At 43.4% G+C, this 288358-nt stretch overlaps 3 protein-coding genes across 5 annotated transcripts; 2 read left to right on the top strand and 1 right to left on the bottom strand.

Moving 5' to 3' along the window:
- Positions 1–22609: 22609 nt before the first annotated feature.
- cmpk2 (cytidine monophosphate (UMP-CMP) kinase 2, mitochondrial) lies at positions 22610–45250 on the bottom strand. The gene is made up of 5 exons (XM_084144074.1): positions 44516–45250; positions 33412–33526; positions 32973–33174; positions 26189–26422; positions 22610–23373 (listed from the first exon to the last, which is right to left on the bottom strand). Exons 1-5 carry the CDS (start codon positions 45101–45103, stop codon positions 23253–23255), a joined length of 1260 nt encoding a protein of 419 aa, XP_084000200.1. The 5' UTR covers positions 45104–45250; the 3' UTR covers positions 22610–23252.
- A 587-nt stretch (positions 45251–45837) lies between these two features.
- On the top strand, positions 45838–48800 carry rsad2 (radical S-adenosyl methionine domain containing 2). Its single transcript, XM_084144099.1, has 6 exons — positions 45838–46206; positions 46355–46516; positions 46982–47211; positions 47341–47490; positions 47816–47848; positions 48153–48800. Exons 1-6 carry the CDS (start codon positions 45921–45923, stop codon positions 48315–48317), a joined length of 1026 nt encoding a protein of 341 aa, XP_084000225.1. The 5' UTR covers positions 45838–45920; the 3' UTR covers positions 48318–48800.
- A 5949-nt stretch (positions 48801–54749) lies between these two features.
- rnf144aa (ring finger protein 144aa) lies at positions 54750–128626 on the top strand. 3 transcript variants are annotated; one of them, XM_084144040.1, is made up of 9 exons: positions 54750–55179; positions 55293–55516; positions 100096–100246; positions 104106–104210; positions 113448–113508; positions 115598–115817; positions 118749–118896; positions 119529–119618; positions 123119–128626. In XM_084144040.1, the coding sequence occupies exons 3-9, from the start codon at positions 100112–100114 to the stop codon at positions 123248–123250; spliced, it is 891 nt and encodes a 296-aa protein (XP_084000166.1). In that variant the 5' UTR covers positions 54750–55179; positions 55293–55516; positions 100096–100111; the 3' UTR covers positions 123251–128626. The 3 variants fall into 3 exon arrangements, with proteins under 3 accessions (XP_084000166.1, XP_084000165.1, XP_084000167.1); XM_084144039.1 differs by lacking the exon at positions 54750–55179 and having other exon boundaries at positions 55190–55516; XM_084144041.1 differs by lacking the exons at positions 54750–55179; positions 55293–55516 and adding an exon at positions 74410–74474.
- The last annotated feature ends 159732 nt before the right edge of the window (positions 128627–288358 follow it).

The following is a 288358-nucleotide window of genomic DNA, read 5'->3' on the forward strand; positions in this document are numbered from 1 at the left end:
ATCGCCTCAGCTGTTTGTGTGTCACGGTGCGGCTGCACTAGGTAGACCACTTTCAAAACAATGTCTGTCTCATTGGCTTTGTGAAGGCATTGAGACAGCTTATGAGGCAGCGGGGCGACAATTGCCTCAGGGTATAAGAGCCCACTCCACTCGTGGAGTAGCGGCTTCTACTGCCCTTTTCAGAGGAACAGGGGTAGAGGATATCTGTGCAGCGGCGTCGTGGTCGTCACGTCTCCATTTATCCGGTTCTATCTCTTGGATATGTCTTCTAACTCTTTGGCTCAGTCTGTACTCAGCGTAGCTGAAGGGAGGACTTGAGGTAAGAGAGAGGAATGCAGGACTGAAGAGACAGGTCTCTTTCAGGTCCGCTTCTGATAGAAGGACATATTTTAACATGACTCCTGACTGACATGTTCAGTACAGTAGAAGGCATATATTGATCTTTCCACCAGTGAATAACTGGGTTGAGGCGGAATGATGAGGGATAATAGTAGTAACCTTGGTTACGGTACTATTAGACCGGTCATGACAATTTTGACGGAATGTGACGTCATCTATCTGCTTGTTCAGATTAGTATGAATCATGTTCTGGGATCTGCCCACTAATCTTTGGTGTTCCATTGATTGAGTGGGGCAGGCTACCGTGTACACAATGTAGAGTGACACTTTGTGTCATTCCATTAGTGGCCGGTATTGTTGTAACAGGATATTGAGGTATCATCTATCTGCTAGTACAGATTAGTATGGCCCGTATTCTGGTGATCTGCCCACTAGACATTGGTGTTGCCATTGGACTAGGTGGGGCGGGTTTGGACCGATGACGCAGTATATTGTGACACTTTGTATTGTGATACAGTGGTTACAGTATTGCGGGACTTGGTTGCAGCCATTGCTAGGCCTGACCTTTTCATTTTGATGGGAAGTGTTGGGCTCGGCAGGGAGTACATTTTGGAGCGTTGCGCTCCGCCTTAAATCAATAGGAGCAGAGCTCCCGTATGGAGCGGAGCTCCACGATATAGAACGATAGTTACCGGAGCGTAACTCCAGTTCAATGAGTGGAGCGGAGCCCCATAGGACTTAAGGTCCTGCCGACCCTCTCTAGTCTCGCTGAAGATAAATATCTCGGGAGGCTGATTGAGGGGAAGCGTCCCCTCTTATAGGGACACCTGTACTCCTATTGGCTGCAGGTGTGTGCATAATTTTGTCTCAGGCTGATGCTGCCTTAGGGCAGTGGGTAAACCGATAGGAGCAGAGCTCCCCTATGGGGCTCCGCTCCACTCATAGAACTGGAGTTACACTCCGGTAACTATCGTATTGTAGCTAGCTAGCTAGCTAAGTTAACGAGGGTTTAGTATGGAGGGAAGACTTGGAAAACCAGCAAGACTGGGAGGGAGTAGCGGAGGAGGGAGAGGCAGGTTGAGAACAGGGAAGGCACTCACTGGGAAAGAGGCCCTTGTTTGAGATGGGGTGAGGTCCGCCGAAGGGGAGCCAAGAGAGATCAATCTCCGAACTAAATAGCCAATATTGTAAACCGCTCACTGCATACTTTGAGATAGTCTATTTGATATACAGATTTGATTTATTTTACTCTGGCAGTTTTTTTGTTGCAGTTACAATAAAAGAGAATGACCTCTAACCATCTTCTCTCTCTCCATCCCTCTCTCCATGCAGGCCCACTTTCACTATGTGGTGGGGAGGTTTTTCTTGCTTAGCTGACAGAGATAGGAGATACAGGAGTCCACTCTGTTGCAAGTACCTTGGCTCTCCTCTATGCACAGTACTCTGGGGACTTCCTGCAGGTAACCATGACTTCTATCAACCACCCTCTGTATAGAACCAACATAGAAAGATGGTTCTATACAGAGGATGGTTCTATACTGAATGTGTACAAGTAGGTTAGGTAAGGGATTAAGTGAAAACCTATAGGAGGACAGCATAGGAGGAGTGCATTCGGAAAGTATTCAGATCCCTTGACTTTTTCGACATTTTGTTACGTTACAGCCTTATTCTAAAATGGATTAAATTGGGTTTTTTCCTCATCTATCTACAAACAATACCCCATAATGACAAAGCAAAAACTTGTTTTTAGAATTGATTGTGAATGTATAAACACTATACAACTGAATTACACATTTACAGAAGTATTCAGACCATTTACTCAGTACTTTGCTGAAGCACCTTTGGCAGTGATTACAGCCTCGATTCTTCTTGGGTATGACGCTACAAGCTTGGCACACCTGTATTTGGGGAGTTTCTCCCATTCCTCTCTGCAGATCCTCTCAAGCTCTGTCATGTTGGATGGGGAGCGTCGCTGCACAGCTATTTTCAGGTGTCTCCAGAGATGTTAGATTGGGTTCAAGTCCAGGCTCTGGCTGGGCCACTCAAGGACATTTAGAGACTTGTCCCGAGGCCACTCCTGCAATGCCTTGGCTGTGTGCTTAGGGTCATTGTCCTGTTGAAAGGTAAACCTTCGCCCCAGTCTGAGGTCCTGAGCGCTCTGGATCAGGTTTTCATCAAGGATCTCTCTGTACTTTGCTCTGTTCATCTTTCCCTCGATCCTGACTAGTCTCCCAGTCCCTGCCACTGAAAAACATCCCAACAGCATGATGCTGCCACCACCATGCTTCACCGTCGGGATGGTGCCAGGTTTCCTCCAGACATGACGTTTCTCATTCAGGTCAAAGAGTTAAATCTTGGTTTCATCAGACCAGAGAATCTTGTTTCTCATTGTCTGAGAATCCTTTAGGTGCCTTTTGGCAAACCCCAAGCGGGCTGTCATGTGCCTTTTACTGAGGAGTTGCTTCCGTCTGGCAACTCTACCATAAAGGCCTGATTGGTAGAGTGCTGCAGAGATGGTTGTCCTTCTGGAAGGTTTTCCCATCTCCACAGAGGAACTCTGGAGCTCCTTCAGAGTGACCATCAGGTTCTTGGTCACCTCCCTGACCAAGGCCCTTCTCCCCCGATTGCTCAGTTTGGCCGGGCGGCCAGCTCTAGGAAGAGTCTTGGTGGTTCCAAAATTCTTCCATTTAAGAATGATGAAGGTCACTGTGTTCTTGGGGACCTTCAATGCTGCAGACATGTTTTGGGCCCCTTTCCCAGATCTGTGCCTCGACACAATCCTGTCTCGGAGCTCTACGGACAATTCCTTCGACCTCATGGCTTGGTTTTTGCTCTGACATGCATTGTCAACTGTGGGACCTTATATAGACAGGTGCGTACCTTTCCAAATCATGTCCAATCAATTTAATTTACAACAGGTGGACTCCAATTAAGTTGTAGAAACATCTCAAGGATGATCAATGGAAACAGGATACACCTGAGCTCAATTTCGAGTCTCATAGCAAAGGGTTTGAATACTTATGTAAATAAGTTCTTTCTATTTTTTATGTTTAATGCATTTGCAAAAATTTCTAAAAACCTGTTTTCGCTTCGTCATTATGGGGCATTATGTGTAGATTGATGAGGAAATTGTTTTATTTAATCCTTTTTAGAATAAGGCTGTAATGTAACAAGAAAAAGTCAAGGGGTCTGAATACTTTCCGAAAGCACTGTATGTATCCCTCCACCTTCCTCAGTGGAGTCCTGACCAGGGGAATCAAACTCCAATGTGTACAGTATGTACCTGTTGTTTTGGCGTAATTACCGGACCAGTGAGAGGAGGTGTTGATGACAGTGATGCATCCTGGTGTGATATCAACAAAAAGCCGCTGTGCCAACACAATGCCTGATGATGACAACCAGATAATATTCCTTCACTCTGGATCACTGTAAATACACACCTAGTCTCTCTCTCTGTGTATGTTTGTTGCACGTGAGAGAGTGAGTAATGGGTCAGTATATGCAAGTGTGTGTGTACAGTGTAGGATATACGTTTTGTGTATATGAGTCTACTCTGAGTCCGCATACACCCTCTATTACGTGTCTGTGTTTTGTTTTCATACACTTTTCTTGTGTGTGATTTACTGCAGTGTTTTGTGACATCCCTCACTCGTCTCCTCAGATATTTGGTGCTCCCCAGACCAGTTTTTTGAGGCAGGATGGACTACACTGTTCATCTGAGCTTGCCCCTCTACTCTGCACTCAGTGATGTCCAGTCCCCATACACACTCATGAAGTCGGTTAGTTCCCACACAGACACCTAGACACAACTGGGACGTTTGCGTAAATCATGCATTGATGTCACCTTCATAAAAATTTGAGCTACAAGGATTTTAAGTTGGGATTCAGCATTTCGACTTCATACTAAATCTAATTCCATCTTCTGTATCTTTCTGTCCTCTCTATAGATTTTGTCGATGCCCCATTGTAAGAACCTGGAGACCTTCACTGGTTCTGAGGGAGGTGACGTGGCCACCAACAGTGCCTGGGACATGTTCCAGCTGTCTGGAGAACAGCCGGACTGCCTCCACAGACAACTGCTGTAACTTCATCTTTAGCGTGTTAGCTCTGCCTCACCAGAGAGCCAAAGGTATGGCACCGCATTCCCAGAAGTCATGTATGACTGCTTAACATCCTTAAACTTGCTTATACTGTATGCTCATTTATGTGTTTCTTAACTAAAGGTCTAAGGAAGGTTTCTTATGGCTCAATAATACGAATGGTGTGGATTGTATACCTCTGCTCAGACCCACATAGTGACGTCTGCCATTCCATATTGAGGCAAACATGCAACAGCTCCGTGCCATTTTATCTTTCCTCGATTCCTTGCATCCTTTATCTGTGTCTACTTCTAAAACCCCATCAGAGGAGAGGACCCAAGGTTCCTCCCCTCAGACCTCCAATGGGCTTTGAGAAGGATGCGAGTAGAGGGGAAGTGAGGAGTTGAGCTGAGATGAATTGGGACAGAGCTCATGTCATTGTTTTAGGTGGAATCTTATGTTGAATGATACATTTTATCTGTTTGCACATATATCTTTGTTCTACTTGTGCTCTTTCCACAGATGGCTCTGGCTTGCTCATAACATCTGATCTGATGAGACTCCCGATACGATTTGACTCCTATATTACTGCCTGTACTCAATAAAACATCCAATCCCAAATTGAAATAATTTGACACTGTAATATGATAAACAATGGTAGCTCCCAATCAGACAGTTACTATAAAACAATTATGTTTTTCTCAGTTAAATGTTTGGTGAATGCATGCCGTTGCTTTGTCCTTAGTCCTTCTTTGAATGCTGTGTGTACCATGATGACACGTTAACCTGAGTTTAGCTGGTTAATCATATTCATTTCAGTTTACATTCTATTATTTGGCACTGGTTGCGTACTGTTAATGTAGCAGGTTCTCCCCTTCGGTGTCTCCATATAATTCAAATTCCCCATAATGCTGTGTGTGTGTGCCCTTGGGCTTAATAAATATCCTAAATATTGGATCCTGCCTTCATCTCAATTATTGCACGTTCTCTTAACTATCCCATTAGTCATTCCTTTCTTTCAATGTTATCATCATTATGCCATTGTTATGTGTGTACCCACATGTTATTCCCAACAATGGAGTCATTATATTTAGCTATGTTAAATTATGTCCAGTACCTAGTGTATGATGAATGAACTTTTTAGATCACAGCCACATTATGCCCATAATCCACCTACTCTTTGATACATTGGGGTTAACTCCCTCATATCAAGCAAACACATACCAGACACTTTGTGGAAAGGTGAAGAAAAACAATTAGCTAGTGGTGGACTGTGGTGTTACTTACAGTGAGGGAAAAAATTATTTGATCCCCTGCTGATTTTGTACGTTTGCCCACTGACAAAGAAATGATCCGTCTATAATTTTAATGGTAGGTTTATTTGAACAGTGAGAGACAGAATAACAACAACAAAATCCAGAAAAACGCATGTCAACATTTTTATAAATTGATTTGCATTTTAATGAGGGAAATAAGTATTTGACGCCTCTGCAAAACATGACTTAGTACTTGGTGGCAAAACCCTTGTTGGCCGTCACAGAGGTCAGACGTTTCTTGTAGTTGGCCACCAGGTTTGCACACACCTTCAGCTCCCTCCACAGATGTTCTATGGGATTAAGGTCTGGAGACTGGCTAGGCCACTCCAGGACCTTAATGTGCTCCTTCTTGAGCCACTCCTTTGTTGCCTTGGCCGTGTTTTGGGTCATTGTCATGCTGGAATACCCATCCACTACCCATTTGCAATGCCCTGGCTGAGGGAAGGAGGTTCTCACCCAAGATTTGACGGTACATGGCCCCGTCCATCGTCCCTTTGATGCGGTGAAGTTGTCCTGTCCCCTTAGCAGAAAAACACCCCCAAAGCATAATGTTTCCACCTCCATGTTTGACGGTGGGGATGGTGTTCTTGGGGTCATAGGCAACATTCCTCCTCCTCCAAACACGGCGAGTTGAGTTGATGCCAAAGAGCTTCATTTTGGTCTCATCTGACCACAACACTTTCACCCAGTTCTCCTCTGAATCATTCAGATGTTCATTGGCAAACTTCAGACGGGCATGTATATGTGCTTTCTTGAGCAGGGGGACCTTGCGGGCGCTGCAGGATTTCAGTCCTTCACGGCGTAGTGTGTTACCAATTGTTTTCTTGGTGCCTATCCCAGCTACCTTGAGATCATTGACAAGATCCTCCCATGTAGTTCTGGGCTGATTCCTCACCGTTCTCATGATCATTGCAACTCCACGAGGTGAGATCTTGCATGGAGCCCCAGGCAGAGGGAGATTGACAGTTATTTTGTGTTTCTTCCATTTGCGAATAATTGCACCAACTGTTGTCACCTTCTCACCAAGCTGTAGCCCATTCCAGCCTTGTGTAGGTCTACAATCTTGTCCCTGACATCCTTGGAGAGCTATTTGGTCTTGGCCATGGTGGAGAGTTTGGAGTCTGATTGATTGATTGCTTCTGTGGACAGGTGTCTTTTATACAGGTAACAAACTGAGATTAGGAGCACTCCCTCACTTAAGAGTGTGCTCCTAATCTCAGCTCGTTACCTGTATAAAAGACACCTGGGAGCCAGAAATCTTTCTGATTGAGAGGGGGTCAAATACTTATTTCCCTCATTAAAATGCAAATCAATTTATAACATTTTTGACATGCGTTTCTCTGGATTTTTTTGTTGTTATTCTGTCTCTCACTGTTCAAATAAACCTACCATTAAAATTATAGACTGATCATTTCTTTGTCTGTGGGCAAACGTACAAAATCAGCAGGGGATCAAATACTTTTTTCCCTCACTGTAGCTATAGCCAACTGCCTGCTTTTCGTCTTACAGACGAACTAACGTTGCTGGCTAACAAGTAATTAGCTAGCTAGCTAACTTTAGCAAGTAGATTCCACTCAACTCAAGGTATAGTATAGCTATTTAATTTATTTCCCAATTATTTGGCTTATGTATCAAGTTGAAGCTGGGTTTTCCAAGTCATGTGGCGCTTACTGTTCAAGCCGGCTAGCAAGCTAAACAGACGGTTCTGAAGCTCTGAAGAAGTTCGGCCTGGCCCCTAAGACCCTAACAAACTTTTATAGATGCACAATTGAGAGCATCCTGTTGGGCTGTATCACCACCTGGTACGGCAACTGCACCACCCGCAATCGCAGGGCTCTCCAGAGGGTGGTGCAGTCTGCCCAACGCATCACCGGGGGCACACTGCCTGCCCTCCAGGACACCTACAGCACCCAATGTCACAGGATGGCCAAAAAGATCATCAAGGACATCAACCACCCAAGCCACGGCCTGTTTCTCCTGCTATCATCCAGAAGGTGAGGTCAATACAGGTGCATCAAAGCTGGGACCGAGAGACTGAAAAACAGCTTCTATCTCAAGGCCATCAGACTGTTAAATAGCCATCACTAGCCGGCTACCACCCGGTTACTCAACCCTGCACCTTAGAGGCTGCTGCCCTATATACATAGACATGGAATCACTGGTCACTTCAATAATGGAACACTACTCACTTTAATAATGTTTACATACTGCTTTACTCATCTCATATGTATATACTGTATTCTATTTTACTGTATTTTAGTCAATGCCACTCCGACATTGCTCGTCCTAATATTTATATATTTCTTAATTCCATTCTTTTACTTTTAGATTTGTGTGTATTGTTGTGAATTGTTAGATACTACTGCACTGTCGGAGCTAGGAACACAAGCATTTCGCTACACCCGCAATTACATCTGACAAAAATGTTTATGTGACCAATAAAATTTGATTTGATTTGATGTCATGCACCCAAGAAGACTCAACCAATCACACAACACTGGACTGGCCAAGGGCGAGCATTTGTTAGTTCGTCCATCACTCAAGTGTAAGTGACCAATCTAAGGTTTTTAGACATGCATCCGCCTCTAAGCCCGCCCCCACCAACCTGAGAAAAAAGATACATTGAAACTTGCGGATGAAAGAGTCACTGACAAAATGAGTTGGCATCTGCTGCAGCCTTCGCTATAAAATGTAACAAGTCGCTGCGGTGCTTCGACCCTACAGTATCATAACATCTGGTGGTCTACTTTTCCCATAACAACTTGAATATCACCTGATGCATCCAAGTGAACTGAGATGACCTGTAAGACAATTAAAAATGAATCTACAATGTGCCTATGTAATGCATTATAATGCATTATGCACAGCTCATAGGGTGTTTTAATGCGCTTATATCCCATTATGAAGATGGTATTTGTAGGAAGTGCTGCCATGAATCCTTGGTGGGTGACAGGGCAGGCCACAATCTCCCATCCCATCCATCCACTTTGGATTTCCTTCCACTCTTTCTCATTTCCTAGGTGATTTCCTGAGCTGTCACTCTAGTTAGAAGAACTCAGTGAGAGGAAGAGTGGCTGAAGTGGTCAGAGCATGCCATGGCGTAGGGACAAGACATAGGGAGAGAGAGAGAGAGAAAATAAAGAAAAAGAGAGACAGAGGGGTGGTCTCAGCCAACATGTCCTCCCTGTCCGTGTGGCCGCACTCGTCTCTCGTTTCCCTCAGCGCTTTGGCCTTGCCAGGGCAGGCAGTAAATCCACTCTCTTTTGGCTGGGTGTTCCTGCTGACACTTTCATGAGCTCGCACAGCGGAGAGAGAGAAGAGAGAGAAAAGAGGAGAGAGAGGGGAATAGGAGAAAATTAAAGACAGAGAGAAAAAAAAGAGAGAGAATTGAGAGAAAGTGAAAAAGAGAGAAGAGACAGAGTATAGAAAAAAGGGAAAAGCGAGAAGAGAGAGAGTCACAGTGTGTCTTGGCCAGGAACGCGGTGTCAGATTCTCTGAGAGCAGTGTTGTCCCAGTGCAGTCAGTCAGTGTAACAGAGATGGGCCAATAGAACAGTGTGGTAGAGCGGAGTTGACTTTTCACATTACAATGTTGCACTGCACATATTCATCACACAAGTCAGCCAACTATTCCACTCTAGTGGTGCTTGTGATTGGGGAGCTCAGCCCTCGTATTGTCTTTGTACTTCTGTACCTCCTCACTCAGTCTCAATAATGTTATTGATATCATGGTTTGTGTGGGGTTCCCACTGACTCATAAGTAATGTGTAGGATAACCTTGTAATTATATCTCCAGCTTTTGTCTCTTACTCTTCTTAAGGGGGGACCTATGGGTCACAGTCTGTCAGGTGTTTTTGAGATTTGCCAGTTGGGGTGTCTTTTTTGGTGGAAGAGTTACTACAGTGGCTTTGAATGCATAATTTGAGAAATACTGTGAATGAATGGTTATTGGCAGTTGATTACAGTTATCTCAACAGGATGTAATGTATATGGAATGTTCAACATTGTGTCCACATCATTCAGACACTATATTCTCATGTCAGGCTTCCAAACATAAAGGTAAATCAAAGTCAAAACCAATTGCGAGACAAACCTTATGTCCCTTGGTCATTGAGGTTTGAATAAAATCATAAAAACAAATTCCCACTTTTTCAAGCTTATCTAATCGCCATCATACTGTTCACCAATAGGTAGGTGCTGTGAGAGTACTTTATGCATGCAAATGCATATAATTCTTAGTTTGGAGGCAAACATTATCTCAGTATTTGAATTACCCCTCCACAAATACCCTTAAAACATTTCAAAACAACAAGTCATTAAAATAGGAGATGATCTTCTATTACTATGCTCACAGGTTCCTTTAAATGACATGAGGAAGTATACACCCACAGGGGTGAGTAGAGTGTGTGGGAAGCCCATTTAACATCATTACCACTAGATTCAATTGGCCTAAAACTTTCTGAACCAAAGTCAGAGTCCATGTAGTCCATGCACACTCTTAAAAATAGTTGGAACCAAATAAGGTTCTTGAGAGCGATACATTTACATTTACATTTTAGTCATTTAGCAGACGCTCTTATCCAGAGCGACTTACAGTAAGTGAGTGCATACATTATTTATTTTTTCATACTGGCCCCCCATGGGAATCGAACCCACAACCCTGGCATTGCAAACGCCATCCCTGCCGGCCAAACCCTCCCCTACCTTGGACGACACTGGGCCAATTGTGCGCCGATACCATTGGGGAATCATTTTAGGGTCTCTGAAGAACCATAAATCTCAAACCTATAAATGTTTCGGCCCTCCAGGACCGGTATTGAATAGTCCTACTGTAGGGTTTTACACCTTATTTGCATATTTCCCAGAGTGCCTTTCGATTGAATTTTAAAGTTACCAGTACCACCCATGACTGTGTTTTCATGGTTGTTGCATACAATCATTTTCAGTCTGTGGCCTTCACCAAGTGAGATCCTAATTTAATATGTTCTACAATACAATACAATACAATACAATACAATACAATACAATACAATACACTGAGTGTACAAAACATTAAGAACCCCCCCACCCCCCCATTCGTCAGGGCATGGACTCTACAAGGTGTCGAAAGCATTCCACAGGGATACTGGCCCATGTTGACTCCAATGCATCCCACAGTTGTGTCAAGTTGACTGGATGTCCTTTGGGTGGTGGACCATTCTTGATACACATGTGAAAAACCCAGCTGCGTTTCAGTCCTTGACACAAACCGGTGCGCCTGGTATTTACAACCATACCCCGTTCAAAGGCACTTAAAACTTTTGTCTTGCCCATTCACCCTCTGAATGGCACACACACAATCCATGTCTCAATTGTCTCAAAGCTTAAAAATCCATCTTTAACCTGTCTCATCTACATTTTACATTTTAGTCATTTTAGCAGACGATCTTATCCAGAGCGACTTACTGTTAGTGAGTGCATACATTTTTTCATACTGGTCTACACTGATTTACATTAATAAGGGATCATAGCTTTCATCTGGATTCACCTGGTCAGTCTATGTCATGGAAAGAGCAGGTGTCCTTAATGTTTTGTACATTCAGTGTACATATTTCATAAGGCCTTCTTTTGGGGGCCTAGGTTTACCCTAATACAGTGGCCTCAGGCCTGCAAGTCACATTATGCTGCCTTACAAAGCGATGTGTAATTCCTATTGGAATCCAGCCAGAGTGAGTATATCTAACATTTTGAATTCTTATTTACTGCAACCTGCGTTCAGAATGACTGCCAGCGGGGGTTGGGAAGATTAAGATATGAGACTACCTTAAACATCTAAACTGGAACAACCATTTCAGTAACGGGTGCAATAAGTCCAAGTAACAAATTGGAATAGTTTAGAAAAAGTTATGTTATTTATATTTGAGTAGCATTAGATTAATTAATCAACCAATGTACATGCAGAAACATAGATATTGAAACAAACAATTCTAAAAATCAACCTGCAATAGAGCATGCTGGGAAATATGATGATGAGGGGCATGGTTTTGGTTCAACTCTGGTTATTAAAGAGATAATTCAGGATTTTGGCAATCTACTTCCCCAGAGTCAGATGAACTCGTAGATACCATTTGTATGTCTTTGTGTCGAGTATGAAGGAAGTTAGAGGTAGTTTCGCAAGCCAATGCTAACTAGGATTAGTGCAATGACTGGAAGTCTGAGTATCTGCATGCTAGCACCACTGAGAGTTACTTTAACTCTTGAATCAATACTAGAAATGTTACACTGAAAAATCTACACTAGTTAACAATGGCGAATTTGTTGTGTGCTATGAAAGGGACACATCTGCAGGTTTCCATACATTTCAATAAACTTTAATAATTCTGAAGAACCGTAGATGCCACGTCAAGAACCCCACACTTAACTCAAAGGATCTTTATTGGGGAAGAGTTCTCCAAGGAACCTTCAGAGCTGAGGAAGAATCATTTAAGAATCACAATTTTTTTCAGTGTAAACACACAAAGTGGCTAGTAACTTCACCATCTTCTAAAAACCTTGGGCCCTGATTTTTCTTCTCAGGTAATTGTACACACACACACACCAATCTGATTCACCTTTCTCTTTCCCTAACACAACAATGAACCATCCCAGCCTGATATAGTAGTACAGCGCCTATAATATAAACATGATGCTGCATTATGCATTATTTCACAGTAGGATTAATCAGTGGGCTTGGCATGGGATAGCTCTGCCAGGAGACATCAGACAAACCCTGCCTGGCTGGCATTATACCCTGGAGAGCCAGCCGGTGAGAGAGGAAACGACTTGCCTCTGGTACACAATCTCCCACCGGAATCCATATTGATTACACCTGCCACGGGTGCGTGCAGTATCTCTGTAACTCTGACAGTGCACTGGCGAGGCGAGGTGGATAAACGCTCTATCACTGATGTTAGAGGATGTTTGGAAGGCAAGTTGGAGTTTTTTTTTTTTTTATGGGTGAACACTCTTTGTAGAGAGGTGTTATTGAAGTCTATGTGTTGGCTGTTGCATGAAAAGCTACTGTACTTATAAGATTTACAGTGTAAAACAGGTTTATAGCTCTTGTTTGTTATTCTAGGTTGTTTTTGGCTACAGGCTTATCTGAGAAAGAAATGGATTGACAGGACTCGCAGCAATGCACAGAGGGAGTTAGAGTCGGGGAGGTATATTTTTCTAGAACACCTAGAAGACCTCCAAGAGCTGTTCACTTCTTGACTGTTGCTTCTGAAAACCTGATGACTTATGTGTAGGGAAGAGAAGTGGGGGGAAACTGATGGAAAGCCTTTATTATTTTAACTAAGCTCCCAGATGTTAAAGCTAACGGGTATATAGAGCTGTTGATTATTGAGATGAACAACTATCAACTCAATATTTTTATAGGAGTGGTGAGAGGACTGTAAAGTGGGCAAACAGCTGTATTCTTGCGCAGGAGAGCCACAGAGCAGTGGTGTAAAGTACTTAGGTGAAAATAGTTCAGTAGTTTTTTGGGGTATCTGTACTTTACTTTACTATTTATATTTTTTACAACTTTTACTTTTTCTCCACTACTTTCCTAAAGAAAATAATGTACTTTTTAATCCATATATTTTCCCTGACACCCAAAAGTACTCGTTACATTTCGAATGCTCAGGCATAACAGCAAATGTTCCAATACACGCACCTATCAATATAACGCGTTGTCATCCCTACTGCCTCTGATCTGGCAGACTCACTAAACAAAAATACAGCGTTTGTAAATTATGTTTGAGTATGGGAGTGTGTCCCTGTCTGTCCGTAAAAAAAATTACAAAATAGAAAATTGTGGTGTCTGGTTTGCTTAAAGCTGTAATATATAACTTTTGTGGTGACCCGACCAAATTCACATAGAAATGTGTGTTATAGATCTGTCATTCTCATTGAAAGAAAGTCTAAGATGCAGTAGATCTGTTCTATGTGCGCTATTTATATGCTTCCCGTTCCTAAGTTTAATTTTTGCGTCTTTTACTTTCAGTTTTGTACACCAGCTTCAAACAGCTGAAAATACAATATTTCTGTTTATGGAAAATATATTTCACAGCGGTTTAGATGGTACAATCATTCTCTACACTATACTTTCTTGTTTTGTCACATAAACTGAAATTAGGTGAACTATTATAAGTTTAGCAACCAGGAAATGGCAGAGGGATTTCTGCATAGTGCATCTATTACTAGGTGACATTTACTTTTACTTGTCATTTTCTATTAAGGTATCTTTACTTTTACAATTGAGACAATTGAATACTTGTTCCACCACTGCCACAGAGTGAGCCAGCTAAATGGGTGAAGGGGAATCATACGGCTTAGTCAGGATAAGGAACTAGGATCTAGCAGTGGATTTCTTTTTTACTACACAACCCTGGGGCTTCTCTCTCTCTCGCTCTCGCTCTCTCTCTCTCTCTCTCTCTCTCTCTCTCTCTCTCTCTCTCTCTCTCTCTCTCTCTCTCTCTCTCTCTCTCTCTCTCTCTCTCTTGCAGTTTCCACATTCTGCGACAAAGGCGGTGAGAGAGCGAGATGGAAATGTGATCTATACGCACAATCCCAGGTAATTTGGAATGAGAAATTGTACTCATGAAACATTTACATGTAGCTCAGCACCTCGGCAGCCAGTAAGCATGCTGCCCCACAGTATGTGAGTAATAGTGTAACAGTTAAGTATGAGTTTGATTATGTAGTGGAGTTTTGCTGTGTGGTCTTCGTAAAGTTGAGCAAACATTAGCTCTAGTCAATGATCCATATTAGGCAGTATTCTCTGGAGCTTTGTCACACTGTGCATTCTAATTTCTTCTCCTCTCTTCCTGAAATCAGAGTCTGGCCCCCCAACCACTGTGGTAGTATCTCTTTGGTAGCAATCATCAAAGACGAGTCTCTCCCCTGACACTTTTACAAGAATCTGAGATCAAGTTGCTCAACTTTTATTTATGTGTAGCAATGGATGTTTAAATATTTTCGCTATCTGAGAGCTTAGTTTGTTTTGACCTCGCCATCAGTTCTGTGACAGGGAGCACGAAACTCAAAACAGCGTGGCTTGTCTCACAGACACACGAGAGAGAGAGAGAGAGAGAGAGAGAGAGAGAGAGAGAGAGAGAGAGAGAGAGAGAGAGAGAGAGAGAGAGAGAGAGAGAGGAGTGAAAAAGAAACAGCGAAAATGAAAAGGAGAAACACTATCCAAACAAGTAGCGAGCTCCTCTGATTCCTGGAGACGGGTGACACTGATGAAGTTGCCTAACCATTAATGGCACTGAAACAAAAATAAACCATCTCCAAGTATAAATCGACACACACACACAGCTGCGGAGGAGAGAAGTCGGCAGCGTTGTCTTTTATTTATCCCTCAGGGACAGGCAGGATGGTATGCATGTGTGGAAAGGAGAAAAAAAGTCCACAGCACACAAGGAACATTCTAAGCTCACCACAGGAAATCAATTTATTTGAGAGGGCAGCCCGTACTAAAAATAGGGAGTCCCTAACAATACGCAGAATTAATTGCCCAGATTTTGTAAAGAGAGTGAGAGAAGATGGAGAAGACTCCAGAGAGACAAAGTTTGTTCTACCATCTTGTTTTTGTGTCAGTGTTATGGAAATATTAGTCTAGTCGGCCTATCATGTTTTGGGTTTGTGTTTTTCTTATTGTCTGCCACTGTCAGAGCTCCGCTGAAGCTCAATCATCTTGCAGATATGATGACGAATAGTTGAAAACTGCCTTATTTGACAGGAAATGAGGATTTATCACGAGCCAGAGATGGCAATAGGCAATAAGTGTTTTGTCACACTCCTCTGAGCTATAACTGGGTTTCAGTGTGTGTGAGTGTGTGTGTGTGTGTGTGTGTTTGTGTGTGTGTGTGTATGTGGGTGGGTGTGTGTGTGTGTGTGTGTGTGGGTGTGGGTGTGTGTGTGTGTCTGTGTGTTTGTGTGTTTATGTCTTCCTGTCTATCTGTGTGCAAGCATTTGTGTGTGTGTGAGCAGTGTGTGCATGTCTCTATGCATGTGTGTGTGTGAGGGAACGCTGTGTGTGTAGGGCTTAAAGTGGGCCGTTGTGCAGCTTTTAATGAGATCTCACAGCGTGTTTAAATATTTAACAATGCCTGATGTAGCCTCTCCAACAGCCGCCAGGGAAGCCAACCGGAGAGGTTTAATTCCATCACCCCACACCATCCATCCCCTCAAAATATGAAAACTAGACTAGACTATGTCTGGAAATGAGATTGGTATTTATCATATGCACCAACCCTCTACCTGAGAAATGATATGTACACAGAGCTTTAAGTAAAGTGATGAATTATGTATTCAGAAATGTCAAATTTGCTTTTTAAATTGAAAGACATTCAAATGTTGAGAAATGAAAAGAAGTTCACAGAAATTGTCCCTGAAAACGATCTACAGTGTTAGTACAATGTCATAAAGAGTCTGTATTGTAAAGTTCACTGAATATTCCCCTAAAAAAGACAGTTCACTGAATATTACCCTAAAATAACTATCTACCGTGTTAGTACAATGTCATAAAGAGTCTGTATTGTAAAGTTAACAGAATATTCCCTTAAAAAGCACAGTTCACTGAATATTACCCTAAAAGGACTATCTACAGTGTTTGTACAATGTCATAAAGAGTCTGTATTGTAAAGTTAACAGAATATTCCCCTAAAAAGCACAGTTCACTGAATATTACCCTAAAGGGACTATCTACAGTGTTTGTACAATGTCATAAAGAATCTGTAAAGTTAACAGAATATTCCCCTAAAAAGGACAGTTCACTGAATATTACCCTAAAAGGACTATCTACAGTGTTCGTACAATGTCATAAAGAGTCTGTATTGTAAAGTTAACTGACTATTCCCCTAAAAAGGACAGTTCACTGAATATTACCCTAAAAGTACTATCTACAGTGTTCGTACAATGTCATAAAGAGTCTGTATTGTAAAGTTCACTGAATATTACCCTAAAAGGACTATCTACAGTGTTTGTACAATGTCATAAAGAGTCTGTATTGTAAAGTTAACAGAATATTCCCCTAAAAAGCACAGTTCACTGAATATTACCCTAAAAGGACTATCTACAGTGTTAGTACAATGTCATAAAGAGTCTGTATTGTAAAGTTCACTGAATATTCCCCTAAAAAGCACAGTTCACTGAATATTACCCTAAAAGGACTATCTACAGTGTTTGTACAATGTCATAAAGAGTCTGTAAAGTTAACAGAATATTCCCCTAAAAAGGACAGTTCACTGAATATTACCATAAAAGGACTATCTACAGTGTTCGTACAATGTCATAAAGAGTCTGTATTGTAAAGTTAACTGAATATTCCCCTCAAAAGCACAGTTCACTGAATATTACCCTAAAAGGACTATCTACAGTGTTCGTACAATGTCATAAAGAGTCTGTATTGTAAAGTTAACTGACTATTCCCCTAAAAAGGACAGTTCACTGAATATTACCCTAAAAGTACTATCTACAGTGTTCGTACAATGTCATAAAGAGTCTGTATTGTAAAGTTCACTGAATATTCCCCTAAAAAGCACAGTTCACTGAATATTACCCTAAAAGAACTATCTACAGTGTTAGTACAATGTCATAAAGTCTGTTTTGTAAAGTTAACTGAATATTCCCCTAAAAAGCACAGTTCACTGAATATTACCCTAAAATGACTATCTACAGTGTTCGTACAATGTCATAGTCTGTATTGTAAAGTTAACTGACTATTCCCCTAAAAAGAACAGTTCACTGAATATTACCCTAAAAGGACTATCTACAGTGTTCGTACAATGTCATAAAGAGTCTGTATTGTAAAGTTCACTGAATATTCCCCTAAAAAGCACAGTTCACTGAATATTACCCTAAAAGGACTATCTACAGTGTTAGTACAATGTCATAAAGTCTGTATTGTAAAGTTAACTGAATATTCCCCTAAAAAAGACAGTTCACTGAATATTACCCTAAAAGGACTATCTACAGTGTTCGTACAATGTCATAAAGAGTCTATAAATGTAAAGTACGACCAAAATCTAGAAAATCGAAGATAATTCTGTAATTTACAGTACAATACACACTTATTTTAATCCTTCTATCTCCTGTATACATCAATGTTAAAACACTGTCCCTTGATCAAATTAAACACATTCTTCACTGTTTTCCTCTCCAGATCGAAGTTTGGAGGAGCTCTCCCCCACTAATCCTCCACTGAGACGATGATGGTGCTGGGCCAGTGGCGGCTGCTGCCACCCTCCCACTGTATCTAGAGGGCAGAGCGGAGTAGGAGGGGGGAGAAAGGGGGAGGCAGGGCCTACCTGCCAGCTGGAGGATTCTGAGGAGGGCTGAAGGATTGTGCAGCCACTGAAGGCCCAAGGAATCTCCCCCTCCTTGTCCCAACCTCCCCTTACCCAGACAGACAGAACCCATCCCTGCCTGTCTGCACGGGCCAACTCGGCCCTACCACCACCACACGACTCAGTCTACATACCGCTTCATCTGGCATCCAAGTCAAACCCAGTGGAAGGGTCCATGCCAGGGCACCAGACTCCCCCCTCTCCCTCCCCTACTAACACCTCCATGCCCTCCCACTCCCCTCCCATCACTGCCCCATCCCTCCTCTCCACACCACGCTCATTATTCATGTTCTGAGGGACAGCTTTCATTTGATCTATTACTTAGAATGGGACCAGGGTTGCTGTGCTGCTGCGTCCCGCATGGATCTTTCATTATTTGACAGAGGTTTTTCTCCGGCTGGGTCTCTGTTGTGCTGATGAAATATTGAAGGGGGTAGTGTAGTGGAAAGCGTCCCCATACTGAACTATACCTGTTCTTCTCAGACAGACCTCTGCTTCCTTTATCCAGAAGATGGGCACTGGGCTTTACTTTTATCTTGAACCTTCAGTGTGCTACACTCTTAGAAGTAAGGGTACGGGATTGCTCCCTGGGGTACAAAATGATCACAATACACACAATGTACCTTCAGAGGTACACGTAAAAACTCACATTGTACTGTTCAGTACCTTTTAAGGTACATGTGTGGATAAAGAGTATAATGGTACATTTTTGTACTCCATATTTTGAATATACAGTGGGGGAAAAAAGTATTTAGTCAGCCACCAATTGTGCAAGTTCTCCCACTTAAAAAGATGAGAGAGGCCTGTAATTTTCATCATAGGTACACGTCAACTATGACAGACAAAATGAGAAAAAATAATCCAGAAAATCACATTGTAGGATTTTTAATGAATTTATTTGCAGATTATGGTGGAAAATAAGTATTTGGTCAATAACAAAAGTTTCTCAATACTTTGTTATATACCCTTTGTTGGCAATGACACAGGTCAAAAGTTTTCTGTAAGTCTTCACAAGGTTTTCACACACTGTTGCTGGTATTTTGGCCCATTCGTCCATGCAGATCTCCTCTAGAGCAGTGATGTTTTGGGGCTGTCGCTGGGCAACACGGACTTTCAACTCCCTCCAAAGATTTTCTATGGGGTTGAGATCTGGAGACTGGCTAGGCCACTCCAGGACCTTGAAATGCTTCTTACGAAGCCACTCCTTCGTTGCCCGGGCGGTGTGTTTAGGATCATTGTCATGCTGAAAGACCCAGCCACGTTTAATCTTCAATGCCCTTGCTGATGGAAGGAGGTTTTCACTAAAAATCTCACGATACATGGCCCCATTCATTCTTTCCTTTACACGGATCAGTCGTCCTGGTCCCTTTGCAGAAAAACAGCCCCAAAGCATGATGTTTCCACCCCCATGCTTCACAGTAGGTATGGTGTTCTTTGGATGCAACTCAGCATTCTTTGTCCTCCAAACACGACGAGTTGAGTTTTTACCAAAAAGTTCTATTTTGGTTTCATCTGACCATATGACATTCTCCCAATCCTCTTCTGGATCATCCAAATGCACTCTAGCAAACTTCAGACGGGCCTGGACATGTACTGGCTTAAGCAGGGGGACACATCTTGCACTGCAGGATTTGAGTCCCTGGCGGCGTAGTGTGTTACTGATGGTAGGCTTTGTTACTTTGGTCCCAGCTCTCTGCAGGTCATTCACTAGGTCCCCCCGTGTGGTTCTGGGATTTTTGCTCACCTTTCTTGTGATCATTTTGACCCCACGAGGGAGATTATCAGTGGTCTTGTATGTCTTCCATTTCCGAATAATTGCTCCCACAGTTGATTTCTTCAAACCAAGCTGCTTACCTATTGCAGATTCAGTCTTCCCAGCCTGGTGCAGGTCTACAATTTTGTTTCTGGTGTCCTTTGACAGCTCTTTGGTCTTGGCCATAGTGGAGTTTGGAGTGTGACTGTTTGAGGTTGTGGACAGGTGTCTTTTATACTGATAACAAGTTCAAACAGGTGCCATTAATACAGGTAATGAGTGGAGGACAGTGGAGCCTCTTAAAGAAGAAGTTACAGGTCTGTGAGAGCCAGAAATCTTGCTTGTTTGTAGGTGACCAAATACTTATTTTCCACCATAATTTGCAAATAAATTCATTAAAAATCCTACAATGTGATTTTCTGGATTTCTTTTTCTCAATTTGTCTGTCATAGTGGACGTGTACCTATGATGAAAATTACAGGCCTCTCTCATCTTTTTAAGTGGGAGAACTTGCACAATAGGTGGCTGACTAAATACTTTTTTTCCCCACTGTATACTGTAGATACAATCATCACACTCACTCTAAAAAAAAAGGGGTACAATGTGAAGGTACATTTCTGTTTCCCAGGGTACAAATGTATTTTGTGTACCCTCAATACCCTTAATACCCACCATAAGGTACAATTATTCATTTTTGTTACCTAAAACTAATGGCTTTATCACTGGGGTGGTACCCTAAAAAGGCACATTTGTACCATAATTATTATCATCATCATATTTTCCAACATGCTCTAGCAGGTAGATTTTTAGTGTTTTTGCATGTAGGCCTACATTGATTGATTGATTAATTAATCTTATGCTACACAAAGATAAATAACATCCATTTTTCTAAACAAATCCAATCAGTTAGTTAAATTTTTTGCACCCGTTATGGAAATGGTTGTTTCCGTTTAAATGGCTTAGGTAGTCTCCACTCAATGTTTCTAACCCTGACAGTCATTATGAATACAAGTTGTGGGTGAATATAAATTCCAACTGTTGGATATCCTAACTCTGGCTGTATTCCAATAGGAATTACAAATCACTTTGCAGGCCAGCATAATGTGACTTGCAGTTAGGGTTGCAAAATCCCAGTTGGAAAAGGGATAAGCAGTGTTGTACCAGTTTAAGTGGTCTATGGTAGAGGTAAATCTTTGCCACTTACAAGGAACAAATGGCTTTGTCACTGTGGTGGTACTATATAAAGGCAAAAAGGATGCTTTTGTACCTGTGGAGAAAGGTACTATCTGCGGTATGAACTGGGGTACAATTATGTATCTATAATTAAAAGTACAAAGGGGGACCTTACAGGGTACCACCCTAATGGCAAGCGGTTGTACCCCTTTAGGAACAAATCTAAACCTATATTTCTGAAAGTGTACGTTTATGGACTGACAACGTCCCCTTGAATTTAGTTATTAACTTCTTTCTAAAACAAAAGGGACTTTTGTGTGATAATGTCATCTTGTTTGGATGTAACTTACATTGTATAGGACTTCTTTAAGCCTTGGTGTAGAACATTCAGTTACATCACTCTAGAATGTTCTGCAGCCAAGAATGACAAGAAATTACAACATCTAAGAAATATGTTAGACATCATGCTACTACCACATAACTATACAGTTCTGCCTTGAGCCTATGACACATGATGCCAAGAGATTGGCCTGTGGCATTACCGGCATCAGTCACTCTGCTTTCCTACCACAGAACTTTAGTGTACTCTTGAGACAGAAGCTACTGTGTTACTCAGTTTTACATTTTAGCTTTTTGTCTGAGTAACTGCTTAAATTTAAGAAACTTTTAGTCAGACTTACAGTAAACAATTGGAAACTGTTCCGTAGTAACGCCCTTGTGACATATAAAATGTCTGGAGGCTGATACATTTTCAGTACCTCAGGTTTTTACCCAAAGCAATGCAATTTTCACTCCTTGTAAAACCAATTGTTTTGGACTATACTGCACAGACTTGCCTTACTTGAATAATTTCAACAAACATTATATAATTCCCAGGAATATATGTTGCAAAATAATTCCTGATGTTAATATTAAAAATGATAGTATCTCTCCGGCCACTGAAAACACTGAATGCAGTAATTGGAAGAAGAGGTACGCTGCCGTTGCCTCTCTGCTGATGCATCACTGTAAAAGAGATGGGTCACTCTGTCTTCTCCGGCCCACAGCCTTGCCAAGCTCATAATTACTAAAACCTCAAATTAATCTTCCCATCACCGGCCAAATAAAGCTTCCTACAATATAAATGTGTTACTGTATAAGTGTGGGTGTGTGTGTGTGCATGGGTGATAGAGGGAGAGGGAGAGAGAGAGAGAGAGAGAGAGAGAGAGAGAGAGAGAGAGAGAGAGAGAGAGAGAGAGAGAGAGAGAGAGAGAGAGAAAAGGGAGAAGAAAGAGGGAGTGTTTGTGTTTTTGTGTACGTGTGTATATGTGTGTATGTGCATGAGTGCACAGTGTGCATTTTCATAAGCACATAATGTGCACTGCTTTCACTGCCTCATATGCAGTTATTTTCAGTGATACAATACATGGCATCTGTCACAGAGGTGAGGTGTGCTTTTCCAATAAACAGCTCACTCACTTACACTGTAGTTGCCAACTACTTGCATCAAAGCATCCGAGTACCTGTGCATAAAGAAAACACCCTTGACATTGCACTATATAATATTCCTTATATAAGACACTCGGTCAAGAACAGTCCAGAGACAGACTTCTGGTATATTCAACATGTTTCCTTTAATTTTAAATGGTACTCAAACAAATGAGTAGTGTTATTGTAATGTGAAATGGATCATATTGCTCTGTGTGTGTGTTTTAATCCCTGGGTCCATATAGCTACTTCAAAAGGAAAATGTAGAGTTAGCTGCTGGCCCATATGTTTGAATGAAATAGAAGTGACTGATGAATATACAAACCCTCCCTTTCATTTCCTGAATCTCAGGCCTAATAAAAATGGTTGTCACCGCGGGCTGTCTGGCTGTATATCCCTAAGTATCACTACTGACAGATCACAATAGCATTCATAATAACGTTCCTCCTCATCTCACTGATGGCAGTCATACATAATAGGACATGTTGTGACATGCCCTGGTCGGGGTCTTGGCTCTATCTGTGTGTGTTTGTGTGTGTGTGGGAGAGAGAGAGAGACTGTGTGCTACTGCGTGCATGCATACTTGTGTGTGTGAGTGTGTAGTACTGGCCCTTTGCCATATGAGGCTTATCCACAGTCCAGATACTCTACACCCTGCACTCTTCTCACTAGCCCTGCATCGGTGAAATCAATGGCACTCTACTACCACCTAGTGGAACACAACGGAACATCAGCCATCTGGGGCAAGACTGGGAGAGGAGAGGAGCTGTTTACAAGTGGCATTTTTCCCTAATTAAAAGTAGCACTTGTTGGAGCACTTGGTCTGGAGAAGGACTGGCATCCACAGTGACGCAGGCCGGGCCCTCAATCCGCTGGTAAGCCTCCTCGACTCTGCAGACAAAGAGAATAAGTAATTATGTCCCACAAATTAACACAGCACTTAAAAACTGGGTCAGTATTACTTTTGAGATGGTACACCAAATTAATTGTTTTTCCTGATCACATAACCTAACCAAACCAGGAAAAAGCTCAAACTCAGGGCCATAAGGATGAGTAATGCTATAATGCTATAAAATGATGATCACAATGGTTTTCGATTGTTGTATGAAAAATGTATACACTCACTAAAACTGTAAGTCGCTCTGGATAAGAGCGTCTGCTAAATGACAAAAAAATGTACAAATGTAATGTCAATTTTAGACCGCAAATTGCTATGCCTTTGCCTGGTCCATCCATATACTGTAATATATTTCACACAGTAAGTACCAAAACATATGGCAGCCATAGTGGACATTGAGAAATAGTATGAACGATGGTCTAGAAGATTAAAAAACAACAACTGACAGCACACAATCATTATTCCAGAGGTTTGGACAGGTGATGGACTGAGTCCCAGAGTCCAGACTGTCAACAGTGATCAACAGTTGTCTTCCTTGAGGATAATGACTGCTGGTTGAACATCTGGTGAGCCCATGTGGAAAGCATTCCTCCCAATTGACACCCTATTCCCTATATAGTGCACTACTTTTGACCAGAGCCGAATGGGCCCAGGTCAAAAGTAGTGCACTATGTAGGGAATAGGGTGCCATTTGGGACAAAGCCCATGATGTCAGTGGGGAGAATGAACGAAAGTTGCCATCGACCAGTCTGACTACTAGCAGTGCGTAATGGAGCAGACCAGCTCAGCAACTAATCACTTGTTCTTTCCTCATCAGATGGTTCCCCTCGGGATGGTAATTGATTGTTAAGTGTTTGATGGGTCAGACTAAGACGGAGGAGGACCTGATGACCTCACTCAATTAGGTACAGTAGTGTGTGTGTGTGTGTGTGTGTGTGTGGACATGTTTAACTATACTTGTGGGGACCAGAATAGTAAACAAACAAAAATGTGACCAACTGGGGACATTTTGTCGGTCCCCACAAGGAAAAGGGCTATTTCTAGGGGGTTTATGGTTAGAATTAGAAGTTAGGTTTAGGGTTAAGGAAAGTAGGATTTTGAATGGGAATCAATTGTGTGTCCCCACAAGATTGGTTAAACAAGACTGTGTGTGTGTGTGCAGATCACAGTTAGTGATGCTCATCTGACCACTTCAATTCAGCAGTGTGTAAGGTATGTTAATAAACCGCTGTAAAGTGTGTGTTCCCCACCTGTTTTACATACACCGAAAAAGTAGGTGCTATCAATACATTGGAGTAGAACGTGTAATATGTACTAATGTACACTACCGTTCAAATGTTTGGGGTCACTTAGAAATGTCCTTGTTTTCGAAAGAAAAGCAATTTTTTTGTCCATCAAATTGATCAGAAATACAGTGTAGACATTGTTAATGTTGTAAATGGCTATTGTAGTTGTAAATGGCTGATTTTTTATGGAATATCTACATAGGCGTAGAGGCCCATTATCAGCAACCATCAGTCCTGTGTTCCAATGGCACGTTGCGTTTGCTAATCCAAGTTCATCATTTTAAAAGGCTAATTGATCATAAGAAAACCCTTTTGCAATTATGTTAGCACAGATGAAAACTGTTGTGCTGATTAAAGAAGCAATAAAACTGGCCTTCTTGAGACTAGTTGAGTATCTGGAGCATCAGCAATTGTGGGTTCGATTACAGGCTCAAAATGGCCAGAAACAAATAACTTTCTTCTGAAACTGGCTCTAACCAGAATAGAAAGAGGAGTGGGAGGCCCCGGTGCACAACTGAGCAAGAGGACAAATACATTAGTGTCTAGTTTGAGAAACCGAGTCGCCTCTTCACTGTTGACGTTGAGACTGGTGTTTTGCGGGTACTATTTAATGAAGCTGCCAGTTGAGGACCTGTGAAGCTAGACACTCTAATGTATTTGTCCTCTTGCTCAGTTGTGCACCGGGGCCTCCCACTCCTCTTTCTATTCTGGTTAGAGCTAGTTTGCGCTGTTCTGTGAAGGGAGTAGTACACAGCGTTGTACGAGATCTTCAGTTTCTTGGTAATTTCTCGCATGGAATAGCCTTCATTTCTCAGAACAAGAATAGACTGACGAGTTTGAGAAGAAAGTTCTTTGTTTCTGGCCATTTTGAGCCTGTAATCGAACACACAATTGCTGATGCTCCAGATACTCAACTAGTCTCAAGAAGGCCAGTTTTATTGCTTCTTTAATCAGCACAACAGTTTTCAGCTGTGCTAACATAATTGCAAAAGGGTTTTCTAATGATCAATTAGCATTTTAAAATGATAAACTTGGATTAGCAAACACAACGTGCCATTGGAACACAGGACTGATGGTTGCTGATAATGGGCCTCTGTACGCCTATGTAGATATTCCATAAAAAATCAGCCGTTTCCAGCTACAATAGCCATTTACAACATTAACAATGTCTACACTGTATTTCTGATCAATTTGATGTTATTTTGATGGACAAAAAAAATGTTTTTCTTTCGAAAACAAGGAAATTTGTAAGTGACCCCAAACTTTTGAACGGTAGTGTATATCTACTCACTTCAGTAGTGTAAGCTGTATCACATGCTCATACAGTGGTAAACTTGAAGAATAGTTTCGTCTGAATTTCAGTCATCGTACTTTTTTGGTCAAAGTAGAGGGGGGCTTGATGAAGGGGAGACACTGTAGGAAGGTTGGACACAGGGATCAAACCCCGGCCTCTGCGGTCGACATGTGTGCTTGAGACAGGTGTGTTCCCACTAGACCACAGGCTCTGCACAAGAAATCTTACTTCTGTCTGAACAGGTGATTGGCCTCCAGCTCCTCCTCCTCCCTGGTCTTGTCCTGACCTCTGACCTGTAGTCTCCTCATCCTCTCCTGTGGGCTAAGGCTGAGCAGCAGCACCAGGCTGGGCCTCAGCAGGTCCCCTGGCCAGCCATACACCTCACTGCCAGCCTGGGGCAGGTTACCCAGCTTACCACCCACCGCCGTGGCTATGGCATAGGCTGCTGTGCTGTGCCAGTACCTGGGAGGAATGGAGAGTTTAGGGAGATAGTGGGTTGTTGTGAGCCTCAAAGACCAGAGACTATGTCTGGTATACTGTTGTTGTTTGGTGGTTTGTTCACAGCTATGTTTACCAACTTAAATTGAACATTTGAATCTTTCCTGTGCTTTTCCACTGGCATAGCCTACTAAGGCTATGTATTTGAGTTACACACACGATTCGCACTCTACAAATGGCCGTGTCCGAATATCCATTCTAAATAGTAGGCTGATTGGGTATGTGAAAATAGAACATTTTATAGTATGGGACATTTATAAAATTGAGTATGCCTTAAATGCCAGGATGTTATACTCTTTCTGGCTTTTCATCTAGTAGATTTCACTGCACACTATTGATGAAGAGAAACACCTTTTCAGACCCACATGTTTTATAACAGCTGATAATCACATACGAGGACGACTGTACCAAAATGAACGAATGGCGGGAAATAATGCAATTGCGCATTAGATGACCATTCTCAGTATGGGTGTCCCTAGTATGTTGATATTTGTTGCTTACTGCATACATCTATAGTAAACAGTATGTTCTAAATAGTATGTAGTATGGTTAGCAGTAGAGGCTCCTCAGAGGAGGAAGGGGAGGACCATCCTCCTCAGTGAATTTCAGAAAAATAAAATAGTGCAACATTTTAAAAAGGTTATCCTTTTTAGATAAAACTATACTACATATATTCACATGTCACCAAAAAACTAATTAAAATACACTGTTTTGCAATGAAAGGTCTACAGTAGTCTCAACAGCACTCTGTAGGGTAGCACCATGGTGTAGCCGGAGGACAGCTTTTTTCCATCCTCCTCTGGGTACATTGACTTCAATACAAAAGGCTCATGGTTCTCACCCCCTTCCATAGACTTACACAGTAATTATGACAACTTCCGGAGGACGTCTTCCAACTTATCTGAGATCTTGCAGCATGAACTGGCATATCCACCCAATTAAAGGATGAGAGAATTAATCTAGTACTGAAAGCATAAGCTACAGCTAGCTAGCACTGCAGTGCATAAAATGTGGTGAATAGTTGACTCAAAGAGAGAGAAAGACAACAAATTAATTTCTTCAAAAATGAAAGAGAAGCTGCAGAGAGAGACCTATACACAGTATATTTCGACTGGTCAATCTCCAAGGCATTCCTAGTCGATCACCAAACATTTATGTAAAAAACCCAACGATAAAGCCTGGTGTTTCTATATTTTTTATTTTTTTTTGCGCTGTTGGCAGTAGGTGCACTTGATTCAGCAGCCCTATCGCAGGGAAGGCAAAGTGTTTCCATGTTGAACCATTCCATGTGTCTGAAGGTAGAACTTCGCCTATCCCTGGCAGGCCCAGATAGCAATTCAAGTGCACCTATAGGCCTAACGCTGGCCAATCATGGCTCAGATCACCGTGTCTGCACAGTTTATTTGAGCCATAGAGTAAAAAGAAGCCTCGAACGCACAGCAAAGTTGATACTGTGAGATTTCAAAACTTTTAAAATCATGACTAAAGACTAAACGAATACAGCAAAGAGCTACTGTTTTTATGTGTCAATTCATGTTTAAGTTATTTTTCAGCAATTTCAACACCTTTATAAGACATTTAAGCTTTATAAGCCACCAGCACTGCAGTTGCAATGACTGAGTATAGCAAAGTGTTCCGATAAGCTTGCGTTGTTATTATTAGTGGCTTGTGTCTTTTTTAATATCAAGGAATATTTCACTTTCTTTGGTCATAGGATTGACTGACCTTCATGTCTTAAAGTAATGATGGACTGTCGTTTCTCTTTGCTTATTTGAGCTGTTCTTGCCATAATATGGACTTGCTCTTTTACCAAATAGGGTTATCTTCTGTATACCAACCTTACCTTGTCACAACACAACTGATTGGCTCAAACGCATTAAGAAGGAAAGAAATTCCACAAATTAACTTTTAACAAGGCACAACGGTTAATTGAAATGCATTCCAGGTGACTACCTCATGAAGCTGGTTGAGAGAATGCCAAGAGTGTGCAAAGCTGTCATCAAGGGAAAGGGTGAAGAAGAATCTCAAATATAAAATATATTCTGATTTGTTTAACACTTTTTTGGTTACTACATGATTCCATATATGTTATTTCATAGTTTTGATGTCTTTACTATTATTCTACATTGTAGAAAATAGGAAAAATTAAGAAAAACCCTTGAATGAGTAGGTGTGTCCAAACTTTTGACTGGTACTGTATATTATGCTCACTTAGCTGTGCCTCACAAGTAATACAACAAATTATCTATTACCAGTGTGATCATATACCTACATTTTGATCTGAGAAGAACAACATTGGCAGGGCAATTCAAGCATAGCCAATATGCAGTGATAATGTATTGGGCCTATAGCCTACTGCACAAACCTCATTGCTACAGAACTGTTTTAATTGGGTAATGTTGCATAGGCTTACGTTTTTTAAGTAATGTTTTTAAAAAATCAGAGCGATAGATCTCGGCTTGCATTCTGACTCAGAAAGTGATCTTGACTCAGAAAAGGTTGGTGACCACTGCTGTACACTGTACTGCGTAATTATAGCAGGTTTATTAACACGTTATTTCTAGTAGCTATGTTGACTATGACGTTAGCCAATTTGGTGACAATGATGTAGGCTGTGTGTAGCGGTTAGCGGTTATGGTATGAATGTTTGGTTTGGAGAGGTTTTTTCGCCTGGTCACAGACAGCTGTTGTGTCGTGCACTGAAGTCCACAAGCAAAGGGAAAAGGTGAGAGGAGGAGAGCGCGTAGATGCGAGAAGGAATTATACAATGAGCAAAGTGATGATGCTGTTTGTATGTGGTTGCTATGAAAAAACTGTGTGTGCGGGTGATCAGGGGTGTGTGTATTCATTCCGCCGATTCTGTTGAAATACTTTTCTTAAACGGAAGCAAACAAGAATAAAACGGGGATAGACCTACCTGAATTTGTCCAATAGAACTCTAGTTTTGGTTGCTTTTTGCAACGTTTTGCAACTGTTTGGGCTAATGATTACACCCTAGATGTCACGACTTCCGCCGAGGCTGCCTCCCCTCCTTGTTCGGGCAGGTTTCGGCGTTCGTCGTCACCGGCTTACGAGCTACTGCCGATCCCATTCTCATCACTCCACTTGTCATGTCTTGTCTTGTCAATCACACACACCTGGTGCTCATTCCCCTAATTAGTATGTGTATAAGTGTTCCCTCTGTTCCCCTTGTCTTTGTGAGTGATTGTTTCATTGTGAGAGCGAGTAGCTCGGTAGTTATTGCCAAGGTGGAATATTTCCCTTGTGATAGTTTCGTTTTGACGCTGGGTGCGTTTTATTTATGTAAACGGAATAAACTCTGGACTTCGGTGTTTGACCTCCTGCGCCTGACTCCTTCATTCACACCTCATCACACTAGATCAGCTAGATGCAGGCAAGAGTGTGCAAGGTGGTATTGAATGTGTCACTGCCTGTCACCTAGGGCTGGGCGATATATGGCCTAAAAATCATATCTAGATTTGTTTTAATTTATGGGCGATTCACGATATATATCTACAATGTTTTTAAGTTTTCTTTAAATAAGTGTTGTACAATTAAAGGTAAAATACACTGCATTTCAAACAGTCAGCAATAATCTAATGAATTCAGGGCTTGTGAAGTTATACCTAGGCTAAATATACTATATACAGTTGAAGTCGGAAGTTTACATACACTTAGGTTGGAGTCATTAAAACTCGTTTTTCAACTACTCCACAAATGTCTTGTTAACAAACTATAGTTTTGGCAAGTCGGTTAGGACATTTACTTTGTGTATCACAATTCCAGTGGGTCAGAAGTTTACACACACTAAGTTGACTGTGCCTTTAAACAGCTTGGAAAATTCCAGAAAATGATGTCATGGCTTTAGAAGCTTCTGATAGGCTAATTGACATAATTTGAGTCAATTGGAGGTGTACCTGTCGATGTATTTCAAGGCCTACCTTCAAACTCAGTGCCTCTTTGCTTGACATCATGGGAAAATCAAAAGAAATCAGCCAATACCTCCGAAAAAAAATTGTAGACCTCCACAAGTCTGGTTCATTCTTGGGAGCAATTTCCAAACGGCTGAAGGTACCACGTTCATCTGTACAAACAATAGTGCGCAAGTATAAACACCATGGGACAACGCAGCCGTCATACCGCTCAGGAAGGAGACGCGTTCTGTCTCCTAGAGATGAATGTACTTTGGTGCGAAAAAAGTGCAAATCAATCCCAGAACAACAGCAAAGGACCTTGTGAAGATGCTGGAGGAAACAGGTACAAAAGTATCTATATCCACAGTAAAACGAGTCCTATATCGACAAAACCTTAAAGGCCGCTCAGCAAGGAAGAAGCCACTGCTCCAAAACCGCCATAAAAAAGCCAGACTACGGTTTGCAACTGCACATGGGGACGAAGATCGTACTTTTTGGAGAAATGTCCTCTGGTCTGATGAAACAAAAATAGAACTGTTTGGCCATAATGACCATCGTTATGTTTGGAGGAAAAAGGGGGATGCTTGCAAGCCGAAGAACACCATCCCAACCGTGAAGCACGGGGGTGGCAGCATCATGCTGTGGGGGTGCTTTGCTGCAGGAGGGACTGGTGCACTTCACAAAATAGGAAAATTATGTGGATATATTGAAGCAACATCTCAAGACATCAGTCAGGAAGTTAAAGCTTGGTCGCAAATGGGTCTTCCAAATGGACAATGACCCCAAGCATACTTTAAAAGTTGTGGCAAAATGGCTTAAGGACAACAAAGACAAGGTATTGGAGTGGCCATCAAAAAGCCCTGACCTCAACCCTATAGAACATTTGTGGGCAGAACTGAAAAAGCGTGTGCGAGCAAGGAGGCCTACAAACCTGACTCAGTTACACCAGCTCTGTCAGGAGGAATGGGCCAAAATTCACCCAATTTACTGTGGGAAGCTTGTGGAAGGCTACGCGAAACGTTTGACCCAAGTTAAACAATTTAAAGGCAATGCTACCAAATAGTAATTGAGTGTATGTAAACTTCTGACCCACTGGGAACGTGATGAAAGAAATAAAAGCTGAAATAAATCATTCTCTCTACTATTATTCTGACATTTCACATTCTTAAAATAAAGTGGTGATCCTAACTGACCTAAGACAGGGAATTTTTACTAGGATTAAATGTCAGGAATTGTGAAAAACTGAGTTTAAATGTATTTGGCTAAGGTGTATGTAAACTTCCGACTTCAACTGTATACAAAAGCATGTGGACACCCCTTTAAATTAGTGGATTTGGCTATTTCAGCCACATCCGTTGCTGACAGGTGTATAAAATTGAGCACACAGCCATGCAATCTCCATAGACAAACAATGGCAGTAGAATGGACTTACTGAAGTGCTCAGTAACTTTCAACATGGCACCGTCATAGGATGCCACCTTTCCAACAAGTCAGTTCGTCAAATGTCTGCCTTGCTAGAGCTGCCCCGGTCAACTGTAAGTGCTGTTATTGTGAAGTGGAAACGTCTAGGAGCAACAGCGTCTCAGCCGCGAAGTGGTAGGCCACACAAGCTCACAGAATGGGACCGCCTAGTGCTAGGGCTTAAAATTTGTCTGTCCTCGGTTGCAACACTCACTACCGAGTTCCAAACTGCCTCTGGAAGCAACATCAGCACAATAAATGTTTGTCGGGAGCATCATGAAATGGGTTTCCATGGCCGAGCAGCCGCACACAAGCCTAAGATCACCATGTGCAATGCCAAGAACTTGACTGGCCTGCACAGAGCTCTGACCTCAACCCCATCGGACACCTTTTGGATGAATTGGAACGCCGACTGCGAGGCAGGCCTAATCACCCAACATCAGTGTCCGACCTCACTAATGCTCTTGTGGCTGAATGGAAGTAAGTCCCTGCAGCAATGTTCCAACATCTAGTGGAAAGCCTTCCCAGAAGAGTGGAGGCTGTTATAGCAGCAAAGAGGGGACCAACTCCATATTAATGCCCATGATTTTGGAATGAGATGTTCGACGAGCAGGTGTCCACATACTTTTGGTCATGTAGTGTATATGACCGATTCTGTTGGCCGAAACCTCAAATGCAAATAGCGAGTTGAAACCGCTTATCAGAGAGGAAGATGTGATCTCGATATATCGCCTTGATTACTTCAATTTGTCTCTCGGCATGTGCACCTACATTATTAACTTTCATTCGTAGGCTAGGTTGTAGCAACCTCATGATGGGTATAGGGAAAATTCAAGTATCATGTAATAGCCTAAACCTATCAATGTTACATTGAGCTAGTGAATGGTGAATTGAATATGAATGACAGTCATCCAATATGCTGTAATAAATTAGAAATAAGGCCATGCTCATAAAAAAAAAAGATTGTCCTCCCTCATCTTAAACAGCACCGACTGCCACTGATGGTTAGTACACAGTATGTAGTTTTAGTAAGTAGTAGGCAAGACAGATTTCAGACACAGCCATACATTCAGAAGGGGTCACATATCCCAACTCATCAAACTTGCTACAACACCAAAGCTATTTCATGCTGCCCTTACCTGTCTAAAATGACAGGTGCTTTCCTGGCCTCCTGGCCTATCTGTCCTGCTGTCAGGTAGTTCCCAAGGGCATAGAAGGCCCTGCGGATGAGGGGGGGCTCAGTGTCGAAGCGGGCCCTCCATGGGGACAGACACTGGGGAGGGGACCTCAGGAGAGTGGCCCCCAGTGCCTCCGTCAGGGACTCAGTCAGAGTGGTTTTACCTGAGCAGTAATGGGAATAGAGAGAAATGACAGAAGAGAAAATTGAAAGCATTGTAACTGACTGAAAGAGCATTCAGTATTGTATGACCTGATTACTGTGTCAGCATTCTGATGTGATTAATAGGAGCAGAAGTTTTTCCTGACCATGTGACGTGATCAGAAAGGAAAACTCCTGGCCGTATACAGTCGGCTACATCGAATTGGCAAGGACAATAGTGAAGTAGTGATGGTGTTAACCTGTAGCATCCAATCCCTCTATGACAATAACAGGAAAGGCTGTTTTCTCCTTAGACTCCAGTCGCTGGTCCACAAGCTCCAGCACAGCCTTGGACTCAGGGATGATGTCACCACACTACAGATGAAGAGCAAAGTAGATAGAGATGAGATAACGTTGTAGTTGCCCTGTTTGAATATCATGTTATTCCTTTGTCCACCACTGGAGTGTGACATTGCTAGGTTTTTGTTTTGTCTCTGACTGCACACAGTATATTAGGCCTATATAGTCTACTACAATATGAGTCATAATACCCATAAAACCTAGCGGTCAAACACGGAAATGGTTCCAATATTTTTTTTTGGTTCCAACATTTAATCCATTGTGGATTTTAGAAACACTTCAAATAAGGGCTGTGTTTCGTGTAGGCTTACCCTGGCGTGACATTTTGATAACCGTGTAAATCCCTCTCGGACAAGGTGACATTTATCAATATATTCGCCTGTATTTACCCCCCAATAATGAAATGCTAATTAGCTACTAATGTGGCTATCATACAGAAATACAAATGCCTGTCTCAAGCTTCACGTCACTCACCAGGGCCATGATGATCTGGGCGAGACTGCTGAATCGAGACAAAGGTAAGAATCTCTGGATTAACTATCTAATGTTAGCTAAATTTAGTAATGAATAAATTGGCTAAAGTTGTTTAAATTGACCATTCTGTGAACTGTCTTGGGCAAGTTTTAAATTGAAAAAGCCTGTTATCTAGCTATCTAGCTCATGGTTAGCTAGTTAGCAACATTAGCCTGGCCGACCAAACATCTCTGGAGAGACCTGAAAAAAGCTGTGCAGCGATGTTCCCCATCCAACCCAACAGAGCTTGAGAGGATCTGCAGAGAAGAATGGGAGAAACTCCCCAAATACAGATCTAGTGTAATACAGTGCATTTGGAAAGTATTCAGACCCCTTGACTTTTTCCACATTTTGTTACGTTACAGCCTTATTCTAAAATGGATTAAATAAATATTTTTCCTCCTCAATTTACACACAATACCCCATAAGGACAAAGCGAAAACAGATTTCTGACATTTTTGCAAATTTATAAAAAATACAAACAGAAATACCTTACTTACATAAGTATTCAGACCCTTTGCTATGAGATTCGAAATTGAGCTCAGGTACATCCTGTTTTCATTGATCATCCTTGAGATGTTTCTACGACTTGATTGGAGTCCACCTGTGGTAAATTCAATTGATTGAACATGATTTGGAAAGGCACACACCTGTCTATATAAAGGTCCCTCAGTTGACAGTGCATGTCAGAGCAAAAACCAAGCCATGAGGTCGAACGAATTGTCCGTAGAGCTCCGAGACAGAATTGTGTCGAGGCACAGAGCTGGGGAAGGACACCAAAACATGTCTGCAGCATTGAAGGTCCCCAAGAACACAGTGGCCTCCATCATTATTAAATGGAAGAAGTTTGGAACCACCAAGACTCTTCCTAGAGCTCGCCGCCCAGCCAAACTGAGCAATCGGGGGAGAAGGGCCTTGGTCAGGGAGGTGACCAAGAACCTGATAGTCACTCTGAAGGAGCTCCAGAGTTCCTCTGTGGAGATGGGAGAATCTTCCAGATGAACAACCATCTGTGCAGCACTCCACCGATCAGGCCTTAATGGTAGACTGGGCAGACGGAAGCCACTCCTCAGTAAAAGGCACATGACAGCCCACTTGGAGTTTGCCAAAAGGCACCTAAAGACTCTTAGACCATGAGAAACAAGATTCTCTGGTCTGATGAAACCAAGATTGAACTCTTTGGCCTGAATGCCAAGCATCACGTCTGGAGGAAACCTGGCACCATCCTTACGGTGAAGCATGGTGGTGGCAGCATCATGCTGTGGGGATGTTTTTCAGCATCAGGGACTGGGAGACTGGCCCAGCCAGAGCCCGGACTTGAACCCGATCGAAAAGGCGGCAGGTAGCTTAGTGGGTAAGAGCGTTGTGCCAGTAACCGAAAGGTCGCTGGTTCTAATCCCTGAGCCGACTAGGTGAAAAATCTGTCGATGTGCCCTTAAGCAAGGCACTTAACCCTAATTGCTCCTGTAAGTCGCTCTGGATAAGAGCGTCTGCTAAATGACTAAAATGTAAATGTAATCTCTGGAGAGACCTGAAAATAGCTGTGCAGAGAAGAATGGGAGAAACTCCACAAATACAGGTGTGCCAAGCTTGTAGTGTCATACCCAAGAAGACTCAAGGCTGTAATCGCTGCCTAAGGTGCTTAAAAAAGTACTGAGTAAAGGGTCTGAATACTTTTGTAAATGTAATATTTCACGGGTCTCCTTGTATCCCAATGCCTTTGTTGCCCTGAGAGTTCTTCTCACACTCCCCGTGACAGTGGCAAGTGGAGAGCGCACATTCTCCAAGCTCAAACTCATAAAAAACTACCTGCGCTCTACTATAAATCATGAGAGACTCACCACCATATCAATTGAGCACGAGTTGTCTTACAAAATCAACCTCCAAGAAGCAGTGCATGCTTTTGCTGCCAGGAAGGACAGGCGAGTCAACTTGTCTTTGAATAAAAGGTAAGCGTTGATCATACACTCGCATAAATTCTATCACCAAGTAATTTGTAAGATTACTCAATTATTTATCACCTGTTACTTTGTATTTTTCAGATTTAAATAGACTACATCCTAATCTCTCTCTCTCTCTCTCTCTCTCTCTCGCTCTCTCTCTCTCAAATGATTTGATTTCAGGACCATGGACAGCTACCGAGAGAAAACATCACTGACTGCAATGCAGTAATGCAGCACCACAGCAGAGGAAAGAGGCCACTCTAGGCGGGCCATGAAATAAAGAAATGCTGAAACTGATGTTGGACAATCAAATTCGATATGTAAATAAATTAAATTAGTTAAGGCTGGGTCATTGACATAAAGCTTATTTTACACTGCTCCAGCGAAACGAGGCCCGCCATGCATTTATGAAAGTACTTGTTTCCAAAGCTCAAATGATCTCACTCTTTTTACAGTTGTACAGGAATATTAAATTATATGTTAAATAAAAGTGTTATTTTTATTGTAATTGTAACAATTGTGGGGTCGTGCCATGTGTGATAACAGGTGACATATTATTAGTAAGAAACTCGGTTTGCTACTATAGGCAGTTGGCTGCATAGTGATTGCAACATTGTAACTCTCCAATGCAGGGGTTAAAGTACAATTCCCTTCTGCCTGGTAAGGGACCTCCTATATGTGACATTTATTTATGTGACAAAAAAATGTATGGGCCTAATCATAGAATTACATATATAATTGGAGCCTATTTCTTCCTATTCAAAAAAATAAGTGGTAGGCCTACCTGTTTGACAGACACAGTTATGATATCCATAGATGTCGGTATAGCCAAATCCTCCAATACTGTCACAATATTTTCGCCGTTTATCAATTACAAACTGGCTAGCACATAATGACAACTCCACAAATACACGGCAACTATGGAACGCCGTTTGGGTCTTTGCATGTCAAAAAAGATACACGTCAAATAACACTATTTGACGTGTCAAACAAGCTTGATGACCAATCAGGACCTGAATATGACTGCACGTCACATAACAATTTAACACGTTCATACATTTTTTACGTAGTTATTACACATTGATTACACTATCACTCATATTTCATATTTCACAATGACTCGTCGATACGTATGCTATGATGCTGGTAAAGTTTTGTCTCGCGTACCTGCCCTTCCCCAAGCTCTGGACAGTGCTGGTCATAAAAAAAGCTAGCTAACGTTAGCTGATGGATGCAAACAATGTTCTTCCCCAAAAACATAGCAAAACGACAATCTGTTTCAATAGCTATAGTTAGCTAGCTAACTATTTAGCTAGGTGTCATCATCTAAAATACCCCTAATTTATTAAACTGTTCTTATTTGATTAATGGTGGTCAAACCCACCTATGTGAAGCTAGACACAATAAGGATTAGCCACAATAGTGGAATTTGCGGTTAGCCCTCAAAATAAAGTATGTCATTGACAGTGATGCAAATGAATACAAATAGTGGAATTATGCCATGGATCATGCTAAACAAGGTTGGATCGTTGTTATATAAATTCAACAAAATAAAATAATTTGTTAATTTGACAAAAATCTGTTGAAATCACACTGGATGTATTAGACTTTAGAATTGCATTGGGGGCATATTTATTTCACTGTATAGACTTATCTATGTATTATGGATCAATGACATGTGGTATCAGTCTACTCAGTGACACCCAGAGAACATTAGCGTCGTAGCTCTTATTGCGGGACTTTGAAACCACTGTGAATTGAGCCACATGTATTGTACCAGTCACCCTACTACAGTGGGGAGAACAAGTATTTGATACACTGCCGATTTTGCAGGTTTTCCTACTTACAAAGCATGTAGAGGTCTGTCATTTTTATCATAGGTACACTTCAACTGTGAGAGACGGAATCTAAAACAAAAATCCAGAAAATCACATTGTATGATTTTTAAGTAAACCATTTGCATTTTATTGCATGACATAAGTATTTGATACATCAGAAAAGCACAACTTAATATTTGGTACAGAAACCTTTGTTTGCAATTACAGAGATCATACGTTTCCTGTAGGTCTTGACCAGGTTTGCACACACTGCAGCAGGGATTTTGGCCCACTCCTCCATACAGACCTTATCCAGATCCTTCAGGTTTCGGGGCTGTCGCTGGGCAATACAGACTTTCCGCTCCCTCCAAAGATTTTCTATTGGGTTCAGGTCTGGAGACTGGCTAGGCCACTCCAGGACCTTGAGATGCTTCTTACGGAGCCACTCCTTAGTTGCCCTGGCTGTGTGTTTCGGGTCGTTGTCATGCTGGAAGACCCAGCCACGACCCATCTTCAATGCTCTTACTGAGGGAAGGAGGTTGTTGGCCAAGATCTCACGAAACATAGCCCCATCCATCCTCCCCTCAATACGGTGCAGTCGTCCTGTCCCCTTTGCAGAAAAGCATCCCCAAAGAATGATGTTTCCACCTCCATGCTTCACGGTTGGGATGGTGTTCTTGGGGTTGTACTCATCCTTCTTCTTCCTCCAAACACGGCAAGTGGAGTTTAGACCAAAAAGCTCTATTTTTGTCTCATCAGACCACATGACCTTCTCCCATTCCTCCTCTGGATCATCCAGATGGTCATTGGCAAACTTCAGACGGGCCTGGACATGCGCTGGCTTGAGCAGGGGGACCTTGCGTGCGCTGCATGATTTTAATCCATGACGGCATAGTGTGTTACTAATGGTTTTCTTTGAAACTGTGGTCCCAGCTCTCTTCAGGTCATTGACCAGGTCCTGCCGTGTAGTTCTGGGCTGATCCCTCACCTTCCTCATGATCATTGATGCCCCACGAGGTGAGATCTTGCATGGAGCCCCAGACCGAGGGTGATTGACCGTCATCTTGAACTTCTTCCATTTTCTAATAATTGCTCCAACAGTTGTTGCCTTCTCACCAAGCTGCTTGCCTATTGTCCTGTAGCCCATCCCAGCCTTGTGCAGGTCTACAATTTTATCCCTGATGTCCTTACACAGCTCTCTGGTCTTGGCCATTGTGGAGAGGTTGGAGTCTGTTTGATTGAGTTTGTGGACAGGTGTCTTTTATACAGGTAACAAGTTCAAACAGGTGCAGTTAATACAGGTAATGAGTGGAGAACAGGAGGGCTTCTTAAAGAAAAACTAACAGGTCTGTGAGAGCCGGAATTCTTACTGGTTGGTAGGTGATCAAATACTTATGTCATGCAATAAAATGCAAATTAATTACTTAAAAATCATACAATGTGATTTTCTGGATTTCTGTTTTAGATTCGCACAGTTGAAGTGTACCTATGATAAAAATTACAGACCTCTACATGCTTTGTAAGTAGGAAAACCTGCAAAATCGGCAGTGTATCAAATACTTGTTCTCCCCACTGTATGTATATTGAACACTATTCCAGAGGAAAAACAATATAACCTGGATGTTTTGCAAAAGCAGCAGCTACTCTTCCTGGGGTCCACACAAAACATGACATAATACAGAACATTAATAGACAAGAACAGCTCAAGGACAGAACTACATACATTTTTTTTAAAGGCACACGTAGCCTACATATCAATACATACACACAAACTATCTAGGTCAAATAGGGGAGAGGCGCTGTGCCGTGAGGTGTTGCTTTATCTCTGTTTTTTTAAACCAGGTTTGCTGTTTATTTGAGCAATATGAGATGGAACGGGGTTCCATGCAATAATGGCTCTATATAATACTGCACGCTTTCTTTAATTTGTTCTGGATTTGGGGACTGTGAAAAGACCCCTGGTGGCATGTCTGGTGGGGTAAGTGTGTGTGTCAGAGATGTGTGTAAGTTGACTATGCAAACAATTTGGGATTTTCAACACATTCATGTTTCTTATAAAAAGAAGAAGTGGTGCAGTCAGTCTCTCCTCAACTCTTAGCCAAGAGAGACTGGCATGGATAGTATTCATATCAGCCCTCTGATTACAATGAAGAGCAAGACGTGCCGCTCTGTTTTGGGCCAGCTACAGCTTAACTAGGTCTTTCCTTGCAGCACTGGACCACACGACTGGACAATAATCAAGATTAGACAAAACTAGAGCCTGCAGAACTTGCTTTTTGGAGTGTGGTGTCAAAAAAGCAGAGCGTCTCTTTATTACGGACAGACCTTTCCCCATCTTTACAACCATTGAATCTATATGTTTTGACCATGATAGTTTACAATCTAATTAACGCCAAGTAATTGAGTCTCCTCAACTTGTTCAACAGCCACACCATTCATTACCAGATTCAGCTGAGGTCTAGAACTTAGGGAATGATTTGTACCAAATACAATGCTCTTAGTTTTAGAGATGTTCAGGACCAGTTTATTAGTGGCCACCCATTCCAAAACAGACTGCAGCTCTTTGTTAAGGGTTTCAGTGACTTCATTAGCTGCGGTTGCTGATGCGTATATGGTTGAATCATCAACATACATGGACACACATGCTTTGTTTAATGCCAGTGGCAGGTCATTGGTAAAAATAGAAAAGAGTAGAGGGCCTAGCAAGCTGCCCTGTGGTACACCACACTTTACATGTTTGACATTAGAGAAGCTTCCATTAAAGAAAACCCTTTGAGTTCTATTAGATAGATAGCTCTGAATCCACGATATGGCAGAGGTTGAAAAGCCATAACACATATGTTTTTTCAACAACAGGCTAATGTCAATAATATCAAAGGCAGCTCCCACAATCTTCTTATTATCAATTTCTTTCAACCAATCATCAGTCATTTGTGTCAGTGCAGTACATGTTGAGTGCCCTTCCCTATAAGCATGCTGAAAGTCTGTTGTTAATTTGTTTACAGAGAAATAGCATTGTATTTGGTCAAACACCATTTTTTCCAACAGTTTGCTAAGAGCTGGCAGCAAGATTATAGGTCTGCTGTTAGAACCAGTAAAGGCCGCTTTACCATTCTTGGGTAGTGGAATTACTTTGTCTTCCCTGACAAAGACATTCCTCTAGGCTCAGATTAAAGATATGACAGATAGGAGTGGCTATAGAATCAGCTACCATCCTCAGTAGCTTTCCATCTAAGTTGTCAATGCCAGGTTTGTCATTATTGATCGATAACAATAATTTTTCCACCTCTCCCACACTAACTTTACAAAATTCAAACTTGCAATGCTTTTCTTTCATTATTTGTTTTTTTATGCATGAACACGATGGCTCACTGCTCATTGTTGGCATTTCCTGCCTAAGTTTGCCCACATTGCCAATTAAGTAATCATTAAAATAACTGGCAACATCAAATGGTTTTGTGATGAATAAGCCATCTGATTCGATGAAAGATGGAGTTGAGTTTGGCTTTCTGCCCATAATGTCATTTAAAATACTCCAAAGTTTTTTTCCATCATTCTTTATATCATTGATCTTGGCTTCATAATACAGTTTCTTCTTCTTTTTGTTGAGTTTAGTCACATAATTTCTCAATTTGCAGTAAGTCAACCAGTCAGATGTGCAGCCAGACTTATTAGCCACTCATTTTGCCCCATCTCTTTCAACCATACAGTTTTTCAATTCCTCATCAATCCATGGAGCCTTAACAGTTCTAACAGTCAGTTTCCTAACAGGTGCATGTTTATCAATAATTGAAAGAAGCAATTTCATAAATGAATGTGCAGCGTCTGGATGCTCCTTATTAATCACATCAGACCAACAAATCTTTTTTACATCATCCACATATGAGTCACAGCAAAATCTTTTGTATGATCTCTTATACACTATTTTAGGCCCAGCTATTGGAACTTTGGCTTTCCTGGATATAGCCACTACATTGTGATCACTGCATCCAATGGGTACGGATACAGCATTAGAACAAAGTTCTACAGTATTAGTAAAAATGTGATCAATACATGTGGATGATCTTGTTCCTGTAGTATTTGTAAACACCCGGGTAGGTTGATTAATAACCTGAACCAGATTACAGGCACTGGTTACAGTAAGAAGCTTCCTCTTGAGTGGACAGCTTGATGAAAACCAGTCAATATTCAGGTCCCCAAGAAAGTAGACCTCTCTGTTTACATCACATACAATATCAAGCATTTCACACATATTATTTAGATACTGAATGTTCGCACTTGGTGGCCTATAGCAACACCCCAAAATAAAAGGCTTTAGATCTTCTCTAAGCATTACAGGTATATGGCCCTGAATATATTGTCAGCAACACCTCCCCCATAAGCATGTATGTCTCTTCTATAGATGTTATATTTTTGTATTGCTACTGCTGTATCATCAAATTAATTATCTAAGTGAGTCTCAGAAATGGCTAATATATAATATATAATATTAGCAAGTTATTGATTTCATTAACCTTATTTCTAAGGCTACATATATTAATATGGGCTATTTTCAGCTCTTTCCTGAGTAGCTTCTCAGCGATAGACATAATACTGAAAAGAGCAAACAAAGCAAGAGAAAAAAGTATATATTCAGCAGTCCATTAATCAATTGGTGTGTGTGTGTTTGTGCTGCGGGGTTGAAGCTACAAACCCATAGGCTTGGCTCTCTCATCCCTTCCAGGCTTCTGGGATGGAGGGTGGACAATGAGCCTGTCATAGCGGATGTAAGCAATGTCCCCACGCACTCTGGCAGCTTTCATGGCTGGGATAAGTTCTTTCCTCTTCTGGCGCACAGCTTCAGGATAGTCCTCGCTGAGAAAGATATACATTCCTCTCAAGTTCTTGGCTCTTTCCAGAACAGGTACCTTGTCCATGAACCTCAGGAACTTGACCACTATCGGCCTGGGCCTGTCACCTGGGCCGGTGGTGGGTTTTCCAGTCTAGTGGGCGCGCTCCACCTCAATCTTCCTGTAGTCCATCTTCAATTTCTCTGAGATAATTTCCCTCATTTTGTCCTCAGACTCCGTCCAGGTCTCATGTGGAGATTCTGCAATTCCGTCCACAACCATGTTGTTACGCCTTGATTGTCCCTCGAGATAGTCTGATTTATCTGTCATTGTTATCATGGATTCACACACAGAACTGATGTCCTCTCGCAATGACTTACAGATTGCTGTAATCTTGCCGTTCTCCTGTTTCAACTCATCGAGCTGACCCTGGGAGAACTGCAAACTGTTCTTCAGGTCCTGGACCTCTCTGGTCAGGTCGTCCATTCTTTTATTAGTTGAATCCACCAGTATTTGGACAAAGTACTTGAAGCTATTTTCTTATTGTTGTAACAACTGCTTGTAGAACTATTTTTGATCGTTTAAAAGATCCTTCATGTGTGATAGAAAAACACCACTGTCCTCGACAACGGTACTCCCGCCGGCTTTGGTCTTTGTCATGGTAGCTAGCAATGTATGTTACGCTGTTACTCCTCGCAGTTCCAGATAGGGCAGGTCACAGGGAAGATTGAAAACAACAAACAGCAGGGATCTAGACAGCCACAAACCCGGGTCAATCCGTAGTCCCAGCCACAATGGCTAACCGGGTTGTGTTCAAGCCCTCAAGAAAACCCTGTTAGCTTGATATGCTGCTAGCTAGCAGCTAGGCTAGCTGCAACGCCAAATAGCTCCTCAGACCCGTCCTTGGTCGGCAGGATCACTGGACAGAGACTAGCAATCCCAGCAACTGAAGCCAACTGTGTCGCACTGTAAGGCTGTGCAGTGCAATATGAATGTCAATACGCACAATAGGCTGACTGGGGAGGTGATTTCACACAGTCAGTCTGGCGATAAGAGCTACAATGCTAATATTTGCGTAAACTTTTCACAGTTGTGTTCTGTGGGTGTCAATGAGTAGACTGATAGCCTATTTCATTGATCCACATTCCAACCTTGTTTAACATTATCTAGTCTAAATGTTGCATGATTTCCCCAATTGTGTAACCTTCTGCGTCACTTTCAAAGAGGGACTTTTATTTTGAAGGCAAACCGCAAATTCCACTATTGTGTCTAATCCTTATTGTGGTTATTTTCACAACACATAACCCGGTCAGGTCAAGCCTCACCAGCCAAATTACTGGCTGCTTATAACGTTAGCTTTGGGCAACAGGGTTATTAAGTAGCTGGCTAGCTAATTATTTTCATGAACTGAAGTTCAGGTTCAAGTGGCTACCTAGCTAATACTTACTCACATGGATTCCTAAATCATTGCTAAGAATATTGAAAATTACTGCAGTTTCTATTGGTCATTGTTTTCTGGCTAACGTTAGTTGCATTGGTCCTAGCTAGGTAACGTTACCAAGCTAAAGCTTGCTCGTTTGATCCTGATCTTATTTCAAATTCGGTCGAACAAATAATGCATTATTACCAACGCGCTATTGTAAACACATTGTTGGTGGCCGGTGTGTGCTTGTTTGCAGACTTATTTGTACAGCTTTGACAGTGCTACTGATCTTAGTGGTGGTGCTTGGCTTGCACATGCAAATTCAGCACACAACATTCTATAATAGAATTGCATTATTTGACGTGTAAAATTAAAAGCTTATTTGATGTGTATCTTTTTTGACACGCAAAGAGCCAAACTGCGTTCCATAGGCAACATGTGTCAACTGATTTCAAACATTAAGGTGTCACTATTCAAACCTGTTGTAGAACTTTGTAGGCATCCTCAAAACTGTAGAACACGTCATCGTTGATGATGTTGAGAGTTGAAGGATGATGCTTTGGCTTTTCAGCAGGTACCACGCAGTATTTCTCCGATCCCACCACCCAACCGTCTTCTGTATTGGACCACAGGTGTTGCGACCACTGTCTGTCCTCTCCCCCGCACAAGTAGGAGCATACATAGACTGGGTCATTGCGAAGCAACTCGCCCAATACTCGTTCAGTCGCTGAGGACTTAGATGAGTCTTTTAGAAAATATCCTTTGATGACAGAATCTTTGACATTAGGCTGAAATGTGGACATTTCCAAAAGCGTACATTCTGAAGGTAACTCTTTGGATAGTTTGTTTTTCAGTCCTCCATAAAACTTTGCTCTTTCAATTATGTCATCGCTGTAGACATGGAGCGAGTAGCATCTTTCATCAGCGAGGACATTTCTGAACACTTGTGGCCCCTCGCAATGCTTGCCTTCTAGGGCGAAGTAGATGGGGTCAGATTTCGTATCGAACTCCACTGCAAACACATAAGAAGACCAATGGCCAAACCGCGACAATATGCGTCTTGCCATCTTGAGTCAAACCCCTAACTAAATGCATTTAGCTGAATCACAACTCATGTGCACGCCTGATTTTTGAAACTGAGGGAGAAACGAAACTTACCGCGCGCTTGACAAGCAAACCGAAACTTGAGCCATTATACCAGAAACGAAAGTGATGCAATGTGCACCTGCCAGTCTGAGATACAATGTGCCTATCATTATATGGCTGTTACATCCTGTCCCATGGCCTCACCTAATGAGTCAGCTAATTTGCTTGGCGCTATTATGGTATGACAGCCTATTCAAAGCGCAGGCTTTTTATAATAAGCACGTACGCATGTAGGCATGTAATAGGACTGAATTTGAATAAAGGCTTGTTTATATTTTATTTTCAAGATTTTAGAGCGCTGCAGTAATGTCCATTTGAGCCTAATTGCACCACCACTCATAGTCAACGTCTAGTTTTTATTTAGCCTACATTTGGTTGAGTTGTCAACAAACATGAATTCAATGTGAAATCGACAACCAAAAATACATTTCCTGGATTACTTTTTGCAATTCCAATCAGTTATCCACGTTGATTCAACATCATCACATTTAATTATTTGGTTGAAATGACGTGGAAACAACGTTGATTCAACCCGTTTTTGGCCTGTGGGAGGTCTATTCAACTTTGGAATGTTCGGTTTCCTTGTGTTCAAATGATGACGTTTTGATGATACATTTATAACGCCTGGAGCCGCTTTATTTATTGCGGAGTCAAGTTAGCCTGGCATCAGAAGTTTCAACAGGACAGGACAGGTGAAGACTAGTAATATTGCTCTCTACTCAAGTCGTGGTTGTGAAGATGTTCCTACAGCTCGGCATAAATTACCTCGAGTGCATATTTGCAACTGTACTGGCATGGATCCGTGGCACGTCACAGTTATCATCTACAGGAAAAGTAAATCCAGCTACAATCAAGGTGGTGCAAAAGACAGTATCTCAAGCTGCGGCAACTCCAAGAAGTGTCAATTATCATTTTACCCGACAGTGCAATTATAAGTGCGGTTTTTGTTTCCACACTGCAAAAACGTCTTTTGTCCTACCCATTGAGGAAGCAAAGAGAGGTTTACAGCTTCTGAAGGAATCAGGTAAATTTGGCCAAAGATTATATTTATGCTATTTCAAATCCCTATTTAAATCCACATTATATGCTATTACATTAGTATTAAAGCCTATTTGTTTCTAATGTAATATTTTATTCAGAGTTTAGAATTCAGAATTTCATTATTTTTGCAGGACTGGAAAAAATTAACTTTTCTGGCGGAGAGCCTTTCATACACGACAGAGGTGATTTCTTGGGGAAATTAGTCCAATACTGCAAACACGACCTCCAGCTTCCAAGTGTCAGTATTGTCAGCAATGGCAGCATGATTAGAGAGAAGTGGTTCCACACATATGGTAAGATGGTTTTCATTTTAGGTTCTGTGTTAAAAGAAAATATTTTAAGGCCGACCAACGTTACCCCGGTGATCGTCATTATATCAGAGATCACCCATAATTAATAAACAATCCTCATTATTCTCATGCGGTCAGGAAACAAAGTTCATTTTATTGACACTAGATGTCAGCACCGGGTTAGTTTTGATGTGAGGTCACAAAATGAAAACTCAGAGAAGCATTTCACATGTTTTATTTGAAATGCCTCGCAGTTGACTCCTTAAAAAATGTAGGACTCATCATAAAAGGCATACGTTGATCATCAAATTGTTTTTAAAAACGACTAGTTTATATTTTTACCTAAAAAAATCGGAACTATCACATGTATGTCTGGATATGAATACATTTAGAATTCATTGGTGTTTCAAAATACAATTCTTTGAGATTATGTCAGTGTTATTATCAAAATGCTCCTTGTCCTCACAGGCAAATACCTGGACATTCTGGCCATTTCCTGTGACAGCTTTGATGAGGACACCAACCACACTATTGGCAGAGCCCAGGGCAGGAAGAGCCACCTGGACAACCTCTTCAAGGTCCGGGAGTGGTGCCAGAAGTACAAAGTGGCGTTCAAAGTCAACTCTGTGATCAACACCTTCAATGTGGATGAAGACATGAGAGAAAAAATCACCGGACTCAACCCTGTACGCTGGAAGGTTAGGGTGTTCCAGTGCATTAACATTACTCACCAGTAATACTGTATCTGTAAATAGAGGTGTTTTCTCATACCATAGATAGTAGTAAGTGAGTTGTATGGCCTTGACTTCACTGTGTGTGCTGTATAGGTGTTCCAGTGTCTGCTGATCGATGGCGAGAACGCTGGGGAGAACAGTCTGAGGGAGGCAGAGAGGTTTGTCATCAGCGACCAGCAGTTTCAGGACTTCCTGGATAGGCACAGCAGCATCAGCTGCCTGGTACCAGAGTCCAATCAAAAGGTATGGGACTGGACTAAAGACGAAGACAACACAATATTATACTTTTTTGTTGTCAGTTATTGATATTATGATGGTTCAACAACTACTAGTCCATTTAAGTTGTTTCTGAATGCTATTAAGGTTCAAAGTACACTATTAGAAAAAAGGGTTCCAAAAGGGTTCTTCTGCTGTCCCCATAGGATAACCTTTTTTGGTTCCAGGTAGAACAGTTTTTGGTTCCAGGTAGAACCTTCTTTTGGGTTGCATGTAGAACTCTCTGTTGACAATATTGTAATACAAAATAGTTGTGACATTAACATGTTTCCTTGTTGTCTTATCTTGTCAGATGAGAGATTCCTACCTCATCCTGGATGAATATGTAAGTCCTTTTTATCAATATGTTATTTTACATGATACTCACTCTACATTCACAGGCTTTGAGAAGGGTGAAATGAGATGATGATTTGCAGATATTTTATATTTATTAGTATTAGATATGAAGTTTCATAGCAGTGATATTTTGATAATGGACTAGATTGTCAAGAGGCTCTTATATTACCCGTTGGTAACACTTTATAATAACTTTCATGATTAAGCCTTTATAAATGCTTATAAAATACTTTATAAATTATTCTACATGTTCTAAATGCTTATGAATTTGACGTTTTTATATGCTTTTTTAGATGCGTTTCCTGGATTGCAGAGAGGGGAGGAAAGATCCATCCAAGTCCATCCTTGATGTTGGCGTGGAAGAGGCCATTCAATTCAGTGGCTTTGACGAGAAGATGTTCCTAAAGAGAGGAGGGAAATATGTGTGGAGCAAAGCTGACATGCGGCTAGAGTGGTGATCCACACATTATAATCAGTTATTGCTACACTCCTAAATGTATTTTTGTGTTTTTCTATTTAAAAAAAAAAGTTTCCGCCTTCATAACTGCACTTTACACTTAAATATTTATATGATATTCAAAAAGTGATGTTGGAATCTTTTACTGCTATACCTTGAGGCGTTTGTGTACCTTTAATTACTTGTAAAATCACACCGCACATCTACTCTACAGGGACAACTATTTAACCTCTCACTATCTCACAGCATAATAATAACTTGCTTTTTGTGTGCCCAGTTTTGTTTGTTTCCTTATATGCCCTGTTATCCAAATTAGTTTACATTTTCTATTCACCAACCAAGAGGCTGATTTGCACTTTCATGTAGCATTTGGAGTTTAGCACTTTGAGTGAAATGTAAGGAATTTATGAATACAGTTATTACGATTTACAGTGTGTTACATCTCTCTCTGTTTGTAATCTATCTCAAATAAATACAAATTATGACATTGCATGATAAAGAATGATGTTTGTTAATCACAATCAATTTACAGTAAGCACATTTATTCAGTATCTGGATCACGTTTGTTGCCATACAACCATTCCAATTTTAAGTGGTGACTACTGTAGCTTAAAGTTAAGATGCTGGTGTTCTCCATCCATTTCAGTTTGCTGTTAATGTGGTAGTCCTACTGTAGCCTAAACATCCAGTAAATGTGTATTAGGATAACTCAAATCCCCACCCCTGAAAGGATTGCTCACTGGAGCACTATGAGGAGAGGTTCCCTTGGGACTGACATCATGTCTCTGTTTCCTACACTATGTTGTAATCATGTCTTGATCTTTGTCAAATCAGATCAGGAGATTCTCAATGGGACAATAGTCAGTCCCCTGATAAAACCTCATATCAAGCAGACCTAAAGGCCTACATCTGTTGGTACTGAAGCTGAATAAATGCATCAAGTAAAGATTCATTTTCTTTCCTTGTTTTCCTTTCTTCATGCTGTTCTTTCTGTTCTAAAACATTAGATATTTCCTTCCTTGCTAGTGTTATGCTGATCAATGTATTTGCCTGTGGGGCAAACTGCATAGAAGGTCAGCAACCCGGAGTCGCCTCTTCACTGTTGACGTTGAGACTGGTGTTTTGCGGGTACTATTTAATGAAGCTGCCAGTTGAGGACCTGTGAGGCGTCTGTTTCTCAAACTAGACACTCTAATGTATTTGTCCTCTTGCTCAGCTGTGCACCGGGGCCTCCCACTCCTCTTTCTATTCTGGTTAGAGACAGTTTGCGCTGTTCTGTGAAGGGAGTAGTATACAGTCGTGGTCAAAAGTTTTGAGAATGACACAAATCCTAATTTTCACAAAGTCTGCTGCCTCAGTTTTGATGATGGCAATTTGCATATACTCCAGAATGTCATGAAGAGTGATCAGATGAATTGCAATTAATTGCAAAGTCCCTCTTTGCCATGAAAATGAACTTAATCCCCAAAAAACATTTCCACTGCATTTCAGCCCTGCCACAAAAGGACCAGCTGCCATCATGTCAGTGATTCTCTCGTTAACACAGGTGAGAGTGTTGATGAGGACAAGGCTGGAGATCACTCTGTCATGCTGACTGAGTTAGAATAATAGACTGGAAGCTTTAAAAGGAGGGTGGTGCTTGAAATCATTGTTCTTCCTCTGTTAACCATGGTTACCTGCAAGGAAACACGTGCCGTCATCATTGCTTTGCACAAAAAGGGCTTAACAGGCAAGGATATTGCTGCTAGTAAGATTGCACCTAAAATCAACCATTTATCGGATCATCAACAACTTCAAGGAGAGAGGTTCAATTGTTGTGAAGAAGGCGTCAGGGCGCCCAAGAAAGTCCAGCAAGCTCCAGGACCGTCTCCTAAAGTTGATTCAGCTGCGGGGTCGGGGCACCACCAGTGCAGAGCTTGCTCAGGAATGGCAGCAGGCAGGTGTGAGTGCATCTGCACGCACAGTGAGGTGAAGACTTTTGGAGGATGGCCTGGTGTCAAGAAGGGCAGCAAAGAAGCCACTACTCTCCAGGAAAAACATCAGGGACAGGCTGATATTCTGCAAAAGGTACAGGGATTGAACTGCTGAGGACTGGGGTAAAGTCATTTTCTCTGATGAATCCCCTTTCCGATTGTTTGGGGCATCCGGAAAACACCTTGTCCGGAGAAGACAAGGTGAGCGCTACCATCAGTCCTGTGTCATGCCAACAGTAAAGCATCCTGAGACCATTCATGTGTGGGGTTGCTTCTCAGCCAAGGGAGTGGGCTCACTCACATTTTTGCCTAAGAACACAGCCATCAATAAAGAATGATACCAACACATCCTCAGAGAGCAACTTCTCCCAACCACCCAAGAACAGTTTGGTGACGACCAATGCCTTTTCCAGCATGATGGAGCTCCTTGCCATAAGGCAAAAGTGATAACTCTGGGAACAAAACATTGAAATCTTGGGTCCATGGCCAGGAAACTCCCCAGACCTTAATCCCATTGAGAACTTGTGGTCGATCCTCAAGAGGCGGGTGGAAAAACAAACACCAACAAATTCTGACAAACTCCAAGCATTGATTATGCAAGAATGGGCTGCCATCAGTCAGGATGTGGCCCAGAAGTTAATGGACAGCATGCCAGGGTGGATTGCAGAGGTCTTGAAAAAGAAGGGTCAATACTGCAAATATTGACTCTTTGCATAAACGTAATGTAATTGTCAATAAAAGCCTTTGACACTTATGGAATGCTTGTAATTATACTTCAGTAGACCATAGTAACATCTGACAAAAATATCTCATAACACTGGGCAGCAGGTAGCATAGTGGTTAAGAGCATTGTGCCGGTAACTGAAAGGTCGCTGGTTCTAATCACAGAGCCATAGCCGACTAGGCGAAAAATCTGTCGATGTGCCCTTGAGCAAGGCACTTAACCCTAATTGCTCATGTACGTCACTTTGGATAAGAGTGTCTGCTAAATGACTAAAATGTAAGCAGCAAACTTTGTGAAGACCAATACTTGTGTCATTCTCAAAACATTTGACCACGACTGTACAGCGTTGTACGACATCTTCAGTTTCTTGGCAATTTCTCGCATGGATAGCCTTCATTTCTCAGAACAATAATAGACTGACGAGTTTCAGAAGAAAGTTATTTGTTTCTGGCCATTTTGAGCCTGTAATCGAACCCACAATTGCTGATGCTCCAGATAATGAACTAGTCTCAAGAACGCCAGTTTTATTGCTTCTTTAATCAGAACAACAGTTTTCAGCTGTGCTAACATAATTGCAAAAGGGTTTTCAAATGATCAATTAGCCTTTTAAAATGATAAACTTGGATTAGCAAATACAACGTGCCATTGGAACACAGGACTGATGGTTGCTGATAATGGGCCTCTGTACGCCTATGTAGATATTCCATAAAAAATCAGCCGTTTCCAGCTACAATAGCCATTTACAACATTAACAATGTCTACACTGTATTTTTGATCAATTGGTGTTATTTTAATGGACAAAAAATTTGCTTTTCTTTCGAAAACAAGGACATTTCTAAGTGACCCCAAACTTTTGAACGGTAGTGTATATATATACAATACCAGTGAAAAGTTTGGACACTCCTACTCATTCCAGGGTTTTTCTTTATTTTTTCTATTTTCTACATCGTAGAATAATAGTGAAGACATCGAAACTATGAAATAACACATATGGGATCAAGTAGTAACCAAAAACGTGTTAAACAAATCAAAATATACTTTATATTTGAGATTCTTCAAAGTAGCCACCCTTTGCCTTGATGACAGCTTTGCACACTCTTGGCATTCTCTCAACCAGCTTCATGAGGTATTCAACTGGAATACATTTCAATTAAGAGGTGTGCCTTGTTAAAAGTTAATTTGTGGAATTTCTTTCCTTCTTAATGCGTTTGAGCCAATCAGTTGTGTTGTGACAAGGTAGGGGTGGTATACAGAAGAGAGCCCTATTTGGTAAAAGACCAAGTCCATATTATGGCAAGCTCAAATAAGCAAAGAGAAACTACAGTTCATCATTACTTTAAGACATGAAGGTCAGTCAATCCGGAAAATGTCAAGAAATGTGAATGTTCATGGTCAAATAGCTGCAAAGAAACCACTACTAAAGGACACCAATAATAAGAAGAGACTTGCTTGGGCCATCCCATCTGGTTTGCGCTTAGTGGGACTATCATTTGTTTTCAACAGGACAATGACCCAAAACACACCTCCATGGTGTGTAAGGCCTATTTGATCAAGAAGGAGAGTGATGGAGTGCTGCATCAGATGACCTGGCCTCCACAATCACCTGACCTCAACCCAATTGAGATGGTTTGGGATGAGTTGGACCGCAGACTTTAGGAAAAGCAGCCAACAAGTGCTCAGCATATGTGGGAACTCCTTCAAGACTGTTGGAAAAGTGTTCCTCATGAAGCTGGTTGAGACAATGCCAAGAGTGTGCAAAGCTGTCATCAAGGCAAAGGGTAGCTACTTGGAAGAATTTGTTTAACACTTTTTTGGTTACTACATGATTCAATGTCTTATTTCATAGTTGTGATGTCTTCACTATTATTCTACAATGTAGAAAATAGTAAAAATAAAGAAAAGCTCTTGAATGAGTAGGTGTGTCCAAACTTTTGACTGGTACAGTATATATACAGTGAGGGAAAAAAGTATTTGATCCCCTGCTGATTTTGTGCGTTTACCCACTGACAAAGACATGATCAGTCTATAATTTTAATGGTAGGTTCATTTGAACAGTGAGAGACAGAATAACAACAAAATAATCCAGAAAAACACATGTCAAAATGTTATGAATTGATTTGCATTTTAATGAGGGCAATAAGTATTTGACCCCTCTGCAAAACATGACTTAGTACTTGGTGGCAAAACCCTTGTTGGCCGTCACAGAGGTCAGACGTTTCTTGTAGTTGGCCACCAGGTTTGCACACATCTCAGGAGGGATTTTGTTCCACTCCTCTTTGCAGATCTTCTCCAAGTCATTTAGATTTTGAGGCTGACGTTTTGCAACTCAAACCTTCAGCTCCCTCCACAGATTTTCTATGGGATTAAGGTCTGGAGACTGGCTAGGCCACTCCAGGACCTTAATGTGCTTCTTTTTGAGCCACTCCTTTGTTACCTTGGCTGTGTTTTTTGGGTCATTGTCATGCTGGAATACCCATCCACGACCCATTTTCAATGCCCTGGCTGAGGGAAGGAGGTTCTCACCCAAGATTTGACGGTACGTGGCCCAGTCCATCATCCCTTTGATGCAGTGAAGTTGTCATGTCCCCTTAGCAGAAAAACACCCCCAAAGCATAATGTTTCCACCTCTAAGTTAGACGGTGGGGATGGTGTTCTTGGGGTCATAGGCAGCATTCCTCCTCCTCCAAACACGGCGAGTTGAGTTGATGCCAAAAGCTCGATTTTGGTCTCATCTGACCACAACACTTTCACCCAGTTCTCCTCTGAATCATTCAGATGTTCATTGGCAAACTTCAGACGGCCCTGTAAATGTGCTTTCTTGAGCAGGGGGACCTTGCGGGCGCTGCAGGATTTCAGTCCTTCACGGCGTAGTGTGTTACCAATTGTTTTCTTGGTTACTATGGTCCCAGCTGCCTTGAGATCATTGACAAGATCCTCCCGTGTAGTTCTGGGATGATTCCTCACCGTTCTCATGATCATTGCAACTCCACGAGGTGAGATCTTGCATGGAGCCCCAGGCCGAGGGAGATTGACAGTTATTTTGTGTTTCTTCCATTTGCGAATAATCGCACCAACTGTTGTCACCTTCTCACCAAGCTGCTTGGCGATGGTCTTGTAGCCCATTCCAGCCTTGTGTAGGTCTACAATCTTGTCCCTGACATCCTTGGAGAGCTCTTTGGTCTTGGCCATGGTGGAGAGTTTGGAATCTGATTGATTGATTGCTTCTGTGGACAGGAGCACTCCCTTTAAGAGTGTGTTCCTAATCTCAGCTCGTTACCTGTATAAAAGACACCTGGGAGGCAGAAATCTTTCTGATTGAGAGTGGGTCAAATACTTATTTCCCTCATTAAAATGCAAATCAATTTATAACATTTTTTGCATGCGTTTTTCTGGATTTTTTTGTTGTTATTCTGTCTCTCACTGTTCAAATAAACCTACGATTAAAATTATTGACTGATCATTTATTTGTCAGTGGGCAAACGTACAAAATCAGCAGGGGATCAAATACTTTTTTCCCTCACTGTACCATTAGGGGAGCCTACACCCTACAAGTAGTAGGATGGGGTGGTGGGTTTTGGGAGACAGTGTATAGGTGCAGGGTTAGATGGTGGTGCAATTAAGTTTTTCCCATTCCCCTTTTCCCTTTTTGGGGGGAGGGATCGAAATGTGCAATGCGCTCGATCTGCGAAAGACAGCAATACGCAACACAGCGTCTAGTCTGCCGGAAAGACACACGAATAAGAAGAAGGAGAAGAAGAAGGAGAAGAAGAAGAAGAAGAAGAAGAAGAAGAAGAAGACAACAGGAACGTTCACAGACAATTGGCGTCATTCCAGTGCGTCGGCTCACGAAAATCATGAAAACAACAATTAGCTTTTTGATCATAATTTAATTCAGCTTAGGGATAGGCATAAGGTTAGCAGTGGGGTTAAGGTTAGGTTTAAAATCACATTTTAAGAAGATAAATTGTAGAAATGGGCGGAGTTTATGGCTTTGTGGCTGTGGTAACTAGTGACGATTTGTGTAGTGATGCAGGGCATTTTCAAGGTAGGCACATCACCTTGTGATATTTACAATATTATGTGCAGAGATAAGCTCGGTTTGTGTTATGTGAACAAACGGTTTCGAGGCTGGTAAAAGGGGCGTTCTGGACGTTGCTCAGTTGCAAGTGAGTCCTCAGTATTTTCCTCATGCAGCTACTGTAGCTGTTAGTCGATAGTGCTTGTCAGCTGTGATTCTGCTTTCGTTACCCACGTAGTCGTCCTCTTAATTTCTTTCCAGGTGATACATGGTCGAATCCTTCTGATACATTCAAGGATTCATTTAGAAGGATGTCAGCCACCACCAAAAACGATACTCTGTAACCTGCCTTTCACTATGCCTCTCGAGTAGCAGCTGGCTATCAACCATCTACATCTTTCTAGGAGATAACCTTTCTAGTTCTGCTTTCATCGCTCCTGAAGTCATTTTCTAACCAAGAAGACTGCGCTGTCACAAAAGGCCAGGTAATATTTGTGTTTATTTCCAACATGTGCACCGAGTCATTCTGTTCACATGACAGTTCAGCCTGAGAACCCAATTCTGCGTTTCTCGTACAGGCGAGGCTACACTGTTTCTGTAACATTATCTTGTAACAAGCTGAGGGACTATTTTGAACGAATTTGCTTTGCAATATAGGCTTATATTGTTTTCACAATTCCAGCTGAAATAGCCCTCACCTTTTACATTGTACAGGTAGGTTACAGTACCATCCCGCTGGGCAAAAACTGGTTGAATCAACGTTGTTTCCACGTCATTTCATTGATTACGTTGAATCAATATGGAAAACTGATTGGATTTGTAAAAGGTCATCAACATAAGGGCATTTCATATTTATTTTCACCCAACTTTTAACCTAAATGACATGGTCATTTTTTTGTTGTTGACTTCACTTTGAATTCACGTTCGTTGACAACACAACTAGACGTTGAATTGACGTCTGTGCCCAGTGGGATACTCTTGGTGCAGGAAAATAGTGTTTAATAGTGTTGCAGCCTACTGTGGGGGTTTTGTTATAGAATTAGGCCTATTGAAAATTAACTGAGAGGATGCCAACATTAGGATTGGCTGTTGTTCTGGAATGACCTGTTGTCTAGCAAGCTGTTTTGCATTTGTCATTTGCTTGTCTTGTTGATACTCAGAGCTCTCCAATTTGTTTAGCCAATACTCTATTTGTTGATCCACTCAGGAGGTGACAGCTGTTATGATTTTATGAGCTGCTGCTCTCTGTTGTTGACACTGCAACCACATTATCATTATCCAAGTACAGGGCTCCTCAGCAACCATGCGACTGATACAGTGCTGATATCCGATAGGCTACTAGTGTTTTTGTTGAATATGATGCACAGCTAGGTGAACTCACACCCCACCCCACACCCCACCCTAAAACATTATTGAGAGTCTAATATCCCCCTAGGTTATTGTTCTAGTGAGTGTCATCACCCAGAATAAGGTAACATTAAATGCTATGTAGTGATAATATAAAAATGAATATAAAAGATTCTAGATAAAGTTATTCCATGATATTCTTCAAGGTAAACATACTGCAACACAACAAAAGATAATTGATGACACACAGTAAAACAGCAGAGTTCATCTCAATATTAATCTCAACCTGTGTTGTTTATACTGGATGACTGCTCTCTGTGGGCACCAAAAGGTCATATTGTGCCTTGCCATGGCATTTCCATTTAAAGCTACAATATCTAACTCTTTGGACGACCGACCAAATTCACATAGAAATGTGAGTTATAGATCTTTCATTCCTGTTGAAAGCAAGTCTAAGAAGAGGTAGATATGGTCTGTGTGTCATTTCTATGCTTCCCGTTCAGAAGTTTCATTTTTGCGTCTTTTACTTTCGGTTTTGTACACCAGCTTAAAACAGCAGAATATACATTATTTTTGGTTATGGAAAATATATTTCACAGTGGATTAGATGATAAAATGGTTCTCTACACAATGACTGCTTGTTTTTTCACATAAACTGAAATTAGGCAAACTATTAGAATTTTAGCAACCCGGAAATGGCGGAGCGATTTCTGCATAGTGAATCTTTAAATCAGCTAGGTAACCCCAGGGGTAAAGATTAGGCCTAGACATGAAACCCTGCTACTGAACAAAGAGCATGTCTGCACAGTCACTGTCAAGGCTGAGGACACATACAGTTATACAGTGGGGAGAACAAGTATTTGATACACTGCCGATTTTGCAGGTTTTCCTACTTACAAAGCATGTAGAGGTCTGTAATTTTTTATTATAGGTACACTTCAACTGTGAGAGACAGAATCTAAAACAAAAATCCAGAAAATCACATTTGTATGATTTTTAAGTAATTAATTAGCATTTTATTGCATGACATAAGTATTTGATCACCTACCAACCAGTAAGAATTCCGGCTCTCACAGACCTGTTAGTTTTTCTTTAAGAATCCCTCCTGTTCTCCACTCATTACCTGTATAAACTGCACCTGTTTGAACTCGTTACCTGTATAAAAGACAACTGTCCACACACTCAATCAAACAGACTCCAACCTCTCCACAACGGCCAAGACCAGAGAGCTGTGAAAGGACATCAGGGATAAAATTGTAGACCTGCACAAGGCTGGGATGGGCTACAGGACAATAGGCAAGCAGCTTGGTTAGAAGGCAACAACTGTTGGCGCAATTATTAGAAAATGGAAGAAATTCAAGATGACGGTCAATCACCCTCGGTCTGGGGCTCCATGCAAGATCTCACCTCGTGGGGCATCAATGATCATGAGGAAGGTGAGGGATCAGCCCAGAACTACACGGCAGGACCTGGTCAATGACCTGAAGAGAGCTGGGACCACAGTCTCAAAGAAAACCATTAGTAACACACTACGCCGTCATGGATTAAAATCCTGCAGCGCATGCAAGGTCCCCCTGCTCAAGCCAGCGCATGTCCAGGCCCGTCTGAAGTTAGCCAATGACCATCTGGACGATACAGAGGAGGAATGGGAGAAGGTCATGTGGTCTGATGAGACAAAAATAGAGCTTTTTGGTCTAAACTCCACTCGCCGTGTTTCGAGGAAGAAGAAGGATGAGTACAACCCCAAGAACACCATCCCAACCATGATGCATGGAGGTGGTAACATCATTCTTTGGGGATGCTTTTCTGCAAAGGGGACAGGACAACTGAACCGTATTGAGGGGAGGATGGATGGGGCCATGTATCGCGAGATCTTGGCCAACAACCTCCTTCCCTCATTAAGAGCATTGAAGATGAGCCTTCCAGCATGACAACGACCCAAAACACACAGCCAGGGCAACTAAGGAGTGGCTGCGTAAGAAGCATCTCAAGGTCCTGGAGTGGCCTATTGCCCAGCGACAGCCCTGAAACCTGAAGGATCTGGAGAAGGTCTGTATGGAGGAGTGGGCCAAAATCCCTGCTGCAGTGTGTGCAAACCTGGTCAAGACCTACAGGAAACATATGATCTCTGTAATTGCAAACAAAGGTTTCTGAACCAAATATTAAGTTCTGCTTTTGTGATGTATCAAATACTTATGTCATGCAATAAAAAGCAAATTAATTACTTAAAAATCATACAATGTGATTTTCTGGATTTTTTTTTTAGATTCCATCTCTCACAGTTGAAGTGTACCTATGATAAAAATTACAGACCTCTACATGTTTTGTAAGTAGGAAAACCTGCAAAATCGACAGTGTATCAAATACTTGTTTTCCCCACTGTACATGCCCATTTGTGACTGGTTTCAGGAAACTAGGCGTATGTCATGCGTCACTACGTCACACAAGAGCCATTTGAACATAGACTTCTTTTAAAAATCAAAATGTGTTTCATAAATGCCTTCTGGAACATGATAACTTTCATGTGCCTTAATAACAAACGTGTATGCCATCTGTAAATACGAATAAAATTGTTAAATTACGAGCCTAGTTGGTTTAGCCACAGAAAAAGACAGCAACCTTCCCGCTAGCCATGGTTGGCTGAGATAATGAGTGGGCTGGACATGCCGAGAGTTGAGTTCAGATTGGTCTGCCATGTAGCACGCTTTTGTCTATTTGAGCTAGTGAGTATGTGTAGGTAATACTGTCTAACACAGCTTTAAAAAATATATAATGCTTAGTAGAACTGCATAAGTGTTGCTCTCCACTTTCTGGAGGACCGAGTTTTGAAATCAGTGGAATTAGAGTATGATAGCTAAGTAGATGGAGAAAACACCTGTCTCCGGATTACATCTTCAAACTAAGGGCAACCATGACATCCGTGACAGGGAGAAGCGTCCATCCATGTATACGGGTAAGATAGTCTAGCTAAAAGTGTACTGCTAGCTAGCTAACGTTAGCTGGCTGGCTCGCTAGCTAATGTTACGTGTATGATCTGTGTAATAATATTATTCGTATCTCAGAGCCATTTGCTTTGCTAGTTATAGCCTAATGTTAGCTAGCTAACATTGAACCTGGTTGGTTAGCTACCTGCAGATTCATGCAGGGTAGTAACGTCATGAGTTGGGATTATGTTTCATTGTTTACCTAGCTAGCTAGCTACATTTCTTAACAAAAGACTCCACTATGCAAGTAACCATTTCAATAGAATGTCACTGCGACAACTGTTGATAGACATAGCTGGTAAATTTGCTCTGGCTATCTCTTCCGATTTCAGAGCACTCTCTTCTGAGTGTGCCAGAGCGCAGATTAACTGACCGGTTGAATATGGCCAGTGTCAGTAAACGTTGGCAAAAAAGCGTAAATTGTTGCCAGCTGCACAGTTGCAGTCACCAACGCTCTGGATAACATAAAAACAGCCTAACCAGCTCTGCTAGGGCGAGTAAAGTGATCAGTGAGCTGTTCTCTCATTTGTGTCTGGAAGTCGCTAGCAAGCTAGCCAATGTTAGCCAGTTAGCTTGGGTGCTTGACTGCTGTTTTAAGGACAGAATGCGCGGATCAGTCCTTAGAGATGGGTGGGGCTAAAGCTTAAGAGGGTGTGAACGATGCTGAATGGGTGTAGACAAAGAAGAGCTCTCCAGTGGGTACCAAAACATTGAAAGGCCATTTTCTCAAAAGTGAGGTTACAAGTTTATCAACTTTCACAGCAGATTTACTTTCCCATTGTTCCTCAACTGTAGTGTATGATAACCATTTTCTAGTTCTGTGTCTCTACTTTTATCCAATGTAAAAAAACACAATTTCAAATTTTGCTACATAAGATCGAGCCAGTCAGTCACATTTCTCTATCTCACCATCACTGCTCTTATCTGGCCCATACTCTACAATTGATTCTGTATCCTATCAAACACTTGAATGGTTAAGTGAATACAGCCTCGGAATGGTTAAGTGAATACAGCCTCGCAGGCAGGCAGACAGGCATGCAAGGCGATGGAGTTTCCATTTTTCTCATTCCTAATGGAATGAGGCAGGCATTCCCATCAGGGAACAAAACACATCCAGCTCCATGGCCAAAAGATTTCTCGTCAAGAAAAAGGATTGTTCAGAGAAGAATGGTTGTATTGAAATGCATTCACTTAGTGACAAGCCACTCCCGGGGGAAATGGACCTGGATTTGCATGAGAGGAAGATGGATGTGTTTTTCAATGGATGTGATATGCTGGTTATGAGAGGCAAGCTGAGAACACAGTGTACCTGCCAGCCTCTTGGGAACACAGTCAACATTACACTCCTCAATCCATCAGAACTGGGAGTCCTGCCTCAAGCATCCACCTTTACCAGCAGAAAGCCCAGGTGAATGATACATTTAAACAGGCACGGCATGTACCTGGGTGTGGGGGTGTGTGTTATGTTGGTTCAAACAGCACAAGCCTCCTTTTACAAGTACATGGGCATTTCGCAATGTGTGTCTAAGCATTTTATGGTCGTTGACCTTGGCTTGGCATGTAACGTGAAAGGCTGTGGTTTTTAAAAGACTGCTGCTGAATGATTAGGTAATTTTCATGTAAAAGGACCCATGAGCACCAATGTGAAGTTTATAGGAACATATCACATTTGGTGTCAAATGAAAGCTAAGAGTCTATATTTTGGGGAAATTAAGGCATGGATACGTTTTTCAACCATTTTCCATCCTAAACATTTTTGAATAAGCAAATGCTTTGATTTCTGTCACACAGATGGAAAAGGGGTCTTTAAAAAACATCTACTAGGAAATGTCTAAAAAGTGTTAGAAATCAAAACACATTAATGTTTAAGTAAAGCCCCCTGCCAACTAATATCAACATTAATATTTAGTTTTGCTGAAATTATTTGCCTTCTGTAAATTTAACAAATATTTCACTAACTATTTAGCAGTCTTATGGCTTGGGGGTAGAAGCTCTTCAGGGTCCTGTTAGTTACAGACTTGGTGCATCGTTACCGCTTGCCGTACGGTAGCAGAGAGAACAGTCTATGACTTGGGTGGCTGGATTGTTTGACCATTTTTAGGGCCTTCCTCTGACACCGCCTGGTATAGAGGTCCTGCATTGCAGGGAACTTGGCCCCAGTGATGTACTGGGCCGTGCGCACTACCCTCTGTAGCGCCTTGTGTTCGGATGCCAAGCAGTTGCCATACCAAGCGATGATGCAGCAAGTCAAGATGCTCTCAATGGTGCAGCTGTAGATATTTTTTAGGATCTGAGGGCCTATGACAAATCTTTTCAAATCTTCCTCCTGAGGGGTTGAGGAGTTGTCGTGCCTTCTTCACGACTCTGGGTGTGTGTGAGTACAATGATAATTCCTTAGTGATGTGGACACCGAAGAACTTGAAGCTCTCGTCCCGATCCACTACAGGCCCATCGATGTGGATGGAGGCATGCTCGGCCCTCTGTTTCCTCTAGTCCACTATCAGCTCCTTTGTCTTACTGACGTTGAGGGAGAGGTTGTTTACCTGGCACCACACTGCCAGGTCACGGACTTCCTGTCTATAGGCTGTCTCATCGTCATCGGTGATCATGCCAACCACCGTTGTGCCGTCAACAAACGTAATGATGGTGTTGGTGTCGTGCGCGGCCACACAGTCGTGGGTGAACAGGGAGTACAGCAGGGGTCTAAGCACCCACCCCTGAGTAGCTCCGTGTTGACGGTTAGCGTGGCGGATGGGTTGTTTCCTACCCTCACCACCTGGGGGGCGGCCCGTTAGGAAGTCCAGGATCAGGTTGCAGAGGTAGGTGTTCAGTCCCAGGGTCCTGAGCTAGTTAGTTGAACACTGAGCTATAGTCAATTAACTGCATTGTAGGTGTTCCTCTTGTCCAGGTGGGAGAGGGCAGTGTGGAGTTGAATAGAGATTGCGTCATCTGTAGATCTGTTGGGGCGAATTGGAGTGGGTCCAGGGTGTCTGGGATGATGGTGTTGATGTGAGCCATGACCAGCCTTTCAAAGCATTTCTTGGCTACAGATGTGAGTGCTATGGGGCGATAGTCATTTAGACAGGTTACCTTGGCGTTCTTGGGCAAAGGGACTATGGTGGTCTGCTTGAAACATGTAGATATTACAGACTGGGTCAGGAATACACTTTCCAGCTGGTTAGTGCATGCTCTGAGTCAGGTAATCTGTCTGGGCCCGTGGCCTTGTGAATGTTAACCTGTTTTAAAGGTCTTACTCACATCGGCTATGGAGAGCAAGATCACACAGTCGTCTGGAACAGCTCTCTCATGCATGGTTGTGTTGCTTTCCTCAAAGCGAGCATAGCGTCACTGGGCAGCTCGCGGCTGGGTTTCCCTTTGTAATCCGTGATAGTTTGCAAGCCCTGCCACATCCGAAGAGCGTCAGAGCCGGCGTAGTAGAATTCTATCTTAGTGCAGTATTGACGTTTTGACTGTTTGATGGCTCGCCGGAGGTCGTAGTGGGATTTCATATAAGTGTCCGGATTAGTGTCCCGCTCCTTGAAAGCAGCATCTCTAGCCTTTAGCTCAGTGCGGATGTTGCCTGTAACCCATGGCTTCTGGTTGGGATATGTATGTACAGTACGGCCACTGTGGGGATGACGTCGTCAATGCACTTATTAATGAAGCCGGTGACTGATGTAGGAAACTCCTAAATGTTATCAAATGAATCCCGGAACATATTCCAGTCTGTGCTAGCGAAACAGTCCTGTAGCTTAGCATCTGTACTGTACTGAACTCTACTCTACTTTTCTTTACTCTACTGTACTTTACTGTGCTCTATTGTACTCTACTGAACTCTACTGTGATGTTCAAACTTGTGAAACATACACTGAACAAAAATATACACACAACATGTAAAGTGTTGGTTCCATGTTTCATGAGCTAAAATAATTTATCCTTTGCCAAGATGATCCATCCACCTGACAGGTGTGGCATATCAAGAAGCTGATTTAATAGCATGATCATTACCCAGGTGCACCTTGGTTACGGGACAATAAAAGGCCATGCTAAAATGTGCCGTTTTGTCAGTACGTCCAACCGGCCTCACAAACCGAAGATCACATGTAACCACGCCAGCCCAGGACCTCCACATCCGGCTTCTTCACCCTCTGGATCATCTGAAACCAGCCACCCGGATAGCTGAAGAAACTGTGGGTTTGCACAACCGAAGTATTTCTGCACAAACTGTCAGAAACCGTCCTCACCAGGGTCTTGACCTGACTGAAGTTAGGCATCATAACTGACTTCAGTGGGCAAATGCTCACCTTCAGTGGGCAAGTGCCCCATGGTGGCGGTGGGTTTATGGTATGGGCAGACATAAGCTACGGACAACGAACACAATTGTATTTTATCGATGGCATTTTGAATGCACAGAGATACTGTGACGAGATCCTGCGGCCCATTGTTGTGCCATATATCTGCCGCCATCACCTCATGTTTCAGCATGATAATGCATGGCCCCATGTCGCAAGGGTCTGTACACAATTCCTGGAAGCTGAAAATGTCCCAGTTCTTATAATATAATAATATAATATGCCATTTAGCAGACGCTTTTATCCAAAGCGACTTACAGTCATGCGTGCATACATTTTTTTGTGTATGGGTGGTCCCGGGGATCGAACCCACTACCTTGGCGTTACAAGCGCCGTGCTCTACCAGCTGAGCTACAGATGGCCTGTATACTCACCAGACATGTCACCCATTGAGCATGTCTGGGATGCTCTGGATCGATGTTTACGACAGCGTGTTCCAGTTCCCGCCAATATCCAGCAATTTCGCACAGCCATTGAAAAGGAGTGGGCCAAAATTCCACAGGCCACAATCAACAGCCTGATCAACTCTATGCGAAGGAGATGTGTTGCTCTGCATGAGGCAAATTGTGTTCACACCAGATACTGACTAGTTTTCTGATCCACGCCCCTACCTATTTGTTAAGGTATCTGTGACTATCAGATGCATATCTGTATTCCCAGTCATATGAAATCCATAGATTGGGGCCTAATGAATTTATTTCAATTGACTGATTTCCATATATGAACTGTAACCCAGTAAAATTAAATGTGGTCTTGTTTGGGGGTGGAGCTCATTAGAATAATAGCCAGTGTGTAGAATAATACCCAAACATGCAAAATAAGGATATTTTTCTACCTTTGTGTACCTATTCAGCATACATCACCATGAAGAATATGACATTCATAATTATCACGTTTTAGGAGAAGACCCAGATGCAGGCAGTGTAGAAGTAACAAAAGTTTATTACAAAAAAAAGGGGCAGGCAAACGATAGGTCAAGGGCAGGCAGACGTCAGTAATCCAGATCAGAGTCCAGGTACAGAACGGCAGGCAGTCTCAGGGTCAGGGCAAGCAGAGGTCAATAATCCAGGGTGGTGTGACAAGGTACAGAATGGCAGGCAGGCTCAGGGTCAGGGCAGGCAGAATGGTCAAAACCGGGAAAACTAGAAAACAGGAACTTGAGAAAGACAGGAGCAAGGGGAAAAACGCTGGTAGGCTTGATGAAACAAAACAAACTGGCAACAGACAAACAGAGAACACAGGTATAATTACACTGGGAAAGATGGGCAACACCTGGAGGGGGGTGGAGACAATCACAAAGACAGGTGAAACAGATCAGGGTGTGAATGATTTGGCGCCGGAGAAGATGGCTGCCTTTTTACAGCCCTCTAAGTAATTGTACTATTATGTGTGTTTTTCCACGTTCTTTGTAATTTCTTTTGTACATTGTTTCTTATAACCAAAAAGAGCTTCTGGATACCAGGACAGCGATTACTCACCTCGTATTGGACGAAGATTTTTTTCTTCAACAAGTCGGAAGCGAAGGATGTCCTACAGACACCCGACAAGGCCCAAATCCCCGTCATTCGCATGAGAAAGAGACTGAGATATCATGGACGTAGATCGGGGTGCCTTGTAAGGATCCGACGGCAAGCGAGTAAACTGCCTCTTCCATCAGTCCTATTAGCCGATGTTCAATCATTTGAGAATAAATTAGATGACCTAAGATTACGGTTATCCTACCAACGGGACATTAAAAACTGTAATATATTATGTTTCACCGAGTCGTGGCTGAACGAGGACATGGACAACATACAGCTAGCGGGCTATACGCTACATCAGCACGCTAGAACGGCTGACTCAGGTAAGACAAAGGTTGGCGGTCTGTGTATATTTGTAAACAACAGCTGGTGCACAAAATCAAATACTAAGGAAGTCTCTAGGTTTTGCTCGCCTGAGGTAGAGTATCTTATGATAAGCTGTAGACCACACTATTTACCAAGCGAGTTTTCATCTTTCATAGCTGTCTTTTTACCACCACAAACCAATGCTGGCATTAAGATTGCACTGAATGAGCTGTATAAAGCCATAAGTGAACAGGAAAACGCTCATCCAGATGCAGCGCTCCTAGTGGCCGGGGACTTTAACGCAGGGAAACTTAAATCAGTTCTACCTAATTTCTACCAGCATGTTAAATGTGCAACCAGAGGAAAAAAAAACTCTAGACCACCTTTACTCCACACACAGAGACGCATACAAAGCTGTCCCTCGCCCTCCATTTGGCAAATCTGACCATAACTCTATCCTCCTGATTCCTGCTTATAAGCAAAAACTAAAGCAGGAAGCACCAGTGACTCAGTTAATAAAAAAGTAGTCAGATGACGCAGATGCTACAGCTACAGGACTTTTGCTAGCACAGACTGGAACATGTTCCGGGATTCTTCAGATAGCATTGAGGAGTAAACCACATCAGTTACTGGCTTCATCAATAAGTGCATCGATGACGTCGTCCCCACAGTGACCGTACGTACATACCCCAACCAGAAGCCATGCATTACAGGCTTTCAAGGAGCGGGACTCTAACCCGGACGCTTATAAGAAATCCCGCTATGCCCTCCGACGAACCATCAAACAGGCAAAGAGTCAATACAGGACTAAGATTGAATCATACTACACTGGCTCTGACGCTCGTCGGATGTGGCAGGGCTGGAAAACTATTACAGACTACAAAGGGAAGCACAACCACTTCTATGCTCGCTTCGAGGCAAGCAACACTGAAGCATGCATGAGAACATCAGCTGTTCCGGATGACTATGTGATCACGCTCTCCGTAGCTAATGTGAGTAAGACTTTTAAGCAGGTCAACATTCACAAGGCCGCAGGGCCAGATAGATTACCAGGATGTGTACTCCGAGCATGTGCTGACCAACTGGCAAGTGTCTTCACTGACATTTTCAACATGTCCCTGACTGAGTCTGTAAAACCAACATGTTTCAAGCAGACCACCATAGTCCCCGTGCCCAAGGACACTAAGATAACCTGCCTAAATGACTACCGACCCGTAGCACTGACGTCTGTAGCCATGAAGTGCTTTGAATGGCTGGTCACATCAACATCAACACCATTATCCCAGAAACCCTAGATCCACTCCAATTTGCATACCGCCCCCAACAGATCCACAGATGATGCAATCTCTATTGCACTCCACACTGCCCTTTCCCACCTGGACAAGAGGAACACCTATGTGAGAATGCTATTAATTGACTACAGCTCAGCATTCAACACCATAATGCCCTCAAAGCTCATCACTAAGCTAAGGATCCTGGGACTAAACACCTCCCTCTGCAACTGGATCCTGGACTTCCTGACGGGCCGCCCCCAGGTGGTAAGGGTAGGTAACAACATATCTGCCACACTGATTCTCAACACGGGGGCCCCTCAGGGGTGCGTGCTCAGTCCACTCCTGTACTCCCTGTTCACCCATGACTGCATGGCCAGGCACGACTCCAACACAATCATTAAGTTTGCCGACGACACAACAGTTGTAGGCCGACAACGATGAGACAGCCTATAGGGAGGAGGTCAGAGACCTGGCCGTGTGGTGCCAGGATAACAACCTCTCCCTCAATGTGACCAAGACAAAGGAGATGATTGTGGACTACAGGGAAAAAAAGAGGACTGTAGTGGAACAGGTTGAGAGCTTCAAGTTCCTTGGTGTCCACATAACCAACAAACTATCATGGTCCAAACACACCAAGACAGGCGTGAAGAGGGCACGACAAAGCCTATTCCCCCTCAGGAGACTGAAAATATTTGGCATGGGTCCTCAGATCCTCAAAAGGTTCTACAGCTGCACCATCGAGAGCATCCTGACTGGTTGCATCACCGCCTGGTATGGCAACTACTTGGCCTCCGACCGCAAGGCACTACAGAGGGTAGTGCGTACGGCCCAGTACATCACTGGGGCCAAGCTTCCTGCCATCCAGGACCTCTATACCAGGCAGTGTCAGAGGAAGGCCCTCAATGGTACCGGAGTGCCAAGTCTAGGTCCAAAAGACTTCTCAACAGCTTCTACCCCCAAGCCATAAGACTCCTGAACAGCTAATCATGGCTACCCGGACTATTTGCACTGCCCCCCCACCCCATCCTTTTTACGCTGCTCCTACTCTGTTAAGTATTTATGCATTGTCACTTTAACTCTACCCACATGTACATATTACTTCAACTACCTCAACTAGCCGGTGCCCCCGCACATTGACTCTGCAACGGTACCCCCCTGTGTATATATAGCCTCCCTACTGTCACTTTATTTTACTTCTGCTCTTTTTTTCTCAACACTTTTTTTGTTGTTGTTTTATTCTTACTTTTTTTGTTTAAAATAAATGCACTGTTGGTTAAGGGCTGTAAGTAAGCATTTCACTGTAATGTCTGCACCTGTTGTATTCGGCGCATGTGACCAATAAAATTTGATTTGATTTGAAAATTGTCAAAGACTCCAGCCACCCTAGTCATGGACTGTTCTCTCTGCTACCACATGGCAAGTGGTACTGGAGTGCCAAGTCTAGGTCCAAAATACTTCTCAACAGCTTCTACCCCCAAGCCATAAGAATCCTGAACAGCTAATCATGGCTACCCGGACTATTTGCACTGCCCCTCCCCACCCCCACCCCCACCCCATCTTTTTACGCTGCTGCTACTCTCTTAATTATTTCTGCATAGTCACTTTAACTCTACCCACATATTACCTCAACTACAGTGAGGGAAAAAAGTATTTGATCCCCTGCTGATTTTGTACGTTTGCCCACTGACAAAGAAATGATCAGTCTATCATTTTAATGGTAGTTTTATTTGAACAGTGAGAGACAGAATAACAACAACAAAATCCAGAAAAACACATGTCAAAAATTTTATAAATTGATTTGCATTTTAATGAGGGAAATAAGTATTTGACCCCCTCTCAATCAGAAAGATTTCTGGCTCCCAGGTGTCTTTTATACAGGTAACGAGCTGAGATTAGGAGCACACTCTTAAAGGGAGTGCTCCTAATCTCAGTTTTTTTACCTGTATAAAAGACTCCTGTCCACAGAAGCAATCAATCAATCAGATTTCAAACTCTCCACCATGGCCAAGACCAAAGAGCTCTCCAAGGATGTCAGGGACAAGATTGTAGACCTACACAAGGCTGGAATGGGCTACAAGACCATCGCCAATCAGCTTGGCGAGAAGGTGACAACAGTTGGTGCGATTATTCGCAAATGGAAGAAACACAATAACTGTCAATCTCCCTCGGCCTGGGGCTCCATGCAAAATCTCACCTGGTGGAGTTGCAATGATCATGAGAACGGTAAGGAATCAGCCCAGAACTACACGGGAGGATCTTGTCAATGATCTCAAGGCAGCTGGGACCATAGTCACCAAGAAAACAATTGGTAACACACTACGCCGTGAAGGACTGAAATCCTGCAGCGCCCGCAAGGTCCCCCTGCTCAAGAAAGCACATATACAGGCCCGTCTGAAGTTTGCCAATGAACATCTGAATGGTAGCAAACCTGGTAGCAAACCTGGTAGCAAACCTGGTAGCCAACTTCAAGAAACGTCTGACCTCTGTGATTGCCAACAAGGGTTTTGCCACCAAGTACTAAGTCATGTTTTGCACAGTGGTCAAATACTTATTTCCCTCATTAAAATGCAAATCAATTTATAACATTTTTGACATGGTTTTTCTGGATTTTGTTGTTGTTATTCTGTCTCTCACTGTTCAAATAAACCTACCATTAAAAGTATAGACTGATCATGTCTTTATCAGTGAGCAAACGTACAAAATCAGCAGGGAATCAAATACTTTTTACCCGCATTGTACCTCAACTAGCCGGTGCTCCCGCACATTGACTCTGCACCGGTACCCCCCTGTAAATATAGCCTACCTACTGTTATTTTATTTTACTTCTGCTCTTTTTTTCTCAACACTTTTTTGTTGTTGTTTTATTTTACTTTTTTATTAAAAAAGAAATGCATTGTTGGTTTTAGGGCTCTAAGTAAGCATTTCACTGTAATGTCTACACCTGTTGTATTCGACGCATGTGGCCAATAAAATTTGATTTGATTTGATAATTATGCCTTTCTGTATGGTACAGATCAAGGACCCATGATGTCATTCTGTTACCATCATTCTGTTAACGGGTGTTGATCTTTACTCACTGTAGTTCAATGACTAAAATATATATTTTTCTAACTCAAGCTGTCATATCATAGCTGACACCCCATTCTTTCTGCAGACATATTTGAATCGCGGTCACATAAAAAACTGACCAAGATTTTACTGTCATTCTGTTACCAAACTTCGCATCTGCACTGTTCCTCAATTAAGTGACAATTGTTACAAGTATTTGCTTGGCATACATTTTTAATTGAAAAAGTGAGTCTCATCATCACTCTGTGGAATTGCCCATTAGTTGCTCGGTTTCGAGAAGGGAACCTCTAATGGTGTTTTTGAATAAAGGGTGTCATGACTGCTGTACTTTAAAGCTGGAATCCATAGCGGAGAAACTGCCATGTCCGTTTGCAATATTACAACAAAGATGTTACAGCTTTAACTCAATCATAATTTATTGATCATCGTCACTAGATAAACATTAGGGCCTACTTTGCCATAGCCATAAGCAGAAAAACGATCTCTCCTCTGATAAGCTATTTCTATAAACAAATACCTTATCAATGTTATACATGACTGGGCTATTGTAGCATGCTGAAGTTGTGGGTATGCTTGTATCATGCGCTGGACTACCCAATGGGAGTTTTTAAGGTTGCCACATTTGATCACGCTGCAATCACATAAGTATAGAGGGAGTAACTGAAAACAATGCTCCTCACGCCTTGACACAGAATTGGAATGCCATGAATCTGTTTAGTGCCATTGAACTTGTTAAACATTACAAGTTACTTGTGTAAGTAGCTCAGGCTGCTTGTGACTGCATGCACGACCATGCCAGAAATGTGACACACATTCAGTTTAAACAGAAGCGCTTACCGGCTAATAAATGCCTAATTACCTTCAGTTCCTCATTACCAGGGCCTAAAACAAACTTTTTTGCCCCAGCCAGGCTGAGTTGCTGCACAAGGTGGGATATAACGTTAGGATTCATATTTCTTTGTGCATTACCAGACATGAAACAAAACAGCAGAAATACTTAGAAAACAGCTACTGCAGCAATTATTTTGCTATAAATCACAACTCGCACATGTGCCTGCCTGTACTTGATTTAAAAAAATCAAAAATGCTCGCACTGTAGAGTCCTGAGTGTGAACGCCAACATGGCTGGTGAATTAGACATTCTTACCCGCCAATGCCCAAATCTCCCCACATTTGTCAGGTGTTAATTTTAGGCCCTGGTCATTACCTTGTAAATCCTGTAAGGCAGGCTGGGAGAGAAAGTTGGAGGCATAAATATCATACCACCAAAAAAATGCTAACATCCCCTGTTATTGGTAATGGTGAGAGGTTAGCATGTGTTGGGGGGTATGATCTTTGTGCCTCTGTAACTTTCTCACTCATTACTTTTCACAATTCATTCATGATTATCCGTAATCATGGTAGCATCCACATTAATGTAGAAGTGTTCAGAAACAAAAGTGACTCCAAAATGACACTACATTATTTACCATAATCTGAAACACAACCAAAACAAACCGCAAATGCATCCAACAAGATTGTAGAGTCACAAGCTTGATGTTGTCATTCTGTGCTAGGAATATGGGACCAAATACTTTTGACTACTTTAATACACTATAAGTGAATTTGTCCAAATACTTATGACACCTTCAAAAAGTAAAGTGCTTTCATTTCAAACGGTAAAACAGATAAGTATGAAAATACCTTAAAATAAAAGGTGACATTCTGTACTGTCGCCTCATATGACACATTGGATCTCAAATCCAAAATACTGGAGTATAAACCCAAATTAAAAGATCTAGCTTTAGTGTCCAAATAAATACGTAGTAGAGTGTACACTTATACTGCTGCGGTCAAGTTTAAAGTAGTAGTACACCCTTACAATGGATACACGCTTCACACATTTTCAGTAGAACTACAAACCTGAACCTTTAGAACATGATGCCTGTATGCCTGGGCTTTGATTCTTGTGTGATTAAAGAAAAAGGCAATAGGCTTGCTTGGTAGGCTACGATAAAGAACCATTAGAGTGAGCAACATACCGTACACTTATGTAATTCCACTGGAGAAAAGAGAGAGTGCTTTGATTTAGATAAATGCATGCATTAGTCATAACCGCCCTTAAAGCCCACACTCCCTCCCTATTAAGTCAGTCACCATGGTGTTTTGTCTCTCCCTTTTTGATATGGTAAGTCAGAGACCTTGCTCTTTTGAGTGTACCCCTTACTTGAAGTGAGTGTTTTCTATCTATCTAGAGGCTCAATTGTGTCTTCCATTTGGTGCCTAGTGATTACGACCCGGGCCTTGTGTATATGTCAGAGTCTGTGGTCGACACCAGAGAGGGCCGCAGAACTAGTCTGGGCAAAGGGGGAGAGGAGAAGCACAATGTGCTGCTTCATCTTGTTTTCTTACTAGGATTCTGAAGTAGGGTGTGGGGAGATGTGGGCCAACATGCAGCATAAGGTCTTATGGCAGGCTGCCTGTCTAGCCCCATAGGGAAATCAAGTGGAAAGAGCGAGAGCGAGAGTAAAGTAAGGAGAAGTACATTTTATCAATGTCAGACAACAACAAATGTGTTTCCACAGACTAGGGGAGCATGTTTAGCAGCCTATTTACCATTATGTGTCATAAGGCCTTTCGGTATGTACAACATTATCAATAGAGCTGGCATCCCTTTTTATGGACAATGGAATACAATCTGTGTTTGCATACAATCTGAAATACCTTTTACTCTCCCGTTGTGTTTACTGTGTGGTGAACTGCTAGGTAGTTCTTGACTCGGATGGCCTGGTGTGGCCTTGCTGGATCTCATTCAAGCCACATGGAAGTGTTTAGCAGGAGAGAGAGCTCAGTGAGACTCAGTGCCCACTCAGTCAGTCTGCCCACTGATTATCTGTGAAGTGCTGTGTTGGGAAAATCAGAAAGTGCCTTAAAACGTGGCAGTCCCATGGTCCGGGTGTCGGGATGACACAAAGGACGTCTATATCTGGGACCTTGTCCTTTTGATAAAGAGAGCTTTCACTGTCACTGCATTTTGTTAGCAGTTAGAAGTTTTCAAATTCCTGTCAATTTACCAAACTGCATTACGCTCGAGAAAATAACCCTGTGCCATGCCCTTCGGATTAGACTCTGTCAGTGTCTCTCTCTCTCTGTCTCAGTACCCCCTCCCTCCCACAGAGTGGCCATGAAGACACCATTGTCCAGTGCAGTATAGTCCTCTAGCTTCATCGGTCCTATGATTGAATGAGTGGTGCTTCTGTCTCTCTGTCTCTCTCTCCCTCTGTCTATCTCTCTATCTCACTCTGTCACTCTCTCTCTCTCTCTCTCTCTCTCCCACAATCTCTCTCACACTCTTTCTATTTATCTGTGTCTCTCTCTATATAGCTGTGTCTCTCTGTGTTTCTCTTTGTCTCTCTCTCTCTGTTTCTCTTTCTCTCTCTCTCTCTCTCTCTCTCTCTCTCTCTCTCTCTCTCTCTCTGTGTCTCTCTCTCTCTCTCTCTCTCTCTCTGTGTCTCTCTCTATCTCTCTCTCTCTCTCTCTTATTCCCACTTTATCTGCACCCCCCCCCCTCTCTCCGCTTCCGCCCTATATAGCTCTCTCTGTTAGCTAGCTGGTGTCCCGCCTGCCCAGGCACTCGTGGAATGCAGGTGATGATGATGATGTAACCAGCTCTGTTCCTGTCTCTGTATCTAAGCCCAGGCAGAATGAGAGCCTCTCTCTCAGGAGCCCCTTAAAGGAAATATTCACCCATTTTGAATCTTATATTGTTTTTGTGCAGCTGAGCGCTGCTCTATCGCTCAGAGATTCATATTTACATGTGTATCTGAGGCCATTTCATGTTTTCAAGTGTATCTGAGCTATTAATTTCACATTTTCATGTGTATCTGAGCTATTCGCCGTTCAAGCAGGCAGAAATACAGCCGGTATGAGTTTTACAGAAAGCATAAACTGTCATTCTGTTACCAAACTTTGCAACTGCACTGTTCTTCAAGTAAGTGTATTTCTGTAAAATGTTCAGTGGAAATTGTTAAAAGTAGTCCTTGTGCATAGATTTGTATGGTTTGTTTAACTTTGCAATCATTTGGTTTTTGTTTGACATACATTCAAAAGTTACAAATAAAGAGTGTCATGTCAATCCCTTACCGTTTTGCCAGGCAGCAATCTGCTGCACCATTGTGCCCTAGGCTTTTTGGTGCAATGGGAGAGAATGCACAGAACCTTCTTTAGTGTTGACATTGGTGTTAGAAAAAAAGAGTTAGATTTGACCTACACTATGCATCTCAAATACAGAGGTTCTGATTAGCTGGACCTAGTATGGTTATGTTTTACAGTGTAGTTGCTGCATGCATATTTCTGTACATTTTGTCTTTACCCAATTGTATGTTAAGTTATCTTGAATGATGCTGATATGTATTTTTGCCCTTGTAGATCCAGTCTCATCCAGCTATTTTCCCTAGTGTCAACGTATGGCCTAGCGTAGCTGTGGTGTATTGGCTTTTCCAGCCTGTGTGTGTGTGTGTTTGTGTGTGGATGTGTGTCCCAGGCCTCTGGGAGAGTGTGAGTCTGCTGACGTCCGAGGGACGCTGAGGACACTGAGTCTAGAGGCAAAGGGGTAAGCAAGGCCAGTCACACGCTATATGCTCTGGTCCATGGAGTGTGTGTGTGTGTGTGTGCACAGCAGTGGAGGCTCCTCAGAGGTGGAAGGGGAGGACCATCCTCCTCAGTGAATTTCATAAAAATTTAAATTGTAAAACATAAAAAAAGTTATCCTTTTTAGATATTTCTATACTAAATACAATCACGTCGCCGAACAATTTATTAAAACACACTATTTTGCAAAGAAGGTCTACAGTAGCCTCAACAGCACTCTATAGGGTAGCACCATGGTGTAGCCAGAGGACAGCTAGCTTCCATGCTCCTCTGGGTACATTGACTTCAATACAAAACCTAGGAGGCTCATGGTTCTCCCCCCCTTCCATAGACTTACACAGTAATTATGACAACTTCCGGAGGACGTCCTCCAGCCTATCAGAGCTCTTGAAGCATGAACTGACATGTTTTCCACCCAATCAAAGGATCAGAGAATGAATCTAGTACTGAAAGCATAAGCTACAGCTAGCTAGCACTGCAGTGTATAAAATGTGATGAGTAGTTGACTCAAAGAGAAAGACAATAGTTGAACAGTTTTGAACACATTCATTTATTCCAAAATGAAGGAGAAGCAAGAGAGAAAGCTAGAGAGAGTGTCATTTTTTTTCAGTTTCACTTACTTAGCTAGCAAATGCAGATAGCTAGTTTAGCCTACTGAAACACCCTGCTCAAACAGAGGGATGCTATGTTAGCTAGCTGACTTTGACTATCCAACACAACACTGGAACTCTTCCAAGTCAAGGTACGTTTTTGGTATTACTCATTTATTGCCACCGGGGCCCGCCGGTGTAACTGCTTACTGACTGTACACTAACGTTACTGCATGATTGTAGCGGGTTTACTAACGCGTTAGTTCTATTAGCTATGCTGACTATGACGTTACTTTAGCTAATATGGTGACATCGATGTAGGCTGTGTGTAGCGGTTTGGCTTGGAAAGGTTTTTTCGCCTGGTCACATACATTGAAGTCCTGAAGCGAAGGGACAAGGTGAGAGGAGGAGAGCGCATAGAAGGAATACAACGTGGCTGCTATGAAAGTGAACTGTGTTTACGCGTGATCAGGGGTGTATTCATTCCACATTTTGTTGAAGAACGTTTCGCAAACGGAAGCAAACGGAACAAAACGGGGATAAACATACCGAATTTATCCAATAGATACTCTCGTTTGCAGCTGTTGGACTAATGATTACACCCTATATCAGCTAGATGCAGGCATGAGTGTGCAATGCGGTATTGAATGTCATTGTCTGTCGCCTCAAATTTGTCTCTCGACCTGTGTGCACCTACGTTGTGAACTTTCATAGGCTAGGTTGTAGCAACCTCATGATGGGTATAGGGATTATTACAGTATCATGTAGTAGCCTAAACCTATCACTGTTACATTGAACTGGGTGAATGGAATATGAACGAGAGTCATCCAATATGCTGTAATAGAAATAAGGCCATGCTCATGAGAATTTTTTTTTGTCCTCCCTCATCTTAAACAGCACTGACTGCCACTGGTGCACAGCTCTGTGTGTGAGAGCGTTCTGTGTTTGAGCATTGAGCACTGTGTGTGAACACACTATGTGCTAACCTGTGTGCGTGATGATTGACAAGGCACGTACAAGTCAACACAACATGGGTGAGCGGGCACTCAGGGCAGAAGCATTGTGACTGTGCCCACAGGGTTAAATGTGCATTAAGAATGAGTTAACAGTCATGGCAGGCCCTCTAATTGAGTCATGTAATGGAAAACAACATCTGGTTACAAAAGGCCCAAGAAAAGAACGGAAGTGAACCTATTTTATATACATTACCAGTGAAAAGTTTGGACACACTACTCATTCCAGTTTTTATTTTATTTTTTTATATTTTCTACATTGTAGAATAATAGTGAAGACATCAAAACTATGAAATAACACATATGGAATCATGTAGTAACCAAAAAAGTGTATTTTATATTTGAGATTCTTCAAATAGCCACCCTTTGCCTTGATGAGAGCTTTGCACACTCTTGGCATTCTCGCAACCAGCTTCATCTGGAATGCTTTTCCAACAGTCTTGAAGGAGTTCCCACATATGCTGCGCACTTGTTGGTTGCTTTTCCTTCACTCTGCGGTCTGACTCATCCCAAACCATCTCAATTGGGTTGAGTTCAGGGGATTCTGAAGGCCAGGTCATCTGATGCAGCACTCCATCACTCTACTTCTTGGTAAAATAGCCCTTACACAGCCTGGAGGTGTGTTGGGTCATTGTCCTGTTGAAAAACAAATGATAGTCCCACTAAGCCCAAACCAGATGTGATGGCGTATCACTGCAGATTTCTGTGGTAGCCATGCTGGTTAAGTGTGCCTTGAATTCTAAATAAATCACAGACAGTGTCAGCAGGAAACACCTCCTCCTCCATGCTTTACGGTGGGAAATACACATGCGTAGATCATCCGTTCACCCACACCGCGCCTCACAAAGACACGGCGGTTGGAACCAAAAATCTCCAATTTGGACTACAGACCAAAGGACACATTTCCACCGGTCTAATGTCCATTGCTCTTGTTTCTAGGCCCAAGCAAGTCTCTTCTTCTTATTGGTGTCCTTTAGTAGTGGTTTCTTTGCAGCAATTCAACCATGAAGGCCTGATTCACACAGTCTCCTCTGAATATCGGCACCAAAGTATCGTGATAACATCGTATCATGAGGTCCCTGGCAATTCCCAGCCCTAGTACCGCCCCAAAGAGGATTTAGAACCGCCCCCTCACAATCTCCAGTCAACTTTCACCATTGCTTTTACCCAAAGATGTGCTTCATTACTTATTAATGATTGTTGTCATCTAGAATATAAAAAAACAAGGTGGAAATGTTTTGTACCAAATTAGCACCAACCTGTTGTGAAAATCAACATATATCGCAGTTGATGTTGAGATGTGTCTGTTACTTGAACTCTGTGAAGCCTTTATTTGGGCTGCAATTTCTGAGGCTTGTAACTCTAGTGAACTTATCCTCTGCAGCAGAGGTAACTCTGGGTCTTCCAATCCTGTGGCGGTCCTCATGAGAGGCAGTTTCATCATAGCGCTTGATGGTTTTTGCGACTGCAGTTGAAGCATCTTTCAAAGTTCTTGAAATGTTCCGGATTGACTGACCTTCATGTCTGAAAGTAATGATGGACTGTCGTTTTTCTTTGCTTATTTGAGCTGTTCTTGCCATAATATGGACTTGGTCTTTTACCAAATAGGGCTTTCTTCTGTATTCTTCTGTATTAATTTTAGAGCGATATATGTTGATTTTCACAACAGGTTGGTGCTAATTTGGTACAAAACATTTCCACCTTGTTTTTTATATTCTAGATGACAACAATCATTAATAAGTAATGCAGCACATCTTTGGGTAAAAGCAATGGTGAAAGTTGACTGGAGATTGTGAGGGGGCGGTTCTAAATCCTCTTTGGGGCGGTACTAGGGCTGGGAATTGCCAGGGACCTCACGATACGATGTTATCACGATACTTTGGTGCCGACACAATATGTATTGCGATTCGATGTTCCAAACATATTGCTCACCAAATGTCTGCTGCAGAGGGACAAGAGAGAGCCATGATAACAAGTTTTGATCAATCATGGAAATAAAAGTGCAGTAAACAAATTGGCTCCCTATTTAAAAGAAGATGGAGAACAAGCTATGAAGGAACAATTCTGGAGTTTTGATACAGGTACAGCCAACTAGCGCAAAAATAATATTGCAATATTGTCTAAACGATATGAAAATAATATCCCGATATGTAACTGTATTTATCTTTTCCCCCATCACTAGGCGGTACCTTAGAAAGAGCTGGTTGGATAGAGTAATTTCATGCAAATGTATTAAATTATGCCCGTATGTAACTGCAAATGAGTTGTTCTTGTCAAACGTTATTTTTTCTTTAACATAATAACAAAACATATAAAAAGGCAATATGTGGTTTAAAATCCTTGGCATGTATCATTTCAAAGAAGAACAAACTTGATATTTGACATTCAATTGAATACCTGAAGTTCCACCAAAATGTCTGGATTCCATTGATTTTCTGTCTCTCATTATACAATCGTTTATGTGCTATAGTATAGTCTATTTGAGGGATAAAAAAAAACAATCAAAAGAGTTGAGTATCTTACTCAATTATGAAGCTGTTCAGAACTGTCGGAATCAGAACTGTATTTTTTACCTTTTTGTAATCAATTTTCATGACCATTGCTAATCAGTGTGGACCAATGTCAGTGTGTCACTGTGTTTGTGTCGACACAATGAAGATACTGTAGCAAGCCGATTCACTTTTTTTTCTTTCAAGGCAGTTGTTCTCCTTTCATTTCGTCGTGGTGGCTTTTCAAACGTTGCTTTTGAAATGAGTAATCTCGTCTACAGGTGCCCTCGTCCTACTCCAAATCAAAACAACCCAGGCCTTTGTTCAGTCTGTGGTTGTCATTCTCTCTCGGGCTGTGTGAAGTCATTTAGAATTCTCCAGCACTGAGTATGTTTACAGCATCCAAAATGCCTCTGTGGCAACAACACTGTTGTCAAGCTGACAGTTGTTGACATAGTAGTATGGATGAGTTCAAGAATAGCACTGACGGTACCAGTGCCTTCTAGATGAGGGGGTTTGTGTGTGTGTGTGTGTGCGCAAGACTGTTAGTGTGTGTGCTTAGTAAGCCACAGGGTATGGGGGGAAAATGCATTTTGAGCCACAGTTGCACAGTGCCAACCAAAACGAAGAGGGATTTCAATCAGACACAGCAGATGAATGATGGATCTTGTCCCTGCCTCCACCTTTTTGGGGATTGGAAAGGAATAAACGGAGCCCCACTTAAAGCTGCACAAAATCTCATGAATATTTACGGCGAGTCATTAAGCACTGCCTAAACCCCGGCTCGTTTTGCTAATGGAACATTAGGAGGCTTACCAAGGTGTAGAAACTGGACTGGGGCCTACTGCAGCATTCATTTACACCACCCCTTTCCTCCTCCCATCCCTCCCTCCTCTCTTCAGAATAGAGAAAACAGCACAAGGGCTGCACTGGGATGGTGACATACCCAATAGGCATGAGACTGGTTGTGTCCTAGTTACCCGGCCATGGCCACTGTCTGTCCATTGGCCTGTCTGAATGAATACCTCAATCTCAAACAGCACAATAGCCTAGAATACCCTTCCATAAAATCTACAACTCTACATTTGGACGGTGGTCTGTCTGATGCGTAACTCCTCCAGCCATGGAATAAATAGACCTCTACTGTCACACTCAACTAAGCGTCCATTTCAGACCCCCCGCAGCATCAAGGACAGAAGGCTAATTGTCAATGTCCAGGCCCGCCCCGCAATACACACGGCATACATGTCATGTCAACTCCGAGATCCTCATCAAGAGAAAAGAGAGCGAGACCAAAATAAAGGACCCCTGGATCCCTCTGGGTAATGAATTTGGGTCTGTTGGCTGTGGCTGGAGATCGGTGGAGCGAGGCGAAGTGTGTGGCCTCCCGAGATCACGGGCGCTATATTACAGAAGCGTTTTGCTCTGACATGCACTGTCAACTGAGGGACCTTTATATAGACAGGTGTGTGGCTTTTCAAATCATGTCCAATCAATTGAATTTACCACAGGTGGACTCCAATCAAGTTGTAGAAACATCTCAAGGATGATAAATGGAAACAGGATGCACCTGAGCTCAATTTCAGTCTCATAGCAAATGGTCTGAATACTTATGTAAATAAGGTATTTCTGTTTTTCTGGATTTTTATTTATTTAATCCATTTTAGAATAAGGCTGTAACGTAACAAAATGTGGAAAAAGTAAAGGGGTCTGAATACTTTCCGAAGGCACTGTATGTCACTATAGCAGAAACAGTGTTCCATTCTTTGAATTCTCTAATTGTTTTCATAATGTTCTGTGTTGAATAATATGTGCCATTGTTGTGTGCCTTGAGCTTATGTTTGGGGGAGGGTGAGATGGGTTGAGGGATTGATTTATCACCACAGTAGCTATATTCCTCAATTCACGTCAACGACCGCTTCGGAATGATGAGAAAGTCTATATAAAACCCAGCTGCATTTAGAACCAATACTGTCACAGTGGTGTTACTGTCGCACATTGCAATGTGCTGATCACCTGCTCCTATCCACAATTGTCCACTCATTCTGAAACAGTGAATGCATGACTTCCATGGCAACCAGAAGTTAATGAGTCGCCGTGTTCTTGGCACAGGGCCAGGGGTGACCTTTACAGAGATGGACAGATTAGTTGCAGGTTGACACCACACCGAGTCCACCATATCGGCGGCCCTCGGCCCTAAGACCAGCCTGACACACACACACACACACACACACACACGCACACACGGCTGCATGGGAATAAGCCTGTACGTTGTGATGCATTTGATTGAACGCTCTCCTGATTTAGTTAATCTTCATCTGCTTGTATTGATGAACGAGTTAATATAGCATGGAGAGCTTTTAGCATGGTAAGCGCAAGGGGGATGCACCAGATCAACCTATGGAAATATATTGTGTTCTTTCTTTTCATTCTGGTGCGACTTGTAGCCTACAGTAGATTGGTTCCTGTCAAAATGTATTGCGGTTGATGTAGTTGAGCGAACGTTTCATATTTAGTTTTGTAGTACACCCAGGCTTGAAATGAAGAGACATGTTTCATGTTGTAGCTGGGACATTTCCATTGGGATTATGATGTTTTAAATTCCTGATCTCTGCATATAATACATCCCTTGGCAAAGACAATGAAATAGCATTGACTTGTCCTCTGTCTAGCTTACAACATCAAGGATGTCATACTCTGACTGCCTCTCAGAGAAGGCGGCATTCCACTTCAATATGTCAACGCTGTTGACATCTTGTTCTCTTTTATGATTCCAAGATATTGCAGTGACTTGTGTATCCTTTCCCTATTCCAATACCTCTTTACAATACAATATGTAATTTATGGCAATTTCAGTTTTGTAAACAACAGGAAAACTCACAGGAAATGTTCACAGCCATACATTGAAGTACATGCAGGCTTCAAATCATCTATTGTTGGTTTAATTAATTTGCAGATAGATATAGAATACACTGTCTGACTTCATAAGACTAGATAACTAGATAGACCCCCTCCCCTTGCTTGAAGGCCTTGACTGCTCGTGTTGTACACTGTATGGCCAGTGGGAGCTACACAGCAAGGTGACCCGGAAAACAGGCAGCGCCGGCGAATACCAGGTGACCCAGGAGACTGAGGATATTGGCAGATGGCCAGGGCTAGACGGAAAAACTGGACGCTAAGGAGACATTTTTTAAATTGTGTTTAACCAGGCAAGTCAATTAAGAACACATTCGTATTTACAATGACGGCCTGGCAAGAGGCAAAAAGCCAAGAGCAGGGGGCTGAGTAATGAAAGGACATTTTCCATGCTCGGTTTGAATTTTCGGTACTCGTAGCATAAAACAAGATTGAGATCTGAGCATGTATATGTTTTCATTTCGAGCTAGAAGAGAGGATAGATAAAATGCCAGTTTTTCTAAAATGGCCTTATAAATAACAATGTACCAGTGTTTGAGCCTGCGTGTTGCTAGTGATATCTACCCAACAGCACTGTAGAGACCACAATGGTGAGTTCGTCTCTGATTGGTGACAAAATGAAGGGCTGCATGATATAGAGTGAAGAACCTTTAGTGTAGAGCTTGTCGCTTGTACATACTGTATATAGTATCACCATAGTCCAATACTGAGAGAAAAGTACAACGAATTAACTATTTTCTGGCGGCAAAGACAAAACAAGCTTTGTGCCAGTAATAAAACCCAATACGCAGGCTTGACTTTCTCTACATGGGTGGTGAAGCTGAACTTGTCATCCACACACACAAACTCCAAGATATTTGTACATTTTCCAAGGTAGTAATTACATGGTTTTCAGAGTGTTTAGTATTGGAAAATAACATGCATTTTGTTTTAGAGGAATTCGGAACAAGCTTAAAATCGTACAGATTCTATTGAATGACCTTTAAAGCTGTTTGAGCTTTTTCAAAAGCCGAAGTCAAACTGCTGCCACTTGAATAGAGAATAGTGTCATCCGCATAAACATGTACATCCGCTATCTGATTTCTACAACCTGGGGATTTCATTAAATTCTAGGGTGAGGTTAAAGATGCATGTTAAAGTGGGAGCAATGATGTCTGCAGCTAATTGTAGGCGGGGCTCTAGATCATCAGGGCCAGGGGATTTTTCAGGGCTCTATACACCTCTGAGACAGAGAAGGGCGAGAAGGAGAACCTGGAGAAGGACTGCTCTGGAGTGTCAGGTAATTTCACAGGGAGCTCATTTTGACCTTTTAACCCTAATCAATAAATGTTTTATTAAAAGAGTACAGAATAGAGGTTTCTCAGTTGCCACCTGAAGTCAACACAGAGGTTTAGGGACCTGTGCATTTGTTTTGCACTGTAAACCTTTCATTACTTGCCAAAATTTGGAAGGATTATTCAGATTATCTGCAGTAGATTTGAGGTCTGGTACTGGTACTCCCTGTATATAGCTCCATTCTTGTGTATTTTATTGTATTTATCTTGTGTTAGTTACTATTTAATTTTGCATTATTTTTAACTGCATCGTTGTAAGCAAGCGTTTCACTGTAAAGTCTACACCAGTTGTATTCGGTGCATGTGATAAGTACAATTTGATATGAGGTAGTGGTCTGCTTTCAGCTTTCGTGTCATAGCCACACCATGAGTCCATCCAATCATCAGCTGAATCAGACCTTCTTGCTTTAGCCCACATAGCATTCCGTTTCCTTATGATTTCAGCTAGGTCATCTGAGAATTACATGCAGACCACACCGCTTGCGTTGCGTGCACGAGTGTTGCAAAATAAATGTACACATGTTATTCAATCATTTCATCTGAACTGCTCGCGTGCGTCAACGAGCGTCTGCATAGCCAAGCGCTAAAATAAAACGTGGTTCTATTTTTTATGCTTGACGCGCTGCAAGACCCGCCTCTCCCATCTCCTCATTGGTTTTTAGGAGCATATACCCATGTGGGTGATTGAAAGTCCAGTTGGTGGTGGTAATGCACCTTAAAGTTGGTTGCCAACTGACACAAAGTCCACAGAAGAAGAAGAAGACTACTATTACTACTACTACGACTACTACTACTACTACTACTGAAGGTGAGATTACTAGAAACTAACTAGGTTTCCCCTGTTATCTGTGGATTAAGTGTTGGAGTAGAGAACACAACATTTTTTGTGACTCAAAATGGGTCATAATTCTACAAATATCCTGAAAAAAAGAACCTTGTGCATTTCAGCTAAAATAACAACCCAATGTTTATATCCCAGGACAAATTAGCTAGCAACAGCAAGCTAGCTAGCTAAATGTCCATGAATGTTTCATGTTTCATGTGTTTCGTCCCCAAACTAATATAGTTGGTTCAGAGTTCATTTTGATATTTCAACCTGCGCTCGATGGCGCACGCGCGTGCCCGGTCTAGACAGCATGTTAAGGGTTGTCGCTGCCCTTAATTCTGTATTGTTTGAAAGGGGCACGCTTGTTGCAAATATCCTGGAACACTTTATGGAAGTAAGAAAATGCTAATTCAACATCAGGGATGAATTCAACTCTATTCCAGGAAATGTTGAAAAGATCATGTAAAAAAACCCTGAGTATCAAACTGCTTCCAGTTTCTCTTCATGATGAAACATGGAGGTAGTTTAGGAATTTTACCATCCCTTACACAGGAAACAGCATAGTGATCACTTATATAATTAGCAACAACATCAGAAGCATTAAAACGATGTGGAGTGTTGATTAAAATGAGATAAATCAAAGATGATTTTAGAGGACAATTTGACACAAATGAGTGCCAAAGTTTATTCTACTTAGCTGTCTACAGCAGGGATGGGCAACTTTGATGGGGGTGGGGGCCACAAAAAATCTCAACTTATCTTGAGGGGCTGCAGTGGCTCGCGGGTCTGTGTACCCACATCCATAAGCACACATGCCGTCAGAACCGGCCCTAGCCCTTTGGGGGCCAGAAGTGGGGGCCATACGTTGCGAGCCAAACATTTTAGCGTCCCCCTCTTGAAAGTGAACAGATAAAAATAAAAATAAAACTTTTTAGAGTATATTTCCTGCAATTCTACACATTTTGCCATGGAGTGTAGAGAACATTTTGCAGTTTTAAAGCAAGTTTGCTGCAGTAGATTTAGCAATTGTTTTACTAACTTCATGCATGCAATTCTACTCATTTTGGCATGGGGCGGAGAAACAAATGCTGTAAATTTCCTGCAGTTCTACACATTTTGCCAGAGAAATGTTAGCATTTTTTTATATGATACACTACATGGCCAGTTCGTGAAATTTCTGCCCTGCCAGAGCTGCCCCGGTCAACTGTAAGTGCTATTATTGTGAAGTGGAAACATCTAGGAGCAACAACGGCTCAGCCGCAAAGTCGTAGGCCACACAAGCTCACAGAACGGGACTGAAGCGCGTAGTGCGTACAAATTGTCTGTCCTCGGTTGCAACACTCTGGAAGCAACGTCAGCACAATAACTATTCGTCGGGTGCTTCAGGAAATAGGTTTCCATGGCCAAGCAGTCACACACAAGCCTAAGATCACCATGCGCAATGCGTCGGCTGGAGTGGTGTAAAGCTTGCCGCCATTGGACTCTAGAGCAGTGGAAACGCGTTCTCTGGCGTGATGAGTCACACTTCACCATCTGGCAGTCCGACGGATGATTCTAGGTTTGCCAGGAGAACGCTACCTGCCCAAATGCGTAGTGCCAATTGTAAAGTTTGGTGGGGGAGGAATAATGGTTTGGGACTATTTTTCATGGTTCGGGCTAGGCCCCTTACTTCAGGTGAAGGGAAATCTTAACGCTACAGCATACAATGACATTCTAGACGATTCTGTGCTTCCAACTTTGTAGTAACAGTTTGGGGAAGGACCTTTCCTGTTTCAGCATGACAATGCCCCTGTGCACAAAGCGAGGTCCATACAGCAATGGTTTGTCAAGATCGGTGTGCAAGAACTTGTCTGGCCTGCACAGAGCCCTGATCTCAACCCCATCGAACCCCTTTGGATGAATTGGAACGCCGACTGCGACCTGTCCTAATCGCCCAACATCAGTGCCGACCTCACTAAAGCTCTTGTGGCTGAATGGAAGCAAGTCCCTGCAGCAATTTCCCAACATCTATTGGAAAGCCTTTCCAGAAGAGTGGAGGCTGTTATAGCAGCAAAGGGGGGGACCAACTCCATATTATTGCCCATGATTTTGGAATGTTCGACAAGCAGTATATTTGAGTGAGATTGACTAACAAAATCAATGGGGTCCCCCCAGTTGGAAATTCGACCTTGATTACTACAATTTTAGATAGTGTAGCCAGCTAACTTACCAATCTAAAAATGTTTAGCTGACGTCGGCTAATTGAGTGACTGTCAGTGACTGACATAACAAGAGAAAAACTGCTGATGCACAACCAAATTTCGAAATTGCATCTTGCATATTCTACTATTCTAACACTTCAACAGTAATTTGAGTACCTGACTGAGTTCCTTTTTTGGGAGGGGAATTGATCCTGGGGCCTACAAAAGGGGGGCCGCCAGTTGCCCATCCCTGGTCTAGAAGAAGGAGCGCAGCGAGGGCGGAACATGAGACAATGGCAGGCCCACTAAGCACGTCCATTAGAGGCCTCGATCTGACTCTAATCACCCTGTGGACAAAATCGTATTGTGATTGTTGGCCTAGCCTTTTAGCCTCAATTAGCCTGTTAGCCTAGCCAGTTAACCCTCTAGAGTCGATTGACACCCAGGTAGGTCAATCTTTAGTAACATAATACAAAAATTCCCATAAACATCTGTCAATTTAAGCTAGAGATATCAGTTTTTTTGCATTGGATGCATCTCAATCCACCGCATCCGCCGATGTTGGAATTCCGCAAGGTGGCAGAGCTGTACAGTGGCGTGTATTCATGGATGCCAAGGGAAGCCAGGCTTCCCCAAAAATTTACCAAGAAAAAAAGAAGAAAATCATATAAAATAATCTATCTTTCGTCTCTCTGTGTTACATAATTGTCCTTCAATTCGCAAGAGACTGAATGTATCTCACCGGAGAAAGCATCCGAGCGAGCAAAACAGCGCCCCTCTGTCTTTGTATGTGTAGGCTATCTATCTGATGCTGTCTGGTCCAAAAGACTATGACATTGTTGCCACCCATAGCATTGAATGCAAGGGAAGCCAGTGAGCATTTGGCCTCCCTTGATAAAAAAAGTATTAAAACAATAGCCCATTAGCGTTGAGCTAAACTGAGCGAGCTCAACTGTGAATGGTACTGGCGCACCCAAAAAAAGTGTCAAGGGAAGCCAGTTTGGATTTGGCGTCACTCCAATCACATTGCATCGAGAGCATATAGTGGGGAAAATAAGTATTTAGTCAGCCACCAATTGTGCAAGTTCTCCCACTTAAAAAGATGAGAGAGGCCTGTAATTTTCATCATAGGTACACGTCAACTATGACAGACAAAAAAAGGAAAAAAATCCAGAAAATCACATTTTAGGATTTTTTATGAATTTATTTGCAAATTATGGTGGAAAATAAGTATTTGGTCAATAACAAACGTTTCTCAATACTTTGTTATATACCCTTTGTTGGCAATGACACAGGTCAAACGTTTTCTGTAAGTCTTCACAAGGTTTTCACACACTGTTGCTGGTATTTTGGCCCATTCCTCCATGCAGATCTCGATCTAGAGCAGTGATGTTTTGGGGCTGTCGCTGGGCAACACGGACTTTCAACTCCCTCCAAAGATTTTCTATGGGGTTGAGATCTGGAGACTGGCTAGGCCACTCCAGGACCTTGAAATGCTTCTTACGAAGCCACTCCTTCGTTGCCCGGGCGGTGTGTTTGGGATCATTGTCATGCTGAAAGACCCAGCCACGTTTCATCTTCAATGCCCTTGCTGATGGAAGGAGGTTTTCACTCAAAATCTCACGATACATGGCCCCATTCATTCTTTCCTTTACACGGATCAGTCGTCCTGGTCCCTTTGCAGAAAAACAGCCCCAAAGCATGATGTTTCCACCCCCATGCTTCACAGTAGGTATGGTGTTCTTTGGATGCAACTCAACATTCTTTGTCCTCCAAACACGACGAGTTGAGTTTTTACCAAAAAGTTATATTTTGGTTTCATCTGACCATATGACATTCTCCCAATCCTCTTCTGGATCATCCAAATGCACTCTAGCAAACTTCAGACGGGCCTGGACATGTACTGGCTTAAGCAGGGGGATACGTCTTGCACTGCAGGATTTGAGTCCCTGGCGGCGTAGTGTGTTACTGATGGTAGGCTTTGTTACTTTGGTCCCATCTCTCTGCAGGTCATTCACTAGGTCCCCCCGTGTGGTTCTGGGATTTTTGTTCACCGTTCTTGTGATCATTTTGACCCCACGGGGTGAGATCTTGCGTGGAGCCCCAGATCGAGGGAGATTATCAGTGGTCTTGTATGTCTTCCATTTCCTAATAATTGCTCCCACAGTTGATTTCTTCAAACCAAGCTGCTTACCTATTGCAGATTCAGTCTTCCCAGCCTGGTGCAGGTCTACCATTTTGTTTCTGGTGTCCTTTGACAGCTCTTTGGTCTTGGCCATAGTGGAGTTTGGAGTGTGACTGTTTGAGGTTATGGACAGGTGTCTTTTATACTGATAACAAGTTCAAACAGGTGCCATTATTACAAGTAACGAGTGGATGACAGAGGAGCCTCTTAAAGAAGAAGTTACAGGTCTGTGAGAGCCACAAATCTAGCTTGTTTGTAGGTGACCAAATACTTATTTTCCACCATAATTTGCAAATAAATTCATACAAAATCCTACAATGTGATTTTCTGGAAAAGAAATTCTCATTTTGTCTGTCATAGTTGACGTGTACCTATGATGAAAATTACAGGCCTCTCTCATCTTTTTAAGTGGGAGAACTTGCACAATTGGTGGCTGACTAAATACTTTTTTCCCCCACTGTACGTGGTTCTAAACTCTCCGTGGTTCTAAAACAATAGTTGTTTTGTGGTCTGAAAATGTTGGAAATATGAACTTGCTTGACCATGCTGTAGGTCATGTAACTTGTTGTTACATGCAATATGCTTTGTGGACTTCACTGGACAGTGGTTGCTCTCCAGTTTTGTGATGAAACAAAGGTGTGGTTGAATTTATTCTGCCACTGTGTCTTCTTATTGTCCCGGCCTTTAGGCCTATAAATCACGGTCGCAAGGCATATGAACTAACAGGTTATAGAGCAAACAACCCAGTTATCACACAGGTTGTAATATGTTCGTTTTTTCTCTGGCTTCCCCAGTGATTTTTACCCACGCACCGCTACTTGAGCAGTGTTTGTCAGACCATGAGACATCCCAAACAGTAGGTATTCTCACGAACGGTTTTTCACAAATACGATATTGTTCTCCGTCTTGCTCTACGACCACCACAAGTGTCACGGGACCCGTCTGAAGGTAACTGGTTACCGTTTTTTTAATGAATGGAAGTATGAAGGTCATTTTGTGCCTACTCAAAAAAGGGGTTAAAGATTTCCTGAGCTATCTTAAATCTCCTAGATAAAGGACAAACACTTCAAAACCTTGTTTCTTATTATTTCTTTTTTGACTTGTCTTTTTTGCCATTTATGAATGTGTTATTCAATGCGTTTTTCTGGGCTATAGTAGTAAAGGCCAAATTCAATATTTTATCCAATTTCTTTTTGATATATATATTTTTGATACCTGAAGGGGTCCTACAATTCTAAATAAAATAACTAATTGATCCATAGTATGACCATCTTAAAACAATTCCATATGTCAGCTTAGAACCCCCCCACCCCAACGACTTAGACTTTTAAGAATTAACCTAGTTTAGCCTGTTAGCTTTGTTATTATAATTTTTTTGGTTTGGACTTTGGAAGGATTTTTGGACTCCTATTAGGTTGAGATCATAGTGTGTGTTTGGTGTTGAGGAACTTACAGTAAGTGAGAGCTTACAGAGGCTAAACGTTCAATGAGATTAGTGGCAGCATTTGGTTGGCCAGGATGTGGTTTGGCAGTTTGATTGGCTCAGCGGTCAGCCTCTATCTGTGCTTCATTGAAACAGTCCTTGGGCTTTACATTTGCATAGAGAGCAAAAAAAAAATATTTTCATAATTTCACTGTAGGCCTATTTGCATGATAAACCCAGAAACTATTTCCCTGAAGGTTACGTCATAACCATGGTTCCAACCATTTCAACTGCCATTCATTTCCCCTCTGGCTGAATGCACACCTTGAGTTGTTTCTTTTCACATCCCCTCCTCAGTGGAAGACGATGGATAATTCCCATCAGAATGACAGCTTTCCTTTGATGCACTGCGCCAGAGAGTTCAAATTAGTAGGAAACAAGCACTTTCAGCAGTAATTGTATCACATCTACAGGACCAGTCAAAAGTTTGGACACACCTACTCATTCCAGGCTCTTTCTTTATTTTTACTGTTTTCTACATTGTAGAATAATAGTGAAGACATCAACACTATGAAATAACACATATGGAATCATGTAGTAACCAAAAAAGTGTTAAACAAATTAAAATATATTTAGATTTTAGATTATTCAAAGTAGCCACCCTTTGCCTTGATGACAGCTTTGCACACTCTTGGCATTCTCTCAACCAGCTTCATGAGGTAGTCACCTGGAATGCATTTCAATTAACAGGTGTGCCTTGTTAAAAGTTAATTTGTGGAATTTCTTTCCTTCTTAATGAGTTTGAGCCAATCAGTTTTGTTGTGACAAGGTAGGGTTGGTATACAGTAGAGAGCCCTATTTGGTAAAAGACCAAGTCCATATTATGGCAAGAACAGCTCAAATAAGCAAAGAGAAATGACAGTCCATCATTACTTTAAGACATGAAGGTCAGTCAATCCTGAAAATTTCAAGAACTTTGAAAGTTTCTTCAAGTGCAGTCGCAAAAACCATCAAGCACTATGATGAAACTGGCTCTCATGAGGACCGCCACAGGAATAGCAGATCCAGAGTTACCTCTGCTGCAGAGGATAAGTTAATTAGAGTTACCAGCTTCAGATATTGCAGACCAAATAAATGCTTCACAGAGTTCAAGTAACAGACACATCTCAACATGAACTGTTCAGAGGAGACTGCGTGAATCAGACATTCATGGTCGAATTGCTGCAAAGAAACCACTACTAAAGGACACCAATAAGAAGAAGAGACTTGCTTGGGCCAAGAAACACGAGCAATGGACATTAAACCGGTGGAAATCTGTCCTTTGGTCTGATGAGTCCAAATTGGAGATTTTTGGTTCCAACCGCCGTGTCTTTGTGAGACGCGGAGTAGGTGAACGGATGATCTCTGCATGTATGGTTCCCACCGTGATGCAGCTGTCTATTTACCGCCACAAACCGATGCTGGCACTAAGACCGTACTCAATGATCTGTATAAGGCCATACCCAAACAAGAAAATGCTCATCCAGAGGTGGCACTCCTGGTTGCTAGGGACTTTAATGCAGGAAAACTTGAATCCGTTTTACCTAATTTCTACCATCATGTCACATGAGCAACCAGAGGAAAAAAAACTCTAGGCCACCTTTAGTCCACACACAGAGACGCGTACAAAGCTCTCCCTTGCCCTCCATTTGGCAAATCTGACCATAATTCTATCCTCCTGATTCCTGCTTACAAGCAAAAACTAAAGCAGGAAGTACCAGTGACTCGCTCAGAACGGAACTGGTCAGATGACACAGATGCTAAGCTAAGGACTGTTTTGCTAGCACAGACTGGAATTTGTTCCGGGATTCATCCGATGGCATTGAGGAGTATACCACATCAGTCACCGGCTTCATCAATAAGTGCATTGATGACATCATCCCCATATTGACCATACATGCATACCCCAACCAGAAGCCATGGATTACAGGCAACATCCGTACTGAGCTAAAGGGTAGAGCTGCCACTTTCAAGGAGCGGGACACTAACCCGGACACTTACAGTGCCTTGCAAAAGTATTCATCCCCCTTGGCATTTTTCCTATTTTGTTGCATTACAACCTGTAATTTAAATTGATTTTTATTTGGATTTCATGTAATGGACATATAGTCCAAGTTGGTGAAAAAATAAATAACGGAAAATTGGTGCGTGCATATGTATTCACCCCCTTTGCTATGAAGCTCCTATATAAGATCTGGTGCAACCAATTACCTTCAGAAGTCACATAATTAGTTAAATAAAGTCCACCTGTGTGCAAGCTAAGTCACACATGATCTGCAACACCACTAAGCAAGGGGCACCACCAAGCAAGCGGCACCATGAAGACCAAGGAGCTCTCCAGACAGGTCAGGGACAAAGTTGTGGAGAAGTACAGATCAGGGTTGGGTTCTACAAACATATCAGAAACTTTGAACATCCCACGGAGCACCATTAAATCCATTATTAAAAAATGGAAAGAATATGGCACCACAACAAACCTGCCAAGAGAGGGCCGCCCACTAAAACTCACGGCCCAGGCAAGGAGGGCATTAATCAGAGAGGCAACAAAGAGACCAAAGATAACCCTGAAGGAGCTGCAAAGCTCCACAGCGGAGATTGGAGTATCTGACCATAGGACCACTTTAAGCCGTACACTCCACAGAGCTGGGCTTTAGAGAAGAGTGGCCAGAAAAAAGCCATTGCTTACAGATAAAAATAAGCAAACACGTTTGGTGTTCGCCAAAAGGCATGTGGGAGACTCCCCAAACATATGGAAGAAGGTGTTCGCAAAAGGCATGTGGGAGAAGGTACTCTGGTCAGATGAGACTAAAATTGAGCCTTTTGGCCATCAAGGAAAACGCTATGTCTGACGCAAACCCAACATCTCTCATCACCCCGAGAACACCATCCCCACAGTGAAGCATGGTGGTGGCAGCATCATGCTGTGGGATGTTTTTTATCGGCAGGGACTGGGAAACTGGTCAGAATTGAAGGAATGATGGATGGCGCTAAATACAGGGAAATTCTTGAGGGAAACCTGTTTCAGTCTTCCAGAGATTTGAGACTGGGACGGAGGTTCACCTTCCAGCAGGACAATGACCCTAAGCATACTGCTAAACAACACTCAAGTGGTTTAAGGGGAAACATTTAAATGTCTTGGAATGGCCTAGTCAAAGCCCAGACCTCAATCCAATTGAGAATCTGTGGTATGACTTAAAGATTGCTGTACACCAGCGGAACCCATCCAACTTGAAGGAGCTGGAGCAGTTTTGCCTTGAAGAATGGGCAAAAATCCCAGTGGCTAGATGTGCCAAGCTTATAGTGACATACCCCAAGAGACTTAATTGCTGCAAAAGGTGGCTCTACAAAGTATTGGATTAGTTATGCACGCTCAAGTTTTCTGTTTTTTTTATATTTATTTCTTGTTTGTTTCACAATAAAACATATTTTGCATCTTCAAATTGGTAGGCATGTTGTGTAAATCAAATGATACAAACCCCCCCAAAATACATTTTAATACCAGGTTGTTAGGCAACAAAATAGGAAAAATGCCAAGGGGGGTGAATACTTTCGCAAGCCACTGTATAAGAAATCCCGATATGCCCTCCGATGAACCATCAAACAGGCAAAGCGTCAATACAGGGCTAAGATTGAATCCTATTACACCGGCTCTGGCGCTCGTCATATGTGGCAGGGCTTGCAAACTATTACTGACTACAAAGGGAAGCCCAGCCGCAAGCTGCCCAGTGACACGAGCCTACCAGACGAGCTAAATGACTTCTATGCACGCTTCGAGGCAAGCAACACTGAAGCATGCATGAGAGCACCAGCTGTTCTGGACGACTGTGTGACCACGCTCTCCGTAGCCGATGTGAGTAAGAACTTTAATCCTGTCAACATTCACAAGGCCGCAGGGCCAGATGGATTACCAGGACATGTACTCAGAGCATGCGCTGACCAACTGGCAAGTGTCTTCACTGACATTTTCAACCTGACCCTGACTGAGTCTGTAATATCTACATGTTTCAAGCAGACCACCATAGTTCCTGTGCCCATGAACGCCAAGGTAACCTGCCTAAATGACTACCGACCTGTAGCACTCACATCTGTAGCCATGAAGTGCTTTGAAAGGCTGGTCATGGCTCACATCAACACCATAATCCCAGAAACCCTAGACCCACTCCAATTCGCAAACCGCCCCAACAGATCCACATATAATGCAATCTCTATTGCACTCCACACTGCCCTTTCCAACCTGAACAAAAGGAACACCTATGTGAGAATGCTGTTCATTGACTACAGCTCAGTGTTCAACACCAAAGTGCCCTCAAAGCTCATCACTAAGCTAAAGACCCTGAGACTAAACACCTCCCTCTGCAACTGGATCCTGGACTTCCTGACGGGCCGCTCCCTGCTGGTAAGGGTAGGCAACAACACATCTGCCATGCTGATCCTCATCCTCAGGGGTGCGTGCTCAGTCCCCTCCTGTACTCCCTGTTCACCCACGACTGCGTGGCCAAGCACAACTCCAACACCATCATTAAGTTTGCCGATGACACAACGGTGGTAGGCCTAATCACGGACAACGATGAGACAGCATATAGGGAGGAGGTCAGAGACCTGGCAGTGTGGTACCAGGACAACAACCTCTCCCTCAACGTGATCAAGACAAAGGAGCTGATCGTGGACTACAGGAAAACGAGGGTCGAGCACACCCCCATTCACATCGACAGGGCTGTAGTGGAGCAGGTCAAGAGCTTCAAGTTCCTTTGTGTCCACATCACCAACAAACTATCATGGTCCAAACACACCAAGGCAGTCGTGAAGAGGGCACGACAACGCCTATTCCCCCTCAGGAGACTGAAAAGATTTGACATGGGTCTTCAGATCCTCAAAGTTCTACAGCTCCACCATCGAGAGCATCCTGACTGGTTGCATCACCGCCTGGTATGGCAACTGCTCGCCATCCAATGTGCTACAGAGGGTAGTGCGTACAGCCTAGTACATCACTGGTGACAAGCTTCCTGCCATCCAGGACCTCTATACCAAGCGGTTTCAGAGGAAGGCCCTAAAAATTGTCAAAGACTGTTCTGTCTGATACCGCACGGGAAGCGGTACCGAAGTGCCACAGCTAGGACCAAAAGGCTCCTTAACAGCTTCTATCCCCAAGCCATAAGACTGCTGAACAGTTAATCAAATTACTACACTGACTATTTGCATTGATCCCCCCGCTGTTTATTATCTATGCATAGGCACTTTACCTCTACCTACATGTACATATTACCTCAATTACCTCGACTAAGCTCTACCCCACACATTGACTCGGTACCGGTACCCCCTGTATATATCCTCATTATTGTTATTTTATTGTGTTTTTTACTTTAGTTTATTTAGTAAATATTTTCTTCACTCTTATTTTACTTAAAACTGCATTGTTGGTTAAGGGCTTGTAAGTAAGCATTTCAGGTAAGGTCTACAGTCGTGGTGAAAAGTATTGAGAATTACACACATATTAATTTTCACAGTCTGCTGCCTCAGTTTTTATGATGGCAATTTGCATATACTCCAGAATGTTATGAAGAGTGATTTGATTAACATGAAAAAAAAACATTTTCCACTGCATTTTAGCCCTGCCACAAAAGGACCAGCTGAGATCATGTCAGTGATTCTCTCGTTAACACAGGTGAGAGTGTTGACGAGGACAAGGCTGGAGATCACTCTGTCATGCTGATTGAGTTAGAATAACAGACTGGAAGCTTTAAAAGGAGGGTGGTGCTTGAAATCATTGTTCTTCCTCTGTTAACCATGGTTACCTGCAAGGAAACACGTGCCGTCATCATTGCTTTGCACAAAAAGGGCTTCACAGGCAAGGATATTTCTGCTAGTAAGATTGCACCTAAATCAACCATTTATCGGATCATCAAGTACTTCAAGGAGAGAGGTTCAATTATTGTGAAGAAGGCTTCAGGGCGCCCAAGAAAGTCCAGCAAGTGCCAGGACCGTCTCCTAAAGTTGATTCAGCTGCGGGGTCGGGGCACCAGCAGTGCAGAGCTTGCTCAGGAATGGCAGTAGGCAGGTGTGACTGAGGATGGCCTGGTGTCAAGAAGGGCAGCGAGGAAGCCACTTCTCTCCAGGGAAAACATCAGGGACAAACTGATATTCTGATAAAGGTACAGGGATTGGACTGCTGAGGACTGGGGTAAAGTCATTTTCTCTGATGAATCCCCTTTACGTTTGTTTGGGCCATCCGGAAAAAAGCTTGTCCGGAGAAGACAAGGTGAGCGCTACCATCAGTCCTGTGTCATGCCAACAGTAAAGCATCCTGAGACCATTCATGTGTAGGGTTGCTTCTCAGTCAAGGGAGTGGGCTCACTCACAATTTTGCCTAAGAACACAGCCATGAATAAAGAATGGTACCAACATATCCTCCGAGAGCAACTTCTCCCAACCATCCAAGAACAGTTTGGTGACGAGCTATGCCTTTTCCAGCATGATGGAGCACCTTGCCATAAGGCAAAAGTGATAACTAAGTGGCTTGGGGAACAAAACATCAACATTTTGGGTCCATGGCCAGGAAACTCCCCAGACCTTAATCCCATTGGGAACTTGTGGTCAATCCTCAAGAGGCGGGTGGACAAACAAAACCCCACAAATTATAACAAACTCCAAGCATTGATTATGCAAGAATGGGCTGCCATCAGTCAGGATGTGGCCCAAAAGTTAATTGACAGCATGCCAGGGCGGATTGCAGAGGTCTTGAAAAAGAAGGGTCAAAACTACAAATATTGACTCTGCATAAACTTAATTTAATTGTCAATAAAAGCCTTTGACACTTATGGAATGCTTGTAATTATACTTCAGTATACCATAGTAACATCTGACAAAAATATCTAAAAACACTGAAGCAGCAAACTTTGTGAAGACCAATACTTTGTGAAGACCAAAATTCTCAAAACTTTTGACCACGACTGTACACTTGTTGTATTCGGCGCTTGTGACAAATACAATTTGATTTCATCTATAAGCCATTTTTGTAGGTCTATTTTCTTTGTGTTTCTTTTTTTTGTCCTTCAAAGGTTGAATTGTCCAGGGGCAGGTCATCAGAGTTGTGTTTAACAGTGCTTTGGTCTCTTTGAGAAAGAACCCCTATCCACTATCAAAGCCCCTCCTTTTCGCACAAACACACAAGGACTGCTCGTGACTTGGCCGTTTCACAAAAGGGAACCTGCATTTGGAGTGTGGAACACAGTAGAGTGCATCCGCTCCGGGAGGCAGCAGTCATGAGCATTCTCTCACATTAGCCTAGGTAGAGTATAAATAGACCTTACGCAATCCAGTTTAATATGACATTATGTAATTACAGAGAAAGCTGCTAGGTTCAAATGAGAGCCGTTCTTGACCAGTCTCCGTCTGCCTCGCAGCCGAGTAGGCGTTTAATATTGATATTAAGGAGCGAAGGCAGCGCGCAACGCATCGATTTAATGCAGAGCTCGGCTTTTGTGTGGTCTCAATGGTAGGGTGCAGTGACAGACTGGGTGAGAAGGAAAGGCAGGCTTGACTAGGCCTATGTGATGAAGTGTTATGTGTTTCTGCATATCATAACTCGGGTCATGGACTATACATTTGAAGATGACCCATTTCCTCTGATGGAAGATGAATTGTGTAGAGACCGTAGGGAGACTGTAGTTCATTATGAACTGTACAGGATATGTCCACTTATAGATGGCCTACTTGGCTAGCTCCGCTCAGAAAGGACCACTGCTCCACTTTCCGTACAGCCCTACTCTCTACTGTACACATTCACTATCTAGGCTGCTCACGTAATATGTTATGGAAGAGTTCACCGCTGTACATGTATAGGCACAGAGACGCATTCTGTGCAGTTATAGTAACAGAATGATAGAACTGCCCTCAAACCCCCCGGGACACTACAACATGTAGACACACACACACAAAATCACACTCTGTTATCAGAATTCTGACCCCCTTATGTATTTGTGTTATTTTGTACAGGCTCTAACCACTGTTGCCAGGGGGCATATGTGGTCAGAAGCTTAGACCGCTACACCAGACTCTGTCACTCCCACTCTGTTTAGTTAATCTATAAAATAAGACTAGTAACTTCCTAGTCAGTAGCAGTGGTAGTAGTGGTTAACCATGTTCACTTACGGCACCCTGCGTATTGATTGGTGCCATAATGTGACCTGCCAGACATGCATTTCATAAAGCAGGGAGCCGAGATCATTCATTTGATGTGTTTCTCACTGAGCGATAATGGACCTCCTTGTAAATAATGCAGCGGTGGGAGCGCTCCCTTTCGCATTGCACCACCTTTTGTCAAGAAAATTCTGCTCTCTTTTCCTCTCCTCTGGCTCGCCTTATGAAACGCTCCTTTGTCCTCATTGACTCTCATTGTTAACCCCAGCCTAACCAATACAGAATACAGAGACTGGGGAAAAAACAAGGAGGAAGCTTTACAGTACTGTGATTGAGTGCGTGGTCTGTATTATGGCAGTCCATCTACCTGGTACTACTGTAACAGACAAAACAACCTCTTCAATTAGGCTCTAGCTGTAAAGACAGCCGTATAATGCACGTAGCATTTCATCAATTATATGGCTATCTGTAGTGCTAATGTGATTGCGCTTCCACTTGCTGCCATCTCAGCTGGCCCTGGCAGGTATTCACTGAGCAGCCAGTGAGTCTTCTCTTGACACCTCTGGTCTGATTGGTGTCGAGTACTGGCTTTTAGAGCTCCTGGCTAGCCTCTCACTGCCTGTCCTGATGAAAGCAGGCCCTGTGTACTACGCTAATGGATAGAGGGAGGCTCTCCTCAAGCGCTCTCTCTCTCGTTCTCTTTCTCTTTGCCTCTCTGCCTCTCAACCTGGCTGCCTCCACTGAGCTGAAGGGAAGACCAGAGTCCACAAATCAAGGGGAATCACTTTTTAATTAGGAAGTGCACATTTCAGTTGCTTGCTATATCATTGGTATAATAATTTATCACATAATGATTCCCACAACTCTTCACCTGGTCTTTTGTCGCCCTGTCTTTTGTCTGGTAGACACAGGGTGGTTTTGGTGACTTCCCATGCAGCACGTTGACCTTGTTGACACAGCTACAATACCAGCACACTGTTCCTGTTGGCAACTCACACTGGCCAGTGTGTTGTCAGTCAGCCCCTAGCACAGATCAGGACACGTTCTCTCCCTGCAGCACATGTAGATAGTATTGGGCAGACGTTTACTCATTCTCAGCCCCCACAGCAGCCCCTCCTCCTTCCCTCCTACTCCACCTCCTTCCCCTTTTAGGTTTCTGAGGGGGAAGCTATTCTGATAGCTTTCACTTGTCTAAGCAGTGACTACTATCTATTTGGTCGGCCACTTCTCTCCCTCCTCCCTCCCCCCAGTTGCCTAGCAGCGATGGGAGATTTTGACAGTGTTGAAGTTGCCTGCATGGGGGCACTTCCTGTAAACACTCAGAGAGACATTAAGCCACTCTGTGCTCTCTCTCTCTCTCTCTCTTTCTCTGTCTCTCTATCTCGCCTCCTCTGCTCTCAGCCAGGGTGGAAGAAAGGCAGTGAGAATCAGAGTTGAGGCTGCCCAAAATAAATCGCTTTCTCCAAATAGAAAGGAGATGACTGCAAAGGGAAAGTGTTATTTTAATACGACTGCTTTTATCATGTGGGGGAACAAGACGCTCGCTGCAGGACTGTCTGTTTTGAGATGTATTTATTTTAGGGCCCTATATAATCTGTTTTATTTTTTGACTGATTCCGTTTAGTGTTTGCCAAAATTCAATTTTCTCCGTTTAGTTTTTCCAGGTTTCCGTTTTCACCCGTTTTTTTCAGGTTTTCCCTCAAAATCACAATTGATTATAGAAAAATAATTAAATTGGATGTTCCAAGTCCACAACAAAGCTTAAACAACATCAGGAAAACACTTTTGAGGTCTGGGAAAATAGATTTTTGGGTGTAGTTACTCTTTATTGTCGTTGCCTCTTCAGAAAGTTGCAGGAAATACGAATCACTGTTCATATCTTATGATAAACTTGGGCAAATGTAATACATTTAGGCGGAAGACACATTTCAGTTGAATGCATTCAGTTGTACAACTGACTAGGTATCCCCCTTTCCCTACATGTTCAATACATTTAGTTGATTCCCTACTAAGTTCAATGCATTTTTTTATATTGTTGAATTCCGTTTTAATGTCTGGATTCTGTGATTCTGTCTGTGTTCTCCACATCGCGTATTTTTAAGGGCCCTACATTTATTCTCTGTCTGTGAGCATCCAGAACAGAAGGGGAATTATAGTTACTGACAAGGGACGTTTAGGCAAAGAGCTGGTGTCACTCTGCATTGGCCTTTATCTCTAATGTGTCCTCACTTGGACGCAACTCAGAAAGCCTTTTTGGCCAATGCATAATATCACAGCAAATAAGTGCACGTCTTGGACTTAGGGACAGATCATGTAGATATGCTCATATTGAGCTAGTTTAATTCACACGTCGTGAATATCATGTCAGCTTCCTTTTGTTGTCTGTGAAATGACAAACATTAGCCAACCTGCATCTTTAACTCCTCTCTCTCGCTCTCTCATGCTCTATCAGCTCTGTGCCAGGCAAGATGACCACAGCCAGGTATCGGCCCACCTGGGACCTGGCCCTGGACCCCCTGGTCTCCTGCAAACTCTGCCTTGGAGAGTTCCCACTGGAGCAGATGACCACCATCACTCAGTGCCAATGTGTCTTCTGTACACTGGTGAGTGCCCTTTCAACATATTTTACACATCTTGTCCTCTGTATGCATTAGGGCTGGCACAGTAATTGTATAATTGTGTAACTGACGATTATGGGTGAAGACCGTCATAAAAATAAAATAACCGTCATAACCGTTTTTAAAGGTTACAAAATGTAAAAGATAAAAAAGTACGCCTGGTTTACGTCTAACAACCGATGATATAATGACACGAGAGGAGGCAAAACTAGCCCGTTTTTAGAATTTTGTGTTGTGGAACAAACAGCTAACTGAAGATGGGACGGTTGGCATTCAAAAAGATGACATGTGCGATTGAATCCGTTTCCGCAGTAACATGGACTAAAAATGTGTTGCTTAGCAAGGTGTTGTAGCAAACGAAGAATCGGTTCCCTAGGCAATGCCCCAACCCCTAGCCCCCCCCCCCCCCCTCCCTGCAGCAGTAGCACATGCAGTCAAGAGTGGAGGAGAGGGGAAAATGTGCGTGAACCAGGCTTACTTTTACTTTGCTGCTTTTGGGTAAAGTTTGTCGACTTGAATATGAAGTTAATAAAAAAAAGATGTATATATTTTTGTATGCCAGGAGGCTGAAACTTGACCGCAAGTGAATATTCCAGAAAGACAATAACCCAAAGCACACATCAAAATCCACAAAGAAATTGTTAATTGACCACAAAATCAACATTTTGCAATGGCCATCTCAGTCTCTGGACTTGAACCCCATTGAAAACGTGTGTTTTGAATTGAAGAGTGCAGTCTATTAGCACAGATTTTACATTTTAGTAATTTAGCAGACGCTCTTATCCAGAGCGACTTCCAATTAGTGAGCGCATACATTTTTCATACTGGCCCCCCGTGGGAATGAACGTGCAGATGAAGGATATCAAGGATCTGGAAAGATTCTGTATGGAGGAATGGTCTAAAAACCCTCCCAATGTGTTCTCCAATCTTATAAAACATTTTAGAAAAAGGCTCAGTGTCGTTATCCTCGCAAGGGGAGGGTGCTGAAGTATTAGAAACAGGGAATCCAATCATTTTGACCCATATCTTTTTTTCTATTTAAACAAAATCTCCTTCTCTGAGCAATTGTATTAATTTAAAATATATACAGTGGGGAGAACAAGTATTTGATACACTGCCGATTTTGCAGGTTTTCCTACTTACAAAGCATGTAGAGGTCTGTAATTTGTATCATAGGTACACTTCAACTGTGAGAGACGGAATCTAAAACAAAAATCCAGAAAATCACATTGTATGATTTTTAAGTAATTAATTTTCATTTTATTGCATGACATAAGTATTTGATACATCAGAAAAGCAGAACTTAATATTTGGTACAGAAACCTTTGTTTGCAATTACAGAGATCATACGTTTCCTGTAGGTCTTGACCAGGTTTGCACACACTGCAGCAGGGATTTTGGCCCACTCCTCCATACAGACCTTCTCCAGATCCTTCAGGTTTCGGGGCTGTCACTGGGCAATATGGACTTTCAGCTCCCTCCAAAGATTTTCTATTGGGTTCAGGTCTGGAGACTGGCTAGGCCACTCCAGGACCTTGAGATTCTTCTTACGGAGCCACTCCTTAGTTGCCCTGGCTGTGTGTTTCTGGTCGTTGTCATGCTGGAAGACCCAGCCATGACCCATCTTCAATGCTCTTACTGAGGGAAGGAGGTTGTTGGCCAAGATCTCGCGATACATGGCCCCATCCATCCTCCCCTCAATACGGTGCAGTCGTCCTGTCCCCTTTGCAGAAAAGCATCCCCAAAAAATGATGTTTCCACCGCCATGCTTCACGGTTGGGATGGTGTTCTTGGGGTTGTACTCATCCTTCTTCTTCCTCCAAACACGGCGAGTGGAGTTTAGACCAAAAAGCTATATTTTTGTCTCATCAGACCACATGACCTTCTCCCATTCCTCCTCTGGATCATCCAGATGGTCATTGGCAAACTTCAGACGGGCCTGGACATGCGCTGGCTTGAGCAGGAGGACCTTGCATGCGCTGCAGGATTTTAATCCATGACGGCGTAGTGTGTTACTAATGGTTTTCTTTGAGACTGTGGTCCCAGCTCGCTTCAGGTCATTGACCAGGTCCTGCCGTGTAGTTCTGGGCTGATCCCTCACCTTCCTCATGATCATTGATGCCCCACGAGGTGAGATCTTGCATGGAGCCCCAGACCGAGGGTGATTGACCGTCATCTTGAACTTCTTCCATTTTCTAATAATTGCGCCAACAGTTGTTGCCTTCTCACCAAGCTGCTTGCCTATTGTTCTGTAGCCCATCCCAGCCTTGTGCAGGTGTACAATTTTATCCCTGATGTCCTTACACAGCTCTCTGGTCTTGGCCATTGTGGAGAGGTTGGAGTCTGTTTGATTGAGTGTGTGGACAGGTGTCTTTTATACAGGTAACGAGTTCAAACAGGTGCAGTTAATACAGGTAATGAGTGGAGAACAGGAGGGCTTCTTTAAAAAAAACTAACAGGTCTGTGAGAGCCGGAATTCTTACTGGTTGGTAGGTGATCAAATACTTATGTCATGCAATAAAATGCAAATTAATTACTTAAAAATCATACAATGTGATTTTCTGGATTTTTGTTTTAGATTCCGTCTCTCACAGTTGAAGTGTACCTATGATAAAAATTACAGACCTCTACATGCTTTGTAAGTAGGAAAACCTGCAAAATCGGCAGTGTATCAAATACTTGTTCTCCCCACTGTGTGTATATATATATATAAGAATATGCATACAATATACTGTAGCTCAGTATTTGTATTATTTATTTTATGCAGTCTTTTTTGCTCATCTTTATCAAGGGATCCAATAATTCCTCACCCCACTGTACCTCACATACCTAGTTAATACCTAGATCTAGGACCTATTGCGAGTGAGCGACTCCTACACACGTCAGTCCATGGTAAGCCTACCAGGGTCAAACCCTGAAACCTCACTGCGACTTTAAATCCCTTCTCGACTTCCTGATCTTGCTATTTTGTTTAGATTGTATGTACAGAAATATAACTTGTATCTTCCAATGTTTACATGTCATTAAACTACACTGAACTACATTTCTCCTACAGTCAATCTGGACTGTTGTCCGGTTGCATGAATTCAGAGGAGAGGCAAATGGACATTTGACCTGCCAAGCAAGCTGATACCACAGCCACGACTCTCCCAACATGGGAAACGCCTAAACATGCTTAAAAACTCGGCATCATCCAGCCCCTTTTATCCCCAACCTTAATATTATTCACGCTATTTGTCTTGGCACTCAGTGTTTTTGGAGAGTGGAAGAAATTCAAAACATGAAAAACCATTTTGTTTTCCAAAGCATAAAAATTGAGAGGCATAAAAAGTCAACTCGGTGACAAATATCAGGTGTGCTGTTCTTGTGGCCTATTTGAACAGTGAAGCATCACACCAATAACAAGTTCTGATAATACCGTTCCTGTTCACTGGAGCTCAGTCAGAGCTATGAAAGAGCAATGGCTTTTAGTTTGGGAGTAAACTAACATTTACTGCAGTTGCTTATAGGGAATGGGCTGGATTTGTAGCAAGCTTACATCTTGTAGCTGAGAGGAACCTTAGTTTAGAAGTCCCTCTATCGCTGTCTCATTAATGATAAAAGGCTTTCATTAGGATGTTATGTGGTTAGCATGCTCCTCTTCTGCTAACCAGACACTGTAAATAAAGAAATAGATAGCAGAATGAATAGTCAATGCCAAAAGCAGAGAACATCTACTACGGGGTTCAGAGAGGGAGAGGCACATTGGAGGTTGTTGTCGCGCCACACAATAAGCCTACACATTTTCTGATTGACTGCGTGGCCATAGAATGAGGTCAATGTTATGCTCTTCTTTTTCTTTCAGTGCCTGAAGCAGTATGTGGAACTCCTGATCAAAGAGGGCCTTGAAACTGCTATTAGCTGTCCAGACTCTGCCTGTCCAAAACGAGGACACTTACTGGAAAATGAGGTATTATTTCCAACAATGTGTATTGATTGAGGGAAAGATACAATTATGATATTGATACATTGAATGAAAAACAGTCAAATGCATTGTACCATCACACTTCAGTTTGCGCTTATTTCCAGTGAACAGTTGCTTAATTTTAAGAAAACCTTTGATGTTACATCAGAACGTGTACACACGCACATGTTCAGAATTTAGCCAAGGCAGCTAATTCTATAAGGTGTATTTTTATCTGTTTTTTAAATCTAATTTTACTGCTGGCATGAGTTACTTGATGTGGAATGGAGTTCCATGTAGTCATGGCTCTATGTAGTATTGTGCGCCTCCCATAGTCTGTCTTCACTTGGGGACTGTGAAGAGACCTCTGGTGGCATGTCTTGTGGGGTATTCATGGGTATCCCGAGTGGTGCAGTGGTCTAAGGCACTGCATCGCAGTGCTATCTGTGCCACTAGAGATCCTGGTTCGAGTCCAGGCTCTGTCGCAGCCGGCCGCGACCGGGAGACCCATGGGCGGCGCACAATTGGTCCAGCGTCGTCCAAGGTAGGGGAGGGTTTGGCCGGCAGGGATGTGGATAAGAGCGTCTGCTAAATGACTAAAATGTCAAATGTATCCGAGCTGTGTGCCAGTAGTTCAAACAGACACCTTGGTTCATTCAACATGTCAATACCTCTCACAAATACAAGTAGTGATGAAGTCAGTCTCTCCTCCACTTTGAGCCAGGAGAGATTGACATGCATATTATTGTTAGCTCTCTTTGTATATCTAAGGGCCAGCCGTGCTGCCCTGTTCTGAGCCAATTGCAATTTTCCTAAGTCCCTCTTTGTGGCACCTGACCACAACACTGAACGGTAGTCCAGCTGCGACAAAACTAGGGCCTGTAGGACCTGCCTTGTTGATAGTGCTGTTAAGAATGCAGAGCAGCGCTTTATTATAGACAGACTTCTCCCCATCCGAGCTACTGTTGTATCAATATGTTTTAACCATGACAGTTTACAATCCAGGGTTACTCCAAGCAATTTAGTCTCTTCAACTTGCTAAATTTCCAGATTATTCATTACAAGATTTAGTTGAGGTTTAGAGTTTAGTGAATGATTTGGCCCAAATACAATGCTTTTAGTTTTTGAAATAACTAACTTATTCCTTGCCACCCATTCTGAAACTAACTGCAGCTCTTTGTTAAGTGTTGCTGACATTTCAGTCGCAGTGGTAGCTGATGTGTATATTGTTGAGTCATAGACACACTGCATACATAGACACACTGGCTTTACTCAAAGTGGCATGTCGATTTAAAAAAGTAAGGGGCCTAGGCAGCTGCCCTGGGGAATTCCTGATTCTACCTGGATTTTGTTGGGAAGGCTTCCATTAAAGAACACCATCTGTGTTCTGTTAGACAGGTAACTCTTTATCCACAATATAGAAGGGGGTGTAAAGCCATAACACATACGTATTTCCAGCAACAGACTATGATCGATAATGTCAAAAGTCGCACTAAAATCTAAAAAAAACAGCACCCGCAATATTTTTATCATCAATTTCTCTCAGCCAATCATCAGTCATTAGTGTAAGTGCTGTGCTTGTTGTGTATATATGTGTGTGTATATATATATATACACACAGTGGGGAGAACAAGTATTTGATACACTGCCGATTTTGCAGGTTTTCCTACTTACAAAGCATGTAGAGGTCTGTAATTTTTATCAAAGGTACACTTCAACTGTGAGAGATGGAATCTAAAACAAAAATCCAGAAAATCACATTGTATGATTTTTAAGTAATTAATTTGCATTTTATTGCATGACATAAGTATTTGATCACCTACTAACCAGTAAGAATTCCGGCTCTCACAGACCTGTTAGTTTTTCTTTAAGAAGCCCTCCTGTTCTCCACTCATTACCTGTATTAACTGCACCTGTTTGAACTTGTTACCTGTATAAAAGACACCTGTCCACACACTCAATCAAACAGACTCCAACCTCTCCACAATGGCCAAGACCAGAGAGCTGTGTAAGGACATCAGGGATAAAATTGTAGACCTGCACAAGGCTGGGATGGGCTACAGGACAATAGGCAAGCAGCTTGGTGAGAAGGCAACAACTGTTGGCGCAATTATTAGAAAATGGAAGAAGTTCAAGATGACGGTCAATCACCCTCGGTCTGGGGCTCCATGCAAGATCTCACCTCGTGGGGCATCAATGATCATGAGGAAGGTGAGTGATCAGCCCAGAACTACACGGCAGGACCTGGTCAATGACCTGAAGAGAGCTGGGACCACAGTCGCCGTGTTTGGAGGAAGAAGAAGGATGAGTACAACCCCAAGAACACCATCCCAACCGTGAAGCATGGAGGTGGAAACATCATTCTTTGGGGATGCTTTTCTGCAAAGGGGACAGGACGACTGCACCGTATTGAGGGGAGGATGATGGGGCCATGTATCGCGAGATCTTGGCCAACAAACTCCTTCCCTCAGTAAGAGCATTGAAGATGGGTCATGGCTGGGTCTTCCAGCATGACAACGACCCGAAACACACAGCCAGGGCAACTAAGGAGTGGCTCCGTAAGAAGCATCTCAAGGTCCTGGAGTGGCCTAGCCAGTCTCCAGACCTGAACCCAATAGAAAATCTTTGGAGGGAGCTGAAAGTCCATATTGCCCAGCGACAGCCCCGAAACCTGAAGGATCTGGAGAAGGTCTGTATGGAGGAGTGGGCCAAAATCCCTGCTGCAGTGTGTGCAAACCTGGTCAAGACCTACAGGAAACGTATGATCTCTGTAATTGCAAACAAAGGTTTCTGTACCAAATATTAAGTTCTGCTTTTCTGATGTATCAAATACTTATGTCATGCAATAAAATGCAAATTCATTACTTAAAAATCATACAATGTGATTTTCTGGATTTTTGTTTTAGATTCCGTCTCTCACAGTTGAAGTGTACCTATGATAAAAAGTACAGACCTCTACATGCTTTGTAAGTAGGAAAACCTGCAAAATCGGCAGTGTATCAAATACTTGTTCTCCCCACTGTATATGCAAGAAAAATAAAAAATATATATAGGGATTGGAAGTGATGCAGACAATTACATTGATGGAAGTTACAATCTATCTGCAATATTAAAGCTGATCTACCCCCTAAAAAAATATAAAAAATAAAGTGCTTGTTGAATGTCCTTCCCTATAAGCATGCTGAAAGTCTGTTGTCAATTTTATCTTGTCAAACACTATTTTTTCCAAAAGTTTACTAAGGGTTGGTAACAGGCTTATTGGTTGGCAATTTGAGCCATTTAAGGGGGCTTTACTATTCTTAGATAGGGGAATAACTTTTGCTTCCCTCCAGGCCTGAGGGCACACACTTTCTAGTAGGCTTAAATCTTCCATCCAAGTTGTCAGACCCCGGTGGCTTGTCATTGTTGATCGACAATAATATATTTTTCACCTCTTCCATACTTACTTTACGGAATTCAAAATTACAATGCTTGTCTTTCATAATTTAGTCAGATATACTTGGATGTGTAGTGCCAGCGTTTGTTGCTGGCATGTCATGCCTTAGTTTGCTAATCTTGCCAATGAAAAAAATCATTAAAGTAGTTGGCAATATCACTGGGTTTTGTGATGAATGAGCCATCTGATTCAATGAATGATGGAGCGGAGTTTGCCCTTTTGCCCAAAATTTCATTTAAGGTGCTCCAAAGTTATTTACTATCATTCTTTATGTCATTTATCCTTGTTTCATAGTGGATTTTCTTCTTCTTTTTATCCAGTTTAGTCACATGATTTCTCAATTTGCAGTAAGTTTGCCAATCGGTTGTACAGCCAGACCTATTTGCCATCTCTTTTACTTCATCCCTCTCAACCATACAATGTTTCAATTCCTCATCAATGCACGGGGATTTAACAGTTTTTACAGTGATTTTCTTAATGGGTGCATGCTTATTAGTAACTGGGATAAGCAATTTCATATGTGTAAAGTGCAGTGTCTGGTTGCTCGTCATTACTCACCACGGACCAACAAATATATCAACAACAAAGGAATCACTACAAAACGTATTGTATGACCTCTTATACACAATATTAGGCCCAGCCTTTGGAACTTCGGTTTTCCTAGAGATGGCTACTATATTGTGATCACTACATCCAATGGATTTGGATACAGCTTTCAAACAAATTTCTGCAACATTAGTAAATATATGATCAATACATGTTGATGATTTCATTCCTGTACTGTTTGTACTACCCTGGTAGGTTGATTGATAACCTGAACCAGGTTGCAGTCACTAGTTACAGTTTGAAGCTTTCTCTTGAGTGGGCAGCCTGATGAAAGCCAGTCAAGTATACCTCTCTATTGATATCACATATATTATCAAGCATTTCACACATGTTATCCAGATACTGACTGTTAGCACTTGGTGGTCTATAGCAGCTTCCCACCAGAATAGGCTTTAGGTGAGGCAGGTGAACCTGTAGCCATATTACTTCAACAGTATTTAACATGAGATCCTCTCTAAGCTTTACAGGAATGTGGTTCTGAATATAGACCGCAAAACCGCCCCCGTTTGCATTTCTGTCTTTTCTGTAAATGTTATAACCTTGTATTGCTACCACTGTATCATCAAAGGTTTTATCTAAATGAGTTTCAGAGATTGTCAGAATATGAATGTCATCTGTTACTAGCAAATTATTGATTTCATGAACCTTGTTTCTTAAGCGACATATGTTAATGTTAATGTGGGCTATTTTTAACACTTTTCTGGGATGCTTGATACATTTTCTTGCTTTACTGGGAAGCTTAGAAGAGGTAGACATACTCAGGTTATTTTTATTAGTGCAGGGTGAGCTGCTCACAGTGGACTTCCTACTTGGGCACACCACCTCAGTGCTAACAGTATTACTCTGGTTCATAGGCATATGATTACTGCATACAATAGCTGTAGGATCAGCAGAGGCATTCCGGGCAGTAAAGGGACATAAATTAGGTTATCTACATTGTGTCTTCCAACATCCCTAGGATAATATACATTTGCTGAATCGTTATGACAACTCAGCGACACAATGGTAGGGATTAAATGAGCTGGACTTGGGTCATTGATAAGTAATTGTCTCAACGCAGCCTTATAATGCTGTGAAAGGATCCAGGAACCCATATTATTTGGGTGGATCCTATCCTCCTTATAATACAAGGTTTGTTTCCAGAAGGTATCAGAATTGCATGTATACCATCAGATCATCAAGGAAAACCATGTGACCAAAGCCCCTCAACTTCACCATTCTTTGGTAAAGCCTTAAGGGGAGCAGTAGTGGCCACAGAAGGATGTTCTGGGTGTCGTTGTGGCGAATGAAGAACAGAAAGGGGTGGTCGGCTTTGAAGGTGTGTACTTTAGGTTTCCAAAAAGAAGAGAATAAGTCATATTATACAAACATGCTAGCGGTGATGGAAGTGGCCTCGGTGCAATGCTCATTCACCTCTACAAAGGAGTTTTTCACCACTGGCAGTTTCTAAATCTTGCTCACTTTGAACCTGATCTTCTCTGTTATTGTCCTCCTCAAATTTCTCTCTCCACTTGCCCTTGAAGTAGATTGCATTGCATTCACCAACACTAGTTTTGTTAAAGAGTTGAAAGTCCCCTCTCCCATTAGGTTCTTCATTATCCCCTCTGTCTATTTCTCCACCCAGCTGTATACGTACCCCCTTGCAGCCTCGGCACTGTAGTACTTCTTGGTTTCACTGAGGAAAGCCTCAGCAGACTGCTCTGGGCATATGGGGCTCCATCTTTGTTCAGCACAGTCAGATGATCCTCATCAATCTACAGACAATACCCCATAATGACAAAGCAAAAATAGGTTTTTAGAAATTGTTGCAATTTTATAAATAAATCAAAACTGAAATATCACATTTACACAAGTATTTTGACCCTTTACTCAGTACTTTGTTGAAGCACCTTCGGCAACGATTACAGCCTCAAGTCTTCTTTGGTATGACGCTACAAGCTTGGCACACCTGTATTTGGGCAGTTTCTCCGATTCTTCTCTGCAGATCCCCTCAAGCTCTGTCAGGTTGGATGGGGAGTGTCGCTGCACAGCTATTTTCAGGTCTCTCCATAGATGTTCGATCGGGTTCAAATCCGGGCTCTGGCTGGGCCACTCAAGGACATTCAGAGACTTGTCCCGAAGCCACTCCTGCGTTGTCTTGGCTGTGTGCTTAGGGTCGTTGTTCTGTTGGAAGGTTAACCGTCGCCCCAGTCTGAGGTCCTGAGTGCTCTGGAGTAGATTTTCATCAAGGATCTCTCTGTACTTTGCTCCATTCATCTTTCCCTCGATCCTGACTAGTCTCCCAGTCCCTGCCGCTGAAAAACATCCCCACAGCATGATGCTGCCACCACCATGCTTCACTATAGGGATAGAGCCAGGTTTCCTCCAGACGTGACGCTTGGCTTTCAGGCCAAAGAGTTCAATCTTGGTTTCATCAGACCAGAGAATCTTGTTTCTCATGGTTTGAGAGTCCTTTAGGTGCCTTTTGGCAAACTTCAAGCGGGTTGTCATGTGCCTTTTACTGAGGAGTGGCTTCTGTCTGGCCACTCTACCATAAAGGCCTGATTAGTGGAGTGCTGCAGAGATGGTTGTCCTTCTGGAAGGTCCTCCCATCTCCACAGAGGAACTCTGGACCTCTGTCAGCGTGACCATCGGGTTCTTGATCACCTCCCTGACCAAGGCCCTTCTCCCCCGATTGCTCAGTTTGGCCGGGCGGCCAGCTCTAGGAAGAGTCTTGGTGGTTCCAAACTTCTTCCATTTAAGAATTATTGATTGAGGTCATTGTGTTCTTGGGGACCTTCAATGCTGCAAAAATATGTTGGTACCCTTCCCCAGATCTATGCCTCGACACAATCCTGTCTCGGAGCTCTACGGACAATTCCTTCGACCTCATGGTTTGGTCTTTGCTCTGACATACACTGTCAACTGTGGGACCTTATATAGACAGGTGTGTGCCTTTCCAAGTCATGTCCAATCAATTGGATTTACCACAGGTGGACTCCAATCAAGTTGTAGAAACATCTCAAGGATGGTCAATGGAAGTAGGATGCACCTGAGCTCAATTTCGAGTCTCATAGTAAATAAGGTATTTCTGTTTTAAAAATGTCTAAAAACCTATTTTTACTGTCATTATGGGGTATTGTGTGTAGATTGATGAGGAAAAAAATACATTTAATCAATTTTAGAGTAAGACTGTAACGTGACAAAATGTGGAAAAAGTCAAGAGGTCTGAATACTTTCCGAATGCACTGTAGGTAAATAGAAAATTACAAAATATATAAGTGTTTTCTTTCTTCCATATATACACAGTTAGTACAGTAAGTAAGGTAGTTATTTACACATGCGGGGGAAGTGGAAAGTTCCACTTTAAAGGGATAGTTCACCCACATTACAGAAATAGTTAGTCTCTTTACCTTTAAACTTAGTTACTTCTGCTGCAGAGGATAAGTTCATTAGAGTTAACTGCACCTCAGATTGTATCCCAAATAAATGCTTTACAGGGTTCTTGTAACAGACACATCTCAACATCAACTGTTCAGAGGAGACTGCGTGAATCAGGCCTTCGTGGCCTTTTTGCTGCAAAGAAACTACTACTAAAGGACACCAATAAGAAGAAGAGACCTGCTTGGGCCAAGAAACACGAGCAATGGACATTAGACCGGTGGAAATCTGTCCTTTGGTCTGATGAGTCCGAATTTGAGATTTTTGGTTCCAACCGCCGTGTCTTTGTGAGACGCAGAGTAGGAGATACGGATGATTTCCGCGTGTGTGGTTCCCACCATTCCCGTATGGAGGAGGAGGAGGTGTGATGGTGTGAGGGTGCTTTGCTTGTGACACTGTCAGTGATTTATTTAGAATTCTAGGCACACTTAACCGGCATGGCTACCACAGCATTCTGCAGCAATACGCCATCCCATCTGGTTTGCGCTTAGTGGGACTATCATTTGTTTTTTAACAGGACAATGACCCAAAACACACCTCCAGGCTGTGTAAGGGCTATTTGATCAAGAAGCAGAGTGATGGAGTGCTGCATCAGATGACCTGGCCTCCACAATCACCTGACCTCAACCCAATTGAGATGGTTTAGGATGCGTTGGACCTCAGAGTGTAGGAAAAGCAGCCAACAAGTGCTCAGCATATGTGGGAACTCCTTCAAGACTGTTGGAAAACTATTCCTCATGAAGCTGGTTGAGAGAATGCCTAGAGTGTGCAAAGCTGTCTTCAAGGCAAAGGGTGGCTACTTTGAAGAATCTAAAATCTTTTTTGGTTACTACATGATTCCATATGTGTTATTTCATAGTTGTGATGTCTTCACTATTATTCTACAATGTAGAAAATAGTACAAATAAATAAAAACCCAAACTTTTGACTGGAACTGTGCTTATTTACTTTTATTGATATTTAGACCTTTTGAACATGTTCAATTACTATGAACATATCGGTAAGGTATGTGATTTATTTAGATTAAAGAAATCTCTTAAAATGTCATCAAGGACCTCCACATCCATTCCAGAGACCTCTGAGGCTGCAGAAGGACAGTATTTTTAATTGGGGTCCCTTGCCGAGCAGACATTAGCCCTCTCTGTGATGATCGCTCTCCACCTTCCTCTCCTTCCCCACACACCAGTCTGGCCTAGCGCCGTCTCAGCACTGGCCCCTCTTCTAGACGTGTCAGCGTGTTTATACAGAGTGGATGGGACCTGCTCGTCTGCATCCTTCCCCGATTGAGGTCAATCCGAGGGCACTGCGCCTCACCTCTCAAGGCAGTTTGCTTGATAGACTCACTCTCTCTCTGTCTCGCAGGCCGGCGGCACGGCTGTATGTTTCCAATCAATCAAAGTCACTGGCCTTTAATGGGACCCGGCTTGTCACACAAGTCAGAGACGAGGCATTTCTCATCCAGTCACTGTGACAGCTACGTCTTTGACTCATAATTGACTTTTCTCACACTCAAACCCCCCCACCCCCAAATGTTATTTTCATCGTTGCATAATGACTACATTTAACCTTCAGTATACATAGCCAGTATGCATATATTCCTCTCACGGAACATGTGTATAAAACAGGTGGGCTAGTCCGAATTATGCTGAAATTGAGTGAGGTTTTGGGATTGATCATCTTCAGACTGTAGTGTGGCTGAAAGCATCATGTCCTGTATTCGTTTGGTAAGCTATCACTAGCACATTATGTTCCTAACTCTTTCTCCTTTCTTTCGCCTGCAGATTGAGTGCATAGTGGCTACAGAGATTATGCAGAGATACAAGAAGCTGCAGTTTGAGAGGGGTAAGTGGGAGAGTAACCGCACTGACAGCCTCACTGGTCATAGACGTGTGTGTGTGTGTGTGTGTGTGTGTGTGTGTGTGTGTGTGTGTGTGTGTGTGTGTGTGTGTGTGTGTGTGTGTGTGTGTGTGTCATATAGGTAATTGAGCCCGACCTGGCTCCCTTGTCTCCCCGCACCATTTAGTATTTATTAGGGATCCCAATTAGCTGCTGCCAAGGCGGAAGCTACTCTTCCTGGGGTCCAATATCAAATTGACTTGGAGGACAATGACAGCCCTCTACCTTATCGTGTTCTGATTTAGCCTAAATCCTGTATCAATCCTAATCAAAGTTTAACACGGCCACCATCAAAGATGCATGAGGGGAAAACCTTTTCAGGTACATTAAAAGTGATGTTAATCATAACCTACAATGTGTCTGGCTGGGGAGTATATATTTGTATGTCTAATGTCTGAATATCCTCTCTCAAAGCCTTTCATCTTTGGTCCCAGTGTTCAGTTATGAATTCATCATCTGTGGTTGTCTGTCTGTATATGTTTTTATACCATTCGAATGTGAGCGATGTCGTAAAAGTCTCACTGAGGGGAGTGTAATGGGGTGCCTTTCTGCTGTGAATGGCGTAGGGCTGGGCAGTATACCATATTTTACTATATACCGGTATTGATGCACAAACCGGTTTGGGTTTTTACTTGACCATGTACTTAGTCAGAGCAAAAGTAGCTAGCTAGCTAATACTGCCTGGTACCAGTGCTGGTGTAGGCCTAGATCAGCATGTTGTTTGTGCAACGGTATATTCTAAATAAGAGAGGAATAGGCGAAGCATGGACATTTTAGCTACATCAAAGCAACAGTAAGAGACCATTTTTTATATAACATTAATTAGGGTCCACTGGGAAACACTGACCAACACTTTAGTTCCTTCCCTGTCCCAATAGCCCTCCCTAGCTTTTTCATTAGTCGTCATGTCAAACAACACTATTCAGTGCCCACTATATTCCAACTTTTGGTTGAAGTTTCATTGAACAGTATAAAGCAATCAGAATAGACAAAGGCCCATTTAAAAACACAATGTATGTGTTGCCACCCTAGGGTCATGCACTACTCATAAAGCATATTTAGAGCTTTTATTATTAACAAACCACAAATACCATAAAAAAATTGAAAGATATTGTGATATGATATGTGCTAATCTGTGATATGGGGTTCCCAGTTCCCCCGCTAACCTCAGCCAGACTTGCACACCCACTCTATATGGCATGTGCCTTGAAGGTACTCCACCCACCCAAACGCACACGCAAAGGCACACACACACACACACACACACACACACACACACACACATTGGACACACATTGGACACACAGGGATGGAGAGTCACAGAGCCAGAGCAGCACAGACAGCAGGACAGGAGGGCAAGGGGGCTGCCATTTTGGTTCAAGAGCAACAGACTGAGAAACATGCGAGAGTCAATAGAACAGAGCCATGTGATGGCAAGCAGTGTGTGTTAGTCATTTGGAAAGGATGGTTGGACTTGTTTTGTAGCGACAGACCAAACATTGAGCGTTTGCCAGCTTTCTTTATTTGGGAGAAGCACATTTTAATAGGATGATTGGAGAAAAATATACGTTTATTTAGCTGCTGTGTTAGAGAACACCATATGTGTGCATATGTCAAATGACACATGATTGTGAGTTTGTGTGTGTTCACGTCAGTCACAATTGCGCTTGTGAGAGTGTGCGATGGTATGTGTAATTGTGCATAGGTCAAAAGCATGAAAGAAAAAGATAAGATAAGAAATATTTTATTAATAGATATGAAAAAAGACAACAATCAACAGTAAAGTAGTAAAAACGACATAGCAAAAACATCAAATCAACAATCCATGTACAATAATCATATCTTCAATATCCATCTGTAATCTGTGCAAAAGGCCATTGCAAATGAGTAAATGTGTGTGTTAACACAGGCATAGGTACTACAATGACCTCGTGACCTCATGTCACCTCATGACCTGTCACCATGCTTTGGAAGCAGTCACCATGCCACTTCTACAGTACTGTTGGTGGTAACACCTGGTTTTGTGCCACCACAGAGGTGCTTCTGGACCCGTGCCGGACGTGGTGCCCGTCGTCGTCGTGCCAGGCAGTGTGCCAACTGAAGGAGATGGAGGTGGCGCTGCCCCAGCTGGTGCAGTGTGCCGTGTGCACCCTGGAGTTCTGCTCGGCCTGCAAGGCTAACTGGCACCCCGGGCAGGTCTGCTCACCCCAGGAGAACAACCTGCCCATCACCGCTTTCCTACCCGGAGAGACCAGGTATGGAACTGGACTGTCTCCTCTTCCTTCATCATATCAATCACTTCCTCTCCTCCCCATCACTTCCTTGATATCCGTAGAGACCAGGTATAAATAGAGCTGGAGTTTTTCCTCATCTTCTTCCTCCTCTGTCTTCACTGTCTCAATCACTCTCTCCTCCCCATCACCTCCTCAAGCAAGTTGAAAGAGGTTAGACTCTGTGACCATTGAATGACATTTCATCCCAAAAAGCATACAGTCTTATTCAATCAATGAGGGTAACTGGCTTTCCGCAATAAGTCACACTGTAAACATTGCATTGTTGAGACTATAAACTCATACGTTTGACAGGAATAATGTCCTTATCCTGGAAACCCTGGTGCCATTATCCATACACACACGTACACTCACACACACATGCACGAGCACCCACACACAACACACACACACACACACACACACAAACAGCTCGTAGTTGTTTTCTCTTAGTGTTGTTGATGATCTGCCCTCATCTGCTCTCACCCCTCTACTGAGGACACTGTGAGGACACAGCCTCTGGTCCCCGTGGGAACCTGTATTTACCACCCTGGATACCAGCCTAGCTACCGCTGTGTTGATATCTCCATGAAGCCAGCTGCTCTCATGCATAACCATCTAGTCACTAGTCATCTAATACCTTCTAGTGCATATTTAATATGACTGAGTGTATTGGCTGGTGATAGAGCTGGGACCCACTGGGTCAGATAAGGCTAGCCGGGGTTGACCAAGGTCACAGAGGAAGTCATAATATGTCAATATAAGGAGCCAATAGAAGTAATGGCCGTAACTGTTGCCAACCTGCATTTGGACTATTCATCTACTTAAACTATAGAATGTGGTGGCCCAGTGGTAAAGCTACACTACATGACCAAAAGTATGTAGACACCTGCTTGTCGAACATCTCATTCCAAAATCATGGGCATTAATATGGAGTTGTTCCCCCCTTTACTGCTATAACAGCCTCCACTCTTCTGGGAAGGCTTTCCACTAGATGTTGGAACATTGCTGCAGGGACTTGCTTCCATTCAGCCACGAGCCAAACCCAGATTTGTCCGTCAGACTGCCAGATGGTGAAGCGTGATTATAACTCCAGAGAACGTGTTTCCCCATGCTCCAGAGTCCAATGGCGGCGAGCGTTACACCACTCCAGCTGATGCTTGGCAATGCTCATGGTGATCTTAGGCTTGTGTGCGGCTGCTCGGCCATGGAAACCCATTTCATGAAGCTCCCGACGAACAGTTCTTGTGCTGACGTTGCTTCCAGAGGCAGTTTGGAACAGTAGTGAGTGTTGCAACCTAGGACAGACTGTTTTTACGCGCTACACACTTCAGTACTCTGCAGTCCCGTTCTGTGAGCTTGTATGGTCTACCACTTCCAGCACTTCCAGTTGACCGGGGCAGCTCTAACAGGGCAGAAATTTGACGAACTGACTTGTTGGAAAGGTGGCATCCTATGACGGTGCCACGTTAAAAGTCACTGAGCTCTTCAGTAAGGCCATTCTACTACCTATGTTTGTCTATGGAGATTGCCTGGCTGTGTGCTCGATTTTATACACCTGCCAGCAACGGGTGTGGCGGAAATACCCGAATCCACTAATTTGAAGGGGTGTCCACATACTTTTGTATATGTTGTGTATCTATATGTAAAGCGAGAGAGAGGGTTGTGGAGTTGTCATCAGATGTCACGAAAGGCCCCAGTGGTTTAAAGGGAAAGTTCAGGATTTTACAACTTAATGTTAGATGGTTCCTCACCTTGAAAGTAGTCTGTGGGCCAGAAGAAACTGTAATCCATAGTTCGGTTTTCTCTAAACAGCCACAACAAACTTCATCTATCTTGAGCCATGGATTACAGTTTTTCCTGGCCCATAGAGTACTTTTAAGGTGAGGAACCATCTAACATCATTGTAAAATCCTGAACTTCTCCTTTAAATTCTGCAGCCTCCTCTCTCTCTCTCTCTCTCTCCCAACGTCAGGACTCCAAGTATGGCTTGGATGTTTCTTACTACGATTACTGTATATACTGCACTTATCTAAACAACGAGCTCTGGAGTACGTCCTTCTAACTCCCCTTCAAGAGTGTGGAAGTGAAATTAGAGTCTCTTAATTCGAATGGACTCCACGTACACTATTAGCCCGATCTGCACCCAGCTGACATATGCAGCAATTACCGCAAAGGGCAAATGTATTACTCCGTGGACCATTCCCATTTTGCACGGATCTTGCTGCCATTTTGCTGATAAGATTTTTTGTTTGTTCTCTCCCTTGCCATTCCTCTAACGTAACAGCCAGCATTCAGGAGAAGGTATTTTACCTTCTGATCTTTAGTCTGTATTCCATTACATTCAGGCCTCTATCCCTTTCCTTCCAGAGTAAAAGCTAGAATCCGAAAGTCCTGTTTTGTTACAAAATGGCTGCCAGGGTATCAAATGAAGTAGGACGTGAGAGGTGTGCCATAATTCACTCTGGCCAGATGCGATCAATAGCCGGAGAATTGGCTCAGAAAATGAATGGGCTTGTTCTCTGTCCGCCTCTTTGAGACTTGAGAGGACAGCCGACAGCATCACCTGCTCTCCTTTCTGGCCTTCAAGTGTCAGCAGCACTCAGGAAAAAACAAGAAAAGGACACAGAAGACCTGCCTTTAAGATGAAAAGAACAAAAAAAAGCCTGAAAGAAAGGCAGAGACTAGCACACTTCACATTTCTCATTTTGTTTGCATTGCAAGTGTTAAGAGAAAATGCTGTTGATGTTTATAGCAAGCTTAGATATATTGTACAGTCACAAAGGCAGTTCAAGCTCTGTGGCATGATGAACTGTATGAGTGGATATTCTCTGGTGGCATTCTGGATCTCTGTCTTTGCTCATTTTTTCAACCGTAAAACACTGAACATTGCTCTCTCTCACCGTGTCTCCTCAGCTCCTTCTACAAGAGTGACGATGACGATGGTCCCATCAAGCGCTGTCCCAAGTGTAAGGTGTACATCGAGAGGGATGAGGGCTGTGCCCAGATGATGTGCAAGAACTGCAAACATGCCTTCTGCTGGTACTGTCTGGAGTCACTGGACGTGAGTAGAGAACCTTGTCACACGCACACGCACCCCTTTCTGGTGGTACTTTCTGGAGCCCCTGGATATGAGTCGAACGTAGTCCCAATGTTTGCCTAAAACTCATAACTGCTGCTGCAACATGTTCTTATAGAATAATACATGTTTATCTTTGCAAAGGAGTTTTAATTTCCTTTTCAGTATGTTGGACCTGACTTCAATACAGCAGTCTGAAATATGCATAGAATTCACTCTGTGCATATTTCTCAAGTCTGGTGTTAGAAATGTGAGCAGTGATCCAATGTGTTATCAGGGAATAACAGCACTGCAGGAGGTGTGATAAGGCTGTAGGCTGATGTATTTCCAAATCCAAACACGTTTTTATGATGTTTGATACAAGACAATGGAACTGAAACTGAGGGGTTTTATCTGTGCTTGTAGGAAGCTAGGAGGCTTTACTGGCAGTGTCTTAAGTAAATCCTAATTGCAGACCACAGGCGATCTAGACCGCACTGGTAATTTAAAAGCAATTTTCTCCCAGCAGCTGCTCCTATCTCTCAGTATTAATGATAGATCATTCTTCCCCCTCTCTCCCTCTTTCTGTGCATGTGTGTGCATGTGTCCCTTTGTATGCATGTGTGTGTGTGATACAGGATGACTTCCTCCTGATTCACTATGACAAAGGGCCCTGTCGAAACAAACTGGGCCACTCCAGGGCGTCTGTCATCTGGCACAGAACACAGGTGAGTAAAGTTAGTGTGCCCACTTTTCTCCTTTGTCTCTCTCACTCACTCACTCACTCACTCACTCACTCACTCACTCACTCACTCACTCACTCACTCACTCACTCACTCACTCACTCACTCACTCACTCACTCACTCACTCACACCTACACACACACACACACACACACACACACACACACAGGACTTCCCCTTTGTCTGCAGCATGTGCCAGGGCACATGCACACACTTTTCCCCTCACTCAAACACTTCCACACACACACACATACACGCATACAGACACACACATGTTCAACGTGAATAAACATGGATGGTGCTCTGTGAAAACACTAGTCGGTAGGAGAGCACAGCTTGGTCGACGTGCTCTGGGTGTTGGCCCATTTATTGTTCGTTTCCAGCATTACTTTCTTATTGTTGATTTCCTTCTGTGTATAATATGTGAACATTTGCCCGTCACTTATGGGTTATAGTAATGCCTTTACTTTGGTACAATCTCTTCAGCAAAACATGTGACACAGGCTGCTCAATATTATTTTGTGGTACTGGTAAGATATGTTACAACATACATAATGCATGCCATACAGTGGGGAAAGAAAGTATTTAGTCAGCCACCAATTGTGCAAGTTCTCCCACTTAAAAAGATGAGAGAGGCCTGTATTTTTCATCATAGGTACACGTCAACTATGACAGACAAATTGAGAATTTTCTTTCCAGAAAATCACATTGTAGGATTTTTAATGAATTTATTTGCAAATTATGGTGGAAAATAAGTATTTGGTCACCTACAAACAAGCAAGATTTCTGGCTCTCACAGACCTGTAACTTCTTCTTTAAGAGGCTCCTCTGTCCTCCACTCGTTACCTGTATTAATGGCACCTGTTTGAACTTATCATCAGTATAAAAGACACCTGTCCACAACCTCAAACAGTCACACTCCAAACTCCACTATGGCCAAGACCAAAGAGCTGTCAAAGGACACCAGAAACAAAATTGTAGACCTGCACCAGGCTGGGAAGACTGAATCTGCAATAGGTAAGCAGCTTGGTTTGAAGAAATCAACTGTGGGAGCAATTATTAGGAAATGGAAGACATACAAGACCACTGATAATCTCCCTCGATCTGGGGCTCCACGCAAGATCTCACCCCATGGGGTCAAAATGATCACAAGAACGGTGAGCAAAAATCCCAGAACCACACGGGGGGACCTAGTGAATGACCTGCAGAGAGCTGGGACCAAAGTAACAAAGCCTACCATCAGTAACACACTACGCCGCCAGGGACTCAAATCCTGCAGTGCCAGACGTGTCCCCCTGCTTAAGCCAGTACATGTCCAGGCCCGTCTGAAGTTTGCTAGAGTGCATTTGGATGATCCAGAAGAGGATTGGGAGAATGTCATATGGTCAGATGAAACCAAAATATAACTTTTTGGTAAAAACTCAACTCGTCGTGTTTGGAGGACAAAGAATGCTGAGTTGCATCCAAAGAACACCATACCTACTGTGAAGCATGGGGGTGGAAACATCATGCTTTGGGGCTGTTTTTCTGCAAAGGGACCAGGACGACTGATCCGTGTAAAGGAAAGAATGAATGGGGCCATGTATCGTGAGATTTTGAGTGAAAACCTCCTTCCATCAGCAAGGGCATTGAAGATGAAACGTGGCTGGGTCTTTCAGCATGACAATGATCCCAAACACACCGCCCGGGCAACGAAGGAGTGGCTTCGTAAGAAGCATTTCAAGGTCCTGGAGTGGCCTAGCCAGTCTCCAGATCTCAACCCCATAGAACATCTTTGGAGGGAGTTGAAAGTCTGTGTTGCCCAGCGACAGCCCCAAAACATCACTGCTCTAGAGGAGATCTGCATGGAGGAATGGGCCAAAATACCAGCAACAGTGTGTGAAAACCTTGTGAAGACTTACAGAAAACGTTTGACCTGTGTCATTGCCAACAAAGGGTATATAACAAAGTATTGAGAAACTTTTGTTATTGACCAAATACTTATTTTCCACCATAATTTGCAAATAAATTCATAAAAAATCCTACAATGTGATTTTCTGGATTTTATCCCCTCATTTTGTCTGTCATAGTTGACGTGTACCTATGATGAAAATTACAGGCCTCTCTCATCTTTTTCCCCACTGTACATTGCGAAATAAAGAGTCAATTCATCTTTTAGAATTCTGATTCTAATAATGAATGAAAATATTGATTAGATGCTATATTTTCTGGTTCACCCAGTCATCACCCAGTCATTGTTCAGCTCTAGCTATCTTCCAGCACATATCTATTCATAGACAAGCACATTTCCCGTGTTTAACAGTGTTGTGAACGCTAGCGTACACACTGACATCTGTTGCCCAGTGGGACAGGCTGAGTCATCTGAACATGATTACAGCTTGTGGTACTGCACCTCCTGTATCCAGCCCATGCAACCTCACTGCTCCCCAAGACCTTAAAAAGCCAGGTCTCTCTCTTTAGCTCCTCATGAATGCATAACACATACATAAAGGACCCAGGGCCCTTATACGCAAAAGGAGTGCTGATCTAGGATCAGGTCCTCCCTGTCCATGTAATCTTATTAATTATGGAAAAAACAGATCCTAGATCGGCACTCCTACTCAGACATTTTATGAATAAAGGCCCAAATATATTAGGGCAAATTCTGCCTTTATGAAAGCTCAGCCTCTGTGTGTTCTGTTTTTGCCTCTGTATCTGATTTCAAATCAGTTTTGAGATTGGAGCTGAGGGGGTTGTATCCACTAGGGATGCCATAGGAGGAATGAAGGTCACCTCTCTCTATGCTTACTGTTCTCAGACCAGACATTGTCTATTATATATGGTAGCTTTGTCAGGGTTTGTTGATCTGAGCAAATAGGATATCATGTTAATATAGGTATACCGGTGCAACTAAAGGTTCATGGGGTGCTCGTCTGGGTAAATAATGTGATTACTAAGACCTCCAAAAAGAGGGAAGTAAACAGAAATACCAGAGAATGGATCCCAACAACAGTATGTATCTATGCATGGAGCTATTTTATTAAAAAGTATTTGGCCTGCCCCAGGGTGATCCCCAAAATGACTCTCCTCCTGCTCTGACACGGGCAGAAGGCCATTAAGTTATTCTAAGAAGGCAGTATTGTGTGTAATTGCTACTTTCGAATGCCATTTTGTAGCTGAGAAGATGTTTCTGCTCGTATATGATGCCCCCATGTGGTGAGATGGGTGACTTGCACTACAAAGATAGAAAATAACTCGCACGGATTATGATCAAGCCAAACAAGAGAACAAGTTTTGAGAAGGAAAACTGATTTGGTGTGTATTATCTTGTTAAGGGATCTCTCATATGCTAGTCCTCTTTTCAAAGTACTTTCTATATAGTGCCATACGTGTTCTTCCTCATTGATATTTTTGCAATGTAGCTGAACGAACACTGTGTCGTATTTGCTGTTGCCTCTGTTGTCTTGTTGCAGTCTCTTACTCTATCCTCTCTCTCTTTCCCAAGGTGGTGGGGATCTTCGCTGGCTTCGGCCTTCTCCTGCTGGTGGCCTCCCCCTTTCTCCTCCTGGCCACGCCCTTTGTCCTCTGCTGTAAGTGCAAGTGCAGCAAAGGGGACGACGACCCCCTGCCCACCTAAACCCCGTCTCACTCTTCCAAGCAGGTGGGCGAGGAGTCGCCCACCACGGGTCATCTTTCTTTTTTGTCCCTTTCTTCTGTTTCCTCCCTCCAAGCTTCTAGCGATGCTTCATTTAACGGGGCTGGGGCCTAGCTGCGTTGTCTCGGCCCAGCCGCGTCCCGATCCATCTCGCTCCACACGGTGGGAGAGGAGGAGTTGAGTTGACCCTGTGCCCCCTGGCCTGGTGGAAGATGGGGTCACGGAGGTCAGACTTTGAGGAGGACAACGATGCCCCTCTCTGTGGTTTGGGGGCATGTGTACTGTAGCAGGGCCACTCTGAGGCGTTGAGGCGAGCTACAGACAGTGGTGTGGTACAGAACAGAAGAAGAGGAGGACGTTTTATGAAGAGAAGACTGATAAAGACATGATGATGTCTGGATCCTCTCGTCGGGGACATTTTCATGCAGGAGCCGCTAATATCGGAGGACCTTTCACCTTAACTAGTTCCAGACGAGTGTCTGTTTTTTTTGGGTTTGTTGAACACAAAGCTTTCCCCCCTCTACTCTCTCTTTTTAGCTCTCAACATACAGGAAATAGCACTGGAGTTACATGTTGACAAACGTTTTGTGTTTACTCTGTTTGCACATTAAAGACACTCCGTTTGTCGCTTTAGGAACCGGGGCGGGAGGTGGGAGGTTTTCTGTCTCTCACTCCCGTGTACAGCACGTTCTCTTGGTGATGTCAGTGTTTTTGTAATCTTTTGCTCTGTTCCCACTATCAGCAAGAAGTTATTATTTTTACAAAATGGATTTTAACTCCTATATGTGTCTATTTGAGAGGGTGTCCCAAACTCCCTCTCACGGCCCAAAAAGAGGACTCCTGGCCCTGTATTCACGAAGTGTCTCAGAGTAGGAGTGCTGATCTAGGCAAGACAAAACTGATCCTAGATCAGCACTCCTACTTTAAGACACTGTGAATATGGGCCCTGAACATTAGTGTCCCCATCCACACAGACGTGAGCAAACCATTTGGAACTGGTTCTGACTTGTGTTGTCGAATGGAATAATATAGATGTCATGCCGTTCATTCAAAAATATGTCCATTGTCCAATTCCGTCCTTGTGAAAGCACACTTAAATAATGCATTTGTTTAATGCATCACAGTCAGTCATTAAAATCTGTCTATTGTCAGGTAGAACATAGGAAATTAATTTATGTCTCTGATACAAAGATGTCCTTTCATATTATCTATATCACATTGATGTTGGTCATATATCCAACTACTGTAATGAATAATAATCCTATACAATGTTTTTTTATTGTGTGAACCAGTGGCAAACTTGCATAATGTTAGTGGTATTGTTGTCAATGTTTTCGTTGGGAGCAAGTCGAGAGCTCTCACTACATGCAGCTACTGCAACCTTTGCAGGGATATAAAAATGTCAAGAACTTCACTAGACTGTTTTGGACACGTCCGAAAACTGCTCTACACATCACTGTATCTATGCAAGTTTGTACATTTCCAATCTTACTAGGTCTTGCTAATAGTGTGGTCATATCAAGTGGTCCAGTATGTTATACCAGATTCCATGTGCCATTATCACATCACAATGTAGAATTTCACAAAAGGGTGGTTGACTTACATCAGATTTCATTTTAGGATTTTATTTTATCTATCAGGGAAGCCATACATTATTTCATCACCATCATTTTCCCTTAAGTTGTTCCATCAGAACTTGTGGTGAGGAGGCGTGTACTGTAGCTACACCATTTCTCACTCTGGAACCCATTTAAACTCAAGATATCAGTCATTGTCATTCTGCCATCAATAAGCCACTTTGGAACACAAACAGAAAAGCCTGGGTGTCAGTCTGTTTCTGCTCTCTTGCCAACTCCTTATGGAATTGTCAGGCAAAACTGTCTTAACAATTACAATGGATTAGGAAAAAAGCACAAACAAATCTGGGAACAGGCTACATACAGAATACTGAGATACTCTTCTCAGAAATCCCTGATTTTAATTTTGCTCTTCCATATTGGTCTCCATGTAGCATTCAAAGAGGGGGCATGGCAGTTACTGGAACTAGCATTAGCCATTCACCTCTACCTCATGGTAGCCACCACAAACAAATAAAATATTAGCCTTAACTTTTAAGTACCTCGCCTGTAGCCTCATCATTTTCTGCTAACCGTTAATGCATGCAAGTAGTCAAAGCCTGTATTTTTAAAGCATTTCAGTTTAGCTAATTTACCCTCATTTTCTGCCAGTAGGGAATATGAAGGTCCCAACTGAACATGTGGATCACTGAGCTGACCATGTTTTTGTATGACATTCGGGCCAAGCAAGTCTTGTGGGTGGCGATAGAGAGTAAGTGAATAGTTTCAAGCATTTAAGGATTTGTAAAGTAAAAGCGGAGATCTTATGTCCCTATGGCATGGGCCAGTTACAGGCATACGCGACATAAGCCAATCAGGGTCTCAACTTACTATTGAGAGTAAGAATAGTAGAGTACGCCAGGTGCAATTTCGGAATTTGGTTGTGCATTAGCAGTTTTTCTCTTATGTCAGTCACTGATAGTCATTCAATTAGCCATGTCAGTTAACCATTTTCAGAGTGGTAGTTATTCTGGCCATCTATCTAAACTTGTAGTAATCATGGCCGCATACCGACCGGGCACGCATGGCACATGCCCAGGGGCCCTGACCTCCAGGGGGCCCCCATTTGATTTTGTTAGTCATTCTCACTCTGAAATCATATTAACATGGAATAAGTCATTGCAAAATTTGTAGAATTGCGGAAATTTGCTTTAAAACGGCAAACATTTATCTCCACCCCATGACAAAATGGGTAGAATTGCAGGAAATTAGCTGTAAAACTGAAATGTTTTCTCTCCAACCCATAGCAAAATATGTAGGATTGCAGAAAATCTTGCTTTAAAGGTCCAATGCAGCCAATTCTATCTCAATTTCAAATAACTTCTGTGATTGTTTTAAATAAAAATGGTTAAAAAAAATTACTTAGCTAAGAGCAATTTCTCAGACAACAATTTTGCTAGGACTGTCTGGGAGTGGTCTGAGTGGGGAGGGGAAAACTGAAAAGTAGCTGTTATTGGCAAAAAGGTTTGGAACTCTCTTTCTTGTTGGTCGGTCTATTAACCACTTTGGAACACAAAGTGGTTCCAGGCTGTATCACAACCGGCCATGATTGGGAGTCCCATAGGGCGGCGCACAATTGGCCCAGCGTCGTCCGGGTTTGGCCAGTGTAGGCCGTCATTGTAAATAAGAATTTGTTCTTAACTGACTTGCCTAGTTAAATAAAGGTAAAATAAAAAAATAAATACAAACTAATTTACAGCATGGTGATGTCACCATGGAAGGCCAAAACACCATTCCACGAAAACAGGCTGAAATGTCAGACAGTCTATTCAAACAGCTTATACACTAAAAGGGAATTATCATCATGTTCACAATTTCACAGTATTATCCCAACCTCATAGTGTGGAAACACTCAAGTACTGTTAAAGCTTCAGCCAGGCATTCTAAATGAGTGTTCTCCCAATTTCTGATTGGAGGGTTGGCTACAGAAAACAATTACTTGCTCTATGGATACAAAGAGCATTTAAACCTGTCCAACAATGTTATAAATTCCACCGAAGACAATGACAACAGGTCAGCCAGGTCTGAGTTCATGTAGGCTAATACATCTTTTAGATCTAGCCTAGGCTACTTCAACATGAACTAGTCACAAGCTGCTACAACTAGAATTGGGATTATTTACTTAAATATTTAGACCTGAGAACTACAATACAACAAAAACAGTAGCTAAATGGAATAGATGACCTATTCTGATTAAAATCATTGTGGGAAGTTAGTTATATCGAGGTATTCAGTCATGGGCATTCAGCCATTCAGCTAGCTAGCTAACGTTAGCATAACTAAAATAACTGTTATCTAAAGAAACGCCTGGGAACGTGCTTATGGTTGAACTTTCTGTATGTTTTCCTTCAAAATCGTTGCTCAAAGCTGCGCGCAGAGAGGATTTTTTGAATGCACTGAACTTCACGTTTTTGACTGCACTGGGCCTTTAAAAAAATAATAAAAAAATCTGCACCCCATGGAAAAATGTATAGAATTGCAGGAAATTCTCCATCGTTAAGACGGGGCCACTAAAATGTTTTGCCACTAGGTGGGGGTCCCCCAATCAAATCTCGCTTAGGGCCCCAAAAGGCTAGAGCCGGCCCTGCCTATGGCAGGGGGATGTTCATGTTGGAAGTTGAGCTTTCTTTGAATACTGTACAGTATGACGGTGTACTATTGTTTTTGTTTTCAAGATGCTGTATGTTCATTAAATATTGTAGTTCTTTCTGGAAATGTGTAAAGCTGTCACAGACACTTTTGTTGTCCTTATTAAAGTGGTTCAGGGATCGTAATTATAAGAAATCTAGCCTCTATTTCCAGGCTTCCTCATAACTCAGAAACTTGGGAGGATGGCATTGCGAGACTATAGGAAATGTACACTTGAGAAGTGGAAACAAGTTCTCATCATCCATTTGGTTTAGAGGGGCTTTGAGCTGAGAGTCTTGAATGTTTGTCACAAAGTCCTCTGACTCAACTGATTTTGCCAGTTTTTTCATAATGGTTGCACAGTATATAATTCAAACTCCGATGACTCGTACAGTCATTAGTGTTGTTATCATCATTCAGCATTATGCAGCAAAGGGACAAAAAACGTTTAATAGACTCCATTCACCTCGAGGTGAGACCAAGCCTGTTGCACAATTATCTTCTATGGCTTGAAACTTTTTTTGTCATTTAGCAGATGCTCTTATCCAGAGCAACTTATAGTTAGTGCATACATTTTTCATACTGGCCCCCCATGGGAATCAAACCCACAACCCTGGTGTTGCAAGCGCCATGCTCTACCAACTGAGCTACAGGAGGCCCAAACTTATTTAGCTCTGTTCACACTTTTGGGTTTCAACCTGTTATATCAGAACATGACGTTGCTCTTGTTTTTAACATTACATGTTGTACTCTCTACCATTGCTATGTGTTTTTAGGGAGTCCGAAACAACGTGTGCACAAAATGTCTGAAGGTTTCGGTCATGACGTACCCTTTATCCTGGATTTTAAGTTTGCCTTTCCACACTTACCATACTTAGATTGCCTTTGTGTTATACTCTTTCTGTTGGCTTTGATGCAGTAAATCATACACTAATCACTTATATTTGTGTTAACTGTGGAAGGGAAGGATTCATATTTCCAACTTTTCAAAAGATGTAACCTTGTAAATTGGCATGTGTGGACAGCCTTGGATAAACACAACATTGTACTTCTCCCTTGTATCTACTGTTCCACTAACACTGTGACATGGAATAAATGTGGTTGTTTTTTGTGACTTGCCTCTCCTCTGGACATAAATGCTGTAAGCATTTTAACATTAATTCACACTATAGGTCAACCTGAATCGTGCTGTGCAGGCTCAGATATTTTCTTTTCGCATGGTCCTTTCCAGCATGTTTCCAGCAACTATGGTGGATGTGTGTCCAGCCCAGTACAGCTTGGCTCAGTTTGGCCGTATGGTGTGACTAAGGCAATACGTCTCACTAGTCCTCATCATCGGTTCCAAGAACATGAGACTTTCATGTGTAAGTGTGCCCTCTGGTGTTGAAAGATGGTATGTTCATATCTCAGCCAACACTTGATAGGATATTATTGTCTTTCCAGTCAGCGCTCGGGTCAAGTAAATGTCACTGAATAGAGCTGTGCAAATGGATTGTGAGTATGTGAACAAGATCCATCAATGTGTTGGTCTTATTTGAAGACAGCCCGACAATACGTTTTTTGGGGGGTCCGATTCCGATTTTTGGGGGATATATCTCCCAATATACTGTTTTACTGCAGGGAAATGGAAAAAGTGTAATTTTTCCACACTTATTCTCACAAATTGCCATCCAAAAGAGCAATTGTCCAATAACTATGCTAATATTGATTTCATACCTTGTGACAATTACACCATGAAAATGATTCCCTCCTATTTTTTAAATATCGGTTGTCGGTGGAGTTATCGGCCGATACCGATATAGCGTTAAAAGGCCAATATAGGTCGATAATATCGGTCGGGCACTAATTTAATGTTGCTATGCTTCCAAGGGATCCTTTTTATTTGAGAGAGAGAGAGACATTCAATCAAGTCTATTCATAGTGTAGCTGATTACCTTATTTTCTTCTCTTCTTGTTGTCCTCTTTGCACAGAGACAGATTCTTAGAAAAAGCAAAGGCTACCGAGATCTAGAATAGTCAACATACATTTTCTGATACTATTTAATAAATAAACACTGTACCATTCATAGAAATGTAATATGTTTGTGTGGTACCATTCACAATGTTGTTTTGGTCTCAAACTATTTTCGTATATACAGTGGGGAAAAAAGTATTTAGTCAGCCACCAATTGTGCAAGTTCTCCCGCTTAAAAAGATGAGAGAGGCCTGTAATTTTCATCATAGGTACACGTCCACTATGACAGACAAATTGAGGGAAAAAAATCCAGAAAATCACATTGTAGGATTTTTTATGAATTTATTTGCAAATTATGGTGGAAAATAAGTATTTGGTCACCTACAAACAAGCAAGATTTCTTGCTCTCACAGACCTGTAACTTCTTCTTTAAGAGGCTCCTCTGTCCTCTACTCGTTATCTGTATTAATGGCATCTCTTTGAACTTGTTATCAGTATAAAAGACACCTGTCCACAACCTCAAACAGTCACACTCCAAACTCCACTATGGCCAAGACCAAAGAGCTGTCAAAGGACACCAGAAACAAAATTGTAGACCTGCACCAGGCTGGGAATACTGAATCTGCAATAGGTAAGCAGCTTGGTTTGAAGAAATCAACTGTGGGAGCAATTATTAGGAAATGGAAGACATACAAGACCACTAATAATCTCCCTCGATCTGGGGCTCCACGCAAGATCTCACCCCGTGGGGTCAAAATGATCACAAGAACGGTGAGCAAAAATCCCAGAACCACACGGGGGGACCTAGTGAATGACCTGCAGAGAGCTGGGACCAAAGTAACAAAGCCTACCATCAGTAACACACTACGCCGCCAGGGACTCAAATCCTGCAGTGCAAGACGTGTCCCCCTGCTTAAGCCAGTACATGTCCAGGCCCGTCTGAAGTTTGCTAGAGTGCATTTGGATGATCCAGAAGAGGATTGGGAGAATGTCATATGGTCAGATGAAACCAAAATATAACTTTTTGGTAAAAACTCAACTCGTCGTGTTTGGAGGACAAAGAATGCTGAGTTGCATCCAAAGAACACCATACCTACTGTGAAGCATGGGGGTGGAAACATCATGCTTTGGGGCTGTTTTTCTGCAAAAGGAACAGGACGACTGATCCGTGTAAAGGAAAGAATGAATGGGGCCATGTATCGTGAGATTTTGAGTGAAAACTTCCTTCCATCAGCAAGGGCATTGAAGATGAAACGTGGCTGGGTCTTTCAGCATGACAATGATCCCAAACACACCGCCCGGGCAACGAAGGAGTGGCTTCATAAGAAGCATTTCAAGGTCCTGGAGTGGCCTAGCCAGTCTCCAGATCTCAACCCCATAGAAAATATTTGGAGGGAGTTGAAAGTCCGTGTTGCCCAGCGACAGCCCCAAAACATCACTGCTCTAGAGGAGATCTGCATGGAGGAATGGGCCAAAATGCCAGCAACAGTGTGTGAAAACCTTGTGAAGACTTACAGAAAATGTTTGACCTGTCTCATTGCCAACAAAAGGTATATAACAAAGTATTGAGAAACTTTTGTTATTGACCAAATACTTATTTTCCACCATAATTTGCAAATAAATTCATTAAAAATCCTACAATGTGATTTTCTGGATTTTTTTTCCTCATTTTGTCTGTCATAGTTGACGTGTACCTATGATGAAAATTACAGGCCTCTCTCATCTTTTTAAGTGGGAGAACTTCCACAATTGGTGGCTGACTAAATACTTTTTTCCCCCACTGTAGCTTTGGGGTTCAATATATACAGTGTTGAATGTATGGCGCCGATGATAACTGCAACATACAAGAAGCTATAGAATACATGCTCACTAAAGCTATTGAAAAGCCTTCTGCAAGCAACCTCCATTTCTCCTCACACATTGTAGTCCTGTGTGGCCCTGTCAAACCAACACCTGCTCTTCAGCCCTTTGTTAATCACTCTCTCTTTCTCTCTCTCTCTCTCTCTCTCTCTCTCTCTCTTTCTCTCTCTCTCTTTCTCTCTCCCTCTTTCTCTCTCCTTCTTCCTCTCTCTCTCTTTCTCTCTCCCTCTTTCTCTCTCCCTCTTTCTCTCTCCCTCTCTCTTTCATTGTGCTTCTATTTCCTGCCAGATGTGGGTCTGGAAGTGTCAAGCAGACGAGCCTGAAATGAAAGTGCAAACGCCAAATAACAACTCTGTGATATATCATCCCCCAGCAGCTGTTCTCTGTTTGGAAGACCCCCACCAATCGCAGGGCCCGGCCGAAGAAAGTGCCATCTGTGGGTGCCATGGCTACAGGGTTGCGGGTGCTGAGGCTGATGGGTTATCTGGAGCGAATGAAGCAAGTGGAGTGGAGAGGAAGCCAGCACCAGGCCCTCACACCTGTACAGTAGGGTACACAGAGTACTGAAATCACACGTGTGTGGGCGCCCGGCCGCAGGGTAGGGTTTACCCACTGCTCTGCCAAATCCTTCCTCTGCTCTCTCCTGTACTTTATCCTTTGGTTACTTCTTTCTCCTTGTGTCTTCCAGGGTGTCTTTCTGTGAAATGTTACACACACTAATTGCTGTACTGTCTCTAGAGTGGACCTGTATAGTAATTGGATTGTGCAAATATGCAGGTTCATGAGTAGGTCATAATTTTTTTTAGGTCGATCTTTTCATGTACACACGATTTAGTTGTATGTGTACTTACCCAAACACACCCTCTTCCTACCCATTATATAATTTACATGTATAAAATGTCACATTATATATTGCCTTAGATAGGACTCTGCTCTGTTCCACATCTGCAGACCCTGCCTGTTCTTTCAGAGGTCCTTTTCCTGTCTCTGTGGTTTGTAACAAGCTGCTAGGAGCTGGGAGGCAGCTGTAAACTTGGCTGAGGAGAGACTGGACTGGACTGGACTGGTGATGGTATGTGGTTGGAATTTCTCATCTTGTCCAAGAGGTGACTTGATGGATAGCCCATAAAATGTCTCAAAGCGATTTGGTACCGTAAAATAGGCCCCAGGTGCTGCCCAGCCGGTATTGGACAGAGCCTATCCACATAACACAATCATTCGGATAGCCACGCATCTTCGCCCTCATGTGGGTGCTAGCGAGATAGCAAGCAGGCTAGCGAGTGCTAGGTATCAACAGCTAATCCAGTGAGCTACAGTGAGGGAAAAAAGTATTTGATCCCCTGCTGATTTTGTACGTTTGCCCACTGACAAAGACATAATCAGTCTATAATTTTAATGGTAGGTTTATTTGAACAGTGAGAGACAGAATAACAACAACAAAATCCAGAAAAACGCATGTCAAAAATGTTATAAATTTATTTGCATTTTAATGAGGGAAAAAAGTATTTGACTCCTCTGCATAACATGACTTAGTACTTGGTGGCAAAACCCTTGTTGGCAATCACAGAGGTCAGATGTTTCTTGTAGTTGGCCACCAGGTTTGCACACATCTCAGGAGGGATTTTGTTCCACTCCTCTTTGCAGATGTTCTCTAAGTCATTAAGGTTTCGAGACTGATGTTTGTCAACTCGAACCTTCAGCTCCCTCCACAGATTTTCTATGGGATTAAGGTCTGGAGATTGGCTAGGCCACTCCAGGACCTTTATGTGCTTCTTTTTGAGCCACTCCTTTGTTGCCTTGGCTGTGTTTTTTGGGTCATTGTCATGCTGGAATACCCATCCACGACCCATTTTCAATGCCCTGGCTGAGGGAAGGAGGTTCTCACCCAAGATTTGACGGTACATGGCCCAGTCCATCATCCCTTTGATGCAGTGAAGTTGTCATGTCCCCTTAGCAGAAAAACACCCCCAAAGCATAATGTTTCCACCTCCATGTTAGACGGTGGGGATGGTGTTCTTGGGGTCATAGGCAGCATTCCTCCTCCTCCAAACACGGCGAGTTGAGTTGATGCCAAAGAGCTCCATTTTGGTCTCATCTGACCACAACACTTTCACCAAGTTCTCCTCTGAATCATTCAGATGTTCATTGGCAAACTTCAGACGGGCCTGTATATGTGCTTTCTTGAGCAGGGGGACCTTGCGGAGGCTACAGGATTTCAGTCCTTCACGGCGTAATGTGTTACCAATTGCTTTCTTGGTGACTATGGTCCCAGCTGCCTTGAGATCATTGACAAGATACTCCCGTGTAGTTCTGGGCTGATTCCTCACCGTTCTCATGATCATTGCAACTCCACAAGGTGAGATCTTGCATGGAGCCCCAGGCCGAGGGAGATTGACAGTTATTTTGTGTTTCTTCCATTTGCGAATAATCGCACCAACTGTTGTCACCTTCTCACCAAGCTGCTTGGCGATTGTCTTGTAGCCCATTCCAGCCTTGTGTAGGTCTACAATCTTGTCCCTGACATCCTTGGAGAGCTCTTTGGTCTTGGCCATGGTGGAGAGTTTGGAATCTGATTGATTGATTGCTTCTGTGGACAGGTGTCTTTTATACAGGTAACAAGCTGAGATTAGGAGCACTCCCTTTAAGAGTGTGCTCCTAATCTCAGCTCGTTACCTGTATAAAAGACACCTGGGAGCCAGAAATCTGTCTGATTGAGAGGGGGTCAAATACTTATTTCCCTCATTAAAATGCAAATCAATTTATAACATTTTTGACATGTGTTTTTCTGGATTTTGTTGTTGTTATTCTGTCTCTCACTGTTCAAATAAACCTACCATTAAAATTATAGACTGATCATTTCTTTGTCAGTGGGCAAACGTACAAAATCAGCAGGGGATCAAATACTTTTTTCCCTCACTGTATAGTGAGCTTTGATTGGTCAGTAGTGTCACGATATTGCTGTGTATTTGCATAAAGTTCAGCTTTCCCCAACTTTGGTCCTGCCCTGTTCACGCTCCCTCGCCCATGCTCGCATCACCCAACGGTCCCCGCCCACTTCACTTCCCTCCATTGAAAATGAATGGGGCTCCGTTGATATTGGACAGCCCTCTAACCAATTGTACTATAATGTGTGTTTTTTCGCATTATTTGTAATTTATTCTGTACATAATGTTTCTGCCACTGTCTCTTATGACCAAAAAGAGCTTCTGGATATCAGGACAGCGATTACTCACCTCGTATTGGACGAATATTTTTTCTTCAACGAGTCGGACGCGAAGGATATTCTACAGACACCCGACAAGGCCCAAATCCCCGTCATTCACATGAGAAAGAGACGGAGATATCGTGGACATAGGTCGGGGTGCCTTGTAAGGATCCGACGGCGAGCAAGTAAACTGCCTCTTCCATCAATCCTATTAGCCAATGTTCAATTATCCTACCAATGGGACATTAAAAACGGTAATATCTTATGTTTCACCGAGTCGTGGCTGAACAACGACATGGATAACATACAGCTAGCGGGCTATACACTACATCGGCAGGATAGAACGGCTGACTCCGGTAAGACAAGGGGTGGCGGTCTGTGTATATTTGTAAACAACAGCTGGTGCACAAAATCAAATACTAAGGAAGTCTCGAGGTTTTGCTCGCCTGAGGTAGAGTATCTCATGATAAGCTGTAGACCACACTATTTACCAAGAGAGTTTTCATCTATATTTTTTGTAGCTGTCTATCTACCACCACAAACTGATTCTGGCACTAAGATTGCACTCAATGAGCTGTATAAGGCCATAAGCAAACAGGAAAACACTCATCCAGAGGCAGCGCTCCTAGTGGCCGGGGACTTTAATGCAGGGAAACTTAAATCCGTTCTACCTCATTTCTACCAGCATGTTAAATGTGCAACAGAGACGCATACAAAGCTCTCCCTCGCCCTCCATTTGGCAAATCTGACCATAACTCTATCCTCCTGATTCCTGCTTATAAGCAAAAACTAAAGCAGGAAGCACCAGTGACTCGGTCAATAAAAAAGTGGTTAGATGACGCAGATGCTAAGCTACGGGACTGTTTCGCTAGCACAGACTGAAATATGTTCCGGGATTCTTCAGATAACATTGAGGAGTACACCACATCAGTCATTGGCTTCATCAATAAGTGCATCGATGACATCGTCCCCACAGTGACCGTACGTAAATACCCCAACCAGAAGCCATGGATTACAGGCAACATCTGCACTGAGCTAAAGTGTAGAGCTGCTGCTTTCAAGGAGTGGGACTCTAACCCGGAAGCTTATAAGAAATCCCGCTATGCCCTCCGACGAACCATCAAACAGGCAAAGAGTCAATACAGGACTAAGATTGAATCGTACTACACCGGCTCTGACGCTCATCGGATGTGGCAGGGCTAGAAAACTATTACAGACTACAAAGGGAAGCACAGCCGCGAACTGTCCAGTGACACAAGCCTACCAGACGAGCGAAATCACTTCTATGCTCGCTTCGAGGCAAGCAACACTGAGGCATGCATGAGAGCACCAGCTGTACCGGATGACTATGTGATCACGCTCTCCGTAGCCGATGTGAGTAAGACTTTTAAGCAGGTCAACATTCACAAGGCCGCAGGGCCAGACGGATTACCAGGACGTGTACTCCGAGCATGTGCTGACCAACTGGCAAGTGTCTTCACTGACATTTTCAACATGTCCCTGACTGAGTCTGTAATACCAATATGTTTCAAGCAGACCACCATAGTCCCTGTGCCCAAGGACACTAAGATAACCTGCCTAATGACTACCGACCCGTAGCACTCACGTCTGTAGCCATGAAGTGCTTTGAAAGGCTGGTCATGGCTCACATCAACACCATAATCCCAGAAACCCTAGAACCACACCAATTTGCATACCGCTCCAAAAGATCCACAGATGATGCAATCTCTATTGCACTCCACACTGCCCTTTCCCATCTGGACAAGAGGAACACCTATGTGAGAATGCTATTCATTGACTACAGCTCAGCGTTCAACACCATAGTGCCCTCAAAGCTCATCACAAAGCTAAGGATCCTGGGACTAAACACCTCCCTCTGCAACTGGATCCTGGACTTCCTGACGGGCCGCCCCCAGGTGGTAAGGGTAGGTAACAACACGTCTGCCACGCTGATCCTCAACACGGGGACCCCTCAGGGTGCGTGCTCAGTCCCCTCCTGTACTCCCTGTTCACCCATGACTGCATGGCCAGGCACGACTCCAACACCATCATTAAGTTTGCCGACAACACAACAGTGGTAGGCCTGATCACAGACAATGATGAGACAGCATATAGTGAGGAGGTCAGAGACCTGGCCGTGTGGTGCCAGGATAACAACCTCTCCCTCAACGTGATCAAGACAAAGGAGATGATTGTGGACTACAGGAAAACGAACTATCATGGTCCAAACACACCAAGACAGTCGTGAAGAGGGCACGACAAAACCTATTCCCCCTCAGGAGACTGAAAAGATTTGGCATGGGTCCTCAGATCCTCAAAAAGTTATACAGCTGCACCATCGAGAGCATCCTAACTGGTTGCATCACCGCCTGGTATGGCAACTGCTCGGTCTCCGACCGCAAGGCACTACAGAGGGTAGTGCGTACGGCCCTGTACATCACTGGGGCCAAGCTTCCTGCCATACATGACCTCTATACCAGGCGGTGTCAGAGGAAGGCCCTAAAAATAAAAAAAATAAAAGACACAAGCCACCCTAGTCATAGACTGTTCTCTCTGCTACTGCACGGCAAGCGGTACCGGAGCGCCAAGTCTAGGTCCAAAAGGCTTCTCAACAGCTTCTACCAACAAGCCATAAGACCCCTGAACAGCTAATCATGGCTACCCGGACTATTTGCAATGCCCCCCCAACCCCACCCCATCCCCCTCTTTTACGCTGCTGCTACTCTGTTTACTATTTATGCATAGTCACTTTAACTCTACCCACATGTACATATGACCTCAATTACCTTGACTAGCACATTGACTCTGTACCGGTACCCCCCTGTATATAGCCTCCCTACTGTTATTTTATTTTACTGCTGCTCTTTAGCTATTTGCTTTTATTTTCTATTTTTCTTTAATTAACACTTTTTTATTTTACATTTTTCTTTAAAAAACTGCATTGTTGGTTAAGGGCTTGTAAGTAAGCATTTCACTGTAATGTCTACACCTGTTGTATTCTGCGCATGTGGCAAATACATTTTGATTTTATTTGATTTGATTCGTCGCCCCCATCGTGTTATGTGAAAATGCACTGTCAGAGCACATCTTTGCTTTGATAATACTGCAAGCGAAGCGCAAGCAAACAACTCCTTTTGGTAAATCAGTGGTTCTGAGTTACGTTAGAACTTGAGATAAGGGTGTCACATTGATATTGACAAATGGCAGTTCATGCTCAACCCATTGTCACACAATGTTTTTCAGTGATGACTGACACAGACAACAGTTTATTAGTTAATTACTTACTCATGCCTTAACTTCATGTATGGTTTCTGTTTCAGTATCTTCAGGCATCAAGGGAGTGTGACAGCTCAATTTAACCTTTGCAATGTAAGTAGTTAATCATTTCACACACCTCATGTACACAGCACATATGGTTAGATGAATTATCCAGTACTGAAAAGTTCAAACTTTTTAAGGTGTCGGTGATGATCCATTTTTGGTTCTTAGTTTTTGTTAATTGTCTATAATGTGTGTTGAATTGAGATAATATGATTAACAAATAGCAAGTGGTTATTTTGGTCCTTCCAACTTTCACTTTGAAAGATGTAAGGAGTGCAGCACTGTGGCAATTAAAAGTCCCTTTAGTTAAAGTATTCATCTTTTAATATTATCATTATCAGTTACACTCACTAATTCGCTTCAGTTAACATGTATCTGTTCTTCTTACCACCTCCTACAACACATTAGATTCAGAGCAGTGATTTGTAAGAAATGCATACAATATGATTAGAATATGATTATCACATCCTGTTGTTCAACCGTATCATGCCATCATCTGGAAAAATGTATGGTGTTGAATTTCACAATTTTACTGGCCCAGTGACATGGTTGTTTTTATATACCTGGATTTAAATGTGTAATATTAATCTCCGTTTTATTTTTTTACCTCACTGGTCCTCATAAATGTGCTAGGATGTTATCTAAATCAGTAAATACTGGATATTTTTTTATAATGTGATTCTCTTTACTTCTAGGATCTTTAGGGTCTTAATTCAAGGGATATGAGCAGTGTAAGTGATGCCATGTAGAATTCCAAGGTGAATGCTTTAGATTAGTTTGCCAGACGAGGGAACTAGAGTGCCATCATCTACAAGACAGACAACATGCCGACCACCTCCCCATCCCCCCGCCAACCACCCAGAACGCTGTTCCACAGTAACGCACATTATGTGACTGATAAGCTGAATATAGAGCTAACCTAACCTAGAGTATGTCACCTTCTGGCCACAACATGACCACAAGTTGTGCTTCAAGTGAACGACTCATAGAGAGCAGGCTTATTTAGTAGCGTCTAACATTTAGTGTTGCATATAGACCAGCAACGTATAGGGCTGATGTGATTTCTCATTTAGCATGACAGAGGGCTATCTTTTCTATACCATATTCCTATTTTTTTAACATTCTGTAACGCTTCAACCTTCCTGAACGTAGCCCATATATTGCTTCATATCCATAGCCAACGCAGTGTTGATTGCTGTGAGGTCAGTGGAGGCATACATGCCTGCTATGATCTGTTGACAGGGGTTGTTTGTTTCCCACACATAGATGAATGGAGTAAACACAGGTTGCCATCGGGGACGCCCCCTAAAGGTCAAAGGTTAATAATGAGGGGGGTGATGTGACTCAAGCTGTGACCGGAGGCCATGTGACTGCCATCAGATGACATGTTGATCAGTTTTCTCCCAGCATGCTACAGTGCTGCTCTTTGTCCATGTCACCCATGACACCTATTAACTTCCTGTGGTTCGGCGTGGTCTTGGTCCTCTCGCGCTGTGTGACATTAGCGGAAGAAGAAAAGGCTTGTTGGCCTCCGACCAACAAAGGATGCATTGGTGGTTTTCCAAAGGTCTTCTCGCGCCATTGACAAGATTTTCTGCACATGATGTCACACATATGGGAGGCAATAAAATCAATTCTGGGATCGATGTATTGCATAAGGCAAATTACCATCATACTCCTATGTAAGTAATTCTGACAGATGGAAGTAATTCTGATCTCACCATATTCATGTACCATAAACATTCGGATAGCAGGGCAGAATGAATTTAATTCCAAGTCCTTTCCACAGAGGGTTCTACGTGGAACCCAAAAGAGTTCTACCTAGAACCAAAAAGTGTTCTACCTGGCACCAAAAAGGTTTCTCCTATGGGGACAGCCGCAGAACCTTTTTGGAACCCTTTTTTCTAAGAGTGTATTGCACCGAATCACCCAAATAACCTCATATCAACATACAGTATGTGTTGTTCTACAGTGTATTTATTGAGTAACCATTCCAGTGAATGTTATAATACCAAAGGCAGGACCTAATGCATGTATGACCTACAGTCGAAGCTGTTATGTAACAACTGCCAATAGTGTTGACCTCTCCATGGGGGCGTTCCAACCAAAGGGGCTCCACCCTCCTCCTCTCCCACTGTGGCCGCCTGCAGTCTGTTCAGCTGTTCTCTCACTATGACATATCTGCTGGCCTCCGTGGAGATTTTGTTCTCTGCTGTACGGGGAAAAAGCCTTGTTTCTCTGTGTCTGTTCTGACACGCCCTCAGACCTGAGCAAGCCAGAGGAATTTGTTGGTAGTGAATGCAAGCGAATGCAGATGCACAAACATGTTTGAAATGGATATCACCGAGTCAATCTGCAAACACCCATATCTATGACTTAGATTGATTCTAGGGAAGCTTGAGTGTATAAGAATGCAGGACACGAGACGCCATGTGTCATAAGGCTGAAATGGCTGTAATTATGAGAATTGTGTGGGACTTTTGTGTGACTTAAGTTCTCATCGTTTGCATAGTTTTCCTAATGGGTGTCAAATGACAGTATAGAGCTCAATTACATATTGATGTTTATAGTCACAAAAAAGCATATTGGATTTATCTACTTTCCACCTTCCCTAAACTCCACTATACACCACACCTGGTTCTGGATCAATGTATATATATACATTCTCAAACTGCTGCATAGCCTTGGGCAGCAGAGAAAATCTGAATTCACATAAGTTTGGCACATTGTTTTGAAACCACCAGGGTTATAGACTTGGCAGATTTTGCACCGCACTAGTCTTTAAGTTGTGTCACTCAGTCATGTCTCTACAGCTGTAGGATCAGCCTGTTGCAGGAGAACTATCATGGAATGCAGGAAATGTAAAACTTGTAGTTTATTTGAGGTTTGAAAAGGCTTCTAAAGTTTGTCATTTCCACTTTATAATGTCTCGATTTTACCTTACGAAAAATGTATCAACCCCTACAAAAATGTCCATTAATTATAATCCACATAATAATCCACATTTCCTGTTGCTGCAGGATTATTTTCCTGCTGTAGCAAACTGGCTCAAAAGTAAGATCCTACATCTGTATTACTTCTTCTCTTTTATGTGTGTTTGATTAGTGTGATTGGATGTGGCAGTAATCAGAAGAGATGTGTACCACAGCTCTCCAATGGATGTTCAGTAATACCAGCGCTCCCAGCCAAGCACCTGTTCCCTCCTGCTCTTGTGTTGCTTGTGGATTTTGCTTGGCGTTTCTCATTAAAAACTCAGCGAAAGTTGACAGAAATAGTTCTGACAAGTGACGCTTTCCACAAAGACTCTCAAACTGACAGACAGACAGACAGACGACATCCGGCAGTTTGTTGTTGATAGCTGGTGCCTTATTGCGAAAACACAGGTGTCTCAGGCTAGGGACAAAACCCAGAAGTAATTGACAATGCTGATAGGTTTCAAGTAAGTTGCAAAATAACTGACGGCCTTTCTGGAATCGGGGTAGATATCAAACTAATGGCAATGTGTGGGAGAAATATGAAGCGACCGATGATGAACTCTTGTTGTCATGTCATGGTGACACTAGGTTGTTGGCTTTGGGTGAGTTATTTGTTCTTTTCAAGCAAATTAGGTCCTTATACTAACTCCTGAGTGGCGCAGTGGTCTACTGTGCCACTAGAGATCCTGGTTCGAATCCAGGCTCTGTCGCAGCCGGCCGCGACCGGGAGACTCATGGGCGGCGCACAATTGGCCCAGTGTCGTCCAGGGTAGGGGAGGGAATGGCCGGCAGGGATGTAGCTCAGTTGATAGAGCATGGCGTTTGCAACGCCAGGGTTGTGGGTTCGATTCCCACGGGGGGCCAGTATAAAAAAATAAAATGTATTCACTAACTGTAAGTCGCTCTGGATAAGAGCGTCTGCTAAATGACGTAAATGTATACATGTAAGCATTTTACTCAAAATTAATATTCAAGGCCTTTCAAAAATTATATTTTTCCTCTTCAGCCTTCCTATTTCCCTATGAGTAATTCCACGTTTCTCAGAGCAGCCTATATAGCCAGTACAGTAATTCCATGTTCCTACGAGCTCCTTAGCTCTGGCTTTAATAATGCTTGAGTGTGCACTCTTTTTCGACGCGTGCCCTCTGTCACCAGTAAACTTTTTGAAAAGCGAGTTTAACAGACCGTGAAAGGGCGGCACAGATGGCTACATCCTAGGTGGTAATTATCAACCACTTCCTCCCAAAAACAAGCAAAGGTGTTGCCGTCAGGTCAGGTGGTTGACACATTTCGCTAGTCAACTCCAATCGATGGCGGCCTTCTGCCACGGAGATGGCGAGCGAATGGTGTCACAGGTCACACACGTCCATAAGAGGATGATTTCTAGCTTCACTGCGCATCACTTTCTCCCCCAGTGGAAGTCTATATTATGGGCTGACTCTAACAGCTTGGAAAATAGAATGTGATTATACTGTACTGTAGGCATTAGTTGGCAAGTGTTGTCTATGGGAGTTTGAAGGAGTACACTGAATGCATTTTAGAGGTAGGTTTTCTGTTTTGTCATGTACAGTAGACGGGCACATTGCTAAGACGCAATTAGTGCAAACCTTCCTGTCTCCACGAGCTGTTGGTAATAGGTGCGTTTACGCCGCATTAGACGAGCAGGGGTTGTTTTTGAAGTGCTTAACCGTTTATTTTGGCGCCAACCTATTAAAATTGAAGGTGACAGCTAATTTGAATCATCTTTTAATTTGGGTGCAATTGAATTCTCTACAAGGTGATAGCAGCTCCCCTCGTTCAAGCGTGCGCATGCAAAAATATGTAAATGCTGCCCATATTAGAATCTTTGTCTGCTTGTCATTCTCACATGGGGCACATCAAAGCCATATGACCTGATTTTGCACCTGCTGTTTAATTAAATTTACAAGACAGACACAGTCTCCACTCCTGGTGATGTACAAATCTGGTTTTATTACCCGGGCCCTGTAATTTACAAGGCAATTGACTGCTGAGTGGTAATGGTGCCTGCCAAAGAGGCTCCCTCCGAAAACATGCTCCAAACCCCAGAAACACTAGTTGTCTTCTGCTCCTATTCAGAAGAATGCTTTGAATATACAGTATTATAGCTGGAGTGTCATCATCCTGGCCATAGATGTATCACTTCTGGCATTTTCTTACCTGGGACCTACTTTTCAACTTATTTTTCCATTGTGAAGGTACACCCTATACAAAGGCCATCATCACACAGTCACACACAGTATCTGCGCATGTGCACGGGTTCGCTTCACGCTGTTCACAGCGTGGTAGCCAGGGCACCAAAACAGAGGAGAAGTTGAGCCTCGCGCTTCAACGCTCTTAGTTGTTGCGGAAATTGACGCACTCTGCTGTTTACTTTCTGCATATCGCTGAGTCTACCTTTCACTTTCTCCTGATATTAGGCTCTGAAATAGTGTTAATGTGAAATTGACATTGTGTTGTAAGTGATCTGTATTGTGGATTCATGGTTTCATTATGGTTGTTATTTTTTCAATATGACACACTCCAATTGATATTGTGATTCATTATCCATTAGGATTATAATGGTAGTATTTTATCACAGTTTTATACCCTGTCATTTATTTTTGATTGGCAATCCACTTACCCATCATAATATAGTCTACTGCCTTTATAAAACAACACAATATGAAATACAATACAATAAAATGCATTCTTCCGTCCCGAAAAGGTTTGGTGTCTGCGTGAAGTATGCAAATCTGAGATTGCATGTGATTCAGAAACATGCCCCCGGTCGCAGAGGAGTGTGCTTCTCAGGCAATCCATAATAGATGATGGAATTTGGCAAGCGGTCCAGCCTTATGGTCCATTCTTCCTCCTGCAGCTGCTTGTTTTCCCAGAACTCATCTGTGCTGACCAAGTTGTGTGTGTGTGTACGTGCCTGTGCCCGTATGTCACTGGCTCTGCCCACAAGCACTCCACGAGCAACTTTCCATTATTCAATATGTCAGAATATGGAACGTCCAACTTTCCTCAGCGCTCAACCTCCATGTGCACATATGGGCGAGAGTTGAGGAGTTGATGTAGAAAGGCCATGTGCTTTAGAGGAAAATAGATAGGAGTTGAAAGTAGGAGACAAGCTGTTGTGTTTGACTTGAGTCTGAATGTTTGTCTGGTACATTATGATGAGGTTAAATGAAGTTGCCTTTAGACACTGATCTTAGTTCAGTTTAGGGTTTTTTCACCTAATGGTTTTGTTGGGATATGGGGAAGGAAGACTGATCCTAGATTTCTGCCTAAGCACAACTTCTGGTAGGATTACCAGAATTCGGTGATGTGGGATGATGGGAAGAGAGATACAGTATGTGTGGGGCACTCCTGTCACTGCCTCACTGTGGCCAAAGCACACCTGCCTCAGTTCAGATGAGACTGTTATGACTACTATACACTGTCATACTGCCACTACCTCTCCAGTAGTGGTGCGTGGGTAAAATCACCAGGGAAGCCAGGGCCAGAAAAAAAAGCCATATTACAACCTACCACATGTATTTTGATAATTGCGTTGTTTGCTCTATAAACTGTTAGTTCACACCGTGATATCTGTATAGGCCTAAGGCCGAGACAATAAGAAGGCACAGTGGCAGAATAAATTCAACCACACCTTTGTTTCATTACAAAACAAAGTCCACAAAACATATTGCATGTAACAAACAGTCAAGCAAGGAAATGTTTCCGACATTTTCGGACTACTAAACAACTATTGATTTAGAACCACGGAGAGTTACCGCAAGTCACAAAGAAAACAGGAGCTCCCTCCACTATTTCAACATTTCAACATCATCTAATTCTTTTACATTTTAGTCATTTAGCAGACGCTCTTATCCAGAGCGACTTACAGTTAGTGCGTGCATACACTTTCCATACTGGCCCCCCGTGGGAATCGAACCCACAACCCTGGCGTTGCAAGCGCCATGCTCTACCAACTGAGCCACAGGAGGCCTATGCTTAGTCTAATACAGTTACAACTAAAAGATACCAAAAATGATTTAGTCCAATCAACGTAAGCTAAATATGATGTGGCTGTCCATGGTACTGATTTCTGTTTGTGTGTGTGTGTGTGTCTGTGTGTGTGTGTCTGTGTGTGTGCATGTGTGCAAGTATAAAAAACATGTTGAATCACCCTACTTGTAGAGAAACACCAATGCCATCCTCCTCTTTCATGTTACCTAAACGGTCTATGACTGTCATACAGTACATACTTGTAGTTTTTGTTGTCCTAGGCTACCTGGCAAAAATGCTTGCTCGCTAGCCTAACTTATTTTTATGGGCAATGATGTGCCAGGCCAGCTAGTTAACATTAGCGTAATACATCTAGCTACATGTTGAACTTCCATCCTCTCAGGCCAGTGGCACTATGTATGAATTTATGGTTGGATCAGAATCGCCGTTATAGTCATTGGCCAGTATGGAGAATTAAGTAAAACCACAAGTCCAAATCTCTATCACCATCCAATGCTAATCTAGGAAAGGGCCGATTTTAGCTAGCTAGCTAGCCACCGGAGTACAACGACACTACGAGATGCAAAAAATAAAAAAAATTAAGTGATGTGATGTGATGTGATTGGTCTGAAGCCAAATCCAAACTGACTTCCCTTGAGAAATGTTTTTTGTGTGCGCCAGGACCATTCACAGCTGAGCTCACTCAGTTCAGCTCAACACTGATTGGCTACTATTTAATTTTTTTAAATGATCAAGGGAGGCCAAATGCTCGCTGGTTTTACTTGCATTCAATGCTACGGGCAGCAACAATGTCATACTCTTTTTGACCAGACAGCATCACATAGATACGCAACACATACTGAGACAGAGGGGCGCTGTTTAGTTCGCTTAGATGCTTTCTCCGGTGAGATCAAATCAATCAAATCACATTTTATTTGTCACATACACCGAATGCTTACTTACGAGCCCTTATCCAAAAATGAAGAGTTTTAAAAGGTAAGTAAGAAACATTTGCTAAATAAACTAAAGGAAACATAGTAACACAATAAAATAACAATAAAGAGGCAATATAGAAGAGATACATTCAGCCTCTTGCGAATTCAAGCACATTTATGAAACACAGAGAGAAAGAGAAATTATATAGTACAGTGGGGGAAAAAAGTATTTAGTCAGCCACCAATTGTGCAAGTTCTCCCACTTAAAAAGATGAGAGAGGCCTGTAATTTTCATCATAGGTACACGTCAACTTTGACAGACAAATTGAGCATTTTTTTCTCCAGAAAATCACATTGTAGGATTTTTAATGAATTTATTTGCAAATTATGGTGGAAAATAAGTATTTGGTCACCTACAAACAAGCAAGATTTCTGGCTCTCACAGACCTGTAACTTCTTCTTTAAGAGGCTCCTCTGTCCTCCACTCGTTACCTGTATTAATGGCACCTGTTTGAACTTGTTATCAGTATAAAAGACACCTGTCCACAACCTCAAACAGTCACACTCCAAACTCCACTATGGCCAAGACCAAAGAGCTGTCAAAGGACACCAGAAACAAAATTGTAGACCTGCACCAGGCTGGGAAGACTGAATCTGCAATAGGTAAGCAGCTTGGTTTGAAGAAATCAACTGTGGGAGCAATTATTAGGAAATGGAAGACATACAAGACCACTGATAATCTCCCTCGATCTGGGGCTCCACGCAAGATCTCACCCCGTGGGGTCAAAATGATCACAAGAACGGTGAGCAAAAATCCCAGAACCACACGGGGGGACCTAGTGAATGACCTGCAGAGAGCTGGGACCAAAGTAACAAAGCCTACCATCAGTAACACACTACGCCGCCAGGGACTCAAATCCTGCAGTGCCAGACGTGTCCCCCTGCTTAAGCCAGTTCATGTCCAGGCCCGTCTGAAGTTTGCTAGAGTGCATTTGGATGATCCAGAAGAGGATTGGGAGAATGTCATATGGTCAGATGAAACCAAAATAGAACTTTTTGCTAAAAACTCAACTCGTCGTGTTTGTAGGACAAAGAATGCTGAGTTGCATCCAAAGAACACCATACCTACTGTGAAGCATGGGGGTGGAAACATCATGCTTTGGGGCTGTTTTTCTGCAAAGGGACCAGGACGACTGATCCGTGTAAAGGAAAGAATGAATGGGGCCATGTATCGTGAGATTTTGAGTGAAAACCTCCTTCCATCAGCAAGGGCATTGAAGATGAAACGTGGCTGGGTCTTTCAGCATGACAATGATCCCAAACACACCGCCCGGGCAACGAAGGAGTGGCTTCGTAAGAAGCATTTCAAGGTCCTGGAGTGGCCTAGCCAGCCTCCAGATCTCAACCCCATAGAAAATCTTTGGAGGGAGTTGAAAGTCCGTGTTGCCCAGCGACAGCCCCAAAACATCACTGCTCTAGAGGAGATCTGCATGGAGGAATGGGCCAAAATACCAGCAACAGTGTGTGAAAACCTTGTGAAGACTTACAGAAAACGTTTGACCTGTGTCATTGCCAACAAAGGGTATATAACAAAGTATTGAGAAAATTTTGTTATTGACCAAATACTTATTTTCCACCATAATTTGCAAATAAATTCATAAAAAATCCTACAATGTGATTTTCTGGAAAAAAAATCTAATTTTGTCTGTCATAGTTGACGTGTACCTATGATGGAAATTACAGGCCTCTCTCATCTTTTTAAGTGGGAGAACTTGCACAATTGGTGGCTGACTAAATACTTTTTTTCCCCACTGTATGTTTTTTTTCTTGGTATATTTTTTGGGGATGCCTGGATTCCCTTGGCATCCATGAATACTCACCACTGTACCTCTCTGCTCATGGCCTTTCAACTTCAATCCCAAAAAGAATTGAATGTACTGGAATAGTTCTCCGTATATTAGTTTTTCTATTGACTTTCACACAATTTTTTATTTGATCTGACACAAAGCACAGGGTACACACAATGTCTCTTTCTCTCTCGCTCTCTCGCTCTCACACACACATTCTACACAGCGGTGTGGTGATTGATGGGATAGGTTAGGCTGGTATGGTGGGATAGCTGTGTGTGAGCGGCTGAACAGCAGCTGTTTTCTCCAAGCGAAAAGAGTGAAAGAGAGAGATAGAGTGAGTGAGAAAGAGAAAGAACAGAGGGCAAGAGAGGAGAGGAGAGGGAGGAAGTCTTCCGCTTGCCCTTCAGGCAGACCAGGTGTCTGTAGCTCCACGCTGTGTCATCGATAGAACCTGGCACGACTGCTGTCAAACATGTCCTCTTCATAGGGGTGGGCACAATTAACACACATGGAGTGCAACGCCCCCCAAAACACACAAAAAATGACAATTCCCCTAGCCTCAGAACACGGAAGAGAATGGGAATGGGAGAGGGAGCCAGAGCCAGAGAATCACACAGGAGAGCTTGTTTTGGAAAGGTGCAGGTGCAGGATTTGAGTGACTGCCAGGTTGCACTCTTCTATTGGTTCCTGTATTAACGTGTCAGCTTTTTACATGTTTTTTTCCCCACCTGCAGCACATTCAAACCACATTCTGTAGTTTGCTAATTTTGTGTTCCTCATAATATGCAAAGGTGGGAAAAGTTTGACTTTTTATGATTATCATACAGTGCATCTCACAGTTGTATGAAAACAGGATGTGTGGAATGGAATGTTGTAAAATAAAAGCATAATTTGATAATATCACAACCTTAAACCTTAAAAGTTAAGTACTGTGCATTGAGGTGTATTCATGGTGCCAAGGGAAGCCAGGCTTCCCCAAAGAATTTAACAAGAAAAAAAGAAAATAACATAGATCAATAATTATTTTGTATCTCTGTGTTTCATAATTTTCCTTCAATTTACATTCGGAAAGTATTCAGACCCCTTGACTTTTTCCACATTTTGTTATGTTACAGCCTTATTCTAAAATTGAGCAAATTGTTTTTTTTCCTCATCAATCTACACACAATACCCCATAATGACAAAGCCAAAACAGGTTTTTAGACATTTTTGCAAATGTATCACAAATATCACATTTACATAAGTATTCAGACCCTTTACTCAGTACTTTGATGAAGCACCTGTTGAAGCGATTACAGCCTCGAGTCTTCTTGGGTATGCCGCTACATGCTTGGCACACCTGTATTTGGGGAGTTTCTCCCATTCTTCTCTGCAGATCCTCTCAAGCTCTGTCAGGTTGGATGGGGAGCGTCGCTGCACAACTATTTTCAAGTCTATCCATAGATGTTCGAACGGGTTCAGGTCCGGGCTCTAGCTGGGCCACTCAAGGACATTCAGAGACTTGTCCCGAAGCCACTCCTGTGTTGTCTTGGCTGTGTGCTTTACGGTCGTTGTCCTGTTAGAAGGTGAACCGTCGCGTCAGCCTGAGGTCCTGAGCGCTCTGGAGCAGGTTTTCATCCAGGATCTCTCTGTACTTTGCTCTGTTAATCTTTCCCTCGATCCTTACTAGTCTCCCAGTCCCTGCCGCTGAAAAACATCCCCACAGCATGATGCTGCCACCATGCTTCACCGTAGGGATGGTGGCAGGTTTCCTCCAGACGTGACACTTGGCATTCATGCCAAAGAGTTTGTTGTGGAAAATCAATCAGTTATACTTTAAAAATCAAAATTCTTACAGAGTCGTTATTGCTATAAGAATGGCTTTATTCACAGTTTCAACAAAGCCAGGTCAATCTGCAGATTCAACCCCCTATTCTTCTCTCCCGCCATCTTATATAGTGCCCTCTTCAGTTTCCCACTCTTTTATTGCTCTGCCCACTTCCTTTGTCTCTGAGGGCGGCTAAATTCGACTTTCATTAAGTTCAGAGTACTACAATCAATCAATCCTTATCTTGCAAAAACACTCATGTTTAGTTTAAACTCTGTTCAACCCCGGCTCTTTTCACTGTGCTTGTAGATAGAAACAAAAGGCCCAAGCCAGTTTCAGTCTCTGATATGATAAGACAACCATGGATCTAAGTAAGAGCAAGCAATCTGACCCTAGGTCAGATTCCCTCTTTACCCCCACACACACAGTGAAATGGGATGTAAATTGTCATTGTCCATTTGGAAAACCCATTTGCAACCAAGCTTTAACTTCCTGACTGATGTCTTGAGATGTTGCTTCAATATAACCACATCATTTTCCTTCCTCATGGTGCCATCTATTTTGTGAAGTGCACAGCAAAGCACCCCCACAGCATGATGCTTCACGGTTGGGATGGTGTTCTTCGGCTTGCAAGCATCCCCCTTTTTCCTCCAAACATAACGATGGTCATTATGCCCAAACTGTTCTATTTTTGTTTCATCAGACCAGAGGACATTTCTCCAAAAAGTACGATCTTTGTCTCCATGTGCAGTTGCAAACCGTAGTCTGGCTTTTTTATGGCGGTTTTGGAGCAGTGGCTTCTTCCTTGCTGAGCGGCCTTTCAGGTTATGTCGATATAGGACTCGTTTTACTGTGGATATAGATACTTTTGTACCTGTTTCCTCCAGCATCTTCACAAGGTCCTTTGCTGTTGTTCTGGGATTGATTTGCACTTTTCGCACCAAAGTACGTTCATCTCTAGGAGACAGAACGCGTCTCCTTCCTGAGCGGTATGACGGCTGTGTGGTCCCATGGTGTTTATACTTGTGTACTATTGTTTGTACAGATGAACGTGGTACCTTCAGGCGTTTGGAAATTGCTCCCAAGGATGAACCAGACATGTGGAGGTCTACAATTATTTTTCGGAGGTCTTTGCTGATTTCTTTTGATTTTCCCATGATGTCAAGCAAAGAGGCACTGAGTTTGAAGGTAGGCCTTGAAATACATCGACAGGTACACCTCCAATTGACTCAAATTATGTCAATTAGCCTATCAGAAGCTTCTAAAGCCATGACATCATTTTCTGGAATTTTCCAAGCTGTTTAAAGGCACAGTCAACTTAGTGTATGTAAACGTCTGACCCACTGGAATTGTGATACAGTGAATTATAAGTGAAATAATCTGTCTGTAAACAATTGTTGAAATAATTACTTGTGTCATGCACAAAGTAGATGTCCTAACCAACTTGCCAAAACCATAGTTTGTTAACAAGAAATTTGTGGAGTGGTTTAGAGATGGGTTTTAATGACTCCAACCTAAGTGTATGTAATCTTCCGACTTCAACTGTATCTATATATATATATATATATATTTGCAAACATCAACAAAAAAAATCTGTTTTTGGCTTTGCCATTATGGGGTATTGTGTGTAGATTGATGATATTTTAAAAAATATATTATCCATTTTAGTATAAGGCTGTAACGTAACAAAATGTGGAAAAAGTCAAGGGGTCTGAATACTTTCCGTATGCACTGTATATCACCGGAGAAAGCATCCGAACCAGTGAGACAGCACCCCTCTGTCTCAGTGTGTGTAGCCCATCTATCTTGATGCTGTCTGGTCCAAAAGAGTATAGCATTGAATGCCAGGGAAGCCAGTGAGTATTTTGCCTCCCTTGATAATTTTATAAATACAATAACATCCAATCAGCATTGAGCTAAACTGAGTGAGCTCAACTGTGAATGGTCCTGGCGCACCAAAAAAAAAAGTGTTAAGGGAAGACAGTTTGGATTTGGCTTCACACCAATCACATGACATCAAAAGCAAAACAAAATACATAAAAAAAACTTCAATTGTTGCATCTCGTTGTGTCATTGTCGTCCGGTGGCTAGCTAGCTAGCTAAAATTGTCCTTTTCCTAAATTAGCCGTGGATGGAGATAGGGATTTGGACTCGTGGTTTTACTTAATTCAACGAACTGGCCAATGATTATAATGGTGATTCTGATCCAACCATAAATTCAAACGTTGTGCCCCTGGCCTGAGAGGGTGGAAGTTCAAAATGTAGCTAGATGTAGTAGGCTAATGTTAACTAGCAGGCTTGGCACATCGTTGCCCATGAAAGGAAGTTAGGCTAGCGAGCAAGCATTTTAGCCAGGTAGGCTAGGACAACAAAAATGAAAAGCGTGTACAGAGTTTCGGCAACATGAAAGAGAGGAGGATGGCATTTGCGTTTCTCTACAAGTACAGTGCCTTGCAAAAGTATTAATCCCCCTTGGCAATGTTCCTATTTTGTTGCATTACAACCTGTAATTTAAATGGATTTTTACTTGGATTTATGTAATGGACATACACAAAAAAGTCCAAATTGGTGAAGTGAAATTAAAAAAATAACTTCTTTCAAAAAATTCTAAAAAATAAATAACGGAAAAGTGGTTCATGCATATGTATTCACCCCCTTTGCTATGAAGCACCTAAATAAGATCTGGTGCAACCAATTACCTTCAGAATACACATAATTAGTTAAGTAAAGTCCACCTGTCTGCAATCTAAGTGTCACATGATCTGTCACATGATCTCAGTATATATACACCTGTTCTGAAAGGCCCCAGAGTCTGCAACACCACTAAGCAAGGGGCACCACCAAGCAAAAGGCACTATGAAGACCAAGGAGCTCTCCAAACAGGTCAGGGACAAAGTTGTGGAGAAGTACAGATCAGGGTTGGGTTCTAAAAAAATATCAGAAACTTTGAACATCCCATGGAGCACCATTAAATCCATTATTAAAAAATTGAAAGAATATGGCACCACAACAAACCTGCCAAGAGAGGGCTGCCCACCAAAACTCACAGACCAGGCAAGGAGGGCATTAATCAGAGAGGCAACAAAGAGACCAAAGATAACCCTGAAGGAGCTGCAAAGCTCCACAACGGAGATTGGAGTATCTGTCCATAGGACCACTTTAAGCCATACACTCCACAAAGCTGGGCTTTACGGAAGAGTGGCCAGAAAAATGTCATTGCTTAAAGAAAAAAATAAGTAAACACGTTTGGTGTTCGCCAAAGGCACCATGAAGACCAAGGAGCTCTCCAAACAGGTCAGGGACAAAGTTGTGGAGAAGTACAGATCAGGGTTGGGTTCTAAAAAAATATCAGAAACTTTGAACATCCCATGGAGCACCATTAAATCCATTATTAAAAAATGGAAAGAATATGGCACCACAACAAACCTGCCAAGAGAGGGCTGCCCACCAAAACTCACAGACCAGGCAAGGAGGGCATTAATCAGAGAGGCAACAAAGAGACCAAAGATAACCCTGAAGGAGCTGCAAAGCTCCACAGCGGAGATTGGAGTATCTGTCCATAGGACCACTTTAAGCCATACACTCCACAAAGCTGGGCTTTACGGAAGAGTGGCCAGAAAAATGTCATTGCTTAAAGAAAAAAATAAGCAAACACGTTTGGTGTTCGCCAAAGGCATGTGGGAGAAGGTACTCTGGTCAGATGAGACTAAAATTGAGCTTTTTGGCCATCAAGGAAAACGCTATGTCTGGCGCAAACCCAACACCTCTCATCACCCCGAGATCAACATCCCCACAGTGAAGCATGGTGGTGGCAGCATCATGCTGTTGGGATGTTTTTCATCGGCAGGGACTGGGAAACTGGTCAGAATTGAAGGAATGATGGATGGTGCTAAATACAGGGAAATTCTTGAGGGAAACCTGTTTCAGTCTTCCAGAGATTTGAGACTGGGACGGAGGTTCACCTTCCAGCAGGACAATGACCCTAAGCATACTGCTAAAGCAACACTCGAGTGGTTTAAATGGAAACATTTAAAGGTCTTGGAATGGCCTAGTCAAAGCCCAGACCTCAATCCAATTGAGAATCTGTGGTATGACTTAAAGATTGCTGTACACCAGTGGAACCCATCACACTTGAAGGAGCTGGAGCAGTTTTGCCTTGAAGAATGGGCAGAAATCCCAGTGGCTAGATGTGCCAAGCTTATAGAGACATACCCCAAGAGACTTGAAGCTGTAATTGCTGCAAAAGGTGGCTCTACAAAGTATTGACTTTGGGGGGGTGAATAGCTTTGCAAATCCCAATAGCAGTTTTCTGTTTTTTTTGTGTCTTATTTCTTGTTTGTTTCACAATAAAAAATATTTTGCATCTTCAAAGTGGTAGGTATGTTGTGAAAAATCTAATGACACAAACCCCTTAAAAATCTATTTTACTTCCAGATTGTAAGGCAACAAAATAGGAAAAATGCCAAGTGGGGTGAATACTTTCACAAGCCACTGTAGGGTTATCAACATGTTTTTTCTACTTACACACACACACACACACACACGCACACAGAAATCAGTACCATTGACAGCCACATCATATTAGCTTTTGTTGATTGGACTAAATCATTTTTGGTATCTTTTAGTTGTCACTGTATTAGTCTAAGCATAGGTGATTTGATGAAGTTGAAATGTTGAAGTTGAAATGGTGCTGCAATAGTGGAGGCAGCTCCTGTTTTATTTGCAACTTGCGGTAACTCCCGAAAATGCCGGAAACATTAACTTGCTTGACCATGCTGTAGGTCATGTAACTTGCAATGTGGTTTGTGGACTTCACTGGACAGATGTTGCTCTCCGGTTTTGTGATGAAACAAAGGTGCGGTTGAATTTATTCTGCCACTGTGTCATCTTATTGTCTCTGCGTTTAGGCCTATATATCACGGTGGCAATGTATATGAAATAACAGGTTTAAGAGCAAACAACACAATTATCACAATACATAGGTTGTAATATGGCTTTTTTTTCCTGGCTTGGCTTCCCCAGTGATTTTACCTACACACCGCTACTGGTAAAGTAACAGTCTGAAAACATTCTATCCAGTTCTAATGCTTTATCAAATGTGAAATCAAATCAAATGTTATTTGTCATATGCTTCGTAAACAACAGGTTTCACTAACAGTGAAATGCTTACTTACAGGCACTTCCCAACAATGCATAGAGAAAAAATGAGAAATAATCTGAAGGGGGTGCTGTGACATTATGAATAAATACCCACTGGGCACAAACTGGTTGTTTCAATGTCATTTGTCAACGCATTGTAATGTGGAATCTAAGTGGAATATACATTACATTTGAAAAAAAGTAATCAACTATTGTTTTGAGGGTGAAATTTAAACCACGGGATTATGTCATCATTGTAACCTATTTTCAACATAGACAAACCTCAACGTAATTTTTTTTACAATTTGTACCTTTGAAACAATGTCAGATCTTCAACGATATATCCACTATCAGAAAAAAACAACAATAGGATATGCAGCACCTCCTACTGGAGATTTGATCTATCTACAGCTATTCATTTGGTCTCCAGTCCAGGATTTTAACCAAGCCCAGCCCTGCTTAGCTTTGTCATGGACTACTACCAATGTGCTATCGTGAGAAATATTATTGAGAGATCTCTTAATAACTAAATATATTGACTGTTGCTATCAAAGTCATTCCAAAGGGTAGGTTTAACAAAGCAAATGAAATGTAACCATACTTTGTCATATATCATCAATGATACTATTTAGGCCTACATAGCATTTGCAAAGTCATCAACAGCTATTGTTTCAATTCAACCCAGGGTTCAACAAAAAATGGACAATATATATAGGCCTAGTGTTTCCAGCTTTGGTTGATTTCAAATTGAATCTTCAAGTTAATCATTAATATGTTGGATTCACATCTCCATCTCAACCAAAAATCTAAGTTAAAGAATAGGACTAAATCAAGTCAAACTTTATTTAAAGTGCATTTAAAGTTTGATTAGATTTAGTTATATTCTTTAACTTGAATGATTGGTTGAGATGGAGATGTGCATCCAATGTATTTTACATTTTAGTCATTTAGCAGACGCTCTTATCCAAAGCGACTTACAGTTTTAGTGAGTGCATACATTTTTCATACTGGCCCCCCGTGGGAATCAAACCCACAACCCTGGCGTTGCAAGCGCGAGGCCATGTCCAATTATTAATTTGTAGACAAACTGTAATTAAATCGAGAAAGTGGCACAAAATATACATCTCCTTCAAATGTTGATATTTGGTTGTGTTGACATCCAAACAATTCAGTCCCACTGGGCACAGACGTCAATCCAACATCTATTCCACATTGGTTCAACGTAATTTTGTTGAAATTTACGTGGAAACAATGTTGATTCAATCAGTGTGTACCCAGTGGGATATCACTTTTGAATAATTAGCCTATTAACTTGTCGACAAGTTAAATTATATGTTCACGTCTCCAACTAAACCAAAAATTAAAATTAAAGAATAGGATTGCCACGCCACTACCAAGTGGCGTGGCGAGAAGCTGTCTCCGCACCACGTGCTCTCACCACTGGTGTCCCCCAGGGCTCAGTTCTAGGCCCTCTCCTTTTCTCCCTATACACCAAGTCACTTGGCTCTGTCATATCCTCACATGGCCTCTCCTATCATTGCTACGCTGACGATACACAACTAATCTTCTCCTTTCCCCCTTCTGATAACCAGGTGGCGAATCGCATCTCTGCATGTCTGGCCGACATATCAGTATGGATGACGGATCACCACCTCAAGCTGAACCCTGGCAAGACGGAGCTGCTCTTCCTCCCGGGGAAGGACTGCCCGTTCCATGATCTCGCCATCACGGTTGACAACTCCGTTGTGTCCTCCTCCCAGAGTGCGAAGAGCCTTGGCGTGACCCTGGACAACACCCTGTCGTTCTCCGCCAACATCAAGGCGGTGACCCGATCCTGCAGGTTCATGCTCTACAACATTCGGAGAGTACGACCCTGCCTTACACAGGAAGCGGCACAGGTCCTAATCCAGGCACTTGTCATCTCCCGTCTGGATTACTGCAACTCGCTGTTGGCTGGGCTCCTTGCCTGTGCCATTAAACCCCTACAACTCATCCAGAATGCCGCAGCCCGTCTGGTGTTCAACCTTCCCAAGTTCTCTCACGTCACCCCCCTCCTCCGCACACTCCACTGGCTTCCAGTTGAAGCTCGCATCCGTTACAAGACCATGGTGCTTGCCTATGGAGCAGTGAGGGGAACGGCACCTCCGTACCTTCAGGCTCTGATCAGTCCCTACACCCAGGCGAGGGCATTGCGTTCATCCACCTCTGGCCTGCTGGCTCCCCTTCCTCTGCGGAAGCATAGTTCCCGCTCAGCCCAGTCAAAGCTGTTCGCTGCTCTGGCACCCCAATGGTGGAACAAGCTCCCTCACGACGCCAGGACAGCGGAGTCACTCACCACCTTCCGGAGACATTTGAAACCCCACCTCTTTAAGGAACACCTGGGATAGGATAAAGTAATCCTTCTACCCACCCCCCCAAAAATAAAAAATAAAAAAAATAATAATAATAATAATTGTAAAGTGGTTATCCCACTGGCTATAGGGTGAATGCACCAATTTGTAGTCGCTCTGGATAAGAGCGTCTGCTAAATGACGTAAATATGCCCTTGAGCAAGGCACTTAACCCTAATTGCTCCTGTAAGTCGCTCTGGATAAGAGCGTCTGCTAAATGACTAAAATGTAAATGAAAATGATTAAACCAGTGGCTCAGATTAAACTAAATAGCCTAAAGTTAAGGCTATTTTACAAACTAATGTAACAGTATTTATTCAACCTTAAAATCAGTAACACATCCATGGCCACATTTTGAGGTTAGCCTACTGTAACTATAAATGTCTTCTTATGTAATCATAGAAAGTGTGCATGTTCAAAATAGCCTGTAAAGGTCACAGGACTGTGGAGATCTTCACAATTGCTATAATAATCTGTGCAGAATCTCGAACAGCATTGATCACTTGCACTATGTACTTTTAATGTAGTCTCAACTGCAATCCAGGTCATTTGGCTGTGCTATTAGATGAAGAACAGTGATAACACATTAAGTTGTTGTATAAATACAAAATATCTGAGACTGTATACCCATTTGACCTTTGTTATTCTTTGAAATGGTTGAAAGCTCAGTGATAACACATTTAGATAACAAAATGAACCAAAAATCAGACATTGTTTTTCATTTGGAATTTAGGTGTGCTTTTAGATGGTTGAAAGCATAGTGATAACACATTAGGAATTCAACAAACCTCTGGCTGTCTTTTTGAGTGGGTGAATAAAGGTTGAAATCTAATTGATCAACTTCTCAACCAAATATTATCAAAATGTCCACGTTGAATTGACATGGTATGCCCAGTGGGTAGACACTTGTTTGTATGTCAACATTCTTCAAAGGTTCTATGTAGTCCAGGAGCATGCTTAATATATGGCTGTGAAACTGACCTATAGTCTATTGACACCATCCTTGGTGCAGAATTCATTACCTCCCATCAACAGTAATATAACCTGCTTTCATCCTCACAGAAGACCAGCCAGCTGGATGTATACAGACGTATACAGTCACCTCAGCATGGGCCTATAGAACATATTGAGCCCAACATCATACACAAACCTACACACTGTATTGGTGTATTTAGAGGCCCCTCCCATCCCCATTGCCTGCCCCTCTACTCCACTGCCATAACGACCTCAATCCTTATCTGTTTAATTAAGCTTTTATGACATTGTTTGTGTTTATTTATTTTAGTCCTGACAGATGTTTGTCTTTGCAAGGAGCGCTATTCTTAATTGTAGAGACAGATGCCTCTCACCAAAACACACAAAGCAAGCAGGCCTCTAGTTTAAATCCACTGAAAGTGAGGCACGCATGTGTTCCTATACCCACTGTGTTTTTGTAGTAGTATTTTGAAAAGAGGCTGTATTAGGTGGCATGGAGTGTTGTCCTTGTTTTTAATAACATTTCATAAGTACTATTGTGGTGGTGTTTGGGGAACATGAGTGGAACATGGATCAAATTCAAGTTAAACTATTTCCTACCTGTTGGGAATACATAGTACACCGCAAGATAAATCAAGGAATCCAACAACCAGTCCATAGCATTGGGTCAGCACACAACCAAAAGTTGGATGTAAAAAAAAGTTCCAGAAAGCCCAATATGTGTCTGATCGCTCTGATCTCTGCATGTTTGATGAAGCCAGTGGGTAAGGACAATTTATGGACCACGCTCAAGTCTAAATTAAACAAAAGGCGGGAGTTGGATGACTGCTTTAGAGGGGCAGGGTACGAGTCTTCTCCTTCTCTAAGTGTGTGTGTGTGCGTGTGCGTGTGTGTGTGTGTGAGAACAAATGTAGCACAGCAAACATTGGCACAAACCGAACCCAGCTCGGAGGCAACAGAAGAAAAATAACTTCTGTCGTAGGAAAACAACAAAGGAGAGACACACGGCATGCCTACCACTTTGGTCCTCATTATTTTACGATTTCATAACCAAGAGGATAGGATCTGATCTACAAACCATGGACAGCTGGTTCATTTCCACCGCCGTGCCTGCTGGGACTTGTAGTTATTTCTCTATGACATATGCAAATCCCAATTGTCCCTCCCCTTGCTCCCTATAAGTGCCGACTTTTGAGAGACAGAAGGAGGCTCTGTGTGTGTGTTTGTGTTTTTATGTTTATGCATGTGTGTGTGTGAAAAGCCCTACGTTATCTCCATTAGATAAATAAAGCGCAATGCTTCTTCAGGGCCGGGCAGAAATAAGAGAGGGATGCAGGGGGGGATACAGAGGGGAATGTTGAGGAAATCTAGGCCGTGGCTCTGCATCGATTCTCTGTTTGGATCCACGGGTGCTGCATTGTGGGTCACAGATTGCGTCGCCCGCATGGGCGTCCCTCAAGTGAGATGTAAAAAGCTAAGCTCCCATCTGCCGAGCAGATTTTCTGCAGCCCCATGAAAGCCTTGTCAGCCGGGGAGGATGATGGGTGAGGGATAGAATGACATACACACAGAGCACGCCGCGCCACTCAAATCAACTCCGCTGCACCAGAGAAGTGGAGCTAGTGCTAATCGCTAACCTTGCTGACGAGATGCTACAAACTTTACTGGACATAACTGCCTGAGAGCTCTTCAACCTGTCAGTATTGTAGGTTTCACAGAATAGCATAGGCATACATGGCCATGGTACAACACAACAGCCTGCAGCAGGGTAAATTATGGTAATGACATGCAAGTCATCTGCTTGGTGGCATTTCACTTGATACATCTCTGAAACACTCCATCCATTTCAGTGGGAAACAAAGAGGCCATTTCAGACTGAGGTGGACTGTGGTGTTTGTACAAGAACCCTTGTTCCTATTCTGTCCCATGTTAAATCAGAGAGGAAGTTCGGCTACAGGTGGTTTAATCCATAGCACTTGGTGATGGTGAAGTGACCAACGGTTTGATTTTGAGACCTGATCATAGTGATGTGGTGTGAAGTCTTCAGGGTAAGGCTTGAACACGGCCTGAACTTGAATTACACTATATATACAAAACTTTGTTGACACCCCTTAAAATTAGTGGATTCGGCTATTTCAGCCACACCCGTTGCTGACAGATATATAAAATCGAGCACACAGCCATGCAATCTCCATAGACAAACATTGGCCGCAGAATGGCCTTACTGAAGAGCTCAGTGACTTTCAACGTGGCACCGTCATAGGATGCCACCTTTTTCACAAGTCAGTTTGTGAAATTTCTGCCCTGCTAGAGCTGCCCCGGTCAACTGTAACTGCTGTTATTGTGAAGTGGAAACGTCTAGGAGCAACAACGGCTCAGCCGCGAAGAGGTAGGCCACACAAGCTCACAGAACGGGACCGCCGAGTGCTGAAGCGCGTAGCGCTTAAAAATCGTCTGTCCTCGGTTGCAACACTCACTACCGAGTTCCAAACTGCCTCTGGAAGCAATGTCAGCACAATAACTGTTCGTCGGGAGCTTCATGAAATGGGTTTCAATGGCCGAGCAGCCGCACACAAGCCTAAGATCACCATGCGCAATACCAAGCGTCGGCTGGAGTGGTGTAAAGCTCGCCGCCATTGGACTCTGGAGCAGTGGAAACACGTTCTCTGGAGTAATGAATCACGCTTCACCATCTGGCAGTCCGATGGAAGAATCTAGGTGTGGCAGATGCCAGGAGAACGCTACCTTCCCGAATGCATAGTGCCAACTGTAAAGTTTGGTGGAGGAGGAATAATGGTCTGGGGCTGTTTTTCAAGGTTCAGGCTAGACCCCTTAGTTCCAGTGAAGGGAAATCGTAACGCTACAGCATACAATGACATTCTAGACGATTCTGTGCTTCCAACTTTGTGGCAACAGTTTGGGGAAGGCCCTTTACTGTTTCAGCATGACAATGCCCACGTGCACAAAGCGAGGTCCATACAGAAATGGTTTGTCAAGATCGGTGTGGAAGAACTTGAATGGCCTGCACAGAGACCTGACCTCAACCCCATCGAACACCTTTGGGATGAATTGGAACGCCGACTGTGAGCCAGGCCTAATCGCCCAACATCAGTGCCCGACCTCACTAACGCTCTTGTGGTCCCCGCAGCAATGTTCCAACATGTAGTGGAAAGCCTTCCCAGAAGAGTGGAGGCTGTTATAGCAGCAAAGGGGGGACCAACTCCATTTTAATGCCCATGATTTTGGAATGAGATGTTCGACGAGCAGGTGTCAAAATACTTTTGGTCATGTAGTGTATCTCTCCTTGTCTAGGTGGATGCTGGGCTTCAGAGGTGCAGTGCGGGGGTATCTTTCAGTTTAGCAAAGCATTCCAACCTTCCTGTTGACACCACCCACTCGTGTGTGTGTGTGTGTGTGTGTGTGTGTGTGTGTGTGTGTGTGTGTGTGTGTGTGGCGACACACCACACTGCAGAGCAACCACCACCCCGTACACAGCTGTTGCTGGGCTCATGTGCAGGTGCGGTTCTCACTTCAAACACCAACTTAGACTGAGGATGAGAAACGGATACATGGTTGGGCTAAACGCAGTGTCTTAAGAATTCCACAGAGATCCACACATCGGCAATATCGCCGAGGTTATCATCGCACCTGCTCTTTTCTGATTGCATAATTATACTAGGTGGTAAAGTTTGAACTTTTTCTACCTGTACTTATTTGTTTTCTGTTAAGTGTTTGTAGTTAGAGGTTGTGGTCTCAGTAAATCCCTCACTTGCAGGCTTTTATCAGTACTCTACTACTGTATGTCATACCAAAGACTCATAGGTGCTAAAATTGCAATAGGCTCTTAAGTCTGCTGCTATACAGTACAGCTGGGGCTACAGTAAGCAGGGTCTTGCTTGGATGGTTCTTGAGTGCTGGGCCTCCTGGGAGGAGCAAGGTGCTGCAGACAACATTCTACTGTACATCTGCTGATTAAAGCGTAGATTATTGTCATAAATCTTCAAGATGTATTTAATAGGCCTTAAATATAATATAATATTTCAACATTTGTTGATATTGATCATGTATTTGGAGATACTGCAACTATAACTATTTATATTCTTTAAGACCAAAATGTCGAGACCTCCTCCCATGGTGTATAGAGGTCACATGACTTGGTCTGTTAATGTCTACTTGCATTTGACATCTGAGAGGACTAAGGTGAAGTGACATGCTCTCCTTCTGATGTCATTACAAATGGCAGGGGGCACAGTTGAAATGGTATTCAATCAAATCAATGCTTTTACTGGGGCTTCAAATCAATTACAATATTGACACCAGACAAAAGTCATTTTCACATGAGCTATTTAAGACAGCTCACCAATTCTTTCACTCATTCTCTAAATGTCTAAGTGTGTTTCATATCAGAGAAGACAAGAAAGATATAGCCATCAGCAATACAGTATCTAGTTTACAGAGGCTACTTCTCTCTCTCGCTCTCTTTTTCTCTTTCTCTCCCTCCCTCTATTTCTCCTTCCGTCCTCCCTCCCTCACTTCTCTATTGAAACTCTAGACAGAACCATTAGAATTTTACAAACCTACGATCAATACAAAACATTTCATGCAGCAAGTTTCTCCTGCTAAGTGAGTTATCTGGCTCTATATAAAGAATGTAATTCAATCACAAGATGGGAGACCTCAAAGACCTTACCCTTGTACTGAGATGTCCAGACAGGCAGTATGCAATGAATGTTCTGGTTCATTAGTGGAACCATTTCCTACCAGACTCAGCCTACAGTTTGTGTACGACAAACCCTTGCATTTCTATTCCATTAAAAAACTCTAAAATGATATTTGGAGAACATCAAAAACAAGCAAAAATTTCCCCAGCCATTATCACCTTGGCTGCCGCAGGTTCATTCACCTCAGTCCATCTACAAACACATAGACTATTAGCTATACAGTTGTAATGTTATACCCCTGAAAGCATTACGAACACCTTCTTAATATTGAGTTTACTTCCCCCCCCCCCTGTCCTCAGAACAGCCTCAATTCATCAAGGCATGGACTCTATAAGGTGTCGAAAGCGTTCCACAGGGATGCTGGCCCATGTTGACTCCAATGCTTTCCACAGTTGTGTCAAGTTGGCTAGATGTCCATTGGGTGGTGGACCATTCTTGATACACACGGGAACTGTTGAGCGTGAAAAACCCAGCAGTGTTGCAGTTCTCAACACAAACCGGTGCGCCTGCCACCTACTACCATACCCCATTCAAAGGCACTTCAATCTTTTGTCTTGCCCATTCACCCTGTGAATGGCACACATACACAATCCATGTCTCAATTGTCTCAAGGCTTAAAAATCCTTCTTTAACCTGTCTCCTCCCCTTCATCTACGCTGATTTAAGTGGATTTAACAAATGACATCAATAAGAGATCATAGCTTTCACCTGGATTCACCTGCTTAGACTATATGTCATTGAAAGAGCAGAGCTGTGTTTGAAAACTCATACTAACCGCATTAACTGTACTATTTGTGACGTAAATTGAGTACGTAGTAGGCTTATTGGTCATAGTATGGATATACAGTTGAAGTCGGAAGTTTACATACACCTTAGCCAAATACATTTAAACTCAGTTTTTCACAATTCCTGACATTTAATCCTAGTAAAAATTCCCTGTCTTAGGTCAGTTAGGATCACCACTTTATTTTTATTTTAATGTGAAATGTCAGAATAATAGTAGAGAGAATTATTTATTTCAGCTTTTATTTCTTTCATCACATTCCCAGTGAGTCAGAAGTTTACATACACTCCATTAGTATTTGGTAGCATTGCCTTTAAATTGTTTAAATTGGGTCAAACGTTCCACAAGCTACCCACAATAAGTTGGGTGAAATTTGGCCCATTCCTCCTGACAGCCTGACAGAGCTGGTGTAACTGAGTCAGGTTTGTAGGCCTCCTTGCTCGCACACACTTTTTCAGTCTGCCCACAAATGTTCTATAGGATTGAGGTCAGGGCTTTGTGATGGCCACTCCAATACCTTGACTTTGTTGTCCTTAAGCCATTTTGCAAGTATGCTTGGGGTCATTGTCCATTTGGAAGACCCATTTGCGACCAAGCTTTAACTTCCTGACTGATGTATTGAGATGTTGCTTCAATATAACCACATAATTTTCCTTCCTCATGATGCCATCTATTTTGTGAAGTGCACCAGTCCCTCCTGCAGCAAAGCACCCCCACAGCATGATGCTTCACGGTTGGGATGGTGTTCTTCGGCTTGCAAGCATCCCCCTTTTTCCTCCAAACATAACGATGTTCATTATGGCCAAACAGTTATATTTTTGTTTCATCAGACCAGAGGACATTTCTCCAAAAAGTATGATCGTTGTCCCCATGTGCAGTTGCAAACCGTAGTCTGTCTTTTTTATGGCGGTTTTGGAGCAGTGGCTTCTTCCTTGCTGAGCGGCCTTTCAGGTTATGTCGATATAGGACTTGTTTTACTGTGGATATAGATACTTTTGTACCGGTTTCCTCCAGCATCTTCACAAGGTCCTTTGCTGTTGTTCTGGGATTGATTTGCACTTTTCACACCAAAGTACGTTAATCTCTAGGAGACAGAACGCGTCTCCTTCCTGTGCGGTATGACGGCTGCGTGGTCCCATGGTGTTTATACTTGTGTACTATTCTTTGTACAGATGAACGTGGTACCTTCAGGCATTTGGAAATTGCTCCCAAGGATAAACCAGACTTGTGGAGGTCTACCATTTTTTTCTGAGGTCTTGGCTGATTTCTTTTCATTTCCCATGATGTCAAGCAAAAAGGCACTGACTTTGAAGATAGGCCTTGAAATACATCCACAGGTACACCTCCAATTGACTCAAATGATGTCAATTTGCCTATCAGAAGCTTCCAAAGCCATTACATCATTTTCTGGAAATTTCCAAGCTGTTTAAAGGCACAGTCAACTTAGTGTGTGTAAACTTCTGACCCACTGGAATTGTGATACAGTGAGTTAAAAGTGAAAAAATCTGTCTGTAAACAATTGTTGGAAAAATTACTTGCATCATGCACAAAGTAGATGTCCTAACCAACTTGCCAAAACTATAGTTTGTTAACAAGAAATGTGTGGAGTGGTTGAAAAACGAGTTTTAATGACTCCAACCTAAGTGTATGTAAACTTCCGACTTCAACTGTAGTTAGTCTGCCAAAAGTTCCCGGATGTCGTAATACATTCGCCAAAATACAAAGTTTACAAGCAGTGGACACTCTTTCCTTGATTTTAGGGCTCATAATGCAATTCTTCAGAAAATGGGCGTGGATTCACAACATTTTCAGATTTGAAGAAAATGGTGGACATTATGCAGCCGAAGACTGACATGAGCTGATACAAATTCATTGCTTTAACTAATTATGACAAATGTTAAGAAATGTAATAAAATAATGACGTTACACGTTATGTTGGCTGACAATTTGTTAGTTACGCTATCCTTACGAACCGCATAGCATATCATTACATCAGTATGTACCGGTATGTTAGCCACTTAACGTTAGTTTGCTACTAATACTTCGAACTTGCCAGTATATTAACTATATACTATCTAACCACCCAACGTTTATTGACTTGATTATTCACGTCATTCTTAGCTTAGCTAAGTGGTATAGTCGTTTTGCATTCTCAATGGACATTGTTAATTCGGGTTCTTAGTGTGCCAGAGCGCAGAATAACTGTTCAATTTATGAATGCTCAACACCCGTTGAATATGGCCGGTGTCAGTAAATGTCGGCAAAAAATAGGAATTAAATTGTTGCCAGTAGCACAGTTACAGTCACCAACGCTCTGGATAACATGAAACCGGCCTAACCATCTCTGCTAGGGCGAGGAAAATGGTCGGAGTGAGGTGTTCTCTCATTTGTGATGGAAGTAGCTAGCAAGCTAGCCAACTTCAGCCGGTTAGCTTGGGTGCTTGACTGCCCTTGTGAGGTCAGAACGCTCGGATCAACCCTACTCCTCGGCCAGAGCGTCCAGTGTGCGCTCTGAATTTACGAACGGACAATCTGACAACGCTCTGAATTTACGAACGACCAGAGCGCACTCTGGCTCTCCAGATTGAATTTACGAACACACCCCAAATCGTAAAATGTCTCGCTAGTAATTTGTTACACTAGCAAGAGGTTTCATAGCAACAGCATCAACTTCCGGTAGACTGGCGAAGCGCTAGTACGCTCAACTGAAATGATACTGTTCGTTTACAGTATACTAAAATGAACTAATACAGTATGTTAGTATGGGTATTCGAACACAGCTTAGGTGTTCTTAATGATTTGTACAGTCAGTTGTAATGAGGAATTGCATAAAATCATAAACTCTTTACATAGATATCTAATTTCTCAAATGACATTGCGTTCACGTATGTACTCCTAGGCATTACTAATCAAGCTCCGCACAAACAGACATCAATGGAGCACACAGATGATCGTATTATCCAATTAACATTATTTATTAGAATATTACTTGCGATTCTGTATTAATATCAGTGATTTAGTAGTAAAAAAAAAGTGTGTAATGGGTAAACTATAAACTCCAGTGGATGATCGAGATAAGACGAAAAACCACCGATATAAACAAAAACGTATTACATTTTTAGAACTGTATTTTTTGCATTTTGATAGTATTTTAATGTAGGCCTATAGGGAAGATAGGCCATGTGGAGATGTTCATACTGAAACGTATCTTCATTTTATTTACTTCCTAACTTGTTTGATAAAATTAGTACAGATTTTCTCAGGGGACCCCACATGGGGCCCCGACCCCAGGTTTGGGAACCACTGTGCTAACCTCTTTCTCCACTTGCTTCCTCTCTCTCTATATATCCACTCTGCTTCTTCCTGCATGCATTGCAGCCTGCCACAACCTCACCACTGAGTGCCACATCACTGTCTGTCTCAGTAGCCTACTCTCTGAAAGGCAAAGTTATTATGAGAACTTAGTAGACAATGTTTTGCTCCTGCTGAGGTAGGCTCTGTTTAACGTTAGCTTCTTACTTCATCCTTCTAGTTGGCTAATAGCCAGAGCACTTCAACGTTACAGCACATATCTATAAGTGACTATTTACCAGTTGTGCACTCATTCAGAGAGTCGGTTTTTGTTTGTTTGGGGGATGTCTGTAGTCTCGGGATGGTTTTAAAATTGTGTTTTGTCCGACATCTCGCAAACACACTGTCAGCAGTTGCCTACTTGAGAGGACTCCGAGGCGAACATAACAAACAAACCACTGTTCATGATTCCACTCATTCGCAAAGAGGCAGACGCTATTGGAACTCAGTCAGATCAAGAATGTAAGCGTTTTGAGCTTTGATCAACGCTGGGAGCAAGATGTAGATGTATGTACACTGAACAAAAATCTAAACGCAACATGCAACAATTTCAAAGATTTTACTGAGTTACAGTTCATATAAGGAAATCAGTCAATTGAAATAAATTCATTAGGCTCTAATCCAGGGTTTCCCAAACTCTGTCCTCGGGACCCCAAGGGGTGCATGTTTTATGATTTTGCCCCAGCACTACACAGCTGATTCAAATAATCAACTAATCATCAAGCTTTGATAATTTGAATCAGCTGTGTTGTGTTAGGGCAAAAACCAAAACGTGCACCCCTTCGGGTCCCCAGGACCGAGTTTGGGAAACCCTCTGCCTAATCTACGGATTTCACATGACTGGGAATACAGATATGCATCTGTTGGTCACAGATACCTTTTTTTTTTTTAAAGGTAGGGGCGTGGATCAGAAAACCAGTCAGTATCTGGTGTGACCACCATTTGCCTCATGCAGCTTAACACATCTCCTTCACATAAAGTTGATCAGGCTGTCTTCAATGGCTGTGCGAAGTTGCTGGATATTGGCGGGAACTGGCACACGCAGTCGTACACGTCAATCATGAGCATCCCAAACATACTCAATGGGTGACGTCTGGTGTGTATGCATGCCATGGACGAACTGGGACATTTCAGCTTCTAGGAATTGTGTACAGATCCTTGCGACATGGGGCCGTGCATTATCATGCAGAAACATAAGGTGATAGCGGCGGAGGAATGGCACGACAATGGGCCTCAGGATCTCGTCACAGTATCTCTGTGCATTCAAATTGTGTTCGTTATCCATAGCATATGCCTGCCCATACCATAACCCCACCGTCACCATGGGGCACTCTGTTCACAACGTTGACATCAGCAAACCGCTCACCATGGCCATCGAAGCCAACCGTGGCCATCGAAGGTGAAGTAGGTTACAACGCCGAACTGCAGTCAGGTCAAGGCCCTGGTGAGGATGACGAGCACGCAAATGAGCTTCCCTGAGATGGTTTCTGACAGTTTGTGCAGAAATTCTTCAGCTGTCCGGGTGGCTGGTCTCAGACGATCACGCAGGTGAAGAAGCTGGATGTGGAGGTCCTGGGCTGGCGTGGTTACACGTGGTCTGCGGTTGTGAGGCCGGTTGGACATCCTGCCACATCTTCTAAAACAACATTATGGTAGAGAAATTAACATAACATTCTCTGGCAACTGCTCTGGTGGACATTCCGGCAGTCAGCATGCCAATTGCACGCTCCCTCACAACTTGAGACATCTGTGGCATTGTGTTTTGTGACAAAACGGTATATTTTGGAGTGGCCTTTTATTGTTCCCAGCACAAGGTGCACCTGTGTAATGATCATGCTGTTTAATCAGCTTCTTGATAAGCCACACCTGTTAGGTGGATGGACTATCTTGGCAAAGAAGAAATGCTCACTAACAGGGATGAATACAAATGTGTGCACAAAATGTGAGAGAAATAAGCTTTTTGTATGTATGGAACATTTCTGGGATCTTTTATTTCAGCTCATGAAACATGGGAGCAAGATTTACATGTTGCTTTTATATTTTTGTTCAGAGTAGTTACGGCCATGGTCACATAACTATCTATAAATGTCATTCAAACAGAGATACGTTCAAATCAATACTCAGTCAATAGACTATGCTGTCTGAAGGTTATACTATTCATTTCTACAATTTAAGATAATTATATATTGGATATCTTATTATTACATATCGAATATCAATATTTTTAAGTGGATCATCTTGCGGGTTCTGCAGGAGAAAACCCCAATATCTCATTCATGCTTATTTAGAATAGAGTGAGTGGTTTAGACTGAATATCTTATCCGACATGTTTCCACATTGTCCTTTAAACAAAAAAAAACAGAGAAGTTGCCTAGACAGCAGCACACAAAAGTAACCAACACAGAGCTCAAAACTTATCAAACAAAAAAAATACCCCCCCCCCCACTCCCTCCTCCTCATCCGTCCATATCTCATTTTCCCTCTTTTTTTCTCATTGTGAGGAACAGAGAGAGGAGAAAATGGGAATTTCGCCCTGAAATTAAACATCCTATCTGTTCTCTGCAGGGCAGCCTACTGAGCTCCACACACACACACACACACACGGTTGGTTATTGAAAAGTAATAAAACTACAGTAACAGTGTAGTGCGGTGTGTGTGTGCGTGCCTGCGTGCCTGCGAGTGTGTGTGTGAGGATAGGATACAGGACCTAACTGGGGCTGGGGCTCGGTGCAGGAGATAAATGTCACTTCCACCGTATCCGCAGGCCTGCAGCACAGACACAGCCGCCCGCTCTTCCTCTTATCATTAGCCGGCACACACACTGCTCTCTCTCTCTAGAACAATTAGCTTTATGCCGGCGCAGAGCCTGTGAAATGTCATTCTGTGGAGTAAACTGGTTATTATATCACAAAGGCTGCAGCTGAGTCAATTATTCAGTATAGGGGAGAAGGGTGAGGGGGCAGAAGATGGAGAGAAAGGAGAGAAAGGACCAAAGGAATAGAAGGGGCCGGCCACCTGGGCAATGAATTCTTGATTTCATCAAAGGAGCCTCCATTGAGGGCAGAGGTGGCCTGGGTCACCGGTGCATTGAGGATGGAGGGAGAGGGAGAGAGGGGAGAAGATTGAGAGAGAGAGAAAGAAAGAAAGAGAGAAAGAGAGTGGAGAGACCGAGACACAAATCTTTAATCAACTAGGACCTCAGGTATGCTAATCTGCCATTTACGTCTGTGGGGATTGGGGAAAACCCAAGCAAACCGTATCCTGAAACCTATGATTCAATTATGTAGGTTATAAGGGGATTATTTGTGAAATTGTACCACCATCATGTTGCGTTTATCAGCTGTTTTCATAACAGATGTGGGATACATGGCCACAGCATTAAGTGATGGCATGTATTATGGTTTTGTGATAGAATAGACTATCAAACATTTTTAAAGGTGCACATAAAGTTTAATACAAGTGTGATGGTGTGATGGTGAGCGTGTCTTACAGTGTGAGTGTGACAGAGCGAGAGCGTGAGAGAGAATGAAAAAGAGAAAAGAGAGAGAAAGAAACAGTCAAAAGTAGAAAATCAGGAGAGAGAGAGACACTCATTTTGAGCGAATGCCATGTCGCTGCCACTCACCACTGCAGAGTGGCCAGATGGAGACTCCGTGCTCAGGGCATGCAAAGGTGGCCCCTGGGGACCTCCCCCCATCACCCTGTCCCCTCCCTGCCTCGCCCCTGGTCTGGGGCTGCCACGGCTGGGGAGAGGGAACCTGCTCTGTGGCACCGGCCTGCTGTGGAGGTTGTGGAGGCCCGGTCCCTGCCGGTCCCTCCTGCTGCGGACGAAAGCCCAAATGCCAGCACGTCCCACCTGGACCCAGCCAAGCCTGTCCCCACTGATGGTTGGAGGGGGGAGCATGCATGACACGCCGGGCCCAGAGCAGTCACCCCTGACGGGAACACAATGGCCCAAGGACTGCCAGGCTGACTCGGGCAGGTACAGATAATATTGTTAATCGTGCAGAATGGCGAACAGCTCCCCAGAACAATGAGAAGTCTGCGGAGCGGTGATTGGAAAATATCCACCCTTTTTCCCATTTAAGCGCAGAAAATTTCATTTGGGTCTGTGCTACCTCTGAGCCCCTATCTGCCAAGGTGTTCCAGCCTGATATAACAGCAGAGAGATTTCTGCCGTTTTACAGAGGTGTGTAAATCACCAAAAATCCTCTCCTCTCTTTTCTAATCTAAGTTGGGAAACAATAAACGCACATTGCTCCAAAACCTTGTTTTGCCTGGCTTTTTTCCCCCGTCTGGATGTTCAAAGATTTTCTAAAGCAGAGCCTTTATAAAAGGTAGATAAAGATGTAATTCTTCAATATGTTAAAATTCCCAAGCATTTTTAATAAGAAAAGTATTCCCCTTTGGGTATGCAAACTATCATGTACTTCTACTCAATTCTTCTCTGTGTTGCTGCAAATCATTTACATATTGTGAGTGTGAGGCTTCACCATCCAATATAAACAGTGCAACTCCATTTGCAAAGCAATGCGGTTCTGTTGCAAATATGTGTGGTATCATTACCATGACATTTTTGAAACCGCTGTCGACTATTCAAAACAAGTTCAAGTCATTTAACACCCCTACACAACACCTTAGAAGCACCTACAGTACATAGTCACATCAAATAATGTCAATTGACTAAGCACTGTTTGTCGCTGTGAAGTAAATAAGGTTGACTCATGTTAATTACAAAGATGCAGATTACTCTCAATGGTGTATTCAATAAACAGATAATTTCCCACTTTTAATGTCTCCCATAATTACATATTTCAGGAAGCTAAGGTGAAAGTATGTGGGTTAATGAAAAAATATGTTTTGATAACATCAATGGGAGTGGAACCGCTTACACCCATACCTCATTGACTTGGTAAGATATCAAAAGAGGACTCACTGTGCCCTCACCTCTCTCTCACACACACGTACCGCACACACAAGTATGCACGTGCACATACACACACACACACAGAAATCAGAAATATTTGAAACACACCAGCATTATGTCCTATACTAAAATAAATCAGAAATATATATATTTTTTAAACACCCCTGCATTGCAGTTTTATCATCACAGAAGGAAGATGAATAATTTTTATTTGCCTCCATTTCGCATATCTCTCACTTGGTTAGAGTTGGGCGGTGTTGTGACGACTCCCTGCTAGCTGCTCAGATGTGTGCAGATTGAGTGACAGCCTCCCTAGCTCAAGTACATCTGGGGTGTGATGGGGATGTGTCAGCAACAGTGTCACACATCCCAGAGACCGACACTTTATCACCTGCTGTCATTCATATTAATGTCTGCAACAGGATCCGACCGGCTTGGTCGACTAAAGGCCTGTGTTGGACTCATATACTGAAATGTATCGTGCAAAAGTAGGGGATGATGTGACAATAAAGACGCAGAACAAATACACCAAAACAGGGCTTTTCAAAACAGAAATGTACTATTCAACTCAACATTTCTGTAGTTTAAGACCTTTCTGGTTTCGTATTTGAATTTCCTGTTATTTGGACATATTGCATTCATGCTGTCGATTTGGATGCATGTCTCTCCGAAGTGGGACACCTCATCCAAACATGATATGCTTTTCCACAGAAGTCAGTCTTCTTGAAGGGATTTCGCCTGTGTAGGAATCACAGGTGGGTCTCTCCTCCCTGAAATAGAGTATCCATGAACAATTATGTTTGTTCAAAAGAGGAAAGGGAGAGCTATATTTCAAATCTATTTCTGAGTTCCTAGGTCAAGCCATGTGGTTATTAACATCTTAATTAGTATTGGGGGGTGGTTGGGGCTGGTTGTCACATGGAATGTGGGGTTAGTTGTCACTATCACCTCCATTATACTGCCAGTATACAATAAATCCCAAGCTCTTTTGTGCTTATGCTATAAAGAGCTTCCTTTCGTTGCCTCTCTCTTACACACATAGTTTTTCTGTCACACACCCACACATGAACACGTGTGCAAACTCAGGCATACACATTTACTCAAAATGTCAAATGTTATTCTCACAGCATAAAATATTGAATTTTGTTAGGAAAATCATTAGATCAAAGAAAGGCATGGATATTTCTAAGACTCTGTATAAGACTCATTTCCTGTTATGAAAGGAATAAGCTACTAGCAAACATTGTAATAAACAACCCCATACTGGGTGACATCCAACCCTGCAACAGGGCTGATTGTCACAGTGGACAGAGTGTGTTTGATAGCTTTTAACTCCATGTTGGAATAAGATATGAGGATAAAAATGGCCCCCATTTTAACCCAAGACCTTGGTCTTTCTCCTAATATTGAAAATAGTCTTGTAAGATATACTGGTGCTGAGAAATACCCACAAGAGTAAAAAAGTGTGAAAAACCAGCCCCAGACTCCCCTACCATGCCATGCATAAAGAAACATCCAGGAATGGGACTGGAATCAAGGTCAGTCCTGGATAACAATGTACAAGCCCCCCCCTAAGACCTGAGTTTGTGCTGAATTGGCATCTCCTCACCTATCCCTCGTGACAGGAACCGGGAGTGACACATGCTTATCCATGCAAACCTGTAATGACATTCTGGAATGAACTCCTACATGGTCGTTTGGCACATTACAAAGGAATACTTCATTTTCCATTGGGTTAAAGGTAATTTAGCGGAAGCTATTTTTATGGACCACGCACATGGACAAGGTAAACAGTCACCGGTGACCCAACAAAACCTTCCTCGGTGAGGAATTGAATTATAAGGAAATCAAAGGGATTCGAACAACCATTCACTTCTGTTGACCCTGAAAACATATCACTGGCAACAGTCAAGACAATAATGAAAAGACATCATCGAACAAACTACATCAGCCATCACTCCCTAACATCAAATCATCAGCATAAAACAAAAAACTCCACACACATCAAACATCCCAATCCCGCAAAATGACAAGAGGGCGAATGGCGCACTGACTACAAAGCCAGTGAGTCGGAGCCCCATACCACTTTTGTGCTGACCTTAAAATGAGCAGCGCGCTGTGCAACATCTGGCTCATCAGCTGGATCCTATGCATCAGCGGGCAGAGGGACACACTGGGACAGGTTGGCGGCTGTCTTTGACAGCAACAGTTAATTTCCAACATAATCAATTTATGTGCAGCTCCATAATAACCATCTGTGTGCGGCATGAGGACAGTCCTGAGGAACAGGGACAGCTCTCCTTCCTCCTCACCAGGAGCCAAGTCAGGGAGGACAAGCCAGGGAAGGAGAGGAGGACCATTCTTGCCATAAACACACACGCACATCTCAGCTCTCAGGGAAGACTTCTTAGGGCCATGTCTAACTTCAGCTCATAGCATGGGTCAGAGTGCAGTAGAATCGTTACAATTGAGAAACATGTCAATTCTCTTACTGTTGATGCCAACAGTATGCTGTGTGATTTTGAAGCATGCTAAAACACTGGTTCAGAGGGATGCATGGGATTGTGTTTGCAGATATGTTTTTGTTTCAGGAAAATAGACTTCATCTCATTGGCTTCCAGTTATTTTGCATTGGATACAGTGGAGCACCATATCTACCTGCACTCAATTTAGTCATGCCACAAGGTTAAAGCCCCCCTGGTACCAAACTCTGAACATCCTCTTCCACCTTCAGTGTCAAACTTTCCCAGAGAAGGCGCCACTCACACGATTACCGTATCACCTTAGTGAGCCAATTACAGTATGTGCTGTCAAGGCCAATAGCGAGCGGAAGCTCACACGCAGACGCCTACAGCTTGGCTCGGGAGATAGGGTACATGAAAACAGAATTAAGCTCCCGTGACCCCCCACCCCACTACATGCAAGTTTCATGAGAGCAATCAGCACATGCCACTACCGCCCTAGCAACTCAATACACTGTGACTTTGACCTTAGCTGTACTGTGAGGAAACTAAACTTTATCTTGATGTCACTATTTAGCAAGGATATTGGTTTGTAATTTGTGTTTCCCAGTTAGGCTGAATTAAAAGCAGATAGATGGGGCACCTTGGCTCACCAGCTTAAGTCTCCATTATCACCCTGAACCGTTGCAGACAGATCATTAAACCATAGAAATTGCTTTAGTTTGAGGAGAATTGCACTGGAGGTAGCAATTGGGAATGAATAGCTGTCACAACAATTTCAGTGTTTACCCTTTGTCAGGCTGTGTGTGTGTGTATGTGTGTGTGTGTGTGTGTGTGTGTGTGTGTGTGTGTGTGTGTGTGTGTGTGTGTGTGTGTGTGTGTGTGTGTGTGTGTGTGTGTGTGTGTGTGTGTGTGTGTGAGAGAGACATATGATTATATCATGGCATCAAGTAGCCTCACTGCAAATCCACTGCCTGTGATGAAAAGCTAAGGTGTGCGCTCCGTTTCCTGGTTTAAACTGCAGAACACTATTTTGCAGCAGGCTTTGGATGTAATTTAAAGCTTCTATACAGTACATCCACTATGCCATGCCATTCCACCCATTATACACGTGGGCCGTGGATGTCCTTGTGTGCTGTAAATACACTTCTCCCTTCTCTCTCCTAATTGACATGCTGAGGGTCCTGGCAGCTGTGTTGCTCTCAGTGAGCCCCTTGCATCACCCTGGCCACCTGGACATAATAGTCATCTAAATCCCTTTTTATTTATCTCCCAAGCACCGCTGCCATTGTTCAAGCCCCCACCTCTGGCATTGAGGATATCTCTTTCTGACACAAAAGGGATACAGCATCCGGTAGAGCAGACGGTGGTATTTCAATGGTAAAGGCGTACGGTCGGTGTGATAGCTCCGGCCTCTGCTATCTCTTTGATGTAAACACCAAGGAGTAGTCCACCCACCACGTAGAGGTGGGATAAATGGCTCGACTACATAGGATGAGACCGTGTGCAATTTCACCTCAATATTTTATACCCTGATGCGATACATGACCTGTCTGCATACATATCCTAGTTTGAGGTGTAGAAGGAAGGTGACATCACATTCCCTCTAAAGCATGAATATTATACAGTACACACTCTGTCAAATCGAGATAAAGAAGTTTTCTTTCTACCGATAGTTCAAGAATTGTGTATATGCGTTCTTTGTTCACAGTACATTCGCAACCTGACATATGCTATTTTCCCTCACTCCCTGCTTTTTTTTTCTTTTTCTATCAGAATCCTTTGATTTTGTCCTGCTTCTCAATTCTTCATGGAACTCATCTTCAAAGAGTTATTTTTTCTTTCCCAGGCAGAGCGCTGGCCAAGTCTCTGAGTAAGAGTGCCCATCAGAGGTTAGCTGATGTCAGCAGGGGGTTGCTTGTCTCCAATTCAGGTCATCCTGGGCTCCAGACGGGGACTTTAAAGTTACCCACAACGGGTCCTGTGATCCCAGTAAGCACGCTTGTTAGTGGAATTGATAACGGCTCCGGTACACCTGGGTCCTCTGAAGTTGGCATGCCAGTTTAAAGGGAAAGGGAGAGCCAGGGCAGTGGATACATGCACCAAGTGTCCAATGAGGAATGGAAAAGGTCTTCTGGCATGTGTAGAAACAGAATATGTTTGAGAGACCTAAAAATACTGTCAAGCCCAATCTATACATGCGGTGGCTAAAAAGTTTTCATCATGACTCTTTATAAGTATGATACAACAGTTTCATGTAATGTACAGCTAGCTAGGTGTAAAATGAAGCATATTTCAAAATATAGGGTCATATAATATTTTGTTCGTCATATTGATTGTAAACCCAATGTTCAGGAAAATATGAATTTCAAATACATTAATATGACATATTTTAGCATACAATAAAGCTATCATCTGGCACGCCCTTGAATCTTCGACATACAATAGATTTCATACTGTATCTGAAAACAAAACATTGTTGATTTCATATCTGAAAACAAAGCATTGTTGATATCATATCTGAAAACAATGCATTGTTGATTTCATATCTGAAAACAAAGCATTGTTGACTTCATATCTGAAAACGACGAATTGATAACCAAACAAAAACAACACATTCTCCACCTCAGCTTACCATCCTCCATCAAAACAACGACCAACAATCCTCAGCTCTCCTACTTATGATAATCAGGGTATAATTCATTTATACGCTCTACCTTTACCATGTGTTGACCCATAGGCCATGTTGTACGCTCACATCTGGCTGGTGCTCACAGTCCTTGGAAGGGATTTGCCTCTGGTTATGGGGCAGCTGGTAGTGCAGATGAAGATGGGTTGAGGAGTGCTTTGTGTATTATGAATATGGGATTGAATGGAGACATTGACAGCTGCACATCTCCTGAGTATGAGGCCCACTGCTGTTGTTTCCCCTCCTTTTGCAGTTAAAACAGTCAAGCTCACAACATTAGTGATAGAGTTTAAATGGAGGCTAGTTGAGATGGAGGGTCGTTTTGGTGATGGACAAGATGAAGGCCTATGGTATGGGAGAGTGGTTTGGGGCACTCTGGAGTGCAGTCTAAAACATGGTTACCTCACTGTTTGTGAAAGTGGATTCTCCAGATGCAATATGGAGGGTTTTGTTAACCCTGTATCTGGGTCATAACTTACTTAGTAGCATGTAACACTAAAATCAGAAATAGGACATTAATATTGTGGCAATAAACTAAACCATAAATTAATTGATTAACAGTAAGAGTTTGTACATCAAAATATTAGACTGGGTTGAATTAATGTATTACACTAACCAACGTGTGTTCTAAACAGCGACGTTCAATTCTATCTACTAATGATTATGTCTGTTAGGGTCCAGGTCGGTAAGGTGGACCGAGCGTGTTTAAGACCAAAAGGCAACCGCATAAACCAACAGAGACCGTGGACCAGGAGAGAGCCAACCGCCAACCTTCCCTGCTGCCCGTTTGTAAAGGATTTGGGGATTTCATAATTTCCTGTTCTTTCTGAAAGGGGGATGGCAGCACCTGGTCCACACAGCTGTACTTCATTTAGTGAGCAATTTGAAAAGAGCGAGGGGGAGAGGAGCGCACGCTGCCTTGTCATTAAGGGCTCCAGAATGGCCTCCGTTTGTTAGACACATGGCACAGAGTTAATGCCTCTGAATGGGGAATACGCGCTGTTGATGCTGTCACAAATTTCTCGTAAGTGCTACGACATATGAAAAGCTACTCCAAAGGCGGGGAGGGAAAAATTCAAATTTTTCTTATCAAAGGGGTGTTTTCATAGGTAATTGACAGCTGTGGAAAAAATGTACTGCAAGCACGACGTGGTGTCTTGTGTAGTCGAATATTCAATTTGCATCTTATCGTTTCATCTTTCAAACCCCCTGAGACTTCTGGGAATCGGCGATTGTATTTTTCCAAGTTTATGTCAATGGCTTCACCATAAGAGCAATAATTGGGATGTTGGTAAACTAGCAGTGCGATGTGCAGGATTGTTCAGTATCGGATGCTGTGGTGCCTCTTCAGCTTTGACTTAATTGATTTTGACATGCATATGTGCAGGGGAGAAAAATTGAGAAGTATGATCAAAGGCAAGTGCTTTATCGTCACATCAGAGCCCCCCACCGCATTTTGTATTCTACCAATCTGTCGAAACAGTCTGACAAAATCCTGAGATGGGGAGATTTTTTTTCGCTCTCTCTCACTCGCGCTCTCTCTCTCTCGCTCGCTCTCTGTTTTTTATTTGTGTAATCACATAAAATGTTACGTTTAATATTGTATGCTAATAACCTGGCAGTGTTTCAAGTCAATAAACCTAAAACACAAAGGCTGTCATAACAAACAAACACAGTTACTATAAAAAGGTAGACCTGATATACTTAGAAAAAAGTATGAACCAAGGCCCCGCAAAATGCACAAATTCAGGTAGATAGAGAACAAGACTAGACTGTTCTGGCAAGCACGGTCAGTACACTGTGCAATGTGCATCCTGGGCAGCGGTGGAGTGCTCACCGTCCAATAGTGGCTTTTCACATACACACACACTTAATTATAATCCACATAATAATTCCAGCCAGGTCACCCATGATACAAGTCAGTATTCGATGTCCATCCATGTCTGAGGACGTTGGGAGATGACGTGGAAACCGGACACTAGGGGCAACAGTGAGCGCTGGTTTCAGTAGGTTTCAGTTTTGCTAGGGTGTTGTGGACGGGGATGGCAGACAGGTGTAAGCATTTGCCTCTGAATCCAACGGTTGCAAGTTTGAATCTAGCGATAAAAATATGTTTTTGTGATTTTTGTTTTAAGCCTATCCCAAACCTTAACCCTTACCTTAACTATTTGGAGTTAATGCCTAACCTTAAGATTTCCGAGTTAATGCCTAAACTCAACCCTAACCTTAACAATTCAGAGTTAATGCCTAAACTTAACCTTAAACACTTTGAAATTCGACATTTGACTTTTGAGAAACATGGATAAACGTCTAATTCTGACATGAGACTGTGAGAGCTAGTTGAATAATTCACATTTCCTGTTGCTACAGGATTATTTTCCTGCTGTAGGAGACCGGCTCAAATTAAGATCCTACATCTGTAGGAGCGGAATTGCTTACACCCACACCTCACACCACTAACACACACACACACAGCTGTCTTTATGTGGATAATAGCAGTTGGCCACCTTGGCTCCTCATCATGGGTTTGTGGCTCCCTGTAGAGTGCCGTACTGCATGCTCATTGTTAATGGGATGTGTCTGTGGGCAGTGTGAGGAACAGAACCACACTTGGACTGAGGCAACTCTGAGCTGAGCAGAGTGGAGACCGAGGCACACCTGGCAGGTGTGGGAGGCTCGGCGTAATGGTGTTGGACTCCCACGACCCACCGGTCTCACAAAAGCTGTGCATCGCAGATGAGTCAGAACCGCAGCCGTCTCGCAACGTGCCCCATGGTATACGTCTGCAGTGTGGATAGCAGACACACACACAAGCACGCATACACAAACACAAAATATTAGATAGTGCAAACGCAATATAATCACTTGATTTACAGACTCAAACCACACCTCATCGGAGCCATTCCAAACGTAATCTGCACAGTTGTACTGCCTTATCATTGTTTTTGCCATGCCAAGCCTTCAAATTACCACTCCCACCTCTGTTTAATCACAAATGCTGACATTACAATGCCGTCTGCCTTTCCAAGAAGAGGAACCAACCAACAAACAAATAAACAAAACTCCAGAAAGTTTACCGAGGTCTGTGAATGGTGTTGTTGATTATTCCTTTGGCTTGGATGGTGGGTGAGAGGCAGCATCGGGGTGAGATGATGGTGGTGGGGGTGGAGGATTTTGGCGGGGGGGGGGGGCGGGGTCAGGGGGGCTCTTGGCTTCTCTCCTCCCCTCCTGTCAGCCCTCCTCTCTCGGCCAGGCGGCGCTGGGGCGGCCCGGCTCCTCAGCAGCAGATGCGAGCCCTCATGTCAGAGGCAGCCAGTGGCCCGGCGGAGCGACGCTAGCGCCTCATACCTCATTGAGCCATCTCCCCTAGCAGATGGCGCGCTGCTGCGGGCGCTCCTCTCCCCGATAATTACCAGGCCTCGCTACAGATGGAAATGTCAGTCAGCCCTCACAGGTCCTGGTTCCTGCCATTGCCTCCGTCCACGGCCCCTCTACCTAGGCAAGGCCACTGCCAACACTCACCATGTGTTTCGTGACTGCTGACTAGGCAGGCAACAAAAGAGAAATTTCGCCATGAATATTCATGCCGGGATTGTAGGTAGGTAGATGGAGGTCGGAGTAGCCCGCCGCACAGTTGGACAGGTTGCGACACTGTTTTCCACTCCTTCTCCCCTCCCTTTTCCCCTCCATTTCTATATCCGACGCCAAACTAGCCTTCTAAAACGTGATGTAAAAATGGATTCCTCTCCCTCACTCTCCCTCAAAGTTGAAATACTTACTACTTGTACATTACGGTTGGGGAAAGACATGTTTAGTAGATTAGGATAACTGTGTTTGCAAAATGGATTAATTCTAGCAGATGCCAGGACTAACCCCCACTTATCTGTGATAAGGTGACCAGATGTCCCAGCTTGGCAAGAGCAACGCTCCCACTTTTATTACTCCCTCCCAAAGTATCCCAGGAGAAATATCCCGCCGCATTCATAGATAATCTACCTTCGTTGAGAACAAGGCGACAGGGTTTTTCCGTTTCATTTGTCAGTCCGTGTAAGACTTTATGTGGCTGTGTTTGACTTGGTTTCTATGTGTAAAAAGCTCAAGTAGATTAAACCTGAGTAAATACCCAAGGTGTACCAGTGGTTGAAAAAGACACCAAGACAAAGAGCAACAGCTCACCTTAGGTACCTCACTGCATACCGCCAGATCAACAAGGCTCAGTGGAGAACTGGCCTCATTTGGAAAGACACAAAATGAGACATTGTCATCCCCAATGGGGGCCACTTCACTGCCCACTGGGCACACTCTGGTTGAATCAACGTTGTTTCCAAGTCCTTTGTTTGGGAGTTACTGTCAGCTCATCACAATGCAGGAATGCAAGAAACAGATTTCCAAAGAGAGATAGATAAAAACTGACAGAAAACATTGGCCAAGGCATTTGTATTTCATTTTATTGTAAATGTGTCACTGTCGAAAGGGACATGGGGTGATTGTTTTTGGTATATAGTTGTCTATGACATGATGCAGATTACATTCACGCTACACTACCTTTATCTTTAGATTTTTTTATTCACTCACTTCAAAACCATTTACATCAGTATTGCCAGTCAACACAAGCAAGTCAGAACCGAAACCAACATGTTTAGATTAATCATGACTAAATTGGATGCACTGACGATGCGTTCGGAAAATATTCAGTCCCCTTGACTTTATCCACATTTTGTTACGTTACAGCCTTTTTCTAAAATGGATTCAATAGTTTTTTTTCTCTCATCAATCTACACACAATACCCCATAATGACAAAGCAAAAACTGTTTTTTAGACATTTTAGCAAATGTATGAATAAAGAAACTGAAATATAACATTTACATAATTATTCAGACCCTTTACTCAGTACTTTGTTGAAGCACCTTTGGCAGCGATTACAGCCTTGAGTCTTCTTGGGGGTGACGCTACAAGCTTGGCACACGTGTATTTGGGGAGTTTCTCCCATTCTGCAGATCCTCTTAAGCGCTGTCAGGTTGGATGGGGAGCATTGCTGCACAGCTATTTTCAGGTCTCTCCAGAGATGTTCAATCGGGTTCAAGTCCGGGCTCTGGCTGGGCCACTCAAGGACATTCAGAGACTTGTCCCGAAGCCACTCCTGCGTTGTCTTGGCTGTGTGCTTACGGACGTTGTCCTGTTGGAAGGTGAACCGTCGCCCCATTCTGAGGTCCTGAGCACTTTGGAGCAGGTTTTCATCAAGGATCTCTCTGTACTTTGCTCCGTTCATCTTTGCCTCGATCCTGACTGGTCTCCCAGTCCCTGCCGCTGAAAAACATCCCCACAGCATGATGCTGCCACCACCATGCTTCACCGTAGGGACTGTGCCAGATTTCCTCCAGACGTAAAGCTTGGCATTCAGGCCAAAGAGTTCAATCTTGGTTTTATCAGACCAGAGAATCTTGTTTCTCATGGTTGGAGAGTCCTTTAAGGTGCCTTTTGGTAAACTCCAAGCGGGCTGTCATGTGCCTTTTACTGAGGAGTGGCTTCCGTCTGGCCACTCTACCATAAAGGCCTGATTGGTGGAGTGCTGCAGAGATAGTTGTCCTTCTGGAAGGTTTTCCTATCTCCACAGAGGAACTCTAGAGCTCTGTCAGAGTGACCATCGGGTTCTTGGTCACCTCCCTGATCAAGGCCCTTCTCCCCTGATTGCTCAGTTTGGCCGGGTGGCTGGCTCTAGGAAGAGTCTTGGTGGTTCCAAACTTCTTCCATTTAATAATGATGGAGGCCACTGGGTTCTTGGGGACCTTCAATGCTTTGCCATTTTTTGGTACCCTTCCCCAGATCTGTGCCTCGACACAATCCTGTCTCGGAGCACTACGGCCAATTCCTTCGACCTCATGGCTCGGTTTTTGGTCTGACATGCACTGTCAACTGTGGGACCTTTATATAGACAGGTGTGTGCCTTTCCAAATCATATCCAACCAATTGAATTTACCATACGTGGACTCCAATCAAGTTGTAGAAACATCTCAAGGATGATCAATGGAAATTTCGAGTCTCATAGCAAATTGTCTGAATACTTATATAAATAAGGTATTTCTGTTTTTGGTTTTTATAAATGTTCTAAAAACTAAATTGTGTGTAGATTGCTGAGGATTTTTATTTATTTAATCCATTTTAGAATAAGGCTTTAATGTAACAAAAGGTGGAAAAAGTAAAGGGGTCTGAATACTTTCCGATGGCATACATACATACAGTGCCTTGCAAAAGTATTCAGACCCCTTGGGTTTCACATTTTATTGTCTTACAAAGTGTGATTATAATTGTAAAAAAAAAAAATATATATATATATAGTGGGGGAAAAAAGTATTTAGTCAGCCACCAATTGTGCAAGTTCTCCCACTTAAAAAGATGAGAGAGGCCTGTAATTTTCATCATACGTACATGTCAACTATGACAGTCAAATTGAGAAAAAAAATCACATTGTAGGATTTTTAATTAATTTATTTGCAAATTATGGTGGAAAATAAGTATTTGGTCACCTACAAACAAGCAAGATTTCTGGCTCTCACAGACCTGTAACTTCTTCTTTAAGAGGCTCCTCTGTCCTCCACTCGTCACCTGTATTAATGGCACCTGTTTGAACTTGTTATCAGTATAAAAGACACCTGTCCACAACCTCAAACAGTCACACTCCAAACTCCACAATGGCCAAGACCAAAGAGCTGTCAAAGGACACCAGAAACAAAATTGTAGAACTGCACCAGGCTGGGAAGACTGAATCTGCAATAGGTAAGCGGCTTGGTTTGAAGAAATCAACTGTGGGAGCAATTATTAGGAAATGGAAGACATACAAGACCACTGATAATCTCCCTCGATCTGGGGCTAAATCCCAGAACCACACGGGGGGACCTAGTGAATGACCTGCAGAGAGCTGGGACCAAAGTAACAAAGCCTACCATCAGTAACACACTACGCCGCCAGGGACTCAAATCCTGCAGTGCCAGACGTGTCCCCCTGCTTAAGCCAGTACATGTCCAGGCCCGTCTGAAGTTTGCTAGAGTGCATTTGGATGATCCAGAAGAGGATTGGGAGAATGTCATATGGTCAGATGAAACCAAAATATAACTTTTTGGTAAAAACTCAACTCGTCGTGTTTGGAGGACAAAGAATGCTGAGTTGCATCCAAAGAACACCATACCTACTGTGAAGCATGGTGGTGGAAACATCATGCTTTGGGGCTGTTTTTCTGCAATGGGACCAGGACGACTGATCCGTGTAAAGGAAAGAATGAATGGGGCCATGTATCGTGAGATTTTGAGTGAAAACCTCCTTCCATCAGCAAGAGCATTGAAGATGAAACGTGGCTGGGTCTTTCAGCATGACAATGATCCCAAACACACCGCCCGGGCAACGAAGGAGTGGCTTCGTAAGAAGCATTTCAAGGTCCTGGAGTGGCCTAGCCAGTCTCCAGATCTCAACCCCATAGAAAATCTTTGGAGGGAGTTGAAAGTCTGTGTTGCCCAGCGACAGCCCCAAAACATCACTGCTCTAGAGGAGATCTGCATGGAGGAATGGGCCAAAATACCAGCAACAGTGTGTGAAAACCTTGTGAAGACTTACAGAAAACTTTTGACCTGTGTCATTGCCAACAAAGGGTATATAACAAAGTATTGAGAAACGTTTGTTATTGACCAAATACTTATTTTCCACCATAATTTGCAAATAAATTCATTAAGAATCTTGCAATGTGATTTTCTGGAAAAAAAATTCTCATTTTGTCTGTCATAGTTGACGTGTACCTATGATGAAAATTACAGGCCTCTCTCATCTTTTTAAGTGGGAGAACTTGCACAATTGGTGGCTGACTAAATACTTTTTTCCCCCACTGTATATATATATATATATATATATATATTAACAATCTACACAAAATACTCTCTAATGTCTAAGTGGAAGAAAAATTGTCATTACATTTTTATTTTTTTAAAGAAATGTAATAACTAAAATATAGTGGGTGCATAAGTATTCAGCTCCTTTAGTCAATACATGTTAGAAACGCCTTTGGCATAGATTACAGCTGTGAAACTTCTTGTGTAAATCTATAAGAGCTTCGCACACCTAGATTGTGAAATATTTGCCCATTATTCCTTTCAAAATTCTTCAAGCTCTGTCAAGATGTTGGGGATCATGGCTAGACAGCATTTTTCAAGTCTTGCCTTAGATATTGAATCAGATTTAAGTCATAACTGCAACTTCACCACTCAGGAATATTCACTGTCTTTTTGATAAGCAACTCCAGTTTATATCTGGCCTTGTGTTGTAGGTTATGGTCTTGCTGAAAGGTGAATTCCTCCCCCATCTTTGGTGTAAAGCAGACTGAAGCATGTTTTCCTCTAGGATTTTGCCTGTGCATCCCATTTATTTTTATCCTGGAAAAACTCCCCATTATTTGCCAATGTCAAACATACCCATACCATGATGCAGCCACCACCAGCATGCTTGAAAATACGGAGGCAGTTACTCAGTGATGTGTTGTGTTGGATTTGCCCGAAACAAAAGGCTTTGCATTTAGGCCAAAAAGTGTATTCCTTTTCTCTGTTTTTTTTTGCAGTATTACTTTAGTGCCTTGTTGCATACAGTATGCATGTTTTGGAATATTTTTATTCTTATTATTCTTTTCACTCTGTCATTTATGTCATTATTGTAGAGTCACTACAGTGTTGTTGATCAGTTTTCTCCCATCACAGCCATTGAACTCTGTAGCTGTTTTAAAATCATTGATGTATCTGGATGGTTTTATACATAATCCACAGCATAATTATCAACTTGACCATGCTTAAAGAGATGTTTGTTATTGTTACCCATCACTGCTCTTTTTTTTTTTTTTTTTTGTATTTTAAAACATACAATCTATCTGCAGTGAAGCCGCTCAAGATGTACATTACATTCAGTAATCTAGCAGCCACTCCCATCCAGAGCGACCCACAGGAGCAACCAGGTTCAAGCGCCCCGCCCAAGGGCACATCGACAGATCTCCCACCAAGTCAAATCGGGGACCTGAAACCAGCGATCTCTCAGCCACCGGCCCAAGCTCCCAACCGCCAGGCCACCAACCATCCATGATCCCCCACAGTTCTCCTGAAAGCTGCCCCTCAACCATCCGAGACCCCCCCCCCCACAGTCAATAATGTCAACCCCTGTAATTTCTCACATAGTGAGTCCATGTAATGTGATTTGTTAAGCCAATTTTCATTCCTGAACTAATTTAGTCTTGCCTAAACAAAAGGGCTGAATACTTATGCAACGCCTATATTTTAGTTATGAATTTTCTATTTATAAAGAAATGACTGCATTTTTCTTCCACTTTGACATTACAGAGTATTTTGTGTAGATTGTTGACAGAAGATGACAGTAAAATCCATTTTAATCCTACCTTGTAACACAATAAAATGTGAAGAAATCCAAGGGGTCTGAATACTTTTACTAGGCACTGTATCTATCTGCAATGCGTTCAGGCGCATTGATCATCTCAGGTTATGGAAACCACCAGAACAATGAAACCCGATGATAGAGGAAAATGCTATGAGTCACACTCTTCTCTACCTAGTCAACTCTTGCTATCTGCAATGCACCACTGTTCTTTTCCCTGCCTGCTCCAGCCACAGAGTCATACACCTAAGCCTGGCTGATGCTGAGAGGGGCATACTGCTGGCTGCAATGCAATGCAGATGCAGTCAGCAGAGGAAATTAGCACAGCTAGTGCGGTCCCTTAAACCATTGTCACCTTTGACTTTTAACTCTACTAAGTGGAAGAAATGATTTCATCATGAGTCAAATCAAATCAAGCTTTATTTATATAGCACATTTCAGACATGAATGCAACACAATGTGCTTCACAGGAAAAAACGAACAACGAAAACAAAAACGGAAATATTTACTACACAAGAAACATAAGAGGTGTGTTTTAAGATCCCTTTTAAATATGTCCACAGTTTCGGCCCCCCTCAGGTTCTCTGGCAGGCTATTCCAGAGGCAGGTGGCATAGTAACTAAAAGCTGCCTCTACATGCCTCTTGGTCCTAGGCTTTGGGATAGTTAAAAGGCCAGTGCCAGAGGACCTGAGGGACCTTCTAGGTACATAACTTAAAGGTATGAGGACTAATTCAATAGACTACAGCAAAACAAGACAACCTCTCACTCATTGACACTCAATGGTAGAGTGAGATGGAAACTCGAAAGCAATAAAGCATATAATGCAACACACCAGCAATGCAGTACTGGCATTAAAAAACAATTAGAACCCAGCCCTCAACTGGAACACTACCTACTGTTGTCATAGCTCATGTTTGAACCAATAGTACTCCTGCTATTCCCCAAACACGTTTGCCTCTTGACGTAATACTTCTCAATACATAAACATAAATACTGTGCATGACTGTAGATGCTCAGCTGTAGCCCTGGTCAGTGATGATACATTGACTGAATAAAGTTAAATTATTATGTTCTCGGTGTTGCATGTGTCAATAAAATCATTTCTTATAAAACATTTTTTTTCTAATTTCCACTGCAGTTGTCTTAAGGTGTTTTCACTCCTCCTTCAACCTATTAAAATTGAATAAAACAAACAAAAACACTCAATACAGACGGAGGGCCGAGAACGCCCCCATCCACATCAACAGGGCTGTGGTGGAACAGGTCGAGAGCTTCAAGTTCCTGGGTGTTCACATCACTAAGGAATTATCATGGTCCACACACACCAACACAATGCCTCAGGAGGCTGAAAAGATTCGGCATGGGCCCTCAGACCCTCAAAAAGTTATACGTCTGCACCATTGAGAGCATCTTGACTGGCTGCATCACCGCTTGGTATGGCTACTGCTTGACATCCGACCGTAAGGCGCTACAGACAGTAGTGTGTATGGCCCAGTACATACACACTACGTACTGGGGCCAAGGTCCCTACCATCCAGGACCTCTATAATGGCATGGCAAGCGGTACTGATGCACCAAGTCTGGAACCAACAGGACCCTGAACAGCTGCTACCCCAAGCCATAAGACTGCTAAATAGTTAGTTAAATAGTTAACCAATAGCTACCTGGACTGTCTGCATTCATCCTTTTTGCACTAACTCTTTTGACTCATCACATATGCTGCTGTTACTGTTTATTATCTATCCTGTTGCCTAGTCACTTTATCCCTGCCTATAGAGTATGTACATACAGTGGATTCGAAAGTATTCAGACCCCTTCCCTTTTTCCACATTTTGTTACGTTACAGCGATACTCTAAAATAGATTACATTTAGTTTTGCCTCATCAATCTATACACAGTAACCCATAATGACAGAGCAAAACTGTTTTTTTGATTTTTTTGCACATTTATTTAAAATAAAAAACAGAAATACCTTATTTACATAAGTATTCAGACCCTTTACTATGAGACTTGAAATTGAGCTCAGGTGCATCCTGTTTCCATAGATAATCCTTGAGATGTTTCTACAACTTGATTGGAGACCACCTGTGGTAAATTCAAATGATTGGACATGATTTGGAAAGGCACACACCTGTCTATATAAGGTCCCACAGTTGACAGTGCATGTCAGAGCAAAAACCAAGCCATGAGGTTGAAGGAATTGTCCTTAGAGCTCCGAGACAGGATTGTGTCGAGGCACAGATCTGGGGAAGGGTACCAAAAAATGGCTGCAGCATTGAAGGTCCCCAAGAACACAGTGGCCTCCATCATTCTTAAATGGAAGAAGATTGGAACCACCAAGACTCTTCCTAAAGCTGGCCGCCCGGCCAAAATGAACAATCGGGGGAGAAGGGCCTTGGTCAGGGAGGAGACCAAGAACCCGATGGTCACTCTGACAGAGCTCCACAGTTCCTCTGTGGAGATGGGAGAACCTTCCAGAAGGACAACCCTCTCTGCAGCACTCCATCAATCATGCCTTTCTGGTAGAGTGGCCAGACGGAAGCCACTCATCAGTAAAAGGCACATAACAGTCCGCTTGGAGTTTGCCAAAAGGCACCTAAAGGACTCTCAGACCATGAGAAACAAGATTCTCTGGTCTGATGAAACCAAGATTGAACTATAGCTGTGCAGCGACGCTCCCCATCCAACCTGACAGAGCTTGAGAGGATCTGCAGAGAAGAATGGGAGAAACTCCCCAAATACAGGTGTGCCAAGCTTGTAGCGTCAACCCCAGGAAGACTCGAGGCTGAGTAAAGGGTCTGAATACTTATGTAAATTAGATTTGATTTTTTTCAACCTGTAATGTTGAAGCAACATTATCCTGCAGCAACAGGATTTGAACGTTTAGTCCATAATATTGATTGATCAGTGGTTAGGCTATTAGCTAGCCAAAATTAGTCTACATGAAAAGTGCAATACCATTAAAGAGATTTTCCGGAAGATTTGCATACTTTTTAGCCAGTAGGTCTGAAAGTAGTGCTCAAGAGCCAAAACGGGTCCCCTAAAACTGCGTACTACGTCATATACTGTATGTGCAGATATATGCAGTACGTCATTGCTCTCTCTCTCTCTGCAGTGTCACTGAGCCAGCCGTTGCGTGTGTTATTGCGTGTTTTCAGTGAATTTATGTCAATCATGAAGCTCATCTAAAATTCTCAGCAACAAAAGGGTGATCAAAGTAAGATCCTACATCTGTACATCTCTCATTTGTGGTGTGCAGATGTGCTTCAACTGAATTGACTGAATCAGTCCTTAGCTCTGTCTTCTTTTTGTCTCGGGCTGACAAAGCCTCAGCCTCCTTTTGCATTCGCCCGATTATGCAAATGCTGCCGCGGCACATATTGGTTCAGATGAGTAAAATAAGTGTAAACGGCTAGACCTCCTTCAGGACCAAGGAGAAATTTGCACTTAAAAGCCATTTGTGGGGAGGAAATAATGGCACAGGTGCTGTGTCCTTGACCAAGGGCTCTCTAGTCTCTTGTGAGGCAGAAAGTTGGAGTCACACCTGTTTCATCCCTTTCTGGTTGCTGTAGGCCAAGCTGATTCAGCCCTGTGCCACAATTTCCTACAGCTGAAGCTGTCAAAATGAATCATGGCAGCGTTCACTGCTATCTTCCAATCCCCTGTCTATAGCTTTTATCCAGATTGTATCCTTCCTCTTTTCAATCAAGTTCAACCCTCATGTGCAATATGAACTTTTGGTCTATCACACGCAGGGTTTGGAACCAAAATGATTTCCCAATTGTTCTGCTCTGAGCAGAAGTTCTATTTATTTCGTTCCAGTGTTCTGACCAGCATAATAAAGTTCTGAACCGGTTCAAATCCAAAACAAGTAACGGTTCATATAGTTCCTTTTCGTTCATTTTTACCCCATGAAATCAACATATTTTTTACATTTAGCTCATTAATTTACTCCATATAGCAGCTTGTTATGGAACGGGTAAGCTAGTTGTTTACATGTTTGATGGACAGATAAGTGCAGGTACGAGAATCGACTGAAATTTCACGGGTGGGGAAAGAGTGAAAGAGAGGGGTGGACATGAAGGAGGCTTGAGGCACTGAACATCATGACGTGAATTGGAATGTGTTTACGCCATTACTAGCATCATAACTTCACTTTATTACAGAATTATATACTAGACATTAGGAATATTTTTGGAACAAAACCGGTTTTCAAGATTTGAAAATAACAGTTCTGTTCCAGAACACTAGAGATCTCTTTCTTTCCTGGTTCTGTTTCCATTCCTTGAACAATTTTGTTATTTTTCGGTTTTCAGTTCTGTTCCCTGAACCGGTTCCAACCCCTGATCACACGTGACTGTTGATTTTTACATCATTGCTATTGTATTTTCCGATACTACTGTATTTGAAAACCTATGTTTACTCAATATGATCACTTGTTGGACTACAGCATGTGGGTATCTAAGATAACAACCCTACCAGTAGGCATACTTTGTGTTTTTGACAACTATCACTTGCCTTGTTGACCTACAACATCACCTATACTCCACTATCATCATTTCACTTTGTGTAAATTTCCTGATTTTGATTAATCATGCCTCACCTCAGTATGTTTGCGGGATGCTGCATTTGACATATTAATGAGCAGCCATATGCTATTCGTGGTCTGGCGAGGTTCCTCTCAAATATCCTGTTGTAACACTCTGGTAATAGTGAAGGGCAAAGCTGCTTGCCCAAATAGATTAAAACTCATCACCTATTACATTTAATCAGTGATTTCATCCACCTATAAGCCCCTCATAAACAACAATGGAAATGTTTAGCACTTTGGCTAAATGAGGGTAAACCAATATCTGTTAGCTTCCTGTTATATACGTAGAAAACTAATAATTTCACTGATGTACATGGACAATACTCAACAAACATTTCTATCATATTTACTATTGTCATGTCTATAATGTGCGATATGAGATGTTACTCTCTCTCCATGACACTCTGTTATCTGACAACCCATTAGCAAACACATGCTTTGTTAGCGTTAGCTTTGAGTCCTCCCACCCAAGCCTTTACGAGCCCAACATTGGGCTCACTACTGTCTTGATGAACAACTGCACTTATTTATTTTCCGTTTACAGAGCATGCACTTACCCAAGGGATATTTTATGAACCTCTTTAAATTATTTTCATTAAAAAATATGTTTTTTCCCAATAGCTGTTAATCTTGTGCTATACCAGTGGCTAAAGTAGAGATTTATGATTATACAGTTTCAAACTACAATACAAGTAAATGAAACAGACATGGTTGATGCTTTGGTGAATAAACCTTTTGCATCAATATAAATTCCCCTTTGGGGTATGTGCATGCTTATTACTTTGTTCCAGCGTGATCAGATGTGACAAAAACAATGAGTGGAAGGAACAGTTGAAACCACATGCTCAAGTGCTAGAAGCTAATTAATTTCCTTTTATGATGGTTTCACTTTATCAACCCATATCAAATAATGCAATTAGTTGAATGTGCATGGACAGGATTCAGACAAAAACATGTACACTATAGTTTCAGAGAAAAGTTGTATTTGTGATTAAGATTTTCCGTGCATCTACTCTCCTTTAAAGTCTGCCCAGTCAGTCATACATAGAAAACTCCCTGCTCATCTCCTCAGTCTGTGCACCTCAAAAAAGTACGTAAGGGAGTTTGAGCAAAAGACAGCAAGCAAGTGAGAGGGAGGGAGTGAGTGAGCGAGGTGACCTTGTTACCAGTTGGGTTGAGTTGGACAGGCTGGTAGGAGGTTCGTGTCTACGGGGAAGGACAGACAGATGCTCTCCCCGTTCCCTGGGTGAGACATCTCGCCTGGTGCAGGCAGTGCACAATCTGGCCCGAGCAGATGTAACCCTAATGATCACTGGTGGCGCCGCACCTGACCGGCTTAACGTTTGCCCGCCCCGCCCGCCTCGCCCTGCTCCCCGGCCCCACCCGTCTCCTCTTTGACCTCCACCGCCTTCGAAACTCTGAGTTAAAACAAGTCAAGTTAAAATGGAGAGGATGAGGAGGAAGTGGAGAAGGTGAAGGAGGAGGGAGAGGAGAAAGAGGAAGAGGAAGAGGCAGGGCGGTGGAGGAGGGCTGGATGGCTCTAAGGAGGAGAGAGGGGAGAGAGAGAGGAGCGGCCGTGTTCCTCCCCACTGTTCCCAATGATCCTGTCTGAGCTGCTTATCGACCCTCTCCCACACTGCTCTCTGGTGTCGTGGCTCTGGCACTCTGGCACTCTGGCTCTAGGGGCTGTGGCTGGGTGGGTTTAGCCTGTCTCAGACTCACTGCTGCTGGGTAGCACTATAACATCACTTAGGGGGTAACATGGGAGACATGGATTGGGAAGCATTTGTGTGCTCATCTTCCCCCTGGTAACCAGCGTTCCTTTTCTGAAGTCACGGTGTTGATTACTTGCTATTTGTTTACCAGGTCTGTTGTACAGTGACAGTTTCAATGCAGATGATCTTGTTCAAATTAGGATATGCCAAACAACTTCAAGAGTATCAGTTTTATTCATGTAACTAGAGTCATATCCACTGTGCAATTAAAAAATATAGTACATTACATTCAATTGGTGAAAATATGCTGATAATTGCACTCATCTTTTGAAGCTGGCCCTATTTTATCTATGGGCAAAAATAGCAAAGCAATTTCCAACTGTAGCTAATTTTTCCGGAGTGCGATTTTTCATATATTGGGGGAATTATGGTTTTACAAAACATGTTTTTGTTTGGCGTGTGAATTATGAGTCGTAAGACTCCTAATTCTAATTAATCAATGCTGAGCTGTTGCTTTTCTGGCATGCTGTATGCACACACACACACACAAACACACACACACACTCACACACTCACACACACACACACACACTGTTACTGCACACGAAAGGTCACCAGAACCCTTGTTTAATATAGTCAACACATCAATCAATCAAACAAGAATTCAATCGCTCAACTACTCCATTCATTCAATCATCTAAAATATATATTACAAACTAGACTTTAGATTTTCTGTGGGTGACGTATTTGATGACGTAGAGTGGGGTTTTCGGGTGAGTGAATGAGCATTTTAAATCTCTGAACAGAAGTTTCAAAAGGGGGTGCTGGTTAGCTACTGTGAGCTCCTCCATTCTGTCTTGTGTAGACAGAGAGCTACGATCATTGTGAGGCTTTCTATTGAATTACAAAAATACAGTACAATACAACAGGGACAGCGAATGTAATTCTGCTCAAGAAGGCAATATTCTGTCAAGGTTTTAAAATGCAAAGAGCTTGAGTGCTTCACCAAATCATCTTCTCTTTACATTAGATGAAGTCCTAGAATCGCTTTAATCAAATAAACAATAGTGTATCATATGTCTGGGTTATTGCTTATCCACATAATTAGTCCACAGTCTGCATGTTGTCTTGAAGTGTATTGCATTTTGAAATTATTACAAGAAACAGAGTGGAGACGTAACAGAGTGGACTCATAACAGAGTTGACATATAACAGAATGGATGGGCCAGATCTAAAGTGGAGCTGCTCTTTCACAAGGCAGAAGGGGAAACATTAATTAATCAGCACTGTCGTGACCTTGTGACCCCTGTGTATGAGACAGGTGCTCACAGCCGTCTTTGATGTCTAGTGCATCTTAGTCTAAGGAAGAGAGACAGGAAGTGAACCAGGAGAGAGAGAAATAGAGATAGCGAAATAGAGAGAGAGAGAGAGAGAGAGAGAGAGAGAGAGAGAGAGAGAGAGAGAGAGAGAGAGAGAGAGAGAGAGAGAGAGAGAGAGAGAGAGAGAGAGAGAGAGAGAGAGCGAGACACACACACAAAGGGAGAGAGAGTGTATATGTGTGTGTGGAAGAGAGAAGTGTTTGGAGATCAGCCCTGGCCAAGAATGTACTCCTGCTGCTGCTCTGTGTGCCTGTCTGCCTGGGTGACACTTGTGACACAGACGTTTCACAGTCTTTCTGACCGCTGATCTGCTGTTCCCCTTCCGACAGCCAAGTGAGGAGACTGGGCATGGCCTGGGTTTATGTAAGCAGAGGCCTGGCCTGCCTCTCATCTCCTCTCCATATGACCAGAGATGGGTGCAATACTGCTGTTGTGTCCGCCTGCCTGTCAATCTGTTATTACTGTATGTTTGGTATTTAGGGTGTTTACATCCTGTTGTGGAGTCAACCAGGTCAGCCCCTAACACATGGAAGATTAGCTAAAAGAAAAAGCCATGTCATTTGAGGACGTGACGGGGACATGATGGGAACATTTGGGACGCAGAGACAGTGAGAGATACCAATGTAGCACTCGCAAAAAGGTTGAATTATGGTGGCTGGTCAATGTAGTGTGTTGAGTGGTAAAGGACGAACAGGACCATTCAAACACAGTTGCCACCTAGCCTCGTTGCCATTATTACATGAGAGGGTTGTCAGTGGCAGTTCAAAGCTTCCTATACCTCTGGCATGTTTATCTGTGTCGGGAGAGCAGGGAAAGGGGTTTGTGTGTGTGAGTGTGACTAACCTGCTGCAAAACAGGACCCTGACCCTGGCCACATGTGCAAAATGAGGTTCTGTCCAACCACAGAAAGAGAGACGGACGGACAGACGGACAGGACAGACAGGCAGTGAGGGGCACCTCACAGACACCAGCCACGAGCAGGGGTACCTTCTGTTTTTATCAGCCTCACGTCATCCGGCAGCCCTGAATATGACCAAATTAGTCACCAGTATCAGCCTGTTATCTGGACCGGCTAGAATCACTCTCTTCCCAGCTCTCTTCCCAACCGGTTGGTCCGCTCTGATGAATCCCAGGCTCCTCGGGCTTGAGCCTCCGCAGACTCCGGGAACACCGTCGCGAGGAAAAGGGCAGCACTTCCTTTTAAGGCCACAAAGCCCTAGCTTGAGTATATAAATATATTTATACAGAGCAAGTCAGTCAGTTTGCAAAGGCGAAATGAAAACATTTAAAATATGGAGGTAAATAATGATCTTGATTGTACTGTGGTACCCAGTGATTTTTGCTTACTTTATTTTCTACCGACAGCAGATGGGCTGACCTTATAACTTAGAGTTCTGGGGATAGAGTGCAGGAGACACGGCCTGGCAAGTTGCTGCCCAGCGTAAGCAACACTGAGGACACATTAGAATAGGCACTTGGCAGGACTTACAGAATTACTCAGTCATTCCTCACATGTGACGTCTTAAGTAAGTTTCGGTTGTTCGGTTGAGGGAGCCTTTCACTCACATACACACACACGCACACACACACACATACAAACACACACACACACACACACACACACACACACACACACGCACACACACAGGAGCTTTTCACTCACACACACACACACACACACACACACACACACAGGAGCCTTTCACACACACACACACACACACACACAAACACACACACAGGAGCCTTTCACACACACACACACACACACACACACACACACACACACACACACACACACACACACACACTCACACACACACACACACAGGAGCCTTTCACACACACACACACACACACACACACTCACACACACACACACAGGAGCCTTTCATACACACACACACGCACACACACAAAGACACTGTACAGGCCACGTACAGAGGGAGAGAGTATATCAGGGGGACAGGGATGGGTGCCAAAGACTACACCGGACAGCCTGTGCCAACCTGAACCCAGCACTTCCATCCAAACAGAAATTGCCGTTGGCTCCCAGCAGCCACCAGCGTGCAGTGTACTTGCCAAACTTTTTTTCCTGAAAAAGTTAAAAACAAGACAAATTTGATACAAATATGCTGGAAAAAGTGTGAGTCAGATTGTCATTCAGAAAAGTTCAGTAATACAATTTGAAGTTTTCCCTCTTTATATGAAGAGTTTCATTCCAAAACGCTATATATCCATTTTCTGAAATGTTGGTAAATTTGCTTTTATTGTGTTAAAGAACTTATGACAAAGATTGGTGTTTTTTCACTATCTAATCATGGCATGAGGTTGTTCAATGACAGACATGTATTTGTTTAAAATCTGTCACTTGATGGTTTCATTTCAGAGAGACAAATAATCCTGTTTTTTTGCTAAACGCTATACAGCCACCTCACGCTCAGAGAAATAAGTAGTACTGCTAGGTACTACACAGTCACATGGAACAAATAACTACATTTTTAATAAAGAACTGTACAAATGATACATTTGTGACATCAATATTATTTTTTATTTTTTAAATGAATCAATACAGTAATATGAGATCTGTTTTTAAAACATTTACATTTGACATTTTAGTCATTTAGCGGATGCTCTTATCCAAAGTGACTTACAATTAGTGCATTCCTTTTAAGATAGCTAAGTGAGACAACCACATATCACAGTATATAAATCTACAGTATACAAACATTCCATTCCAGCTAAACAATGGATATATAGCGTTTTGCCAAAAAAATGAAAATAAATGTATACACACCTAAAATCTATGAATTATAAATCTGAGAACAGTAATATTTTACACACACATGAAGGTACCCATAAGAAATCATTTCTGATGAAAAAACACATATATGAAAAATGTGTGGATATAGAGTTTTGGAAATGAACTCTTCATAGCTTCAGGGATGGAAGCTAGAGAAGCTCGGCATTATACTACTTTCAGTAGACAATAGCCTACATTTACTGCTGATGTACTACTCCTTACATACCATATACTGCAATAACTGTGAAATTGAAACCCATCTTTAATCAGCTCTGATATCAGCGCTGATACAAACCTTGCAGATTGCAGCAAACCCTGTCAGTTTTTGCCATTTATCCCCGTATCTACAGTATATCGCTGTGTTATTCCTGCATTAGCCAAGGCTCCGGTGCTGTCTGTGCTCATAGCTGTGTTTGCTGATCTCTCTTTGCTCTCTGCCTCAGGCGCTATTCACCTTGAACCAATGTAAGCGCTTCTGATTAGGGCCCTGATCTCGGCTGCTTCTTGAACAACGCTCGTACTGCTGATGGCGCCCTAACCCCAGGACACGGAGAGAAACCACACTTCACCATAGCAACACAGCACTTTCTCTGCCAAGAACTTGACCTGCTCCTCAGACAAGCAGCGAGTCTGCCAAATAGGCAGACTCGCTCTCTCTTTTTTCTTCTCAAGGCTTATGTCTCGGCCCAGCTAGCCTCCTGCATGTAGTGCAGAAAATAAACCCCCATAAGCCCCTGTTCTACTCCCCACCCCATTTGGGTACTATTGACTTTAATACCCGGAGAGCACACAGCGCGCAAATCTGTGTGGGAATAACCTACAGGAATATACAGTCAACATTGCTGAAATTGTATGAATCTTTATGGACATTTGACCCTTCACTAAGCCCCGCCCCCCTTGGTTACTGTTGCAACCTCGGACATTATTTTCCCGGGAAGCCTTCCCCCTTCTAACCACTGGTGAAATCACCCCACAATGTTCTCAAACTGTGTTTTTAATACACAAGGAAATTAAACACAGACTACCCCTTGCTAATCAGGACTATCCCTTGCTCTGTTATGTTGTTTTACATTACATTTACGTCATTTAGCAGACGCTCTTATCTAGAGCGACTTACAAATTGGTGCATTCACCTTATGATAGCCAGAGGGACAACCACTTTACAATTTTATTTATTTATATTTTTATAATTTTATAATTCTTAATTTTTAGAGTATATTTATAATTTTCATTTGTTTTATATATATATTTTTTCATTAATTTTGTTTATCTTTGTTTATCTTAATTTGTTATTTTTTTCCTCTTTTTTTTTTTTTTTTTATTATTTTTTTATTATTGTTATTGTTGTTTATTTTTATTTTTTTTGCAATTATTATTATTATTTTTATTATTTTTTGTGGGGGTGGGGTAGGGGGGGGCGGGTAGAAGGATTACTTTTATACTATCCCAGGTATTCCTTAAAGAGGTAGGGTTTCAAGTGTCTCCGGAAGGTGGTCAGTGACTCCGCTGTCCTGGCGTCGTGAGGGAGCTTGTTCCACCATTGGGGTGCCAGAGCAGCGAACAGTGTTGACTGGGCTGAGCGGGAACTGTGCTTCCGCAGAGGTAGGGGGACCAGCAGGCCAGAGGTGGAAGAACGCAATGCCCTCGTTTGGGTGTAGGGACTGATCAGAGCCTGAAGGTAAGGAGGGGCCGTTCCCCTCATAGCTCCGTAGGCAACCACCATGGTCTTGTATCAGATGCGAGCTTCAACTGGAAGCCAGTGGAGTGTGCGGAGGAGCAGGGTGACGTGAGAGAACTTGGGAAGGTTGAACACCAGACGGGCTGCAGTGTTCTGGATGAGTTGTAGGGGTTTAATGGCACAGGCAGGGAGCCCAGCCAACAGCGAGTTGCAGTAATCCATGTTGTGGTGGACTGTCATTATAATTGCTTCACAGGAACCTGGTAAAATGAAGGTTGTAGTGTGGCTAGCCACTGGATGGCTCTGAATGCACTGTCAGCAAGTTACCAACAATTTTTGGAGCTAACTAGTGTCCTCAAATTGTATCCTGACGCCAACAGCAGATGAGAGTTGTATTCATAACATGGCTAACTTAGCTAACTGGCTATATTAACTGGCTGGCTAGTTGGCTAGTGTTAGCAACGTTGGGTGGTCAATAAGACTGAGAGCTAACCAGCTGAGCTAGCAAAAACGGATTAGAAAAATGCTTCAACAAGCTCTGCATTTCAGGAATCACAAGTATCCATGGTGCACGGTTCAATTATTTAGCCATTTAAACAATTTGTATTTGGAAGAAAACTCTCAGATTTTGTAATGCCCTCAATAGCTTTCATGTGTTTCAAACTTGAACTTGACCGAGGTGTTGGACTCGAACAGCTGCTATCCATTGGAGCACTGAGATTGGTTGCCCAAAATTCTGGGGTGGAGCTTAGCGAAGGGTCAATTGTGGCATTGTCAACCGGTAGAAAATATCAATATGACTGTAGGAGTGAAAACTTAGATAGAAAATAACATCCTTCTGACATTCACATATACTGGGCAAGTCTGGCTATATAATGTGAATCCATTGACACTAAAAGCCTCTGACATTAGCTCAGGCTCTCTAAGAACACTTGAGCCCATGAGGAAGAATCAGGTTTCCCAGACGTGCCTACAGTTGAAATCCACCTCCATCGTTCCCTGACTAGGTGGCTACACAAGGGCCAACGATCCTTCTGATCTCATTAACTCTTCCAGCGGGCTACTCAGCTCCTTCCCTTAACAGACCCCTGAAACAGGAAGTGACACATTAACGGAACAATCTACCCCCTTGTTAGGGTCTGACAGTGAAAACAGAGTGAGGCCTTGCAATTAACACCACTGGTGGATTTTGTCAGCTGATAGGGGCTAGCAGATGAGGTGGACTAGTAGTAACCTTAAACTCAGGATAGTCTCTTTTTCTTGTGCTCTTGAGTTAATGGTGCACTCACTCTGACTTGGAACGACGCCTTTGGGGAAGTTATTACGCAGCGAGCATAGTGACTCGACAATTGAATCAGATACTGTCTCATGGAACTGCTGCCCACACAAGCCCAGCAGTAAGCTATACAGTACAAGGACAAACAGTATTTTTCATTTTCCTTTCGCATCCAAGCAACTGGTAAAGTCTAATAATAAGCCTATTTGAAACATTTCTGATTGCAGGCAAGGTGTACCTAGAGACAAAAGATATTCATATTTTTTGCGAAAGTTTCTAGGGTCTTAGAGGTCACTTCCATTCAGTTTAATGCATTCAGTTGTCCAATTGACTAGGTATCCCCCTTTCCCATTGAGTGAATAGAACAAGGCTGCATTGCTGCACAGGATGTTGCTTCTTCTTTGTCTACATTGACCTAGAAATATCTTGGAATATGTGTGGGTGGACATATCAAGCATTTATGCAAATCTGACATTTTAAATGTGTCAAATTCCAACTAGACTCAAATAAAGACTTTGACTGAATGCATATTTCACAAGCATATAATGTAGAATTAAGAGCCAACTACAAGTCACTCAATGACAACATAATGACATAATGATCGAGAGTCAGAGGTGTACCAGACGTTCATTATTAGGTCATTCCCTACAGATCTGACTCATCTAACCCAATGCAAAAGTGATGACCTCAGCAGGGAAGACAGGCCAAGTCCAAACGGGTGTGTTCTCATTGATATCAGTTCAAATCATGACAACAGGACTGACTACATTTAACTCCGCACTCACATTTTTAAATTTGATTTAAAGCAGGTCTTAATGTCATGCAATAATTAGCTATTTAAGTAACATTTTTAAAGTACACACATTCTCTGTGGCAGCACACTTAGGCTTACACTGCACTTGGCAAACTTCTATTGCTGAAAATAATAAGATTGAACTGCAAATCTTACGGCTCCAACCAAGAGATAGATATTAGGGCTGAGTACATTTTTAGCATAGCTGTAGAGTTAGACATTTCCCGTCTTGTGTTTTACACACGTCTAGACAATAGTGTTTTGTTCTTGGCCGATAACATTCATTTTTACATTCCTCACACCACGGCTCCTTGAAATTCTTATCTAATGAGCTGTATTTGCATTTTAAATATTTATTGTTTGGGAAATATTAAAAATATGCATTGTACTATGAGTTGTAAGGGAGCAAGGTACACAGTCTCAAGCTAAGATTCTACTAATGGCAATTCTTGTCTTACCACATGGAGAAGGTGATTGAATGAGAAATGCACACCTTTCAATGCCATCTGAAAGACTTTATGTGACAAACTTGTCTGTATAAATACATTATAACGTGCTGTAGTAATACCATGAACAAATACTAGCATGCACCGCAAAAGCACGCACAATGTTACTAGGAATCTCCCAATATCGAGCTCCCCATTTCTATGAAATGACATTGAATTTGCTCCCGAGTGGCGCAGTGGTCTAAGGCACTGCATCGCAGTGCTAGCTGTGCCACTAGAGATCCTGGTTTGAATCCAGGCTCTGTTGTAGCCGGCCGCGACCGGGAGACCCATGGGGTGGCGCACAATTGGCCCAGTGTTGTCCAGGGTATGGGAGGGAATGGCCGGCAGGGATGTAGCTCAGTTGGTAGAGCATGGTGTTTGCAACGCCAGGGTTGTGAGTTCAATTCCCATGGGGGGCCAGTATGAAAAATAAAAAAAATAATGTATGCACTCACTAACTGTAAGTTGCTCTGGATAAGAGTGTCTGGTAAATGACTAAAAAAACGATGTTGAATTGATGTATGTGCCCAGTGGGTCTCTGCTTGAGATTACATTTCAGTGGACAGATCCTGTCCAACCCTTGGAGGGAAGAACACACACAGCCCAGCCTCACGTCCGTGTGGCAGGTGGACTTCCTGTTTTAGTAATTAGAATCAAATTAGGTTAAACTGTCTTTCTTTTCCCACCGACCACAGAGGCCCGGTGCTCCCTGCACCTCCAGGCACAGTGAATTAGACCGGCAACATACTGAGCGCGTAATGGACGAAACTATGCGACGGCTGCTCCTGCTCTGCTAAATCTGCACCTGCAAAACATGGAAAATATCACATTTATTTCATAATTAAACTTTGCAATTTATATGTCTCCGGTACAAAGAGTTAGATGTTAGGTGGTGAAGATGAAAATTAAAAGATGGAAGCATCTAGATAAAGGATAAAGCAGGGTCCTGTTGGTTTTGGAGAGAGTCTGGTCCTTTTTTTGTGAGGCCGTAATTGTGTTTGATGGATTTACATTAATTTCCTTCTCACACCTGCCTCCTTTATTTGGTGGTGAGATAGTGCAGGATGGGCTCCCTCGCTATGGAAGGTTCAGTGCACGTCTCCTATCTTCACAGATAACCACATTAGCCACTATTGAATGTAGGCGGTAGCAAGGCAACGTGGATACCTAAGAATGTAGAGAATTCAATGTCTCTTTGTTTAGCTGGGGACAAATCTACGAATTAGTCAACAGAATGACTGGTGAGCTTTTGTGCAGTTTGTGTGAGTGTGAGGCATTCTAACATTTTTTTAGTACAATTTAGAAAAAAGCTTCATTCATTTTCACAACATATACAGTCAGGTCAATAATTATTGGCACCCTTGAGAAAGATGAACAAAAAAGATTGTGTAAAATAAATAATACAAATACTGAGCTATATTTTATTCAAAAAAATAGCTATGTTTTCATGGTCAGATGACTTGAAAATAGACCTCTTTGGCTACTCACACCAGTGGTGGGTTTGGCATCTGAAAAAAAGTAAGCATATGCAAAGAAGGACCTCATACATATGGTAAAATATGGTGGTGCATTTTGATGTTATGAACTTTACCAAGTACCAGGACGTTTTAGCCCAAAACCTGGTTGCCTCTGCCAGGAGGCTGACACTTGGCTACAAGTGGACAAGACAATAACCCCAAGCATACATCAAAATCCACAAAGAAATGGTTAATTTACCACTAAATCAACATTTTGCAATGGCCATCTTAGTCTCTGGACTTGAAACCTATTGAAAACCTGTGGTTTGAATTGAAGAGGGCCGTCCATAAGCGCAGACGAAGTATATCAAGGATCTGGAAATATTATGTATAGAGGAATGGTCTAAGATCCCTCCCAATGTGTTCTCCAATCTCATAAAACATTTTAGAAAAAGGCTCATCATTGTTATCCTCGTAAGGGGAGAGTGCTGGAGTATTGAAAACAGAGGTGGCAAACAATACCCCTTTTTTAATTACTTGTTAAACAAGAGCATACAATATAGCTCAGTATTTCTATTATTTATTTTATACAGTCTTTTTTGCTCATCTTTATCAAGGGTGCCAATAATTATGCATATGACTGTATGTTAGAAAAAGGCCAATTAGGCCACAATACCTTGAAATGTATAACATTCTGAAATTGGATGATGGACGTTTCCTTGAAATATCATATAATAAAAATGTTAACAATAAAACAATGGACACTGTCATTAGATTAAGTTGTATTGTATTGTCAACCTAATGCTTATCAGTCGTGCACCTCTATTACCCTTTAAGATGACAATCTTAGTGGCGGCCATCTTGAAATCTCTACATTCCACTAAGGGGAATAATGTCCTGCCGTATGACCAACCAACCCAACATGGTGTCTATGGGGTCGGGGGTAATTGTTGGAGCGCCTTGTGCTCTGAGATGTGACTGACAGAGCTAACTGCTCTTTGGAGGAGGTAATGGGGGGGCACTTCTATTGGGTCAGAGCAGCCCCTACCAACTGGAGGGTAATTGCTGAACACAACGGAGAGAGAGAGGGGCCTGAATGATTGACTTGTCATTGATCATAATCGTAATTGCATGCCCAATCCCCTGTGTGTGATTTGTCTGCTTGGTAGTGTGCCTCCTGTTTGCTAATCCGTTTAAATACGGAGGGTGGTGCTCAGGCAGATCGATTTGGATATGGTAGCCGATATTCAGGTCTGCTCTTACAGTTTTGAATATAACGATTTTAAATTGTTACAGCCCAAGGAAAGGATGCATAAGGATATGTCAGATGAAAACTAAGATTCTGTTCAATATAATGTTTTTCCTTTAAAGGGGAAAATCACAGCCTTGGACCTTTAGAAATGGAAATGTCGCACAATTCAGAATGCGTAGGAGATCAGTAATTGTGCCTATAGTCTTACAGAGTTGGATCTGTCCTTATTCCCACAAATGTATGTGTTTCTCATTAGCATTCAAAAGGGAGCAACTCCTTTCCTCATATGCTTCCTTTTATTGAGGAGGGCCCTTGGTGAACATTAACAAAGGCTAACTGCTGGAACAGTGAGGCCAATGCCAATGGAACCATTGCATGAGTAAGAGGAATACACCACACTCTTTGTATTCAATGCAAGGCATCCACAAAGAGTGTCGTTGTCGATGGGAATTGTACTGAAAAGATTGATTTTTACCACACATCTTAGATTAGAAAATGTGTCAGCTAAATTCACAGAGGGCCTTTGTTTTGTTCTTAGCCATTAGCATTAGCTTCATAGACTAAAGTCAACACCGAGCTAGTGAAAGAAGCTAGGCTAAACACAGAGTTTTTTGAATTTCTAGAGACAGAGAGAGCTCAGCTGTGTGACCTCAGAGCAGCAGGAGTGTCTCCACACTGATGGTCAGAGGGCTCACCTCTGGTCCCCATGCACCCCTCTCCACAGGGAAGGAAAGGAGAGAGAGAAGAAGAGAAGAGAGGGAGAGCTCACCGGGGCCAGAGGCTGTGTAGCATGGCCTGTCTCTTTACCCAGATTGCAGGCTGAGATTAATCTTGCCCTTTAGGTCAGGAGGATGAGCACACCTTACCGCTGTCACTGTTTTCTTGGTGCTAAAAAGGTGACTGCCTCGGACAGAAGGCCAATTATTTACAGTGACACAGAGAGTAACAGTATGTATGCCTCACAGTTTATTTTCTCTGTTGCTATATTGAAATGTTACGAGTAATGGAACTTGCCAACACTGAGATGTTGTTACGTAAATGGAAATGGATTTAGTGTCTTCTGAAGGATCGGAATCCTTGAATGTGTCATTCTTCCTACCTAAAGGACACAGGTGCAGTTTCATGAATCAATCAAATGTATTTATAAAGCCCTTTTTATATCAGGAGATGTCACAAAGTGCTTATACAGAAACCCAGCCTAAAACCACAAACAGCAAGCAATGCAGATGTAGAAGCACATAAATGCTTCAAATGAATCCAAACACCAGATCCTGGTGGATGAAAACAAGAACACAAGGTTAATTGACTCTTCTCTAAGCCCCGCCCCAGAATTTAGGGAAACCAATCGCATCGCTCCGATGGATAGCAACTGTCATTGAGTCCGACAAATCAGACAAGCTCACATTTGAAACACATGAAAGCAGTGAGGGCAGTGGAAAAAACTGAGAGTATTCTACTAAGAATTAATTGTTTAAATTGCTAAATAATTGAACAGTGCATCAGGGGTACTTGCTACTGTGATTCCTGAATTGCAGAGCCTGTTGATGGAGTATTTCTCGAATCTGAAATGATACTTTTGTCACACTGTTCGCTAACTCAGCTGGTTAGCTAGCTCTCAGTCTCATTGACCACCAAACATTGCTAACGCTAGCTAGCTAGCCACTTAATATAACTTATTTTCTCGAAAATGTACAGTACCAGTCAAAAGTTTGGACACACCTACTCATTCAAGGGTTTTTCTTTATTTTTACTATTTTCTACATTGTACAATAATAGTGAAGACATCAAAACTATGAAATAACACATGGAATCATGTAGTAACCAACAAAGTGTTAAACAAATCAAAATATATTTAAGATTTGAGATTCTTCAAAGTAGCCATACTTTGCCTTGATGACAGCTTTGCACACTCTTGGCATTCTCTCAACCAGCTTCATGAGGTAGTCACCTGGAATGCATTTCAATTAACAGGTGTGCCTTGTTAAAAGTTAATTTGTGGAATTTCCTTCCTTCTTAATGTGTTTGAGCCAATCAGTTTTGTTGTGATAAGGTAGGGTTGGTATACAGAAGATAGCCCTATTTGGTAAAAGACCAAGTCCATATTATGGAAAGAACAGCTCAAATAAGCAAAGAGAAACGACAATCCATCATTACTTTAAGACATGAAGGTCAGTCAATACGGAACATTTCAAGAACTTTTAAAGTTTCTTCAAGTGCATTCGCAAAAACCATCAAGCGCTATGATGAAACTGGCTCTCATGAGGACCGCCACAGGAAAGGAAGGGTGATGCTGCAGAGTATAAGTTCATTAGAGTTAACTGCACCTCAGATTGAAGCCCAAATAAATGCTTCACAGAGTTCAAGTAACAGACACATCTCAACATCAACTGTTCAGAGGAGACTGCATGAATAAGGCCTTCATGGTCTTTTTTGCTGCAAAGAAACTACTACTAAAGGACACCAATAATAAGAAGAGACTTGTTTGGGCCAAGAAACACGAACAATGGACATTAGACTGGTGGAAATCTGTCCTTTGGTCTGATGAGTCCAAATTTGAGATTTTTGGTTCCAACCACCATGTCGTTGTGAGACGCAGAGTAGGTGAACGGACGATCTCCGCATGTATGGTTCCCACCATGAAGCATGGAGGAGGAGACGTGATGGTGTGGGGGTGCTTTGCTGGTGACACTGTCTGTGATTTATTTAGAATTCAAGGCACACTTAACCAGCATGGCTACAACAGCATTCTGCAGCGATACGCCATCCCATCTGGTTTGCACTTAGTGAGACTATCATCTGTTTTTCAACAGGACAATGACCCAAAACACACCTCCAGGCTGTGTAAGGGCTATTTGACCAAGAAGGAGAGTGATGGAGTGCTGCATCAGATGACCTGGCCTCCACAATCACCCGACCTCAACACAATTGAGATGGTTTGGGATGAGTTGGACCGAAAGGAAAAGCAGCCAACAAGTGCTCAGCATATGTGGGAACTCCGTCAAGACTGTTGGAAAAACATTCCTCATGAAGCTGGTTGAGAGAATGCCAAGAGTGTGCAAAGCTGTCATCAAGGCAAAGGGTGGCTACTTTGAAGAATCTCAAAAAATATATATGTTTTGTTTTGTTTAACACCTTTTTGGTTACTACATGATTCCATGTGTTATTTCATAGTTTTGATGTCTTCACTATTATTCTACAATGTAGAAAATAGTAAAAATAAAATAAATAAAAATAACTCCCATCTGCTATGGACATCAGGATATGATTTGAGAGCACTAGTTTGCTCCAAAAATGGTTGTAGTTTCAACTGCATTCTGACAGAGAATTCAGAGCCATTCAGTGGCTAGCCACACCGAAACAGAATTATACCAGGTTCCCATGAAGCAAGTGTAATGACAGTCCACCACAACATTCCTGAGAGTTTTCTGATTAGCAACGGGTAGTCTGTGTTATTTTCATTGTGTATTAAAAAACAGTTTGAGATCATTGTTGGGCTTCCTGGGAAACATTAACCAAGAGGGGCGGGGCATAGCGAAGGGTCTATTGGGCGCAGTTTCACAGCAGATAAACAGATAGCAAAACCGTAATGCTCCAGGAGCTGAAACACCACCCAACAATGTCATTTTAAAAACATGAAACTGAAAATAAACATTTAGTCACTGTAGTAAACTTTTGCGAAACCTTAAACACAACCATATGAGCCTCCTGGGTGAGGCCAGATTGCGGGTTCACAGGAGATATATTTCAGTGCTGCGGTCCTGGAGGAGCAGGAAACAGGACAAGGTTAATGTTCTATGACAGACAGAAGCCAGCAACTCTCTTTAATGTCGTCCCATTAGGAAGCCCCCAGACCTCGCATCCTTTAGGAATCGCGCTGCCAACAACTGGTGGGAGAGCAACGCACCAGCTGCCAAACATGACATTTGCTGGCTAGGCCACTGAACCCCAGCAGGTGACATCTGTGGAGCAGCCTTTCATCCAGCGAAGCCTCCCGATAGGCTGGATACCTGCGTGGAGTGGAGCCGAGGCCCCAGAGAGCCCAGATGAATAGCGTTCAGTCTTTCCTCCCAGCTGGGGCTCCCAAATAGCCACAGGGCCAGAGCATTGGCCCCCATCGTCGACCCCCACGAGCCCCCGGCTTTCCAGCATCAACATCTGCAGCTTCTGGGCTCCCTTTGTCTCCGTGTTTCATCACTAGCTGGCTGACAGCACGAGTCGCGGCCTTCCACTGCAATTTCCAACAGAACCGCCCGTAATTGGTGCCCAGTGATATTATTTAACCCTTCATCTGAGTTTTTGATCAAATATGCATACGCAAGCTGGGGTGGCTCAACAACACACCAAACTAAAATGGCTAGGTTAGTGATGCGTACTGGGCTAACATGTGGTGCTAGGGGCATGGAGGGATGCTTACGAGGAGGTTGGAAATCGATTGGAAATAGTCTGTCATAAACTACAGCAGCTGAAGAATATCATATCAAAGAAGAGATGCAATCTATCCTGACTATGCCACCATTTTAACATGGAAGTGCCTGTTTATTAACAGACATTTAAGTATTGTGCCTCCAAACAAATAACTTCGCCTTGAGAAGATAAAGGTCTTCAATTAAGACAAGATATTTCTCTCTCTCCCCCTCTCATTCTCTCTCTCTCTCTCTCTCTCTCTCTCTCTCTCTCTCTCTCTCTCTCTCTCTCTCTCTCTCTCTCTCTCTCTCTCTCTCTCTCTCTCATTCTCTCTCTCTCATTCTCTCTCTCTCTGTCAGAACAGCCTCAATTCGTCGGGGCATGGACTCTACAAGGGGCCGAAAGAGTTCCACAGGGATGCTGGCCCACGGTGACTCCAATGCTTCCCACAGTTGTGTCAAATTGGCTGGATGTACTTTGGGTGGTGGACTATTCTTGATACACACTGGAAACTGTTGAGTGTGAAAAACCCAGTAGTGTTGCAGTTCTTCACACAAACCGGTGTGCCTGGCACCTACTACCATACCCTGTTCAATGGCACTTAAATATTTTGTCTTGCCATTCATCCTCTGAATGGCACACATACACAATCCATGTCTCAATTGTCTCAAGGCTTAAAAATCCTTCTATAACCTGTCCCCTCCCCTTCATCTACACTGATTGAAGTGGATTTAACAAGTGACATCAATAAGGGATCATAGCTTTCACCTGGATTCACCTGGTCAGTCTATGTCATGGAAAGAGCAGGTCTTCCTAATGTTTTGTACACTCAGTGTATATACAGTATATATATCTCACTATCAAGAGTTATCTCTGTTCTGGCAGCATAATGTTTTGAACTGGCCTGTGCAGTGCCTTGGGGCGCGTTTAGCAGGAGGCATCGTTTTGGAACGTTCAGATAGAAATATGCTATGTAGAACAAACATGGCTCCGACATGTAAAATAAGGAATCACATTGGCACCATTCGTGGTATTTCTATTTGCTATGTTCGACAACGTTTGGCTACTGAACGTGGCCCTGGTTAATATCCTTATCCTCACGTTAGGACATCCTAATTGGCATGACACAAGGACAGTGGACCACTGGCTCTTGTGCTACTCAGTCTCCAGGAGTGCTGTGACTGAACTGCCTCCAAATTTCTCCTTAATTGCCTCCCTACAGTGAGCTGCCACACGCAATTTAATCTAATTTCCATCCCCTCGTCTTTACATGTCGAACACCAAATTCTTATGCGTGTTATGAATGGGGAGAAATTGAATCTGAGTTTTCATTCTTGATATTATATCACAAGTCCATGACATTGTGTACATACTGTACATTGTGTATGTTGTTGATCCTTTCTGCATTTCTCATTTGAGCATTCCCTGTTTGACTTCATGGTGTCAAGACAATAATGCTAGTTGAGCCAAGTTACTACAGTATGATGCAATGGAGGTCTAAGATAGAAAGCCAACGGTAATGGAACAGACTCTCCCTGTCTTCTCCCATCTGCGTGACAGGGGGTAGAACCCAGTCCTACTACCACCCTCTGTGGAGCCTGTGTTCCACAGCCTCTGTGCTCATTACCGGATCCTGTCTGGGCCCATTCCCATGTTCTGAGCTCCTCCGGAGGGCCAGTGGCACGGTAGGTGAGGTGTTTGAAAAAGCCTGGGCACGCTGTGCATCTTCCTTCCCCCCCTCGGCGGGGTGGCGAGGCACGGTGTGTACCCTCTGACAAACAGAGCCTGCACAGCCACCACCATGTTTGATCAGGGCAGGGGGTAGCCCCCATCACACACACATGCAAGAACACACACATGCTTGCTTGCATACATGCACATTTATGCACACATGCACACACACACACACACACACATGGACCCACACACACACACTCACACGCTGAGCCGTTAGGTGTGCTCCTATGGGTTCGACACATGTTCAGAAGATGCTGTGTTGGAGGTGAGAAGATAACTGTGTGGTGACTCATCTCTAGCTTGTCATGCTGGTTCTCTACATACCACAAGTTCTCAACCTTGTTTCTCTGTAGCAGTGGTTCCCAAACTGTGCGTCTGCAGCCAGATAAAAAAAGTTTTACAAAATAAATATTGCTAGCAACAACAAATTAAACAAATTTGGCCAACATGACCCATTTAGAGGGTGCAATACAATATAGTGTAATATTATTAATCTACAATATACCCTTAGATGCACAAAAGGTTCTGGGAGGCTCACAGGGATCCACAGTACTCCATTAATGATCCAGTTTTCAACTCAATAGTTCTTGCATTCCCTAAAAATGTTGTTTTAAATATACATTTCTCATTTCGGGAAAATAGGCGTATGTCGCACGTCACCACTTCACAGGAGACGCATTTGAACGTAAACATATATTTTTTATCAAAATACGTTTTTGGGCAGAAATGCCTTCTGGAACGTGAACTTTCATGTGCCTTAATAACAAACTTGTATTCCATCCGTAAATAAAATTGTTCAATTACGGGCCTCCCGAGTGGCACAGCGGTCTAAGGCACTGCATCGCAGTGCTAGAGGCGTCACTACAGACCCGGGTTCGATCCCAGGCTGTATCACAATCGGCTGTGATCAAGAGTCCCACAGGGCGCTGCACAATTGGCCCAGCGTCATCCGGATTAGGGGAGGGTTTGGCCGGGGGGCCTTTACTTGGCTCATCGAGCTCTAGCAACTCCTTGTGGCAGGCCGGGCGCCTGCAGGCTGACCTCGGTCATCAGGTGAACATTGTTTCCTCCGACACATTGGTGTGGTTGGTTAAGCGGGCAGGTGTTAAGAAGTGTGGTTTGGCGGGTCATGTTTTGGTGGACACACATGACTCGACCTTTGCCTGTTGGGGAGTTGCAGCGATGATTGAAATTGGGGTAAAAAAATAATAATAATTTGTTAAATTACGAGCCTAGTTGGTTTAGCCATGGAAAAAGACAGGAACATTCCTGCTAGCCATGATTGGCTGAGATAATGGATGGGCTGTACATGCCGGGAGATGAATTTGGATTGATCTGCCATGTAGCGTGCTTCTGTCTATAACGTGAGCTGTTCAGTATGTGTGATAGTCCTTTCTACCGTGCCATTTTTGAAAGATGTAATAATATATACGTTTTGCTACTTTTCTCAACAACATTGATGCCCTGAATTTAGCAGGCACTATCGACAGATCAGTTGGAAAAAAGTGATGGGCTACTTTCTGCACACGCCACGGTCAGTGTGAACTGGAGTGACTTGACACAACGCTGGCCAAACAAGATGTATCTACAAACAAAACTGAGTTAAATGGTTCCAGTCTGCCGTGAAGCATTCATCAATGTATACGAGTAAGAGTTTAGCTACATTTTCAGATATTATACTTTTCTGATTTTGTCAGAAAGTTGTTTTCATTGCAAGTTAAAGCGTACTGTAAGCTAGCTAGCAAATGTTAGCTTGAATGGCTCGCTAGCTAACGTTACGTGTATGATCTGTGTAGTAATATTATTCGAATCAGAAACCTTTTGCATTGTTAGTTTTAGCCTAATGTTAGCTAGTTAACATTGAACCTATTTGGTTAGCCTTTTTCTCAAAAGTGGGGTTACAAGTTTACTTTCAAAGCAGAATTACTTTCCCATTGTTCCTCAATTGCAGTGTATGATGTACCATTTTCTAGCTCTGAGTCTCTACTTTTATCCAATGTAAAAAACACAATTTGAAATGTTGCTACATAAGACCAAATCGAGGTGGTCGGTCACAATTGCACTCTAATGTAAGCTTTAAAACTGCAAAATTGTCTCTACGATGCAAAGAAGGGGGCCTTTAAAATGTTATTTCCCAGGGCCCGAGACTTGGTTAGTCCAGCCATGCACTGCAGCAGACATAGTAAAACCACTTTACTATTCCATTTTTTATCGCACTCTAAAGTCTGAGTTGTGTTGAATGAAGTTCTGATGAATTTGCTATCACAAAAGGGGTCCCCGGACCCAAAAAGTTTGGGAACCCCTGGTCTAAAGGTCACCTCTGGGGTCTTTCAGTTGTACATTCAGGCTCGATAGTTCGTTATTGTCATAGTTTTATTTTAAAAATCGATCATTGTTTCACATTTCTCAACTCTTTGAAATGAAGTTGTTGGACTCTTTCACTCCAAAAGTTTCTAGACCTCAACAAAGTGAGGATTAATTTCAGTGCAGCTCTTCCATACGTTTTCACAATATTCCGTGATCCACATTAAGTTTTGATTTGGTCATATGTTTAGTTCTCAGGTGTTTCTCCAAGTGATGAAATATTAAAGCACGGATTCCAAGGAGGTGTCTTATTTTGTGTCATGTTTAATTAATGTACTCTACATTGTTGACTCGATTAATGATAATTCGTACTATTGAGAAGCGGTATAAAATTATATATTTTTTCAACGTTTTGTTTGGAGCATGCACTGATTGGTAGTGTCGTGACATCCATTATTTTCAAAAATATGTCTAATTAGTTCTGCCCTTTTTAAGTTTTGTGTAACACCAACAAACATGACAAGACAAGACAAAAGCACAGCCACAAAGTCATAAAATCTGATTTTAAACCTAACTCTAACCTTACCCTAACCTTAACCACACCTCTAACCCTAATGCCTAACCCTAACCTTAAATTAAGACCAAAAAGCTTGTTTTCGTGAATTTTTACAATGTGGACAATTTTGACTTTTGCAGCTGACTTTGCACCAGGACAAGACTCATGACAATAAACGTCAACCTGGATTCTGCAAAGGACAACAAAAATAAATCCTTCACAGTCTAGTCACTTGTGTGTGTGTGTGTGCGTGCGTGTGTGTGTGTGTGTGTGTGTGTGTGTGTGATTGTGTGTAGCTTCACCATCATCTATAAACATCACATCTCCTCTCATTCACTCCCATCTACACCAGTAGTGGGAACTAAAGCGGCCACTCGACCCCAGCCAGCCAGCCAGCCTTACATCTGAAGGCCACCCATATCAGATGAAAACAACAGAAAGAGAACACTGTCTCTCTCTCCAGCAGCCATCTACAGCACTACAAAAACATCAGCCTTAACTCAGCTTCAACTCCCAATGTCAGTGAGGGGAGACCGGGGGAGACGACCGTTCTGTTCTAGTGGAGAGATTGGGTTACCATGACATAAATCTCCAGTTTTGGTGTGCGGGCGGGTGGCGGTTGGGCGGCTCATAGCATTGGTGTCTTTGGGAATGTCAGCGTTCCCTGGAGGAGATAGAGGAGATAGGCTTGGCGCCTTCGCTCGGAGGAGAGGCAGAATGAGAGGAGAGGCTCCATATCCTTATCTCCAGGACACCACAATAAGGTTCTGTACAGTACAGCTGAGCTGCAGAGCGAGACTTAACTTCAGAGGGCACCGGGGTATGCAGGAGTGAGGGGAGGCCAAGGCACACAGAACACAAGGCTGGCTCTGCTTCCTGCAATTATCTTTGCTAAATGACTCTTGTTATTGTTAGCTAAATGATTACAAAGCAGGGGGGATCAGGGCAGTGCTGAAAAGGCCATCCAGAAGAGACAGAGGGTCCAGGTATCAGGGAATTAGAGCTGGAATTAAGGCAGTTCTCTGAGGATCTGTCTGGTAATCACTTCAGTGACAAATGCCTGTTAGGGATGGAGGGATAAAAGGAATGATGATGTACAAGAAGGGTGTAATGAGCAACTAGCTACTGATTTGAATTGGGATTGTTTTCTCACTGACTAATTGTCAGAGAAATTTGATTAAATAAGTCAACACTTATGAGTTAAAGCTTCTGACAGGAGTGATGTCTAAGAGAAGACTAACAACTTTATTACATAGGGATTGCTTATATCAACTACATGTAGACAGATACGGACTAAGACAGGAATTATCATACTTTTTCAAAGACTCCTAATTTATCAAAGGTCAGACCACATCGACCTTCCAAAACCTCCAACCATTCGTTAGAACTATCTGTGAATTTCTGAGGGAATCTTATTACTATTTTCATCACTAGAAGGCCAAAAGCTGTGACCTCTTATGTATTTTCTCAGAGCAACTAAATTGCCCAGGCCCACTGGCCCAGAACCAGTAATAGGATAAAGCCTTAGAGACAGTCGGATCACTTTGATAGAAAGAAAGGCAATTCTTTCCCAAAATCAATTTTCTCTACTCTTATCGACCGCAAGTCTCCTCGCAGGCAGCAGAGGTGATGTGAAAATTAATATCCTTGATCCTATTAGGGGATCTCCATTTTGCTGAGCACATTTGCAGAGTGGCCTCCCACCATCTTGACAAGGCATAAATGTCAATGCAGAGCAAGGGGCATCCTTTCTTCATCACAATGTGTATTAGAATAGATTTTCTTTCCTTCTGGATGGTAGTCCATTCATTTCCATTGATTAGCTCTCGTGCCGTCTCAATCCACTATTGATAGTAGCATTTGGTTGGTGGGTGAGACAGTCTGCAGTTACTTAAATTGAAAAGAGTACATACAGGAAGATAAAGAGGCACGATTCCTTTCAAATAGGCTGATGCAGTATGTTCTGTATATGGATGGAGGTTGAGTCTTCAAATCTCTCCCACACTGTTAGCAGTTTGTATAAGATGGAATATGACCTGGGCTGTATTGGAGGAGATGTTATTGCCTCCCCAGGCCCTGTTTATTCCCATAGTCTTATCACTGTTTATTTTTCTACTGTGAAAAGCCTACGCTCAAGCATTCTTCACATGTCACTCCATGACAAAGATTTATTGTTGTGTTCATTTCATTAATATTTCGAGCTATTATATAAACTTCCCTCAGAATATTGCAGCTATTATTTTTGCACTGGGAGCCTGTGTGTGTATACAGTCTGCAGTGCACACAAATGTAAATTAAAAGTGGCAGCACTCTCATAAAAGTCTCGACTGTGGAAGTGCTACAGGTCGTTTCAGTGTGCACGCTCCACTGTGGCCACCAATAGGCCATTTGAATGATTAACCATAACTCCTCATGAGGAAATTCATTACAATTCTCCACTTTGTCACTGATTCAAAAACACACACATGCACACACAGTCCTCCCCCATGTCTTAATAAAAAAATATCTTTAACCATAACCTCATGAGGAAATTCATTAACATTCTCCACTTTCTCACTAATGCAAAAACACACACACACACACACACACACACACACACACACACACACACACACACACACACACACACACACACACACACACACACACACACACACACACACACACACACACACACACACACACACACACACACACACACACACACACACACACACACACACACACACACACACACACACACACACACACACACACACACACACACACACACACACACACACACACACACACACACACACACACACACACACACACACACACACACACACACACACACACACACACACACACACACACACACACACACAATAAAAAAGAGGGATAAAGGATTTATGGCCCTGATTCGGAGCAGTAGCATTTGGGGGCAGGCTGGTCGGGCGCCGGGGGTTTCGTTGGCTGGAGTAGGCCCATCTCCTCCCCCTGTCCCCTCCTCCACCCCTCTCTTCCCACCCCTCCAATCCCCTCGTCTCTCACCGGAGAAGAAAAGGAATCCAGTAAGGGGTTTTGGTGGGAGTACCATAGAGTTGACTGTTGAAACAGATGCTGGTATGTGCCACCTATGTAAACAGTACTTGGTCTCTGGGCCTCGATGCTGCTCACAGATAGGAGAAGGGCCCTGCCCACAGAGCCACTGAGTCTAGACTCCAGATGTGTTGTTCACACTACTGAAATACCAGGGCCAGCATGCATAGCTCCTGTCCAAGCCGGGCAATATTTCTAGCAGATGACAGCCACCCACTTACAAAGACTTACACAGAGCTCTCTCAAGTGTGGACATGGAAGTGGAGGAGATTCCTGACTGCACTCCTTAACATGGTTAGATTAGTGACTAGCCGGGTAGTATGGGATATAGTCAGTAAGATCCGAGGGTGATTCAGAGTAGTCATCTTGTTCCAATGATATACTGAGAACATCTTTAAGCAGTTTCAGTGGGAGCGGAGGCCAAACCACCCCTATCAAAATGACATTTGGATGCAGTTAGGTCGTGGCATACCATTGGTCATCCATACCGTTATTGTCCTTCCATTGGTCCCAACATACTGGATCAATTTATCTGGATGTATGTAGGGGAAATTTGGTTGATTGATGCAGTTTCAGTTATATCCCTAAGCTAGAGGGAAACATTGAATATGCCTGTCAACAACTGCCATGTTTTACAGTATATACAAGTAAAGTTTAACATATTCAACTCGTATAAGGGTAAGCGGTTGCAAAACTATACTATAAAAACTGTTTTAATAACAGATGCTGTTTTTGTAAATAGAACTGGTCCCTATTTAAAGTGTGCTCGAACAAAACACCATCACTAAGACAAATAGAGAAACGTAACTGTTAAACTGTTAAAACAAGTACTCACAGATTACAGGAAAAGAAAAAGTGCTTCCACGCACAGATGCACCCTGCTCGCTATCTCCTGCATGCGCTTGCGGGTCCACTGCCTATCCAGCTATTCTTGTTGGTTTGTTAATTGTTTGTCACCCACAAGGTGCCATCTGTCTCAGTCCCCCGGTCCCCATGCCATGTGGGTAGGCCTGCCTCGCGCGCCAACGTCACTGACCTGCAGCAGCCATCCACACCTCCGTCACACACCTCCTGATCCGTCTGGGATAACTAGGAGCTTCTCCCTCAACTTCTGTTGTGCCATCGCATATCGCTTCTCCACAATCTGCCCCAGTCTAGTTTCAGAGAGAAAATGGCTTGCAATCTGTCAGTTGTTCTGTTGTAGAATACTCTACTCTACAACCTTCAACCTTTATGCTGCAGAAGTCAATATGTAAATTATTAGTTTTAAGTTACTGTACTTGAGTGTATATGAACTAGTTTACCACAAGGTCTTTAAAATGACAGCTCCCCAAAAAACATGAAATATAAGACAAAGCGTAATCCATAACAGACCAGACATACAGTATTTTTGACACAGCATCGACAGCTTTACTGTACATCACTAATTTAGTGAACGGAGGTCACCTTCACCTGTGTGTGTGAAATGTTAGGGCAGCTGTGTGGTGAAAGATGTGACATATACCTCCCCACGTACTACGGCCAGTGTACCATACTGCAGCATCATACTGCCGCATCATACTGCAGCATCATACTGCAGCAGCAGCTCACATAAAGGAAAAATGAAACAGAACAGAACAGGCCCAGTCGTCCCGGGGCATGTAGGGTCACCTTGATAGGCCCAGCGAGGGGAACGCGAGGGGAGCGTAGCTGCTCTGCTCCAGGGTAAGGAGGAAAGCAGGCAGGGTAATGAGGCGTGGCCATGGAGGCAAGTGGAACAGCTTTCAACTTCCTGCTATATTTTCTGAGAGGACTGGGACCAAGTCAGGCTGGGCGGGTGACAACAGCTTGGTTCTTTACCAAAGAGAAAAAGGTTTTATAGAACAATGCTTAATAGATCAAGATGGATTTTTTGAACCAAAAGGAATATAATTGTATTTTGTGCAAAGTATAGGTGTACTTTGCCACCGTTTGGTAACATTGAATTTATAGTTCTCGGGTTAAAATCCTTATTTTCTTAAAAAATAATAATATTTTTGGTAGTTGTTTATTTGACCATAGAACGTACGTACACTCAACATGAAGGTTACAGAGGTTGCAGAACTGCCAGAGACCAAAATACCCTGTGACATCTTTGGTTGGGTGTACCAAAACTTCTCACTACGAAAACACTATTAATCATATCTCTATGAAACATTAATTTATAATATCAATTTCAAGTCCAAGACCTTTTAAAGAATGTTTTCAATAAGGTTTAATCATTCATTCTGGTCTCTTAAAGAGAGGGCAAGGCATTTCTTCATATTGATTAATTGGTAAACATCCCGTAATAGCTTCTGAACTGCAGTGTTCCCAAGCCACCGGAATGTCCGAGCCGCACATTTCCTGGTTGACTGTGCACCAGTAGGAATTCCTGACCAGTGGCCACTCCACTCCAGGCTCCCACTGTTGTGATTGCAGCAGGAGACATCCAGTGCCTTGGCAGAGGAGAATTATGATGTATCTGTGGTGTGAGTCATTATGCTTCCCCCTCTGCTTAAACAGAACCATATTAAACTGTGGAACCAGGGAGAATAGGAGGCTGTACCAAAGCTAGTGAGTGTGAGTTGAGTTTCATGGAAAAGAACAACATACATACAAACGCTCCCTAAGGAGTGAACCAAGATTGAGACCAATTATAGAGAGAAAAAAAATGGGGATTTACTTTCATTAAAAGCTGCTGGACATGTTTGAGAAAGAGTTGTCCCCAATTGCTGAGAATTAGTTACTCTTGTGTTCTGTGTCTTTTTGCTTTGTAATATGATAGCTACATTGTATACTACACATAATTCCAGTTTAATATGAGTGCCATGAAAGTTTGTAACAATGTAGGATTATGCATCTAACATGTTTTCATTCCAGGTTCATCTTTGATTGCTCATCAAGATGCCCACGTTAGTCAAGGTGTTTACGCTCAGAATGAAACGACTTGTAAAATTGTGCTTGTTACCCCATACATAAAACCTCTCTGATTCCATTCCATTAATCACCTATTCCTCCTCTTGCAATTGAAAACAGCCTTTGGAATATAAAACACTGTAAATCTTGGAAAACACGCGGAAATTCCGCAAACGCATGCACCATATCGGTATTAAGTTATAGCCATATTAAAGACTCTAAAAAGTTGTTTTCATTTCTCAATTTACTTAAGATGATGAATGATTCCAGAAGATTCCTTTCTTTTTCACTTTCTCTCCTCTCGGAATAGTAATAGTCCAAATCTCCTGTAAGCTTCAGTACAGATACTGTTAGGTCTGGACAGAAATGATTATCAGACTCAGATCCCTCTGGCCAGGCTTTCCAGTAACACTCCTACACGGGGCTGGGGCTGGTGTGACTCTGCCAGGGAATGCACTGCCAATAGGCACCAGAAATTAATACCAGCACTGGGGCCCCACCAGGGTCCAAATTCACTGAAATTCACCAGTCGGGCTCCAGCTGGAGAAGAGCCACTGGTTTGACTGCACTGACTGGAAATGATGTAAGAGTATGGGTGTTTGTGTCCGCGACGTGCTACTTGTGATGCGCCGACCTGGAACCGAGAGAGGAAGACATTGTCTGACGGATGAGATACCAAGCTGGTGGCATCACCTCTCCGTTAGAGTGTTGGCATCACAAGCACATTTGCGATTTCTTAGCGAAAGAAGTTGAAATATGGGCCGAACAATAACATTTACATAAACAGGCCCTGTCGAAACTCAACACATATAATTATCCTCTGCCCTCTTTTCCCGTTAATCACGCTTTCATTCAACTAGAAATCATAAGCATGTGTACTGAAAGAGAACATAATTTAACATTACTTAGAAGGAAGATATTTCCTCGCAGACCGAGGGGAACCACCACAGACTCTTGTCATGTGAAAATGCAACCCCATCAAACAAATCCAACAACCCACCACCAATGACAATCATCTACAAAATGCTGGCTGACACCCAACAATGTTTTATGAACAGATATTGGCTGATGTTCCATTTGCTTAAGGGTTACACTTCCATTTGGTCATCACTCATTCTACATTCAACATAGCAGATGTACAATCTTAATTTGAGCCAGTTTGCTACAGCAGGAAAATATTCCTGCAGGAACAGGAATTGTGAATTATAATGTGGATTATTTTTGTAGAGGTTGATACATTTTACGTTAGGGCAAATCAAGTATGATATTTTTCAGTGGAAATTACAAACTTTAGAAGCCATTTTATACCTTGAATACTTAAAGTCTCATCAACAAGAGTGATCAAATTAAGATCCTACATCTGTATACTACATATACAGGTACTGTAACTGCCAAAATAAAGGAAACACCAACATAAAGTGTCTTAATAGGGCACTTGGCCACCACGAACCAGAACAGCTTCAATGCACCATGGCATAGATTCTACAAGTGTCTGGAACTCTATTGGAGGGATGCGACACCATTCTTCAATGAGAAATTCAATTATTTGTTGTTTTGTTTATGGTGGTGGAAAACGCTGTCTCAGGCAACGCTCCAGAATCTCCCATAAGTGTTCAACTGGGTTTGAGATCTGGTGACTGAGATGGCCAAGGCATATGGTTTAGATCGTTTTCATGCTCATCAAACCATTCAGTGACCACTTGTGCCCTGTGGATGGGGTCATTGTCATCCTATGGGGGCATAGCCATGGTAGCCAAAATAATGGCCTGCCCAGCATTTTTATACATGACCCTAAGCATGATGGGATGTTAATTCCCTAATTAACTCAGGAACCACACCTGTGTGGAAGCACCTTTTTTCAATATACATTTACTCAAGTGTTCCCATTATTTGGAAGTTTCCTGTACATTGTCTATGTATTAGCTCAGACATAGAATATTAAAATATTCCCTTTGAAGGCCTTTGGACAGTATTCATACCCCTTTACTTTTTCCCAAAAAAATTACGTTACAGCCTTATCCTAAAATGTATTAAATCATTATTTTTCCTCATCAATCTACACACAATACCCCATAATGACAAAGCAAAAAACAGGTTTTTAGAAATGTTTGCAAATGTTTAAAAAAATAAAAAAACAGAAATACCATATTTACATAAGTATTTGGACCCTTTGCTATGAGACTTGAGATTGAGCTCAGGCCTGTTTCTATTGATCATCCTTGAGATGTTTTGTCAACTTGATTGGAGTCCACTTGTGGTAAATCAAATTGATTGGACATGATTTGGAAAGGCACACACCTGTCTATATAAGGTCCCACAGTTGACAGTGCATGTCAGAGCAAAAACCAAGCCATGAGGTCGAAGGAATTGTCGTAGAGCTCCAAGACAGGATTGTGTCGAGGCACAGATCTGGGGAAGGGTACCAAAAAATGTCTGCAGCATTGAAGGTCCCCAATAACACAGTGGCCTCCATCATTCTTAAATGGAAGAAGTTTGGAACGACCAAGACTCTTCCTAGAGCTGGTTGCCCGGCCAAACTGAGCAATCGGGGGAGAAGGGCCTTGGTCAGGGAGGTGACCAAGAATCCGATGGTCACTCTGACAGAGCTCAAGAGTTCCTCTGTGGAGATGGGAGAACCTTCCAGAAGGACAACCATCTCTGCAGCACTCCACCAATCAGGCCTTTATGGTGGAGTGGCCAGACGAAAGCCACTCCTCAGTAAAAGGCACGTGACAGCCTGCTTGGAGTTTGCCAAAAGGCACCTAAAGACTCTCAGACCATGAGAAACAAGATTCTCTGGTCAGATGAAACCAAGATTGAAGTCTTTGGCCTGAATGCCAAGCGTTACGTCTGGAGCAAACCTGGCACCATCCCTACGGTGAAGCATGGTGGTGGCAACATCATGCTATGGGGATGTTTTTCAGCGGCAGGGACTGTGAAACTAGTCAGGGCTGAGGGAAAGATGAACGGAGCAAAGTACAGAGAGATTCTTGATGAAAACCTGCTCCAGAGTGCTCAGGACCTCAGACTGGGGCGAAAGTTCACCTTCCAACAGGACAACGACCCTAAGCACATAGCCAAGACAAAGCAGGAGTGGCTTCGGGACAAGTTTCTGAATGTCCTTGAGTGGCCCAGCCAAAGCCTTGACTTGAACCCGATTGAACATCTCTGGAGAGACCTGAAAATAGCTGTGCAGCGACGCTTCCCATACAACCTGACAGAGCTTGAGAGGATCTGGAATGGGAGAAACTCCCCAAATACAGGTGTGCCAAGCTTGTAGCGTCATACCCAAGAAGACTTGAGGCTATAATCGCTGCCAAAGGTGCTTCAACAAAGTACTGATTAAAGGGTCTGAATACTTATGTAAATGTGATATTTCAGTTTTTTATTTTTTATTTGTAGATTGGTGAGGGAAAAAATAATTTGTATCTATTTTAGAATAGGGCTGTAACGTAACAAAATGTGGAAAAAGTCAAGGGGCCTGAATACTTTCCAAATGCACTGTAACTTCAGACATCTAGAATTCAGAGGCATATTCCTCTGTGTATTTCTAAAGAAGCTCTGAAGTAAAGTCCAAGCAGTTTATACATTGAAATTGAGATACTGTACATCCTATTACATCAATGATGGTTTAAACATGAGGAAACCATTTTACACCATGTTAGAGCACTGGGGGCCCCAAAATAATCTCTGCTGAGTTATGACAACAGAGCAATATGCACACAATAGCGATTTCAATAAGACTATAAGATTGGGATCAAAATGTGTGGTTTTGTAATACATTAATGCCACAAGGGGGGAAGTCGATGGATTGAGTTAACAGTTGATACAGTTTCCACATGGGACTACTGTAAAAATCAACAAACCACTCTGTCATTCATTACTTCTGAAAATAATATGTGGGACCTCTTCTGCTCCAGATTCAGTTTCCAAACTGACAGTCCATAAAGACTTCCAAGCAGATACATCCTTGGATCAATGCACTAATAATACAAAATATTAAGGGAACTTAAATTAAACATAATTATTTTGTGTTGTACGAGTAGGCAAATAAGTCCCAGGAAAAGTTATATGAAGGATAAGAGGTCTGTTTCTTGATCTAATAAATACAGTACATTATGTTGTCCTCATTATTATCAAACTGGAATCCTTCCAACCATGGCTTGAAACAAAAATGTTTGAGTGGGTTAATAATGGTTGCGCCTACTGCCTCAAAAAAGTGATTGTGCTGGTAAACCTTTCGGAGTAGGCGTAATTCATATCCATTCAAGGGAAACTTTGATTTTACCATGGAAGAATGGAGTCACTGCAACCAAACAAACAGTAAAATATTACTTGTGAAAAAGAGCCCCTTTGCCAGCCTGGTTTATAGGAGAATAAAGACTCTCTACTTTTAATGGAAACAGATGCCGAAAACTAGAGCTAGATCAAGAGCTACGCAAATTTGGCTTCTGTTATTCTTTTTTCTACTTTTCTTTTTTTAACCTCCCCGACACTCCCTAATGGCACAATGTCCTAAAACTGACCAGGCTTAAAATATGCTAAGTTTAATACGCTCTACAACAGCATTGACCGCGATCGAATTACAAGAATAACACGTGGTCTGACAGGGCCTGTAGCTCAGGCTGCTGAGGAACAGTGTGAACATAACCTCCCTGTACAGACGGGAATGGGGTTTTAAACTAGGAGGTCTGAAGGAAGGGAGGAGAGGAATGAAATACCCTAAAACTTCAATTAAACGAAGAGTCTCAAATAGCCACCTGTCCCTTTTAATAGCCGGGCAACGGCACACATTTCAGCAAATAAACGCCTGTTTCAAATGAATGCCGGGTCTAAATTAATTGTTTACAAGGTTACATTGAATGACCATGAATTGTTTACGGGGTTTAATGCAGTGGTGTAAAACGTACCTAATTGTCACACTTGAGTAAAAGTAAAGATACCTTTATAGAAAATGACTCAAGTAAAAGTGAAAGTCACCCAGAAAAATACTACTTGAGGAAAAGTCAAAGTATTTGGTTTTAAATATACTTAAGTATCAAAAGTAAATGTAATTGCAAAACTATACTTAAGTATCAAAAGTAAAAGTAAAAATATACATAATTTCAAATTGCTTATAATAAGCAAATAGTAAAGCACAATGTTCTTGTTTTTTTTATTTACGGATAGCCAGGGGCACACTACAACACACAGACATAATTTACAATGAAGCATTTGTGTTTAGTGAGTCCTCCAGATCAGAGGCAGTAGGGATGACCAGGGATGTTCTCTTGATAAGTGAGTGAATTGGACCATTTTCCTGTCCTGCTAAGCATTGAAAATGTAACGAGTACTTTTGGGTGTCAGGGAAAATGAATGGAGTAAAAAGTAAATTATTTTCTTTAGGAATGTAGTGAAGTGAAGTAAAAGTAAAAGTAGTCCAAAATATAAATCGTCAAGTAAAGTACAGATACCTAAAAAAAAAATACTTAAGTAGTACTTGAAAGTATTTTTACTTAAGTACTTTACACCACTGGTTTAATGTTAAATTTGTTACATTAAATAATTCAGTAATGACTGGAAAAAAATGATGGCCATTGTCTGCTAACAGCTGAGAACTGCTAGTTAACTGGTAAGCACAAAAACAGTCAACAACTTCAGGAGTCCAGACCCCCAGGATTTGGCAGAAGTAAGAACTGCCAAAAAATTCACATTCAAAGAGGAGAATAATTATTCTGTTAAGGAAGCTTTTTTTCTTAAATAAACCACGTTTCCATCCACAGTTTTTATGCGAGTAAAGTCATACCATATAGAAAAAAATCATGAGTGATGGAAACAGGTAGTTTCGATACAATTTCATAAATGCCGACAGATATTTGTTTGTTCAAGATGGTGGGTATCTCTTTGTGTCGGAAAATGAATTATGCGTGAAATTGTGGTGGAAACAGTTTTTAGCGAATCATTTATTACATTTAAAATAAAGTTAACGTCATGTGATGCGATTTTGGTCAGGTGTTTCCGCTCTCATCTTTTTAAAAAGTGATTAGCAGCTACATAATAAGCCCTACCATTTGAATTCCATGCAGGAACTATACATTACGTGGAGCTTTGATGAGATCAACATGACCCTTGCTCATATTTTGGAGCAAGATACAGCATCAATATTAGAAGGGAAAAGGCTAAGAAATGCAGATATTTTCCAAAAACGACAGAAAGACATGGCAGAGAAAGGCTTCAATAAACCGTGGAGCCTTCTTCAGAACACATGGAAATCCCTTAAACAAAGCTGCATGCCTGATTAAGCCAGCTTTCGCGCAGCGGTGCAGGAACAAAACTTCCATTATTTCAAGGAGATGGACAAAATCCTCTGCGCACGGCCCATGGTTTCTTCGTTGAGCACCAACATCAACAGCTTGAGTAAGTACAGTTTTTGTTCTCCTATAAATATGAACGTATGTGCTAATTAGCCTTTTGCTTGGATGTGGGCTGTATCTTAATGTAATTTAATATTTTCAAAGGTGAGCCGAGCCGTGAGGAAGAGGACAGTCAGGATGCCGAGGACGACACCCTGGAGACTACAGGTAGGCAATTGCCACCTACTTGGCTATGACAGTGAATACTGTATGTTTGACATTAGTCTGAGTAACTGTAGAGCAGTGGCTCATCGCTGATCCTTGATTATTCCTATCTGAGCAGAATGCAATTTGTGTATTTAAGATGGATTAAAGACTGTTTTTGTGTGTTTTCCCCTAACTTTAGAGTCACCAAACGGCACCTGCTTCTCCAGAGACCAGCATTCTGCGGGAGGGCCCAGTGATGCAGACCAATCCGAGTCACCTTCACCTTCACCAGGCAAACCATTGCCTAGGAATTCAGCCTCACCATCCAACCCACAAAGTTTCTGGAGGTGTCCAGCAAAGAGCACCCTGAATGTGAATCATTTTCCAGAGATGTAAGGTATCTACGAGAACCTGATCAAACAAGCAGAGCAGGATCAGGAAACCTTGCAGTCCATGGCCACTGCCATCACCAAGGCGGCCAAATACTTTGAACGTTGTGCCAATGAGGCAAATGCTTCTGAGAGGATGTCTGAGATGAGGCAGGGTTGGAACTGTGCTGCACAACCAGCACAGCCAACAACACAGTTAATATCCTACCATCAACCATCTGCTGCACACACCACCATGTACCCTGATCCCAAGATGTAATTGACTACTCTTCTGAACTTGAAGTAAGCCTTTACCTTTAAAGGTGCTGCATGGTCAATCCGACATCTACATTGGCTGTGCAGCATTTACGGTGATATGGCCTCTGCAGAAGTCAGGGCATTCATACTTCTTTGCTTCGCCGAGCAGCGCAGAGCTGTTGTCAAGGAAGTGAGTTTGTGTTTATACAGGACCTCCTGCCCTCACCTACCGTCAACCAATCATGTCAAAGTGGAGCTATACGGAGCCCTCCGTATTGTAAAACAATTTGAGAGGCGCATGACGATCCAGAACGGAGCCAAATTTTGCCTTATCGTGCCTCTGGAGGCTCCGCAACTGCGTCACCATCCATTGGCTCGTAGTCAGGCACATTTCTGCATTTGCTGTTTTCTTTTGAAGGCACATTTATTTGTGGGGGGTCAATGTCATGCAGTAGGCAAAATAAAAATAAAAATCATAGGCTACAAGGCCCTCTTGGTAAAGGACCATATGTGGTCTTTGTGATTTTTGGTTGTTGAGAAATGCAATAAAATTGTTCTGAAGCAATTTCTAAAAGTGAATGACTGAATTATGGTTTCTGCACCGTAGGCCTTCTACTTTTTTGTGGACAGCGGAGAAAAGGATTAGGAAATAAGAACATAATTTGTGGAGAAGAAACATTTAGCAAAAATATTAATTTGGTTTAATATAAATCAACATTTACGACCAGACCGTCTTTTTATAAGCCTAGCTACATATCTTAACTTTATAAGAAATAACGTTCATGACAACATTTCGATAATGAAAACTAAAGCGCAGATATGCTGCTTAGAAATCATAGTTTTGGTTATTTAAATATTACAAATCATTGTGCAACTCTACTTAATTTAACATAAAATGGGTAACTTCTGTCTGGTGATCTGATGTGCAGGCCACCTCTTGGGGAGTGTAGCCAACTCTGTTTGCCACGTATCTCAATAGAGCGTCCCGGATCACCTGCGCCTGTGCGTTATGTGGACCTTCGTGGAGACAGTATGGTGGCTGTGGTGTGTCTCGTTCCTCACGACACTCATCTTGGCCCAGTTGTAGGAACCTCTGGCTTTCCTTTTCGCAGAGGTTATAAAGCACACAACATGCGACCATAACCACTGGCATGAAAGCATAGTTAATATCTGAGCGTTTGAAGAGTGTCACGAATTCCGCCGAGGCTGCTCCTCCTCCTTGTTCGGGCAGGCTTCGGCGTTCGTCGTCCCCAGAGTACTAGCTGCTACCGTTTGATGTTCTCTATGTTTGTTTGGTTTTGTCTTGTTGGTGCACCTGTCTCGTATTATGTATTGATTATGTCACCTATAAGTTTCCTTTGGTTTTGTTTGCAGTTGTGTGTTGTTGTACGCCTGTCCGTGTGGTGTATCGTTATTGTGTTCTCGAGTATTTAGTATTTTACGCACTGTTAGCGTAATCGCTCGCCTCCTGTGTTAGAGGCACGTTATTTTGGGGTATTGCCTTTTGACCATTAAAGTTGTTGCGACTAAGCTTCTGTGTCCTGCGCCTGACTCCAACCATACTATGGAGTCAGCAGGAGCAGCGGCGCCGACCGAGTCGCTGGAGGATCGGGTCAGCTGCCAGGACGCCAGGATCCAGCAACTCGGCTCCGCCATGCAGGAGGTGATGAACACCCTGCGCCGATGGGAAAGGGGAGGCGTGCCCACACCTCCTCCTACATTACCACCACCATCTGCCAGCCCCACCAGACCAGCTCCGGAATCCAGTGGGATTCGGCTCTCGCTCCCGAGGGCGTATGATGGCACCGCAGCCGGGTGTCAGTGGTTCCTCCTTCAGGTGGAACTCTACCTGGCCACCATACACCCGGCGCCCTCGGGATACGAGAGCGTTTCCGCCCTCATCTCCTGTCTCTCCGGCAAGGCGTTGGAGTGGGCCAACGCCGAATGGAGGGGAATAGACGCCGCCACCATCAGCTACGCTGAGTTCTCCCGCCGCTTCAGGGCTGTTTTCGATCACCCTCCTGAGGGTAAAGCGGCGGGGGAGCGTCTGTTCCACCTCCGACAGGGGAAGAGGAGCGCACAGGAGTTCGCCCTGGATTTTCGGACTCTAGCGGCGGATGCAGGGTGGAATGAGAGGGCCCTCATCGACCACTATCGGTGTAGCCAGCGTGAGGATGTTCGTCGAGAGCTGGCCTGCAGGGACACCAACCTGTCCTTCGACCAGCTAGTGGACATGTCCATCCGTCTGGATACCCTGCTGGCCACCCGCGGACGTCCCGAGTTGGGGCCGTCCATTCCATCCCCCAGCACCTCCGAGCCGAGCCCTATGGAGCTCGGGGGTGCTGGCGCTAGAGAGAGAAGGAGAGAGAACCCGAGGGGGGCCGTCCCCTGCACCAGCTGTGGCCGTGGAGGACACACTGCGGCTAGGTGCTGGGGGGGTCTCCAGGGAATCGGGGCAACAGGTCGCGCACTGGGGAGTCATTTCAGGTGAGTAGGCGCCCCACTCACCCAGAGCTCTCTGTTGTTCACTTGTGTATACCTGTGGTATTTCCTCAGGTTGCATCTCATTCCCAGCATAAGGCGCTAGTCGATTCAGGCGCAGCTGGGAATTTTATTGATCGGAAATTTTGTTCTGAGTTAGGGATTCCCCTCCTGCCCGTTGATTCACCCTTTCCTGTCCATGCCCTAGATAGCCGCCCGTTGGGATCTGGGTTGATTAGGGAGGTCACAGCGCCACTAAAGATGAAGACGCAGGGGGGTCATGAGGAGATTATTCAGTTGTATCTAATTGACTCCCCTGCGTATCCCGTGGTGCTGGGGCTTCCTTGGTTAATCACCCATGATCCCACCATTTCGTGGCAACAGAGGGCTCTCAAGGAATGGTCTGGCCAGTGTGTTGGGCGATGTTTAGGTGTTTCCGTTGGGGCGACCACGGTGGAGAGTTCGAACCAGGTGCCCGCAATGCACATTCCCCCTGAGTATGAGGATTTGGCACTCGTGTTCAGCAAGACGAGGGCGACGCGATTGCCACCTCATAGACAGGGAGATTGTGCGATAAACCTCCAGACAGGTGCGGCACTCCCGTGGAGCCATGTGTATCCTCTGTCTCAAGAGGAGACGGCGGCTATGGAGACATATATAGCTGAGTCCCTGAGACAAGGATACATACGGCCCTCCACTTCCCCTGCGTCCTCTAGTTTCTTTTTTGTGAAGAAGAAGGATGGAGGGTTGCGCCCGTGTATTGATTACCGTAGTCTCAATCAGATCACTGTGAAATACAGTTACCCTCTTCCTCTGATTGCGAGTATGACTGAATCATTACGCGGAGCGCATTTCTTCACAAAACTGGATCTCAGGAGCGCTTATAACTTGGTGCGCATTAGGGAGGGAGATGAATGGAAGACGGCATTTAGTACCACCTCAGGTCATTATGAGTATCTTGTCATGCCATATGGGTTAATGAATGCTCCTTCAGTCTTCCAATCATTTGTGGACGAGATCATCCGGGACCTGCATGGGCAGGGAGTGGTAGTGTACATTGACGACATCCTAGTGTACTCTGCTACACGAGCCGAGCATGTAGCCCTGGTGCGCCGAGTGTTGGGTAGGCTGTTGGAGCATGACTTGTATGTCAAGGCAGAGAAATGTCTGTTTTTCCAGGAGTCCATCTCCTTCTTGGGTCATCGGTTGTCAGCATCAGGGGTGAAGATGGAGATTGACCGTGTGTCAGCCGTGCGTAACTGGCAAACCCCAACCACTGTTAAAGAGGTGCAGCAGTTTTGGGTTTTGCCAATTACTACCAGAGTTTTATCCGGGGTTTTGGACAGGTGGCAGCTCCCATTACTTCCCTGCTGAAGGGGGGCCCGGTGCGTTTGCAGTGGTCGGCTGAAGCGGACAGGGCGTTTTGTAAACTGAAGGACCTGTTCACTTCGGCTCCGGTGCTGGCGCACCCGGACCCCGCTTTAGCGTTCCAGGTAGAGGTGGACGCGTCAGAGGCCGGTATTGGGGCAGTACTGTCGCAACGCTCCAGCACGCCTCCTAAACTCCGTCCCTGCGCTTTTTATTCTAAAAAGCTCAGCCCGGCGGAACATAATTATGACGTAGGGGACAGGGAGCTGTTAGCCGTGGTTCAAGCCCTAAAGGTGTGGAGGCATTGGCTTGAGGGGGCTCAACACCCTTTTCTCATTCTGACTGACCATCGTAACCTGGAGTACATCCGGGCAGCTAGGAGATTGAACCCTCGTCAGGCTAGGTGGAACATGTTTCTGACCCGGTTCGTTTTTAAGATCACTTACATCCCAGGGTCCCAGAACGGTAAGGCAGACGCCCTGTCCCGGCGGTATGACACAGAGGAGAGGTCCATTGAGCCCACTCCCATACTGCCGGAGTATTGTCTGGTGGCACCGGTGGTATGGGAGGTCGATGCGGAAATTGAGCGGGCGTTACGCACCGACCCTACTCCCCCAGAGTGTCCAGTGGGTCGGACGTACGTGCCGCTCGAGGTCCGTGATCGTCTCATTTATTGGGCTCCTACGTCACCCTCCTCTGGACATCCAGGTATTGGCCGGACAGTGCACTGCCTTAGTGTTAAGTACTGGTGGCCAACATTGGCTAGGGATGTGAGGGTTTATGTCTCCTCCTGCTCGGTGTGCGCTCAGTGTAAGGCGCCTAGACACCTGCCCAGGGGGAAGTTACAACCCCTGCCCGTTCCACAACGGCCGTGGTCTCACCTCTCGGTGGACTTTGTCACGGACCTTCCCCCCTCTCAGGGGAATACCACTATTCTGGTCGTTGTGGATCGGTTCTCTAAGGCCTGTCGTCTCATTCCCATGCCGGGTCTCCCTACTGCCCTACAGACCGCTGAGGCTTTGTTCACCCACGTCTTCCGGCACTACGGGGTACCCAAGGATATAGTGTCTGATCGGGGTCCCCAATTCACCTCTAGAGTCTGGAGGGCGTTCATGGAACGCTTGGGGGTCTAGGTTAGCCTTACCTCGGGTTACCACCCGGAGAGTAATGGGCAGGTGGAGAGAGTGAACCAGGATGTGGGTAGGTTTCTGAGATCATATTGCCAGGGCCGGCAGGAGGAGTGGTCGGGGTATATCCCCTGGGCAGAGATGGCTCAGAACTCTCTTTGCCACTCCTCTACTAACCTAACCCCTTTCCAGTGCGTGTTGGGGTATCAGCCGGTTCTGGCACCATGGCATCAGAGCTAGATCGAGGCTCCTGCGGTGGATGAGTGGTTTCGGCGCTCGGAGGAGACGTGGAACGCTGCACACGTACATCTGCAGCGGGCCATCCGCAGGCCGATCTCCACCGCAGTGAGGGTCCAGTATACGCCCCTGGAGATCGAGTCTGGCTCTCGACTCGAAACCTGCCCCTTCGCCTGCCCTGCCGGAAGCTTGGCTGGCGGTTTGTGGGGCCATTTAAAGTCCTGAGGAGATTGAACAAGGTGTGTTACAAGTTACAACTGCCTAATGATTATCACATTAACCCCTCGTTCCATGTGTCTCTTCTCAGGCCGGTGGTAGCTGGTCCACTCCAGGAGTGTGAGATAAGAAAGACCCCTCCGCCCCCACTGGACATCGAGGGGGCTCCGGCGTACTCAGTCCGGTCCATCGTGGATTCGAGACGTCGGATGGGGGGTCTCCAGTATCTCGTGGAGTGGGAGGGGTACGGTCCGGAGGAACGGTGCTGGGTGCCTAGGAGGGACATTCTAGATCCATCCCTCCTGACTGAGTTCCACCGGAGTCATCCTACGCGCCCTGCTCCACGTCCTCCTGGCCGTCCCCGAGGCCGGGGTCGGCGCACGGCTGGAGCCGCGCGTCAAGGGGGGGTACTGTCACGAATTCCGCCGAGGCTGCTCCTCCTCCTTGTTCGGGCAGGCTTCGGCGTTCGTCATCCCCGGAGTACTAGCTGCTACCGTTTGATGTTCTCTATGTTTGTTTGGTTTTGTCTTGTTGGTGCACCTGTCTCGTATTATGTATTGATTATGTCACCTATAAGTTTCCTTTGGTTTTGTTTGCAGTTGTGTGTTGTTGTACGCCTGTCCGTGTGGTGTATCGTTATTGTGTTCTCGAGTATTTAGTATTTTACGCACTGTTAGCGTAATCGCTCGCCTCCTGTGTTAGAGGCACGTTATTTTTGGGTATTGCCTTTTGACCATTAAAGTCGTTGCGACTAAGCTTCTGTGTCCTGCGCCTGACTCCAACACCGCATCCACATCAGCCTTGACAAAGAGGATGCGCCATTTCCCCTTGAGGCGTCCAAACATGTGTTCCACCTTCACACGGCTGCCATTCAGGTGAATATTGAATGCCTCCTCTTCATCTGACAGGTTAGGACCGGAGAAGGCTTTCATCAACCATGGCAGGAAAGGGTAGGCTGGGTCTAAAACCAGCCACAGAGGTAACTGGACTCCCTCCACGTCAACTGTAGAGTAGGGAAATGTCTCGGGGAACCTGCACAGGTCCGAGGTAATAAACACGGCTGCGTCATGTGAGCCAACACAAATGTCTCTGATCAAACACTGATCATCCACAACAACCTGTAGAACTATGGATGGCCAGCCTTTGCATTCACATAATCCCGGTATCCCGAAGCCGGGTAAAATGGGTATATGAGTACCATCCAGTGCGGGGTACACCTGTGGCACATGGTGTGCGATGGAATTGCAGTTCGAAATCTCCTGCGCCTCTGCAATTCCAGGCAATGTAATATAGCTGCACATCTTCTCTCAAATTGCCAGACATACAGCATATACATAACGGTGAACAGTTGTCTTGCTGACACCGAATGTCTCCCCCACCACCCTGTACTCTGCGCATGTGGCCAGTTTGTAGAGAGCAATAGCAATATAATTTCGGGTTGGAACCGAAGGATGCTGACTTGACATTGTCAGACCAACAAATGGTCCAATTACATTACACAACAGGCCGAACATTGTTCTGTACATTCGGAAATGTTGCAGCCAAAGGCTCTCGTTGGTGGCAACTTAATTGGAGAGGACAGGCTCGTGGTAATGGCTGGAGCGGAATAAGTGAAACGGTATCAAATACATCAAACACATGGTTTGATGCCATTCCATTCGCTCCGTTCCAGCCATTATTATGAGTCATCCTGCCCTCAGCAGCCTCTATTGCTCTCCACTATCACCTCCCAAAACCACCTTACGCGCTGCTGTTGCCAAGGATTTGGTGCATGGCTCTGTGACCGGGCCATTGCTGCTCACATCATGAGGCGAAGTGCTGCATTTCTTCGCTGTAGTCCTCTGAAGATCACATACACTGTGGAGATAGCGTGAAACAATTAAGTTATAATAACTTATAATAGCCAAATTCATTTGGACCTGCGTATTGGGTAGGCTACTGGCGAGCCAACGTGCAAGATCAGGCCACACAGAATTATACCAGGCTATCAACAATCTATTTTTTATGGGTAGGATACATTTACCAGGTGGATGAAATCAACAATGGAAACCATTCAAGCTTTTAAAAAATTCAATAAATCCAAGTTTGTGCGATAGTGTCTTAGTCGGATGTGACATAATTACGCACATCTTTTTATCTGCAACAAGTCAGTTTGATGGAAATGCCATATTATTTTTATACAGATTTTTGAATATTCGCATGCAAATCTTTCACCAATGGGATGGAAAGCTAGTAAGGCATACTAAGACAAAATAAATGTGACATAGTGTGTAAATAATAACACATTAGTGCAAGAAATTAAGAAATTGATTAAAATGCTGGAAGTGAATGCTGGAATTAAACAATAACTATGCAAATGAGCAAAAGCTGTGTGCATTAAGGATATAGACGCCTGGCTCAAATAAACGCCTGTCTCTAATAAGTGCCTGTTGTGTTCAGTGATTAAAGCAAATAAACCTCTGGGCTATTAATTGAAGTTTTATGGTAAAAGAATAAAGCTGCTCAAAGGATTTAGTCTTCCAGGTTAGCGCTGGCTAGATCTCCAGGGTCGAGCCTCTGGTGACAGCCAGGGACAAGTGGGTCTGTGTGGGGCGAGTGGGAGCACTAAACCCTAAGCCCTGAGCCCTGAGCCCCTGGTACCGGCTCCCATAGTGTGGGTGGGTGGGCCGCCAGGGAAAGGGAGAGGAGGTGGGCAGGTCGGCGCTGTCACCGGGCGCTGGCGTGTTTGGATAAGGCCCGTGGAACATGTGGAGGAATCAGCATGAGGTATCACACCTGGAGGAAAAGACAACTAAATCCAGCCCCAGTACCACGGCACTGGCTCCACAAAGTCTAGCCAGCATCTGGAATGGATATCAGGAGACACGGCCTCAGCCCGCACTGGCGCTTCGCTCCACCTTTGTAATTTCTTCTTTGCAGTGAAAAATTGAAAAGCAAAACAGACAGGATGTGTTTATATAACTGTCTTCAGTGAAAGAACGTTTCGCCTCAGCATCCCATCCATCTGCCGCACATGATGTTATGGTGTTGCCGTTGACAAGATTAAAAGCCTGATTTAAAAATTTTAAAATCACCTTCAATATGCTTCAGCGTGACTTCTGCTTGACTTTAACAAGTTTACGGATGTCAGAAGTTTTTCATAGCAGAGACCTGATCCACCATCTCCCTCCCGCAGCATTTTCGAGTTTAATGATGCATCCATCCACTCACACAGAAGTCTCATTGTATTTTCTTAGCCATTTGCTACCCTTTATCTATGGGAATGGAAAGGGTCCCTGACAGCAAGATGGGGATCAATTAAATGAAACTCCATGCAGGTGATCCATGGAAACGCAATTCATGGAAGAAGATTGCACACAATCCTCATTCAAAAAGTCAAATCATCTATTCATAAAGGGTATTTGAGTTGAGAGTGCATTGACCCCTAGCCTGGTTAAACTAGACTGACAGCTGTGCTCACCATTAGTTTCACTGGTGAGTGCAGGATTCTGTCTGGTTTAACCAGGTTATTTGACCCCATACTGCCTGGCAGGTTCAGACGTGATTCAGGAGCAGGAGGAGTGTTGTGTCGTGATGGAGTACAGTATGGGGTCACAAGGTCTTGTTTTGACTGGGGAGAGCCTGACCGCTGTGTTTGTTTACACAGGACCGCTCGCTCACCCAAATAATCTGCCATTGTGGGCCCTTTTAATCCCACGCAATGTCAATGGAGCTGGCGACAGTGCTGATAAGATACTCAAACACAGCTCTTGATCTGCACACCCAGGCCTCTGCTTCCCACACTCTCAGCCCCCTTTGTTTCCTCTATTAACATTCCCAACGTGACATGGATTTCAAGTTCATAGGTCGCACTCGGAACAGGGGTATATTTTCTCTCGACAGGACACATCTTTGTCAAATTCTTGCCGGGTCTGTATGATTGTTGTTGTTGTAGGTGAGTCACAAGTCGACTTGGAACCACCAATGACTCACAGAGTCTTATGTATTTGGTTTGAAATGGTGCATTGTTTTGGTTTGTCTACTGAGGTGGTATTCACACAGTCAATACTGGTGTGTTGAGCCCTGGAAGTCCCAATGCAAGTGTACTATCTGGATCATTAAAATTCCAGTCATGAGAATGTTACTATTTTAATTTATTCTATTTTTATCATAATTTCTTATTTTATTCTGCATTGTTGGGAAGTAAGCATTTCACTCTTAGTCTACACCTGTTGTTTACGAAGCATGTGACAATAAAAATGTGATTCGATTTGATGACCCCAGTATTATGTCCATATTTGCCTTTCACACCTTTTGTATGGTATGAGTAAAAGAAAAGAGGGAGAGTGAGAGGGGGAAGGGGGAAGGGTAGAAATATGGCTCCATAATATAACATAATCTTGGGCAGCATGCCTCCATATCTCTATATTTCACACTTTAAGTACCACAAAGTTGGCAGTGAGGCCTTCTCCTTGAATTGGCAGAGTTATTTTTGCCCATGAACTGTACACTGCAGCACCGAGATAGTTGGCGAACACGCAGATGGGAGAGAAGCTATAGCTCTGACACCACAATATGACAGAAAAATGTTTGGTATGTTTGAACACAGATAAAGCTTGCACACCTCAAGCTGTTTCATAGACAATACCCATGGCCCCAATCTCCCATCTGGCACCACTGTATTTAGACAATACTCTCTGTCAAGCTCAATGTGAACTGGGGAGACAAAACATGCGCTCTGTATATCTCTCCTTATCAATACATTTCGTTGGGTTTCACTAGACCGATATCATGAAACCTCACCTTGTGGTCTTACAGCTTAACAAAAGCCTAGCATATAATTCCAAGCATTTTTGTATGGTTAAGTCACTTTTTCTGAGCTATTTCTATGCATGGCTCTCATGCTAAAGAAAAGAACACAAGAAGGATGATGATGAAGACAATGCTGTACTTTTTCTCTCCACTTGATGGTGCAGCGGATAAGAATGGACTACTTGGTAGCTGACGTTGGTCTTATGAACAAGGACACCCACACGTACACACACATTTTTTTGGTGTAGATGTGATTCTTGACTCTAGATGTGGTACACTATGCCCTACTGTAGGTCAATAAATGAAAAATCCCTAGTTTGATGGGCAACAACACCATAGTGGAGTTGCAAGAATCCAGCCACTATTGCTTTCAAAATATGACAACCATGTCAACAATAGTGGCGGAAATCAAATAAGACATACATTTAATTATTTTGCGGCTGACCACAAAATAATAGAGTGACGGCCCAAAAATGCAGGTAAATCATCTATATATTAAAGAGAGTATATACAGTATGTTATTAAAATAATGACTCTTAATTAGATCAACTTTATTTAGATGAACAGTTGAAGAGTTGATTTCCAAAATGCTATATCCACCAATTTTTCACATTTGTGTTTTTTCATCAGAAATGAATGCTAATGGGAACCTTTATGTGTGTGTGTGTGTGTGTGTGTAAAATATTACTGTTCTCAAATTTGTTAATCATAGATTTTAGATGTGTACTAACATATGTTTTTTGAAAAACACTATATATCCATTGTTTAACTGGAATGGAATCAGAATCAGAATTATCTTTATTCGCACAGTACATTTACACATACCCAGAATTTGACTTAGTGAGAAGGTGCTTTCAGCAATAGACAACATACAAACAGAACACAGACACAAGTCCACATAGACATCATTCAGAATGTACAATATTGGAACAGTAAACACAAAACTCTGGAGTATAGGTTGATATAGCTGATATGTGGTCCTCTGTAGCTCAGCTGGTAGAGTATGGCGCTTGTAACGCCAAGGTAGTGGGTTCGATCCCCGGGACCACCCATACACAAAAATGTATGCACGCATGACTGTAAGTCGCTTTGGATAAAAGCATCTGCTAAATGGCATATTATATTATTATTATATACAATTTACAGAGGGGATATATACTGGCTTCCAGTTGAAGCTCGCATCCGCTACAAGACCATGGTGCTTGCCTATGGAGCAGTGAGGGGAACGGCACCTCTGTACCTTCAGGCTCTGATCAGTCCCTACACCCAAACGAGGGCATTGCGTTCATCCACCTCTGGCCTGCTGGCTCCCCTTCCTCTGCGGAAGCATAGCTCCCGCTCAGCCCAGTCAAAACTGTTCGCTGCTCTGGCACCCCAATGGTGGAACAAGCTCCCTCACGACGCCAGGACAGCGGAGTCACTCACCACCTTCCGGAGACATTTGAAACCCCACCTCTTTAAGGAATACCTGGGATAGGATAAAGTAATCCCTCTAACCCCCCCCCCCCCAAATTGTAAAGTGGTTATCCCACTGGCTATAGGGTGAACGCACCAATTTGTGAGTCGCTCTGGCTAAGAGCGTCTGCTAAATGACGTTAATGTGCCCTTGAGCAAGGCACTTAACCCTAATTGCTCCTGTAAGTCGCTCTGGATAAGAGCGTCTGCTAAATGACTAAAATGTAAATGTAAATATACACTGCTCAAAAAAATAAAGGGAACACTTAAACAACACATCCTAGATCTGAATGAATGAAATTATCTTATGAAATACTTTTTTCTTTACACAGTTGAATGTGCTGACAACAAAATCACACAAAAATTATCAATGGAAATCAAATGTATCAACCCATGGAGGTCTGGATTTGGAGTCACCCTCAAAATTAAAGTGGAAAACCACACTACAGGCTGATCCAACTTTGATGTAATGTCCTTAAAACAAGTCAAAATTAGGCTCAGTAGTGTGTGTGGCCTCCACGTGCCTGTATGACCTCCCTACAATGCCTGGGCATGCTCCTGATGAGGTGGCGGATGGTCTCCTGAGGGATCTCCTCCCAGACCTGGACTAAAGCATCCGCCAACTCCTGGACAGTCTGTGGTGCAACGTGGCGTTGGTGGATGGAGCGAGACATGATGTCCCAGATGTGCTCAATTGGATTCAGGTCTGGGGAACGGGCGGGCCAGTCCATAACATCAATGCCTTCCTCTTGCAGGAACTGCTGACACACTCCAGCCACATGAGGTCTAGCATTGTCTTGCATTAGGAGGAACCCAGGGCCAACCGCACCAGCATATGGTCTCACAAGGGGTCTGAGGATCTCATCCCGGTACCTAATGGCAGTCAGGCTACCTCTGGCGAGCACATGGAGGGCTGTGCGGCCCCCCAAAGAAATGCCACCCCACACCATGACTGACCCACCGCCAAACCGGTCATGCTGGAGGATGTTGCAGGCAGCAGAACGTTCTCCACGGCGTCTCCAGACTCTGTCACGTCTGTCACATGTGCTCAGTGTGAACCTGCTTTCATCTGTGAAGAGCACAGGGCACCAGTGGCGAATTTGCCAATCTTGGTGTTCTCTGGCAAATGCCAAACGTCCTGCACGGTGTTGGGCTGTAAGCACAACCCCCACCTGTGGACGTCGGGCCCTCATACCACCCTCATGGAGTCTGTTTCTGACCGTTTGAGCAGACACATGCACATTTGTGGCCTGCTGGAGGTCATTTTGCAGGGCTCTGGCAGTGCTCCTCCTGCTCCTCCTTGCACAAAGGCGGAGGTAGCAGTCCTGCTGCTGGGTTGTTGCCCTCCTACGGCCTCCTCCACGTCTCCTGATGTACTGGCCTGTCTCCTGGTAGCGCCTCCATGCTCTGGACACTACGCTGACAGACACAGCAAACCTTCTTGCCACAGCTCGCATTGATGTGCCATCCTGGATGAGCTGCACTACCTGAGCCACTTGTGTGGGTTGTAGACTCCGTCTCATGCTACCACTAGAGTGAAAGCACCGCCAGCATTCAAAAGTGACCAAAACATCAGCCAGGAAGCATAGGAACTGAGAAGTGGTCTGTGGTCACCACCTGCAGAACCACTTCTTTATTGGGGGTGTCTTGCTAATTGCCTATAATTTCCACCTGTTGTCTATTCCATTTGCACAACAGCATGTGAAATGTATTGTCAATCAGTGTTGCTTCCTAAGTGGACAGTTTGATTTCACAGAAGTGTGATTGACTTGGAGTTACATTGTGTTGTTTAAGTGTTCCCTTAATTTGTTTGAGCAGTGTATATAAGCAGAGGGAGGGATGCTGCCGTGGCAAATACTGTATATACAGTGTTGTGTGGAGGTGTAGATAATGCTAATGCAGTATAGTGCAGATTAGAATTTGAGGTAACTGATGACAAGGTGCAGTAATCTACCCAATGCAAAGTCACTTAATCGCTATGAGTCCGATGGCCGGTTGATGAGGGCTACAGTATGGGGGAAGAAACTGTTCAGGTGGCGGGCGGTTTTGGTCATGATTGACCTAAACCGTCTGCCAGAGCAGAGTCTTTGAAATATGGGGTGTCCGGGTGGACAGGGTCGGCGATGATCTTACCTGCAGGTTCTTGATGGAGGGCAGGTGACAGCCGATGACCTTTTCCGCAGACCAGACAATGCGCTGCAGTTTGCCCTTGCAGCGGGCAGATCCAAACCAGACGGTGATGGAAGAGGTGAGGATGGACTCAATGATGGTCGTTTAGAACCGAACCAGAATTGTCAGAGAGAATTTGAGTTTCCTCAACTGGCGAAGATAGTACATCCTCTGTCGAGCCTTCTTGTCACTGCTGTGATGATGTCCTCCCACTTGAGGTTGTGGAGATGGTCCCCAGAAATTTGAATGACTTGGCCATGCTGACGGCTGTGCCATCAATCTTGAGGGGGAGAGACGGTGGGGGGCATTTCCTGCAGTCAACCACCATTTCCACGGTTTTGACTGTGTTGAGTTCCAGGTTGTTGCGACTGCACCAGGCCACCAGGCGGTCAACTTTTTCATGATACTCGGACTCGTCGCCGTTGGAGATGAGACTGACCAGGGTGGTGTCATCAGCAAACTTGAGTAGTTTGACAGATGCGTCATTGGAGGAGCCATAATTGGTGTAGGGGTAGAGGAGGGGGGAGAGCACGCAACTCTGCGGCACCCCTGTGCTGAGAGATGTTTTCCCCATCTTAACGTGCTATGTCCTGTTAGTCAAGAAGTCTGTGATCCACCGGTAGATGGAGTCAGATACGTTCAGCTGGGTGAGTTTGTGCTGTAGCAGGTCCGGAATGATTGTGTTGAAGGCTGAGCTAAAGTCCACAAACAATATCCTTGAGTATGTCCTTGGGTTGTTGAGGTGTTTGAGGATGTAGTGAAGGCCCATGTTGACGGTGTCGTCCACAGACCTATTGGCTCTGTAGGCGAACTGCATGGGGTCAAGGAGGGTTTTGGTGGTGGTTTTGAGATGGGACAGGATCAGATTCTCAAAGGTTTTCATGATGAACAAGGTGAGAGCTACGGTATTTGACTGTAGCTATCTTAAGATGAATGCACCAACTGTCTGTCGCTCTGGATAGGAGCATCTGCTAAATGACATATTACTGTATTATATTTTTTTAAAAATCATTTGTACAGTTCTTTATTAAAACTGTCATTATTGGTTACATTTGACTGTGTAAAACTAGCGGTACTACATATTTCTCTGAGAATGTGGCAGATACAGTTGAAGTCGGAAGTTTACATACACTTAGGTTGGAGTCATTAAAACTTGTTTTTCAACCACTCAACACATTTCTTGTTAACAAACTATAGTTTTGGCAAGTCGGTTAGGACATCTACTTTGTGCATGACACAAGTAATTTTTCCAACAATTGTTTACAGACAGATTATTTCACTTATAATTCATTGTATCACAATTCCAGTGAGTCAGAAGTTTACATACACTAAGTTGACTGTGCCTTTAAACAGCTTGGAAAATTCCAGAAAATTATGTCATGGCTTTAGAAGCTTCTGATAGGCTAATTGACATCATTTGAGTCGATTGGAGGTGTACCTGTGGATGTATTTCAAGGCCTACCTTCAAACTCAATGCTTCTTTGCTTGACATCATTGGACAATCAAAAGAAATCAGCCAAGACCTCAGAAAAATAATTGTAGACCTCCACAAGTCTGGTTCATCCTTGGGAGCAATTTCCAAACGCCTGAAGGTACCACGTTCATCTGTACAAACAATAGTATGCAAGTATAAACACCATGGGACCACGCAGCCATCATACCGCTCAGGAAGGAGACGCGTTCTGTCTCCTAGAGATGAACGTACTTTGGTGCGAAAAGTGCAAATCAATCCCAGAACAACAGCAAAGGACCTTGTGAAGATGCTGGAGGAAACAGGTACAAAAGTATCTATATCCACAGTAAAACAAGTCCTATATCGACATAACCTGAAAGGCCGCTCAGCAAGGAAGAATCCATTGCTCCAAAACCGGCATAAAAAGCCAGACTACGGTTTGCAACTGTACATGGTGACAAAGATCGTACTTTTTGGAGAAATGTCCTCTGGTCTGATGAAACAAAAATAGAACTGTTTGGCAATAATGACCATCGTTATGTTTGGAGGAAAAAGGGGGTTGCTTGCAAGCCGAAGAACACCATCCCAACCGTGAAGCACGGGGGTGGCAGCATCATGCTGTGGGGGTGCTTTGCTGCAGGAGAGACTGGTGCACTTCACAAAATAGATGGCATCATGAGGAAGGAAATTTATGTGGATATATTGAAGCAACATCTCAAGACATCAGTCAGGAAGTTAAAGCTTGGTCGCAAATGGGTCTTCCAAATGGACAATGACCCCAAGCATACTTCCAAAGTTGTGGCAAAATGGCTTAAGGACAACAAAGTCAAGGTATTGGAGTGGCCATCACAAAGCCCTGACCTCAATCCTAAAGAACATTTGTGGGCAGAACTGAAAAAGCGTGTTCGAGCAAGGAAGCCTACAAACCTGACTCAGTTACACCAGCTCTGTCAGGAGGAATGGGCCAAAATTGACCCAACTTATTGTGGGAAGCTTGTGGAAGGCTACCCGGAACGTTTGACCCAAGTTAAACAATTTAAAGGCAATGCTACCAAATATTAATTGAGTGTATGCAAACTTCTGACCCACTGGGAATGTGATGAAATAAATAAAAGCTGAAATAAATCATTCTCTCTACTATTATTCTGACATTTCACATTCTTAAAATAAAGTGGTTGTCACAATCGTTTATAGACTGGACGGACCAAGGCGCAGCGTGATAAGCATACATGTTTATTTAAACGAATGAACACGCGACAAAACAACAAACGAAACGTGAAGTCCAAGGTAACACACAAACATACCATAACTGGAACAAGATCCCACAACCCACTAGTGCCAATAGGCTGCCTAAGTATTTGACCCCAATCAGAGACAACGAGCTACAGCTGCCTCTGATTGGGAACCACACCGGCCAACATAGATCTATACATACTAAATAAACCACATAGACTATACACAACATAGAAATATACACACCCTGACTCAACATATACGAGTCCCTTGAGTCAGGGCGTGACAGTACCCCCACCCCCCCCAAAGGTGCGGACTCCGACCGCGCCACATAAACATAACAGGGTAGGGGCCGGGTGGGCATTCCACCTCGGAGGCGGATCCGGCTCCGGGCGTGACCACCACTTACTCTCCACCTCCCTGTTGCGCCCCTGGTCTGGTCTGGCCCTCGGCGCGCTGCTTCCCCTCTCCTTCCTCCCACGACATACCAAGCCCTGTCTGGACCCTGGTGTGGGAGACCCCGAACCTGGAGAGGGGCTGACGTCTGGGTCTGGACTGGAACCGCTGACTGGAGCTGGACCCGACGACGGTGGATCGAACTGCTCTGGCTCCGGAGTGGAGCCGCTGACCGGAGCTGGATCAGACACCGGTGGAGCGGATTGCTCTGGCTCCGGAGTGGAGCAGCTGACCGGAGCTGGACCGGACCCCGGTGGAGCGGATTGCTCTGGCTCCGGAGTGGAGCCGCTGACCGGAGCTGGACTGGACCCCGGTGGAGCGGATTGCTCTGGCTCCGGAGTGGAGCAGCTGACCGGTGCCGGACCAGGCACCGGTGGAACAGGCATGGGCCGTGCCGGACTGGACACACGCACCACTGGCTTGGTGCGGGGAGCAGGAACGGGCCGGACGGGGTTGACGACGCGCACCACTGGCTTGGTGCGAGGGACAGGAACAGGCCAGGCCGGGCTGGCGACGCGCACCACTGGTTTGGTGCGAGGGGCAGGAACAGGCCGGGCCGGACTGGCGACGCGCACCACTGGCTTGGTGCGAGGGGCAGGAACAGGCCGGGCCGGGCTGGCGACGCGCACCACTGGCTTGGTGCGAGGGGCAGGAACAGGCCGGGCTGGCGACGTGCACCACTGGTTTGGTGCGAGGGACAGGAACAGGCCGGACCGGGCTGGCGACACGCACCACTGGCTTGGTGCGAGGGACAGGAACAGGCCGGACCGGGCTGGCGACGCGCACCACTAGCTTGATGCGAGGAGCAGGAACGGGCCGGACCGTACTGGGAACACACACCACTGGCTTAGTGCGGGGAGCAGGAACGGGTCGGGCCATACTGGGAACACGCACCACTGGCTTAGTGCGGGGAGCAGGAACGGGCCGGACCGGACTGGCGACACGCACCACTTGCTTGGTGCGAGGAGCGGGACTGGGTTCCTTTATAAATCCCCGCTCCTTCTGCTGCCTAACCAGCTCCTCTCGCCGTGCCTCTACACCTTCCTTCTCCCTTTTAGCCTCCTGTAGCTCCTCCCTCTGACCGTATAACTCCTGCTCCCTCTGAACCAATAGCCCCCGTAACCTGGTGGCCTCCTCTCCTAACCTGCAGATCCGCCCTGTCGCTGCCTCATGCTGCCTCGTCTTCCACACCGTGTGCCCCCCCCAAAAAAAATTATTGGGGTTGCCTCTCGGGTGTCCGTCGTCGGCACGGTTGGCGCCGTTTCTCCTCTCCTGCCTGGGCATTTACCTTCGCCCATGGCCCTTTCCCCGCGAATATCTCCTCCCATGACCACCATTTGCCCACCTGTGACATCGCTATACGCTCTTCCTGGGCACGCTGCTTGGTCCTCGTTTGGTGGGATCTTCTGTCACAATCGTTTATAGACTGGACGGACCAAGGCGCAGCGTGATAAGCATACATGTTTATTTAAACAAACGAACACGCGACAAAACAACAAACGAAACGTGAAGTCCAAGGTAACACACAAACATACCATAACTGGAACAAGATCCCACAACCCACTAGTGCCAATAGGCTGCCTAAGTATTTGACCCCAATCAGAGACAACGAGCTACAGCTGCCTCTGATTGGGAACCACACCGGCCAACATAGATCTATACATACTAAATAAACCACATAGACTATCAATCAATCAATCAATTTTATTTTATATAGCCCTTCTTACATCAGCTAATATCTCGAAGTGCTGTACAGAAACCCAGCCTAAAACCCCAAACAGCTAGTAATGCAGGTGTAGAAGCACGGTGGCTAGGAAAAACTCCCTAGAAAGGCGAAAACCTAGGAAGAAACCTAGAGAGGAACCAGGCTATGAGGGGTGGCCAGTCCTCTTCTGGCTGTGCCGGGTGGAGATTATAACAGAACCATGCCAAGATGTTCAAAAATGTTCATAAGTGACAAGCATGGTCAAATAATAATCAGGAATAAATCTCAGTTGGCTTTTCATAGCCGATCATTAAGAGTTTGAAAACAGCAGGTCTGGGACAGGTAGGGGTTCCATAACCGCAGGCAGAACAGTTTAAACTGGAATAGCAGCAAGGCCAGGCGGACTGGGGACAGCAAGGAGTCACCACGGCCGGTAGTCCCGACGTATGGTCCTAGGGCTCAGGTCTCTCAGTTGGCTTTTCATAGCCGATCATTAAGAGTTGAAAACAGCAGGTCTGGGACAGGTAGGGGTTTCGTAGCCGCAGGCAGAACAGTTGAAACTGGAATAGCAGCAAGGCCAGGCGGACTGGGGACAGCAAGGTGTCATCATGCCCGGTAGTCCTGACGTATGGTCCTAGGGCTCAGGTTCTCGGAGAGAAAGAGAGAACGAGAGAATTAGAGAGAGCATACTTAAATTCACACAGGACACTGGATAAGACAGGAGAAGTACTCCAGGTATAACCAACTAACCCCAGCCCCCCGACACATAAACTACTGCAGCATAAATACTGGAGGCTGAGACAGGAGCGGTCCGGAGACACTGTGGCCCCATCCGAAGAAACCCCCGGACAGGGCCAAACAGGAAGGATATAACCCCACCCACTCCGCCAAAGCACAGCCCCCGCACCACTAGAGGGATATCCCCAACCACCAACTTACAATCCTGAGACAAGGCCGAGTATAGCCCACAGAGGTCTCCACCACAGCACAAACCAAGGGGGGGGGGCGCCAACCCAGACAGGAAGATCACGTCAGTAACTCAACCCACTCAAGTGATGCACCCCTCCCAGGGACGGCATGAAAGAGCACCAGCAAGCCAGTGACTCAGCCCCTGCAACAGGGTTAGAGGCAGAGAACCCCAGTGGAGAGGGGAACCGGCCTGGCAGAGACAGCAAGGGCTGTTCGTTGCTCCAGCCTTTCCGTTCACCTTCACACTCCTGGGCCAGACTACACTCAATCATATGACCTACTGAAGAGATAAGTCTTCAGTAAAGACTTAAAGGTTGAGACCGAGTCTGCGTCTCTCACATGGGTAGGCAGACTGTTCCATAAAAATGGAGATCTATAGGAGAAAGCCCTGCCTCCCGCTGTTTGCTTAGAAATTCTAGGGACAATTAGGAGGCCTGCGTCTTGTGACCGTAGCGTACGTATTGGTATGTACGGCAGGACCAACTCGGAAAGATAGGTAGGAGCAAGCCCATGTAACGCTTTATAGGTTAACAGTAAAACCTTGAAATCAGCCCTTGCCTTAACAGGAAGCCAGTGTAGGGAAGCTAGCACTGGAGTAATATGATCAAATTTCTTGGTTCTAGTCAGGATTCTAGCAGCCGTATTTAGCACTAACTGAAGTTTATTTAGTGCTTTATCCGGGTAGCCGGAAAATAGAGCATTGCAGTAGTCTAACCTAGAAGTAACAAATGCATGGATTAATTTTTCTGCATCATTTTTGGACAGAAAATTTCTGATTTTTGCAATGTTACGTAGATGGAAAAAAGCTGTCCTTGAAACAGTCTTGATATGTTCGTCAAAAGAGAGATCAGGGTCAAGAGTAACGCCTAGGTCCTTCACAGTTTTATTTGAGACGACTTTACAACCATCAAGATGAATTGTCAGATTTAACAGAAGATCTCTTTGTTTCTTGGGACCTAGAACAAGCATCTCTGTTTTGTCCGAGTTTAAAAGTAAAAAGTTTTCAGCCATCCACTTCCTTATGTCTGAAACACAGGCTTCTAGCGAGGGCAATTTTGGGGCTTCACCATGCTTCATTGAAATGTACAGCTGTGTGTCATCCGCATAGCAGTGAAAGTTAACATTATGTTTTCGAATAACATCCCCAAGAGGTAAAATATATAGTGAAAACAATAGTGGTCCTAAAACGGAACCTTGAGGAACACCGAAATGTACAGTTGATTTGTCGGAGGACAGACCATTCACAGAGACAAACTGATATCTTTCCGACAGGTAGGATCTAAACCAGGCCAGAACTTGTCCGTGTAGACCAATTTGGGTTTCCAGTCTCTCCAAAAGAATGTGGTGATCGATGGTGTCAAAGGCAGCACTAAGGTCTAGTAGCACGAGGACAGATGCAGAGCCTCGGTCTGACGCCATTAAAAGGTCATTTACCACCTTCACAAGTGCAGTCTCAGTGCTATGATGGGGTCTAAAACCAGACTGAAGCATTTCGTATACATTGTTTGTCTTCAGAAAGGCAGTGAGTTGCTGCGCAACAGCTTTTTCTAAAATTTTTGAGAGGAATGGAAGATTCGATATAGGCCGATAGTTTTTTATATTTTCCGGGTCAAGGTTTGGCTTTTTCAAGAGAGGCTTTATCACTGCCACTTTTAGTGAGTTTGGTACACATCCGGTGGATAGAGAGCTGTTTATTATGTTCAACATAGGAGGGCCAAGCACAGGAAGCAGCTCCTTCAGCAGTTTAGTAGGAATAGGATCCAGTATGCAGCTTGAAGGTTTAGAGGCCATGATTATTTTCATCATTGTGTCAAGAGATATAGTACTAAAACACTTAAGTGTCTCTCCCGATCCCAGGCCCTCGCAGAGCTGTGCAGATCCAGGACAGCTAAGCCCTGGAGGAATACGCAGATTCAAAGAGGAGTCCGTAATTTGCTTTCTAATGGTCATGATCTTTTCCTCAAAGAAGTTCATGAATTTATCACTGCTGAAGTGAAAGCCATCCTCTCTTGGGGAATGCTGCTTTTTAGTTAGCTTTGCAACAGTATCAAAAAGAAATTTTGGATTGTTCTTATTTTCCTCGATTAAGTTGGAAAAGTAGGATGATCGAGCAGCAGTGAGGGCTCTTCGGTACTGCACGGTACTGTCTTTCCAAGCTAGTCGGAAGACTTCCAGTTTGGTGTGGCGCCATTTCCGTTCCAATTTCCTGGAAGCTTGCTTCAAAGCTCGGGTATTTTCTGTATACCAGGGAGCTAGTTTCTTATGATAAATGTTTTTCGTTTTTAGGGGTGCAACTGCATCTAGGGTATTGCGCAAGGTTAAATTGAGTTCCTCAGTTAAGTGGTTAACTGATTTTTGTCCTCTGACGTCCTTGGGTAGGCAGAAGGAGTCTGGAAGGGCATCAATGAATTTTTGTGTTGTCTGAGAATTTATAGCACGACTTTTGATGCTCCTTGGTTGGGGTCTGAGCAGATTATTTGTTGCGATTGCAAACGTAATAAAATGGTGGTCCGATAGTCCAGGATTTTGTGGAAAAACATTAAGATCTACAACATTTATTCCATGGGACAAAACTAGGTCCAGAGTATGACTGTGGCAGTGAGTAGGTCCAGAGACATGTTGGACAAAACCCACTGAGTCGATAATAGCTCCGAAAGACTTTTGGAGTGGGTCTGTGGACTTCTCCATGTGAATATTAAAATCACCAAAAATTAGAATATGATCTGCTATGACTACAAGGTCTGATAGGAATTCAGGAAACTCGGAGAGGAACGCTGTATATGGCCCAGGAGGCCTGTAAACAGTAGCTATAAAAAGTGATTGAGTAGGCTGCATAGATTTCATGACTAGAAGCTCAAAAGATGAAAACGCCATTTTTTTTTTGTAAATTGAAATTTGCTATCGTAAATGTTAGCAACACCTCCGCCTTTGCGGGATGCACGGGGAATATGGTCACTAGTGTAACCAGGAGGTGAGGCCTCATTTAACACAGCAAATTCATCAGGCTTAAGCCATGTTTCAGTCAGGCCAATCACATCAAGATTATGATCAGTGATTAGTTCATTGACTATGACTGCCTTTGAAGTGAGAGATCTAACATTAAGTAACCCTATTTTGAGATGTGAGGTATCACAATCTCTTTCAATAATGGCAGGAATGGAGGAGGTCTTTATCCTAATAAGATTGCTAGGGTGAACACCGCCATGTTTAGTTTTGCCCAACCTAGGTCGAGGCACAGACACAGTCTCAATGGGTATGGCTGAGCTGACTACACTGACTGTGCTATTGGCAGACTCCACTAAGCTGGCAGGTTGGCTAACAGCCTGCTGCCTGGCCTGCACCCTATTTCACTGTGGGGCTAGAGGAGTTAGAGCCCTATCTATGTTGGTAGATAAGAGGAGAGCACCCCTCCAGCTAGGATGGAGTCCGTCACTCCTCAGCAGGTCAGGCTTGATCCTGTTTGTGGGTGAGTCCCAGAAAGAGGGCCAATTATCCACAAATGTTATCTTTTGGGAGGGGCAGAAAACAGTTTTCAACCAGCGATTAAGTGCTGAGACTCTGCTGTAGAGCTCGTCACTTCCCCTAACTGGGAGGGGGCCAGAGACAATTACTCGATGCCGACACATCTTTCTAGCTGATTTACACGCTGAAGCTATGTTGCACTTGGTGACCTCTGACTGTTTCATCCTAACATCGTTGGTGCCGACGTGGATAACAATATCTCTATACTCTCTACACTCGCCAGTTTTAGCTTTAGCCAGCACCATCTTTAGATTAGCCTTAACGTCGGTAGCCCTGCCCCCTGGTAAACAGTGTATGATCGCTGGGTGATTCGTTTTAAGTCTAATACTGCGGGTAATGGAGTCGCCAATGACTAGGGTTTTCAATTTGTCAGAGCTAATGGTGGGAGCCTTCGGAGTCTCAGACCCCGTAACGGGAGGAGTAGAGACTAGAGAAGACTCAGACTCAGACTCCAAGAAGACTCAGACTATACACAACATAGAAATATACACACCCTGACTCAACATATACGAGTCCCTTGAGTCAGGGCGTGACAGTGGTGATCCTAACTGACCTAAGACAGGGAATTTTTACTAGGATTAAATTTCAGGAATTGTGAAAAACTGAGTTTAAATGTATTTGGCTAAGGTGTATGTAAACTTCCGACTTCAACTGTATACTGTATAGCTTTTTGCAAAAATACCTTATGTTTCTCCATCAAGTGATAGATTTCAAACAAATACATGTCTGTCATTGAACAACCCCATGCCATGATTAGATAGCAAAAAAATACAAATCTCTTTCATAAGTTCTTTAAACAATAAAACTAATTGAAAAACATTTCTGAAAATGGATATATAGCATTTTGAAAAGAAACTTCAGATGTACACTACCGTTCAAAAATGTGGGGTCACTTAGAAATGTCTTCTTTTTTTTTAAGAAAAGCAATTTTTTTGTCCATTAAAACAACATCAAATTGATCAGAAATACAGTGTAGACATTGTTAATGTTGTAAATGGCTATTGTAGCTGGAAATGGCTGATTTATAATGGAATATCTACATAGGCGTACAGAGGCCGATTATCAATCCTGTGTTCCAATGGCACGTTGTGTTTGCTAATCCAAGTTTATCATTTTAAAAGGCTAATTGATCATTAGAAAACCCTTTTGCAATTATGTTAGCACAGCTGAAAACTGATGTGCTGATTAAAGAAGCAATAAAACTGGCCTTCTTGAGACTAGTTGAGTATCTGGAGCATCAGCAATTGTGGGTTCGATTACAGAATCAAAATGGCCAGAAACAAAGAACTTTCCTCTGAAACTCGTCAGTCTATTCTTGTTCTGAGAAATGAAGGCTATTCCATGCGAGAAATTGCCAAGAAACTGAAGATCTCGTACAATGCTATGTACTACTCCCTTCACAGAACAACGCAAACAGGCTCTAACCAGAATAGAAAGAGGAGTGGGAGGCCCCGGAGCACAACTGAGTAAGAGGACAAATACATTAGAGTGTCTAGATTGAGAAACAGACGCCTCACAGGTCCTCAACTGGCAACTTCATTAAATAGTACCAGCAAAACACCAGTCTCAACGTCAACAGTGAAGAGGCGACTCCGGGATGCTGACCTTCTAGGCAGAATTGCAAAGAAAAAGCCATATCTCAGACTGGCCAATAAAAAGAAAAGATGGGCAAAAGAACACAGACACTGGACAGAGGAAGATTGGAGAAAAGTGTTATGGACAGACTAATTGAAGTTTGAGGTGTTCGGATCACAAAGAAGAACATTTGTGAGACGCAGACCAAATGAAAAGATGCTGGATGAGTGCTTGATGCCATCTGTCAATCATGGTGGAGGCAATGTGATGGTCTGGGGTTGCTTTGGTGGTGGTAAAGTGGGAGATTTGTACAGGGTAAAAGGGATCTTGAAGAAGGAAGGCTATCACTCCATTTTGCAATGCCATGCCATACCCTATGGACGGCGCTTGATTGGAGACAATTTCATCCTACAACAGGACAATGACCCAAAGCACAGCTCCAAACTATGCAAAAACTATTTAGGGAAGAAGCAGTCAGCTGGTTTTCTGTCTTTAATGGAGTGGCCAGCACAGTCACCGGATCTCAACCCTATTGAGCTGTTGTGGGAGCAGCTTGACAGTATGGTACATAAGAAGTGCCCATCAAGCCAATCCAACTTGTGGGAGGTGCTTCAGGAAGCATGGGGTGAAATCTCTTCAGATTACCTCAACAATTTGACAACTAGAATGCCAAAGGTCTACAATGCTGTAATTGCTGCAAATTGAGGATTCTTTGACGAAAGCAAAGTTTGAAGGACACAATTATTATTTCTATTAAAAATCATTATTTCTAACCTTGTCAATTACTACATGTCCTATGCATTTTGCAATATTTCCTATTCAAACTCATTTAATGTATGTTTTCATGGAAAACAAGGACATTTCTAAGTGACCCCAAACTTTTGAACGGTAGTGTATATTTGCATATGTGCTTATAGAAAAGAGTGGGAAACACAATGACAATAGAGCCATAATCCAACCTAATTGTCCATATCATGCTAATTCTCTATAGATCATATTCAACCACGGCTCTATGCTACATTGTATCCAAATGGGAAAATAAACCCTTTTTCAAACACAAGGACATTTGCTCACCCTCTTGTAAACCGAGAGTAACAACTACTGATCAACACGTACAGTACTCTAACTCAGAGAGCTATTGGATAAGACGAACAAATACAGCTATAAACCGCCATTCATTTCCCTCACTGACAGTAAATACCTGCTAGCTGCTATGTGGCTCCGCTCCCTGGAACCAGTAGACAAACTCCCATGCCCAGGCTCCTATATCCCATAGCCCCTGGCCCCTAGCTTCAGACTGTAGTGTTGTAATGCTGCTCCCAGGCTGTCCTGGTATGGGCCCTGTCCTCCCCCCCTGTCCCAGGGTCGGCTGCTTGCCTGTGTGACCTGCTCTGCCCCCTGTGGTGAGCTGTGTTGGCTGCAGTGTTCATCTCCAGACTCCTGCACTGCAGTACAGTACTGTGCAGGGTAGGGGAGAGCAAAGGCTGAGGCCAGAACAAGCAACACAGTGTTTTGTTGCAGTCACTAATGATGCGTTGAGTGAGTAAGAGAAGTGATCCTCCTTCGGCTCCTCCTCATCATCGTCATCATTCTAATCATTATCATACATGATAACCACTGTCAGCACAATCATCATCAATGCAGTGAGCCATTTTTAACAGAGACAGGGGTCAGTGAACATAAAACCAGTCACATGGCTTTCAGCCTATCATTATTACACAATGTTCTGTCTTTTGGACCAGGGAGGATAGGGATCACACAGCACACAAAGCAGAGCAGCTCCAGCCAGGTCTCAAGTATCACTGTCCCTATGGGGATGATGTCTTTGACCTTAGGAGGCAGCCACAGAGTCAGCAATGTAACACAAACTTCATGCACTGAGTGTACAAAACATTAGGAACACCTGCTCTTTCCATGACATAGACTGACCAGCTGAATTCAAGGTGAACGCTATGATCCCTTATTGATGTCACTTGTTAAATCCACTTCAATCAGTGTAGATGAAGGGGAGGAGACAGGTTAAAGAAGGATTGTTAAGCCTTGAGACAATTGAGACATCGATTGTGTATGTGTGCCATTCAGAGACTGAATGGGCAAGACAAAATATTTAAGTGCCGTTGAACGGGGGGTATGGTAGTAGGTCAAATCAAATCTTTGTTTGTCACATGCGCCGAATACAACAGGTGTAGACCTTACCGGGAAATGCTTACTTACAAGCCCTTAAACAACAATGCAGTTCAAGACAGAGTTAAGAAAATATTGACCAAATAAACATTTGTTTAGCAGTATTATGGCTTGGGGGTAGAAGCTGTTAAGGAGCCTTTTGGTCCTAGACTTGGCACTCCGGTACCGCTTGCCATGCGGTAGCAGAGAGAACAGTCTGTGACTGGTGACTGGAGTCTTTGACAATTTTTTGGGCTTTCCTCTGACACCGCCTAGTATATAGGTCCTGGATGGCAGGAAGCTTGGCCCCAGTGATGTACTGGGCCGTAATCACTACCCTCTGTAGCACCTTACGGTCAGATGCCGAGCGGTTGCCATACCAGGCGGTGATGCAACTGCTCAGGATGCTCTCGATGGTGCAGCTGTAGAACTTTTTGAGGATCTGGGGACCCATGCCAAATCTTTTCAGTCTCCTGAGGGGGAAAAGGTGTTGTCGTGCCCTCTTCACGACTGTCTTGGTGTGCTTCGAACAAATCAAATCAAATCAAATCAACATGATAGTTTGTTAGTGATGTGGACACCAAGGAACTTGAAACTCTCGACCCGCTCCACTACAGCCCCGTTGATGTTAATGGGGGCCTGTTCGGCCTTTTCCTGTAGTCCACGATCAGCTCCTTTGTCTTGCTCACATTGAGGGAGAGGTTTTTGTCCTGGCACTACACTGCCAGGTCTCTGACCTCCTCCCTATAGGCTGTCTCATCGTTGTCGGTGATCAGGCCAACCACTGTTGTGTCGTCAGCAAACTTAATGATGGAGTCGTGTTTTGACACGCAGTCGTGGGTGAACATGGAGTACAGGAGGGGACTAAGCACGCACTCCTGAGGGGCCCCAGTGTTGAGAATCAGCATGGCAGACTGAGCTGTAGTCAATGAACAGCATTCTCACATAGGTGTTCCTTTTGACCAGGTGGGAAAGGGCAGTGTGGAGTGCGATTGAGATTGCGTCATCTGTGGATCTGTTGGGTAGATATGCAAATTGGAGTGGGTCTAGGGTGTCCGGGATGATGCTGTTGATGTGAGCCATGACAAGCCTTTCAAAGCACTTCATGGCTACCGACGTGAGTGCTACGGGACGGTAATCATTTAGGCAGTGGTCTGCTTGAAACATGTAGTTATTACAGACTCGGTCAGGGAGAGGTTGAAAATGTCAGTGAAGACACTTGCCAGTTGGTCCGCGCATGCTTTGAGTACACGTCCTGGTAATCCGTCTGGCCCCGCGGCTTTGTGAATGTTGACCTGTTTAACGGTCTTGCTCACATCAGCTACCGAGAGCGTTATTACACAATCATCCAGAACAGCTGGTGCTCTCATGCATGCTTCAGTGTTGCTTGCCTTACAGCGTTCCGGACGCTGGCAGCGGTGTCTGGGTGGAACGAGCGGGCCCTGATCGACCAATTCCGGTGCCACCTAAGGGAGGACGTCCGACGGGAGCTAGCCTGCCGAGATGCCATGCTATCGTTCTCCCAACTGGTGGACATGGTCATCCGGCTGGACAATCTGCTAGCACTAAGAGGACGTCCTTGTAGGGGTCTGCCCGTTCCCACTCCGGACGATTCTGACCCAGAGCAGATGGAGCTGGGGGGAGCCGCCGGTCGAGAGAGCGCAGGAAGACAGCGACAGTGCCACTCTGGTGGCACGAAGGGACAATCCACTTCACGTCGCAGTCAACGTTCCTTTGGGTCTGGAAGTGGTAGGCAGGGTACTCACGCATCACCCCAGGTAACGAACACCCAAACTTGTTCAGAGCCCTTTGCGGCGCACTGTACCTTATCTATCTCCTTTCCCGATCACCTGGTAGTTTCCCAGTGTAAGGTGCTAGTCGATTCAGGCGCAGCTGGGAACTTTATGGATAGGGCATTTGCACGCCGTCAAGGCATTTCATTGGTTCCCCTATCCATTCCACTCCCCATCAGAGCACTTGATAGTCAACCATTAGGGTTGGTTAAGGAAGTTACTGTACCAGTCACCATGATTACACAGGAGACGCATGTTGAGCAGATTTTTGATTATTGAGTCTCCTGCTTACCCTGTAGTCTTAGGTATTCCGTGGTTAACCCTTCATAACCCCCATTTTTCATGGCCGCAGAGGGTTCTTACGGGGTGGTCGCTTGAGTGTCCGGGTAGGTGTTTCTGTTGGTGCGACCACGGTGGAAAGTCCAGACGGTAACCCCACCGTGCGCATTCCCCCCGAATCCCATGATCTGGCGCTCGCATGTTTTCCAAGATGCAAGCGACTAAATTACCACCTCATCGGGAGGGGGATTGCGTGATAAACCTTCGGGTAGACGCTGCACCTCCCAGGAGTCATGTGTATCCCCTGTCGCAGGCTGAGACGGAGGCTATGGAAACATACGTCACCGAGTCCCTACGCCAAGGGTATATACGTCCCTCCACTTCACCTGCTTCCTCGAGTTTCTTCTTTGTGAAGATGCCGATTTACGCCCGTGCATTGATTATCGACAACTGAATAAGGTGACGGTACAATTTAGTTATCCTCTTCCCCTCATTCCTTCAGTGATTGAGTCAATGCATGGGGTCCGTTTTTTCACCAGATTAGACCTCAGGAGTGCCTACAACCTGGTGCGTATTCGGGAGGGGGATGAGTGGAAAATAGCATTCAGCACAACATCAGGGCATTATGAATACCTGGTGATGCCCTACGGTTTGATGAATGCTCCATCCGTTTTCCAGTCCTTTGTGAACGAGGTGTTTCGGGACATGCTTGGTCGCGGTGTGATGGTCTACATCGATGACATCCTGGTGTATTCCTCTACGCGCGCCGAGCATGTGTCCTTCGTTGGCAAGGTACTGGTCCGACTGCTGGAAAATGATATTTATGCCAAGTCAGAGAAGTGTGAGTTTTTCCAGCAGTCAATCTCCTTCCTCGGATACCGCATTACTACCACAGGTGTGGAGATGGAGGGAGATCGCATTTTAGCTGTGCGTAATTGGCCGACACCACGGTGAAGGAGGTGCAGCACTTCCTTGGCTTTGCCAACTACTATCGGAGGTTTATTCGGGGCTTTGGCAAGGTCGCAGCTACCATTACCTCCTTGTTGAAGGGTGGGCCATCCCGGCTCCGCTGGTCTGCTGAGGCTGATTTGGCCTTCAGTAGATTGTGGGGTCTGTTCACCTCTGCCACGGTACTGGCTCACCACGATCCATCACTACCATTTGTAGTGGAGGTGGATGCGTCCGAGGTAGGGATAGGCGCTGTCTTATCCCAACGCTCGGGCACGCCACCCAAGCTCCGCCCCTGTGCCTTCTTTTCGAAGAAGCTCAGCTCGGCGGAGCAGAACTACGGCATTGGAGATTGGGAGCTGCTGGCTGTTGTCCGAGCTTTGACAGTGTGGAGGCATTGGCTCGAAGGGAAACACCCTTTCCTCGTCTGGACAGACTACCATAACCTGGAGTACATTCGGGCAGCAAGGAGGCTGAATCTTTGCCAGGCCAGGTGGGCCCACTTCTTCACCCGGTTTGATTTCATACTCTCATATATTCCAGTATGAAGAACGTGAAGGCAGAAGCACTGTCTCGGCTGTAAGACACAGAGGAGAGGCCCAGAGACAACACCCCCATACTCCCGGCCTCATGCATTGTGGCGCCGGTAGTATGGGCGATGGACGTGGATATAGCGCAGGCATTACACACAGATCCATCTCCACCGCAGTGTCCAGCTGGGCTGCAGCACGTGCCTGCGCTTATCCGTGATCGTCTGATCTACTGGACGCACACGTCACCCTCCTCTGGTCATCCAGGTATCGGTCGTACAATGCGCTGCCTGACCGAGAAGTACTGGTGGCCTACCTTGGCTAAGGACGTGAGGGTGTATGTTTCCTTCTGCTCAGTGGGCTCCCAGAGTAAGGCACCTAGGCACCTCCCAGCGCATAAGCTACAACATTTACCAGTTCCACAACGACCATGGTCTCACCTTAGTATTGATTTTCTTACTGATCTTCCCCTCTCCCAAGGTAACACCACTATCCTGGTCGTTGTGGATCGCTTTTCGAAGTCCTGCCGCCTCCTTCCTCTGCCCGGTCTCCCCACGGCCCTACAAACTGTGGAGGCTCTGTTTACTCACATCTTCCGGCACTACGGGGTACCAGAGGATATAGTGTCCGACCGAGGTCCCCAGTTCACGTCTAGAGTCTGGAAGGCGTTCATGGAACGTCTGGGGGTCTCGGTCAGCCTGACCTCTGGATTTCACCCGAGAGTAATGGGCAGGTGGAAAGGGTGAATCAAGATGTGGGTAGGTTCCTGCGGACCTACTGTCAGGACCGGCCGAGGGAGTGGTCGGTGGTCCTGCCATTTGCAGAATACGCTCAAAACTCTCTCCGCCACTCCTCCACTAACCTAACACCCTTCCAATGTGTTTTGGGTTACCAACCGGTCCTGGCACCGTGGCACCAGAGCCAGACCGAGGCTCCTGCGGTGGATGACTGGTTTCGGCGCGCGGAGGAGACTTGGGACGCTGCCCACGTTCGACTCCAGCGCGCCATGCGTCGTCAGAAGGTCAACGCTGACCGCCACCGCAGGGAGGCCCCGGTTTTCGTACCGGGGGGTCGGGTCTGGCTCTCGACCCGGAATCTACCCCTCCGCCTGCACTGCCGGAAGCTGAGCCTGCGGTTTGTGGGGCCGTTTAAAGTCCTGAGGAGGATAAACAAGGTTACATACAGGTTGTTATTCCCCCCTGATTACCGTATTAACCCCTCGTTTCATGTGTCTCTCCTCAGGCCGGTGGTAGCTGGTCCGCTCCAGGAGTCTGAGGTGCGGGAGGTTCCTCCACCTCCTCTGGACATCGAGGGGGCCCCAGCATACTCTGTCCGTTCCATACTGGATTCGAGGCATCGGGTGGAGGGCCTTCAGTATCTTGTGGAGTGGGAGGGGTACGGTCCGGAGGAACGGTGCTGGGTCCCAAGGAGGGACATCCTCGATCCCTCCCTGTTGCGGGATTTCCACCGTCGCCATCCGACTCGCCCTGCTCTGCGTCCTCCTGGCCGTCCCCGAGGCCGAGGTCGGAGCACTGCTGGAGCTGCGCGTCAAGGGGGGGGGGGGTACTGTCACGACTTCCACCAAGGCTGCCTCCCCTCCTTGTTCGGGCAGGTTTCGGCCTTCGCCATCACCGGCTTACTAGCTAATGCCGATCCCATTCTCATCACTCTACTTGTCATGTCTTGTCTTGTCAATCTTACACACCTGGTGCTCATTCCCCTAATTAGTATGTTAGTTAGTTAGTTAGTGTTCCCTCTGTTCCCCTTGTCTTTGTGAGTGATTGTTTCATTGTGAGAGCGAGTAGCTCGGTTGGAATATTTCCCTGGTGATAGTTTCGTTTTGACGATTGGTGCGTTTTATTTATGTAAACGGAATAAACTCTGGACTTCGGTGTTTTACCTCCTGCGCCTGACTCCTTCATTCACACCTCAGCACAGTTTGTAAGGAGCCTGTAAAACGGAAGCCATCCCCTCCGGCATCATTATGCCAGGCACACTGCTTTGAGTGTGTCAAGAACTGCAACTCTGCTCGGTTTTTCACACTCAACAGTTTCCTGTGTGTATCAAGATTGGTCCACCACCCAAAGGACATCCAGCCACACAACTGTGGGAAGCATTGGAGTCAACATGGGCCAGCATCCCTGTAGAACGCTTTCGACACCCTGTAGAGTCCATGCCCCGACAAATTGAGGCTGTTCTGAGGGCAGAAGAGGGTGCAACTTAATATTAGGAAGGTGTTCCTAATGTTTGGTATACTCAGTGTATGGCGCCTTTGGTCAAAACAACCTCCTTCATGATACAGTGTCGTCCTTTAGGGTTTAGGACACAAAGCTGAGACACAGATATCAAAATATCTGGTTGGTTCTTGAACCATATACATGTATCAGAATATTGTGGAAACTACAATCGACTTGAATTAAATAATGTCCTTGTTTGTGCACAAGTTACTGCGTATCAAATATTTGTAATGATTTCATATTAGTCCATCATGTATCAGTAACGCATTGGACAGTGTCTTCTTGTTCTGTTGTTGAGACTGACGTCAGCCTCCCTCAGTGAGTGAACAATGGCCTGTTCTATCCAATATGACATCCAATGTGTGTGTGTGTGTGTGTGTGTGTGTGCGTGTGTGTGTGAGTGTGTGTGTGTGCGTGCGTGCGTGTGTATGTGTGTGTGCGCGTGTTAGTGTTTGTGTGTGTGCATGTGCATGCATGCTTGCATTTGTGCATGCGCACATGCAAACGTGCGTGTGTGTGTGTACTTCCTGTGTGTGCGCACACCTGTACTCTCAGAGATGATGTTATCAGACCCTAACACCTGCTCCATAGGTCACCCTTCACAGCAGAAAGGACTCTATTCAGGCGGACATTACAGAATACAGTTTTGTGTGCAAATAAAAAGAGGAAATGTGTTATTTTTCCCCCAGGTGGTTCAAACAAAGCTCACGTCACAGACCATTCAGTATTTCACATTGGGGTGATGGTCCTTTCGTAGATTACCCAGTCAGAAATGAGATGTGAAGAGAGAGAGAGTGCTACTGTAGGCAGCATGTGTGTTGCTATATAGCTGGGGTTGGTGTATACAGGATAGCAGGTATAGAAGTTACTTACTGAGTGACCCACACTCAGTGTGAACCCAGGTGGTCGAGTCTGTGAAATAAACCCAATCTGCGAGTAACATAATTACCACAACAGTGGACTGGTACTGAATGAAAAGCTTAGTTCGAATCCTGCCCCAAACTGTGAGACAGCATTGTTGTTTGGTTTAATATGTACAGTAAGAGTGGAGCTGAGGAAAATGGAATGACTAGTGGTGTATGCCGAAAATACTCACATCACCATCCATAATGACAAAGGGAGAAAAACCCATTTGATTGAAAACAATTCCAACACTTCCAGCCATAACAAATCTCCACGAGAACATTTCACCAAAAGGAAGACATTTCTGATATTTTGTCCCCTCTCTCGCTCCCTCTCTTTCGTTCTCTCATTTTCTTTTCTTTGTGTGCGTAAATCATCTCTTCCCCTCTAGGCCTGTCTATGATCATGTTGATGAGAAACAAAGAAATCCTGAATGGCACATTAATTTCCTCCCCCTCGTCCCCTCTACCCACTCCCTGGGTCTAATGAAACCCCCTCAGCTCCGCCAGTAGGCCCGAGGAGCCACACTGGCGACCCATCACCGCCGAGTAAACATGTTTACCTTGGAGCACTGAACTAATGGACTGTTTACAGACACGGGAGCAGGGACTAGGCACTGGGGTGTGTTGCTCCCAAGACTAATGAAGACTCATTTAGCGCCATCGCTACTTCTCTTATTTTCCTGTTCTCTAGTTCCCTGATACACACAAAAAATGCTGGGTTAAAAACAACCCAATTTGGGTTATTTGGTAATCCAGCATTGGGTAAATATTGGACAGAACACATGCTGGGTTATTTTGACCCAGCCAGCTGGGTTGCATGAATAACCCAACATGTTGGGTTGTTGGGATTACCCAAACATGGGTTAATTTAACCATCAGTTGGGTTTTACTCACTTTCATGCTAGGTTGACCCAGCAGCTGGGTCTGTTTTAATGTAATCCTTAGGTTATTTTTAGGAGGTGAGTCTTATTAGGGGCGTGGCTTTCAGATAGTTATTTTTGGCCACCCATGAGAGTAAATGTCATTCCTGTTCATCATGTTAAGTTTGAACACTGCACATTTTGAATTCCTTAAATATTTGTACATTTAACATTTTCTAATAATATTAATAACATGATTATTTACACATTGTAACAAAGTGGTTGCTATCCCAACATTGGGATTTGCATAGGCTTTTAAGGAACTTTTAGACTTTTGTAAGCTTAATTAAAGCAACTAAAGTGTCAGTGTTCAACCTTAATATGTGATATCAATACAACAGAACAGATTAACCAGAATGAGGTTTACTCTCACAGGTGGCCAAAAATAACTATCTGAAAGCCACGCCCCTACAAAGCCACGCCTCCAGTCTTCTGACCTGACCTGATGGGTCATATTGCAATAACCCAGCATCAACAACCCCAACCTTGCTCTTTTTAAAGACAACAACCCAACTATGTGACCCAATGCCTGCAACCCAGCAGTTGGGTCATCCAAACAACCCAGCATTGTGTATAGAGAGATGGGTAGATTCAGCTACTCTCACTATGGGACTGTGCTTCTGTGTCTGGATATGTTAGTAGGAGTCAAAAGCACTGCTCCGCTTTTAAAAGTAGTCACATGCCAAGTCCTTATCCTCGCGACACAAATATTTTAACGTTTATCAGGTCACTGTCGAAGGTATTTGCCAATGGTGGAGCTGTCAAATGATGCTTCCCCAGTCTACAACATCTCTGTGACGGTCCGCTGCTAGCTGGGATGTCTGCTGTCAAACACAACAAGCCAACGTGTCCCTCAAGTGTCGCCATGGTTTTCTATCTGGAACTGTTTGCTGATTGGGAAGCCTGTTCAGTCTGTCTGTCTAGAGGGTCTAAATGTTTGTTTGACACTTCTTCAGACCACACTGTCTCTAACAAAAGAGGCTACTGGTCACTGTCATTCCCAAGGTGAATTACATGGGAGAGTCATTTTGTGCAAAGGCTCATACATCGTTCTTTGTAGATGCTAACAGAAAAGTAGCATGCAACTGCAACCAACATACAATCCCTTTGTTTGAAGTGTACTTCATTGTAGTGTATTGAAGTATTAGGCAAAGTGTAATATATGTAATCTAACCACAGTGGGGAGAAAGAAGAGAGCTGGTCAACATACACTGCTCAAAAAAATTAAGGGAACACTTAAACAACACAATGTAACTCCAAGTCAATCACACTTCTGTGAAATCAAACTGTCCACTTAGGAAGCAACACTGATTGACAATACATTTCACATGCTGTTGTGCAAATGGAATAGACAACAGGTGGAAATTATAGGCAATTAGCAAGACACCCCCAATAAAGAAGTGGTTCTGCAGGTGGTGACCACAGACCACTTCTCAGTTCCTATGCTTCCTGGCTGATGTTTTGGTCACTTTTGAATGCTGGCGGTGCTTTCACTCTAGTGGTAGCATGAGACGGAGTCTACAACCCACACAAGTGGCTCAGGTAGTGCAGCTCATCCAGGATGGCACATCAATGCGAGCTGTGGCAAGAAGGTTTGCTGTGTCTGTCAGCGTAGTGTCCAGAGCATGGAGGCGCTACCAGGAGACAGGCCAGTACATCAGGAGACGTGGAGGAGGCCGTAGGAGGGCAACAACCCAGCAGCAGGACTGCTACCTCCGCCTTTGTGCAAGGAGGAGCAGGAGGAGCACTGCCAGAGCCCTGCAAAATGACCTCCAGCAGGCCACAAATGTGCATGTGTCTACTCAAACGGTCAGAAACAGACTCCATGAGGGTGGTATGAGGGCCCGACGTCCACAGGTGGGGGTTGTGCTTACAGCCCAACACCGTGCAGGACGTTTGGCATTTGCCAGAGAACACCAAGATTGGCAAATTCGCCACTGGCGCCCTGTGCTCTTCACAGATGAAAGCAGGTTCACACTGAGCACATATGACAGATGTGACAGAGTCTGGAGACGCCGTGGAGAACGTTCTGCTGCCTGCAACATCCTCCAGCATGACCGGTTTGGCGGTGGGTCAGTCATGGTGTGGGGTGGCATTTCTTTGGGGGGCCGCACAGCCCTCCATGTGCTCGCCAGAGGTAGCCTGACTGCCATTAGGTACCGAGATGAGATCCTCAGACCCCTTGTGAGACCATATGCTGGTGCGGTTGGCCCTGGGTTCCTCCTAATGCAAGACAATGCTAGACCTCATGTGGCTGGAGTGTGTCAGCAGTTCCTGCAAGAGGAAGGCATTGATGCTATGGACTGGCCCGCCCGTTCCCCAGACCTGAATCCAATTGAGCACATCTGGGACATCATGTCTCGCTCCATCCACCAACGCCACGTTGCACCACAGACTGTCCAGGAGTTGGCGGATGCTTTAGTCCAGGTCTGGGAGGAGATCCCTCAGGAGACCATCCGCCACCTCATCAGGAGCATGCCCAGGCGTTGTAGGGAGGTCATACAGGCACGTGGAGGCCACACACACTATGGAGCCTCATTTTGACTTGTTTTAAGGACATTACATCAAAGTTGGATCAGCCTGTAGTGTGGTTTTCCACTTTAATTCTGAGGGTGACTCCAAATCCAGACCTCCATGGGTTGATAAATTTGATTTCCATTGATAATTTTTGTGTGATTTTGTTGTCAGCACATTCAACTATGTAAAAAAAAAAGTATTTAATAAGATTATTTCATTCATTCAGATCTAGGATGTGTTGTTTGAGTGTTCCCTTAATTTTTTTGAGCAGTGTATTTTACAGAATATTTGCTGATGCAGAGAAGATGGATGATGCCGAAGACAAGATAAAACAAATAACAAACTATATTTAATTTAAGTCCATGGAAGAAGTCTCAAAGTTTCACTCTTTTGAAACTTGTTTACCAGTGAACACATACAGTACAATTTGGTGTACTGTTGCTGGTCGATATATTACCTGAAAGTGTAAATCTGCTGTTTCGTCAGCTTTTTTCACGTGAGTTCAATTTGGCTCAAGCAGTGAAGCTGATTGTATGAAATTATACAATTGTCATCATGACCTGTAGGTGTCCAGAACAACTCAGCATCAAATAAGAAGGAATAGAACGGCCAACCTAAATTCACAGGGGTTATGTTTACTTTAGAACAGGTTATGTGCGTAAAATAGTTCAATAAGGATTCATAAAAGCTTGTCTTTTGCATTCAAATTCGTTTTGCACCAGCTACAATGAACCTGCAGAACTCTGAATAAAGAGTTTCTTGCTGAAGAAATAGTATTCAGGCTAAAAGGTATTAGGCTCAGTAATAAGACTGAAGTCTTTTGAAATGATTCTGTGGTTAAATCCCCCTGCCTCGTACAGACAGCTAGTTTATAGGTAAGTTAATGGTTCTTAAGTATTAGGTGTTTTATAATGTGTTTCCCTAGTTTTGTGTGCAGGTGTGTGTGAGTGTGTGTGAGTGTGTGTGTGTATCAGGTGCCAAGTGACGGCTAATTCTCTCCTCTCCTGAGTGCCTACGCCTGAGACACACGCGCACACACACACACACACACACACACACACACACACACACACACACACACACACACACACACACACACACACACACACACAAAACAGTGTCTTTCCCTTTCCCAAATGACCAATCTGACTCTCCAAGGACCGCACCAGCACCCTTCGATGTCGCCGTCCTGTCTCCTCTACCACTATCCCTTGTGCCTGGCACCACTATCAGTGACAGGCCTGGATGTGTCCCAATGTCCCACATTGTCCCTGTGTCCCTGTGTCTGGAACCAGCTGGTGACAGCAACCTGCTGCTTTGAGTCTGCCATCGCCTCGCCACACTGCTCTACCACTTTCTATCCATCCACCTCTTATAGCCATTGATTTATTTCCTCGCCTCCTTACTTAGATGTGCACAGGTCACAGACAGGCACACTGCAGAGAGGCTATGAATAGCAGGGAACAAGGATTACTTGTGTGGTAAAAACCAAAGTATTGATTGTAACAGGGATAATCTTGTGTTTTTGGGGCAATTGAGTTTCATTTGCCAACTCTTATGTTACCTTTGACGTCATGCAATTAAATTACCAAAGTTGTCAGTTGGTCGTGGATAACCTATATGTAAACATTTCCTATATGTTGTATCTGTATGTCCATATATTAACATTCTCATGAAAACCCATCTCTACATTGTGTTGCTATGAGCTGTGATTTGTATACACTGGGATAGGAGATTGCAGCCCTCCTCCTCTCTCCTCTGCCTGCCTGCCTGCGGCGTCCATCGATTGATTTCCTCTCACAGTGACACATTTGGTGCAGCCACATGCGACCTATTAATTATATCCACAGCACTCTCGTCACGCTCCCCTTTCCTCAACAATACATCCTCTTTGACGCGCACACACACACATAGACACGCACAAACATAGAGAGAGAGACACACACACACAGATACACAGACACACATAGGCCATCAATAGGGAGAAAACACACCAATGGGGACAGCTATAGACTGGGCTTAGCACCTTGGAGAAGATCCAGCCTAACTGCAGGATTTGAGAGGAAGATAAAGGAAATTATTCAAACCTTGAGCATGTTGGGCGCAGTGAGGTCAGCTGAGGCTGAGGGGAGGTCAGTCCATGCTGCGTGTAATCTGGGGAACATCTGGTGGCCATCATGTGTTGGGTTCCATTTAGAGCCCAGAGTGGACTAAGAGCCTGAGGACTCTCGCCCACCGCTGCCTGCACCCGCACTCCCAAGCTTTTAGCAGGCCAGCTCCAAATGGTCCCTGCCACACAGACGGACAGAGAGTAGAAAGGGAACGAGAGAGAGAGAGAGAGGGCAAGGAGAGAGAGAGAGAGAGGCTGACACGCACTCGAAAGCACACAACAGCACTTAGCACATCAGGTTTTTTAGGGGGGGTTTTACGTACACACGCTGTGGGAGAGATGGAGTGTGTGTGTTGTGTGTGTGCGTGTGTGTGCATTTATAGTCATCCCCAAAAACAATAGAGTAAGCCTCCGACGCGGCCTGCAGATTGTGCTTTTTAGCCCCCGAAATCCCAGGTTTTATTTTTAAGCGTATTCACTATAATTTCCAAATTAGATACACACTGGCCAATAACACATTCCTTCGCTACAATAGCTCTAAACGGGCATCTCCTACCTCTGAGGCAATATCCAGAGAGACACTTTAAATGCTAGAGCCGGTATTTAAAGACAATCCATAATAATGAAAACAACAAAAGCCGCAAACAGCTGCTGTTTAGGATATTGTGAGGGTGGGAGTCACAGATTAAGTCGGGATTACGAGGACATTTACTCAGGGTCCTAATATTTCCGATTGACAATGTCAGGATTGTGAGGTAAACCTTGAGATTTTCATATGAAAATATGTTTTCCTTTAGGGATTAAGGGATGTTATTATTCATGAACTTCTCTCCTGTTTTAGCGGTGTTTACTGAGAATACGTTGAGGAAACAAAAAGAGAGCGAGAGGGAGAACAGACAGTATCAGTCTTGGCTGTGCATTTCAGTGGGATTGTTTGTGGTATAAACATGCAACACTAAGACACATGAACATCCTTGAGAAAAATAAAAAATGAAAAAAAAAATGAAAAAAAAGGCTATAGATACTGCATTATTCATTTGCAGAAATACACAGGAGCATATGCATAGAATATATTATATTGTCATCTTGACATTACCTGCTTATTCATTTACATGTTTATTTAATTGATTATTTCAGTTGTGCATACATTGCGAGTTCATGTATGTGAATGCATCCATTCACTCTTTACTCACTATGGGCAAATGAGAAAACAAATATTCTAAATTCACCCATCTTCTACATTGTTTCCACAGTCTATTACATCAATTACAAGTGATTAATATAAAGATCATAGTCCTCATTAATTTGCTACCCAGAGATGTATCAAAGTGACGAACACTGCTTTGAAAACACTTCACTTCTACCCTGACATGCGTCCAAAGATTTCAGCGAAGAAAAGGAAATATGGAAATAGCCTCATTATATTCTTCAGTTTTCCTTTTTAACCACATTCTTTTACTTATTTTTTTCCTTTTAAAATAAAACATCACTATTAACTCAACCTTGAAAAATGAAAAAACAACCCAACTTACATTCACAGTCGTGGCAAAATTAAAATTGACCACATTTGTTAATCCTATTGACACTATCTGATTCCATTTTTCCTGAGCAGCCAAAGTAATTATATTAGCGGCAGAGATATTCTTTATTGGTCCTTTCTCATTAACATAGTATATAATTAGAGGAAACGCAGCCTAGGCTCCTGGTGGTGGAGGGAGGTGGTCCCCACTGATCGAAGAAGGGAGCCATTAAAGCTGGGGCCCGGAACATCTCTGGCCATGGATCGCAGCTTGCATTCCAAATGGCACCCTATTCACTACAATAGTGCACTAATTTTGACCAGGGCCTATGGTTCTGATCAGGGCTCTGGTCAAAAGTACTGCACTATGTAGGGAACAGGGTGCTAGGGTGCCATTTGGGTTGCAACACTAGGGCTCTATTCAATCTGTATCACTGAAGCGTTACAGACTGCGCGATAGAAATGTAATGGTCATTTCCGATTGAGCCGCCACATGCAGTGTTTACCGTGAATGCAGTGTCCGCTAACGCGGGAACATTGCCTTTAAATGTCAATATCGCTGTAACGTTGAACTTCCGCAATACGGATTGAATAGAGCCCCTAGTCATGCAAATGCACTCTGTGCAAATGAGGCCCCAGCCAGAGAGGAAACATCCCACAGGGTGAATCAATAGCCAGTGTTGGATAATGGAGGGGCTGTTCCCACAGCTGTGTCCTGTCTATCTGTACCGCCGCCCGCCCAGCCCAACGCCATCCCAGCATCCCGCACCTGCCAGAGCGTGGCCCTCCGACGCTGGTCAATGGGCAGCTCCCCTTACAGCTCAATTCACACAATTATCATGGCGCATACGCACGCGGGTACACACACACAATACCACACACGTGCGCATACAGGCACAGCCGCTGTCCTGGTGGCGCTAAGCGATGCCAAATGGATGGAGGCCCATGCTCGTCCCTCCCAAACTCTCATATGCACACACACACACACACAGTCTCATAGTCACTGATGTACAAACACTGCAACACTGTGAAATAAACTAGCAACTTAGAGTGATGCTCTTCCACTTGTTTCTCATAATGGTCTGTGCTCTGCACACTTTTCCCCAGTTTCCACTCTGTCATTTTACAAGGAACATGGTAAGATGAGTGGTGTTATTTGACCACAGTATCTTTTGTACTTGTCATGGTTAGTTCTTGTGAATAGTGTGGTGTAAGCCGAAAGTGTTTGAAACCTCAGTTCCTAGAACTCAGGGCTGGACTTGCCTGATTGGAGAGGAAACAGGAAATCCTTTTTTCACTGCCTCACAGCCGTCGGAAGATGTGGGTCTAAAACACATGCACATTTTCTGCTCCCCCCCTCTTTCCCCCCACACACACTCACATTTCCAGACACTTCAAAAATCAATAACAATATAAACTCATTACTTGATCTCATTGGGTAAAGTGCAGCTCATATTGATCTACGACTTAAACAAAACAACACATAAAAATTAACAAGTCTTCTATTCCTTTTGTGACCAACTTTTTATTTAGTCTGTCATTTTTTCAGAAGGGGGTTACAGGTACACGTATAATTCAAAATCATATGAATTCACATTTACAGACTGATGAATTCTTTCAACTGCCTATGACTCATCACAAATTATTATTTTAAAAGATTGCCTCCCTCAACTCCTTCAATTAGAAATTGAATTAAAACATTTAGCAAAGGCATAACCATTTTTTATGTTCTTCAATAACAGATTTTCATGTGCGATTTTAAACCACAGATAAATGATTTTGTTTCTGTACGTTATCAGCAGACATCTTGGTTTGTTTATGTTTTTTCTCCCGGTTCGCATTTCCTGCATTTGTGTGTCGGGCCTCAGTTCTATAACTGATAGAGAATTGACAGTGTTCCTCACACAAACTCCAGTTAATTAGAGTGCCTTGAATAAAGGCTACTGCAGGCCTAATGAGAAGGGACATTGGGCCACAGCTACCATGCCGCCGCAAAAAACTTTTCAATAAGAAGCAGCTCATATTTGTGCATAATTATTCAAATGAGGCCCCTAATATCTGGAATATTAGCATATTTCAAACTGGCTGGCTGTTTTTTTGCCTGGGGCTGATGCAAGTCTAACTGACAGGCAGAGAAGGGAAATGTGAAAAGTGGCTAAGATTATAATGCACCGCAGAATCCTTTTACATGTGGTAAAGATACAGTGGTGGAAACTTTAACCTCTTTGCTGGTACTGCATGTGTGTGTCAATAGCCTACAATAACCGCCTGACGTACAGTAATACATAATTCATGAAGCCATCACTCAAAAAACTGTCATTATCAAAAGTGTATATTTTTGTTTGGATTATATGCCGTGCACACCACAAAGCATTCAACTGCAAATCTGTGTACGCGACCAATATATTTTAATTTGATTTGACCTTTGAGGGGATTCTACTGGCTATTTTTAGAAAGAAAAAAAATAAGTTCATATTATAGGCTTTGATTGAGTTGAGTCCTAAATCCTATTTACAATATACTACACCTACAGCAAGATATTTTCAAAAAATCTAAAGTAAAGAAAATCTATAACAATCTGTTGAATTAATGATAAAGATTGAGAGACAAGTTTGAGACACTGTACAGTGAAATTAAGAGACTCCGTACAGTGAAACTGAGACTCTGTACAGTGAAATTGAGAGACTGTACAGAAAATTCTGCACTGGATGGTTTTTGTGTCTGATGTGTTCTCGCAGGGGGGTGAGGCCAGAATCCACCTGGGTAGGTATTGAATGTGCAGTGTCACCCATTGTGGGAAGTGGACACCTAGCTACTGTAGGACTATGACACTGTACAGAACATGATCCTCTGAATGGCTTGATATCTTACCTCTGTCTCAACAGGCTAACCATGCTTATACCATGGCATTGTTGAATACTCACATCTGATTGGCTTGAAGGGCATTCTAGAGCGTGCATTATTTAAGTGATAATGCCAGAGACAAAGTCGTATATTTGGACATATTTCATTAAAAATGTTATTTTGATGAATTTATTCATACTATTTAATCTTTCCACAAGACATAGCCCCGACACAAATCTAGGGTTGCTACCCAAGCCGGCTGGTCGTTCGTTCTATCGGTTCGGTTGCCAGAGACGCGACCCAGTCGTTCAGTCTTTTTGGTCTGTATCTATGGACGCAAACCAGTCCATTGCCATACTGGCTGGCAACCGTCTTATCCCTTGCTTGCTAGCTAGCCAACTATGGCTAACTTACAGTCACATCAAAAAGTGCAGCCAGAATAACAGCAAAGTAGCTGCATTTGCATTTGTTTAAGCTGTTTTCTAGTGACATTTATTTGGATAAATCCATAACAATGCGCTAATGAGGCGCAATTTCGCCTGTCATAGAAAATGTGCTCACTCGTCAGGACACTTTTGTTCAGATGAGCTAGCCAACAACACAGCTAACACAATCACTTCAAACTGAAGCTGGAAAGACTACAAACTAGCTGCACTTTTACCTTTTTTCAATTGATATTTCTTTGTATATATGCATAAAAATGATGCCAGCTGATTCATGATTTAGACTGGCTGAGAAACGCTGCCTGCCTGTCTGTCTCGTCCCGACTCCCGACACGTTCATTACTATGGGACAGCTGGAGATTTAATTTTAATATTGAAACAATGTTACAAATGTCGGAGAGACAGACAGCCAGGTTTATACAACTCTCCGTTGTTGAAAACTAAATGTTAGTCTAAAAGAAATGTAAGATATAGTGGAGATCAAGTTTATAAATTGCCTGGCTGGGCTGATGAGACAGTGGATTGCGCAGTCAGATGGAACAGAGTAAATAGGCATTTTAACGTCATAGATTTAGCCGGTGGTAACTTGTGGAATAGACACTGGCTGGAATGCGGTTTTAACCAATCAGCATTCAGGATTAGACCCACCCATTATATAATTCCCTATAACACATGGTATATCCGCACAATAGAATTCAATGGCTATAGTTCATTCTTACATGTTCTATGTTTGAGCTGCTTTTCAAAGCAAAAGTTGAATTGAAAACATTATTGGCATTGTTGAACTTGATTTTCATAAACTAACAAGTCTGTTTGTTTGGTTACCAAGGCAACTACTGTAGCTATCTAATAAACTTGCTAGCTACCTACTTCAGTGGATGTCTCCCGAGTGGCGCAGTGGTCTAAGGCTGTGCCACTAGAGATCCTGGTTCGAATCCAGGCTCTGTCGTAGCCGGCCGCGACCGGGAGACCCATGGGGCGGTGCACAATTCGTCCAGGGTAGGGGAGGGAATGGCCGGCAGGGATGTAGCTCAGTTGGTAGAGCATGGTGTTTGCAACGCCAGGGTTGTGGGTTCGATTCCCACGGGGGGCCAGTATGAAAAATAAAAAAATTATGTATGCACTCACTAACTGTAAGTCGCTCTGGATAAGAGCGTCTGCTAAATGACTAAAATGTTGAACACATTTCTAGCAGCAAATGTGTTCAATTATAGCCACGGTGTAAAGCACCAGGATTCCAGTACAGTAAAATCTTGATGAGTCACATGGGGTAAGTGCAAACTATTTCAGTACAGTGCTGTCCAAGTTCCAAGTCAAACATGTCATATTTTTACTAAAGTTCTGCATGCTCCTGTTTATTGCATACTGTACATTTATAGGACAGTTCCAGTCCATTGCATTTATCACGAGTCAACTGTACTTCCAAATCTACTGAGGGGAATTTCAGTTCAGCATCTACCAAAAAGATCAATACCATGGCACTCACTCACAGTATCAAAATGGATCCCAACGAAGAACATCTGCTCGGTGTGACATACTTTTACACAAAGTCAGTCATGCAGTGATGGCATTGGGGTTGCCTGTGGGAGTCATGTGAGGCATGTCATCAAGTGCAGGTCCTGTTACCTGAGAGGACAGTTCCAAGAATGATTTATTCAGGGAGACGTTCCACGTGTCTTGGAGAGATGGTGTCTTTTACATTACAAAACACCATCAATGAAAGATGGTCACCTCATGTTGGGAAACTGAAAGGAGAGGATACCGTCTGTTTGCCTGTATAGGTATGTATGACATGGAAATGCAGACCATGCATGCATTGGCACATTCACACAGTGCTCCCCCACTTTTATTATTAGAAGCGAAGAGCAGCAATAATTGCAAAAAATGTTTTGACATATTAAATTGTTATAGGCCTTAGATGCAATGGCATTATACATGCTATTGTAGTTATTTGACTCCTTTGAAAAATGGAGCCTAATACATGAAATGAATCGTAATAATTAAGTAGATGCAGCATATTCTCACACCAACTTACATACATCAATCTATGATTCATATATACACATTATGAAAAAATAAGGAAAGAAAAGAGATAGACTTGAGGATGAGAGAAAGGAAGTGAGTGAGAAAGGTAGGGAGAGTATGTTGTATCCCACTCAGACCACCTGCTCAGTAGATCCACTGGCACCATTGGAGCTGTCATTGTCCTCCCAGTTAAGATATAAAAGTATCCCGGTGTGTTCGCAGAATGTCCATTCCCAGTCCCTCCCACATCAGATGCTGGGCCGAGAGACTCTCATTTCAAAACTGTTTAGTGTTCATATATGCTTGGTACCAAGCCATTGAAGCCAACACCCCGGACAGTTCCTATAAACTGTTCTGTTACCTGCCCAGCGCTAAACAAGAAGAGCTTCCAATAAAACTTGATACAGAAATACAGCAACCAACTGTCTGTTTATTCCTGTGAAATGTCAATTTCCTTGCGAAAGCACTATGTTCTTCTCTTTGGAAGGTAATTTGCTTCAAGTCTTCCAAATTGAAAATAAGCTCTTACTAACCAGGAAATAAGAGTAGTTTCTGCTCAGTTAAAAAGTGTTTTCAATTAAGGTAAGTGTCACTGAGAGGGTCCAACAACATCACAATAACATTTCATTAGCTTCCAAGGCAAACACAGTCCAGCAAATGCAATCACCTGCAACTCTAAGCTAACATTGACTTTCCGTGATGTAAAAGCAAGCCATTTCAATAAGACTACAACAACAGTAACATTGGATCTTGTATAAAACATGACACGTTTAACAAAATATAACCATCTAAACATATGTAGGGCGGGTTCAGCAGTCACTGTTCAAATAGACTCTGGTAGGCCTATTCTTGAGCAGTGCTAGCTAGCTACAGGCTAACACCATGGCATAGATGGCACCACTCCCAATACCCCCCTCCCCCCCTCCCCCCCTCCCCCCCTCCCCCCCTTCTCACCCCTACCCCCGCACCTCTCTGATTCAGAGGGGTTGTGTTAAATGCGGAAGACACATTTCCGTTGAATGTATTCAGTTGTGCAACTGACTGGGTATCCCCCTTTCCCTTTCCTTTGCTAAATGTCCCCTTCTACCCAACACAACCACAACCTCCTCCCCCCCTGGCAGCCCATTGTTTGGGCAAAGTGGGCTAGTGCATTCAGGTACCATGGGTAATAGCATCTGGGGTTATTCAGAGCCTAAATGGAAGCCGCCACCGTGGCTCTGCTCTATCTGCAGCTCTGCAAAGTGCTGTTGTAGCACTGGGGGAGTAATGCGCACAATGTCTCGGTGAACTACAAAGGACAGGTGTGTGCGCGCGGCTAAATTGTCCCCCGTTGTCTGGGCCTCTCCGAGTGGCAGGCCCTGTCCATTAGATGCAATTTAGCAGGATGATCAGAGTGCTTGAAAGGGCCACATCAAACAAGCCCAGAGAATCCCAGGTGTCCGACGCAAAGGCAGACCCTGCAATAACCATCCCACTTAGCCCTAATGTATTCTGTGAGGGAAATGAAGAAGTTCCTCTTCTCCATCGCTCTTTTGTTCTGACCAGACGAGTTAAAAAAAATCTAAGTTCACCATGGTGTTTGTGTAATGGAAGAGGAGGGAAATTGGCAACTGTAAATGCATTGATATTGTACTAATGGAATTGTAATGTTGGTTTAATGGTGGACTAATAACCTATCAAAGACATAACCTATCAAAGACCTATCAAAGACATTGTGAATTATGCTGATTTCAATGTACATAAAAAAATATATATGACAATCTCTATGTAACCCCATGTAATGAAGATCCAAACTTCGCCCTCATACCAGCTAAAAGGTGTCTTGGTTTGATATAATTTCATCATCCTCCCAAATCTGGGCCAAGGACAGCAGAGTAAAGGACCAAAGGACACCAAGTCTCATGATTCCCTGTTGATTTATGACCAGATTTGCCCCCGCCATGACCTTTATTTTTGTCACCTAGACACGGACACACTTGGCCCAAAATGACAAAGCTTCTCTCAGAAGGTCATATAACCTGCCCCGAAGCGACATCCTCTAAAACTTGTCTATACTCTGGACATTCTTCCCTTGCAAAAAATTATTTGGGTGTATGTGTAAATTATAGAATTAAAACACATTCTGCACTATTACATATTTCCTTTCCCTTGTTTCTTTTGTATGCCAGTGGTCACTTTCTCAGGCATGTGTAAGGCGCCTATACAGAGCTGAGGTCTAACAAGGACCCCCACCTCTGTGACCTCTACAACCAACTTATCACCTGTAGACAACAGAGCATTCCCAGTGACATAACAGGTACATGCCTGTTGACATGGAAGAGCTGTCATGAAAAAGCGCCCATAAGCAAAGGTTTTCCAGAATTCTCAGGGGCAAACCCCCAGCAACACATCTGACCATACTTCCAGAGTGGTGAATACACAAACTCACACACACACACACACACACACACGCACAGGCGCTCTTACACTGACAGGTGTGCAACAGCGACCGGCCTGTTTAAAAAAACTGCATCCATTTCCTTAGCAACTGGATGTCAGCTAGCTAGATTAAGCTGGGCAAAATTACCAGATGGCTCAGTGAATACCTTGCCATGTGTTCCTGAAGAGAAAGTATAATGCATCACGACAACAGAGAGACACACAAGCTCTCTCACACACACACACACACTCTCTCTCACACACACAAACATGCACATTCGCATAATCACTTTCTCTCCCGTTTCCTCACTCTCTGGTTAAGGGGTTTAAGTTGAAGGATGATTTTTTTATGCATAATGGTTTTGTACTCGGCTCTTTGAAGTGTCTTTTGTTCGTTGTTCCAGGGCCAGTGGTGAATGCTTCCTTTTGTAAGAGTTGGCCTCTGCCAAAGGTTCCATTTTATTTACACTGCATAGCCATGACTACCTTGTTCTATGTGATAAATATGAAAGTGTACATCCAAGGGCACTGCCGATGATGCACCATTCCCTTCATGACAATCTTGTGTCCTATAGAAACATATTTGTCAATATAAAGTGGTACCTATTTTTATTTTACGACCCTCAATTTAAAGCCACAGTATGGTTGATGAAATACTCAACTTTAAACAGCGATTCAATCACAGAATAACTCCTTGACTAATCCCTGTTCTATTGCGCTTCGATGACCTTACGTTAAAACAACCTCCAGAAAATTCTACCAGATGCCCAACGTGTCTACACACTCTATTCGTCTTGTCTGAGGTTGTTATCTATTCAAACACAAACACGGCCGAGATAGGCACCACAGCCCCTCTCTCCCTGTTACCCTAGCATCGCGACCTTGCCTTGTCATGTTGACTGTCCTTGACACCACCTATTAGCCGGTAGCCCGTAAACAAGGAAGATGGTGCAACCCTCTATCTCTTCCCCTGCAGCTGTAGGCCAGCTCTACTTTCTCAGACCCAGACAGGGACCAGGGACCAGGGACCCCCGTCATTAACACCAGCCCTCTTAGTGGCACTGTAGTGGGACTACTAGCCACCACAGGCCAAGGTACATGTGTCTCTGTGTGGGGATCCCTGTGGTCGCCATGTACGTCTCCATGTAGGGTCATTACACTGCATTGCCCTTCCAGCAGAATGAGATCCTGTAGAACAAGTGAGTGTGTTCCTCTATACAGATTATACTATTCTGGATGTTCTTCTGTAGCTTTTTGTATCATGTGAAGACCAGAGATCCCATTTTAACACAAATATACTCACTGCTGTTTAATAGGTGTAAGCTAATGGATAGTTTAAGAAATATGACTAGGACCCCTGAGATAGTAATACCTTATTTACATTTACATTTAAGTCATTTAGCAGACGCTCTTATCCAGAGCGACGTACAAATTGGTGCATTCAACTTAGGATAGCCAGTGGGACAACCACCCCTTTTATTTTAAGGATTACTGTTATACTATTCCAGGTATTCCTTAAAGAGGTAGGGTTTCAAGTGTCTCCGGAAGGTGGTCAGTGACTCCGCTGTCCTGGCGTCGTGGGGGAGCTTGTTCCACCATTGGGGTGCCAGAGCAGCGAATAGCTTTGACTGGGCTGAGCGGGAACTGTGCTTCCGCAGAGGTAGGGTGGCCAGCAGGACAGAGGTGGATGAATGTAGTGACCTCGTTTGGGTGTAGGGTCTGATCAGAGCCTGAAGGTAAGGAGGTGCCGTTCCCCTCACAGCTCTGTAGGCAAGCACCATGGTTTTGTAGTAGATGCGAGCTTCAACTGGAAGCCAGTGGAGTGTGCAGAGGAGCGGGGTGACATGAGAGAACTTGGGAAGGTTGAACACCAGACGGGCTGCAGCGTTCTGGATAAGTTGTAGGGGTTTAATGGCACAGGAGCCCAGCCAACAACGAGTTTCAGTAATCCAGACGGGAGATGACAAGTGCCTGGATTAGGACCTGTGCCGCTTTCTGTGTAAGGTAGGGTCGTACTCTGCGAATGTTGTAGAGCATGAACCTGCAGGATCGGGTCACCGCTTTGATGTTAGCGGAGAACGACATTCGCACTCTGGGAGGAAGACACAATGGAGTTGTCAACCGTGATGGCGAGATCATGGAGCGGGCAGTCCTTCCCCGGCAGGAAGAGCAGCTCCGTCTTGCCGAGGTTCAGCTTGAGGTGGTGATCCGACATCCACACTGATATGTTGATGGTCCTCTGTAGCTCAATTGGTAGAGCACGGCGCTTGTAACACCAGGGTAGTGGGTTCGATCCCTGGGACCACCCATACGTAAAAATGTATGCACACATGACTGTAAGTCGCTTTGGATAAAAGCGTCTGCTAAATGGCATATTATTATTATTATTATGTCTGCCAGACATGCAGAGATGCAATTCGCCACATGGTTATCAGAAGAAAATGTATTGTGTGTCGTCTGCGTAGCAATGATAGGAGAGACCATGTGAGGATATGACAGAGCCAAGTGACTTGGTGTATAGAGAGAATAGGAGGGCCTAGAACTGAGCCCTGGGGGACACCAGTGGTGAGAGCACGTGGTGCGGAGACAGATTCTCGCCACGCCACCTGGTAGGAGCGACCTGTCAGGTAGGACGCAATCCAAGAGTGAGCAGTGCCGGAGATGCCCAACTCGGAGAGGGTGGAGAGGAGGATCTGATGGTTCACAGTATCAAAGGCAGCAGATAGGTCTAGAAGGATAAGAGCAGAGGAGCGAGAGTTAGCTTTAGCAGTGCGGAGAGCCTCCGTGACACAGAGAAGAGCCGTCTCAGTTGAATGACCAGTCTTGAAACCTGACTGGTTTGGATCAAGAAGGTAATTCTGAGAGAGATAGCAGGAGAGTTGGCTAGAGACGGCACGCTCAAGAGTTTGGAGAGAAAAGAAAGAAGGGATACTGGTCTGTAGTTGTTGACATCGGAGGGATCGAGTGTAGATTTTTTGAGGAGGGGTGCACTTAGTTTGGAATATCTACTGTAGCATAGCATGACTTGCCTTATTTTTTTACCAACATAATAATAATAATATGCAATTTAGCAGACATAATCGTAATCATTAGGGCCTTGACTCTTAAAGATGCACTATGAAGAAATCGTCCGCTATTTCCTGGTTGCTAAAATTCTAATAGTTTGCCTAATTTCAGTTTATGTGACAAAACAAGCATGTATAGAATCATTGTACCATCTAAACCGCTGGGAAATATCATTTCCATAACCAAAAATATTGTATTTTCAGCTGTTTGAAGCTGGTGTACAAAACCGGAAGTAAAAAACGAAACTTAAGAACGGGAAGCATAGAAAAAGCGCACATAGAACATACCTACAGCTTCTTAGACTTGCTTTCAATGAGAATGACAGATCTATAACTCACATTTCTATGTGAATTTGGTCAGGTCGCCAAAAAAGTTACATATTGCAGCTTTAACTGTATAGTAAATGGCTATTACCCGATTAGCTTCTCTGTGCATCTGGTGGGTTAAAGCACCAGGATTAGTAGTTAGCTTGCTGTCTACTGCCTGCCTGGATGTGAGGATAGCAGTTAGCTTGCTTGCTGTCTGCTGTTTACCTGGACGTGAGGTTAATGGTTAGCTTGTTGTCTTCTACCTACCTCGATGTGAGGTTAGTGGTTAGCTTGCTGTCTGCTGCCTGCCTGGATGTGAGGTTAGCGGTTAGCTTGCTTACTGTCCTCTGCCTACCTGTATGTAAGGTTAGCGGTTAGTTTGCTGTCTGCTGTCTGTCTGCTCTTTGTGGCTGGTACTATTATTCTGCAAGTACTAGGTTAGCATATCAGTTAGCACGCTGTCTGCTGTCTGCCTGCATGTTAATCCTCATGAGCAGAGCTGAGTCTCCCTGCCCATTGCCTGTTCCCTCTTCAGAGCCCATATGCTGCTCTCCCTCTCCCGCGCTAACCCCATCAAGGCAGGCACACTGGAGCTTGATTAAGCCTGACTTGTCACCAAATTACATATACAAAGTTTACATGCATTCCCCGGCACTCCAGCTGTTGCAGATTTGTAACAAAAAATGAATCGTGAAGCACTTGACTGAGCAGCTCTGGCGCCATGCAAGCCCGGCTGCCTCTGTGTGGGAGAGAGACAGAGAAAGAGGCCAGGGAGAAGCAGGGATATCCCACAGTTGTTTGGCTGTGGCCCAAATGTCTTTGTAAGTATCCTTGTCTCCGTTAGGCCTAGTATGTTATCATTTATCTGAGGAGAATCAAAAGGTGAAAACCAAATGGTGGATACCTGGCTAGTCATTTCCACATGTCAGTGGTAATGCAGGAAAGGCCCAGAAACAAGGAAAGAATATGAAGAAAGTAAGACTGTGAGGAGACGGTGCCGGACAAAATGGCGGACGTTTAGACAGTGCTTGAATAATGGCTTTCCCACCATTGCCGACACAAAGGTCACACTTGAAAAGTGACAACAACCGTGTAGCAAAGGCCATATCTTGAACATCTTGAAATGTTTCCACTGCCATCCGCCGGAGCATATCTGAGAGATAGAAGTAGTGAATGACGCTCACTATTTTCCCTCCATTTTTCCCTCAATCTCCATATGACTTCTCTGGTAGATCATCTAAATGGGCATGGCAGTAATTGCTTTGTGGGCATCATTACCCAAGAAAGCATGAATAAGATGCAGTAATGAGTAAAAGCCCTGGAGCTCACTAGACCTTGATCAATACCATTAAACAATGTGCACTTTGCCTGCATGGGCTGCGTTCGAGAGAGCCCGGGTTCTCCAATGGAGATTTCACATAGCACTAATGACTTTGAACTGGGCCTCCATTACCACAACGTATGAAAGCTGGTTATTAACATAATCAAATATCTCTGTTTTGTGCAGAGATAATATGAAAAGACAAACTAGAGGTTCTTAATGTAATTAAGCGTACGCTATAATTACCCGCCCCCAGATCACATGACCCCTTTTAGAACCGATCTGAATAAATAGTCCCATTCCACTGCTACTGCTTCGGCTGCAGTGGGTTTTGGTGCATTGCTATTCTAAAATGTCATCTGACGTGTGTGTGTGCATGTGTGGGTGTGTGTGACAATCAAGATGAATACGTCATTTACTGAGATGCAGCTACACACGGGAATGTGTCGCTCCCCCTGACAGCAACTAAATCCCCATGGCAGTAGTTTACTATCAAACAATGGATTATTTGTTTTCATGCTGGTAGATAAAAAAAATGTTTTGGCACCCTTTTTGTTTGTTAACAGCAACACTTCAAGCAGCCACAAAATACCCAAAAGATAGGTTGTAGTTGTATGATTCATTTCTATGTCTTCTTTCCAGCTGCTTTGCCAAAACTGGTATAAAATAACTCAAATGTGGGTTAATTTCTCAACGCATTTCAACAAGTCTATTTATGTGATAGCAAATCTGATGGATTGATGACCTTTGAAATACAATTGATTAGAGAACGTAATTAGACACGTTTATTTGGAAACGTTCTTATCATATTCCTCCAAATGATAACGATGTGTCAGTATCAATTTCCAATGGACTTGAACATACAACAGTTTTTCCAAAACCAACCAGGCAGGATTCAGATGATTATAGGGGAGAACAACTATTATGATCAGTAAGTGTAATCAGTAAGTGTAATCAGTAAGTGTGATCGGCAAGTGTAATCGGCAAGTGTAATCAGCAAGTGTAATCAGCAAGTGTAATCAGCAAGTGTAATTACAAATCCATCTTCCCTACAAGGCCTTTCCTCTCTCCATCTGCCTGGGAAATAAGAGAGGAGGAAGAAGATTGAACGGGAGGGAGGCTGGGAAATGATTATTTCACTAACAATGCCTTGGATGCTAATGGACATTGTATTGATTGCTCCACCCTTTGAGATCAAGGTCATATGAAAATGTAATCAAAAGGGGTTTAATAATTCCTGCTGAGCAGAAGTGTACTTAGCTAGGCTCCTTAACAGTGCTGATATCTTCAAAATACAATGATATGATACATGGGGTACCTTTGAGTTGAGCCCATTTGGCAGTTTTTCAGAGAAAGTACGATACCATCACATCTTGTCATTTCTAACCAAACCCCTACTGAATCGCACTCATAATTTTGGTAGAAAAGCATAACAATTGCTCAGACACATTTATAATGCTCAGTAGCATAAGCAGTGTATGAATGGCTCCTCTCAACACTTTCATTTCCTGTGTGATGATGACTAACACTTATGAATGGGATGTTCATGGAATACTCCCAGTTAATATAATGATTGATGGGGTGGGGTAATTGATCAGTGAATCCATTTAAAACACAGTCACCCAAAAACACTGAACAATGAACAATCGGTATTAATGACTGTGGAACATTTCACTCTGTTTAAATCAAACAAAGACTCCATAAATAACCATATTATAAATCGAACACATTCCGTTGCTGTGATTTCTGAAGTCATTCCACGACTCAAATGTGACATTTTTGTCATCATTAGTTCAGTCAACCACTTTCTAGCATTTATCCATTAGTTCTGTCAGCTTATTATTTGCATAATGTAAATGGACAACCACTCAAGAGTTTGAGGTTTAGAATTGTGCTAGAATTATGCTAAATTGGGTCAAATTATATCATATTTGTTTAAACTAGAGGCATCGTCAACATGTTGACATAGCAATGCTACTTTGGCTATAATTTATCGAATGACTAATGACGCAAGACTGTTATTGTGTTAAATAGCAGATGTGAGTTACATTTAAGACACAAACATCACTTTAGAGGCATTCAAATTGAAAAGAACGATTACGAGACTGCTTAGTTTATATAAGCAAGAGATGTCTTCTGCACTGCTGAGGATTTCAGACACACATTAGACCTAAACCCTTTAACCCCCCCCCCCCCCCCCCCTACACACACACACACACACACACACACACACACACACACACACACACACACACACACACACACCCATTGCATGGTTGCACCCCTGTCCTTGGTGAAAGTGGGAATCAGGCTCCATCGGCACTCTGTAGAGCCTGGGTAAAAGATACCGCCCGCCCGTCCAAATTTCATCAATGCCAGCTCAACTCCCCAGCAAAACTCCCTCCTCATAGGTTAATCCCTATATCACACTTCACCACCAGTTCACTAAGCTGCTTAAAAGGACACATTAGAAGTATGACAATGACCTGCTAATGGTTTTACATTTCTCTCAAGCATTATGAGCTATCTTTGTCACTTTTATCTTATAATGAGATCTGTCAATTGGGGAAGGAGATCCTAGGCAGCAGCCAAGGACGTTGATATTTCACAGAGCAGAGCACGGATAATAAATAATGAGCTAGAAAGGCATGGGGGGAGAAAACAAACCTTGATCCCTCCCCTGTTCTGTTTTCTTAACAGGCAACTGCTCGGGCAGCCCTGTGGGGCCTAAGAGCTCCGTGTCACTATTAAGATGCTGGCTACTCTGTAGCTCCTCGGGTCCTCAGGGCCGCCACAATAGCCCAGGCTCCATAGTGATTGATGACTAGCAGCTCCCATGGGCATTTTACTACATTTCCTCAAGCAATGTCCCCTGAAGAAAATGTACCATAATGAATCATGTTATTACTGTACTGAGTCCAAATAGTCATTTTCTTTCCCCTCTAATTTTGTTATGGTGCAAATGTCGCCCTCTTATCTGCTTTTCCGATGGCAGTGGGAGCATTGTATAATCAAGCTAAATAGCATGATTGAGCGGCGGTTATTATCTACTTCCAATTTGCCATTCAACTATTGTCCTGTAAAAACAGGAGAAAAAACACATAGTCCCATGTCATACACACTAGTAAGGGTTGATAATTCATTTAGGTTCACAGAGTTTATTTGCTCTTGGTCTCTGGTGATACAGTGGGGGAAAAAAGTATTTAGTCAGCCACCAACTGTGCAAGTTCTCCCACTTAAAAAGATGAGAGAGGCCTGTAATTTTCATCATAGGTACACGTCAACTATGACAGACAAAATGAGATTTTTTTTCTCCAGAAAATCACATTGTAGGATTTATAATGAATTTATTTGCAAATTATGGTGGAAAATAAGTATTTGGTCAATAACAAAAGTTTCTCAATACTTTGTTATATACCCTTTGTTGGCAATGACACAGGTCAAACGTTTTCTGTAAGTCTTCACAAGGTTTTCACACACTGTTGCTGGTATTTTGGCCCATTCCTCCATGCAGATCTCCTCTAGAGCAGTGATGTTTTGGGGCTGTCACTGGGCAACACGGACTCTCAACTCCCTCCAAAGATGTTCTATGGGGTTGAGATCTGGCTAGGCCACTCCAGGACCTTGAAATGCTTCTTACGAAGCCACTCCTTCGTTGCCCGGGCGGTGTGTTTGGGATCATTGTTATTCTGAAAGACCCAGCCACGTTTCATCTTCAATGCCCTTGCTGATGGAAGGAGGTTTTCACTCAAAATCTCACGATACATGGCCCCATTCATTCATTCCTTTACACGGATCAGTCGTCCTGGTCCCTTTGCAGAAAAACAGCCCCAAAGCATGATGTTTCCACCCCCATGTTTCACAGTAGGTATGGTGTTCTTTGGATGCAACTCAGCATTCTTTGTCCTCCAAACACGACGAGTTGAGTTTTTACCAAAAAGTTCTATTTTGGTTTCATCTGACCATATGACATTCTCCCAATCCTCTTCTGGATCATCCAAATGCACTCTAGCAAACTTCAGACGGGCCTGGACATATACTGGCTTAATCAGGGGAACACGTCTGGCACTGCAGGATTTGGGTGCCTGGCGGCGTAGTGTGTTACTGATGGTAGGCTTTGTTACTTTGGTCCCAGCTCTCTGCAGGTCATTCACTAGGTCCCCCCGTGTGGTTCTGGGATTTTTGCTCACCGTTCTTGTGACCATTTTGACCCCACGGGGTGAGATCTTGCGTGGAGCCCCAGATCGAGGGAGATTATCAGTGGTCTTGTATGTCTTCCATTTCCTAATAATTGCTCCCACAGTTGATTTCTTCAAACCAAGCTGCTTACCTATTGCAGATTCAGTCTTCCCAGCCTGGTGCAGGTCTACAATTTTGTTTCTGGTGTCCTTTGACAGCTCTTTGGTCTTGGCCATAGTGGAGTTTGGAGTGTGACTGTTTGAGGTTGTGGACAGGTGTCTTTTATACTGATAACAAGTTCAAACAGGTGCCATTAATACAGGTAACGAGTGGAGGACAGAGGAGCCTCTTAAAGAAGAAGTTACAGGTCTGTGAGAGCCAGAAATCTTGCTTGTTTGTAGGTGACCAAATACTTATTTTCCACCATAATTTGCAAATAAATTCATTAAAAATCCTACAATGTGATTTTCAGGATTTTTTTTCTCTCAATTTGTCTGTCATAGTTGACATGTACATATGATGAAAATTACAGGCCTCTCTCATCTTTTTAAGTGGGAGAACTTGCACAATTGGTGGCTGACTAAATACTTTTTTCCCCCACTGTATATTCACGTTTTACACACCTTTAGCCTCTGCGATTCCTGTGGTGTGGCCTTAAATACATGTACTGGCCAGACTAAATGAACCATTTGGAGCTTATTTTGGGATTTTGAAGATAAATATCAGTTGAGATGTTAGTTCAACAGAACCGATGACTAACTGAGGTCTGTGATTGATTCCAAGTTCATAAATCATGGGATGCATTCAGAGCTAAAAGTCAAGTGTTACTTTTAAGAGAATGGTAGGGGATCTTTGGTCAAATGTCTCTCTAAATGTAACATGCGTTTCTTGTCCACACTCATTTGTTAAATTTCCAGCCTATTACAGCTGCACAGAAAATGATTTGTACATCTATATCTAGTACAATAGACTGGGAAATAATACTACAGCAACATCACTTCAGACTCAATTCTTCAACTTCATCAACTATTACACAGTAAACCAGAACACACTTAGGATTACTTTTTGAGAACAATGATCCAGCAATACTGACAAAAAACTCAGTCACTAATGCACACACACACACACACACACACACACACACACACACACACACACACACACACACACACACACACACACACACACACACACACAAGCATCAATGTCTGCCACAATAATCCAATAAGGGCTCAATTTAATTGGATGTGACAGCTCTTGGTTTAATCTACACAGGGCACATGCTAACGTGGTAACGCTGCCTCTGAAAGGGACAACAGTGGGACAACAGTCTGGTGAGAAGGCCCGCTCTGAGGTGACACAGACACAGGCTTCCGTGACCTGGCTGGCTCCTGCCTGTGTCTTCCCGGCTGAAGGCTGGGGCCGCCATGTGGCATATGCCCGGGGCTGCCTCACCCTCTGTTCACCATGCCTGGCTGTCTCCAGCTCTGAGAGACCTGCACTGCAACTTCACGACGACTCCACGCAGGCAATAGCAAGGTCACCCCTGCCTGCCTGAAAGACCTCTCTGTGCCACATGGCTCTGTTGTCACGACGTCAGAGAGGTGGGGGCCAAAATAGGGGCTTACTTAAACACACCTTTGTGATATGGAAATCAACTTTGCCCCATTTCCTCTATGGAACCTGACTTGTTTTTAACTATGGTATTCCTATGATATGTTCTATACAAGGGACATTCACATATACAAGGGATATGGGGGCGGCAGGTAGCTTAGTGGTTAAGAGCGTTGTGCCAGTAACCGAAAGTTCGCTGGTTCTAATCCCCGAGCCGACTAGGTGAAAAATCTGTCGATGTGCTCTTGAGCAAGGCACTTAACCCTAATTGCTCCTGTAAGTCAATCTGGATAAGAGCGTCTGCTAAATGACTAAAATGTAAATATGATAGCCTATGTTGTGTCACCTCTTAAAACATATGATCCATCATATTCAATCAAGAGACACTCATCATGTAAGTACAGGACAACATGAAATATACTCAAACTCTGTGTATGTCTATTTAAGTTATAATGCCAGAGAAGCCGGTTATTTATATCCTCCAAACACCGGTTTCGAGGGCATTATCACTTTTATACAAAGGGTTACCAACATATTCAAATAATGATTGACATATTTTCATTAAAAACGTTATTTTGATGAATTTATTCATACTATTTCATCCAAGATATAGTCTCAACACAAATCTAGGGTTGCTACCCAAGCCGGCTGGTCGTCCGTTCTATTGGTTCGGTTGCTAGAGACTGGACCCAGTCGTTCAGTCTTTTTGTTCTGTATCTATGGACGCGACCCAGTCGTTCATTCTAAATGATCCATTGCCATACTGGCTGGCAACGTTCTTATCCCTTGCTTGCTAGCTAGCCAACTACGGCTAACTTATAGTCACGTCAAAAAGTGCAGCCAGAATAACAGCAAAGTAGCTGCATTTGCATTTGTTTAAGCTGTTTTCTAGTTACATTTATTTGGATACATCCATAACAATGAGCTAATGAGGCGCGATTTCGCCTGGCATAGAATATGTCAGAGAAGCCGGTCGTCAGGACACTGTTGTTCAGAGGAGCTAGCCAACAACACAGCTAACACAATCACTTCAAACTGATGCTGGAAAGACTGCAAACTAGCTGCACTTTGTTTCGTTTTACCTTTTGCAATTTACATTTCTTTGTATATATCCATAAAAATGATGCTAGCTGATTCATGATTTCGACTGGCTGAGAAACGTTGCCTGTCTGTCTGTCTAGTCCCGACTCTCGACATGTTCATTACTATGGGATAGTTGGAGATCGAATTTGAATATTGAAACAATGTTGCAAATGTCGGAGAGACAGACAGCAAGGTTTATACAAATCTGGGCTGTTGAAAATTAAATGTTAGTCTAAAAGAAATGTGAGATAATGTCGAGATCCTTTTTATAGTGGAGATCAAGTTAATAAAGTGCCTGGCTGGGCTGATTAGACAGAGGATTGCGCAATCAGATGGAACAGAGTAAATAGGCATTTTAACATCATAGATTTAGCCGGTGGTAATTTGTGGAATAGACCAATGGAGTTAACCAATCAGCATTCAGGATTAGACCCACCCGTTGTATAAACCCAGGTAAATTTGATCATAATAAACAGCGTATGACATATATGAAGTGATTGTTAGGATACGTTGAAGTCGGAGATGTAATGCCTTCCTAATGTTCCAAATTGAATTCCCCACGCAGCTGAGGTGGGTTGGAGAGTAGATTTAACCCCTGAAGGTTACTGCCTAGTAATCCGTGCAGTTTATTCAAATCCAGCCACAGCGTTCATTGTCTCCAAGATATGTCCCCTTACAGCGAGCAGAGCAACGCGTGACCTTTACATTTGACGCATGACAGTTTCTCAGATTCAGCCGACCAGAACAGATGAATGCATACTAATGTGTTTATTGCAGACGAGATTCTCTTACTTTTTATCAGGCGGAGGAACACAAAAGACTATAGCTCTTTATAGATACATTATGCATCGTCTCGGGGTTTGTTATAGGGCGATATACCCCTTCTGGTGTTGAGACGCAGAGAGGGATGTGTCTATCATCTCTCACAAATCATCTACTATGTTGCCATGTTGTTTAAGTCCCTGTGCTTTAATCCTTGCTGGAAAACAGTGAACATCGCACGATAGTTCACAGTAAAAACCAATATTCTTTATGTGGGGTCAGACACTTCCTGAAGGTTACATCTAGACTGGAGTATAACCAGTCTGAACAATAGCCGGTATTATCCACAGCACACATATAATAGCTCATAAAATAGCATACAATGACATTTTCACAAATACCATAAACATAAAATCAATCCACATTAGAGAAGTAGCCTACATTACAAAATAATGTATCAATCTATGATAGAGTCTACAAAGTGCATGCAAGTTTTGAATAACATCAGTGCCTTGGATCGACTGTACAGTATTTTTCGTCATAAAAAATACAAAAGCCAACTAAAAAATGTTTAATAGTGTAACTATGACTGAGAGGGCAAAATAATATATATTTTCATCCATTTGAACCTCATGCTGCTATTGCCATGAATAGACTACAGTCGGTGACTGTATGGTTTGTATAGTGAGGTCTTTTCTATTTGGGCATCTGGTACTGTAGGAGAATAATGCGGCAAGATAATCTATTTAGATTGGTCAGGTTAAAGGATGTCATTTATCATGAAAATATGACTGCTCCTCAGCTGGCATTCTTACCAGAGTCCACCGGGCTGCTGAAGTTTGAGTCCAAATCAATAGCCTTTGCATCTGCCCAGGTTGTGTGTGAATGTGAATCCCCTGGCCGGAGAAAGAAACATTTAATTACTATGGGAAGGAAATGGCAGATGTAAGATTAAATAGAGAGAGAGAGAGACAACATCACTCTTCCTCTTTTCAATGAATGTTGCTCCTTCAATATGGTATGTCCACAATATTAAATAGTCCATATCTGGCACAGGTGCACATTAGAACGGATTCTTACCACAGACAAAAAAGGATAGCATTCAATACAAAAATGATGCAGGTAATGATGCAAGGAAATGGGTGCCTCATAATAAAAAGTGTATTTTCTATTTTCCCAACTAATCTAAGCGTGCGCGTGCGTGTGTGTGTGTGCGTGTGTGTGTGTGTGTGTGTATTACCTCAACCAGTCAAGGTTAACAGAGCCAGAGCAAGGTCCAGTGAAACAAGGCAACAAGACACTGAAATCTAAACACATACTGTATATTTATCCCCATTCCTCTCCAAGGCCTTAGATCTGAGGCAGTAGAGAATTAACACTGAGATAGCCTTTGTTGCTCTGATGATAGGCACCAGTATATACAGTGCATTTGGAAAGTATTCAGACCCCTTGACGTTTTCCACATTTTGTTATGTTACAGCCTTATTCTAAAATTGATTAAATAGTTTTTTTCCCCTCATTAATCTACACACAATACCCCAAAATGACAAAGCAAAAACTGGTTTTTAGAATTTGATGCAAATTCAAAATAAAAAACGGAAATATCACGTTTACATAATTATTCAGACCCTTTACTCAGTACTTTGTTGAAGCACCTTTGTCAGCGATTACAGCCTCGAGTCTTCCTGGGTATTTGGGGAGTTTCTCCCATTCCTCTCTGCAGATCCTCTCAAGCTCTGTCAGGTTGGATGG

This window comes from Coregonus lavaretus (genome assembly GCF_964263955.1).
Source record: "Coregonus lavaretus genome assembly, chromosome: 27".
Lineage (NCBI taxonomy): Eukaryota > Metazoa > Chordata > Actinopteri > Salmoniformes > Salmonidae > Coregonus > Coregonus lavaretus.

Bases quoted from the DNA above. Each gene is read 5' to 3' on its own strand.
- cmpk2 (XM_084144074.1), bottom strand. From the start codon at position 45,103: ATGGCAAGACGCATATTGTCGCGGTTTGGCCATTGGTCTTCTTATGTG. The intron at 33,175-33,411 runs GTTAACACCATC...ATTACTGCTCAG, and splicing joins AGAGGGATTGGATGCTACAG to GTAAAACCACTCTGACTGAG. The intron at 23,374-26,188 runs GTAAGATTTCTT...CTTTGTCTGCAG, and splicing joins AATCACCTGTTCAGACAGAA to AGTCGAGGAGGCTTACCAGC.
- rsad2 (XM_084144099.1), top strand. From the start codon at position 45,921: ATGTTCCTACAGCTCGGCATAAATTACCTCGAGTGCATATTTGCAACT. The intron at 46,517-46,981 runs GTAAGATGGTTT...TTGTCCTCACAG, and splicing joins GAAGTGGTTCCACACATATG to GCAAATACCTGGACATTCTG. The intron at 47,212-47,340 runs GTTAGGGTGTTC...TGTGCTGTATAG, and splicing joins TCAACCCTGTACGCTGGAAG to GTGTTCCAGTGTCTGCTGAT.
- rnf144aa (XM_084144040.1), top strand. From the start codon at position 100,112: ATGACCACAGCCAGGTATCGGCCCACCTGGGACCTGGCCCTGGACCCC. The intron at 104,211-113,447 runs GTATTATTTCCA...TTTCGCCTGCAG, and splicing joins GACACTTACTGGAAAATGAG to ATTGAGTGCATAGTGGCTAC. The intron at 119,619-123,118 runs GTGAGTAAAGTT...CTCTTTCCCAAG, and splicing joins TCATCTGGCACAGAACACAG to GTGGTGGGGATCTTCGCTGG.